This window comes from Podarcis tiliguerta (assembly GCF_965153285.1).
Source record: "Podarcis tiliguerta genome assembly, chromosome: 2".
NCBI classification, from domain to species: domain Eukaryota; kingdom Metazoa; phylum Chordata; class Lepidosauria; order Squamata; family Lacertidae; genus Podarcis; species Podarcis tiliguerta.
The window spans coordinates 24,357,735-24,646,092 of record NC_139535.1 but is presented as its reverse complement, the minus strand read 5'-3'; the positions used below and the strand labels follow the sequence as shown (position 1 = coordinate 24,646,092).

Here is a 288,358-nt window from a genome sequence, read left to right as displayed (position 1 = left end):
ACTGTCTCAGTCTTATCTGGATTGAGCTTCAGTTTGTTGGCTCTCATCCAGTCCATTACTGAGGCAAGACATTGGTCGAGCACTTCCACTGTCTCAACTGCAGATGTAAAAAAAAAAAAAAAAGTAGAGTTCTGTGTCATAAGCATATTGCTGACAACGTACTCCAAAACTCCACATAACCCCACTTAATGGTTTTGTGTAGATGTTAAACAGCATAGTTATGTTTACATAAAAGTTAGTTATTTTAAGTTAAGAATTAATTTTATAGTATGGTGGTAGATTTGGGCTTGTGGTAAGGCTAACTGTTGTCAGGGCTCTGCTTCTGTTTGGATGATGCAAAATTCAACTGAGTGAATGAAGGAACAAATTATTTTCAGTAGCTTTCAATTACTCAGCTCTGAAGCGACTGTTGGGTGCATTCTGATGAATAAGGAGACATGTTGGTCATTTTTAGTATAATGTTGCTGTCCATTCCAAAAGTTACTTATCTATGGCATAGTTTTTTTGGAAGGAAGAATCTCATTCATATTTTGAATTTTCAGATTGCTGCAAAAAATTCATTTTGGTTTTAGCATCTTCACGTATGGCCTGAATAATGTGTAGTAGCTGGGGGGAAATGCATGAAAATGCAAACAGAAAGCAATAGCAAATGAACATTTAGATACAGCCATGGTAAGAGTGGCCAATGACATGGAATAGAGAGTACCTAGAGTCTGCCATTGCTGATGGCTGTCTGAGGAGGAGGAGGGTTTCCTTGCCCTTTCCAGCAGCTGTCTAAGGCAGCAATGGAATCAAGGGATTGGCACGAAGTGCAGACTACCTAAATACACCTCCTTTGATGGAGCTCAATGGGGATAGTCACCCAGTAGCCCCTGTCCCATCATACCAGTCCCCATCCTTTGTACCGTCTAAGTAATGAAAAACACTCAGTAATGTATTAGGTAAAGGTAAAGGTACCCCTGACCATTAGCTCCAGTTGTGACTGACTCTAGGGTTGCGGCGCTCATCTCACTTTATTGGCCAAGGGAGCCGGCATACAGCTTCCCAGTCATGTGGCCAGCATGACTAAGCCGCTTCTGGCAAACCAGAGCAGCGCACGGAAATGCCGTTTACCTTCCTGCCAGAGCAGTACCTATTTATCTACTTGCACTTTGATGTGCTTTCGAACTTCTAGGTTGGCAGGAGCTGGGACTGATCAATGGGATGTCACCCCGTTGCGGGGATTCGAACCGCCGACCTTCCAATCGGCAACTCCTAGGCTCTGTGGTTTAACCCACAGCACCACCCGCGTCCTCAGTAATGTATTACATATACACAGTTACACTGCCTTTGTAGAGATACAGCATCACAGGTCAAATAGCCATGTTTGCAGTCCAATACCATTGAAGAAATGAACAGAAACTGCAGTCTTTAATTCTTTTTCTTTCCCCTCCCCCTTGTTTCCAAAAGGACTCTCTGCGGATGGTGGGGCCAAGCGGCAAGAGCATCTCTCTCGATTTTCCATGCCTGATCTAAGCAAAGATTCTGGAATGAATGTCTCTGAGAAGCTGAGCAACATGGGGACCCTGAATTCCTCCGTCCAGTTCAGGAGTGCCGAGTCTGTCCGGAGCCTACTTTCCGTTCAACAGTACCAAGATATGGAAGCCAACCTGCACGACCTCACTAACCCCATTGGGTACAGGGACACACCGTCCCGCGGAAGGATGCACCAGAGCTTTGACTATGACGGTGGGATGCCAGGGAACAAATTGGCTGGGCAGGAAGGTGCCCGGCATCCCCCCATGAGCGAGCGCACCCCAAGACGAACTAATCTCCGCGATGACGACCGGCGGTATCGCCCCCACAGGCCCCGGCGGTCCAGGCGGTCCCGCTCAGACAACGCCCTTCACCTCGCCAGCGAGCAGAGCTACAAGTTGAAAGAAAGGCCCTCTCTGCGAGCCAGGGAAGACTACGACCAGTTCTTGCAGCAGAGAAGTTGCCGAGAGACGGCAGAGCAGGGCGCACGGAGAAATCTGTACGGCCAGTGTCCTAGGACCGTATCGGACCTTGCTTTGCAGAACCACTTTAGCGAAAGGTGGGGACCCTACTTTGCTGAATACGACTGGTGCTCGACGTGCTCCTCCTCCTCCGAATCTGACAACGAAGGCTACTTCCTCGGGGAACCGATCCCGCAACCCAGCCGCCTCCAGTACGTCACCGGCGAAGAGCTCCTTCACAAATACGGCTCCTACAGCATGCCGAAGTCTTCCACGCTAGGTGGTCGAGGACAGTTGCACAGCCGGAAAAGGCAAAAGAGCAAAAACTGCATCATAGCATAACCGCGTTGCCCAAGCACAGTGTTGGAGAATGTAACTACTTCATCAACTTGCACTGTTGTAGGTCTTAAAAGTGCTTTTCATTGTAAGGGAAATACCTGGCGAGCTGGGAGCTGTAATGAGGAGGTCATAGACAAAGGGTCTATAAATAGTCATAATCGTTGGCATGGTGAATATGTTTTGCACATTTTATTTTGGGGACGGAGGGAGGGATAAAATTTATTTTAGCATGTAATCGTCACAAATTTACCTCCTTCCCACAAGTAGCTGCCACCCACTTAATACACAGTTCACCCTCATCTTTTAAGTTGCCATTGTTTTCTATAACCAGCAGTTAGCTTCTAGTTAATTTTCTCTCTCTTGATTTTTCATTTTTCATCACCTGCTTTTGGCCATTCTTCTGCCAGATTGTGTAAGTTATTTCCATTATTGTTCTGTAAATGCAAAGAAAATGAGAGTTTGGAGAAAAATATTTTTGTATTTTGTAATATCAGAGGAATTTCTGTATCTTAGGAGTCCCTGGGAAACTCATGCGTATCCATCATGCTTTTCAGCTAGAGCTAAACGAACAGAATTTCAGAACCTTTTCTCTTTTGCCATCAGATTATTTTTTCTGGATCAGCAAGGCTTTCCTTTCTTCACCTGCTCTAAAAGCAAAAGAGCCTCTTATAAATTCATTAGCTCTTGCGGAGGCCTACAGGGTTGCTTTTAAATAATAATAATAATAATAATAATAATCTACTAACACTTGCATTTTATGTTATTCTGTAAAACAAATACAGGCGTCTGTTACCGAAACGAAATAATAAAAAAAAATACGTTGCTGTTTTTCCAACGACATTTAAGAAAAACCCATAACCACCAAATGTTTGGAAAAAGAACCCAGGTCTAAGAAGGAAGTTTACATCTATTTGGAGAGGGCTGGAGTCGCTTAAAAAAAAAAATTCAGCTACTTTTGGGAGGATAGACCAAAACAGTTGTAAATGGTTCAGTTGTGTGGTGTCAGCATGAACTTGTTTTGAGTATAGAATTGTTTTCTGGTGCTCTAGTTTCCTGGCATTTGTTAACTGCTGTTCATTACCAATAGGTAACTTCAACACTGCCTTCTTCTGAAATTCATAATGAAACGAATACATCCTAATCATGTCAGACTTAAAGCCTACCCTTGGGAGATAAACACTTCAAACCCATTACGAAGGCAGTTTGAAGGGCCTATCCTCAGGGTAGAATGGCGTCCATTCTTTGGAAGTAGAACAAAGCAACAACAGCTTCAACATGGTAGTTATATACATAGGGCTCAAAGTGTACTGTGTGCTATGGTGGATGTGATTTTTTTCTCTGTATGCTTTAAACAATTGGGAGATTGACACCCAGATGTGTTCTATATTGTTTTCAGATGAGACAGTGGGAAAGAAGGAAATTCTTTTTTTCTTTTTTTTCCCTTTTGGTTGTTGTACTTTTTACTACAGGGCTGTAAAACGGGTTTCAGTAGACCCCCAGCTAAATAGGATCTTGCCAGCTTACACCACCTGTGGAGAACTGGGTGGCTCTGTTAGAACAAGAGTCAAGGGGAATAGATGGCAAAACCCAAATTGGTGTGAGTGGAATGGGGCAGACAAACAAACAGACAGGTGTGGGAGCCCTGAGTCTCCAGTTGGACCTAAGAAATGGGGTCTTTGGGCCTGCTCCAGCTCCACTGTGGAACAGGCCTTGGATCAATGTACTTGTAACGCTGAGGGAACAGATGGCCTTGCCTATTGGAAAGCAGTGACTTGGAAGGAAATCTCAGATACAGATGTATCCATAGCACAGCTAAGAATCTTTTTGTTGTGCATAAGGAGAATGTGATAATTATGATTTTTTTTCCACACAAAAAAAATAAAGAAAGAAAAAGAAACAAGGTGATGTATAAAAAGAAAGACTTTCTTGGCTTCGATGAATGAACATATTGGCCCAAACAGAAAATATATTGGTGTGTGTTTTTTTTACAGTAGATTCTATTCGCTGTCATCTCATTAGGGGGTATATGTTTATTTCCTTTTGACTCATTTTATGCTCAGTGGAATAGAACCCACAGTGTCTGCTATCATTCTGATGTGCCCCATTGACATCTCACAAGAACACAGTTCCCAATGCATTTCAATGCAACTTAAGCACACAAAGCTGTCCATAACATATAAGAGACCAAAGGAACTTGTGTGGGCTGCAGGTTCACCTCATAACCCCTGGATCTTGGGAATGGCAGTACAGTCTGCAGTAATCATTTGACTTACGCTCACAGGTGGAAACATCCCATTTTGTCCATCACACATTGTTAGCTAGCCATGGTTTGTACAAACTGCCACTTCCTGTGTTGCCTTTTCACTTATTGGACAGAACCATGATGACCATGTTAACACCTTAAATGGATTCGAAATGGTAGACATAAATGGGAAATTTAGAGGGGAGGGAAACCTAGATATGGTTTACTAAGTGTATAAGCATGATTTATTTAGGCTGGGGTGGACCCTGTGTCCCTACACACATTGGTCGACCCCAGATCTCATTTTCCCTGACCATTGGGCATGCTGGCTGAGGCTGAAAAGGGTTGGCAGTCCAACGACACCTGAAGAACCACCCCTGATTTATGCCCTGGTCAAATTAATCAGTACTTAAGTTTGTTTTAAGGTATTCGGGCACCAAGAAGTTGGCATATTACTGTATTTTTTGCCTTATAGGACGCACTTTTTCCCCTCCAAAAATGAAGGGGAAATCTGTGTGCGTCCTAAGGGGCGAATGCAGGCTTTCGCTGAAGCTTGGAGAGTGAGAGGGGTCGGTGCACACTGACCCCTCTCGCTCTCCAGGCTTCAAGAAGCTATCATCAAGCCTGGGGAGCCCGCAGGAGTTCCCGCAGGGCTCCCTAGGCTGCGGATAGCAGCCTGCTGCCCGGAGCACGGGGCGCGCTGAAGCAGAGCACCCCTCGCTTCGGGCAGATATCCGCAGCCTAGGGAGCCTGCTGCCCTTGTTTTTCGCCTCTAGAAACTACGGTAGGTGTGTTTTTAAAAGCTCGGGCTTCCCCCTCCCCAGCCCCGCGGCTGGGGGGGGAATAAAATTTGTTTTCTTTATTTCCCCCCCAAAAAACTAGGTGTGTCCTATGGGCCGGTGCGTCCTATAGGGTGAAAAATACGGTACATATTAGGCCCAAAGCAACTAATGTGACTGAACCTCCTGGAAAGCAACGAGACTAGTACTACTACTATTAGCACTAAATTTTATTTATGAAACATTTTATATGAAAAATGCAGCCTGCATTGAACTGTACTACAAGTACATATCCTAACTACATTTTATGCATTTGTTGTTTAAATGACCATTTTAAGAATAAGATCTTTAAAAATCCAGTTTATCAAGGTGTGACTCAATCAGACATGATTTGAGGATCGCTGTCTCTAAAGCTGCAATTCTCTGCCTGCTTACCTGGGAGCAAACCCGTTGAACTCAACAGGGCTTGCTTCTGAGTAAACATGCATAGCATTAGGCTGCAAAACCCTTAGGTGTCTTTAATGTGCCGTTTTCAGATAACCAAAGGAATGGTTTGTATTTTGGAGGGAGTTGCATATGCATAATACCTTTATCGGTAGTCCATAATTGCCAATAATTACATATAATTACTTCTTGAAATTACATACAGATTGTTAATTGGGGACAGATCGTTAACTGGTGTTAATCAGCATATTCCAGAGAGGTGTAGAGATTCATGGCAATGCATCAAGGAGAGGAAAAACACGCATGTGCTGAATTTGACAACCGTCACTCTCTGATGCACTGGTGAAACCCCCCAAATACCTGTGATTCCACCCTTAACTTCCTAAAAGTTTCTATAGCAATTTTAGATGTTAATGGCGTCAGTCAAAGAAAGAAGGAAGCAACCAAGAGTTGGCAACATGTTGAATCCTTTATCTGTCTGAAGAACAGATTAAAATGTGCGAGTTGGCAGGTGGAATCAATGTACTAATGCCATGGGTAGCTCAACACCAGATACTATTGTGTGGGCAAAGGCTACATATAATCTTAATATTCCGTGAAGCCAACAGCTCAATTCTGCACAGGCCTCTTGAGAAGTAAGTCTTACTGAGTTTCAACAGGAACTACTACCAGATAAGCATATAGTGCAGCCTACCGAACACAGTAAGACTTCCAAGTAATGATGCCATGGTTGGTCAACAAGATGTATAACGCTGCTTATATGAAGCCCAAACAGGCTGGCTGGTCAAGTGAATTCAGAAGGCCAGGGCAGCTACCTTTGACAGGGCAAGTCAGTCCCTGAGTGTGGGCCAGTTGTGGGCCATCATTATCAAGTCATCTTATCAGAAAACCACCTAAACAAGTGTTTGTCTCTCTCTGTGTGTGTATAGTGTGTGTGTGTGTGTGTGTACACACACACACATTACACACACACATATATTAATCCTGCACACATTATCCATCTACACATATCATCTTTCCTGCTCCTATTAGGCGCAATTGGCTGTTTCCCTGAGATCAAGTCCACATAAGTCCATTGATTAAAAGCATGGGGAAGATAATGTGAATGGAAGAAGAAGCCTTTACGTCATCCTTGTAGCTGGCTTCTCCCCTGGGACTTAAGTGGATCTTTGCCTGGAGGATGAAGCCGACCATAGAAAGGCTGCAGGGGCTTGGAGAGAGCAATTTAGTGCACTGGGATCATCAAAATGCAGGGAGTTGCGATAATCGTAGCTAAGAAAATGGCTGTATGTCATAACAGAAGAAAGTCCCTTGGTGGCAGGCAGGTATGATAATAGGCAGTTTGTAAGGAGAGCCAATAAGGGACACGGGTGGCGCTGTGGGTTAAACCACAGAGCCTAGGACTTGCTGATCAGAAGGTCGGTGGTTCAAATCCCCATGACGGGGTGAGCTCCCATTGCTCGGTCCCAGCTCCTGCCCACCTAGCAGTTCGAAAGCACCCCACAAAGTGCAAGTAGATAAATAGGTACTGCTCCAGCAGGAAGGTAAACGGCATTTCCATGCGCTGCTCTGGTTCACCAGAAGCAGCTTAGTCATGCTGGCCACGTGACCTGGAAGCTGTACGCCGGCTCCCTCAGCCAGTAAAGCTAGATGAGCGCCGCAACCCCAGAGTCGGTCACAACTGGACCTAATGGTCAGGGGTCCCTTTACCTTTAAGGAGAGCTGATAACTGTAGCTTTTGTTTACTTGCCCAGTAAGGCTCTGTGTTATTTTCTCAGGGAAATGCTTAACAATGTAGTGAACTTCAAACAAGGGGTGGTAATCCCTGGAAGTGCAGACTTAAATGATGCAAAGGACACTAACATGGGCACGAGAATAAAATAAGTAACAAATGTTGGAAACGTAAAGAAAAAGAAGGATCTTTTTATCACATGTGGTGGGAATGTAAGAAAGTGAAAAGCTTCTGGGAAATGATGTACAATGAGATGAAAAAGATGTTGAAATATACGTTTATGAAAAAAAACCAGAAGCATTTTTACTTGGCATTGTAGGGGAGGATATTAACAGACAAGATAGTAAAGTGTTTTTATATAAAGAGGGGTGGGATAGCCTAGGCACAGGTTCCCTCTAAAATAGCCAAAGTTATTGCAGATTGTGGTCTTGTTAACAGAGAGTCATAGAATGGTAGAGTTGGAAAGGACCCAAGGGCCATCTTGTCCTACAATGCAGGAATCTTGGGTAAAGCACCCATGACAGATGGCCACCCAACCTCTGCTTTAAAACCTCCAAGGAAGAATCCACAAGCTCCTGAGGAAGACCAGTCCACTGTCAAAAAGCTCTTAGTGAGGGTGCATACACCTGGGGGTTTGAGAATGGTTTAGTTGAGATTCCTGGATTGCAGAGTATTGGGCTAGATGACCCTCAAGGGGTTCCTTCTAACTCAATGATGCTATGATTATATGATCAGCAGCATTTAATCTCTTCTAGGCAAGTCCATTAACTGACCGGCTTTCTCTTAAGATCCTATTCATCTTAAAGATGCAGTGACATAGATCAGCATGGAGGTGTGCGCGCAAAGGGGGCTGCAGAATAGGAAAGTTGAAATGTGGGGTGGTCTGTGTGCAACAGAGATTCCGTGTCCCATAAGGAGAGGAGCAAGAAGAGAGATGCAGTTCCCTAACATTAGCTGTTGCTCCATCGTGGAGTCTCGGGACAGAGTGACAGCCATCTGTGAAGTCGCCAGAAGAAAGCTGTGTGTGGCACCAAACGCAAAGGCTCTTTACTCCTCGTCTGTATGACAGCTGTTTCCATTTTGAGGGCCTCGGAGCAACATCTGCAAGAAATCAAGCGCAGGAGCCCATGCTGCAGCAATATGCCAAATTCCAGCGTGCGAGTCGGGCCCTGTTCTTAGCTGTTTTGTGTGTGAGCCTCTCTTAAAGTTCTCCTTGAAAACCAGGCTGTGTCAAAACACACCTAACCCTGTTTGGATCGTCTGAGCTACATCTGTTTCTTTTTAGCAGTACAGTGGTACCTTGGGTTACAGACGCTTCAGGTTACAGACTCCGCTAACCCAGAAATAGTGCTTCAGGTTAAGAACTTTGCTTCAGGATGAGAACAGAAATTGTGCTCCGGCGGCACGGCGGCAGCAGGAGGCCCCATTAGCTAAAGTAGTGCTTCAGGTTAAGAACAGTTTCAGGTTAAGAACGGACCTCCGGAATGAATTAAGTACTTAACCCGAGGTACCACTGTATTATTATTATTTTTTAATGTAATTCTGCCTTTCCAGCCCTTCCAAGGATCGGAGCAATGAGCACTTTTTGTTGGGGAGAAGAAAGCTGCCTCAATGAGTTGTGCGAAATCTTGGCTGCTGGCTGCCAGCATCGACGAACCAACTAACAGTTGCTCTGCATGAAAATGGCGAGATCTGAATTTAAATGGAAATAGTTGGGGTGGACCTGTACGGAAAGGCAATCTGGAAGAGCTCTTCTATTGGTTCGTGTGATCTGGTGATGAACCCTTGAATTCCTCTGAGATAAAACACATTATCTAAGAGCATAAGTACATAAGAAGAGCCTGTTGGATCAAGCTATCCAGTCGGCGTACTGCTCTCACCATGGGCAACCAAATGTTCATAGGAAGCTCAAAAACAGGACCTGGGCCCCATAACATTCTCCCTACTTGGAGGTCCCAGCAGCTGGCTTTCCAGTTCCAACACTGCCTCCTGCTTGAAAACACAGAAGATGAGAGCGCTGTTGCGCTCAGATCCTGCTTGCAGTATATTCCCAGAGGCATCTGGTTGGCTAGATGGGTCATTGGCCTGATCCAGCAGGCTTTTCTTATGTTCAAGAACAGATACCTAAAAATAGAGACAGTTCCTGGTAAATTGGAACAGTTGGAACATATGGCTATGCCTTATCTGCAGTTCCTCTTCCCAAAATTGGGGAGTGATTGCTATAAAAGAACGCATATAAATATCAAAAGCAGAATAAGAGCCCCACCACTTTCAGTAGGAAATATGTCATGGCCTGTTTATCTAGTGTCCACTTCATTCCTTCTAACATGCCGCCCCCTCCCCCTTGTTTGGGTATTGTACCCACATTCACAGAAGAGGTAAAAGGTAAAGGACCCCTGGTCCAGTCAAAGGCGACTATGGAGTTGTGGCACTCATCTCACTTTCAGGCAGGGAGCCAGCATTTGTCCACAGACAGCTTTCTGGATCATGTGGGCAGCATGGCCAAACCGCTTCTGGCACAGCAGGACACCGTGACGAGTGCCAGAGTGCACAGAAACGCCGTTTACCTTCCCACTGCATTGGTACCTATTTATCTACATGCATAGGTGTGCTTTCAAACTGCCAGGTTGGCAGGATCTGGGACAGGGCAATGGGAGCTCACCCCGTCAAGCAGATTCGAACCGCCGACTTTCGGATCGGTAAGCCCCAGAGGCTCGGTGGTTTAGACCACAGCACTACCTGCTGTGTGAGTCAAAAGCTCACAGGTGTTGAGGCGGGATCATTTCCATGACCCAAAATATTCAGTTCTGCAGCATTGCAGATTGTGAGCGACGCTTTACGTTGACATTGTGGAAACACCAGCATGCTCACACCCGGGTCCCAGCTGAATTCAGAACTTTTTGGTCACTGCATTCCTAACCTTCATAGCAAAGGTGATAGAGACTCTTAATGTAAGGGCTGTGGTTTTGATGCCACATGTTCGGTGAACAGATTCCTCCATTGCAGGGGCTAGATGACCCTCGTGGTCCCTTCCAACTCTGCAACTTTGTGATTCAAAGAAGGAAACCCAGTAACTCTAACACATAATCCTTGAAGAAGATTCTAGGACGCAAGCAACATACAAGCGAGTTGACAACACAGGTACTAAAGAGAGCAGCAAAGAGTTAAAATGTATTGTTTGGTCCCGTCCCCGTCCCCCCCCCCCCCCGCTCTGTGAGGCATTTGCTATCAGGTACGTGAGGAAACTGTTAACGCTTCCTGCTCATCTATGATTAACTGCTTCTGACACAATGGATGGAAGGAGCTACACCAGCCGGCTGTGTTCTGCTTTGTAGCCATCTGGCCCCGCTTGCTGCATCCCTCTTTCTCCACAGGCCACGCTCTGGACGACCTGCGTAAGGGCAGATGTGTGCCTTCGAAAGGTATTTCCCTCAGAGCGTTCCTCGTCGCAGGAAATCGTGACCTTAATCTCCTCCTCCTTATTCCCTTAAAAGGTGGCTGGGCCGAAGGCGAGACGCAATAGAGAAGCAGTTAATTTCATGTGTCGGAAGAGTAAGAGAGCATCTCTCTTGAGGAACATTCTCAAGGGTGTTTTCAGGCATTGGGGCCTGAGACCAAATAACATAAGGATGCAACAAACACACTTGCAAGCATTATTGTTATACAGACTGCGGCACAAGCTTGTCAGGGAACGGGCGCCAGCTTCTGCTCCAGGACCAAGGTGCCCTCACTTGCATCCATTGCCTGTTTATTCGATTTATACCCCCCCCCCCGCCTTTCTTCTCAGGAGCGCAAGGTCACATGCCCTGCTCTCCCTTCCCCTCATTTATCTTCACAGAAACCCTGTGAGGTAGGTTAGGCTGAGAGACTGTGACTGGCCCAAGATCACCCACAAAGCTTTAGGCTGAGTGGGGATTCGAACCCTCATCTCCCAGGTCATAGCAGAGCAGGTCTAACCACTGCACGACATTGACTCTCATTATACACTCATTATGTGAAGTGCCTCTAATTATTTGATTCACCGGCTGAAGTCCACCATCTCTCTGTCACCCCCTCCCTTTCCTCCACAAGATGCTTTTGACACCTATGGCCTTTTAAACCTCCTACGCCCCCCCTCCCCATTCGTGGGTGGGGTGGGAAGGACACAACAGTGGGTTTGGAGTTAGCTAGTGTGGCCTCACTTTTCTCCTCACATAATGGTATCTGTGTGTGTGTGTGTTTGTGTGTGTGTGTGTGTGTGAGAGAGAGAGAGAGAGAGAGAGAGAGAGAGAGAGAGAGAATGCTTGGGTAAGATTATTATCGATCAGGTTATTTTTTCCTTACCCTGCAATACCCATCTTTGGGTAGACATAATTTGGGTGGTGACAAAGGATTTTCTCCTCTCCTTCCAATGCAAATATGCTCCAGGGATTCCAAACTACATTAGTAATTCAGAACCAGATGTATCTGCCCATCTAAATTGTCCTGGAGTGATAAAAATCAACCTGGAGTGATCTTGAGTTCCCTTTGTGTGCCGCAGAAGCACTGGGGGTATGACATGCCATTGGTGACAAAGGGGGGCTGCTGCCTTTTCTCCTTTCTCTTCCTCCGGCTCCCTCAGTTTTGATTTCCCCTTCATGTGTGCCGGAGAGGGGGTGATGAAGAACAAGGTAGCCAGTGTGCTGCTGGAACAAGGTCTGGACTTGTGTTCGCAGCTGGGGAGATTTAATGAGGCTGCGTGCTGGCCAGCTTCCTTATTGACAGGGCTGTCTGAGCTTGGACTGTCAAGGTGTTTGTTCTGGTGATGAGTTGCCTGGCAGCCAGCGTCTTGGGCACCCAAGCGGCTCTGGCTATTCAGAAGTAGCTAGCCAGTGGCATTGAAGCAAGGCTTGGCTCGATGCTTCACTGTTTTCATCAGGGTGGCATAACAGCTGAGGCCTAGCCCTGCTAAGCAAGTATGGCACGAGAAGCTTTTTCTGCGAAGACTCACCATCCATACAGACACCAGCCTCCTCCTCCTTGCTCTCATCCCTATGATTCTTGGTTGTAACCCTGAGGTGTGGTCAGGCTAATGGAACAAGCAGAACAGCACACCCTCCAACACTTGGAAGCCAAAATCTGGGATGCCGTCTTCCCAGACATCATCCTCCCATTCTTTATCGCAGAAGCATGATGGCGGCCATTTGGGTTGCCGTGATCTCACATGATTTCAGGCCTCAATTGCCCCCCTCGAAAAAGTGCTTTTGGGGGGCACATGATTATGGCCCTGAAACAAGTGGTTTTTTCCCCAGGGGGTGGAATTGCAACATGAAATTATGAACCAAATGGCTGCCATTCTTTCCCCAAGAAGAATGGATTGTCCCTCTTTTTCAAGACACTTGTGGGGTATGGAACAGGCCATGGTAGAGCTCTCAAAGGAGAGGCATTTTGGAACAGGGCTCAGCTTCTATCCACTTCCTCTCTGACTCTGTGTGTGTGAGAGAGAGAGGTGGGAGCGGGGAGGAAGGAAGGAAGGAAGGAAGGAAGGAAGGAAGGAAGGAAGGAAGGAAGGAAGAAAGGAAGAAAGAAAGAAAGAAAGAAAGAAAGAAAGAAAGAAAGAAAGAAAGAAAGAAAGAAAGCTGAATAGCCAGTCTTGCCTTGTGCAAGGCTGAGAAGAGGCACAGAGGCTTGACTTGCTCTCTGTGCTGAATCCAAAGCTATGACTTTGGGAACACACCTAGAAACCTAATGGGGGAACAAACTCTGTTGGAAAGTTAATGCTGCAAGCCCTTCCCTCTTATCCTCAGGTGGTATGTACAGTGGTACCTCGGGTTACAGACGCTTCAGGTTACAGACTCCGCTAACCCAGAAATAGTGCTTCAGGTTAAGAACTTTGCTTCAGGATGAGAACAGAAATCGTGCAGCAGCGGCGCAGCGGCAGCAGGAGGCCCCATTAGCTAAAGTGGTGCTTCAGGTTAAGAACAGTTTCAGGTTAAGTACGGACCTCCGGAACGAATTAAGTACTTAACCTGAGATACCACTGTATGTATAAATAAAACCAATACAGTACAAAGACAACATCATCTCCAGTTTCCTTTCCCAGAAAGCCAAACTTGAGGTATGCACGGGAATCTCTCTCCGCCTGGAGTTTGGGGTGCATGTAACTTTTTAAAAAAATACTAAATAAATATTAGTTCAAAACCAGTCTGTGAAATATTTAGGCTTCTCATATTCTGGAGGCTGTTGTGGTAAAAATGGCTGCTTTGTCAATCAGGGGAAATAGTTTCTTGGAGACAAGCATTAGAAGAATGTAAAAGAAAATAAGGGGACTGATGGCAGTTTGGCTAAATACATAGCAACTCATCATTATTCAGAACTCATACACCATCATGAAGTGAAATAAACATAGAGGCTAATTTCCCATTTCACTAATGGCTTTCCTGCCCAAATCACCCTAGGTCAAGTGGCCGGCTGGTGGCATATTCGACAGATGAGGAGACATTATCACATGTGCAGCTGTGTGCGCAAGGCCAAGCGGCAAGGCCATCCTGCCTCTCTTGTCCCTTGAGCCCTCAGCCCTTCTACTGCAGGGCTGATGCAGCATCTGTCAGCTTAAAAATAGAATGGAAGGCCTAAGGCCACCATTGCAGTCCATCTGTGGTCTAGAGGCTTGATGGAGAAAGGGAGAATGGGATGGCCTGGCTGACCCAGGATTGCTCCATGCCTCACTCCTCTTTTCAGTATCAGCAGGACCTCTAAAGTCAGGGAAAGTGAGACTGCCATGGGCCAAGGAAGGCAAGGCGATGTGAAATCTGGTGGCACTACTGCCTAAAGGTAAAAGTAAAGGGACCCATGACCATTAGGTCCAGTCATGGCCGACTCTGGGTTGCGGCGCTCATCTCGCTTTATTGGCCGAGGGAACAGCTTCCGGGTCATGTGGCCAGCATGACTAAGCCTCTTCTTCTTAACCAGAGCAGCGCACGGAAATGCCGTTTACCTTCCTGCCAGAGTGGTACCTATTTATCTACTTGCATTTTGACATGCTTTCGAACTGCTAGGTGGACAGGAGCAGGGACCGAGCAACGGGAGCTCACCCCATGGTGGGGATTCGAACCGCAGATCTTCTGATCGGCAAGTCCTAGGCTCTGTGGTTTAACCCACAGCGCCACCCGCATCACTACTGCTGCCTAAGAATGGATAAATCAGTCAGTTTTCTAATTTTTCCAGTCTTTTCAGTTCATCACATTTCCATATCGTGAAAATTCACCAGCATTTTAGTGTAAATTTCTCCCAACATACACATTTTTGCATGCAATTTTGGCTAATATATACCTTTTTTTAAAAAAGCGATTTCTCCTGATAGAATGTATTTTGAATATTATTTTAACGGATGTATGTACACTTTGAATTCATGTAACCAGTACTTCCTTGGAGAATTGCACGGCATGGTTTGGATAAGTGTGGATTTCGAAGGATGCCTGTGTTTCGGTTTGTGTGTTGTTTTGGAAGGTGCAAATTAGTGCAAATTTCCCCACCATCTCATTTGATGCCAGCTGTGCCCATTTCCTGAAGCACACTCAGTGAAATACCCTGGTCCAGGGGCTGCCCTGCCTCCCTCTATGGCAGTTTTGTCTGGTTATTTTGTGCAGTTTGGACACACAAGCTGTCAGAGCTGGCTCTAGGTCCCAGCTCACAGAGGACCAACGCTAGCCGGTAGTAATGTACAAAAGTCTTTATTGAAGTACAGTTTCCATTTTCAAACCGGAGCGCCCCAGCTCTACGTCTAGGGTTTAGACCGGCGAAGCTCCATCTGAATCTCCGCCCCCTGTACACCAGTTTAAGATTCTAGCCTTACTCCACCTCTTCCGTCTCTCCTTTCTCCTCTGGGTCCTGCTACCCCCCGGTGTCCCTTCCTTCCTGGATTCTTCCGACGCAGACGTTGACCCCCCTGACTCCTCCCGCTCTCTTCGGTGGGCTTTAGGACCTGGCTCCCTATCCGGGTTGCCAACTGCGCCGCCCTCCCGTACATTTGAACTTGGCGTGCGCGCCCAGCCTTCAACCTTCCTCTCGACCGTTTCCTCGCTCCCCGATGGAGGCGTGGCCAGTCCTGCCTCCTGTCCTCCCGCTGGCAGCGCGCCGCCTGATCCCGATGCCTGGGACTCCTCCCCCCTACTGCACTCTGGTGTGGACGCTGGCCCTGATTTCCAACTGCTGTTCTCTGAGTCCCCTCTGGCCCCTTCTTCCTGGGGTGTCCCCCTAGGCACCCCCCTTGCCCTGACCATGGGAGCCCCTTTCTGTGAATCTTCCGATTCACTGGAAAGACTCAGAGACCTCGGACCGCTGTCATCACTGACATTTCCTTCGGACTCCTCCCCCTCGCTCTCCATTTCCTCCCTTTCCTGTGCCTCTGCTCCTGAACCCCTGACACAAGCCTTCCCCTGGCTGTGGGCCCTTCCATACAGCTGCTTATGGTGCTGCTCCTGCATGAAAATTCTGCGCAGTGTCCACAGGCTGGCATCCTCATCAACATGCTACCCCATAATATTTCCCCATCTAATCTGGATTTACTGCTTCCACTGAAAAGCCAATAAACAATTAAAATAACAGCAACGCGGAAATGGCAAATCCAGATTAAACAGAAGGGGGAGAGATACGAGATGGCTTTTTGATGAGGACACTGTGAAAAAACAAAAATGCATGTGTTGGAAATCACATGCATCCTGTCCTTTTGAGCCTTCCTTAACATGGGCAACACACCATACTTTCATTGGTGACACATGTGGACATCCATGTATGTTTACAAACCCCACCCAGTGTCTCCTGATGTGACAAAAAATTATAGTCTTAGGCCTACGCATGTGGCAATGTTGAAAAGCTACTGAAATAGGTAGCTTTCGATTCATGGCTGCAGAAGCTGCTAGATGCTTCCATTGGGCAAGACAAAGCCAGTAGCCACAGACTTCCTAGGTCTGTTGTCGATCCAAGCAAATTTCATCACGTTGCTCTCTCATTTGCCACTGTCAAGATCTAAACGCAAGGTGATATCCGCCGTGACTGCTGAGTCTTTGGACTGGCACGCTTATTATGTTTCTACAGAGTTGTGCAGGCAGATCTAATTAACTGAACCTGAGAACTCTATTCATGCGATATAATTTCCTCCTCTGCCCACTGTACAGTCAGACCCCTGCTGTTTCCGTTTTGGCTCGAGACTTTATATTGCATGGTGTGATTATGGAATCATTTTGGAGAAGAGGCATTCTGTCCAAACTGTAGAAGAGGTAAGAATATGTTCTGCTCCCCTCCCTGCAGTCTCAATAAGACTTGCCCTCCCCGCTATAATTAAATCAAGGAAAAATGCAGACACAGTGGCATGCTAGCCAGCTAACATAACACTACATCATGAGCATATTTTGTAGGGGAAATTACAGGTAAGGGGTCAAGAAGGCTAGGAGGTGATAAAAGAAGATGACTCGTACTTATTTTCTCTCACACACACTCCTGGCAATGCGGACATACTAGGTAGGAGTGGAAAACAATAGAAACATATTGGGATATGGACTACAATGCTTGAGGGAAACAGAGAAAGCAAAAAGCTCTGGAAAGTTGTTGTTGGGTTGTTGTTGTTTTTTGGAGGGGCAAGTGTCTCTCACTCTCTGGAGATATGATGTGAAACAGTGGGATTTGCTGCTAGAACATTGCAGCTGTGTACTTCCACCTGTGCTCAAACTAATAACTAATAAACTTACATATCACACAATGCCATTAAGCTCCACCGACCCCCTCTGTAAGGAAACCAAACCCAGGTAAGCATGTGCTCCTGGAACTTCTCGCTACTTGGCAAAGGCGTGATAAGCACAGAGATATATCCACCACAAAATGTGCGATGGACCTGCTGAAGCAGTCCTCCCTCCCCACCCCCAGGGCTTCCTTGTAGCAATTTTATCCACCAGGAGGATATCAGTTATGCCCAAGGAAATAGACAACTGGATCCAGCGGGAGACGATCCGTCTTTCACAGCAGTGCTGAGTTTGCTCGAAAGAACGAACAAAACAAGGTCAGCCGTAATATGCTAATTCAATCTGAGTAAGTGACACATGTGGAAGAATGCATAATTCAGTCAATCACGTCAAGTATGAATTAATTCACAAACATGGTCATGAATGGCAAAATGTTGGAGTACTTTGGTCTGTTTCCGTCGAAAAGCTGCAAACCAATGCTCTTGTGAGAGGGGGAAAGTGAACTTTACAACCTAGAGTCGAAGGAGGACAGGGTCTATAGCAGAGTAGGCTTTTCTTGTAAGTGGGCAGGATAGATTCTGAGTAAGGGGCAGGTACATGGGATGCAAGTGGCGCTGTGGGTTAAACCACAGAGCCTAGGACTTGCCGCTCAGAAGGTCGGCGGTTCGAATCCCCGCGACAGGGTGAGCTCCTGTTGTTTGGTCCCAGCTCCTGCCAACCTAGCAGTTCAAAAGCACGTCAAAGTGCAAGTAGATAAATAGGTACCACTCTGGCGGGAAGGTAAACGGCATTTCCGTGCACTCCTTTGGTTCGCCAGAAGTGGCTTAGTCATGCTGGCCACATGACCTGGAAGCTGTCTACGGACAAACGCCGGCTCCCTCGGCGAGATGAGCGCTGCAACCCCAGAGTCGGTCACGACTGGACCTAATGGTCAGGGGTCCCTTTACCTTTTAAGGGGCAGGTTCCCCACAACTCCCCGTATACCTCCTAGGGCAAGGGTTGCTCGCATGATGCCCTCCAGAGGGTGTTGGACTCCCATCAGATGCCATCCAGCATGGCCAATGGTCAAGAATGATGGGTGTTTTAGTTCAGAACACCTGAAGGACAACACCACCTGTCCTATGGGAATGCAAGGCCACGTCATGAGCTGCCCCCTGTGGTGAGCAAGTGAACTGCAGGTGGTGGCTTTCAAATGAAGGACTGTACCCTCAGCCCCTGGGGTGGTCTCCATCCACTCAGCCTGGCCATTGGAATCTCCTGGACAGAAAAGAGCATGGCAGTCAGGCCTGGCGTTAGCAGCTAGTCAGATCAGGCACTGGCCAAGGGCCAGGAGCTCAGAGGGGCCTTTTCACCAACCAAGCCTAACCCTGCTGCCACTAGCTATGATGCACGGCTGCTTACCTGCCTGACTGACCCCCTCTCTGCAAGGCCCTTGAATGATTGGATGTGTTGAGACAGCAAGTGGGAAACCCATCAAATTGCACAATATGCAACGCCCCAATCAGAAATGTGGAGGGAAATGTGGGGGAAAACATTATATGGTTGGAAAGCTGATAATGTACAGCTTGAAAAATGGGAGTGGGGAATTAGGTGTATGCGGTGCTTTTTTCTGGGGGGACGCAGGGGTAGTCATACCCCTAAACATTTTGTGAATCTAAGTTTGGCCTCATTGAGGCGCAGTATTTCAATATGAGTAGGAAAATGAGAGTACCCCTAAACATTATTTTTTTAGGAAAAAAAGGCACTGGGTGTATGTATTTATTAAGCATTTAAAACTGTGTCAGAGATAGCATGTACACAAATTATATAAGGGTAGAATATTGTTTCCATACCTCAACTGGCCAAACCAATGGTTTTCAACCAGTGTGCCGTGGCCCCCTGGGTTGCCTTGAATGAGGGTCAGGGGTGCCACGGGCAACACTGGCCTCTGTCCCTCTTTCCCTTCTTCCTCTGATGCCCTCTCACATCTCCCAAAGGCTTGCATTTGTTGCAGCAGCTCTGACTGCACGTTCTACAGGTGAATGGTGGCTCTGGTGCTGGCCAGGGGGTGCTGGCTGCCAGGAGCTGAAGCAGCCTCAGAGTAAGCAAGCAAGCAGGCGGGGAGCCCAGCTAGGCAGTCCGCCAGTCCTTGGTGTTGGGAATGGACAGGCAAGTGGGAGGCCAGACAGGCAGGCAGATTGAATGTAGTTGGTCAAGGGTGTCAGCATCGCCCTTGAGCCAGTGTTACCAACTGGACTCAACCACCTCAGCCCCGACTGGGCTAGGCGTGCTGGATGGCACTTCCAGAGACCACCTTCCTCTGTAGAACAGGTCCAAGTGCCGTGGACTCACAACTCAGAGCTGTGAGCACCGCAAATCACTTCACCAAGAAAACAGTCGTTGTGCAGCAGAGCATAAATACTCGGATGACAGTGCTGAAGAATATCTTCTTTATTCTCTAACAGCTACTGTTCTATACACTATATACAAATGGAGATTCTCAGTCTTTTCCTACACACTGACTTGCTGACTCACTCACTTACTGGCTGACTCTCTCTCTCTGAGTCTCTATTTCACACACAGAGTGAGTCTCACACTATCTCAGACTGAGTGCTGGATTGGAACATGCAGATATAAGAACACGCCTCCTCCTCTCCTCAGAGTCAGGAGACTGATGAGGTGATTCTTGAGTATGGGAGGGGTGAAATCTCCTCATCCTCCCCCATTTCATCCGACCATTCCAAGAATCTTTAACATAACTGCAGTTTACACACACACTCCAAAAAGTTGTTCTCTGCTTACAACCTTGGTTAACATATCTGCAGTTACCTCTCTCCCCCTTTATCTAAGACACTTTAACAATACCATTAAACAATCACTGTAACCACTCTGTGTCCATTAGGAAGGAGTTAAAACATAAACCTCAATCTGCAGTTTACACAAAATACACATTGTGAACACTCAAATGAATAAGCAGCTTCTAGAAAAATCTTCATACACACTTCTCTTTCTCACATGCAAATTGACATTGCTTATTTAGGCAGATTTGAACAAACCACTTTCAGTATTCAAACACATTTGCTCCTTCAATCCTGATCCTTTAAACATATTATACATGAACCATTTTAGGTCAGGTAAGGAAATAAACAAAGTGTTTTGTGCTATTACTGTCAGCACACTTTCTGCCTGGTTTAGAAACCACACCAGAGTTGCTCGTGACCGCAGTCTTTGCAAACTCTTCAGAAAACCTTTTCGGTGGTACACCCTTGGTTGTTCTCTCGGATCTGCGCAAAACTCTCTGATCCTCTTGTTCTGGTGCTTCCTCCTCTTTGAGAGAATGGGGAGCTAAAGTATATGAAGCTGCTAAGTCTGAATCTGCGTCAGACTCTCCTGAGGCTTTTGGGCTCTGATAATCTGTGCCACCATCCGAATTTACATCAGCATCAGGATTATCAATTACATCAGAACTTGCCTCCCTCTTAACTGTTTTTGCCCCCTTTGCACCATCATCACAAATGGGATGGCACTGAAAAACGCCAACTCTGTCCCATTCTGGATTGTCCTCAATACTCCTGGTCAGCCTGATTGTTTTCGTGTCTGTGATCAGGACACGATAAGACCCTTTCTCATATCCTAGGAAAACACCACGTTCTCCACGCTTGCTCAGTTTGTCACCTTGCGAGGTGTGCACCCAAACCTCTGACCCAAAAATTTTAAAATGCTTTACACATGGCTTCCTTCCGTGAAGCATCTCATATGGGGTGCAATTTACTGCGGACTGGTACCTCCTGTTATACACGTGACAGAAAAACGAAAGAGCTTCGGCCCAATAGGGATTGGGCAAACCCGAATCATGTAACAGTGTTCTAATTCCTTGCTGCAGGGTCTGGTTTACTCTCTCACATAAACCATTCTGCCAGGGTGATCTGGGCGTGGCAGTCCTATGCTCAATGCCCTGTTCAGAAAGAAAACCCTCAAACTCCTCTGAACAAAACTCACCTCCCCTGTCACTGAAAAGACAACGTACGTTCTCATTATGTACATTTCTGAGCCATTTACAAAACTGGCGAAACTTGGTAAAGGCTTCAGACTTTTTCTGCAGCATATAGACCCACACATATCTAGAATAGGAGTCTATCAAAACCATGAAAAACCTTGAATTGCCTCTAGAAAGCGCTAGAGGCCCCACTAAGTCTGCATGAATGACTTCATATGGTTTCTTGGCCTCTCTCCCAGACTCTGTACCTTTGGGAGCTTGCCTTGCCTTACTCTCCGCACAAGAAACACATTTCATGTGGTAGGGACATTCTTTTAACTTCATACCCTGAACCATATCAGGCATTTTTGCCACAGCCTGGAAATTCAAATGAGCATAAACACGGTGGTAAAAATGAATACATTTGTCATGCAACTTCTCATTCTTATCAACAGATAAATTGCAACATTCTTTCTTAGTTGCTTCTGCAGTACCTGTACCTGAAACAAAAGGCAATTGGTACAAACCATTAACACATTTTGCATATAGAATGAGCTTGCTATCTCGACGAATTTCACAGCGAGATTTAGCAAACACCACCTTAAACCCTTGACGATCAAGCTGGGAAACACTTAACAAATTGTCCTGAATATCAGGCGCATACAGGACATTCTTAATTGTTGCATTCAGGCTCTTTAAGAACACAGTTCCTTTAGCCACACTCGTGAGAACAGTCCCATCTGCTTGATTAATTTCTTTCTCTTGCTTCTCAAGCTGAACAAAGAGATCCTTATCTTTGGCTACGTGGTTCGTGCAGCCAGAGTCGACCACGAAGAAACTCCGCCCACGTTGATTGCAGCAGCGAGAGATCAAAGCCTTTGAAGTAGCAGGTGCTTGGGGGTTTCGTCCTCCTCCCCCTCTGCCTCTGAAGTTTCCCTTCTTCTTTGAAGTTTTCTTGCTGCACTGAAAACTCAAATGGCCTTGTGCTCCACACGAAAAGCACCGCTTCTCCTTTAGTGCTTTAACAGCAGCAGTTTCACTTTCACTTTCCCCTGCTGGAGACTTAGGCACATTTTCAAGCACATTTTTAACAGCACCATTTTCCCGGCTTTCTCTAACAGCCTGTCTGCGATCCCACTCATTCAAGAGCACGCTAGACACATAATCTTCGGTTAGCCGGTCAGAAGGCATTGTAGAAATCTGGGCAGCTACCCCATCGTAAGAATCATCTAGGCTATTTATCATGAGCATTGCAAACACAGCCTCTGAAATAGCCAGGTCTCGCTGAACAAGGTCCTGTCTGAGACGCTTTAACTCAGATAGATGGCTAGGCAAATCACCACCTTTTTCCAACTCAAGCCTGCACAGTTTCTTGAAGAAAATCACGCTGGAACCAGCATTCTGCCTCAAATGCATATCTCTCAGCTTATGCCAAACAGCTCGTGCAGTTTCTTCACCCTCCAAGTTTACCAGCAAGTGGTCTGAAACACTCAAAACAATTGTCCCTCGGGCTCTCATGTCCGCAGCATGCCACTCAGGCCATTCATCATCATCCTTATCGGGAGGGTCATCTTCTATAGTGTGAAATAGCTTTTCCCTCTGTAAAAGCGCTTTCATCTTCACTTGCCATACTGCATAGTTTTCAGGCGTCAGGAGAGGAAAAGACAGAGCCATCTGGCCAGAATGTGCACAGGCCATGTCTGCTATTACTTAGAGCAAGACACTTCCCTCGTGCAACACAGATAAAGCCTTGACTCCTTCAGCCACTCTCTCTCCCACTCAGAGCGCAATTAACAGGCAAACAGGGATGCTATCTTCTTTCTTTAGCAGTCAGCAACATACCTCCATAAATCAAGCAACAGCAACAGCGGCAGCTTGAACACTCTGCTCCAAAACAGCTCTGCTTCTGGGCACCACAAATCAGTCCAGCATGCAGCCTCCGTTCCGCCGTCCGGCAATCAGCAACAGAAACCTCTGGCAACTGGGACGACTGGGATGACTGGTACAACTGGAACGACGCCTGGTCAGACGACTGGAACAACGACTGGGCCCATAACCGATGTCAGCATCGCCCTTGAGCCAGTGTTACCAACTGGACTCAACCACCTCAGCCCCGACTGGGCTAGGCGTGCTGGATGGCACTTCCAGAGACCACCTTCCTCTGTAGAACAGGTCCAAGTGCCGTGGACTCACAACTCAGAGCTGTGAGCACCGCAAATCACTTCACCAAGAAAACAGTCGTTGTGCAGCAGAGCATAAATACTCGGATGACAGTGCTGAAGAATATCTTCTTTATTCTCTAACAGCTACTGTTCTATACACTATATACAAATGGAGATTCTCAGTCTTTTCCTACACACTGACTTGCTGACTCACTCACTTACTGGCTGACTCTCTCTCTCTGAGTCTCTATTTCACACACAGAGTGAGTCTCACACTATCTCAGACTGAGTGCTGGATTGGAACATGCAGATATAAGAACACGCCTCCTCCTCTCCTCAGAGTCAGGAGACTGATGAGGTGATTCTTGAGTATGGGAGGGGTGAAATCTCCTCATCGGGAGCCATGGACCTTTGGGTTGAAAACCTCTCACCCGATCCATATTGGATTTCTGTAATACATTCTATATGGAGCTAACTTTGAAGGTGACCCAGAAACTACAACTAATCCAGAATGTGGCTGCCAGACTGGTAACTGGGAGTGGCTGCCGAGACCGTATGACACTGGTCTTGAAAGACCTACATTGGCTCTCAGTACTTTTCTGAGCACAATTCAAAGTGTTGGTGCTGACCTTTAAGGCCCTAAATGGCCTCAGTCCTGTATACCTGAAGGAGCGTCTCCATCCCCATTGTTCAGCTGAGGTCCAGCTCGAAGGGCCTTCTGGCGGTTCCCTCACTGCGAGAAGTGAGGTTACAGAGCACCAGGCAGAGGGCCTTCTCGGTGGTGGCACCCACCCTGTGAAACGCCCTCCCATCAGATGTCAAGGAAATAAACAGCTATCTGACTTTTAGAAGACATCTAACGGCAACCCTGTTTAGGGAAGTTTATAATGTCTGGTGTTTTATCGTGTTTTTAATATTCTCTTGGGAGCTGTCCAGAGTGGACAGGGGCATAAATACTAAGTTGTTGTTGTTGTTGTCATCATCATCATCATCATCATCAGTGCTTTTTTTTTTACAAAAAAAAATGTTTAGGGGTACTCTCATTTTTCTACTCATATTGAAATGCTGCCCTTCAATGAGGCCAAATTTAGATTCACAAATGTTTAGGGGTATGCATACCCCCGTGTTCCCCCAGAAAAAAGCACTGATGATGATTATTATTGTTAATGAATCCTCCCTCTATAATAGTTGAGAGTTACTGTGGAGAAACAAGCCACTGATACAAGGTGTAAGCAAGGTAAGGCACATGGAGAGGGTGTGGATGTGGAGTTTCTGATGCACTTGTTAAATCTATTCTAAAAACAAAACAAAACCCTTGACTGCTCAGTGGTTGCTGCTACAGAGAGAGAGAAAAATATAAAAAACCTGAAAATGTGTATGCATACATCGAGAATGAAAATTTATCTGACTGAAATAATCCTTACCTGTGAAATATAATCAGAACTGGCAGGCCTCACTAAGATAGTTATCACTTCATGACAATTGGTGTTTATTTAGCAGTCAGGTTGGTAAAGCCCTCAGCTAGTTCATTTTCCCTCTTTATTTGTGTAATTTCGCTCACACTCTGAAGACGGAAAAGGCCTATGCTCTGCTGCATCTAAGGATTTTCTTCTCTAAGTCAGTGCCTTTAATCTTAAATTACGTGCCTCATAAATATTCTTTCTAGGCTGACACAGGATTAGAGTCAAGCTGCTTTATTTTGGCGCTTGGTTTTAATTAGTTTGCTTTTGTGTCTGCGCCACACTCGCTCTTCATCACAAATTCATTATTTACATTTCCAGCATCTTAACTAATTCAAAACACATATTGATGTGGGGGAAATAAAGGGAGACAAATGCAGGTCAAACATCTGGGCACGTTCCAATTAATAATTACAATTTGCATTCTTCAAGAAATGTGCCAGAATTTATATAGTGCCAGCAAGGGGTTGTTATTAACATTGTCTGTTATGTTTATCATTCTATTGATTTGCATTAGAGGGACAATATTGTTGCTGTTGCTGTTGCTGTAGGATAAATGTTAGCAGGTTCCTTTCTTTGCTCAGGGAAAATGGGCTCCTGGTGAATTTGATGGCAAGGTGGCAACTGATTTTAGCAGGATCTGAGACTTGAAACACATTTTCAGGAACAATTTTGTACTTATTTATTTGAGGATTTATAATCCACTTTTCAGCTCACATGAATTAACTTGATGACCTTCGTCTTGGTTTCTTGCTGAGCACATCAATCATCCAGTCACAGTAAAATTGATTTTTTTTTTAACACATCCATACCGTTCATGCTCCCCCCACCCCATGTGTGAATAAAGTCTATCTTCACCATTAATCTCTACAATAGTAACTGAAGTATGTCAGGGCACATGTAATTTTATTTTTTACTTAGAATCATAGAATTGTAGAGTAGGAAGGGACCATGAGGGTCATCTAGTCCAACCCCCTGCAATGCAGGAATCTTTTGCCCAGTGTGGGACTTGAAGCCACAACCCTGAGTTTAAGAGTCTTACGTTCTGCCAACTGAGCTATCTAACCACAGTGGTACCTCGCAAGACGAATGCCTCGCAAGACGAAAAACTCGCAAGACAAAAGAGTTTTTTGTTTTTTTAGTTGCTTCGCAAGACGAAAACGTCTTGCGCCTTTTTCAATGCATTCCTATGGGAAACCGTCAATGCATTTCCTATGGGAAACCGTGCTTCGCAAGACGAAAAATTCACAAGACGAAAAAACTCGCAGAACGAATTAATTTCATCTTGCAAGGCACCACTGTAATATATAATATGCTTCATGGCCTGAGGCCATGAGTGTGTGTGTGTGTGTGTGTGAGAGAGAGAGAGAGAGAGAGAGAGAATGAATTCATCAGTGGGTGGAAAAAATCCCATGACAATTGGCCAAGAGGGTGGCTGATACCTCGCTGCCCCCTTAAATAGGCTGGGGGTGTGCTCTATGTGGGGCTTCCCTCATGCTTGACCCAGAAGCTCCTGTACAACTGCTGACAGGAGTAAGGACTTGTGAACATATAGCACCTGTGCTCAGAGATCCACACTTCCTGCTTCTGCCACATTCTTGAGTCTTCAGCTAGAATATCAATTATTCTCACGCAGGCAGGACTTGGGGAGTGGGGAAAAGAAGCAAAAACACTTTGAGTCCTTCACTTTCTTGAGAGTCAAGGAAACGCAACGAGCTAAGGAGAAGGAAGTCCCTGAAGTGCCCATCTGTTGTACAGCCCACTTGCCCCTTTCTTAGATTTTTGCAGTGGTTGAAGAATCAAACAATGTCACCTCTCCCAGTCTAGAGCACAACGGAAGATCCTGCACACCCAGTGCAGCTAATCCATAAACTTGAAGCCTCTTTCCTTCTGACACAGTGCCACTTAAAGGTATCAAGCATACAAGCCGTCTTCAGACAACTCCGGGGAACATGCTAGGACTTTTCCTAAGACCTTTGGCTGTTCTATTTCTGACCCTTAAATGAATAGAGACATCACTGCTCAGATTGGAGAGCTTGTTGCATATGTACACCATAGTCCCACTCCAGAGATGGGGAAGCAGTGGCCCTCCAGATATTGGCAGACTTTGACCTCCACCAACCCCCACCCAGCATGACCTATGGTCAGGGGTACTGGGAACTGGAGTCCAACAACAACTGGAGGGCCACAGGTTTCCCCATCCTTGCTGTAGACCTTTGGGCCCAGGACAACAATGAAGAACCACCATGGTGCAGCGGTTAGAGTGCCAGACTAGGAAGACAAATCCATAATCCATCATGAGGCGGCCTTGGGCCAGTCACTGTCCCTCAGTCTAACCTAACAATGGCGGACAGGGAAGCTGAACCACACCAGATCTCCTTGTCAAAAGGACAGGGTATAAATGCAAGGAATGCCAGTGTTCTGTAACCAGAATCATCGATTCCTTTGATCAAACGTTCCTCTGCCCATATATGTTGTTTATTCCAGTACCGACACTGAGGTCCAGCGCCGAGGGCCTTCTGGCGGTTCCCTCATTGTGAGAAGTGAGGCTACAGGGAACCAGACAAGAGGGCCTTCTCGGTAGTGGCGCCCGCCCTGTGGAACACCCTCCCATCAGATGTCAAAGAGATAAACAACTACCTGACATTCAGAAGACATCTTAAGGCAGGGAAGTTTTTAATATTTAACGCTGTACTGTTTTTAACACTTGATTGGGAGCCGCCCAGAGTGGCTGGGGAAACTCAGCCAGATGGGCGGGGTATAAATAAATTATTATTATTATTATTACTGGCATTTTTCCAACTTTGCAGACTTTGCTAAAATCAGTTTCAAACTTCTTGGTATCGAGACCACTTGAAACATTTCCTAGATGTTCATTTCGCTGGAAGAGCTGATGCCCAGATTAGATAGCAGACACACAACCCCACAAACAGCGCCACAGCTCGGCCCTGTCAGCACCCATCCAGCCGCCTCCCTGACATTTCACAGCCCACCCACTCCACTTTCTTCATCCAAAGTTATAATTTCCTTGATGACTTTCTCTCCCCGAGTTTACGCTGAGCACCAAGATCGCCATCTGTTATTTGCCTTATTTTCGAAGTTCAAAGATTTTGCTTTCAAGTGAGAAATGCATTGTATGTTGTAATTTTCCCCCAACAAAGAATTCCCTCCCGCTCCTCAAACAAAAAAAGTATGGCGTGTTGGAGATTAACAAATAATAAGAAGGGGAGGATTAATGGCAGAACCATAGCTCATTCAATTTAATGGGATTTCTAACAAGCTGTATCTATCTTACGTTAGCTTTTCCTCTCTCTTTTTTCAGACTCTCGGAGTAATCTACAAATGTAATTAGAAATATTATTTCTTGCTTCAGGCAGTGAAAACTGAAGCTCGTGAAACTGAAGAATGGGACTTTCTAAAAGAGAAATGATCCACTTTCTAAGAATAGGGTGCTGTCAAATAGCACAACAGAGAAGAAGGGGTGCTGGAGAAAAATCAATCCTAGCAGATCGTGGGGATTGCTTAGCTATGGTGGTCTGTGCATCATCATCATCATCATCATCATCATCATCATCATTTATTTATATCCCGCCCTCCCCGGCCAAAGCTGGGCTCATTTCAGGACTGGATCTTTGCAATGCACATTAGTAGATGTGATCTGCACGAAATTAAAAGATGCCTGCTTCTTGGGAGAAAAGCAATGACCAACCTAGACAGCATCTTAAAAAGCAGAGACATCACCTTGCCAACAAAGGTCCGTATAGTTAAAGCTATGGTTGAATTATGGTGTTGGAGGAGACTCTTAAGAGTCCCATGGACTGCAAGAAGATCAAACCTCTCCATTCTTAAGGAAATCAGCCCTGAATGCTCACTGGAAGGACAGATCCTGAAGCTGAGGCTCCAATACTTTGGCCACCTCATGAGAAGAGAAGACTCACTGGAAAAGATCCTGATGTTGGGAAAGATGGAGGGCACAAGGAGAAGGGGACGACAGAGGACAAGATGGTTGGACAGTGTTCTTGAAGCTACAAACATGAGTCTGACCAAACTGCGGGAGGCAGAGGAAGACAGGAGTGCCTGGCGTGCTCTGGTCCATGGGGTCACGAAGAGTTGGATATGACTAAATGACTAAACAACAACAACATGCAAGCTGCAGCTGATGCTGATGCTGAATGTGGGGGAGATTGTTGAGAGGAGTGGCTGACCACAAACATGGGGCACAAGTTCTAGAGGAAATGCTATTGGTGTAGGATGTGAACGAGGGGTTAAATTACACTTGCTCTCCTTTTATTATTTTATTTGTTAGATTTGTAAACTGCCCTATACAAATACAGTGGTACCTTGGGTTGCAAACACCTCGGGTTACAAACACTTCAGGTTACAGACTCCGCTAACCCGGAAGTAGGACCTCAGGCTAAGAACTTTACCTCAGGATGAGAACAGAAATCGTGTGCTGGTGGCGTGGCGGCAGCGGGAGGCCCCATTAGCTAAAGTGGTACCTCAGGTTAAGAACGGTTTCAGGTTAAGAACGTACCTTCGGAACGAATTAAGTTAGTAACCAGAGGTACTGCTCTACTGTATGAAGATAGCCAGTGAAGGCTGACTAAGGTTGGTGGGGCAGTTCCTCCTGTGTCCAAATGGAGAAGGAAAGCACTGAATTGAATGGGGAAGCCAAACTTTATGAGAGAGAGAGAGAGAGAGAGAGAGAGAGAGAGAGAGAGACTGATTTGAAAAAGAGAGCAGGGACAGAGGGCAGATTTGCTTGGGATCTCAAACAGCGAGACAAAATGCACAGGGCTTCTGCATTCAACATCAGCGACAACCAGCCAAGGAAGCCTTTTCATTATTTTTTTTACAGAGACTGGGAGCATCACCAAACCCAAACAGAGAAAATGCCCCACCATGGTCATTGCTGGACGGGGAGGGGGAATCTTTTGAGGAGTCCGGATGGGTTTGTTTTGTTTTGTGTGGTTGTTGCTGCCCAGCATGGTCACACTGCGAGGTCTGTTGCCCGTAGAAACCACTTTTCCCACGGGTGACCTGGGTCCGTTTAAAACAACAACCGATTACACATGTGACACGTCCAATGGCTTAGCTGTGGAAAAGCCTCATTAACACCGCAACCTCCCACCAGCACCCTGGGGGAAAAGAGAGAGACATTCCTGGCTCTGAGGAGCTTCTGTGAAGCGATCCTTGTCCCCCAGCAGGGTTGGCATTCAAGAACAGAAAGCTCAAAGTGCCGATGATCCTTTGGGAACATCCTGGTCTCTTGGTAAGGAGATTCATCACTTGGTTACTGGCGGGGAAGCTGGCATGGTTTCTAAAGGGAGGCCTGGTCGCGGGTAATTGATTTTTGAGCTAGCAAAATATGCAAACGCCTGGGTATCTTTCGGCATGGGGTACGGCTGAAAAGCACGCTGCAGTCCTGGCCATCGTTGGCAACTGTGGGGAATGATTCAAGAGTATTTAGCACCACAGCCACCTTCAAAAATGTAAGAAGGGGTGCAGTTTGGGGGGGGCAAAGTTGTCGAGCTTTTTCTTCTTGCAAAATCTCAACCAAAAATGAGTTTTTGAGGTACTTTTAATGAAAATCGCCAGAATCTACACAACCAGCATGGGCTGCCATACGTCCAGATTTTCCTGGACATTTGAGTGATTTCTGCCTGGATTCTGCTTAAGGTGTCTGAATACCAGCTATGTCTGGAAAAAAATTTTTGTCCTTCTGGGAAATGCTACTTGTTGTGGGTGAACATATCAGACAACACAGCGATTCTTCAAACAGCTCTTGTTTATTCACTGGCCAGAACAGAACTGAACTGAAGGGTTCAGCCATCCTGCTTATATAGAGCTCAACTACAAGGCAACAGTAACAACTTTCTGTAACTATCCAATCACTGAACGTCACTTTCAATTCCTTATTTGCATATGTGGACCTGAGTGAAAACTATCTACAGTATCCCCCTGCTGGCCCAGGGTGAAAACTTCAGTACATTACACTACTCCTGTTGAATTTCTTCCTGCTGTGCCTAAAAGCATACGGTTGCTATCATGAATAAAGTCACAGGTGGGGCGGGCCCAGCATGCTGGCAAATGGTTGCGTAAGATCTAAACTTTGTCTCCCAAGACCAGATTTCTTTATGATTATTGTGACACTGCACCAACACTGATAACCATCCGTCTGAACTGAGAAGGTAGGGAATATGCCCCTCTACTCTGTGTGCAAAAGACAGACAGAGAGAGATCTTAAGGCATTTTTTAAGCTGGTTGAAAGGAGAGGAACTGGGGCCCGTAACAACTCAGCAGCCTGTGTAGCAGAAGATGTGGCTCTTGGAGTCTCTAGGCAGAGTGATAAGCAATTGGAGGGGTACTCATCATTAAAGGAGGATTTTTGCAGGTCTGCAAGAGTATGATTCTGCTAGAGCGGGAAATAGCATTGTAGTGGCTTCTGTTGGCGAAGGCCCGGTGCAGGGATTTGGGAGCCCACTCAGGCAAACCATCTGCAACTGGCAAGTGAGAATTGCAAACTGAGAATTTTCTTAGGTTTCCCCTGGTTGTCTCAAAGCAGAAATGGTCGGCACTGCTGAGGCAGTGGGCCTTCTTCTGTTATTGGGGCTGTTAAGTTGTGGGTGAACATATCAGACGACACAGCGATTCTTCAGACAGCTCTTGTTTATTCACAGGCCAGAACAGAACTGGGCTGAAGGGTGCTTATATATAGCTCAACTACAAAGCAACAGTAACAACTTTCTGCAACTATCCAATCACTGAACGTCACTTTCAATTCCTTATTTGCATATGTGGACCTGAGTGAAAACTATCTACAGTATTCCCCTGCTGGCCCAGGGTGAGAACTTCAGTACATAACAGGGGCACTACCAACTGCCCAACCTTGCCACTCTCTCGAGTCATTCTGTGATGGAGCTCTGACCCTGTCCCACGTGAGGCTATCTCATTTAAAACATAACATGTGGGACGATATCATGAGTTGCACACAGCTGTCATTATGCCTGGCCTCATGTACTTCATTTCCGACACAATGAAGAAATCAAGTCTTAAAGGCCATTTAAGAGCCAGTGTGGTGTAGTGGTTAAGAGCGGTAGTCTCTTAATCTGGGGAACCGGGTTCATGTCTCCGCTCCTCCACCTGCAGCTGCTGGGTGACCTTGGGCCAGTCACACTTCTCTGAAGTCTCTCAGCCCCACTCACCTCACAGAGTGTTTCTTGTGGGGGAGGAAGGGAAAGGAGAATGTTAGCCGCTTTGAGACTCCTTAAAGGGAGTGAAAGGCGGGATATCAAATCCAAACTATATTTGGGACTCTCGCTTTTTAAATGGACACCTTTGCTTATTTCCATCTGCTTATGGCACACACCCCTCCAAGCTTTTCCTAGTTAATTTCATGATCATCGCCTCCTGACTTCACAATTATTGTCTTTTAAATATAGGATAAAGTTAAAGGGTCTGGGCTAAACGGAAAAGTATTCCATAAGATCCAATGAGGACGTGAGCTCCCAGGGGATTTTTCACCTCCATCTATTCTTACCTCCACTCCCTTTAATTAGGTCTCCTGACTCTTTAGCAGAGTTCCTGCCCCCATCTCTCTGTCCCCATTTCCATTCCTGTCGTATTATTTCTGCATGTCCTAAAAAGGGATGAATGTTTTTAACCTTCACATCACTGAGCTGCATAAGAACTAAACTATTAGACATGCAAGACAGTGTTTGATTAGCAACAAGGAAGATGTTAAAGTGAAGCTATTTGGTGATGTGAAGTGTTCAGATATACATGGTGCTAGTCGGAGAGTACACATTGGAGAGTTACAGATGTTTAAAGCAATGAATGACACTTAATGCTATCAGGGGCATTTGTCGTTGCCAACTCCAGAGGACAAACATGAGGGCTAAGAAAACCTGAAGCTGAGACTCCAATATTTTGGCCACCTCATGAGAAGAGAAGACTCCCTGGAAAAGACCCTGATGTTGGGAAAGATGGAGGGCACAAGGAGAAGGGGATGACAGAGGATGAGATGGTTGGATAGTGTTCTCGAAGCTACCAGTACGAGTTTGACCAAACTGCGGGAGGCAGTGGAAGACAGGAGTGCCTGGCGTGCTCTGGTCCATGGGGTCACAAAGAGTCGGACACAACTAAACGACTAAACAACAACAACAAAGAAAACCTAAAGTGCTGTACTTTTTCCAGTTTTCAGGATTGTTGTTGTTTAGTCGTTTAGTCGTGTCCGACTCTTCGTGACGCCATGGACTAGAGCATGCCAGGCACTCCTGTCTTTCACGGCCTCCTGCATACAATTAATCTCTTTTTTAACATGGATATCAAAACTAGATATTAATGAATATCTATATATTATTTATTATGGTTCCCAGTATCAGAAGCAGTACTGGGGAAAGGTGTTAAGCGAGGTGTAGTACCCGTGGTGAGGGATACTTTAAGATAGTATCTCAGAGTGTTTAGGGAAGTTTTTAATGTTTGACATTTTATCGTGTTTTTAATATTCTGTTGGGAGCCACCCAGAGTGGGTGGGGTATACATAATTTGTTGCTGTTGTTTAACCCAGTTGGACAGGTGTATTTCCTTGCCCCCCTGCAAGTAGTCTACTCGTGAGCATTTTTCATGAGGAAGAATATGACATTTCTCACTTTAGAAAGATACTGTCAAAACCCACCGTGATCTATTCCTTGCAAGATGCCTCTCGTCTTCTGTGGTGTCTCGGAATCAGACATCCCTGCTTGAGCAAGCTAATCTGTAATCGTCTCTGAGTACTTTCCGCCCGCAGATACTCTGCTCAGCTGGGTAAACCATTAAATGTGAGCAGTTAAATGGACATATCAAGCCAGCTCAGAAAATGTACACATTGGCTCTTAGTAGAAATTTCTTTGCTGTGGCCCCGTTCTGGATGGGGTTCTGAATTCATGATGAATGCCAGTTCCTGCTCAGAATTCATTGAAATTCATTGTTGGTACCTGTGGAATTCATTCCAGGGCAACTGATTCGTTTCAATCCATGTTTAAAGGTGTGTTTCTTGGGGGCAGGGTGTAATAGTGTAACTGAGCAGTGACTGTGACCTGTCCCTCCAATGGCTGCTGTGTAGGTATTCCGTTAAAGGAATCCAGGGGCTCGCCATGCATTGGTCCGACCCCTGAAAGTGGGATAGGGCCATGCAAAAGCCCCTGGGAGCATTCTGGGTGTGATCTTACGGATCTGCACCCATCCCAATCGATCTCCCGGGGTGCTTACCTTGACTGACCTATGCAACTGGCGGTTGTCAGTTCTGTTCCTGTCCTGGATAGTCTAGGACAGGTTCAGATAGTCTGAACCATGGGGAGGCAAACTAAGGCCCGGACGGTCGGGGAATCAGCGTGTTTTTACATGAATAGAATGTCCTTTTATTTAAAATGCATTTCTGGGTTATTTGTGGGGCCTGCCTGGTGTTTTTACATGAGTAGAATGTGTGCTTTTATTTAAAATGCATCTCTGGGTTTTTTGTGGGGCATAGGAATTCGTTCACCCCCCCAATATAGTCCGCCCCCCCACAAGATCTGAGGGACAGTGGACTGGCCCCCTGCTGAAACAGGTTGCTGACCCCCGGTCTGAACAATGCCTAAGCAAACGAATCACAGCCTGTAATCAATAAAGTGGTGGCCAAAATTATACCAAACCTCAAACTAAAAATTGAGTCATGTATTAATTTATTTCTAGGCAGTTTTGGTGAGCTTAACCCGCAACTAAAAAACCAGTGAAGTTCAGATTGTGCCAGACATCCACTGACACAGCAGATTTTGCCTTTGCTTAGCTCCCGGCTGATCAGATGGTACCTTGGCTCAGATGGTAGTAACTGACCACCTTTGACTTGCTAGGGTCTGTCCTCAGACCAGGCCCAAGGGGCAGTTGGGCTCAAAATCAAAAGCTTGCCGCCCTAATTTAAGGACTCACTCTCAATATACATTTTGGGATAGAGGGAGAGAGAGGGCAAGGGAGAAAGGATAATATACACAGTGCAATGGTACAGTACAATGCAGCTCCACGCAGCAGAAGGCCTGCTGGAAGGGATGCACAGCAGTTCTGGAATTTTTAAAATAAAACCTTTCACTGATTAATGTGAGAAAAATATGTTCATCTGTAGAAATGGTGCAAGCGTCAAGCACAATGCAGCAAAACCCACTTAAGCAAATGCCAAGTCTAAGAATAGATCAGCCATGTGTCAAGCGGGTCGCCTTTCCATCCCCTTATTTCATAAAGATGGGAGAAAAAAATCTGTTAGATGGAGAGAGCCAGCTGCTCCCAAGCGGCAGGCTTTGCCAGGCACCAAAATAAATGTGTTCTCAGCTAATTTCCTTTGGCTGCTTCTGCATTAAATGTTTTGCATTGCAGGACAAGGGAGGAGCAACAAGCTACATTTTCCTAACCAGGAACAGTTATCCTTTCAGAACCAATGCTGCTGTCAAAATGAGCCCCGGCCCCACCTGTAACCCTCTCCCTCACCTGTTTGAGCCTCCCTTTGGAGTGGACAAATAGCGCATGGGCAATCAGAGAGCCAGTGTGGTGGACTCATAATCTGGTGAACCGGGTTTGATTCCCTGTTCCTCCACATGCAGCTGCTGGGTGACCTTGGGCTAGTCACACTTCTCTGAAGTCTCTCAGCCCCACTCACCTCACAGAGTGTTGTGGGGGAGGAAGGGAAAGGAGACTGTTGGCTGTTTTGAGACTCCTTCGGGTAGTGATAAAGCGGGATATCAAATCCAAACTCTAATCAATTTGGGTGGCTTCAAAAGGGGTTTGGACAAATTCATGGAAGACAAGGGTATTGAGGATTATACAGTGGTACCTTGAGTTACAAACACCTCGGGTTACAGATACTTCGGGTTACAGACTCCGCTAACCTGGAAGTAGTACCTCGGGTTAAGAACTTTACCTCAGGATGAGAACAGAAATCGTGCACTGGCGGCATGGCAGCAGCGGGTGGCCCCATTTGCTAAAGTGGTACCTCAGGTTAAGAACAGTTTCAGGTTAAGAACGGACCTCTGGAACAAATTAAGTTCTTAACCAGATGTTCCACTGTATTCTACTTCCACTGATGGGCTACCAGGATCATTTTTACATTCCTTCTGAAAGTTAATAATGAGGGAGACAAACACAGCTTACTAGGCAGAACATTTCATGTATGGGGAACCACCACCAAGAAGGCCCTGCCACAGATCATGGCCAACCAGGCAGCACCTAGTTTCAGCATCAACAACAAAGCTTGCCTTGCTGATCATAGGACTCAAGATGGTTGGTAATGGTGGAGGTGTTGTTTTCGGTACTTACGTCCCAAATTATTTAGCAAATTATTAGAGAGCCAGTGTGGTGTAGTGGTTAAGAGCGGTAGTCACGTAATCTGGGGAACCGGGTTCGCGTCTCCGCTCCTCCACATGCAGCTGCTGGGTGACCTTGGGCCAGTCACAGTCTCTCAGCCCCACTCACCTCACAGAGTGTTTGTTGTGGGGGAGGAAGGGAAAGGAGAATGTTAGCCGCTTTGAGACTCCTTAAAGGGAGTGAAAGGCGGGATATCAAATCCAAACTCTTCTTCACCTTGTATGCTAAATGCACCTTGAATTGGGGCTGGTAGCTACTTGGCAGACAGTGCAGTGCCTTCAGGAATAGTAACACCCAGTCCCATTGGCCTCCCTCGCTTATTAACCTAGCAGCCCCATTCTGTACTAGCAGCAGCCTCTGAATAGTCTCCAAGGGCAGCCCCATGTTACAGTACTTTGCAGTAGTGCAGGTGGAAGATCACCAGAGCCTGGACCATTGAGACCCAATGCAGCAATAGCCATAGCTGGTGAACCAGTCAGAGATGTGGTCTATTTATGGGTCCATATAATGCTTTTTCAACTTATACATGTGTGAACAAGTGAAGACAGCCTAATACTTAATTTTGCTATCATGGCCTTAAAGTCTCAACAAAATACCTTTTTCCTAGTACAACAGCAGCAGAAGGAGTAATAAAAATAGTAATGGGCCGCAGCATCAATCTCATGTACTTTTTCCCCTCAAGGGGTTGACCTGAAAAGGTGTCCCAAAGCCAACCGCAGAAGGAAATTCTTGAATTATTGGAATCAGAACATTTTATTACAGACCAAATCCTTCAGAAAGAACCCATTCTGGCCATAATTTTCTCATCAACAGGCAATGCAAGAAACAGAATGTGTTTCTGGGTGCAGATGAGCACCCCAATGAGGGACGTTTGAATGCACTCAAGTGATTAATCAGATTCATCATCACCATAGCAACCTGAACAGCTGCAGCACTTAAAAACACTCATAAGGAAGCATACTTCTTCGCTGTACGCCCACAAGGCATCTATAGAGTAGAATTTCTCTCTCTGTCATCTCTGAACAGTGAGTGGTGGCGCAATTCATGAGAAAGCTGAGGAGAGGACTTGGAAGCATCTCTAGAGTAGTAAAAAAAAGCCAGCCACCATAATCTTTGATTTTAAACACATTTTGTGAGCAACGCTGAAGATTCTCTTCTGCCTTACCTATGGATAAGAGGGAAAGCATTCCTTCTGTAAAATCAGGTAGACCAGATCCAAATCCTATCATGCAATCAGATGGTACATTACTGTGTACTGAAGTGCAGAGGGGTGGGATTCAATGCTGGAGTAGACCCACTGAACTTGGCAGGACTATGTTAGGCCCGTTCATTTTGATGGGACTGCTCTAAGCAGGACTTAGCTGAATTCCACCCAGGAAGTTTGGGTAGCTTCCTTGAGTTCTTGGTAGGACTTCTGCTAATGGCCCCAAAGGGTTCTACTCCTGGACAGAGAGTGCTGAGAAAAGTGTACAAAGTCTGTTGTGGGTCTGAGAACAGAGGCCCTGTGTACATGGTAGGGTGGTCATCACCAAAAAAAGAGGAAGAAAGAAGGCACAGATTTGCATGAAATTTGCATGTGCTAATTTATACATACAGATAAAAATGTAGTAATAATTACTATAATTTAAATATAAATACACCTAAATTTAAGAAAGCTCAGAGTTATTATTATAATTTATTCATTTTTAAATGACTTTTAGAATGAGCCAAAATGTGGGAAAGGATCCGCCGCCGCCGATAAACTTTTATGTATCACACTGAACTTCTTTTCATGTCTTTGGAAGTCATTTATGAACTGTTACTTCTGGAAAACTTTTCACCTAAACATAAAACAAATGGAACATGACGCTTTCCCACAAGATCTTGGCTCTTTCTAAAGAGCTTTTTTAAAATATAATTTTAAGGAACCTTCAAGTTTGTGAAATTGTTTCCAAAGTCTAATGTTGACTCTTTATTAGAGATGCATTTCAGAAACCTGACCTTGAGTACTGAGTACTGAAAAAATCCAGCTCTGATGGGTTTAAGCTTCACATTTACCAAACTAAAGAAGTTAAGCTTCGCCCTTATGATTTTTCCTTCAAGGGTCAGTGATCACAATCCATGGGATTGAAGGATTTGGGCTTTCTGGCATATACTATTTCACAAATGCCTTTGGAAATAATTTCATCACTCAGGACATCGTAGCTCTCCAGCTCATTCATATTTCTCCTCAGCAAAGGCTTCTCCTGCCCCAGGAGGGACTTGACATAACAGGGCAGAGGCGGGGAACAAATGTGGCCCCCCAAGTCACTCAATCTGGTCCTTGGAATTCTCTCTGGCCACACCCCAGGCATTTCCACTGATACATTTAAAGCGCATGGCTTCCCCTAAAGTCACCTGGGAATGGTAGTTAAGCGTGCTTGGAAATGTAGCTCTGTGAGGGAGGAAGCTACCATTCCCAGAATCTTTTGGGGGAAGCCACGTGCTTTAAATATGAGTTGAACATGCTTCATGGTATGGATCTACCCCCCGTCCTCAGGGCATACCCATCACTGGTCCTGTTTCACAACCTCCTTTAGTGTTTTGGCCTGGCTGGAATGCATCCTTGAATACTTCTGAGAGGGTTTCACCCCATGCAGAGCAGGCCACCTCCCATCCCTCTGGTTTAGGGAACCACCCACTAACAGTGCTTCAGTCTTGACTGGATTAAGCTTCAGTATATTGGTTCTCATGTATTTCTGAGGAAAGGCACAGGTCTAGCTCATCCACTGCCACATCTGCAGAAGTCAAGGAGAAGTAGAGCTGCCCATACCAAGGATGTTGCTGAAAACATACTCCAAAACTGAGGAGCCCACTCAGCGGTTTCTTGTAGATATTGAACAATACAATACAATTGAACCCTATGGAAATGCACACTGGAGTCTCCACGGAACTGAACAACTGTCTCCCACGTACTACCCTCAGAAAATGACTATCCAAGTATGACTGGAAACCATGCAGAGTGGTGTTGCCCACCCACAACTTGAACAGTCACTCCAGCAAAATACCCTGGTTGATGGTATTGAAATCCACTGAGATTTCAATGAGAATTAACAGGGATACCATCACCCTGTCTCTCTCCTGATACAGGTCATTGGACAATCAAAAACAGTAATCTAGGAGGCCCAATGGATCTCTTAATCGAGGCAGTGAGCATCATAGAAGTGGATGCTTTATTTGTGCGTGCATTCAAGCAGACCTCTGCAGTCAACAAACTCCACTCCACACATCCTTAACTTTAAAATTCAGTTTGGCAGAGGGTCGCTGGACTGCATACGTCAGCTGAAAAACACCACCGCATGTCGCTCTGTGGATCGCAAGCGCTGTGTAAGAATAGCACGTCAGCACGGTGTCGTGAACCATGATGTTATGCTGGCATTGCAAGGGTATTACTTGATATGACAGGCGTGAGACATGCTTGCAAAAGCTCAGGACTCTGGAATGGCAGGCAGGTATTAAAATGCCATTCTAAGCTGAATTTGTATTACTAAATAATGCAGTATCTGGAGCCTGGTGTGGTGACTGGAATGCAAAGAGGCTCTGAGCAACGTTGAGTTTCTGCACCCTGGGCTTAAGAGTGCTATGTTTATGGGACTCAATCTAATATGAATGCAATGTGCAAGGCATTGTCTGGGGGTGGGAAGACACTTCTGCATATAAAAAAATTAAAGAGTTTGGCATTCCACCCCAGCAGTATGTGTTGCCTTAATGCACGGCACACATCATCTGCAACTGCATATATAAGAACATGGATTGTGCTTAGGAATTCATATATCTTGCTGAAATCAGGTGACGGCAGAGTACCATTTTGCAAATCATGTACCCATGGTATGTGATACAATTGTAAAGTAAGATGGTTGTCTATTGTCCTACCAAGTGATAAGGAGAATCTTATCATCAACTGGGCTTTTCTGGATTTCTAATTAGGCTTAGAAGCGTGAGAAGTTCCTCCTCTCTGCTTTGCAGGACAATAACAGCCATGCAGGCTGTAGTAAGCTGTTTCTTGGTAAATGGAAGCCTGGATTCACCTGTACTTGTCAATCCCTCTCCAGTTTAATCCATAGCATGGAATTTGCCTTTTTCACGGCTGCCACCCACAGAGTTGATGATTTCATCCAACTCTCCACCATGGGCCCCAGGTCTCTTTCAGAGATCCTGGCCATTTCAGATCCCACCAGCATATGTATGTGGAGCTAGGATTTGATGACACTGCCACCACCACAAGGGACACGGGTGGCGCTGTGGGTTAAACCACAGAGCCTAGGGCTTGCCGATCAGAAGGTTGGCGGTTCGAATCCCCGCGACGGGGTGAGCGCCCGTTGTTCGGTCCCAGCTCCTGCCAACCTAACAGTTCGAAAGCACGTCAAAGTGCAAGTAGAGAAATAGGTACCACTCTGGTGGGAAGGTAAACGGCGTTTCCATGCGCTGCTCTGGTTCGCCAGAAGTGGCTTTGTCATGCTGGCCACATGACCTGGAAGCTGTCTGCAGACAAACACTGGCTCCCTCGGCCTATAGAGCGAGATGAGCACCGCAACCCTAGAGTCGTCCGCAACTGGACCTAACGGTCAGGGGTACCATTACCTTTACCACCACCACAATGTGCATTACTTTGAACTACATTTGCCATTTTGTTGTCCATTTTCACCCAGTTCAAAGAGATCCCTTTGGAGCCCTTTTCAGCCCCCACGTATGAACACATTAGAAAGCACTGATTCCAAACAGATCCTTTGGAAAGCCGCACTGTGCATTTTACCCTATTCTCCGTTTCCCATTGATTAACTAGTTACTCATTCATAGGAGTTGTTCTTATGCTAGAACAACCAAATTCACTCAGGAGCCTTTGCTGAGGGACTTTATCAAACTGTCAGGGGTTCAGGAGCAGAGGCACAGGAAAGGGAGGAAATAGAGAGCGAGGGGGAGGAGTCCGAAGGAAATGTCAGCGAGGACAGCGGTCCGAGGTCTCCGAGTCTGTCCAGCGAATCGGAAGATTCACAGAAAGGGGCCCCCATGGTCAGGGCAAGGGGGGTGCCGAGGGGGACACCCCAGGAAGAAGAGGCCAGAGGGGACTCAAAGAGCAGCAGTTGGAAATTAGGACCAGCGTCCACACCAGAGTGCAGTAGGGGGGGAGGAGTCCCAGGCATCGGGATCAGGCGGCGCACTGCCAGCGGGAGGATATGAGTCAGGATTGGCCACGCCTCCATCGGGGAGCGAGGAAACGGTCAAGAGGAAGGTTGAAGGCTGGGCGCGCGCGCCAAGTTCAAATGTACAGGAGGGCGGCACAGTTGGCAGCCCGGATAGGGAGCCAGGTCCCAAAGCCCGCCAGAAAGAGCGGGAGGAGTCAGGGGGGTCAGCGTCAGCATCAGAAGAATCCAGGAAGGAAGGGACCCCGGGGGGTAGCAGGACCCAGAGGAGAAAGGAGAGACGGAAGAGGTGGAGTAAGGTTAGAGTCTTAAACTGGTGCACAGGGGGCGGAGATTCAGATGGAGCTTCGCCGATCTAACCCTAGACGTAGAGCTGGGGCGCTGCGGCTTGAAAATGGAAACTGTACTTCAATAAAGACTTTTGTTCATTACTACCGGCTAGCGTTGGTCCTCTGTGAGCTGGGACCTGGAGCCAGCTCTGACAGTAAGCTCCATCTCAAAAAATTTGCACCAAAAACCTCGTAACGTGAGTGGACGCAGCGAGGGGAGAGGATTGGTGCTTCGCGAGCTCACAAAAGTCAGGCAAGATGACTACAGAACAGCAGCTAGCTGACCTGCAAAATGCAGTGACACAACTCAACGCGGAGGTACTTGCATCCCGGAAAAGGGAGGAGGAAGCGGCTGTTGCCTGCAGGGATCTCCAAGCCAGGTTGGAAGTGCTTACTAAGCAGGGGCAACCGGGACCCAAATCAGAGGGGATCGGGCTGGGGAAAAGAGGAGGCAGCCTTGCATCTCATTTCGATGGGAGTTTACAGCAGTACCCTAACTTCCGAGCAGACCTGCTGTTTGCGCTGGAACTGCTGGATAAAGACTTTAGAGATGAGCAAGAGAAGGTGGGGTTTATCTGGTCCCATTTGCATGGGGAAGCGAAAGCGTGGCTGCGCAATCTGTGGAGAGATAAGGATCCGGCGCTCCAAAATGCGGATGCTTTCATTAAAGCGATGGATTCGTGTTTTTTATCAAATATAGACATTGATATCGCCAGAAAAGACATACATGGGCTCAAACAAGGTAGAGCCAGTGTAAGGCAGTACCATTCTCGCTTTTTTGGATTAGTCCATGCGCTGGGATGGGAGAAGGATTCTGCTCCAGTCAGAGACCTTTTTTGGGAAGGCTTGAATGCAAATGTGAAAGATGAGATTGCAAGGGAGGAGAGACCAAAGAGCACTCAGCAGGTGGTCCAGCGGGCGCTGGAAATTGGGGTGCATCTGGAAGAACGTCCATGGAACAGAGAAGAAGGACGTTGGGGACGTACGCCAGCGAGAGCACCTCCCCTCTTTCCCAAGGATGCAGAGCGTGCACAGTCCACACCTCCGCAGGGAGGGGGAGAGGAACCGATGGAGATTGGAGGCGCCAGGGCTCAGTCAGCTACCAGAGCCCTAACACCGGGAGCAGTCAAAGCGAAGCCTCCTAGAGGGAACAGGAAGTGCTACATCTGCGACAGTGCTCAGCACATGGCGAAAGAGTGTCCCCAGAGGCTCCACAAGCACACTGCAGCCTCAGCAAAAGTAACAGACGCAACTCAGCAGAGAGAACCACAGCAGGGAAACGACAGAGTCTGGCTGGAGGAAGAGGCACTGGGGTCCAGCCAGACAAGTCAGTGAAGCAATCCCCAGAAATGTTGCAGCCCACAGACCCCCTCCCGCCCAAACCAGTGGTGCAGCTCACAGCATCGCTCCAACTACCCAATGGACTCACTATGGAAGTGCCGATTACCATTGACTCTGGTAGTAACGCAGACTTCATAGGACTGGATTTCATTCAACAGCACAACATAGCACTACTGCCAGCCACGCTGCCTCTGAAAGTTGTCACGGTGGATGGCAGGGAATTGCTGGGGGGGCAGGTGGTGCAGCAAACGCCTCCGATGGTGATGCAAATTGGGAATCACCGAGAAGTCATCAGCTTCAATGTCACCCAACTGTCGGACACGCCTGTAGTATTGGGCATGAGTTGGCTGCACAGGCACAGCCCAGCATTGGCGTGGTACCAGCGCCAACTGACCTTCGGCTCCTCCTACTGTGCGGAACATTGCATTCTGCCTAGCCCAGAAGGGGAAGAGGATGACCCGCAGCTACAATTAGGCATGCTGCAAGCAGTGCCACTCAAGTACGCAGCGTTTTTGGAGGTTTTCTGCGAGAAGGAAGCGGACAAGCTGCCTCCCCACAGGTCCTATGACTGCAAGATTGACCTCCTGCCAGGGGCGACGCTGCCAACCGGGAAACTGTATTCCATGTCTGAAGACGAGCTGCAGGAACTCAGGGAGTTCATAGACCTCAACTTGAAGCGCGGTTTCATCCAGGAGTCGAAGGCAGTGGGGGGCAGTCCTGTATTCTTTGTGAAGAAGAAGGACACGCCCCAAAAAAGACTTGTGGTAGACTATAGAATTTTAAACTCAAAAACCAAGCCCACAGCCTTTCCCATGCCCAAAATAGACGACCTGCTCGCAACGGTGAGGAAAGGACGCATTTTCACAAAGTTGGATCTGCGAGGGGCGTACAACCTGATTCGCATACGGGAGGGCGACGAGTGGAAGACTGCCATGTTCACGCCCCTGGGCACCTATGAATACAGAGTTATGCCCTTTGGATTACAAAATGGCTCCCACTGTTTTCAAGCCTTCATGCATCACGTATTGGCGGGTCTCCTCTACAAGAAATGCGTCTGCTTCCTGGACAACATCCTGATATTTTCAGAATCAGAGGATACCCACGAGGGAGACGTCAAGGAGGTTCTGCGGAGACTGCAGGAGCATAGGCTGTACGCCAAGCTGGAGAAGTGCCAGTTCGACATGAAGGAGGTGGACTTCCTGGGCTACAAGTTGTCGGACAAGGGGCTCGCCATGGACAGCGCCAAGGTTCGCTCAGTGTTGGACTGGAAGAGCCCGCGCAATCTGAAGGAGGTCCAGCGGTTCGTCGGTTTCGCCAACTTTTACCGCAAGTTCATCAAGGGGTTCGCGATGCAGATGGCGGCCATTACCGACACGCTCAGCTCCAAGAAGAAGAAGTTCATCTGGACGGAGCAAGCAGAGCAATCCTTTCAGAAACTCAAGCGTCTCTTCTCATCCGAAGAGCAGCTACTGCATGTGAATCCCAGCAGACCGATGAGGGTTGAAATGGACGCCTCAGACAGAGCCGTGGGAGCAGTGCTGTTGCAGCAAGACCCGCATGGGGACTGGAGACCGTGTGCCTTCTACTCCAGGAAGCTCAGCAAGTCAGAGCAGAACTACACCATCTGGGACAGGGAGTTGCTGGCCATTCATGCAGCATTCAAGGCGTGGCGGCACTTCCTCATCGGAGCCAAACACACAGTGCAGGTTCGCACGGACCATAAGAACCTGGAGTACTGGCGCACGGCAAGGTTCCTGAACCAGAGGCACATACGATGGGCGGAGTTCTTTGCGGATTTCGACTTCAGGATAGAGTACATCCCAGGCGACAACAACATCATGGCGGATGCACTGTCCAGAAAGCCGCAATACCTCGAAGAGGCGGCACCAGCAGCCGCCAAGCACATTTTCGAACCGAAAACGTGGGCGTCTGCTTCAGCAACCGTGGACCTGGAAGCTGTACGTCGAGCGCTGCAGGAGGACCCCTTCGCACGAGCCAAGATGGAGGAAGTGCACAGGGGCACAGCGAAGAACGAGGAATTCCAGATACGCGACGGATTGCTCATCCGCAGAGGGGCCCTCTACGTACCGGGAGACGACCTCCGCGCGAAAGTACTGCAGCAGTTGCACGACGCACCCACCGCCGGGCACTTTGGCAAAGAGAAGACGGTAGAATTAGTAGCCAGAGATTTTTGGTGGCCCAGGATGCGGGGGGAAGTCGCGGATTACGTCTCGAGGTGCGACACCTGCCAAAGGGCCAAGTCAGTGCACAAACCGCCGGCGGGACTGCTCGAACCGCTGCAGACACCGCTCGAACCGTGGGAGAGGGTGGCCCTGGACTTTGTCACGGACTTACCCAGCTCGAGGGGCAAGACGGCAGTGCTAGTAGTGGTGGACATGTTCACCAAAATGGCACACTTCATTCCTTGCGCGAAGGTGGCCATGGCGGAACAGACCGCCAAACTGTTCATAGACCACGTGTTCAGGGTTCACGGTCTGCCACGGTCTATCCTGTCCGACCGGGGGCGACAGTTCATCTCGAACTTCTGGCAGAAGCTGATGGGTTTCCTGAACGTCAAGATCAACCTAGCGTCGGCAAGACACCCGCAGACCAACGGACAAGCGGAGCGAGTCAACGCCATCATGCAGCAGTACCTGAGATGCTACGCAAATCAGCAGCCGGCAACATGGGTGGACTACCTGCCGCTCGCTGAGTTCGCCTACAACAACACGAAGCACGTGTCCACGGGGGTGACACCGTTCTTCGCCAACAACGGGAGGCATCCCAGAACCTTCCCGGGATTAGAGAGACTGGGGGAGGGGGAGCCACAGGCAGCAGAAGCCTTAGCCTCAGAGTTGCAGGAGGTTCACGAACAGCTTCGGAGGCAGTTAGAACTAGCAAAGCACGCATACAAACTGCAGGCTGACAAGCACAGAAGGGTTGGGGAAGACATACAGGTGGGAGACTGGGTTTGGTTAGCAGCCCAGGCAGTGCCGACCAGATCATTAGCAAAGAAGAAGCTCGGACATAAGCAGCTAGGACCTTACCAAGTCGAGGCACAGGTCAATCCAGTGGCCTTCCGGTTGACACTTCCGGAGGGATCCAGAATGCACCCAGTGTTCCATAGATCAGTGCTCACGCCCTACAAAGCACCCCACAGATTTCAGGAGCCGGGCACGGCACCAGACCCGCTCAGGGAGACGCCCACAAGGAAGGGGTCGCCAAGAAGGGAACCCATCAACCAGGTCACAGAGATTTTAGACTCGAGATGGGGGGAAGAGGGAGTAGAATATTTTCTCGCCAGAGAAGGTACCCCGGCCAGCGCCAACCGTTGGGTGCCGGACTATGCCTTGGACGAGCCTCTTCTCAAGGAAGAGTTTCATGCCATTTTCCCACACAGGCCCATGCCAGCCGCGTATTTCGACGACTGGCTTTTCACACCCACATTGTCAGCCAGCACGTTCCAGGGGTTCACCTCGGACGAAGAACCGGCACTAGAAACATGTTCCCCGGAGGGATCACCCTCGGGGTCTGCCTCAGACCGTTCTTATTGGTGGGACGATCGAACAGAGGAGCAGTGGCGCAGGAAGTGGCTGAGGGGTCCTTGGCAGGCAACGTCCCCAGAGGAGACTGGGGGAGAGACGGACATGGACGTCTTGGGGGAGGACCTTGGGTTCGAGCACGGCGGCACAGAGATGGAAGCAGAGGAAATCGAGGTCGGCGAGGGCACGGAGGACGAGCCGGACGCAGCCAGCTGGATGCACGCAGCGGGGGACGAACTGCATCCGGCATTCACCCCCACAACGACGGAGCACCCAGCACCCACACCTGAAGGAGGGGAGGGGGGCAGGGGGGGCTTCGAGGGGGGGATGGATGTCAGGGGTTCAGGAGCAGAGGCACAGGAAAGGGAGGAAATAGAGAGCGAGGGGGAGGAGTCCGAAGGAAATGTCAGCGAGGACAGCGGTCCGAGGTCTCCGAGTCTGTCCAGCGAATCGGAAGATTCACAGAAAGGGGCCCCCATGGTCAGGGCAAGGGGGGTGCCAAGGGGGACACCCCAGGAAGAAGAGGCCAGAGGGGACTCAAAGAGCAGCAGTTGGAAATTAGGACCAGCGTCCACACCAGAGTGCAGTAGGGGGGAGGAGTCCCAGGCATCGGGATCAGGCGGCGCACTGCCAGCGGGAGGATATGAGTCAGGATTGGCCACGCCTCCATCGGGGAGCGAGGAAACAGTCAAGAGGAAGGTTGAAGGCTGGGCGCGCGCGCCAAGTTCAAATGTACAGGAGGGCGGCACAGTTGGCAGCCCGGATAGGGAGCCAGGTCCCAAAGCCCGCCGGAAAGAGCGGGAGGAGTCAGGGGGGTCAGCGTCAGCATCAGAAGAATCCAGGAAGGAAGGGACCCCGGGGGGTAGCAGGACCCAGAGGAGAAAGGAGAGACGGAAGAGGTGGAGTAAGGTTAGAGTCTTAAACTGGTGCACAGGGGGCGGAGATTCAGATGGAGCTTCGCCGATCTAACCCTAGACGTAGAGCTGGGGCGCTGCGGCTTGAAAATGGAAACTGTACTTCAATAAAGACTTTTGTTCATTACTACCGGCTAGCGTTGGTCCTCTGTGAGCTGGGACCTGGAGCCAGCTCTGACACAAACGCTTGTTAAAAATCAAAGTATATACTATCGACTGGTTCATCCCTGTCTCTGTTGGTTGTACTTCCAAATAATTCTTTTTAAAAAGTGAGACAGGGCTTCCCTTTGCCAAAACCATGGTAATTCTTCTTCAGCAAGGTTTCTTCTTCCTATATTTCATCATTCTTCCTTTAATGATGCTTTACATCTATTATTTATTACATTTATTATATATCTGGGATAGGCTAACAGGCAGGTAATTTCCTGGACCCCAACCTTAATTAATTATTGTGATTTGGCTGCCTACTACTCCTTTTGGCTACTTTTCAGCCCTCTGGCAAGAAGGCAAATTTTAGTGACAAGTTGCATATTTTTATTTGAAGATCAACAATTCTACATTTGAGTTTCTGAAGAGCCAAAAGTGGGGGAAGGCTAGGACCTCCTTTTTCTTCAATCTCTCTTCAGAAATCTGAACTGATCACTTTCAGAAGTGGGTTGAAAACAGACCAAAGGCCACATAAAATTGCACCAAGAGGACTAGAGCTTGCCCGTCCCTGAATTAGACTACACAGCCCTACACCCGTTTTTCAGCACAGAGGGCTCCAATTCCCTTAGACTGCAGGGGTGACCAACTCCCAAGAGACTGCGATCTACTCTCAGTGTTAAAAACTGGCAGTGATCTACCCCCTTTGGGGGTTTTCAGGTCTAAATTGTGTAGCTTTTTGGGGGGAGGAGGAAATCCAGTGATCTACCAGTGATCTACCGCAGACGTCCAATGATCTACCAGTAGATCATGATCTACCTGTTGGATGTGTCTGCTAGAGCTTTCTGGCAATAGCATTTAAACACCTAAAGCTTGTGTGAAGGACATGATGTTGGCTTGGCACTGAAAAAAGCAACAAGCAACTTGAGAATGAGGCTTCTTTGGTCTGGCAAATGAAATCCAGCCATTATTATTTCATGATTCACTCCACCAAGGTGGAGGCATCAATCAATAGTATTGACTTGGCGAAGTTCGGAGGATGAAATTTAATTTTGTTGCAGGAGGTGGTGGGGCCAGGGCTGAGGAGAGAGAAAGCTTTCCAATCACATATTTAGGAGCGTGCTGGATGAAAGCAGTACTCTCCTGGATACGTTATGGGAAAACATTCAGCATCAGAGAAAGGCAGTGTTTGCGGCAAGGAATACACTTAATTAGATTCATCTATAAGGCTCAGCAGCTGTTCTGCAGACAAGCAGAAATCTTTGTGATTTCTTCTGGCTCTATGGAGACACTGAGATTGGTTTCTCCTCCCTCTTACTGGCCCCAGCTGAAGATACATCTCTTTGTACAAATGATCATTATCTGTTGCTGGGTTTCAGACAAGATGGGATACAGTCCCCCCACCCTCGACACAGCAAATATTTTTTGCATTTGTTATTTCGGCCTTCTTGCCTCAGCTTTTGCTCTTGGAAACCCTGGCTAGCTCTTTCTGCAAAGGATTGGCTGGTTGCCTGACACAGCATGTATTAGTTATGAAGCATAAAAAAAATCACATATCCATATCTTGAGGATGTTCTTCTCTCCTCCAGTAGGAAAAAGGTAGAATTTGTTTTCCTCCTTTTAAATAAACACAGGAAGATGGGGTTTTTTTAGAACCCACATACACAAACAACATCAACAACAATTGTTGTTGAGACCTCCGGGTATAGGGCGGTATATAAATTCAATTAACAACAACAACAACAACTGTGAGATCTAAACGAAAAACTCCCTTCTTGATTCTCAGAGATGTGAGGACTGATTCATTCAGTTGCTTTCCATTCTCAGGACCTTTCTGAGACTTGAGATAGATGATAGCGAGGGACCACTTCTCAGGGCACACACCCATATTCCTTTTGTTCCACTGCTTCCTGAGCTTAACAAAGTTTCAGATACACAAACCAGAAAAACCCAAGGTGAAAGTGAGATGAGTGGGTCCACACCCTGTGCACCAACCCCTCTTTCAATCCCGCCTCAATCATCTATGGGTTAGATCCATGGATCTAGGCACACCCTAAAGTTGTAGAACAACAACAGGGATCATGGCAAGGAGGAGAGAATATAGAGCAGGAATCTGTCTCCCTCAGCTGCCACGTGGGGAAGAGACAGCTGGGGAGAAACAAAGGCAGAATGAGGGGTGAGGGATGCAGACAGAGAGAAAGAAGAAAAAGATTCCTCTTCCCACCACTGGAGCCACTTCCACAGACACAGACAGAAGCTGCAGGTCCATTCAAGACTTTTTCTTCTGCCTGCATCTGTTTCTGTTTCATGCATCTGTCTCCCTCTGAGCTCTGCTTGCCACCTTTTGTGGAGAAAGACCTGTGGGGCTGTTTTGTGGGCATGACTTCGGCCCTCCAAATCAGCCCTACCTCTGGTCAGCTTGGCACAGCTCTTTTTTTCTTCAGGAAAAGCTCCCATTTCGGCTTCTTAAACACTTGGTTGTGGTCGTTTTGTTGGCTTTCTTCCTCTTTACCCCTTCCTTGTCGTTATTAGTTTGTCTTGTCATCCCCCCACTTCTTCCTTCCTTGAAATAAATAAATTCCCTGGGTGCACACACATCCTTATGAAATGTACTGTGCATGCCTATGGCTGGATCATCAATCTTCAGTCTGATTTACTTCCTAACTATAGAAACCCTCTGTAGGTATTCTATAACAATAAAAATGAATGCGTGGAACAGGGAATTGGGGTTGTGCCCACAAACATCCACTTTCAGGGACCTGCATGTATTTCAAGATCCCATCTGCACAGGAGCTTAGGGGCTAAGCTTCCCACCTGCTCCTTATTTCAAGGAATGGTTCCTTATCTGTAAAGCAGAATAACTGCAACTCTCCCCCACAACTTTTCATGAATTGCAATCCTACTTGCCTAGGAGTAAGTCCTTTTGTACTCAATGGGACTTACTTTCAAGTTAGAGATGGGGAAGAAATTCAATTCAGCCTGCATTTAAAGGCAAATCTGCCTGATTTGCACTTTCTGAAACGGTAGGCAAAACAAAAAAGAGCCACCCTTCAAAATTCATTCTTCTCTGCAATTATATTAAGATATAAAGATTATGATAAAATCAAAGTAAGACAGAGGGAAGGAATTTGCTGACAGAATATATGATCTGGAATACAGAGAAGGGAGGTCTGGGGAGGTCGGAGAAACAAGTTAATGTAAAGAATATAAGGAGACAAAAATTGTTTTTATTCTTTTTAGTTTTCTTTTTTGTATCTTTTTTGCTGTTTTGTGTTTGTATGTCGTCGTATTTTTCTATTTTGTGTTGTGCAGTGTTTTGTTTTTTGTTGCTTTGTATTTATTGTAAACCCCTATAAAATATTTAAAAAACAAAAAAAAACAAAATTCATTCTTCTCTGAATTTTGCGATACTGTTCTCCAGCCAAGTCCTGGTTACAAAAATGCATATAAGGTGAAGTGTGCATTAAAATGCACTTATTCATGAAAATAGTATGCAAAAGGCATTAAATTAGGAGTGTGTGTGTGTGTCAAAATTACATACCAATTTGCATTAAACTGTTGGTTAATTTTCATGAGGATTTTTTTTTTAATGCAAACTGATGTGGAAATGTGAAGAAGTGGAGCTTAAGATTGGAATAATGAAAAAATGGGAGAAACGAAAACATAGATATTTGTTCATCCTTAGCTGCAAACTGTGGGCAGATACCAGGTAAGGAGCAGCGTTGATGGAAAACACAAGTCTATGAAGGCCAGTCAATAACTATTCAGTGCATTCAGAACCTTAACCTTATTCATCAGTTGTTTTTCATCATGGCTTATATGCAAAATCTGTTCTGAATGCTTCTCTTTAATTTAAAAGGAGGGGGACGAGTTGTTTGAAGCAGACAATCACTCCTACTGTTTGTAGAAAAGATTCTAGTTTTGAAGGCTTACGGGAAAGGTTCGTTTTTACTGCAAGCTTGAGATTCCACTTTCTTGGAGTTCATTGGCACAGCTTGGTCGTTTTAAGAGCCAGAGCAAATATTTCTTTGGGCATCTACTTACATTGAGTATGTTTTCGATCGCGCATAAGAGAATTCCGAGGAGGAAGCTGTAGAGGAAAGGAACAGAGTTTTCAGAACAAAACCAAACAAAGTCTTACCTATGGGGACATGAGGTTTAATACCCCCCTCCCCCCAAAAAGGATGATGGGGCACAGAAGTAGGGGAAAGAAGCTCTACTTAAAAGTTACAAAATCTATAGTCCAGTTCAAAACAGAAATTGTTATCTAGAGGAGAGCGCACAGACATTCTACCCCATTGCAGGTAAGAAGAAAAGTGCAAGGGACAGGAAGAAGAAGATTAAGTTTTTATTGTTCCCCTTCCCACCAGACAAGTTTAGAGGATATGACATCATAGAGTCCCTTGTTGGTGATTTTCTAGCAATCATGCATTTGTGATTTGGCTGCAGATCCTCACACACCACTGATCTGATCCAGCAGGCTCTGATTGTGTATGTTATGCTTTTCTGGGACAAGGAAGTAGACTCAGGAGTATCTAGCATTATGTGGAAACATGTCCAAGAGCATCCAGACAGCACAATATCATTCTGGCATTGTGACATCATCGTGCAGCACGATGCTGCTCTGAGCTGATTTAATGACAGCAATATATCTAACATGATGTCTTCGCTAATACGAAGCACCTTCCAAGCAATTCATGCTGGAAACCTTTGCCTCATTTTTCATGAGTGCTGCTTACCGTATTTTTCGCCCTATAGGATGCACCGGCCCATAGGACGCACCTAGTTTTGGAGGGGGGAAATAAAGAAAAAAAAATTATTTCCCCCCCAGGCACGGGGCTGGGGCGGGGGAAGCCCAAGCTTCCCCGAACCCCAGCCCCCAGAACAGGCAGCTTTCCACAAGCCTTGGGAGACCGGCACTACTTCCCGCTGGGCTCCCACGCCTTGCGGATATCTGCCTGAAGCCCAAACCAGGTTGGGGGACAGCGGGATGGCGGCGCTGCGCCTCCCTGCTGTCCCCCGAGCTTGTGGGGCTGGCGGCGGGGAGAAGCACACTTCTCCCCACCGCCAGCTTTTAAACCAGGTTGGGGGACAGCAGGATGGCGGCGTTCCGCCTCCCCGCTGTCCCCCGAGCTTGTGGGCTGGTGGCAGGGAGAAGCGTGCTTCTCCCCGCCGCCAGCCTCCAAACCAGGTCAGGGAACCGAAGCCCGGGGCGTGCTGTGCAGTGTGCCCCAGGCTTCGAGATGCAGGCTGCTATCCGCAAGCCTAGGGAGCCCATGGAAACTCCTGCGGGCTCCCAAGGCTTGCGGAGAGCTTCCTGAAGCCTGGAGAGTGAGAGGAGTCGGTGCGCACCGACCCCTCTCGCTCTCCAGGCTTCAGCAAAAGCCTGCATTCGCCCCATAGGACACACCCAGATTTCCCCTTCATTTTTGGAGGGGGAAAAGTACGTCCTATAGGGCGAAAAATACGGTACCTAAGTCACCCTTCTCAAAACAATATTTGAGCACAGATACTCTCAAAAATTCAATTTCTCTCAATCTAACCAAAAGGATGTGGGCAGAAGTGTGCATGTCAGGGAAGAAGTGTGCATACAAATACAATTACTAGTGCAGATAATGTACAGAAATGCACATTATATTTGGGGAAATTACATACCAGAAGTTATGCAAGGCAAAATTCTAATGAATTTTTGCAAGAACTTTTTTAAAAATATTAATAAAAAAGAAATGGGCAAAATGATGTGGAAATGAGGTGAACTATATGCAGTTATGATGGAGGGGAGCGGAATCTGAGAGAAACTTTAATCTGCAGATTTACCCATCCCTAGTGGCAGCTCACGAAATTACCCTGAACGGCTTACCCTGCACCAAACAAATTCAGGCTGCCATGTTATATACACTGACCTGGACGTAAGTGCCATTTAACCCAATGAGACTCTTTCTTTCCCTTGGATATGTATGAGGTGCTGCTGCTAGACCCATTAAAAAACAACAGTAACCCCTACAGACACCTCCTGTTCAAATCAGACAGTAGCAAACTGGGATTGCTTTTGCACTGTATGAAATCAGAACATCAGGCAGGCATAGACGACACACACCTGTCAACTCAGTGCAGCAACTGCTCCCATTCATATGGCAGGGCACAATAGCTACGTAGTGCAGAAGAACAGCCAAAAGCATCTCAGCAGCTCACCAAGGCCCCAGGGGGGCTGTCAGCTGCTGCAGCTGGGTATCTGTCCAACTCCTCTCTCTCTCTCTCTCTCTCTCTCTCTCTCTATATATATATATATATATATCCCTCCCTCTCTCTCTTTCCCTCTGCATTTCGGTTGTCATCATCAGCCGGCACGGTGCCGGAGGAGCCAAGGGCTGCCTACAAAACGCATTATTGCTCTATGATCAGGCTGTCTCCTCTGCGGATGGGAGTGGGTGGAGGGGCAGTAGAGAAATCTTTGTTCATCCTAGGCTGGCATGTCATCTGTCAGAGTCATACAATGCACCACTGTGCCTGCATTTCCCCTGTGAACCAGCATTCTTCTTGCCTTGATTGTCAGTTTGATAAACTGCAGTTGTCGCAGGCGTGGTTCACCTAAGAGTGGTTCAACAAGCAATCCCGCTTCACAGGGAACTCTGGGAATTGTAGCTCTAGGTGGGGGGTAAGGGTTTCCTAACAATTCTCAGCACCCTTAACAAATGACAGCTCCCAGAATTCTTTGGCGGAAGGAGCCATGACTGTTTAAAGTGGTATCAAAGTGCTGAAATTTGTGATGTGAATGTGGCCTTATACTTCAAGACCACTGCTTGGCGATCTAAAGATCTCATTGCTCTTTCAACGTTTGAAAGTACCGTACTTTTCCATGTCTAAGGCGAGGTAAAGTAAGAGCATAATTCGGTACAATGTCTACGTCCAAGCAAGTTCCAGATTGTCAATCAAGACTGAAAAGTAGATTACCAGCGATGTTCAATCAATGGAAACCCATCAGTGAGGGACAAAGCAGAAGCAAAAAACTAAAGTGTTTAGAGTTAATTGCCAGTCCCAAACAGAAAACATGAGGACTAGTTACAAAAGAGACGGATCATCAATTGAAATGGACCATGGGGGTTAATTACATGGATTTCCACTATGTTGTTAAAACACGGCATACTTGAGACAGGCAAGTGAAGCAACAGCTAGACAAAGCAACAAGCATAAACTAAGTAGACTGAAAAGGGAATAGAACTTCATTTCTAACCACCTAAGAACGAATTGTATTTTTCAAAAAGAGGATTTTGCTGCCACATCTGTATTTTTAAAGAGATGAGCGTCTAATTCAAATGTACACATTCCTTTCTCTTCATGGTTCATGTATGCATTTTGTAACTGGGTTCTCCCCCTCCTCCTCCTCCAGAGTAAGCGTGGGTCACCATCACATATCACTACTTCTGGGGCCTTTTTACTCTAAAGCTTTGAACAAACACAGCCAGCACTGTGTTTTCTTAGCTCACATGCACAGCATACATTTAAAGCACAGGACTTCCCCCAAATAATTCTGGGAGCTGCAGTTTGTTAAGGATCCTGGGAATTGTAACTCTGAGGGGAGGGGGACAACAGTCCTCAGGATTCTTTGGAGGAAGTCATAATAATAATAATAAAATTTTATTTATATCCCGCCCTCCCCAGCCGAAACCAGGCTCAGAGCAGCTAACAACAGTAAAATGATACAACATTCATTATAAAATCAGTTCAAATCAGATTAATGGCAACCAGTGGGCTAGAGTTCTGTGAGGATTGCCAAAGGAGGGGGTCAGGATTGCTAAAGGAGGGGGCCATGTGCTTTAAACGTAACTGCGTGGATGTAACCTTAGAAATAGTTTAAAAGTAAGGAACCACCAGGAAAGACTGGGCTATCGGGAGCTAGAATCAGGAGTAGGTCAGCAATAAAACATCCGGTGTCAGGTGTTTTTTTTCAAATAAACCAAAACAGTGCAGGCCTAGTGATCACAGCTAGTCATCCCATTAGGTTTTGCCCCAATGAGGCAGTTGTGAGGGCTGAAGGTCCCTGCCTTCCCACCTCTCTCTAAGACTCTTCTCCTGGGTCCTTCCCCAGCAGCCTAAGACAACTTTGTCTTATCTCTCTTTGCTCCATCCTCGTCATCCCTCATTGTGTTCTGGGAGTCCAGGAGGGAGGAAAGCTGGTCACAGCAGGAGAGGGAGACTCCCTGGATTCTTCTGCCTCATCTCTGCCTCTTGACTCCCCTCTGCCTCTGCTTTTGCTTCTGGACTGCTCTCTGCCACAGCTTCTTCCTGCTCACTAAAACTTGTTGCCTCTTCAGCTTCCGACACCTCCTCCTCCCAGTCTGCTCCCTCTTCTCCCTCTGACCACTCACTGCCGCCCTACCACCAATCCCCTGGCTCTGAGCCTTCTTCCCTTGGGGATTCCACAGACAATGCCTTCCACTACTGCTCTGTATCCAGCCAGTCCATGACATGCACCACCTCATTAACAAAGAACTCTGCATAAATTGGAGCAGACCTTGCTTGGCAAAGTTCGTAGGCATGTGATCCAATCTGCACTTCTATGTTCTGATCTAAGTATGGACCAGGAAGGTTCTCATCAAATTGTAGAATGAACCAAAATTCTCCATCCCTTATCTCATTTACATGTAAACAAAGAAACCCCAGAAGGGACAGTATTAAACCAAGGAAAAGGACTGCCACCGTTCCAAGCTTTCCCTAAACGGCCTCGGTCCAGTATATCTGAAGGAGTGTCTCCACCCCCATCATTCTACCCAGACACTGAGGTCCAGCACCGAGGGCCTTCTGGCGGTTCCCTCACTGCGAGAAGCCAAGTTACAGGGAACCAGGCAGAGGGCCTTCTCGGTAGTGGCACCCGCCCTGTGGAACGTCCTCCCACCAGATGTCAAAGAGAACAACAACTACCAGACTTTTAGAAGACATCTGAAGGCAGCCCTGTTTAGGGAAGTTTTTAATGTTTGATGTATTACAGTATTTTAATGTTTTGTTGGAAGCCACCCAGAGTGGCTGGGGAAGCACAGCCAGATGGGCGGGGTATAAATAATAAATTATTATTATTATTATTATTATTATTATTATTATATAAGCTCTCAGAAAGTTACTTTATTGTGGTTGGCCATTTTTGTAGTACCCACGTCGAGGAGGATCATTGCGGGTACGCTTACTCATTTGCCCTCAATTCACTATTGCTGCAGGTACATCCATTCATTGTAGCAAAGAGCCGCGATACAACATCAAGTTGCGCTGAATTTAAAAGGCCACATTATAGCTGTTATCACAGTATTGTATGCTGCAGCTGTTCTCCGGAGATTAGCATACGCATTTGGATAATGTGATAAAAGACCAGACCTAAATAGAATTCATGTAGCACTTCTCTGCAGAGGCGCACGTCTTCCTGGCATGAGGTGAGGAGGAGTTGAATGCGCTCTTTGTAGAAAGAGAGAACAAGAACAACAGAATCCTCCAGAGAGGCCTTGGCTTTGGAAGGGAACCTGATCACAGGTAACTAGAAAAGATGGGAGGAAATGATGCTTGTCCTTTATTCCCTCTGCCCAGCAAAGACAAAAAACCCAAGCAGTGCCCTGCAAAAGCAGTTACTCCAGGGTCAAAATCAGCACTAAGCCGATAGATAAAAAGAGAAGGGAGGAAGGTGCTTGTGAAGGCCAGCCAAGAAGGAATGAAAACAGTGTTTGGAAGAAGAGTTTGGATTTGATATCCTGCTTTATCACTACCCTAAGGCGTCTCAAAATCTTCTTTTCCCTTCCTCCCCCACAACAAACACTCTGTGAGGTGAGTGGGGCTGAGAGACTTCAGAGAAGTGTGACTGGCCCAAGGTCACCCAGCAGCTGCATGTGGAGGAGCGGGGAAGCGAACCCGGTTCACCAGATTAGGAGTCCACTGCTCTTCACCACTACACCACACTGGGTCTCATATACCAGCCACTATCAATCTATGATAGTTGGAGAAAACCATCCTTTGACTTTCAGACTGATTTCCATGATTGGCTGATGGTATGGACCCTGGAAGTGCGGGCAGGGTGGTGGCAGCACGGGGACCTACAGATCCCCACCCACCAGATTGGCCAGTGAGGGCTGAATCTCCTTCCATGCTGACTGGTGGTTTAGGGATGTTGGGGAATTCAGCTGAAGACAGAAACGGGAGTGGAAATTGCCGGTTTGCTTATGGGTTCCATGTCCAGAATGGAAACCAGTCCAGTGAATACAATTGGTATTTGCTGCTGCTGCTGCTGCTGCTGCTGCTGCTGCTGCTGCTGCTGCTGCTGCTGTACTGTGTTTCCTTAGGGGTGGAATGACACATAATTGGTTATGTGAATTTAATAAGCTATGTAATGTCACCACAGTGGACAGTGAGACAAATAGCAGAAAAATACGAATATGAAAAATGACAAATAGGAAAAGGAACTACAGAGGAATGGTGCAGGCAATGAATACAAGGGGGAATGGAAACTGATGCCTTCTGATCTGCCAAGGCAGATCAACAAAGGAGAGAGAAAGATGCCAGCCGCTGACCACAAGGCCTCGTTGGCTGTGCCTAGGGAAGAACCCTTACCCGTAGAAGGACAGATCGAGCTGAGTCAAGGTGTGAAGAGAGTGAGGGAGAAAGAAATTGGGTTTGAAAAAGGAGAAAGGCAGGGGAACTCATTCCAACAATATTGAATGCAATAGTTCATTTGCCAATGAAACGCTCAAAACTAAAAACGCACCTGGAAAGCAGGTAACATTCCCTGCGACCCAATCGCCTTCAGTCCTTCTCCCCACCTCCACCTTAAGAACACTTTGTGGGCCATTATTATAGGAGCTGCTTCTCACATGGGCTTATAGGTGCTGGTGCCACATGCAGATGTATTCATCTGAAGTGCATGCATAACTCTCTCTCTCTCTCTCTTAATATTATTTTATTAATTTTCCAAAAACAAAAAATAAAAGCAACAATACATATTCAAACATAAAAAGTAGAGTTGACTTCCTACTCCCTTCCCTGGTTCTACTGTTTGTCATCATACCGCATGTCCATTTTAAATGATAAAACCATTAAAATTACTTATTGTCCAGTCATTATGTCTTTTCAAAATCCTGCTAATGTGTTAACCTGTGTACATTGCTTCTGTATGTATGCAATAAAGTCCTTCTAATCTTCTTTAAATTCATTGTCATCTCTTCCTCTTAGTCAATTTTGCCATTTCAGCATATTCCATTAACTTCACCTGCCAATCTTCTTTAGCTGGGACACCTTCTTCTTTCCAATGTTGTGCTAATAATATTTGGCACCCACAGTGGCCAAACTGATGGGAACTAACCCCTCAAGCAGGATGAGAGTGCAGTAGCACTTTCCTGCTACTGTTCTCCAGCAACTGGCATAGACACCCCAACCAGGCATCCACATGCCAACCAGGCATTGCCATGAAGTGGATGGGAATGACTAGCTTATGTAAACAGAGACAAACTGGGGCTGCCGATTCAGGAAAACAATGATCAAACTCAATAAAGTCTCTAATTGTGTAAATGAGCTCCCCAGCCAAACCAACAACACTGCTTCTATTGCCAACTTGTGCAATAGTCTCAGTCCTTGGCTGCTCTTCACCTCCCCCAACAACATTGTGTTTTTTGCGTTGTTGTTTTTTTTAAAAAAGAGCATCTTGTAGTGCAATCAATACCCAGAATGTAGCAGAGTGATGGCAAAGAAAAGGATGTAATTTGTGCAATCACGCGAGGGGGGGGGGAACCACTCTGCTTTGGACTTGTGAAAGACAAGGGCAATCAGTGGTGCTTCGGAAGACCTTCGGAATGATGTGGAAGAGATGAAGAGCATGCAATTATAAGTGAGCGCAGCAAAGCTGTTCTCGTTAATTATATACTAAAGCAATGGGAAATTAACTAACCTGTGGATGCCTCTGATGTGGCTATAATCAGCCATCAGCAAAAGGGTTTCGGCAGAAAGAAACAGATAGCTTGAAAAAAGAAAAAACCCCACAGCCAAGAGTCACAAAAATCACTCTAAAAACAAAGACACAGCTACTCAAGCATTCAGCTGGAAGTGTGAAAACAAAGCGAAGAAGCAATAAGGTTGCAAGACCAAAGACGTGCACTCCAGACAAATAGGATGGCACTTGACAGTACCTCTGCCGCTCTCAGGTCACATCCACACCATACACTTAAAGCACGTGCTTCTGACGCCTCTCAAACTGTAGGATCCTTGTACCTCATTGCAGCTCTTCTGCTAGAGCTCAGTCCTAGGTTCAGGCTATGACAGCTAAGGGGCTGAAACACAGGCGCGCTGGGAGAAGTGAGTTCTGCTGGCACAACTCTGTGCCAACGTTCTCTGTTTTGCTGATGCAGCTCTCCCAGTCTAAGACCCCAAACAGGTGAGAGTGTTGGGATTCACAGGATGCTGTGTAAATAAGTCTGCAGGCTTCAGTATGCTAGTTGATGCTGTTAGGATATTTCCGTTCCACCTTAAAAGGGAGCAGGATGTTTGTGTCACAGCCTGCATATTTCCTGTTTCACAGGATGTTTCTGTTGTGTCTTTGCTTTCGTTTCTCTCTCTGTGCTGGAGACACTGAAGCAGGCAGTCATGTTTTCTCTTTGTTCTGACCAACGCTGAATAAAGTTGTAAATATGCTATCCTGAGTGCATCTTTCGCTGTGTGCATTATCTGCTGATAGAGCGTGCATCGGCTCTGGAATGTGGCAAGCTATTTATGGAGCTCGTGTCGCTAATTGCTGATACTGCGTGTCTACGGGAGATCGATGGACGTCCGGAGACAACGTGGAGTCATGATGGACTTTGTCTCCCTGGCAGTATCCCAACAGATGCAACAGGCTGATGCAATACTTTTTCTGAAGGTGCTGGGTCAGAATGACTCAGCAGTAATGTGCTGACAGTTGATTGGCTGTCATCTGTTTAAAAGGGAAGCCTGTCCAATAGTGGGTGTGGTGTAGATGAGTGTGGAGTCTTCTTTTGCCTCAAGGTGCAGCCAGGTACTCTGTCTGATTATACGAACTGCTTCTGTAGATATTTGTATATATATTTTGCTCACAATAAATAATACTGCACAAAAGAACCTGGGACTCTGAGCATTCTGCTAAAGCGCCGCAAGGAATTCGCGACAGCGAGGTGTGGTGGGACATCCTAGTTTCCTTCAGGCTCAACCGTGCCCCAATGGTTATGCAAGTTCGTGCTTCTTGGACGAACTCCTTTCCAAAACCCTTTGCCTGCCTTCGAACCCCAGACACTCAGCATGTTACGAAGGCATGAGGCAAGAGGAGCTAGAACACAAACCAAACACTGGAGAAACAAACCATGGGGTTTTTTTTTGGTTTTTTTTTAATCTTCTGTGGAACAGCTTGTGGTTTGTTAAACAAAAGCATGGCTTAGCTCTATGTACAAAGCTGGCTACAATGAACTATTTGTGACTATTATTTATTTGTATTATTTTCCCCTTGAAAAGTCTGGAAGCTGGGAAGTATGTTTAAAACACAGGTGTTTTTTAAAGATTTCATTGCAGCTGATCACTCACCTGAACAGCTGGTTTCAAATAGATGAAGTGTCTTGCCCATTCTGCTGTAGTCAGAACATCTCTTTGTTTCTCCTGTGTGAAATTGTGGCCGTACTGTCTTGCTGATGCCGACAAACAGTCATGGATATGGTCAAGAATATTTTGCTGAGACTGAGCAGCTGTGCAGATTGGCATGCCTCTGCCAACTATCTGAAGCAATGGTAGCAGGCCAGTTGAGTGACAGAGGTCTGCTGAACTGAAATTCCCTAAAAATCATTATTGAATTGTAGAATTTGAAGGGACACTGAGGATCATCTCGTCTAATGCCTGCAATGCAGGAATTTTCAGCTGTCCCATACAGGGATCAAACCAGCAACCTTGGTTTTTATCAGCACCATGCTCTAACCAAGTGAGCTACATAGTGCACACAGTTAAAAAGAAAACCCAATGAGCAAAGATGAAACATGTGGGTGCACACACACACAAACTTTGGCTTAATTTAATTAATGTGAAGGGGATGTCTCAGAAAAAATGAATTCTACTCACATTACTAGACAGGTTCCTTATGGTATCCCCCAACCGCCCCGTTAAAGTAAACTGTCATAAAGGAAAGACTTTCCCCCTCCTGAGCATTATTAGATTTAATGTGCTCGTGTACTTAAGAGAATGTTGTTAAACTTTCCTCTGGCTTAACTTCACCAAAGTCAATAGAGTCACAACGCCAACGGAGCATTTTGCTCAGCATAGCTAAGTTTATGACAATTAAAGAGTATTATTTTTGGATGTGAAGACTTCCGCGGATTGTAAAATGTCAACAATAATTAGTTATTTAAACAGTCCATAATCTTCTAGAAACCTTTCTCAGAGAAACACAGCATGTAATACACCCTCTGGGTTTGCAAAAAGATGCGGAGATATATGTTTATTAGATGCAATGTAACACAAGGATGTATCAGTATTCCTCTAGTCAAGGCTTTTAAAAGCACCGAAAGAATAAAAGAGTAATGGGGGGAAATGGGCTTCAAATGCCAGTTGCTTTGAATTCCCCCATTCTGTGAGCGGTAGGAAGCTGCAGAGCAGCTTTGCAGCAGCACCAGTTTCCTGCGGGATAAGAGACCTTTGAAGACTGCGTTGCACATTTAGTAATAAACACAGAATCACTTTTCTCTACCTGGTCAAAATCAAATAGCCCAAATTGCCTTTTTTCAATCGTGCTTCACATTTAGGTTGGGCAGAAGAGCCTCACAGTTTCTGGTCACCCTACAGGCCGAAGTGAGTGAGAGCCATTCTAATGATCACCACCAACATTTCTCCGATGAATATAAAAAAAAGGTAAAGGTACCCCTTCCCGTACGGGCCAGTCTTGACAGACTCTAGGGTTGTGCGCCTATCCCACTGAAGAGGCCGGGGGCCAGCGCTGTCCGGAGACACTTCCGGGTCACGTGGCCAGCGTGACATCGCTGCTCTGGCGAGCCAGAGCCGCACACGGAAACGCCGTTTACCTTCCCGCTAGTAAGCGGTCCCTATTTATCTACTTGCCCCCAAGGGTGCTTTTGAACTGAATATAGGGACATCTTATTCCATAATACAGTGTTACCTCGGGTTACATACGCTTCAGGTTACATATGCTTCAGGTTACAGACTCTGCCAACCCAGAAATAGTACCTTGGGTTAAGAACTTTGCTTCAGGATGGGAACAGAAATCGTGCTCCGGCGGTGCGGCAGCAGCAGGAGGCCCCATTAGCTAAAGTGGTGCTTCAGGTTAAGAACAGTTTCAGGTTAAGAACGGACCTCTGGAACGAATTAAGTACTTAACCCGAGGTACCACTGTAATAATAATAATGACAACTTTTATTATTTATACCCTGACCATCTGACTGGGTTGCCCCAGCCACTCTAGATGGCTTCCAAATATATAAAAACATAGTAAAATGTTAAACATTAAAAAACTTCCTTATACAGGGATGTCTTCAGATGTCTGTATACTTCAGAGGTCATATAGTTACTTTTCTCCTTGGCTCAGGAGTCGTAAAAACACATACCCTCTGATGAAAGTAGGGATACCCTCCAACAACAGTACCCTCAAATCAAACCAGGATGGCTTCTGTAGATCCAGGAATGTCAGTATTCAATTGTTTGAGCCAAATGATGCCAAAACAGACAAGAATGCTGGGGATTGAATCTGGGACCTAGATGCTCTACTACTGAGTTATGGTTCCTCCTGTCAACTGTCGTGGGGTTGCCAGCAAAAAGGAAAATGTTGATGCAAAGGAGAAAACAAGAATGTGATTGTTTGAATTTTGCATAGGTGTCTTATTTATTCTTCATTGTTGCACATGCAACAAAGGAGAGACCTATGAAGAAACTCATTTTTAAAAGATGTCAGGTGGACATGCAAATGTTTCTGGCATAAGGATTGGATGTGCAAAAACCGTAGCACTGGTAGCAGAGGCCACTATTTTTGAGGGAAAATAAACCTCAGAGAATTAATGGCTGGGCGGTGAGATCGCAGTCCTCAGGAGCACTGCTCTAGGAATTCAAATGCAAGACCTTTCTCAATTATGCCTTCAATTGCTTGCACAATTCAAGTCATGCTGCTTAGCAATATTTTGGGAGAAACAGGGTGTTACAGTTAACAACACATTAGTAGCGATGGCACCATTTCACCTTAGGACGCCCAGAGGAAAAAGAGGCAGCAGAACATATTGTAACTGTGCTGGACGATTGCTCTGAAACACTGCCATCTTGCGAGTATTTAGAGATAAAACAACATAAATCTGCTTTACAGTTTTGGCAGCAGCTTCATTCCCAGCACTGCTTTAGGAATTCAAAGAAACCGAAAAAAACCCCAGGGTGGTTTTGAAATTAGTGGTTACAGTCAATGCACTTCTGAATAGAATCTAATTGTATCCCAAACACAGAGGAAAACCTGATCTTTGATCTCAGGAACCTCCATGCAAAATATGGTTACAATATCTTAAAAGAGACATACAGTACAAGGGAAACAACTTTCCAAAATATACAGCAATGCTAGTGCTGCTGGATTCATCAGTAGGACAAATATGTTGTAGTGTAGCAGTCCAGGCAAACCTTCTAAAATATTTATCCCAGCTGGAATCCATATTGGATTAGATTTTGTGCTGCTGTTTATTTGTTTGTTTGTTTTCAAGCAACATTTACACATTACTTGGTTTTTGTAAAAACTCTAAGACTAATCCCAAGCCCCTATATTCTCACTCAGCTACTTTGTTCTGCAGAACCAGAGGCAAACAAGATGGTCACATACGTAAGTCACCCGATAACCTAATATAAACCTTTTCAAAAATATAACAATATGAAATTAAAATATAAAATTTATATTTAATGACACATCATTTATATCAGGCAATATAACGCTTGTACAACAGGAGCAAGACTTCCAGTGAAAAGGAGGCATGACAACTTTTTGTCATGACATCAAGTCTATTCTTCTTATATATTTTCATATGTGACTGCGTAAGAGAAAGAGTTACTGTGATTGTTTTCATCAACCCTTTCTTCAAGGCCTTTGGTTTGCTCTTGTGACTGTTCTCAACATTTTTTAAAGTATTTTTTTTATTAGCCACCTATTGGAGCACAATAAATGAAATACAGTCGTACCTTGGATTCCGAACGCCTTGTGACTCGAATGTTTTGGCTCCCAAACACTACAAACCAGGAAGTGAGTGTTCCAGTTTGCGAACATTCTTTGGAACCCGAATGTCCAACATGGCTTCTGATTGAGTGCAGGAAGCTCCTGCAGCCAATCGGAAGCCACGCCTTGGTCAAGAGGACTTCTGGAATGGATTCCGTTTGAGAACCAAGGTAAGGCTGTATAATAAAACCTGGTGGGATCAAATTCTGGTGAATTTCTCTGGATACACGAAGGGCTTCCATGTGCGCCTTGGAGCGCTTCCAGATGATCTATTTACTGAACATTCATCCGGATTTGTTTGCAGGGAGAAATTAGACAATGTTGCCTATTTAATGAGAATTCATTCTGGCTTTCTTCATGAGGTTAGATGGCGTTGCGTCAAAGCAAGTACTATCCCACACTTTTCTAGAGCATTTCCCCATCCCTTTATCTCAAGAAGCCTGATCTTTTGGGAAAGTTTGTCGTGCAAGAACTCTTCATCAATGGACCTGTGCAACCAGCATTTGCCGGTATGCGACTGAGTCCAACTCCAAAATAGCAACATCCCGGACGCACCTTTGGTTGTCGCTCTCAGATGGATAAAAGTCTGAACTTTTGAGTCTGAGTTGGTACAGTTCATGCCTCACTCCTGGAAATACTTTGTGTGTGGTTTCTCTCCTTCTCTCTACCTCCCCACAACTGTGCAGCTGGATTGCATCTCCAATACAAAAGTGACGAAATGTTGTCCTGTAATGTTCCGTACTGATGCATATCTTTAGGCTCTCCATCAACTGCAGGTCAGCTTGGAGCAGCGTATTAACCTTCCTCCTTTGATAGCTTGCGGTTGTTCTCTGAGCGATCTTCAGATAGCCAGCGTTCGCCGCCAAACAGGAAAAGTAGATTATGGAGAGCAAGCTCAGTAATGAAGATACATTTAATAAGCAACTCCTGCAAACATTTTCCGGTACCAATTAGGGAGAGGGAGTGAAATGAAATGCGGTCGGAAAATTACTGTGAGCTGTGCACTAATGAAGTGGCAGAACAGAATGCAGAGGGAACCTTAGAGGAGATGAATACATGGTAACAAGGCAGGGAATGATGTGGACCTGCTGACACCGTTCCACTGCCTGCCAAATTGGATTTTGAACATGTGAATTGCCTAGACCACTTTCCCCCCTTCGCCGTCAGTCCAAGAAGAACCAAGAAAAGTGCATAGCCGTACGAAGCTGCCTTGTAGTGAATCAGACCATTGGCTCATTTAATTCTTAAGTCAGTTCCAGGCTTATTCAGTCATTCTCCTTCCACCACCAGAGTGACAAGGGGGAGAAGGAGGAGGAGTCCATTGGCCTTCAGCTGTCCCACCCCCAAACAAACTTGGTAAAGCCATCAGGGAGCCTTTCCTACTGACTAAGCTGCTGGCTCGTTTCCTGAACTTCTTTCATGTGCACACATTCTAGGAGTCTTGTGAATTTTGATCTTGAGACCGTGGTAATAGCACATCTTGGCAGATTTACCCAGTAACATGCACTCACACGGGTCTTCAAATGGGGATGTTCTCCGTTTCCTGTGAGTGTTAAAGCATTATGAGAATTATATGCTCTGTGAGGGCAACAGGGGTCTCTTAACATTCCCAGCACCCTTAACAAACTACAGCTCCCAGAATTCCTTGGGGGAAGCCATAGCTGTAGTAGTATCATAGTGCTTTAATGTGGCCTATGTGTTTATGAGCAGGACAGTAAAGGGAAAGGGCTGTAGTTCTGTGGTAGAACCCTCTACTTTCCCTCCAGAAGGTTCCAGGTTCAATCCCTGACATTTCCAGGTAGGACTGTGAGAGATTTCCCCTCTGAAACCCTGGGAAATCATTGCTAGTCACTGCCAGTAGTGAGCTAGACAGACCAGTGGGTCTGACTCTGTATAAAGCTCATTTATAACGATGGTAATTTAAAAGCAATTCCAGACAATGTATTTGTCTCATATGGTTTTAATTATATATGAACATGAATGAATCTGACACCTATTATTTAATGTGAGATTCTTGCCGGCAGAAATTAGGTAGCAAGCTGTGACTGCAAATAATAAGCCTGTAGCAAAGCAAGCTTGAAAACAAACAAGGTAAGCAACAGAGTCCTTCGGTTCCGTAAGAAAATAGATTAAACATGGGCATGGTCTCCCTGCGACCTTTTTAATCACATTTGTCAGTGATTTCCGGTTTCTCCGGAGCAAGTCCCTAAATCCTGAATTCAGCCGCACCTATGAGCTCTGAAACAGCACCATCTGGTGGCTTCATATAAGATTACAATGCAGTGAAACAGAAATGACCAGCAAATTTGAAGTTGTTGAGAGGATCAAATGGGATGGAGATAACCACATGCTGAACCTGGGATGGAAGTAGGATTTAAAATTAAAATAATCAATCTGGCTTTTTAAACAGTGTCTTTCTTGCCGTGTTATGTATTTTTGTGTTTTTATATTGTAAAAACCGCCCTGAGATCCTTAGATGAAGGGCGATACAGAAATTTAATATAAATAACTAGACAGATAGATAGCCTGGCCGCTCGTTAGGAGGGAGAAAATGTGGGATTTTAAAAATAATAATAAGAAGAAGCAGCAGCCTGCCCTCTCATGGAGATGGGGGCGGCGGAAAATCGGTCAGATTTCAAAATAAATAAAAAATAAGCCACTCACTGAGGGGCGGGGAAAGTTAAGGTGTCAAATAAGATTTAAAAAAGTAAAATGGAAATTAACAGAAATGAGCTTGCCCGCTCGTGAACGGTGAAAAGTTGGGATTTCAAATAAGATAAGTAAAATAAATAGAAATAGAAATGAGCTTGACTGATTGGGAGGGGGGAAGTTGGGATTTCAAATAAGATAAATAAAATTTAAAAATAAACAGAAATGAGCTTGCCCGCTCATTCGAGGGGAAGAAAGCTGGGATTTCAAAGTAAACCGGGACGCCCACAGGAGGAGCCTGCAGGGGCGTGACGGACTCCTTTGGCCAGACGGCAGCCGCCCCTCTCGCCCCGCACATGGCCGGCTCCGCGTCGCGAAGGCGGGGCCCGGAAGTGCTCCTTCGGCGCCGGAAGAAGATGCTTCCCCGGCCGGCTGCTTCCGGTTCCGGGTGACGGGCTGAGTCACTCCGCCGCTGCCTCCCTCTCTCGCTCGCCCGCCGGCCGACCGAGCTCGTGTCCTCGCCCAGCTGCCGGGTCCACCTGCCCCTCTCCGCCCGCCGCCGAGATGCCTCTGGAGAACCTGGAGGAGGAGGGCCTCCCCAAGAACCCCGACCTCCGCATCGCCCAGCTGCGCTTCCTCCTCAGCCTCCAGCCCAAGCGCCCCGACCCGGCCGTGCGCCAGGAGCTCATGGCCGCCATCCGCGAACACGGTGAGTGAGGGGAGGTCGCCTCGCCTGGGCTCTTGCTCTGAGGGGTCAGGGGTCTCCTACCACGCCTTTTCCTTGACGGGGGCTCAAGGCGGCTCACAGATCAGGGGGAAAAAGGGCAGCTTAAAGACATGCGGGGGTGGGGGTGGGGAACAACATTTTAAAAGCCATTCAACTTTAATTGTCGTCCTGGGAATGATTGGGGTAGAAATTCCCTAAACGGTATAGGAATTTATTCATGTATATAACTACCGCGGCAAGAATGCCATTTGCCCCAAGAATGGAAAGGAAAGGAGGAGCGCCGACAAAAGAAAGATTAGATACAAAAGCTCACTGACTATGCAGAAATGGCGAGCGGAACTTACTGGGAAAATAAGAAATCGAGACAAGAAGCTTTTTAAAAAAATAAAAGAATGGAAATGGTTTGTTGGATAAATTGTAAGCAGATAAGGATGTTGGCAGGATCATTGTAATAACCTGCAGTTTCACAAGAGTCAATAAATAAAGTAGATGAATGAAATAGTAAGTTGATTTAGAATATGCAGCAAATGATAAATATAAATTTAAGGAACCACAGAAAAAGTAGGAAGGAAGCAGGGTTCTGAAATGTTAAAATGGCTGTAAAACTATTGAAATGTGTATAACTGAAAATCACTTGTTGTTGTCATTTATAGTATGTACATCTTCAGGGAGTGTTTCACAATCTTTAGCCGTACTGGGGACTGTGAATAAAATATTCCAGTAGCATTTAGGTTCCACTATGACCTCCATTGTGTAAGAACACATCATTTTAGAGATCTTGTGTTTGGAAGATAGCAGCTCCTTTAGGAAAGGGTGGGCACTGCTAGTAGATCTCTGGGTGATGTGCAGTACACCTGTAAAGGTTTCTGACTCCCATTTGTTGAACAATGGCAACAGCAGAATGACATGCTCTCCAATATCCTGGAGGTGCTCTGGTGCTCAAATCAAATCTTGGGATCAGTAGACTTTGATAATGTATGTCTTTAGAATCTCTCTCTGGTTAATTTGGGGGTTCTTGTAAAAAAAATAAACAAACAAGAGATTCTGCAAGGCTGAAATCTCCCCACTGCTGCACTAGGTCAGGCAAATAGGCAGTTGTTGCAATTGTATGGATTTTCTTTCAAATCTGGATTCAAAATGAATAAAATTTTTGGCATGTGCCTTTACCTAGTTCTGCTGGATCTCTCAGCGGCTTTTGATACCACCGATCATGACCTTCTGGACCGTCTAGAGGAGCTGGGGGCACTGTTATACAGTGGTTCTGCTCCTTTCTCCTGGGCCGTGTCCAGAAAGTGGTGTTGGCGGATGAGTGTTCAGACCCCTGGGCTCTCACTTGTGGGGTCCCTCAGGGTTCCGTCCTCTCCCCCATGCTTTTTAATATCTATATGAAGCTTCTGGGAGAGATTGGGGGTTTGGGCTGGGTGTTCATCAGTATGCTGATGATACCCAGCTCTACCTCTTTCAAATCAGAACCAGTGAAGGTCCTGTGTAAGTGCCTGGAGGCGGTTGGAGGAGGGATGATGGCTAACAGATTGAGGTTGAATCCTGAAAAGACAGAAGTACTGTTTTGGGGGGACGGGGCAGACAGGTGTGGGGGACTCTCTGGTCCTGAATGGGGCAACTGTTCCCCTGAAGGAGCAGGTACACAGCCTGGGAGTCATTTGGGACTCACAGCTGTCCATGGAGGCGCAGGCCAATTCTGTGTCCAGGGCAACTGTCTACCAGCTCCATCTGGTACGCAGGCTGAGACCCTACCTGCACGCAGACTGTCTCACCAGAGTGGTGCATGCTCTGGTTATCTCCCGCTTGGACTACTGCAACTAATCCAGCATGTGGCAGCTAGATTGGTGACTAGGAGTGGCTGCCGAGACCATAAAACAGCGGTCCTGAAAGACCTACATTGGCTCCCAGTACGTTTCTGAGCACAATTCACAGTGTTGGTGCTACCTTTAAGGCCCTAAACTGCCTCGGCCCAGTATACCTGAAGGAGCATCTCCATCCCCATCATTCAGCCTGCACACTGAGGTCCAGTGCCGAGGGCCTTCTGGTGATTCCTTAGCTGTGTGAAGTGAGGTTACAGGGAACCAGGCAGAGGGCCTTCTCAGTTCTGGCGCCCGCCCTGTGAAATGCCCTCCCATCAGATGTCAAGGAAATAACTATCCGACTTTTAAAGGACAACTGAAGGCGCCCCTGTTTAGGGAAGTTTTTAATGTTTGATGCTGTACTGTTTTTAATATTTCATTGGCTGGAGAAACCCAGCCAGATGGGTGGGGTAGAAATAATAATAATAATAATAAACAACAGTAATAATGATCAAGCACACGTTATGAAGAAGTGGCCTAATCAGCTCAATGTGGTACTCTTGGATGGATCCAGAGATAGTGGATTGCAGGGAACCATTTAAGATTTCAGTGTAGGAGTGTGCCATTATTGAAAAGCATACACTATGATTTTCCTGGTTTTATCCTCGCAAAAATGCCACGAGGCAGGTTGGGCTGAGAATGAGTGTGAGCTGGTCCAAGGCTGCATTTTTTGCCTGAGGATTTGAATTTAGGCCTCTCCAGTCTCAGACCAAACACTTCTCATCACTGCCTCATGCTGGTTTTCTGCTTATGTGAGGGGACAAAGCAGTGTTAATTTCTTCTGAACTTTTTGCTGTTGTGATCTTCTAAGATATGATTTCAGCAGGGCTAATTGTTCAAATGGTTGTGTTGTCGTCCACAGACATGGCCCCGTATTACGAATCCCTCTGCAAGTCACTTGATTGGCAGGTAGATACAGATCTCTTGAATAAGATGAAGAAGGCAAATGAGGAGGAGTTGAAACGCCTTGATGAGCAGCTGGAAGATGCAGAGAAGAACTTGGGGGAAAGTGAAATCCGTGATGCCATGATGGCCAAAGCTGAATATCTCTGCCGAATCGGGGACAAGGTATTTATTTTTTTACATAAAGTAAAATGTGTGTAAAGCGCTTTCTGGGCATTTGCCTCCACACATTCTCAGAACATGGGGTGGGAGGGAGGGGTAAGTGGGCATGCGTTGGCCCTGCCATTCTCATTGACTTTTGTGCATTGAGCAGGGTGATTTGAAGAGGATCTCTGTGTGCTCTGTCATCAGGAACCCTGTGTGATCAGAGTTCTCAGCTGTGTGGAGGATTCTGAGCACATTCAATTGCATGCATGGAATTCCCCTTAATGTGAGAAGGCCTGAAGTTATAGCCAGAGAAATATTGGGAGTGGGGTCAGTGAGCACAGCTCCACTTCTGCTTCCTTTAGTTCTCAGATTGTGGTTTTGCTTCTCCCCGGAAAGCTGCATGAATATGTTGCTCATTTGTGGTAAACCATGGTTAGCCAGAAACTGTGGCTTATTGTTACATGTCAATGCACTCCTTTTCTCTGTTATTTGTTAGCTGAAAGGGTTGTGCTCCTCATACATATCTGCTTTCCTTCAATCAGTGGGGGAACGTAGTGCAGAACCTTGGGTGGTACATGGGGGCAGGGGATACCTGTTAGCAAATTACAGATCTGTTCTCCAGAGCGTCAAATCTGCGGCATCTAACTTAAGCAAATGCTGTCTTATCAGGAAGCTGCTCTGACTGCCTTTCGGAAGACATATGACAAAACTGTGGCTCTAGGACATCGGCTGGATATTGTGTTCTATCTCCTCCGAATTGGCCTGTTTTATATGGACAATGACCTCATCACCCGGAACACTGAAAAAGCAAAAAGGTACCATTTCTGTTGTTGCTGCTGCTGCTACCTTGATGTGCAAAGCATTAGTCTCTCGCTTTACAGTAATACAGGTTCTGAAAATGTAGTCTGGTTGCTAGGGAATGGCTTCTTTATGTAGCAGGGAGTGTATACTTTAGATGAAGTGTGGCATGAAATTCGGAATTTTCAGAAACATGATGATCCTTAAAAGGATTAGATACTATTTTCATATTTTTTTAAACGGCATGTTGGGGGAAATCGAAATACACAATACTTACCAAAGCGAAAAACATTTTAGGAACCTGAAAGGTGTTAAATATACCAGAAGAATACACTTTTATGAAAATTAAAAGTACCAGTAGCTTTTATTCAGTCAGTGCTGACAAACACAATCATCTTACATAGGATGCATAGTGAAATGCCCATAGGCCCACTTATCTGGGAGTAAGCCTCATTTATCTTAGTTGGACTTGGGTTCCAAGGAACCACGCCTAGTATTGGGCTACGAGTGTCTTAGAAGTTAGTAGACAAAATTAGTTATCCTTAATTCAGAATTACCATATTTTTCGCTCTATAGGACACACCGGACCATAGGATGCACCTTGTTTTAGAGGGGGAGAACAAGAAGAAAAAAAAATCTCCCCCTCTCTGCTCAGCGCCCCTTCAGCGAAGCGGCAGGAGAAACGGAGCCCCTTCCATTTCTCCTCCTGCTTGGCTGAAGGGGCGCTGCGCAGCTCTCCCTCTCTGCTAAAGCCAGGAGAGTCTTGCTCTCCCGGCTTCAGCGAAAGGAACCTGAAGCCTGTGGAGGGCAGCGGGAACTTGCGCTGCGCTCTGAAGGCTTCAGGCGGCTATCCGTCTTCTCTTCGGATCGCTCCCTCTGCGCTTCAGAGGCTTCGCGTTGCTATCGATGAAGCCAAGGAGCCTGCATTTGCTCCATAGGATGCACACACATTTCCCCTTAAATTTTGGTGGGGGAAAAGTGCATCCTATAGAGCGAAAAATACGGTACTACTTTATTTATATCCCACAGGATCATTGTCTAAAAGAGCCATAGATCAAGCCATACATCAGAGTAGTTGATGAGAGCTGCAGCTGAAAGCAACCTGCAGCACACCCCTTTGTTAAAGGTTGCAGTGTAGTCTCAAAGCAAAACCATCCCATAGCTTTTGTTTGAACTCCTGTAATAAAGCTAGTTAAGCAAGTTGATGAAAATGCTTGTGCATGGCTAAGGATGCTGGGGAAATAACACACATACCTGTTTTCTTTTAAAAGCCTAATAGAGGAAGGAGGAGATTGGGACCGTCGGAACCGGCTTAAGGTCTACCAGGGTCTTTACTGCGTGGCCATTCGAGACTTCAAGCAGGCAGCCGAGCTTTTCCTGGATACAGTTTCAACATTTACGTCTTATGAACTTATGGATTACAAAACCTTTGTAACATACACAGTCTATGTCAGCATGATTGCTTTAGACAGGCCTGACCTTAGAGAGAAGGTATGCCAAGCAGCTACTTCCACAGAGAACCTTCAGAGTGTGCTTTGTGTTCCTTATTCCTTTCATGTCTGATTTTTGCTGGCTTTGTCTGATCTCTTTTAGGTTATCAAAGGGGCAGAGATTCTGGAGGTTTTGCACAGTTTACCCAAAGTCCGGCAATATCTTTTTTCACTCTATGAATGTCGGTATTCAGTTTTCTTCCAGTCGCTGGGTAAGGAAGTGTTTCTGCTTTTTTGCTCTGTGGGGTTTACTGGGCTGTTAAGTGGGCAGCACACAGCTTGTGGGTTACAAGTGCAGCCAGCCTACCCAGACTTGGCCCTCCCATCTCCTAGGATTAGACAAAAACAAAAAACGCGCATCCACTTCCCTGTACCCACCAAGACTTGCCCTCCCCATCTCCTAGGGTTGGCAGTCTCAAACCTTTTGGCCCATCCTCAATTAAAGGAGGGTCAAGAATTAAGCTGAGATTTCCAAGAGGTAAGTAAAGCTGATCCAAAGCTGCTTCAGGATGTAACTGCTTCAGCAGGCAGAACAAATGAGAAGGAAGGTGGAATGTGTTTCATGAGCGCAGAGGTAAAATGGCCACAAATAGATTTGGTCCTCGCTACTCAACTTTAAATAGACTATGCGTCCCATATTGTCTCCTGGATGAGAGAAGCTAGGTGTATTCAATCTTTCTTAAGGGGCTGGCAGATACACAGGTCTCCCGAGATAGGCTCAATCTGCCCTCGCTAGTTTGCATCAGGCGTAGCCAGCGTGATGTCCTTCAGGTGATGTTGAACTCCATCTTCCATCATCCCTGCCCATTGGCTATGCTGTCTGGGGCTGATGGGAGACTGAGACGTTCAACAATATTCAGTGGCACGTGGTTCATGCTGTTTAACTACTTTCCGGGGGGAAACAAAACGTTTGTGAGACGCAGACCTCATTTTGTGTTCTTATGTTTCCCTTTCAGCCACCGTAGAGCAAGAGATGAAGAAAGATTGGCTGTTTGCGCCCCACTATCGCTATTACGTTCGGGAAATGAGAATCCATGCCTACAGCCAGCTCCTAGAATCCTATAGGTCGCTTACATTAGGTTACATGGCAGATGCTTTTGGAGTCTGTGTAGAGTTCATAGATCAGTAAGTATATCTATATCTCTCTTTATATTTTAAATGCATTTCTACAGTTTATAGTGATTCCCGTCTAGATAAGGGGATAGGTCATTTGATGGTACCTTTGTTAAAAAAACTGTGAGGAAGAACCATTGATTACAAGATTTACAGAGGTTGGGTAAGGCAAGAACTACAGAATTGTAGAGTTGGAAGGGACCCCGAGGGTCATAGAGTCAAACCTCCGCATATCATCTGAGCAGAGGAGCCTTGGGGGTGCTTGTGGCAGCTGCACACTGTACAGACTCCACCCTTCAGTTTTGGAACAGGAAGACTGGAAGTCTTCCTGATGCTTTTATAACCCAACATCAACTATACGTGATATGTTGGATGGGTGTGTGAATATGGCTGTGCTGCAGCTGGTGCAGGGTGGTTTGGTGCACCTCCTGCTGACGGAGGGAGGCAAGAGCTTGTACAGCTAATGCTCAGCAGCTACACACTTGCTTCTTCTGAGCCCAGTTGAAGATGCTGGTGCTGTATTTGAAGCCCTTTATGGGCTGGGACCATCACTCCCTGCGATTATCAAATCTGGGCCTGCTGTGCATCCTTGATGTGCTATAAAATCTTGCTAGGAAGGCTCTGTAGATTACAGGAATGCTGCTGCAGCATCTTAGTTGATTATGCCATTGCATACTGCACTAGAAATGCTAGCCCATGTGTTACACAGGTGTAAGCTGCAAGAGCGGAAGCATCTGAGTTGCACTGCAGCAGCCACTAAGCAGTCCTAGGCCCATTGTGGTTTGCTAATTGCAGTTCTTTAGTTTGGTAGCTGTAAACAGAGCATAATTATGCTGGTAGAAGCACTTTCCAACATCTTTCAAGAAGCAATTGCTTGCATCAAGCTAGCAGGGTAACCTTCCTTCTACCCCTGAGGCAAGGCCCCAAACTGGAGCAAAAAATGCCAGTCTTGCATCCTCCACCATGAAATTTCAGGTGCTTTGCAACAGATACAGATGGTGGTGTCCTCTCTTTCTCTCTCTCCAGGGAATTGTCAAGATTTATCGCTGCTGGGCGACTACACTGCAAAATAGACAAAGTCAACGAAATAGTAGAAACTAACAGGTACAGCATGTTGGACACCACTCCCACTAATGCAAAAAAACTAGTAGTGACATCAGGCTTAACATTAAGGACTTTGCAGCCTTTTAATTGCTGCCCAACCAAAGGTATTGCATACGTTTTACAGATGGAGAGGTAGTAGCTTGCCCAAAGCCAGGTGAGATAAGCTCTGCTCACCCAACTCAGAATACTCTTTCCGCTGGAACAATATCTTTATTAGAGATAGAACAGTGTGTTTCCAAACTTTCTACCTTCTGTCATCAGCTCATCTGCCATGGATGCACTCTCAGCAAATGGGGTGGGGCAGTACTGGCCAGGCTTGTTGCCCAGCTGAGCTAAATATTACTGAAAACTCACCCATGCTTTCCTGTACCGGTGTGTTCCAGGGAAGGATTAGTAGTGATGAACAAGCTGCCTTTCAGGAAACTTGTGCCTGCCATTACTGCTTTGCTCATAATGAGCTTCCTGTTCAGTATTTTGAGGAACTCTTAAACCGTTTTTGGGAGCTGTTTGATAAGTCATTGCTAGAGAACCACCTGACTAAATTCTCTCTCTCTCTCTGTCTCTTTAGGCCTGACAGCAAGAACTGGCAGTATCAAGAAACCATTAAAAAAGGAGACTTGCTGCTAAACAGAGTGCAGAAGCTTTCTAGAGTAATCAATATGTAACTTTTGAAAAAGCAAAAGGGGGAATGCGTAATTGAGACTGAAGCATTTTGGAAGTCATCGTTGTATGGTATTACTTCTGCTATTGCTGAGGAAATTGGAACCATGGTGTAGTTATGGGGTTTTTTTTATAGGCTACTTCCATACGTTAACAAAACTGTATAAATGTTCTGTTTGTGTTTTCAGATCAATTTCATTTATTAAATGTATAATACAGTTGATTGTCCTGTTCCTTGAGTGGGCTTAAAGGTAAAAGTAAAGGGACCCCTGACCATTAGGTCCAGTCGTGACTGACTCTGGGGTTGCGGCGCTCATCTCGCTTTACTGGCCAAGGGAGCCAGCGTACAGCTCCGGGTCATGTGGCCAGCATGACTAAGCCGCTTCTGGCAAACCAGAGCAGCACACGGTAACGCCGTTTACCTTCCCGCTGGAGCGGTACCTATTTATCTACTTGTACTTTGACATGCTTTCAAACTGCTAGTTGGCAGGAGCTGGGACTGAGCAACAGGAGCTCACCCGGTCGCGGGGATTCGAACTGCCGACCTTCTGATCGGCAAGTCCTAGGTTCTGTGGTTTAGCCCACAGCGCCACCTGTGTCCCTTGAGTGGGCTTAATTTGGGATCCTGCTTGAGATGCCCAGAGTGGGGCCACTCATGTTCCTGCTGCCCAGGTGATCAACGACCAGTTGAGCTGAACCAGGAGCATGGTGGGAGGTTTAAAGCTCCCCCCTCGCCATTCTTGTAGCAGACAGTATACTCCTGGAGTGTGGCTGAGACTGACCAAGAACCAGGTGAGGGTTGCTCACTTGCAAGTCAAAGCTTAGTGCTAGGGTTTGTCCCAAAAGACTGAGTTACTGGTGGCCTCTTCACTGTGGGAGAGCATATATTAAGTTAATTGACACCCCCCCCCCCCTCTTTTGACCTAATGTTCAAAACCAATAAATCTATCCAGCACAGCTGGCCAGCTCCCCACACACAGGTAAATGTGCTGCTTAGATAAATTGCTGCCATTCAAAATTATGTGATGCTAAGCTTCTGTGTGAGATTTTAGTGTCTGCTTGGATAGGGAGAGTTGGGTTGGGGGCTGCAGCAGCAACCTATTGAGAGATGAAATGGGATCATAAATATTGGATTGCTCAAGCAGGGGAACAGAAAGCAATTAGAGCATCATTAGGCCACTGAAGATAAGAGACAATATTGAAAAGCAGGCTTCTAGAAGGTACATTAACAGCCTTCATGAGGTGTGGAGAAACTACTCAGTTAAACAGTACATCTAGCATGAGGCATCCAAGGAATGTCTCATGGCAAATCTAAAAAAAATGTAGTATAAACACTGACAACTGGGAAACACTGGCCTGCGAGTGCTCCAGTTAGAGCCTTTATCAAAGGTGTCATGGGCTTTGAAGACACTCAAACTCCAGAAGCAAGGGAGAAACGTGCTAAGAGGAAGGCACGCTTGGCAGATCCACACCGTGATCAACTCCCGCCCAGAAACCAATGTCCCCACTGTGGAAGGGCATGTGGATCCAGAATTGGCCTCCACAGTCACTTACGGACCCACTGTTAAAACTGTGTTTAGAGAAGACAATCTTACTCGGCTACGAGTGATCGTCAAAGAAGATCACTGCCAGTTTTTTTATTCTGTGAGTAGATTGCAGTCTCTTGCAAGTTGGATGTGCCTAGTATAAAACAATTGCCAGTGGGAGAAGGGATCTCTTACTTGATGGAAAACCAGAAAATGTGTTGATGCTCCCAATTGCTCTTGACTGCCTCTAAAACGTGAGATGGCAGAAATGAATTGGGCAACCACTTCCCTTGATGGACTTTGAGGGGATATGCCATAATCTGGTTTAGTGAACCCAGCGAGGGGCGGTAGCATTCACTCACCTTATGCCACGGCCCTGGGAATTCCAAATACTTGTTTACCCCACTGTTTCAGCACTGATTGATGTAGGAACAGAAACTGGACACACTCAAAGTAAGGGAGACTGGAGAGACTCATAATCTGAACTTGCAGTGTAGGCAAATCACTGTCCATATCAAAGCTGTGTCCCTTTCTTCCTGTTCTTTAAAAAGTTTGCCTCAAAAACAGTAGCAAATGAACACTAAGCCAGCTTTGCTGCCATCTACCTGACATACATGGGTTGGGTTTCTTGGGAGGCAGAAGCTAACATGGCCCGTCTTTTCCTTCCACTACGACTAATTTTTGCTGGTCTTCGTAATGAAGCAGAAACATAATTGTGCATCTCATAAAGACAACCTAATCAATTTTATTGCCTTGTTTCAGTAACATCTTGTTTATACAACAAGCTAATTTCCTGGTCATGAAGCAAAAGCACAACTTTTTTCTTATAAATAGTATAAATTATTTTATTTACAGAAACTTGTTACAAAACAAATAGACTATATATTTATTTTCTTCTTTTAAATATCCAAAGTAATTTTTTTTCTACCCCATGACATTTGTTCATGTACTATACAGCAGCCAACACAAAAAAGTTCAGCTCTGAGCAGATGCTCTTGAATATGTATACAAATTATCAAACTATTCACACATTTTACACAGGAGATTGCTTTTTCCCCCTTTCTATGGAGCCGGGCTCAACTCCAAAAGCAAGAAGCTTCCGCAGCCTACATTCTTATTGACATTATGTAGTGCTCATTAAAAAATAACAATAATCACCTTTCATAAAAAGTAGGATATTTTGCACAAAAGCATTTAAAATAAACAACCTTCTGCTTAAGGAAAGCAGAACAATCTTTTCAAGCCCAATCCCCTTCACCGTACAATTCCCCCCTTCCCAAAAAGACAAAACAGAAACAAACATCCTTGGCAATAACAACTCTTGCCGGAAGACGACTTACCGGAAGATGATAGGTTGAAACCACACTATGTGAACCGCTCTCATTCAAACCTCACTGGAACGAAGAGGGAGTTACACATTTGCTAAATCCCATTCATTTCAGCGAGGCTTGTGCAGAGGATAGCCTGGCGGCGGCTTGTGTTGCTAATTTGTAAAATTGCTTCGAGAGGTAACTTTCCCCCCCAGTAATACAAAATAATGTCAACATTCTGTTGTTGTTTTTGTTTTGTTTTTAAGTTCTAGCTGATAGCAACAGAAGAAAATATTCAAATTTACTTGTTGAAAAGTATCTCCAGAACCCTTGGCATTATTTATGAACTAGGGACTCACTTCAATCGGATCTTTTGATTTTGTTTTATCCCGCCCCTTCCGCCATCCTCTCTCCCGCGTTAATATGTAGTCATATGTAGGTGGGGAAAGCAAGCTCCAATTCTTTTTTCCAACAGAACATTCAAGTCTTTAAAGGAGAAGCTGTCTAAAAAACAGTCCAAGCTTAAAATCTAGATATATAAATCAGGCACTTTCAGTTTTGCCATTAGTTTTTTAAACCACGTAAAGACTCACATACATGTGCACACATACACAAATGCTAAAAGAAAAAGAAAAAAAAAGAATTAGAAGCCGTGTGTCATAACTAAAAGGTAGTCATCTGGGACTCAGGTCTAACTGTAAGAAATGTTGTGTATACCAGAGCAGGCTAACCATATGCATCTAAATGCCACACAGCCTTCCTGCTTAGAGAAGTGGCGCCTGCGGGCATAGACTGCAATGCCAGAGCCTTCGTTTGTATCCAGCAATTCCCAAGACATTAAAAGAAAGAGACAAAACTCTTCCCCCTCCCCCCTCCCCAAACAAGAGACATCCCTTAAAAACTGCAAAGTAGGCATGTTATCTATTGGATTGGCAGTGAACCACTTCAAATTATAAAAAAAGTATTTGCTTTTCTCTTTTTAATTAATAAATACTAGATGATTTTCAATTGTACCAAAACTGGATATAAGAAAAAAAGACCTGTGCAAAAATACATATTTAAATATGTACAATCAATTAACAAAATATGTCTTCTGAAATAGGGATACTTCAATATTTATAATAGAACAAGAAATTCCAAAATAAAGATACAAAAGTATGGGTTTCATTATTTTCGTATAATTCTTTGTTCATCATTGCAACATTTTTTAATTTTTTTATTTATTTTAGGTTAAGAAAACTGCAGGAGTCATAATGAGAAGCTGGAAAGACTATAAAAATTGTATCTCTTAAATTAATACCAAAATCTTTCTAAGAAACAACCCAGCCACTGCAAATCTTGCAAGATAAATTAAATCTGAAATTTCCTTAATTATTTACAATAAGAATGTTGTCAGACAATAAAAGCTTCAAATACAATCATTCCATTTATTACTAAGCCCCCAAAATGGAATATTGTTTGTATAATATTTAAGCAAGTCTACACTTTTGAGGGCAGGCATAAATTAAGACGTCCTCTGGTTCTATTCATGGCAAGTTTTAAAATTATAAGCCATAACAGACAGATACAGGCCACAATTCCATCCTGGAATGTCACTTACATAAGCCCCACTGAATGCGTCAGGGGGGCTTTGCGCAAGAGCATGGCTGTGTTTGTGTGAAGCTCCCGTTTCAACATGGCTTGCAATGGAGACATTCACAGTGGGAATTGGGCCCAGAGCTGCAACTCATAGAAATTAAACACAGTGGTTAACTGCTGAACTTTTTACAAAGATCTGCATGTCTTTTAAGGAGCCTAAGACTTGCTTTGATGCTTTCAGAGCAACATAATATTTATAAAACAGACATTTTTGAGTACTTAAAGCCACTAAAGGTTTAACTTATGAAAAATTTGTCAGCCTTCGAAGGTAAATCTATCAAAACCAAATTGCACTTGTGATCAAAAATATCCAACACATGGGAAGGAGTCAGTATCGATTTTCTCTCTGCGGAGCAGATACATTACTTTGGTCGTCTCCTCCCATGCCCCAAGTAAGCCAATTAAGAGGTTTTAACATTTTATAGCATCCTCTCGAAACTGAAGGGTTGTTCAAGCCCTCCCTCTTTTTAAATATTTGCATAATCATCACCATCCAAAATATTATTCCTTTACTTAAAAAACAAACACATGATCTTTTGTGAATTCAAGGCTTTAGAGTTGTCTGCATAGAGTCTTGTTGCTTCACTGTGTTTTAATAATCGTAGCAAATTGGAAAACCTCAACAGGTTTAAAAAACAAAACCCAAGCAGCTGCTGCTTGTGGTGGTTTTAGAATCCCTGATGTGCTATGCACCACCATGGTCGGGAGAGAGGCTGGGCTGTGTGAAATAGATAGGCTCAGATTGTCTAATCTCAGCAAGATCTGGTGCCCCTTTAAGGCAGAAGTCTACAGGCACACATTCCACCGAGAGCTTCTCCTGCACAAGCCCTGTTGAGGATAGATTCAGACAATCAGCTTTCTTCCTCAATGAGTACTGCTAACCATTTGGCCACGCATTTTACCAAGGATAGGAGTGGAACAGAGCTAGGTGATCTGATGGGGTAGCCAAGGTGAAATGGGCTCTGCACCTATCACTTTGAGAAGTGGTGGAAATACAGCATGCTGAGAACTGTGGCTTCAGCAGAGTCTGCAATTAGTTGGCACCCTCAGACAATCTAGCCTCACTTGATTATTGCAAGAGCAAATTCTTATTGGGGAGGCTGTCTGAATCCACAATCCAAAACACCCCCCCCCCCATTGAAATGGATAGAAATTTTACTTTCTACGGGCTTGCTGAAGGGAAGCTCTGCCTGTGTTATGACCTATGGTTTGGGGTTTATTTTTATTGTTTTCCTTTCACGTGATAAAATGTGTAGAAATTCCAGGTTGTAGTTCGAGATTCACTAGTGTCACAAACATCCAGATCAAATGATAATATTAAAGCCCTTCTGAGGATATTTCTTTAAAACAAAACACTTTTGACTCATGGGAAGGAGGGGAATGACCACTTGGGATTGGATGGCGTTTAAAACACTCCCCCTTTGCTCACAAGATGGCTGTACAAGGGGTGCATTTAACACTGAGCTCAGAATTTGAACTGGCACTTAATGCAGTCATCCAAAAAATCTGAATGTGGACTTCATTGAACGGAATGCTAATTTGGTTATGTGAACAAGGCATCAACTTACTGGAAAAAATCTTTCAAGAAAAATAGCATTGAGATTTCATTGTTTTAAAGGTTTGCGTTTTAGTTTTATAAGGACTATTTTGTGTTCTGTTTTTTAAAAGGTTGGATGGTACAACCAACTTAGATTGGCATTTTCAGTTTCCCCTACCCACCTACCCAAAACAACAAAGGCTTATGGCATACAGTATAGGTCAAGAAATATATTCTTTGGGAATAGTTTTAGAGGTCATTCACCATTTTGGATTTGAGAGTTTTGCATCTGGGTTTGGGGGGGGGATATATATATATATATTAAAAAAAGATCAAAGCAATTTTATTCAAAATCAAGCAGGCACAGCCCTCCTTCATACAATGTCGCTGTGCAACCTTATTTCATTTCAGTGGCCGTTGTACAGGACCCGACGAACACTCCACTGGAATGAATGAAGAATACTGAGCAGCTGTGCTTGGTAGATGATGCTCATAAAATTGTTCTGTACCATGTGATTTCACTATTTAAATATGCTTCTTCTTTTTTAAATTTTTTCAGTGATGGCCATGAACATTTTTGTGTTTGTTTTTTAGAACTCCTGACAGCTTCTTATCCCAAATTACTTGCAAAAGGCTGGGCAAAATGTAGACCGTTTTTGTTTTCTAAGTTGTGCTATTTTTGTATTCCAATCAAGGAACATTGCTATAAAACACTAAAGCCGTATTCCCTTGTTGAGGGCTTCTTCTTCTTCTTCTGTTTATTGTGCCTAACACATTGTGCCCCCTCCTTCGTGAGGGGTTTTCACTGGACAGTGCCAAAGGGGCAGTTAATTATGCCTATGACACTATCAGAAGAAAAGGGAAAAAAACAAGTCCACAGTAATGTTCTTTCCCAAACATTGTTTTGCCCAACCAACCTAGATCATATAGTGGCAAGGTGATGTACTCCTGTAAGTGAAATCTCACAGGGCTTTTGTAGCAAGCTGTCCAGACCACTGGTAACACTGAGAGGAAACATCCTGTGGCTGAACGGCAATCCAGAGTCCATTTCCAAGCTTCGCTGCTACAGACATGGCTTCAGGGAAACTCCTTGATTGTGTGACAGTCCAGTAGATTTCCACACCTGAGGACTGTGGGAAGCTGGGAGAACTCAAAAGGCATCTTGGAGTCCAGGATTTCCAGATGGAGATTTATTCATTTTTCCCCGCTTGTAGTGAAAATAATCCAGTTCTTTTCTTACCATGGCATTGTCTGTGTCAACTGTTAGGGACGAGCCTTTGGCTTTCGCACAAACGAAAAGAGGAAAAACAGATAGATAAATAAATATTAAATATTTTAAGTGATAAAGCTATGTCCAATTATATCATCTGGGATCCCCAAAATATGCTTTGGCAAAATTCAGTGGCACAGGTTAGCAACTAAACATCTACTTTCTTGGGGTGGGAAAAAACTATATGCATTTTATTGCTATATCATGTTAGGCATATTTCTGTATAGGGTTCTTTGTCACAGCAACAGCAAAAACCTACTTGACCCCTCCCTTTCTTATGCGTCAAAGGAAAACATTTTTTTCTCTTTTTTACACAGTATATGGGCAAAGTTCAATTACTTGTCATCAAGGTTGAAAATTATGAAGTGGCTTCTAAAATTTCAGTAAGGTTGCTGATTAAAAAAACATGAATTTCTGTTTTACTGCCCAGTCCCATATCCTCCCTTTAGTTCACTGTGGTATAATATTGTCAATTCCAATCAGCAACTTGTTCATTTGCAACAAGGCACCTGCCCCTGGTTGCTGAGATGACCAGTAATTATCAAATAAATAACTATGGAACCCATTATGCCCTGTTAAAATAATAAAAATATAAATGCTGCTTTTCTTGGTGGGTGCAGCAGATTAAAAAAAAACAACAAAACTATTAGTTGATCCACTCATGGTATTTAAGCTGTAAGCTGGCAATCTGGCGAAAGGCAAACAGACTTGAATCCCACTGGCACAATGCTATCTGTTTGAGTTGTTTTCAATGGCACAAACTAAGCTCTTCCAACTTGCAAGCAGCCCCATGGGGTACCCATTTCTGGCTATGTGGAGGAATGGACTGGATGAGAGCCAACAAACGGAAGCTCAAGCCAGAGAAGACTCAGGCACTGTCAGTGGGTGGTTCCCTAGACTGGATGGGTGGGAGGTCGCCTGCTCTTGATGGCGTTATATTCCCTCAATAAAGGAGTGGGCACACAGCTTGGGAATACTTCAAGATCCTTTGCTGTTGCTTCAGACTCAGGTGGCCTCAGTGGTGCGGAGTGCCTTCCCTCAGCTTCGGCTGGTGGCCCTAGTCTAACTTCCATTGTCTCTGCTCTGATAACAGTTAGGTTAGATTACTGCAACGCATTATACATACGGCTGCCTCTGCTAGGGCAGAATTCAGTGGCCAGGTTGCTCACCAGGGCAAAATGGTTTGAGCATTTTACATCAATCCTGGCCCGACTGCACTGACTGGCTGCCAATTAGTTTCCAGGACCAATTCAAAGTGCTGGTTCTGACTTATAAAGCCTTAAATGGCCAAAGAATGCAATACATCAAGGACCACCTCTCCCTGTATGAACTGATCTGGACCCTGCAATCATCTGTTGCCTTTCTTTGTGTGGCTCTTCCATGAGAGGTCTGGAGGGCAGCAACACAAAAATGGCCCTTTTCTGTGGTGGTTCCCTGCTTGTGGAATGCTCTCCCCAGAGAGGCTTGCCTGGTGCCTTCATTACATATCTTTAGGCTCCAGGCAAAAACTTTCCTCTATAACCAGATCTTTGGCTATTCTATGGCCTTTTAAATGTGTTTATGGAAGCAGGGTTCATTGGTTTGTTTTTGCTTTTGCTTTATTATGTATTTTGAGTTCTCATTTTGTATTTTTCTTTTCTGTACTGCTCTGGGATCGTTGGATGAAATGTGATATACAAATTTAATAAATAATAATAATAATAATAATAATATTCTCAAACATGAATGAGTCTCTGGTTTCCCATAGCTGAAAACAGGAAAGCCCTTCAGGATATATAGGTGAGTCCAGTTGGATCGTGCTATTTCCCCCAACAAGGAATCTGTGCCATGTCTTAAAAATTCAACAAGTCCCAAAAGGTGAAAGGGATTATGCTTCTAACAAACAACAGCATCCATGGGGAGTTAATAATAATAATAAACCATTTTGCAAAGCGAAGCATACACACACCCAAGATATCCAGCGCCAACATCTCTGACAAGAAAAAAATCACCTCCAGTAGGCAAGTAACTGTCCGGAATGGGAATTTGTCAAAGTAACTTGTCTGGATATCAATATGGCCCCAGTAAGATTTCATACCTGATGAAGGATAGAATTGTTCATCAGTCCTTGTGTCCCTGGGATTGCACCAGCGTGTTTCGTGTGAATGTTGTTCACTGGCGGCAATTTGGCAACCTTGTTTGCTTTGCTGCTGCTGTTTATGCTGCTTGAACCAGGCGAGCACTTTCTTTTCTTTCCTATGAATTTGTCTAGGGAAGGATGTGAATGTGAAAACCCGCCGTGCGAGTTGACCGTCAGCTCGCTGGACTGGTGAATGAACGGCCCCAACGACAGGGTGGAATCGCCACTGTTCACCATCACACTCATTCTTTTTATAGATTCTGCAGGGCTCCCAGTCGGAGGGCCCCTCCCTGATTGGTCATGTTTGAGGCTAACCGAGTTAGCTTTACCAGTCATACAGTTGAGGCTGTGGGACGAAGACATCCCAGGCGAGTGATAAGAAGCCCCAGAGTTTCCAGAGTTCACCACACAGTTCTTCCTAAAGGACTCTGTGGAATGAGAAGAAGGTGCTGGCAGCGCAGAACTGTTCTTACGCTTCTTTCCTGAGCTGCCACCGCTGCTGTTGCTACTGGTACTGTTGCAGTTGGCGCTGCTAGCAGAAGATTCCTTAGGCTTGAAAGACTTGCTGGATTTCAATTTCTGAGGTTTGCTGGACAGAGGCGACGGTACCGAGGAAAGCACTGGAGGCGTGGAAGGGGATGTAGACACTTGTCTTGATTGCATACTGCAGGCAGGTTCTGCTGCACCAAAACTTGCAGGGTTGGCATTGAGCGTAGTCCCGTGGGATGGTACCGATTTCCCACTGAGGGATAAACAGGAAGGAGACACGTGTGCTGGCGAGGGCATAGCTGTGGCGGGCAAGAGGAAACCTGTTGTGCTGGAGCCGTACTGCGACACAGGCGTCGAGCTTGTCCGGTGTGGAGCGCGCAAGGATGTAGTGTTGCTTGTCGCTGGAGGAATTTTCCTAGGGAAAAGCAGGTCGTTAATGCTCCGTGGGTTAATTCTATTTTGCCCACTTGAAATAAAAAAAATCTGCTACCTTAACAGAAAGAAGACTGAAAAGGTACAGTGGGCACAGAGTCAAAGGCCCTACACAAATGGCCATCAGAATTAGATACCAGGGACCCCCCTTGTCCACCTAGCTTCACCAAGGGTTGCCAGCATTCCTGCTGGCAACCTAACAGATTTTGAAGAAAGCAATGCCCAAATCTCCCCTAAGAACCTGGTAATAGCTCTGTTGGACCAAGCCAATGGCACCTCTAGTCCAGCACTCTGTTCTCACAGTGGCTAACCAGAGGCCCATGGGAAACCTGCAGGAAGGCCTGAGCACAACACTATTCTTCTCTCCTGCGGTTTCCAGCAACTGGTATTCAGAAGTTTTTCTGCTCTCTTCTGTCCAAAAGGGTTCTCTCGCTCAGACCTCTGGGTTGGCTGCCTGAAACTGGCAAATGATCTCACAATGTATACAAGTGTTACCTCTCTTGTGCTGGGTACTCAAGGCTACACTGGTAGTTCATTAATTGGGAAGGATGCCTCAGTTGAGGAAATGGATCATTTCCATTAATTTAGAAACACCTAAGACAATGGGTTCATGCTTAATGTTAACACTCCTTAACTGCAAAAGAAAACACGTTTTCCTCCTTCACCCTGTGCGTGCAAAACACCCCACTTCACAATGACATATATGACAGCCTGTTCTGTTTCTACTCACTTCCACATCTGTGAGTTAAGATGCTTGTCCACCATGACATTAAGTGCACATCGAATATGGTTCCACCGCTTATCAAACACGTAGTAACCTCTTCCAATTTGTCGACTACCAAATGTGCAAAACTGGGGGAGAGGGATAGTTACTTTAGTAAATTTCTCAACCAGATGTTGCATATTAGCAAATATAAAATAAAGCAAGGACAAATAAAACAGTTGCAATAAAACAACATACAGAAAGAATTACAAGCACTCATGATCATCTGTGGCTCTCTTACAACTCAGAATTTCCATCTGAAGGAATCCAACAAATATACTACATATCTTATAGAGCAGCCGATCCTGCCCAAAGATCATATTTCTCTGTGGAATACTGATGCTAAAAGCAGCCTTTCAGCTTCTCTGTCACCAGGCTAGCTTCTTGTGTTTAATGCCTACCACAGCAATTGCAACCAACCCGTGTGATTCAGTATTCAGCAGTATTCTGTATCCAGACCCACAGCTACATCTGAATGCTCCTTCCTCCAGAGAACATGAAGTATTGCTGCTTATACACACACATTTAAAACACCAAGCAAGGGAAATACAAGGAAAATATAAATTGGGAAACGTACAGCAGCTGGTTGAGGATGATGATCTGAATAAAGACAATCCAGTTTTTCAACAGGCTCTTCTTTTTCATCACATTCTCCCTCATCGCTGGATAACCGAGATGCTGGCTCAGCTGCAGGTAAGGGAGCATGTGGAGATTCATGGACTGATGGAGATTCATTTGGGGCATTCCCACTTTGTTGGGCTGGGCAGCCGGGAGGCCTTCATAAAAGAGGAATCACAGTTAAATGCCAACGAACGTTTCATAACTTGGCTTAAAAATGTATTAATGCATTTTTATAGAACAAAGGTCGTAGATTTAGAGCACAGGACCTATTCCTATATTATATATGCAAAATGGCACAATGAATTGGCAGACCAATCCCACAACAGTGTCAAAAGTAAGCAATAAGCACTTCACTAGAGGTTGATGACAAGCAGCCTAAGAAGAACAGGAAACAGAGGGAGATCCACATGTTCTCTCTCTCTCTTTTCTAACCTTTCTGGTGGTCAAAGGCTTCAAGCACTTTGATGAACTGAGAGTTGGTGTAAATTCAGCCTCCCCCAACCTGGTACCCTCAGATGTTATGGACAACAATTATCATCAGTACCAGACAGCATGGATAGTGGCCAGAGATGATGGGGGCAGTAATCCAACAATATCTGGAGGGCAGCAGGCTGGGAAAGGCTGGTGTAGTGGTTTGAGCAGTAGACAAGGACTGAGGAGACCCAAGTTCCCATTTGCGCTTAATCACAAAGCTCACTGGATGCCCATGGACCAGTCACTCAGTCTCATACAATTGACAGGGTTGTTGTGAGGACAACATGGGGGTGGGCAGCAATATATCCATATATTGCCTTGAGTCCCTCTGAATAGAAACAAACACCATCTATCTCACATATCCAAGCTGTTACAATTTGTATTTTAACATGAAATTACGACACATATGCACATGCATGAAGAGTAATAGTTTCTTACAAAAATAATAATGGACCATTGTAGATCCCTGAAAATCTGTTCTAGAGAGTTGGGGAACCCTACAAAACCACTCAGAATTGAGAGTGTGGGGGGCTGCAGGGGGAAATCTCTGTCTTACATTAATGCAGCCCTCTGCTGAATCAAAGCTTGCACAGCTCTTCCGACACAGAAAGTACAGGGGGTTCATATGCCGAAAATACAGCTGAAAACAACTATGTGAACCAACCCTAAACTGGGCTTTGGTAACTACAACGCCTTCTGCCTTAGAGCGCTTGCTTGACAGTCGTTCTTAGAAATTAAAGCTTACCTTACACAGATTGCCTGGAAAAACCTTCTGCTCACACAATGTGTTGATAGGATTTTCATTTTTAACCAAAGGCAGACTAATTGCAGAAATGTTTCTCGGCTTTAGAGAGAGGCATATGGTGACTCCTGGCCTCCAATTCAGAAGAATGGAGACCTTGACCAAACTTTTTCAACTATTTGGCATTTACAGCCTTCAGCCCCCGCTCTATTAATGTTCTCATGCTTCTTGACTGTGGAACAGGTCACAATGATCTGGGCTTACCTGAAAATATCTAGGTGGTCTGATCATTTACCTTCATTAACTTGTTACCATGCTAAGCTTAATAAGCAGAGCTAATTCAGATCAATCCAAAGCTTGTGAGAGTACAACATAAAAGCATGCTGCATTGCCTATAGTGGTGTCATAGGAATTCTAATGTGAGACTGTAGCATGGGTCAGTGCAGACACTTAAAATCTTAAAATGGGAGAGCTTGTGCTACCTGGAGAGGCACAAATGGAGCAGATGGACCAGACAAGCAAGTATTCACCAGGCCTAATGCAGAAAGTCACAATTCCTCAACTTCCCTCACCAAAAGTCACTGGGTGATTTTCTTTACCTTGGAAGACTGGGGGTGTGAGGTTTGGGTTTAGTAGGTACTAAAGGCTTTGATTCTGTAGGAATAACTCCATGAGAATTTTGGTGCAGCTCCTGGGAAGTTCTTGAAGGTGAGGGATGTGGTTCCCTGAGAGGGGGCATCTGCTGATGATGATCCAAATGGCGGAGTAATTCTTTTTCCCTGGTTTTGCTTTTGTGCTCAGCTAGTAATAAATCAAATCGTTTCCTTCGACCCTGTACAGCTCTCCGTTGAGTTAGGGAATGTGTCTGGAAATTAAAAGGCAACCAATTACTCCAGGTTGAAGAGGTATATCTGTGCAATCTATATAAAACCAAGCCTTGTATTGTTATGTCTGGCATTTTACTAGTGCAGATTTATCCCGTTTGCTTTTAGGAAAACAGAGCACAATACATATGGGGAGGTGGGTAGAGTGGTCATTTATGAAGCATTTTTGGATCAGGAACAGTGGAATGGGGAGAATTGGTAGTGGTGGGGAGACCTGGAAGAATACCAGGAATACAGAGAGGAAAATGGAAAAGAGCCTATTATATGCATCATATGTCTGGCTGCATAAATATATGAACTGGCATGAAGTGACACAGGCCAAACTTTCAAACAGGACCTGCAAATGCCATGTGCCATACTTGCATCTGGCATTAAGAAGATATTAAAAGTGAGCATTAAACCCATTAAAACGTCACAATCATGGAGTTTCCTAGCTCATGGTAAATCAAATTCATTACATATGGTCCTAACCATAGGTAGTACAGGAATTAACACTGGATTGTGTATCCAAGTTCTGCAGTGTTTGTGATATAATATAATGGTGTTTCTTGAATTTCATTAATACCCACTTAAACATAGAAATGCCATTTTGTTAAATTACATTAGCTGGTGCTCCCTCTGCTGGAAATATAGGTGTTGTGCACAGCAGTTAAAGGGTTTTGTGTACAAGCCATTCTTCAACATGTTATAGCTATAAATACCCTACCCTACATTTTTAGTGCCAGTTCAAACCCAGCCAGAGATTCACAGTTGCACATCATCTTTGGTAATAAGCAAAGAGGTTTGCAGTATTGCCCTAGTAAGGGAGCTGAGGTGACAGTGTGAATGCAATTCAGAGCATATCTGATCTGTATTTTTATACTGCATTTGCTTATTTTCTTTAATCATTTCATTTGCATTATTTTAGGATAGTAATTCCAGTATCTGAATTTTCCCATCAGAATTTCCTGTGGCCTTGCCTTGTTTCCCCATGTCAAAAGATGAAGCCGTATTTAAGCAGAACTCCCTATTTTGCCAAAACCTATTTGAGTATCTCCCAATTTTTTTAAAAAGTGGGTGGAAGGGAGGAACTGGAACCATTTAGATGCATTGTCTGAAAACACATAAATGAAGATTTAAATTAAACTAGATTTTCTTCCTATTACAGTCTAGCTCTAACCTTCTTACTAGCTTCCATAACAGAGTTTTCTAAGTTGTTTTCAGGAAGTTGTCTGAATCACCTAAATCATACTTTGACTTCTCCGTCCTGATGTTCAGAAAACTTAGTTTAAGAAGGCATCTTACCTTGCATGTCAAAGACCTAGTACAGGGTTTCTTCGTTTCTATGTCAATGACGCCACAGTAGATATCAGGATCAAATTCTCTCTCTGTTAAATACAAATAATAATAATACAAATAATAACAATGCAAACAACAACAACAGCAATTTGTGCTTCATTCAGAAATTGAATTTGTTCATTTCAATGCAGAACTAACCCCAGAGTTGCTTTTGAGTTTAAGATGTGAAACCAAGTAAAGGTATTGCCACACTTGTTTTTTTCTTTACACCTACGGCCCTCTTCTTTATAGAATCCGTGAAAAAGAAACCACACAGACTCAAAGAGCATGCTTTGTAAAGAAATATAAATTAAAGCAAAACTAGAAAAATGAATCATACTGTCATATTCTAACGGTTCAGTGTTACTGACATATACCATACACTTTAAGTCAAGTGGAAGCCACATCTCTCTTACATTTATATAGAAATCTGTATATGATGCTATAGGTAAGAAAACGGGAGGAAAACCTTCTTAAATTCATATATTAAGATTTCAAAAACACACAAACTGAAGAGATTAAGGAGCAGGTGCGCTTATTTTTTTATTTAAAAAATAACAGTGCTCTTTTTTAACTGTACATGCTTCCATAACTGGCAAAATTCCATAACTGTGGGTCCATAAATGGTCACAGCAGCTAAGACCCAAGAGATCTACATGTGCAACCCCCCATCCCCTAAGTGCTTTTCTTCCGATCCCCTGTCCAAGAGTCAACACACTGTTCATGGCTTGCCTCATTTGCTATCAAAGCTTCCAAGTTGAAAACTATATAGCTGTGTGGACTGTGTCGGTTCTTGGCCTTTATCTAGGGCTATTTCTTGCACCAGGGAAATGATTTCATACCACTTAATTCACCTAGGAGGATTAAAAAATATATATATTATACTTCAAATGAGGGACACTTTAAAGGAAATAGTGAACGCTTTCACTATTAATCAGCACTTGCGTATTTCGTTTTGTGCATTTCTAGCTCATGCCACATTATGATGATTTAAGGCACATTTAATAATGTTGGCTAGGATCCAAGGAAGGCTGGGCGTGCATAGGTGGCTGATTTTTCTGATCAGCAGGATCTCAAATAGTGCTGCACCAGAAGGTCCAAGAAGGGATGGAGGAACACCAGAAAAAGGGAAGTAATACCTGTGCAAGAACACCGCACACGGTGCTATGGAACCAACCAAGAGTTAGCATTTAGATCAGGCATAGGCAAACATCAGCCCTCCAGATGTTTTGGGACTACAACTCCCATCATCCCTAGCTAACAGGACCTGTGGTCAGGGATGATGGGAGCTGTAGTCCCAAAACATCTGGAGGGCCGAATTTGCCTATGCCTGATTTAGACAGCATTTCTAGTGCACAAGATTTATTATCATACAGCAGCTCTGCTCTCCTCAGATGTCACACTAAACTTTGGCACAGCAATATGTGAAAGAGCCCAAACCTTGCATGTTCCATGTCCCCTCCCAGACCCAGAACTTTGGTTAACCAGTTTCGCAAATCATTGGCTTGTTAGAAATTAACCACAGTACATCTGAAGCCGGAAGACAATGCTTCTGAAGCCTTGCCAGTTGCTCTTTTATTTTTATTGTTAGCAAGCGAGGGGGGGGGGGGGAATGCCATATAATAATTACCTGACAATCTTTTGTGTAAAAATTTCCTATTATTTGTACTCTCGTCTTGCTTCTTTTCCGAGTATGGAGGCACAGAGAGAAGACCTTTACCATTCAGTATCTGTCCAGGGGAAGGCAAGGGTGGCTTTGGTATTGAGGGATTAAGGCCAGTCTTTATTGAGGAGCTCACAGTAGTAGAACAGGTTGGACCAACAGCAGGTTTCAATAGTGCACCATCTATCTTTGGGTGTATTTTTTCCACTTTGACAGATGGAGTCATGCTGCAAGGAGGAAACAGGTCATTTATTATCAAATATGTAGACTGCTTTTCATCAAAGCAGTTTCCAACACAAAGTAAAATACAGCTGAAACAGAAATTAGGAGCAGTGATAAAACAAACAACCCTAAACTCCAGAGCAGATCAGCCAGGTCCTCTAAAAGCCTGGGAGAACAGATGCATCTCCATTAGATATGTAGCCATCCATAGGCCTCTAAGGGGAAGGGAAATCCACAGTTGGGATGTAATTACTGAGAAGGCCATATAGCACAACCTCACACATTCTCTGATAATCAGTGCCCTCCACCAATCTGATAGCACAGGCTGGCTGATATGGGAAAAGGTGGTTCCAAGCCACATTGGTAGCCAGTGTAGATCATACAAAATAGATGCTGTATGATGTGTAGGGCAAGCAAAATTGTGGCCAAGGTGTTTCAACCGAGGAATGGCTACAGCTGCTGAACCGGCCATAGCTGGCAATAGGCACCACTAGCCAACAAAACTACCCGAGCTCCCAATGACAACAATGGATCTAGCAGCACCATGTACCTGCTGCTTCAGAGACAATGCAAACTCCACCCAGAACATGCCAAATACACAGTTGCCAAACATTAGAACCATCCACCAACAGCACCTCTCCTCTAGTGAGAAACCACCTTCCATTTAGTAGCCCTCATCCAGTCCATTACTACCTCCAGCCACCAGTTCAGCAGAGACATAGCTACATCTGATTCAGATGGTATGAAGGAAAGAGCTGGGTGCCATCAGCATACTGATACCACCATGCCTTAACCGTCAATGAGTGCATCCAGCAGCTTCATACAAATGGGAAACAGCACTAGGAACAGAATGAAAAAACTGTACTGTGCTTTTTGATGACTAAAAAACTGTGGAATAAGTTAGAGCCTGCATACTGATTATGTGGGTTTTTGAATTTTATGGCCTTTAAAAAAAAAAATTTAAATCAATTTTTTTAAGAGGAAATACAAGAAACAAACGTATTTTGCATTTTTTGCTGTTGACCCCAATAATTTATGTGTGTCACTATTCCGTTTTACCAGAAAAGTGAACATCTCAATAAAGGTTCCCTGCCCCTTTTTAATTTGCAAACGGTCCCATGCTCAATACAATCATTAGTCATAGTTGGGTGTTTGATGGGTGCACAGACCACAATGTGAATTGCCCATCTGGGCAAAGGTTGCCACTAGATCCAAAGGATCCCATGGACTAAAAGAGTGCTTCCGTTAGTGGAGGACAAAGTCTGGATCCAACTTACTGTGTTCAATTCAAAATAGAAAATAGGATGTCTGGCTGCTCATCTCCCTTTTATAAAGCGTATGCACATTTTATTCGATCACGTTTGTTCTTCTTTCTCAGGTACACAATATATCAGATTCAGCTGTTCACTTTTAGAGTATGTGCGCAGAAACCATTTGACATTTAATACATTTCTACTTCAATGTTGCACCAGTATGATTTCTATGTCCAACAACTTTATAATGTAAACCGCCCTGTGATCTTTGGAGGCAAAGTAGTGTACAAAATTAAGAAATAATAATACACAAAATATAAAAATTAGTGGGTGGCCCTGATCTTCTAACTCAGAAGTTTCCAGCATGCTTAGGAAACTCAGGAAACATATTTAATCCCAGTTTGCAACTTGTAACCAACTCTTAACTTTCTTTTTGCCATATGAGCATGTTTCCTTTTTTTCCAATTTGATATGGTTTTTCTCTTTTTCTATATCACCCTTCCCCTTCCAGAAACATTAAAAAGTGCGGCAGTGATGCTGCTGGTGCAGCCTCCATATTGGATTGCAATATAATTTTAAGTCACAGCTCAGCAGCTAAAAGACCAAAGCCCTACCCTGGCGCAGATCAAATATTCTGCATGAATCCTATAGGCTAAGCCCTTCTTCTGTTGTACCCATGTGAATTATCCTCTTCTTTCCCTTTCCAGCACTAGTGAAGTATATAGGTCTACACACTATATTTAATGATAACCATTGTTACCTCTAACAATTATTTGCAAACCACCCACACCCCGGTTTCATGCAAGCATGGTTCCTATTAGCTCCAGAACATTATGTGCCACTATACTAGTGACTGGACGAGAAAGGGAATGGGTGGGTGGAAGATATGCATCGATCTTATGCCAGTTGCTGGGAAGGAGCCCTAGACCAAAATGAAATATGCCTTTTCAAAATGAGATACGCAAAACTGAGATAGTATTTGTATCCATTGCTAAACATTGAGTGCCTCTCCTTATAAGAGCATACTCACATTTTGTCATGGGGACCTTTGCTATGTACCAGGTGCATTGGCCTATTGTTTCCACTGATTGGCGGCTTGTCTTTGGGTGACTTCAACAACTTGGAACTGGATGATGACGATGCACTAGTACCTCCGCCACTGGATGAACGACTGCTCCCACCTCCGCTGCTACCTTTGCTTTTTGAAGTCAGAGGCGAAAAGAGGGAGAATACTGAAGAGGAAGGAGGGGTTAAAGGTGGCTTGCTGGAGGAGCTGTGTCTTCTTTCTGGAAGGGAAAAAGAAGGAGCATGTTAGCAAACACCGAGAATATGGAACTGGTTCTAAACCAGGTTGGAACTTCTCCTGCTCCACTGCATGTGGAAATAAAAAGCTGCTTTTTCTGGACACAGATTGCTGCTGTGCGCTGGCTTTCCACATTGTGACCACTGTTTTTCCATACAGCTGTTGTTTTACGTTTTGTTTTGCCATTGATTGCTTGGTTATTGTTGGTACTGTTTTAACTTGGTAAACCACTGTGAAAATGTTACAGGAAGTAGTGGCACACATTTTATAATAATAATAATAATAATAATAATAATAATAATAATAATAATGGTGTTCATTTGGGTCAGTGCGAATATCTCTTTGCTGTAGCTTGTCTTTTGTCCCCCAGGGATCATCCCACTCTCTCCAAGCTATCAGCTGGCAATGGAAAGAAGTGCCGGAGAAGGTGGCAGGGCAATTCGTCTCAAGTGGGAAAACGGCCTAGTCTGGCCCTGGGCAGGGTCCTAGAAACCTCAGGTTTTTAGTTGGCAGCCGCAGCCACCTATTCCTCTGGTGGTCATGCACATCTCCCATTTATCCACTCTAATGTGGCTGGCAGCTGAATACAGTGGTACCTTGGGTTATATACGCTTCAGGTTACAGACTCCTCTAACCCAGAAATAGTATCTCGGGTTAAGAACACTGCTTCAGAATGAGAACAGAAATTGTGCTCTGGCGGCACGGCGGCAGTGGGAAGCCCCATTAGCTAAAGTGGTGCTTCAGGTTAAGAACAGTTTCAGGTTAAGAATGGACCTCCAGAACGAATTAAGTACTTAACCCGAGGTACCACTGTTCAATCCCTTGAACAGCAGCACTGCATTGAAGTCATTATGAAAGTTTTATCTAGGGTCATTCAAACTTATTTGTTACATTTATATACAGCTCAAGTCCTCTTGGCAGTTTACAAACTTATATGAAAAAACCCACTAATTATCATTTAAACTTTTGCCATCACCATCAGTTGTAAACAATACTAATCAGAAGGAATATGATCTAAAAGTCAGCATAGACACAGCATGGTAAAACCATTTCAAAACCAGAAAAAGAACACTGTCGAATATGCTTTTTGTAATTAAAAGGCCTGGGCAAATAAAAAAGTCATGGCATCTAAAAGATTCAGTGGGTGTGACCAGTGCTTTTTTTCCCCTCTTAAAAATGTTTAGGGGTACTCTCATTTTGACTCAAGAAAATCACCATTTTATAGTTCAAATCGGGAAAAACAAATACAGTAAATGGACAAAAGTACAAAGATTCACAAAATGTTTAGGGATATGCGTCCTCCTGCGCCCCCCCCCCCCGGGAAAAAAGCACTGGGTGTGACACAAGCCTCTTGGGGGAGGGCATTTTATAAAGAGGGCATCAACACTGAAAAGGCTCTCTCCCTAGTAATACCCACCTTGTATTAATAAGTGGGAAACCTAGAGAAAGACCTCCAGTGAAGATCTCAAGTACTAGGCAAGTACATATAGGTGAAGGAGTGCAAGTTTCTGGTCTGCATGTCAAACCATGCAGTGTGCAGAGCTTAGCATGTCATATGAATGCAGGCTTGTGGTTTAGATCTCCTGGACAAACCATAGCCATAAACTCCAGAAAGAATCTTGGTTGTAGCTTGTGGGTAGTCTGGCGAAAGCTAAACCATGAGTCAAGTTCAAACTACGTACATGCTAAGCCAAACCATGGTTTAGTAGTCAGGGACGAGCTAGGTGGTCATGATCTCTTCTTTGGAAACCCACGTGCTTGTGCTAATGTGTGATGTGCACACCAGCCCATTCATTAAGCAATACTACATCCATTAGGTAATGAAGAAGTGTGAGTCTGCTACATTCACTGTCAAAGGGAGTAGGCTGCCGAACACCTGTTGATGGAAATCGTAGGCGAGGAGAAAGCTCCATGCTTTCTCGTGGGCTTCCCATTGGCATCTTGTTGGCCAATGTGAGGAAAGGATGCTGGGCTGGATGGGCCTCTGGCCTGATCTTGCAGGCTCTTATGATCTTAACCAGGCTCAAGGCTGATAAGTGTAGGCTCCTGAGGCTTCAAACTACTGTAATTTAATCACATCCCTTAGATTCAAATCAGTACAGTGGTACCTCTGGATGTGAATGAGATCCATTCTGGAGCCCCGTTCGCATCCAGAAGCGAACGCAACCCGTGTCTGTGCATCTGTGCATGTGCATGATTCGCCGCTTCTGTGCATGATGTCATTTTGACCGTCTGCGCATGCACGAGTGGCGAAACCCGGAAGTAATGCACTCCGTTACTTCCGGGTCGTCACAGCATGCAACCCGAAAATACTTATCCCGAAGCTACTTCAACCCGAGGTATGACTGTATTCAAAATTCAGCATTAGGACTTATGATACAGGCACAGGATTTTCTCCCCTTACTGTAACAGAAGAGCCAGACACTTTTAAAAGGAATGTGTATTTCCAGTTTTATCAGTTGTTAATTTAAAAAAGTATAATATGAAATGAAATCTAGCAAAAGCATATTACCATTGCACTATCTGGAAGGGCTACAAAACCAAGCTTCCTTGCAGATTATCTAGGTATTTTTTATTTATTTATTGCTAGTCTAGTATTTCCTACGACTGAAAAAAAAAAGCAGAAACTTGGCAGGGACTATTTCCTCCATTACCTAACTCTTGCCTCCAGAATACACATAGTCCTCTATTTAGGTACTGCAGTGATTCTATGAGCAATACTTTTCTCCTCCCCTTTCCCTGTTCATAACCTGACCAGACCAGTTATGGCAGAACTCTGACAAGAAACCAACACCGGAAGCTCAACACAAATCCCCAAAATGATTATACAGATTTTTGAATATGTTTAGCCTTGATTATAAAGGCTGCTGGAATGGCTGTATAGTTAAGGCGAGTTGCTTTTTCACCTTTCTATCATTTTAAAGCCTGAAAATGCTATTCATCAAAAAATCAAGACAAATTATATCAGTAAGAAATTTGGCTTGAAAATCTGCCTTGTGAAGGATATAAAGAGTAGCTGAATCACAGCAGTTTTAAAACCTTTCTTTGAACTACACCCTTTCCATTCAATTCTTTGCTCATCCAATACATACACTGAATATGTAGAGGGAAATATGATTTAGGGCAGAAAGATCAAGGGAAAGTGTGAATGCCTGGAGGCTAAGGTGTAAACTGGCTGGGTAAGAGAACGTATTTAGATGGCACAGATGTTGAGGTCGAGTGCCTGAACTTCTAATTTCCTTGCTCTCTGGTGCAGAAGCAGATCTGTGAGCACCTTTAATGTTTCTCTGGAACTGAAGGTTTTGGATCCAAGAACTGCAACTAGAGTCTGTTCTATTCTGGGCACAACTAGAGAAACTGTTTTGTGCACTTTTTAACCTTTGGGTTTAACAAATATCCGACCTGCTTTAAACCTGTTATGAAAGAAGTTACTAGTAAGCAATAAGGTTGTATAGATAAACCTGTCAAGTATACATTCCTACTGCATAACTGTTCATTCAAACACACACAAGATCTGAGAAGAGACACATCTCTTCCTCTTTCCAGAGTGTCTACCCACCAATTCATCACATAGGAGACAGTGGCATTATTCATTAATCAAGTCGTTACCCGCTTATGGATCTGCCGCCCCCAGATATCTCATAAGGAATCACAAGAAAAACAGTGGTATCAGGAAAACTCTGGAATAGCCCTGCGTAAGCCTCACCGACTCTTCATACGAAATAAGAAAAAGTCTGAAAAGGCCCCTTCAGATTAACCTAATATTTTTTCCAACCAAAAATCTGCATAGCTGTTTTTTATACCACACATAAATGAAGACTCAGCAATTGGTAGCCCTATGCAGTATGTCTCCTCTGTGAGGTTCTCAAGATTTACTGATATTTATAAACATCAGCTTTCTTTTCTGAAATTAAAGTCTACATCCTTGCATGAGGTCACAGGCCATCAAATTTTGGTCAGCTTTCACACCTCAGCTATAGGAATGAAAATCAGACATCTAAATGTGTGCTTTCGTTTTTATAAATAATAGAGGAATATCCCATGTTTGTACATCAAGACATGAAATAATATTTGGGGAGGAGGTCATTACCCATCCCAATATGAATATATCACTTCCTGAAAAGGTAGCATTGCATAGAGAACAGACTGGGGGAACTGCAAAGCCAGGATGAAGGATCTACTCATCTGAAATTCCAGCAGCCTTGTTGGGTGTGTGTGTAAATTTAATATTTCATGTTCATCTGTGTACACATTTGTGGCCAAACCATAAATTATCTTGAAGCATGCTTGCTATTTCAGGGTCTGTGATAGTAATTGCACAAATAGCAACAAAAAGAATTACAATCGGAATATGTTAATATGCAAGTTTGATGCTCTTGCTTGATTTATGACCAAATTTCACAGTGGTGCACTAAATGCAAACTCTAAATCCGAGGATTGCCACTCCATCCCAAGAACAACATAATCCCTGGATTATTTGATCAATCACATGATCAATCATAGATGGGGTGAAAACACCACCACCAATTAGTAAGAGGCACAAAGAATCCTAATTCAAGTTTATTCTTAATTGTTAGGATTGGCATTGAAGCTAATTCATCCCTTTCTCGAACACCTCGAAATCAACCAGACCCTCCCAGCCAATCAGCAAAATAAGGTAGGGCTCTCTGAGGTGTCAAAACTACACATTTAAACTTAAAAATGAACCACATGCTTCTGTTGTAATTCTGAGTTCTAAATAAAAAGTGGGGGGACCCCAGAAGTCTGGGAGCAAATAAATCTTTGCATTGATTCACTTCTAGTTTTTCTCTTAGTAATCTTCCACCATATCCGAAAACAGGCCATTTAGTCTATTTACAAAACTACGTGCTGTGCAAGTATATTTGCATTTTATAGCCTAGTAAATTGTGTGCTTCTAAATAGGACAAAGTACTAAGTGCCAAGTGTCTTTTTATAACAATGGCGAGATTCCCAGAGTGGATTTGCTAACTTACTATTTGGAGGCCTTAAAAGTTCAGCAGTGCTTTAGGATTTTGCTAGAGCCAATATTAGTGATACTGGACCCTTACAAGAAGCAAAAAGAAAAAAGAAAAGACTAGATATTTCTACCTTCTTAGTTACTGTACACTTAGCAAATCTTAAATCCCAATACAAGTCAATGTTAAAAATAATATCTGATCCATTCATTGGCAAGTTACTAGTACTGTATCTTCTATTTTACATCATCTTAAAATGACAGGGGAGTTACACTGTAACACACACATATATAAACTATTGGTTGAGAAACTGATGTAACAACTAACACTCATTAATTTGCAATGTACAGTTTTAATTGACAGAAATATCATTAACGACATTTTTCATTAGGCGACTCAGGCAGTGTTTGTTAATTGTTTTGACAATGAAGTCTTCAATGGTGATATAAATTTCAATATTAGACTAGGACGATAAAGGTAGAAAAATGGCATATCTAGACAAAATTACAAATCCAACGTTTCTTGTACCAAAATATTTTTAAGCAGGAACTGAGCAACAGATGTAGATTTTGGATATCCAACAACAAATGAGACCCTCATGTGAAGGGGCTTTTGTGAGGTAACTGATGAAATTATGTATTATGTCTTCTTCTGTTTGAAAAGTGTGAATACTTGGACCTAAGAAAATGGGGAAATAACTGAAGTATTTTTATCTGTAAAGCCACCCTGTGAGTAATATTATATAGGGTATTATAGTATGAAAATCAAGGCCTAGAGAGAGTGCAACTCTCTTATCTGGTAGTAATTAAAGAGGAGATCTGAAAGACAGAATCTGCTGCTTATCCAGTATTAAGCTGATACTTTGCAGGAGAATTACTCTTAGATTTTACTGGCAGCACCCTCACTCCCCAGCCTAAAGAACCCACTTGAGATCAACTATCCCTTCTCAGGACATAAAATCATGGCATTACACCTCAAACCTCACACAACTGTACATTAAAGCTTGAAGTATGTGACAAGAACAGCTCATATCACACGTCCCATCTCTCTGTGTATGATATGACAGATACCAGAATATAAATTTGAGAGTTGTCAAAATTGTATTTTAAAAGCATGACCTCATGAACTCACGCTGAGGTGAAAGTTTGAAATCCAATGCTGTCATTCCATTTGCACAGCTTTTGATCCCATGGTGGAGTCTGCTCACGTAAGAAACGGGAGACAATTTTCTACAATTCCCCCTTCCCTGTAGCTCCCCACGCCACATCCCAAACTGTTCCACACAGGTTATCAGGGATTACATGCAGCTGCATCAGAAAAGGGAAACTGGCTCTCAGGGATGGTTGTCTTTCTAACTTTCTGTTATGCCACACCTCTTGGCAGCCATTTTCTGTTATGCCATGTGTGACTGGTGCCATCAGCACTCTCTCAAAATTCAAAATGTGTCCACTAGTCCAAAAAGATTGGTGCCACCTGGTCTGCACTGCTGCTGATTCATCACTTTTTTCTTTTACCTGTTTGCCTTAGGAACTGGCAAATAGAATGCCTATACTCTTCTCTTCCTCCTGCATCAGGAGGTTTGAAACTAAGAAAATGAGTTAAAATTCCACTGGTCCTTCTTTAGATTTAGGATCCTATTAGTTACCTTAATAGATCATAATCTGGCCAGTTCATTTGACAGCTGTACTGCATTTAAAAAAAAAGAAAAAGAATTCTTCAATACACAACTTCTAATACATGAGCAATCGTGCTCTAAAGATTTACAACAACAGGTTCATAGGGAGTTTATAATCTGATGGATTCCTAAAATGGTAACACAAAATGAAAATGATAGTCTGATCTGCTATCACAGATCACCTCACACCAGTTAAGACAAACATATGTTTACTGAGATTCTGTGGGGGTGCAAACAAAAGCCAGACTATGGTACTGGGCACAGAATTCAGCACTGAATAAATTTCTCCCTCTGTGTGTGTGCAAAAATCCAAAAGGATGATAGAACAGTTGGGAGTGGGATTTCCCACTGTGAAAGAAGCACAATGATGGTGCCTACTAATAGAAAGCATTTCTCCCATTCCTGGTTATTACTACAATAACTATGATTGAATAAAGATGAAGTCGCCGTTAATGGTCATAAGATCTGCACTTCTCTCCCTCCCTTTTATTGACAATCATTAATGTGCAAATCAGGATTTGCACAGACAGTTCCTGTCCATCAGTTCATGCATTTCCCACTTCTAACCTGTTGAGAAGCACTTCAAAATGTTTTTAAAGCTTTGTAGAGAAGAGTTTTTAAAATTCTTATTAATATCTTAATATCAGGTTGCACTCCCTATCTTCCCAGGGAGTGGGAAACCCCCACTCCCCACAGTGCTGCTCTTGCAAAGTTTACTCTTTTTATACACATCTGCTCTACTATCACAGACGAACTCTGAACAGGAATCATCTTCAACAGTTCTTGTAGCAGACGGAGTAGATAAATTTTATTGATCCTTTTCTGGGACAATGCATCAGCCTAGAACTTCCTTTAGTTTTGCTGTTCTACCGTCAGTACAAAACACAACAGCTGACATAATCTGTATGGTAAATCAGACGCTAGATAGAAACATTAAGTCCAATGGCTGTGGAAAGCGCAACAGTAGTTCAAAAACAGCAGACTGAGTGGCAGGCAGTAGTTTTAAGTGGAAGCTGTCAGGAGCAGCTACCAGAAGAACAGGAAGCCAAGGAACATTGTAAATACGTCACAAGACCTTTTCACTGTTCTGCATCAGCTTTAACAAATACGCCACAGGGCTTTCTAACATGTGGAAATTTTCTGCCGTCATAATACTGGCAGTATAATATTTAATATATGAATTAATGAACTATTTACCCTTTGTACTAGTTTCCCCACAACTTTTATCCCAGCTTTTGTAATTCAATAAAAACAGACCCCAATGTTCTTCTTTAAAACAAATATTTTTAACATCTGTCAATGCCTTGATAAACATTAAGATCTGAAAAGGTTTCTAGACAGTTACTGAAAACAGATGGATAAAAACTAAAAGATCTCAATTTGACCTTGCTTACTGCTTGTCTTTTGTCTTGAGCAAGACATGGCTTTGGGCATTATACAGTACTACACTAATCTATGGTTTTGCCCTGGATAGTACAGCAGTAACAAGAACTGAGGAGAAGCACTGTGGCCGCAACCTTTGGTACAGAATCCCACATGGATTTTTTCCTCTTTTTTTTGCACAAAGCCATGGTGTGGCTTACTGTTACATGTGAACCATAACTATGGCAAAGAAGGCACATTTTCTGACTGAACCACCTACTGAAACCCTACAGTGTTTCCAGAGGTGGATTTAAGCTCAATAGGATGCTATTCTGTTGATGTGTCTGGGGGGGGGGGGGACACAGCTGTGCTATCTTGGAAACAGAGGGGTGAAATTTTCATTTACTTATTTTCCCTGACTTACAGGTTTTTTGAATTCCCAAATTTATATTCTGATAACTTTAGGGTCAATTGCAATTATAAAATATGCCAAGAAACAGAATGTTGCAGTGTAACTTTTTGTGGCACCAAAGGGGTTCAAGCAGGTGTAACAGGCTATTAGACAAAGCATAACTGGGTAGAAACAAACTGCTTTGTTGACGTGAGGTTTTTTTTTTTAAAGAACACCTTTGCAATACTAGCAGCACTTCTGATTAAGAACAAGAGACACTTGGTCATTCAATTAACTTTAATGTAGTTATGTTGGCAAAATATTCTAGACTCTTGCAGTATAATTACTATGTGCTGCCTAGAAGGATTACAACAAAAATTCTAGCATACAGGCAGCTTCGTGCTTTGTCACTGATAAAATTGAGTGATGATTCAGAGTAAACAATAAGGACAAACCACACTATGTTTGCACGGTAAGATGCTCTTAAATTTTATTTTATATTTATACATGTATATAAAACTCAGTGAAATGTTATCGGGGGCGAGAGGAAACCTCTAGTATTATGGAAGTTGGGATGCAAAAAAAAAAAAAAAGTAAACAAATAAATAATCACCAATTGTCTTAGTGTTAAAAATATAACTGCAGTATATGTAGTGTGATAAGGTCACCAATTTATTTTCACATTTCAGCTTCAAGAGATTTACAATGACAAAATTATTACTATCTCTTGTCGTAAACAGAAGTCTTGTGTTTATAGCACTCTGACATGTAAATTTACGTTGCTCAATTGTGCTATGAAGGGGAGTTAAATATGCTTTTCAGGTGATTAGCTTCTAAAATTAGCTTATTAAGCCAGTGCTTGTTAATAAATCAAACAAAACAAACACAGCACTTACAATCAGAAGGCTGAAATTACCAGATACAAATTTCTTTGTATCTTTTGTTGCTTACCCTTGTCAAATGTTTTTTCTTTTACAAAAATGTGCATTTTAAACTTCTGCAGAGAAGCCGCTTTAACACAGATCACATTCTGTTCAGGGAACTTATTTTGATCACAGAAGCACTTTAATCATAAATATGATTAACAAAATAACAGCTTAAGCGTTTTAAGCACGCAGAAATGTTAATCTTAGACATCAGTCAGCTTTGTAAACAATTACACGTCTTTGCGATACAGTTTAAAAAGAGCTACTATGTTCCCAAAATACTGTGATAGCTCCATGCAAACATCAGCATTTCGTCTGAGTTAATAGCAAACTCAACTCCCATCTGCGTTTGAACTTTGGCCAAATCACATTTCAGAATGGCTTATGTGGGCCGCTTGCAGCAGTTAATCCCTCATTTTGAGATTATCCACTTTGATCAACTAACTCTGCAAAGGCCATCTACGGGACTTCGACACTATTCACAGCTCCACCTCTGGCAGAGCGAGAGAGAGAGAAAACAAACTTACAAAAATGCACACAAGTGTAAGTCTCTCCGTTTCATGTCGTGTTAGTACAGAACTATACCAACCTTCTGCAAACTCCATTCAGATCTGGGATCCCTGCCAACTCCTGGCCTCTGAAAACTGCACCAGAAAGTTACCCAGAGCTTTCAAGCCCTGTCTAAAGGAAAAAGGCTGTTCTGGAAAGCCTTCTTGTTTCACTCCCCCATTCACATAATTTGACCGTGCTTCACTGCACACTTGCCACTGAAGCTTGCATCATAATTTGGGTCTGCCCACAAACTCCAAATAGGCTCCATGTTTGGGTTTATGTAACGTTTGCTGTTACAGTGAAGTGCGCTTGAGTCACAAAGGTCCTGGCAGATAACTAGTGAAAACAGGGAGGAGGAGTCTAATTTTATCTAACATGGTCACACCAGGAATCCTCGCTGATGTAAATTAATCCCTCTGTTTTCAGACAACCTGGCAGAGTTTGAGAGGCCCGTACTTAAAACAATCTACCATATAATGTGCTAATCAGCTACTGCCCCAGTTTCCTTTACAACAGCTATCATTCAACATGCAATAACAAATCCTGGAACAATATGAGCTGCATGATGAACACTCATGCAACACTGCAGCTTTCCTAAAGGAGTATTTAGTACAACTTTTCACAACTAGCATGCTTCAGAACTATTCTACAAAATTACTTAATATTCTGAATACTAAATTCTAACACACGCACACACACACACACACACCGGCCACTTAATATACTTTATCAGAGCTTTGCTGTGTACATGAATGAATGCATGTTCCTTTCCTGCACACGTAACTCAGAGCTGCAAAAATAATCTAGACAACCAGTTGTTAACACAGAATTAGTTCATAAACAAGGATGCGAATAACTGCACGCTTGGATTTTACCTGAAAAAAATTCTCCCTCCCTTTGGAATGTTGCGAGATCTTTATGCCGGTCTGCATATATATTGGAATGATTTTTAACCACTATTGTACGTGGAATTGCTTTCAAACATTTTATATATTGAATTGTTTTTACCACTTTTTGTAGTAGCTGTTTTATAATTGTGTATTTTATTGCTGGAACCCACCCTGAGACTTTATGGTAAAGGATAGGTAAAAAAATCTAATAAAATAAAGAATAACCGAAAATTTTGCAAAGCAAGTATTTATAGAACCATAGAGGTGGAAGGGGTCCTGGAGGACATCTAGTCCAACCCCTTGCTCAATGCAGGATGCAGCTGCAGCATCCCTGATAGTTGATTATCTAGATTCTCTTCAAATATTGCAGTGAAAGAAATCTCTGCATCTTCACAGTTTTAACCCATTGGTTCTACTAGTTCTTCCCTCTGGAGTAACAAACAATATCTAACACCCAGCTGTCTGGACAGTCCAAGTTGAGGATAAGAGATGTTATCCCCCTCCAAGTTTAAAATTTAAACCACAGAAGCGGAGTGCCTATTCCTACATTGCCACATCTTAAAATATTGTTTGCAAATTGTCCAGAGGAAGTGGTTATAGAACAGTCTATTAATAAGAAGTCAACAAACATCAAAAATAAATAAATACTAATATTCCAATAAAAGTAATTCCAAAACAAATTCCTGGATTCATTCCAAGGTAAAATGTAAGCAACAACAACAGAAAACCCTCACATCAAGAACCTTTGGCTACCAGGGAAAACACCTAAACAGAATGTAAATCAATATTGCACACTCCCCCCTTTTTACAATAAAAATAATAATTGATGACTCAGTATAACACCTTTTAGCTCTTTTGCTGTATTTGGTGTTTTATATTTGCTAAATAAGATCCAAATTTATTTCAGGCATTTCCCAAAAAACATATAGTTTCAAGTTTGGTTTAGAAACAAAACTTCAATAGGATTTAACTATCAGTGTGCAGCTCACAATTTGTAATGGGGCTGTGCGCTGAGCGATGACATAAACCATTTGAGGCATCATAGCCAAGATGCATCTTAAGAAAGATGATAGGCTGAAAAAACAGGTAGGTGCAAATGTCACAGTCCAGCTATCCAAAAATGAACAACAGCTATTCCTTATTCACCACAGTTGCAATGGAGGGCTTGATACTGGTTATCAGCAATGGTATCAAATAAATTTAAAAACATATAAAAAAGGGTGGTATCTAACTTTTCTTGGTGCTAAATCCGGACAAAGCCATGGAAACATTTTAATTCCAGAATCATGATTTAGCACCAGATCACATTGACAAATGAATTTTTTCTAGCACGTGGTACTAGAAGTGTTTCTGTTTCATAAGAACACTAGTGGGTGCCATTTGCAAATACAGTATCAGGCAAGTTGGGCAGTGTCAAAGTTTATAGCATTGTTTATTAAATACAAGTAAAGCAGACATAATAAATAAGATCACTCTAGAGCATCAAAGAATTCTCCTATGGAAAATAAAAAATATGATAAAAATTATCCTAATTTGCATTGATATTTTTTAAAAAATCCTAATTCAATTTGTTTTTGAAAGCACACAACAGTGGCAAGACAGCATTTCATATAAACACATTCTGTTCTGTACCACAGAACAGAAAGCCCCAAGAGTGCTGGCTAGGAACTTCAGATACAGTGCGTTGTAACAGTAGTACCAGGCAAGACACAGAGTCCCTCCATAACCTCAGACCAATTAGGATGACTCTAATTCCTACAGCTAACTGACAGGCTAGCTGAATCAATAGATTGTGAAATTGAAGTTCAGGTTGCACAGCTGCTTGACAATCTCACATCTGCTAGGGGCTAAAGTCAGTTCTGCAGAATTTAATCACTTGTCCAGAAACAATGACATTAGGAAACCTAATTACTAAACATCTTCGAGGTGAAGCCTCTTTTATCCACAACCTCAATAGAAATTTGACAGGCAATGCATGTTGGCTGGGAAGTATAGCATGGAGGAAGCACAGTCCAAGGGAAGGAACAGAAGACCAGTCTTTTTTTTGGGGGGGGGGGCAGAAAAGTCCAGATAGAATGAATAGAGGCCTTCATAAACATAAAAGTATTGTTGTGGGATTGTTCCCAGAGATTGATTTAATTATTAGGAGCACTCTATATGAGTAGGTAAATTCAGGGGTAGAGGCAACTTTCCATTTAGCAAAAGGAAGTGGTAAGCACACCAAAAAAGACCAGCAACTAGAGCAATAAAAGATGGGGTAGCCGTTTTTCCTTCTTCAACTATAATGGCATAATTGATTTTAAAGTTTGAATTTTTTAAAAAGCAAACATTTTACATTTGAGAATGACAATATGGTAGATCATGAAGCTGAGGCTCCAGTACTTTGGCCACCTCATGAGAAGAGAAGACTCCCTGGAAAAGACCCTGATGCTGGGAAAGATGGAGGGCACAAGACAGAGGACGAGATGGTTGGACAGTGTTCTCGAAGCTACTAGCATGAGTTTGACCAAACTGCAGGAGGCAGTGGAAGTGCCTGGCATGCTCTGGTCCATGGGGTCACGAAGAGTCGGACACGACTAAACGACTAAACAACAACAACAATATCAGTTGGAATATACCTGCTATATTCATTAGTGTTACTGTGAAACAATTCCAACTGCCCACGAACAAAGATATTGCTGGGATAGAATAACAAAAATAAGATAATGTAAGTGTTAGCTTTGGGGGCATGCACACCATGCTGCCCCCCATGCCACCCAGCTTGCCTGTTCAGTTCTGCCAAGTTGTATACTGAGATGACAAAAATTCTGCTCTTGTGTATCAGTCCTCTGACAAGAACAAAGACGACTTAAGTGACAAGGAGGAAGAGAAAAAGTCTAGCTCTCCTCGCCTTGTTCTAAGATTACCCTGCAAGACTAATGCTAGCAATGAGTTAGTTTAAACTGTCATGCTTGGATGAAGAATGTGTGAACCAGAAATACTTCTAGCCAGCCACATTTTTTTCTTAAAAAATGTTTAGGGGTACTCTCATTTTGACTCAAGAAAAGCACCATTTTATAGTTCAAGTTGGAAAAAATAAATACAGTAAATGGACAGAAGTACAAAGATTCACAGTATGTTTAGGGTATGCATGTCCCTGTGTCCCCCCACAAAAAGTACTGCTTCTACCTTTCCAAATAACACACAACACACATTTCACACATTATTCATCATGCTGTTCCACATGCACACATTGCAAGTGATTTAGCAGGAGAATTATCACAACCTCAGCACTGAGATAGTGGTGGTGATGGCACTGCCTAACATCGGAAAAGCCAATAATATGTTCTGCAACTTGAACCAGTCTACCTCATGGATAACATATCTAATTCATTTGGCACAGAACACATGTGTTGCAGAACAACTACCTTATTTTTCGCCCTATAGGATGCACTTTTCCCCCTCCAAAAATGTGTGTGCGTCCTATGGGGTGAATGCAGGCTTTCGCTGAAGCTTGGAGAGCGAAAGGGGTCGGTGCACACCGACCCCTCTCTCTCTCCAGGCTTCAGGAAGCTATCCGTAAGCCTGGGGAGCCCGTGGGAGTTCCCACAGGGCTTCCTAGGCTGCGGATAGCAGCCTGCTTGCCCGGAGCGCGGGGCGCACTGAAGCAGAGCGCCCCGTGCTTTGGGAAGCTATCCTTAAGCCTGGGGAGCCCGCGGGAGTTCCCGCAGGGCTCCCTAGGCTGCAGATAGCAGCCTGCTTGCCCGCAGCACGGGGAGCACTGAAGCAAAGTTCCCCGTGCTTCGGGCAGATATCCGCAGCCTAGGGAGCCCTGCGGGAGTTCCCGCGGGGGGGGGGGGGAATAATTTTTTTTCTTTATTCCCCCCCCCCCAAAAAAAAAAACTAGGTGCGTCCTATGGGCCGGTGCAGCCTATAGGGCGAAAAGTACGGTACTTCTGGAATATTTAGAGATCTTTAAAAACATGTACCTTGCACAGATAACCTTGGTTTCGGACCGAGTGGCATAGAAATACCACCTTAAGTAAAGGTTTTCTGTGTAGCTTTACTTACTTGAATTCATGCATTTGAATGAACAGCAGGGCAACTGTATAGAAATTTCAGACATGCCCGGCAAGTTTGGTTTTATTTATTTTTAAAAACTCACAAACCATCACACCATTTATGGATAAACTAATGTAGGTATTTTCCATGTTTTCAGTATCCCTGTACCAGAATAAAAGTGTTGCCTTCCTTACGGGGTGCAGAATCTTGGCAAACCATATGTGACTTTGTATCTAAGGTGGGAGTTTCTGATGATGTGCACTGCCCTGAGTTTCTAGGCAAAAGGGTAGGATACTAATGTGGTAATATTTCTATTAACAGTGCTATGGGCTGCATTTATAAACGGTTTTATGAACAGATCAGAAGGTCGGCGGTTCGAATTCCCGCGACTGGGTGAGCTCCCGTTGCTCAGTCCCTGCTCCTGCCAACCTAGCAGTTCGAAAGCACGTCAAAGTGCAAGTAGATAAATAGGTACCGCTCCGGCGGGAAACAGCGTTTCCGTGCGCTGCTCTGGTTCGCCCGAAGTGGCTCAGTCATACTGGCCACATGACCCGGAAGCTGTATGCCGGCTCCCTCGGCCAATGAAGCGAGATGAGCGTCGCAACCCCAGAGTCATCCGCGACTGGACCTAATGGTCAGGGGTCCCTTTACCTAATTAATATTTACAGTGAAAGTTATGCAACACTGGCCTGGCTGTCAAACAGCAGGCAACCACACTCTGTGGGTTCCTAGCCCCCTCCTCCCCTTGTGCAAATGCCCCCCTTTCTTCTCTGGGCAGCAGTGACTATGCTTAGAGTTACATCTGAGCCAAGGTAGCAACAGTGAACAAAAGTTAGGTCTCAACAGAAAAATTAAAACCATATCCAACCCCTGTTTCAATGACTAGTCTGCAAGGTAAATCACAGTTACCAATAACCAGGGAAGTGAGAAGGAAAGAGTGCACAGATTCAAGGGGGAAGAAAGGAAGAGGGTGGAGGAAGGCTTATGCAAGCTAATGGGAGATGCTCCTGGTCAAACTACCATGATTTGGAAGCTGACCTAGCATGATGTCTGATCTCAGCCAGTACATTTTTAGTTTCACATAGCTGCAAGACACTAGACTCTGAAGTCATGACATTTTCATGTCCAACCTTCCCCTCCAAACCTTTCACTATCATAGAATTGACAGCTTCCCCTCTAAGACCTTACCATGTTGCTAAAATAAAGTATGAGAAATCCTCTAAATACTCTATACATTCAGGAAGTTTATATAATTATGTGACATGCTATATGAATGTCATTACAGTGGTACCTTGGGTTACATACGCTTCAGGTTACAGACTACGCTAACCCAGAAATAGTGCTTCAGGTTAAGAACTTTGCTTCAGGATGAGAACAGAAATCGTGCTCCGGCAGCACAGCGGCAGCAGGAGGCCCCATTAGCTAAAGTGGTGCTTCAGGTTGAGAACAGTTTCAGGTTAAGAACGGACCTCCGGAACAAATTAAGTACTTAACCCGAGGTACCACTGTATTTATATAGCAAGGATTCCTCCCTGCTTTCAACAATGGAAATATATTGGAAAGAACACAAGGCAACATTAAGAAGCTTACTAGTCCAGTAACCTGTTTCCTATACTGGCCATCCAGGTGCCTCTTTGAAGCCCTCAACCAAGGCATGAAGTTACTAACTGTTCCCCTAGCATAGCCCTCTGAGCATGGAGACTCTATATAGTCAGCATGATTAGTAGCCAGTGGTAGAGTTAAGTTAGTGGCCACCTGCACAACTTTTGAAATAGCTTTACAATTAAGTACATTCGCAAAGCTCACATTCATGTAAGCATATTATTACAATACAGAAAAACCAGGAACCTACACATTACATACACACACATTCATACATGCACGTGCATAGGTCTTTTTTAAGCTTACTAAACTCCATGGGTTGGATGAAGATTTGCTCTCATCCACTGTGGGAAGTGGAACTGCAGGCTGAAGGGGGAAGGCAGAAAGGGGCAAAATCCCCACTCTGTCATATTTCTCTAGTACTAGAAGAATTTCAGTGAGCAAAAGTCTGGATGCAACCTCTTGTTGGTATATTTTAAATTGTGGAAATCAATATATATTGGAGTATGCAAATACATTAATTTCAATAGGTTAGTGCCATAAAATAATATTCACGTGCTTTCTTTAGGCATAAGGTTCTTGTATCTTTACTTTTGTTGGCTCTGGTATGGTTGCAAAAGGTACTTATTTCAAAGTTTAATACCTGGCTGTTGTCAGACACTATCATTAGCTTGATCATAAATGAGTAGAGAAAAGAGTTCATCAACATTCCTAGCATGCTTTAAAGAGGAACCGAACTTTTACTGCCTTGGATGTAAGCTTACATTTCAGCAGCGAGAAAGGAGTAGAATCATAGAATCATAGAGTTGGAAGAGACCACAAGGGCCATCGAGTCCAACCCCCTGCCAAGCAGGAAACACCATCAGAGCACTCCTGACATATGGTTGTCAAGCCTCTGCTTAAAGACCTCCAAAGAAGGAGACTCCACCACACTCCTTGGCAGCAAATTCCATTGTCGAACAGCTCTTACTGTCAGGAAGTTCTTCCTAATGTTTAGGTGGAATCTTCTTTCTTGTAGTTTGGATCCATTGCTCCGTGTCCGCTTCTCTGGAGCAGCAGAAAACAACCTTTTTCCCTCCTCTATGTGACATCCTTTTATATATTTGAACATGGCTATCATATCACCCCTTAATCTCCTCTTCTTCAGGCTAAACATGCCCAGCTCCCTTAGCCGTTCCTCATAAGGCATCGTTTCCAGGCCTTCCAGTATTTGTTATTAAGAATGGAAAAATGTGATGCAGAAAATTTCAGCCACTATAGATGACATAACAAACAGCAGACACCTTGAATAGCTGAGAATACTTTTTGACACCAATATAGAAATGGAATGTTCTGTAGCCCAGATCCTCAGTCATGACCCATGAGTTCACAAGGCCCCTAAGGATACCTTATCACTTTCTAACTAAGATTTCAGATCCAGCAAATATTACCTAGAGTCCAGTTCTAAAGAGACTGTGTTTACTGGGAATTGCATAACAGGACCAGGAGCTCACCAAGATGTCATCTATCTTACGACACTTTCTTTTTAAGCACAGACACAAACACACACACACGTGAATGAAGGGCAACTGAAAGTGAATACATTTCCACAGCATTTTCCTCCTCATCAAACCAAACTCTCATTAAACATTTTAAAGGGGAACTGCTCAACTGACTAGAGTACTAGGAAGGATAGACAGAAGGGGTGGGAAGAAGCATGCACAGAGGTCCCTCCCCCCAGGAACTTTTTGAAATTAGGCATGAAAAAAGCCTTTTAATGGCTCCAACAGAATGCTCCTTTTAAACCTAATGAGAACAGAAATGATGTGATTTTGTGGTGCTGTTGCATTTGAGATCTAGCATAATGTAGGTGTCTAAACTGAACTAATTCTGATATTAATGGATGCAAATTATTCCCCTACCTTTTACTATCATTGTAGGTCAAATTTCTGCCCGGACACTGAGGTCCAGCGCCGAGGGCCTTCTGGCAGTTCCCTCACTGCGAGAAACCAAGTTACAGGGAACCAGGTAGAGGGCTTTCTCGGTAGTGGCACCCGCCCTGTGGAACGCCCTCCCCGCAGATGTCAAAGAGAGAAATAACTACCAAACATTTAGAAGATATCTGAAGGCAGCCCTGTTTAGGGAAGCTTTTAATGTTTAATAGGTTGTTGTATTTTAGTGTTTTGTCGGAAGCCGCCCAGAGTGGCTGGGGAAAAACAGCCAGATGGGCGGGGTATAAATAATAAATTATTATTATTATTATTATTATTATTATTATTATTAAGAATATGCAGCAGCAGGAACTTTTAACATCATTCTGCTGTTTGCTGCCTTGGGCTCCACTGGAAGGAATGGCAGGATGCAAATTTAAATAAATAAATAAATAAATAAATAAATAAAGGTATGGCCCCTTTTCCCTCTTTTCAGTTTTCAACCCATGCAGCAACAACCATTGTGAGTGGTAACTATGGTCAGCTGGCAATCTGACATTAGCAGAAGGAGCACTAAGTGGCACTGTGTTCAGCTGCCATCTGCAGCATTAGCAAAGAAGAGAGAAGAGGCCCTCTCTAGGACCCAGAAGCACAGTGCAGAGCCACAGTGGACAGGCTCTGGCTGCATGCAGCAGCTAATGAACTAAATAAGTCATCCTTGCATCACAGCTCCTTGTCCCTTCCAGTACTTGCCCTAAACAAAGTTTATCTCTTTTGAAGCCAAGTGCAATCAGGGCATGTAGGAAAAGAGAGGAAGACAGTGTCCAGCAGCTGCTGATTGAACTTCGAGAAGTACTTCCAGTTCTTCAGAGCTGACTGTTATTTTATTTTATTGCAAAGAAGGTCCTATTATATTAATGAATGGTGTATTTTTCAGTAATTCAGTTGGAAACTCCTCTTAATACACAGCCCCACTTAATTTACAGCTTGCCCTAATCCTTCGAGATAAATCTAACTGCTCAGTTCTATGCCAAAGATAATTCCAGTGTAGTCTGGCACATAATTAGGAATAAAACAAATTCCTGGACTCAGAATCCTGTAAATAGCAGAACAGAACCGAGTTCACAGTTCTTCCAAACAAAAAATGATTCCTGGCTACTCGAACCTTTCATCATTTGTGGAGTATAATTTAGGACAGGGCGGCGGAGTCATTTTGTTGCTGCCATGATTAAACAGTGGGGAGTCAGGAATGCTTGCCATTTACACTCAGATCTACAAGTAGATTCTGATGGGTCTTCTCCCCAGCCTTGCTACATTATTAGATATGGAAACAAATACACAATAACTGGAAAAGTATCAGGCACCAGAGCACAACAAATGCTCACATACGAAAGCCCACACGTTTTGGTTGCAACTTGGAACCAGAGCATCATGGGCAAAAAGCCAGTGCCATTCTCGGATGCCTGTCTGTGAGAGAATGGGATTGGGTGCGAAAGGTTGTTTTCTGCTGCTCCAGAGAAGCGGACACGGAGCAATGGATCCAAACTACAAGAAAGAAGATTCCACCTAAACATTAGGAAGAACTTCCTGACAGTAAGAGCTGTTTGACAGTGGAATTTGCTGCCAAGGAGTGTGGTGGAGTCTCCTTCTTTGGAGGTCTTTAAGCAGAGGCTTGACAACCATATGTCAGGAGTGCTCTGATGGTGTTTCCTGCTTGGCAGGGGGTTGGACTCAATGGCCCTTGTGGTCTCTTCCAACTCTATGATTCTATGACACTGCATATGTACAATTTCACCCTGGGTCGCTTGATTTCTCACTCCTCTGCACAGTATCTTCCTTTGTTTGTAGCTGTAGTCTGGATTAGCTTTGAGTTTTTTCTATGCACTCTGCTGCCTGATTCCCTGGGCTTCAGCCCCAGCTGGGCTGGTATCATAATATTGCCTGGATCTCTATGAACCCACCTGTTTGCCCTTGGCTGTTGCCTAGCACAAACTGTTCGCAATTGAGAGATTAAAACTCAAGGCATGTAAATCTCATTTCTGAGGCAAAAATCAAAGAAAACAGTTCAACCACTAATGCAGAAATCCAATTGATATTATGAGCTTTATTTTGCAATTCTTATTCAAAGATGAAGACTTTAACCTTTGGTTTTCATGCCATTGCCAACATTAGGAATGCAGCTCTTGCATGTCAATGTGTTAAGCTACAGTCTGTTGAAAGGCAGCCTGATGAAACAAGTTTATTTAAAAACTCAAGGATTTGGGGTTAGCGCGAACAAAATGAGTAATTTTGTTGAAACTGAAATGGATTCCTTGCTCCTCTCCCTTATAACAACACAGTATCAGATGCTTAAAAAGCACATCAGAATGTAAATATGTATATTGCATATTTTAAGCACTCTTCCTTCCCCTAAGAATAGGACTTCTAAAATATATACAATCAATTTATGTAAATCAAGGCAGATTGCAAAATAACAGTAGTATGTTTTTGCTCCTCTTAGCTTTGGCAGCTAGAAATCAAGCAAACCATAAACTGTAATAAGGAGTGCCAGAAACGTAACACCCTAATGACGCCTTCTCATAGTTCCATAGGTGCATGCATATATATTATGCTGCCAGCAACACAGCATATGATGCAATCAAATTGTGTGCATGGTGGGGGAGAAGCAAATAAAACATTATAATCATATAATGATTATATGATCATCTCTAATTCTTTACAGTCGACAGAACTATTGCAGTGCCAATACCTAACATGGCTAATAAAGGTGGATAGCCTGAGCCTCAAAACAGTTAGGAGGATGAAAAGCAGCAGACAGGTAGAATCTAGGGGAATAGATCAACAACATGCACAGATGGGAACTCCATCAGAAGATAGTTAACTGCTGAAAGAAGGATCTGGGAGACAAAGGGCAAGAAGGGTTCAGAAGAAAGGGGGATGCTGGATCTATGAGTTTCAGGAGCTGGCATGTGAATGTAGGCCACTAGTTAAGCCTTAACACAGTAAAAAGGTTCTATATATGGCCTTCAGAAGATACAGTGGTACCTCGGGTTACATACGCTTCAGGTTATAGACGCTTCAGGTTACAGACTCCGCTAACCCAGAAATAGTACCTCGGGTTAAGAACTTTGCTTCAGGATGAGAACAGAAATCGTGCTCCAGCGGCACAGCAACAGCAGGAGGAGGCCCCATCAGCTAAAGTGGTGCTTCAGGTTAAGAACAGTTTCAGGTTAAGAACGGACCTCCGGAATGAATTAAGTACTTAACCCAAAGTACCACTGTATATACTTAGTTAGCAAAAATCTCTTTGGTGTTCCTTCCAGGATATCCCTACAATACTTTTAAATAATTTTTGGAGGCCGCTTTTAATACATTAAGTTGCTTTTATAGAAAAGGACTAAGAAAGACATTGAACAAAAAAGCCTTAACTAGAAGGAACCAGTAGGCAACCACCTGGGATGGAAAAAGGTTTTGCATCCAATAAGCCAGTTGTCTAGATCATGCTATCAAGTGAGGTTAACGATTAAAATTTACCACACATCCGATATAGCTGTGTGGCCAAATGGCCATCTGTTTCCTCTATCTCATCGTCAGTTCCACATCTGATAACAGGAAGTTTCATGACAAGCATGTAGGGCCGCTGTCAAGATAAACGAAATAAATACAGCAGCCACATGCATGTTGGAAAAACACTGAAGGGATTCTTAAACAAGGAATATCTATCTGACAAATACTGGCAATGGATGCAAGACTAGGCTAGAATCTCTCTCTCTTCTATGATGAGATTCCTAAAATTGTCTTACTTCAGGCAAACATTGGCTTGAAAGTGAATCTTTAGAATCTCGCTGCTTTGTTAAGCTCATTTATTTATTGTTTCTTAAACGTTTAAAATTACCATTTCACCACACTATACATACAAAAACTCTGGGCTTGAGGCCAGTTTTTATGCCAACTGTCTTCTCACGGGCCACCTCTGCAAACTGGTTTGCATGGATAGCAAACTTTGCAGAAATAACAAAAACTTCTGACAAGCAGGACTTACAAAGCGACTGTATTCTGCAGCCAGGCTCAAATACACCTAACAGTGATGTGGACGGTTCAGTGCATTTTAGTCATGTTAAATGTGAAACCTACATTATATGTCTGATGAATAAAGCATGATCGTGCAGCTAAAAGGTTTATTTCATGCATCCAAACAGTTCTATTCTTACCCAAGCCTTTAAATGGTTAATTGGTCCCCCCCCTCCCTTGGAAGCAAGCATATTTATAAATACAAGAATGTGCAAAAATTAGTATAACAATTTTCAGTGCCTTACTTTTTTATTAAAAAAAAACTTAAACAATGTAAGGAATGTGTGTTATTGAGTTTTCACATCTCAAAATATTTATTGATACTCCAATAAATTCAAGTACAGCTTTTAATTTGCATATAGAACACTAAACATCAGCAAAAGATTCTGGCCAACCCCTCTCTCCCAGCTCCTTGCTCAGAAAAGCATGGGAAATAGCCTCACTTTTTGGGAGCACTTTGAAAGTGAGAAAGTATCATTCCCCCTCCTGTGGAAGTGCAGACACACCAATTTCTGCAGTTTATGTACTTGCTTTAGCATATTAAAGAGAAACACAATTTATACTAATAAATGTTAAGTCAAGAAGAGAACAGTGTGTACCGGACCTATTTTACGTTTGGTGTTTTGGCACACATAGTACTTCAAGCAAAAAAAATTCTTTGCAGATTATGCAATTTAAAAATATCGTTTTATTTCATGCAAATAGCAACTAATTTAAGTGCAAGTAGAAAGTTCTCTCCAGAGCCATCAGTGCCTTAAAAGACAATTTTATGCTTATGACAACTCAACAGCATATAAACTATATGTAATATAGGGCATCGTATTAGAATTCAAGTATGTCTTGTGGCTTTTTATTGAATAACGTGATAGCATTTGTGACTGTAGCCAACCTTGTTGCTTAAACTTGTTAAGAGTGTTTCCAGCTTCAAGTTAATAAGTGCCAAGTGTATATTTTCAAGCCTCCCCTCACATCCCTTGTTTGTTTATTTTATTGGAACGGCGATCTAAGTGGAGATACTTTATTAAATGATACGCTGTTTTAAAATAACCAAGTAATTGGTTGAAGTGTCTTTACTGAGACAAATCCAGCGGTAAACTTGAAGTGCAAAAAGCTTCTGGGGACATGCCAGAGTGTTTCTTGTAGGAGCTATAGCATTTCATACAGCCTTGCCAAGAAGAAATTAAATCAGCCATTACTAGAACTGGAGATTAAAATCCAGCTGCTGGTATTCAGAGTTAGTGAACTACTGTTTGAGGAATGGAGAAGTATTTATATGCAACCGACTGAAGCTTCTAATGGTAATTTCCTAACTGTATAATTATCTCAGGCCTTTTGGTAGTCAGATACCACATGTGCCTTTCTGGCATTAGCTTGATAGGCTGAGGGTTCCTTTTGTGAAGAAACAGAGGCAGTACAGATTTTATTTTGGCAACTGGATGACAACAGATGGAGGATTTAGAGTTCTGGGTGCCACATGAAGCCCAACAAGCTTTTTGGAAGGTGGTTTTGTTTTGCTTTTTTACCGTAACTGCAATATGAGGTATAAGAAGCAGGTAAAAGTGACTCCATACAGCTCCGCTTGCTGTTAAGGAGCATATCAGTGTAATAGGATCACACCGAAATGTCCTTACACTGCAGTGCCATGCAAAGGACAGGCTTCTGCAAAGTCGTGCACAGCTCGCAAGTGCAAAAACTGCATCACTGGAGGTATGGAAGAATGACTTTGCCGGTCAGTGTCCCGTTCCCAATATCAAGATCTCACTCCATAGCAACATGCTACAGACCTGAGTTTTAAGTCAAACTATGTGCCCCTGACCTTCACCCATCCATGTACTGGCCTCTGCCATCAAGACAGAAACACTTCTCTCTAACACTGCTCATCAGAAACAATTCGGCAATCTATAGCCCCAGCTTCCACAGGACAACATGTGGTATAGACTGATCACAAAGAGACAAACTCCAAAGCTCACCTAAGGGAGGAAACACACATTTTCCAAAGGTGGTATGTGTATTATGTCTGCATAATAGGAAATGTTGGAAAACATCAATCTGCCACCTTAAGAAAAAAACCCAAAGCAGGAAGAAGCAAACATGATCACTTACCAACAGAACAACCCTCTCCTCCCACTCTCAAATCACACAAGCCTATGATTATGTGACTGCCCAAACTGTACCTAGCTATCCAAGCCTTCAAGGCGACAGACTGTGCTTCAAAAGTAACAGAGTGCAGCTGATGTTCACTTTATAGGTAATAATGTATACTGCTGCAACATAATATTTAATTGCATCTGTCTGCAATACTGTCTTCAACTTCTCAGATTCCACTGCAACCTAGAATAAGGCTATCATATGTATTGACACACCCTAACAGCAACCTAGGAGTCACAAATGAATTGGCATGTTAAGTCAAGTTTAATCCTACTGAACTGTCCGTTCTTTGATACCAGTGGTTGGTGGACTAATCTGCTTGCTTTCAGTTAAGAATATAATATGCAATGAGTACTTCATCTTTCTGACAAACCAACGTTGTAAAGTAACACAGGTTACAGAGAAGATTAAAGGGATTATAGCACAATCGCATCAAGACCATACTGTGTGGAATACTAATTTAAAGCAGGAAAACTCTTATCAGAAATCTGACTTAGAAAAATACTCACTTGCTTGATCACCTGTGCTTTGTTAAGAAATGTTTCTAGGTGACTGGGTAGGGAAGCTTTCAAGAAGTTGGTTGTTTTTTCCCTTTAGGCCATATATGACTAACAGGGACATTTAAGGCAGGTGAACTAATAAAAACGTTTGTGAGCGAGTAAATTTGCTGGACCCTATAGTCAACAGAGCATTAATATTAGCAATAGGATTTCTTACCCGCCCTTCACCATAAGATCCCAGGGCGTGTTACAACGCTATCCAAATGCAAAATTAAAATCAGTCTGAATAATTTAAAGCATGAAAACAGCTGGGTTTTTTTTTTTTTAACTCTAATGATGGCTCCAAAATTAGCTTCCAATAAACAGCAATTTAGCAATTTCCTCTTCAAGCCAGGTTCCAACATTTGTTCATCACTTTTTAGGACAAATATCAATAATACTAGTTTCTGTAATCAGCTTCACTAATAAGCAGACAAAAATCATGACCATAAGACTTCAGTCTAGTGTAACTAGAGTGAACACACAATAAACACTCAACATAGACCATATGAAAACACAATATACTGCAAGGTAGCCTAGTGGAAGAAGATGGGGAGGAAAAGATACATAGGTTTGACATCTGAAGAATAACATTCAGTTGGTATACAAAACGAATCCTCAAAATATTTCTGTACATGTCACTCTTAATCCCATTCTACAGAAAGGAGGCAGAGGTCGAGGAACAGTGACTATAAAGCACACACCTACAAATCCAACTATGCTTTTTTAGCAAACTCTCTATCACTTTTTTGGCTCAATTCAAGCATCTCACCATGCCAGAACATGGTTAAGGAAGCTTAACTGTACTTTTCCATAATGTCCAATTCGAAAGCTCTATCTATACAGTAGTTACAAAATCCCACCAAACTACCATTTTAAATATTTGTAGGCATTCTAACATTTCCTCCCTCCCATGTCTCATAAAACTTGATTGGTTTTTATAACATGTCTCACTTGGCAGTTCCAAGAACTTTGCCATTTCCATCAATGGTTATAAACCTGCCTTGGTCTCAGTCATGGATATAAATTAGATTTCATGAAAATTCTCTCTTTCAAAAACATTACACTCATATTAAAATACACTTAAAGCTACCAAAACAATCAACTGACTACCACCTCACTTCTTTCAAATAATAACAACAAAAGCTGACTCAATCCTCAGGTGGCACAATGGGTCAGTGGGTCTGGCTGTTAACTGGAAAGCTGGTGGTTCAAGGCTATCGAAGGACGGCCGTTGGAGGGAATTCTGCATTGCAGGGATGGACTAGATGACTCTCAGGGTCCCTTTTACCTCTACAATTCTATGATTCCATTATTGTTTTGCAGGACCTCCTTAAAGGTAAAGGTAAAGGGACCCCTGACCATTAGGTCCAGTCGTGACCGACTTGGGGTTGCAGTGCTCATCTCGCTTTATTGGCCGAGAGAGCCGGCGTACAGCTTCCGGGTCATGTGGCCAGCATGTCTAAGCCACTTCTGGTGAACCAGAGCAGCACACGGAAATGCCGTTTTACCTTCCCGCCGGAGCGGTACCTGATTTATCTACTTGCACATGCTTTCGAACTGCTAGGTTGGCAGGAGCAGGGACCGAGCAACGGGAGCTCACCCCATCGCAGGGATTCGAACTGCCAACCTTCTGATCGGCAAGTCCTAGGCTCTGTGGTTTAACCCACAGCGTCACCCACATCCCTTTATTTGAATTAGTGAATGTCTATGAAAAATTTGAAATGCCACTATACATTTACAGATGGCAAGATTTCTTGATTGTATTTATAAACACTTTACTGAAACCAGCCTTAAAGCAATGCTAATTATATATTTACAATAACAATTTTTTAAAAAATAAAAAATTGTCCAGCAGCATCTTATAGACCAACTAAGTTTGTTCAGGTATAAGCTTTCGTGTGCATGCACACTTCTTCAGATACACTGAAGCAGAAGTCACCAGACCCTTATATATAGTGAGAGGGTGGGGTATTTATCAGAAGGGTAGTAGGAGATGGGTGATTGGCTCAATGGGTATGGTAAACCTGTTGACGACTGTTAACGATTGCAATTATATATATATCCCCACATATATATATATATTCCCATATATATGAAGATGACGAGTGAGACCTCGTCGAAACGTCGCCTAGACACCCCAACTTTTACACGGGAAGACACCCGAGGACACCAAAACCTGCATTCCTGTACCCGTGAAAATCTACGAAAGCAAATTCCCATATATATATATATATATATATTCCCACTATATATAAGGGTTTGATGACTTCTGATTCAGTGTATCTGAAGAAGTGTGCATGCACATGAAAGCTTATACCAGGAAAAAACTTAGTTGGTCTCTAAGGTGCTACTGGACAATTTTTTATTATTTTTATTTTGACTGTGTCAGACCAACACGGCTACCTACCTTAATATATATTTACAAATTGCAAACTCAAACTGCTCAAAGGAACAAGTGGAAACTCTTCATTTTATTAGCATATGCCCTAAAATGCAAAGTGTAAATTCCACTTAAGGATAAGTAAGAGCTGACAATGCATAGTTGCTGGCTACAGGCTACAGTGGGGCGGAAAGCTATATGTCCTTTAATATCTGACAAAAAGAAAGGGGAAATATGGGAGAATGGGGGGAAGCTGTGGTACATTTATTTTCATGTTCCTTACAGCTTCTGGAAATTTGGTTTAAAATTACTGACATTTTCTGTGAGTTAGTTTGACCTCACTCTTGGAGGTGCACTCCACTGTCTCTTGAGACAGAAGGATGCCAACAAGATATCCCACATACCAAAATGGGAATTAGAGGGGATGAAAATGGACTTAAACAGCAAACTCTCTTAGAAGGGAACAGTAAACTCGGCCACAAGGCAAACTTCCATCACCAGACTGTTATCCAAAGTAATGAAAAATGTGAATGTGAACAAAAGGGTTCCAAAAGGTAACAACTCAATTAATTTCAATGGGTCTACTCTGCATGGGACTTAAATCAGATGCAATCCTGAGTGTTTATCGACCCTATGGACAGCATTTTATTTCCTCGCCGTAAATAATCTGTTAATACCAACACGTCCAAATCAGAACTCACGTAAAATTCACTACAACTATATCTAGTATCAAAACACTCTATACTGCAATACATATGAACTATGATGGTGAGCCACCCATCTAACAGGGTTGCCCCAGCCACTCTGAGTGGTTTCCAACAAATTAAAACATCCAGACACATACGCTCTGCTTCTAACATGTTCAGGTTTAGCATTTTCTGAATTTTTGCATCATTGCTGCAATTGTATAACTGGTTTCAAATGAGACAGGCCAGATTCTCCTTATTTTACAGCAGGAAAAAGGTCTTAGTGGAGGTAATATATGCTCACCTTTAAGGCCAATTCACATACCCCCAAAAGTAACTAATGTAAAGAACATTTTTCGTCTTCACAAGTATGTGTAAAAGCTATATAAGAGTAAACTCTAGGTTCTGCATACAAGATAGCGTCAAAACAACTCTTTTTCTTCTGAATATTTTTCTTCTGTTTTCCTTATTTATAATGCTGTTCAAATCTCTGTATGTTTAAGAAATATTTGCAAACCTAATAAACAATATTTCAAAAATTATAAAATAAAACATGGGCTATAAATTTTTTTGGTATGCCTTTGAAAAAATTTAACATGGGGGAAATGCAGAGAATACTTCACAAAACAGTGCCCTAAAATACATAGAATCATAGAATCATATCTGGACTTGTTTCGATTAATGTCTGCAGGAGACTTTGAGGATATTTAAGTTACAATGAGAAAAATCTTAATAATTATTCATGAAGGAAACAGTTTATAAGAAGTAAATAAGGAGGCTAAATACAGGATAAAGGAAGTCTTTTATTTGGTTGTTTGTATTGTTGTATGTTATGTTCACTGTATGTTATGTTCACGTTTAATGAATGTGGATTTGTGTATTGGGGGTGGGGGGGCTTGTGTTATGTTGTAAATAAAATTCCAATAAAAAAATAAAAAATAACATGAAAGTGCAATCATATGCACAATTCATATTTGTACAATATTTACATAATGCCATGTGCAACATCGGCTGGAAAGATCACAAAGAGGGATAATCTAAAATTGCCAGGCTTAATCCTGATTTTACCTCACCCTAATGATTAAAAAATGGTTCAGTACTTACCATAATGTGATTGAAATGCCTGTGGTTTTACGACCTGATTACAGTGGTTACACATCACCAAATAGAAATCATCATGAGCTGGGCATAGGCCAAATATTGGCATATCTAAAATAAAAAGACAAAGGGTATGTCTCACAAGTATTCAAAATGGTGGTACAACAATTTATACAAAATAACCATGTAATGTTGCTGTAGGTGAATCACTGAGACAAAGTTTCAAAAGCTACACGTGGGAGTGGAGAAATGAATACTCAATAGTTACAGAATAAAGTATTACAACATATCTACTTCAGAGTGAACACAAAAATAGCTTATTGACGGTCATTATCTATAGGTACTTGAATATAGAATTGAGTTTATGCTACTTTAAGAGCATTAGAAACTAGAAAGAGCACATAAATATTATTCCCCCCCCCTAAATTGCATGCAGGTTGAGAAAAGTTATTAAACATTTCTAAGGCATTACTCAAAGGTATAGGAATTTAACTGCTAGCAAATATTTCCTAGCAAACATGCATAGGATCAGACTGCATACATTTTAAAGGCATGGCTTTAACTAGACAGTGTTATGTATCAAATAGTTCTATTTAATAGGATATTATATCCCAGCCATCTGGTACCACAGACCTAGAAAACACTTGCAAAAAGGAGTGAAAAAAACTGAGCAGGAAACCTGGCTGTACAATGACATTTGGACAAAATAATAAACCATACATGTAGGCTACTATTATAATAGACTTCTATATTATCTCCCTGACTACAAACAGAGGTAATATGCTAGAAAATCACCTTCAAAATGGCTTCCTGCTATGTTAATGAACTAGTGGGCTCATCCCCACTTTCACACCTGCAAGAAGATCAGAAGTCTCGGCTTTTAAACAAACCACTGTTTGCTGGCGTCCTGGGGAGGTCACTTCCGTGCTGCTAACACAGTGGTTTGACTTAACCCCAGAAGCACACTTCATTCCTCCCTCGAGACAAACAAATGCCAGTAACAGCAGTTTGCCACAGTGTATGAACTTGGGGAAAGTGTGATTACTGAATAAGCCAGGATCTGAAACCAGGCTCTGAAGCTGGTTTGCTCGCAGAAAGTAGAGATTGAACATCCCTTGCTTCTTCCTTGCAGGTACAAAAGATGAAAGGGGTGAGGCTGTGAGACCGAGCCTAAGCCTGAGGCAGGAAAGCATGGTTTCCAGTTATGTTTGAATCGGGTCTGCAAGTTCAAAGCACAGGCTGCCCTGGCACTAAATATATCAATCAATATCATTTTAATCTGGATAGCAGGCTGTACCCAGCAATTAAAACAGTTTTAAGAGATACATAATGGACAGCTAAATCATATTTCTTCAGTTTGCAAGACAGCTATGCAATAAGGGCCAATCATTATCAGTTTTGTAACAACAGCATAGCTTTTCTACAGAACATCATAAAGTACATTCCGTGGCAGAATGACATTTATAACTACCATTGTATGGACAAAGAACAAACAAAACACACAGTCAACGAGTCTGGACGATGGTAAAACCCCCAAGCATATCTCTTTAGGAGGTAGAAAACTATTTTCTCACTCACAGCATATCACTTATTGATGCAAGGAATCTGCAACTGAATACTTGAGCAAAGGTTCATAGCCAGATCAGTCACAATGCCTCAAACAAGTGGACCGTGTCCACCCTGCTACTACATTCATGTAGAGAACAAGATCTTATGAATGGGTTGCCATTCTGAAAATTTATTGCCTGGTTATTTAAAAACACTTGGAATGGTGTTGGAGTACCATGGAAACTGCTTGTTTACAAGTATAGCATAGTTTAACCGTAAACAACATGAAAATCACTTGCCTTGATTCTTAAAATTTATTTTTTAATTCTTATTTAAAACAAAGTTGCACTTCTTTTTGACATTTCCAATCTCAAGTATTGAACTATTTTGGAAATGTGTATCAGGTGGCTTCCTGTGTTGCTAAAATGTATTATGCTAGCCTCCATAGCACTCAGAATCAAATTTTAAACTTTGTGACTTACTGTAAGCAATGAAATTATTTGAGCACATCAGTTTATGTATTTTTTATGCCATTAATCTCAACCCTTTCAGCCATGGGACCAACCTTTAGCCCCCCCCTCCCCCCTCCATATTTGTATGGTGGTAGTGCTATGGTTAGGGACGCGGGTGGCGCTGTGGGTTAAAGCCTCAGTGCCTAGGGCTTGCCGATCGAAAGGTCGGCGGTTCGAATCCCCGCGGCGGGGTGCGCTCCCGCTGTTTGGTCCCAGCGCCTGCCAACCTAGCAGTTCGAAAGCACTCTCGGGTGCAAGTAGATAAATAGGAACCGCTTACTAGCGGGAAGGTAAATGGCGTTCCATGTGCGGCTCTGGCGCGCCAGAGCAGCGATGTCACGCTGGCCACGTGACCCGGAAGTGTCTTCGGACAGCGCTGGCCCTTGGCCTCTTTGAGTGAGATGGGCGCACAACCCTAGAGTCTGTCAAGACTGGCCCGTACGGGCAGGGGTACCTTTACCTTTAGTGCTATGGTTGCAACCCACCTTGGATTAGACTGTGAACCTGTGGGTGCCAATCCAACATCTGAAAATCAATGCTTTATGCCCCTTGTGGGAGCTTAATCCTGGAGTCCTAAATGAGATTATGGGTTCCTTTGTCTGGTGGCCAAAATTTGCAATACCAAGAAAAGCAACAAATGGTAAATTTCTTGGGTAGCATCTAATGGTTGCATGAGTGCTATGCAATTTATGCAAGTGACTGCTCTCTTTCCCTCCTCTGGTCCCCGCAGCCCCCCAAACCAACCAAAAACTCTGTCCAGAGTGACACTCCTCCAAACAGTGGGGGCTGTGTCAAACAGTGTTGCAGTGGGAAGGCAGAGTTCCCTGAAACTGAGCATGGGGATCTTGTATCAGCAGAGCTCCCAATGGAGTAAGATCCCTCTGCCCAATTTCAGGCAAATACACCGCCTCCACACACACACACTGCGGTGGTATATGACAAAGGCCCCACTGTTCATGTCATGTGGGAGTGGCAAACCCACTAGAAAGCTTAACAGAGGGAAAGGCCCCAACCACTGGCCAAAGAGCCACCAATTGCTATTCAAGAAAGAACACTGATTATTTCAGGCTAGATATTAAATTCCCCGCAGATAATTTCTTCTGGCCTTGAAAAACTAGTCTCCCTCTACTTTTTCCTTTAATGTGGTATCTCAGGTTACATACGCTTCAGGTTACAGACTCCACTAACCCAGAAATAGTACCTCGGGTTAAGAACTTAGCTTCAGGATGAGAACAGAAATCGCACGGCGGCGGCGGGACAGCAGTGGGAGGCCCCATTAGCTAAAGTGGTACTTCAGGTTAAGAACAGTTTCAGGTTAAGAATGGACCTCCAGAACAAATTAAGTTCTTAACCTGAGGTACCACTGTATTCCCTTCTCTCTATCTTTTTTGTTACTATTGTGTATTCTGTTCCCCGCCTACCACAGAATCCTGATTTGCTCTGAACCACAGTTTCCCCTAATTTTGATGTAAAGATAAACTATGGGTAATTAATCCTGAAAAAGTCTTCAGTTGCAGTATGTGCAGAAGCGAAAGAGCTGGACAAGGGTGGAGGTGAGATTTTTGCTTATGCCCAAACCAGGCCTTATTTCACTTTCAATTCACTTTTAATTTAAATACCAACTTTCTATACTGCTGTACAAAAGGCGGTTTGTGCTAGCTTGGGGGGCGGGTGGGTAATGTATTGTAAAACTACCCTGAAATAATAAGGTGTGGTATATAAATCCCCCCAAACCCCTTTGCTTTCATCTATTTATGTTACCAACCAATACAAATACCAAGACAATTACATTATATAAGAACAAAAAGTTCAGCAGCGAAGAAACATTCTAAATGCCAGCCTAGAAAATCTGTTGCCTGCTATCTAAAATCTGCAATGAAAGCAGTTTAGGCAAGTCTCTAAGGAAGTGAATTTCTGAGTCTTACTCTTAAATTTAGGATGGATTGAAATCAAGAAAAAATTACTTGAAGTCACATTTCCCACTATACAATTCATACATTTCCTAAGTAACAGTACACATTAGCTGCCATATATTAAAACACACCAAACTAAATAAAGCCTTTATGGTACCTAGGGGCATAATCCAAAACATATTGTCATACACCCATGCGCCATCGGCACTGCATAAATGTATTTCCTAAGAGACAAGAGGAATAATTGAGAAATTAGTAGATTTCCAATTAGGATTACTGCATATATCCTAAGGGCCACAGTAACAGAGGTCCATCAAGCCTGTGGACCTGTGTGCAACCACTGCTCTCCAACTCCAAATTTGGAGATAGAGACTCTAGGGAGCCTAGCACCAAATGGACAGGCCCAGCCCCTTTCTCTCGACAGCTGAAAGTGAAGGCTTGGGCTTGTTTTGGTGTTGGCATGCAAGGTCCCATCACCTCCACCATCCAGTACCAAAAGAAGTCAGCCCCAGCTTCACTTTTCAGAGTGATGTTTGTTTTTAGCACTGGTCAGGCAAGTGCTCTTGAGCATCCCCAAAACTGAGTGTCAAAGTGTTTAGGAAACCTGTTGAAACTGCTGTCAATCAATCACATCTGCTAACTCCAGATAGACTTCTAAGATAATGCTGAAGAATCCTTCTCTATACCACAAAAGGTAGGAAGAAATCAACTTATATTCAAACAAACAACAAAACTATTCAGCTAGTTTACAGATTAATAATGTTACATAAACTGCTGCAATGCATTGCCTACTCTAGAATTCACATTTTAAAAGGCTGAGTATTTCTATTCATATACTTTCAGGATTCCAATAAAACATTTAGTGTATTTGCCTGACCAATTGTCTCAAGAAGAGATAGTATCCTACTGCAAATACGTCCAAGAAGACAACTGATCAATACGATAACACATGTTTGATAAGTAACACAAGAATACCAAGACTTCAAAAAATTATGCAATATAAAAGACAGGAGATCTCATGAGTTAGCATACATGTGTTATCATATTGATCGGTTACCTTTCTGAAATTCAGAAGGCAATGCTGGTACAGAAGATTATACAAACATGAAATTTAAATGCATTAAAATTAGTTAAAATGAAATAAAACAGAATGCAGCAATTATATTAATCACTATATTAAAGCCAGAACTAATGAGAAGTCACATATCTAAAAGGAGAACGTAGGGAGCTCTAGAATCAGTTCTGTGGTATAGAAAATATTTCATACTATTTCTCCATAGAAAAAACCCACTTTTAGAAACACATTGTTTCAAAACATTGATTAGTAACATGATAGATGAACCCAGTATGAGTTAAACTGAGCAGCTGGAATAGAGATAATTTGTTTGTTTGAACCAGGGGTGAGAACTCAGAGGCTTAGAGGGAGAGTGTGTCAGAAAGAAAATGAACTGATATTGATATATACGTGTGTGTGTGTGTGTGTGTGTGTGTGTGTGTTGTGTTGCATGTGTAACTTTGTATCAATGTAACATTTTTAACTGTAACTGTATTTTTGTAACATTTTGTTTAAGGAGAGAAAATGGGAGGTCTTTCCATCAGGCAAGAATAAATGCTTAGTGCTATGATGATTTCCCGCCACTGTTCTTCAAGCATGTAAAATCAGTAACTTTTCAGTAATTAATTCAATCTCTCTTTTTCTCCCTCCTGCCTGGAGTGGAGTCCCTATGACAGCCTCCTTTCAGTAACTCCTGCAGCCAAGCTGGTGCCAAATGTACTGCTCTGCTTTCCCTAGGACCACATCAGTGTGGCTGAGAGGGGAGTCGTGTCACCTGGGCAGCCCAGAACCTCCATACACACTGCCCAGGCTTGCACTCCCAGGGAAGTCCCTTTGGTGTTTTTATTGCAGCAAAAAGAAGACTGGAGGCAGCAGTTACAAGTTGCCAGTCTCTGCAGCCGCATCAGGTGCTGAGATTCTCCAGCAGTTTGACTTCACCCCGGAAGCACACTCCACTGTCTCCCAAGACAGCTGGATGCCAACATTAGCATATGCTATTGAACTGATGTGTTTGAAACTTTTACAAGCATTCCAATCAACATAATCTCCAATGGTTTCCAGTTTGGATCAGGCATATGCTAGAAGGCAATGTCTGCATATATACCATGCAGTTTGGACCATACTGTTTACAAGCACTTTTGTCTTACGCCACAAGTTTTCAGCTCGTGTCTGCACAAACTGTAGTGCAGCCTACAGGGTGTTTTTTCCTTCTAACAATAATCACTGCAGTCAAACTTGTCTGGCTAGTCCTATCAAGCTGTCACACAAGGCAACATTTCAGGTGCCTCTCATTTCAAAATTGTTTGCCAAGCCTCAGTCCCATGAACCTGGATACTTTGGGACAGGTTCTTAAGGAGTTCCAGAAAGCACTCCTTATTATCTGCACTGTATCTATTTGTATCTATTGTTTTATTTAATAACTTTATGTGTTCCCATTCAATATGCAACATGTTAAAATAATTTAAAACCACACAAAATAGCAGGACTATACACAAATGATATTAGCAATGTGAACCATAGTCCACGATTAATACGCAATAGTTTAATAAAACATTGTTTAGCATTTTGTGTGAACCAGGCCATTATGGAAACCTACTTGTATGATTTGTCGTTAACATGTGATTGTTAACATTTTTAAATAACAATTTTTATTAATTTTTAGTGTATACATCTCAAAATAAACATTTTACATAATACCATGTAACAATTGACTTCCTCCCTTCCCTTTTCATGCTTCATTTTACTTATATATCATTCCTGCATATTTCACTATAGCCAATCTAATCATTTCTCTGTTTAACATCCTTCAAATATTTACCATACTGTTGAATTTATCTAAATGCTACCAGCAATTATATTCTAAATATTCCACTCCTCTTTGAATAAAGATTCTTCTTGCTCTTTTATTCTATAGGTTAAACAAATTCTATCATCTTAATTTTCCAATCTTCCTTATCAGGGATCTCACTCACTTTCCATCTTCGGGCTAGCAAAATTCGAGCTGCTGTGGTTGTGTACATAGACATTTTTTTCCTCACAACTGGGAACTTCAGACTTAAGTATTCCTAACAAAAAGGCCTCAGGTTTTTTGGGGGGAATGTTGTATTAAACATTTTTAAAACTCATTGTAGATCATTTCCTCATAGCCATTAACCTTTTTAACCACCCTGAGACCTCTGGGTATAGGGTGGTATATAAGTACATATGGAAAAATGTTCCTTCCTTCTCTGCATTACCAGCACAGATCTGATCCAACTTTGTACATCTTGACCAACCTACTCACTGTTAAATGCCATCTGTGCATCATTTTCATACAAGTCTCTTTTAAAGTATAACATGCAGTAAATTTCAAATCATTCCTCCAGAATTTCTCCCAGAGGTTTAGGTCTATGTTATGCCCTATATCTATTGCCCAGTGTGTCACTGAAGCTTTTCCTAACTCATCTTTTGGTTCCCCCTCTAATAAAAATTATACGTTTTTGACAATTTATCCTTATTCCAGTGGCGTAGCGTGGGTTGTCAGCACCCGAGGCATGGCAAGTAATTTGCGCCCCCTAACCCGGGGCAAGGCAAGTAATTTGCGCCCCCCCCCCACTGCACTGTCCCTCCCCCAAATAGTCCCTCTCTCTCTCTCTGCACCGCACCGCACGCCTGGCACCCTCCCCTCCACAGTGGGCGGCGACCCAGCAGCTTGGATCGGATTCGCACAGCCAGCACTGCAGTGAGAGAGAGTGAGTGAGCCAGGTAGGGGCAGAGAGCTGCGAGTGCGAGCGTGCCCCCCCAGATGTTGCGCCCGGTGCGGCCAGCTCCCCCTGCACCCCCCACGCTACACCACTGCCTTATTCCAAAGTAATTCTCTTTCAAACTAAGCTTTGATCTGGAAACCCATTTTTAAAAAATCTAATTTAAACATTTCATATATTTGATGATACTGTAACCAATGTGTAATTTGGCTCCTTACTTCTTCCATTGGTTTCAATCGAGGTTCACTCCCTGTAAATTCCAACAGATCTCTGTATGTAGCCCATTGTCTATCCATGTTAATTCTCTTGATTGTGAGTCTTTTCTACATTTATTTACTTCTCCAAACTTTTTAAATTCATCTAAAACCTTGGGAATGCTTACATTAGGTTGTTCCACATTAGGTTTACATTAGGTTGTTAGGGCCATGTCATCCGCAAAAGCCTTTAATTTATAAGTTCTACACCATGGGTAGGCAAACTAAGGCACGGGGGCTGAATCCGGCCCAATCGCCTTCTCAATCTGGCCTATGACGGTCCGGGAATCAGCGTGTTTTTATGCCTCTCTGGGTTATTTGTGGGGCCTGCCTAGTGTTTTTACATGAGTAGAATGTGTCCTTTTATTTAAAATGCATCTCTGGGTTATTTGTGGGGCATAGGAATTCGTTCTTCCTTTCCTTTTCAAAATATAGTCCAGCCCCACACAAGGTCTGAGGGACAGTGGAAAAGTTTGCTGACCCCTGTTCTACACCCTACGATTCCTTGTGATCATTGAGCTGCAATATATACATGAAAATCTAAAAGGACTTTTCCATTCACTTCAACGGAGAGGACAGCTTTAGGTGAGCAGTGCTGGATCTCGTAATGAAAAGCAATGCCACTTGAGCAGGAATTCCTTGTGTTTGCCAGGTTTAAAATGTGGCTCTTGACTGTAGCATCAATATTACTACTGTACAAAAATAATCTGTACTAAAGGTGAAATACTTCAAGCCATTACCTGAATACTTTGACTGAAGACATGCTGTCACTACAGATTTAGATAGCATTATTTGCATCTATGCAGAATTCTTCCAGCATCCCAGCTGCTTCAGGTCACCATCTCTACCCTGCTACCCTCTGCCAATTGGACACTCTGTTCGTTCGTTCTTGTTCAAGGACTAGCTTTGTTCTCGTTAATTTGTGACAAGCAAATCTAAGTAAGAGGCTGCATGCTTTGTGCTTAGATCAGATCCTTTTCTAAGAATTTCAAGTGCAAAGCAGAGCAAAGTGACAGACTGGCACGCCTGTTAAAAAGGTCACATATAACCTTTGGACTGCTGGATGCTCATAGAGTAGACAACTACTAGCAGTTTAATATGTGAACCCGAAACGTTGAAGAAAATTTCACCATCTGCATGCAGCTGGTAGGTGCCAATATACAGCTGATTGACTTATTCTATGTTGGATGGGTGGGAATTGGTTTCTTCATGCTACTTGTTAGGCAATTAATTAAATAATAATAATCAAAAAATGCCTTTGATAAACAGTATTTTGATAAGCAGCTCCTGACATGACAGCAAAGTTGTCCAGCAGGCTAGAGTGTCCTGGCAACTCCAAGTGTTCCAAGTCATGTTCCAATCTCTTAAAAACTATGAAAGCAATATGTTATCTTCTGGAATCAGAGCTTTATGAAGCCACTTCTTTTCCTCCTGCAAATGTGTTGATTGTGTTGAAAAATGATAGGAAAGCAGGAAAAAAGAATTCTGACCTAGAGGTTCCAAGGTCCAATTTTGTAAGCAGTGTTGCCAAACAGGGGTCACTTATTGACACTTAACTATACATATATTTTGAAAATACATGTGAGTGTTTAGACCCTGCCTTTAATTCTTCACTTGCTGCTGCTATTTTAAGCAATCTCCCCTGGGAACCCTCAACTCTAATGAAAGAACGCAATACCTTGCAATGCTTTTGCCCCATGTTAGAGCAGCACCAAAATAAACTGCCAACACTTTATAGCTAAAGTGGAAAACATGCTTGCTGGAAAATGACATTGGATGGACCATCCTGTTTCTAATCAGAATGTGATTTCAAGGAAGGTAGTATTGACATAGCTGAAGACCTTTTACACGTTTATCCTTTTAATGTAAAAAAATGTTAAAGGTAAGGCTGAAAATATAAGAGAAAGATATATAATCTGTTATATCATTTAAATGAAAACTTACAAACCCACCAGCTGTTTGTACTGCACCAAGGCCACATCAGCATGATTTTACTGATAGGAAACATCTTTCCCCAGTTCAGAAAAATCTGTCAAATTAATCTGTTAAAATAGAAAGTGAAAACTACCAAAATCCTCCCTGCAGTTGCACCACAGGTGAAGCTGCAGCTTGATCTTATACTGAACATCCATGTTTATGTTTACCAGAACATCCAAATTGAGCCACTGTAATTAGAGTGGGTGAGATCCAATCTAGTTTTGGCCAATAAAACAATAATATCTTATCTGTACTGGTAAGCAAACAGTCTATCTTATGGGACAATGATGCTCTAAACGTCCAACCAGAAAAATGATTCACTGTGCACCAATTTTAATTTCCCAATATTGTTTCTCGTAAAAAGGAAACTGCAATACGTTTTTTTATAAATTACAGAACTGTAACAATCTAGTCTCAAGATGCTCATAGCATGGTGAAAAAATCTAGTATTTAAGAATTGGTTCAAACTACTAAGACACCAGGGATGCTAAAAAAAAGAAAATGGTGATATTAAGAATAGACAAAACAAGAAAACACAAGTCACCAAACTGCCAAAGGATTTTTAAAGAAAAGAAAAAAGAAAAGAAAAAAGAAAAGAAAAAGTTATGTCTACTACTTTTTTGTTTGCAGGTTGGTTCAGTTCTCTCTCTCTCTCTGTGTGTGTGTGTGTGTGTGTGTTCAATTATTTTTTAAAAGCAAACTGGAAAATCATTTAGGAAAAAGCAAAGAAGGTAAAAAAGTCTGGGCACTTTTGAGAGAATATGATTGCCATAATCAACGGGTATTCCAATACCACAATACAGAAGCTAAACACTACAGGACATGAAAAATGTAAACAGATACTCCACAATTAAAATAAAGAAGTTGAAGTCTCCAAATTAGTTATAATCAAAGAAATGTAAGGTATAGTCCAGTTATGCTAGAAACTGACACGGTGAAGCACAGATCAGGGCCTACTAATTTAACTTTGACATGAATTATAACAAACTATGAAAATCATAGTAATCAACCACCATGACAAGTCAATCTGCTTTCATTCTTTAGACAAAGTTAACGGCAGCCGGTAAGGAGACTGCAGTGGACATGGGATACATCAGTTAGGATGACAGCAAAGCTCTGCACAACATTTCCTCAATAAAACTAGAGAAATTTGGCCAGCAAAAACTACAATAAATTCAAAATCATTAATAGTAGGCAAACTATTTTAAAGACACATTTAAACTCCTCTGAAAGTTATTTAATTTTCTGAAGTGGAATATGTTGTTAAAGCAATTATATGCACTAAAGCTTCTCATAAACCCAGTTTCCTACATGTACTGTAGCATCAGGGACTGTTCCCTAGCCAGAGTTCAGACATATGTACAAACTTCTGTAAAATTATATACCCAATGAACATGAGCACAATGAAGGACCCATTCATTCAAGCAAGCGGTCTTCCCACATACCACATGTGACTATGTACTCAATCATGAATGTATCAAATCCCCCTTTTAAAATCTTCTAACCTAGTGGTCATCACCACATGTTGCGACAGACAATTCCACAAATTAATTGTTGTGTGAAGCAGTTCTCCCTCTTTGTCAATCCTAAATCACTACTCATTTTCACTGGATACATAGTTCTCGTATTTTGAGGGGGATAAAAACATTCATATGATATGTAAGCTATGATCATTCCCCCTGCCACATTATTCAACTTTCTTCTAACCTAGAAAGCTCCATTCCCTAATAATTTTAGTTGTCCCTTTTTAGCAAATGTGTCCAAATGTGGACGCGGGTGGCGCTGTGGGTAAAAGCCTCAGCACCTAGGGCTTGCCGATCGAAAGGTCGGCGGTTCGAATCCCCGCGGCGGGGTGCGCTCCCGTTGTTCGGTCCCAGCGCCTGCCAACCTAGCAGTTCGAAAGCACTCCCGGGTGCAAGTAGATAAAAAGGGACCGCTTACTAGCGGGAAGGTAAACGGCGTTTCCGTGTGCATCTCTGGCTGGCCACGTGACCCGGAAGTGTCTCCGGACAGCGCTGGCTCCCGGCCTCTTGAGTGAGATGGGCGCACAACCCTAGAGTCTGTCAAGACTGGCCCGTACGGGCAGGGGTACCTTTACCTTTACATTTTAGCTGTACATTTTTTTTTTTTTTTGAAAAGCAATAAAATAACTGTGCACAGTATTCCAAGTATAGCCACATTATGATCCTGACAGTTTACTGCACGTAAACTGCAGTACTGGATGTATATTATTCAGATAATCCTTACAATAACCCAGCAAGGCAGTTCAGTCCCCTGCACCCCGGGCATCATACCACCTGTCCTGGTATGCCCCATGGAGGACCTTATGGTCTGCAAATAACAACAGCCTGAAGATTACGGGCCCCAGAGAGATTAGACTGGCCTTGACCAGGGGCTTTTCGGCCGTGGCCCCGGCCTGGTGGAACGCTCTCTCACAAGAGGCCAGGGCCCTGCGAGATTTGACATCCTTCCGCAGGGTCTGCAAGAAGGAGCTTTTCCGCCAGACCTTCAGTCAGGGTTCAGTCTGATTCTTTGTATAAGAACAAGCACGAAGCAGGTTTTCCAGCCCGCTGACAGGTCCTTATAATATCAGTGGAAACAGTTGGTCCTGGAGAGTATTAACCGCTTTCAAATTTAACCTGAGGATTGTCATTTGCCAGCTTTAATTTTAATTTATTTGAATTAATTTTGGGGTGCATTTTAATTGATTGATTGTTTTTATGCATATTGTATTATTTATAGGATGTTAGCTGCTCTGAGCCCAGCTCCGGCTGGGGTACAAATAAAATTTATTATGATTATGATTATTAGGAAGCTGAGGTTGACAGGCAAGGACTTTCCTAAGACCACCTTGTGAATGTAGCAGAAATTAATTCTTAAGCAGTGAATACAACTCACACCCTTACATTCCACACTAAACCAGAACTAAAATAACTAGGATGCTCACCCCCCTCTGGCTGCTCCCGGCAACCTAAATGTTAATATATTTCCCACAGGGCTCTGTATGTTTATGGGCAGGGATATGTGTCTCTTATATCCCATGTAAGCCAAATGAAATTAATCACACAGTTAACATTTAATTCATTCCTGAAGAAAATGTTTAAGATAACTTTCATCAAAAAACCAGAAGCCTTTTTTACTAGGGTTAACAGGCAATGAAAACCAAAAGATTTAAAAAGACTATTTATGTATGCGACAACAGCCACAAGAATGCTACTAGCCCAGAAGTGGAAGGAAGAGGAAGTTCCAACCAAAGAAAAGTGGATAACCAAGATGATGAACTATGCTGAAATGGCAAAGATGACCATGAAGATCAGACACCAAGATGAAAAAAAATTTAGTCAAGAGTGGAAAAAAATTATAGAATATCTTAAAGACAGCTGTAGATACTTAAAAACGTTAGGAGGATTGTGATAACACTTATAATGTAATATGATTTAAAGTAAAAAAAGGAGATAAAATGAATTAGAAAAATGTAATTAGATGCAAAAATAGGGGGAAATTGGAAACCGGAAGTGGGGGTTGGGGAAGTTTGAGGGCTCTAAGTAATCCCAGAAGTGTAGAAATTGAAAATGATGTGAATGTATAAGAATATTGTTTTAAAAATGGAGGGGGGGCATTCAAAAAACACACACACTCTCAATTCATTCCAACACAACTTCTGCAGAATCAAGGCCAGTGCCTTGACACAATGTGAGCACATACACAGGAACAATATATACACTTTTAAAAGTACGAATTGTGTCTGGATGGTAACTTTGAAATAATGCCAAATTTGGGGAGGCGTGGTTTAGAGGTTTTAGCAGCAATCTAGTTTCCCAGTCCTGAACAACCAAAGCTATTTTGTCACTCCACTGTGAAAACACAACAAAGCCACAGTATACCAATAGTTCGATTCTGTGCAAATTACATGGGTTTGTATTAACAACTGTTTTGTGCGTACACAATTACTACTTAACACTGTAGAGGAGCTGCAGTAGCAGGCAACTTCCTTGTTTTAATATATTCTCAACTCTGAGGCCTCAGCTGTGCTGCTAGGGATGATGGGAGTTGTAGTCCAAAATATCTGGAGGACACCAGACCAGGGAAGGATTATTAAAGCATGCCCTCAACCTCATGGTACCTCAAAGGTTAAGTACTTAATTCATTCCGGAGGTCCGTTCTTAAATTGAAACTGTTCTTAACCTGAAGCACCACTTTAGCTAATGGGGCCTCCTGCTACCACTGTGTCGCCGGAGCACGATTTCTGTTCTCATCCTGAATCAAAGTTCTTAACCTGTAGCACTATTTCTGGGTTAGCGGAGTGTGTAACCTGAAGCATATGTAACCCGAGGTACCACTGTACCCTCAGGGCAAGAAGGTTTTTGAGAATTCTTACAGACAGTTTGAGGAGGGAGAGGCCACCTTAGCTGGACCACTGGGAGTTAGATGGTGGACAGTTCTCCAGTCTATTCTGTCTCTTCTCTCCCCAGTATAGGTATGTTGTGGGTTGGAGAACCAATAGCACATGGACTAGCAATTTTTGTGCTGTTGATTTGAAGACTAAATTAGTTCTCCAAGTACTGCTGCTGCACATCTCCCTCACCCCGATTCATTTAAGTGGCCTTGTATAGGTTGCAACTTGATTCTATGAAGTTTTCTGATAGTTAAATCTAGCTTTATTGATCAAAGACATATTTTCTATTTTTAAAAAATGAGTGTTCTTTAAATTAGCTCTCCTGACTAAGCGGTCCTTGCAAAGTAAAACATTTCTGAAACTAATCACAATTGCTCTTCCAGCATAATACACCACAGAATTACTTAACAGGTCCGAAAAATATTTTAGTACTCAAAATGTATTAACAACTGTAACCCTGATCAAAGTGCTGTATTTTTCGCTCTATAAGATGCACCAGACCACAAGACGCACCTAGTTTTTGGAGGAGGAAAACAAGAAAAAAAAATATTCTGAATCTGAGAAACCAGAACAGCAAGAGGGATCACTGTGCAGTGAAAGCAGCAATTCCTCTTGCTGTTTTGGCTTCTGGGATAGCTGCGCAGCCTGCATTCGCTCCATAAGACGCACACACATTTCCCCTTACTTTTTAGGAGGGAAAAAGTGAGTCTTATAGAGCAAAAAATACGGTACTAAGTGTGATCTCAAGATGGACAATTAAATCTGGAACAAGCAAAAGAGATATTACTACTGTTGTGATGGACATTACCCTTATGGAGACCTGATTTGCATTCAATGCGGAGCCAAACCATAGCTTAACAACAAGCAAGCATGCAGGTTCTCAGAGAGAACATTGCGGCCACTTTGCTCCTGCTCCAATCCTGTTTGTGCCATGCTCTTGTAAAGTTAAGCCACAGTTTGGCTTTGTGTTATAACTGAACCAAGACTCATGGTTTATTTCGCTCCTGACAAAACATGAGCTACAGCCAAAGTTTGTTCTATGGCTTACTGCTCATGGTTAAATCTGCTCCCACCCCAAAGCCCAGGTTCAGGTATAACACTAAGCCGAACTGGAATTTGGCTGATAGCAGCACTGTAGTATCAGGCCTAGAAGGAGAACAAAGCAGCCACACTCTTTTCCCTGGGAGCCCACACATCTCCTTGTTCATACTAAGACACATTGCACTGGCTTAGTGTTACGTGTGAACTCTAGGCCATAAACTGGGTAAATGCATGTACTGGCCTCAACGAAGAGGTAAAATTTCTAAAAATACCCTCAACAATCATGCCCTAGAAAAATTGATCATGAAACTGACCAGAGGGGAAGTGACCCTGGACTTAAGTATATCCTAAATGATATCCTAATATCCTAAATGATATTAATGACTTAGTGAGAGATACAAGCATTGCTAAACAGAGACCATGTTATCAAATTCAACATATATGCATCAGCAAAACGGCCAATAAATAATAGGAAAATATGATAATGGTTTTAGACAAAAACTAGCCACTGGATCAAGCTTACAATGCCCTCAAAATATTAATTTCAGATTTAAAACAGATTTGGCTTGCAAACATAGGCCTTTGCAAGACCCTACATCTGCCCACTTCACTGACCAGTCTATGAATGGAAAGACCTTTGCATGTCAGACTCACCTTCTCTACAGAGCCGCATCGCTTCTCGGTTTTTCCCATATTCCTTGAAATTTTCTTCCAAGGTTGCTCCTATGTGACAAACAAAAATAAGAACTTCAGTTTAAGGAGTCCTTGTGGAATGGTGACTATGGAGCAAATGACATGCTAGACACTTTTTGCCAACGTTAATACAAAACATTTGTTCCAAGGATAGCTATAAAATACATTCGCTGCAAAAGTATACAACACATCCTTTCCCCTCATCTCACATAAGCAAGGTAGTTAAGAATGGGTGAATTCATTTGATAGACAAAACAGAGGTAAGGTAGAAAAAACAGCTCCAATCACAGACACCTACTTAAACATAGTTCATACAGTGGCTCCTCAGTTTAAGAACAACCCTATTTACAAACTATTCAGTATACGAACTCCGCAAAACTGGAAGTAGTGTTCCGGTTAGCGAACTTTACCTTGTTCTACGAACAGAAGCTGAACAGTGGAAGGGTACCTATAGCGGAAGGCCTCATTAGGGAAAGCACGCCTCAGTTTAAGAACGGCTTTGGTTTAAGAACGGACTTCCGGAACGGATTAAGTTCGTAAACCGAGGTACCGCCGTACTTAACTTCTCACCGTCAGATATAAGTCACCATTGCAGCAAGTCCCTAAGCATAAAAGCCGAATGCACTACAACCTCAAAGGAGCCATGCAAATCATTTGATAGATAGATGGGTTGCCTGCACCTGTATATACTTTTATTTGGAAACACTTCCCATGTGACCATTTTCATTCACAGGCAGCCGATGTAAGTCAGTCCCCCAAATACCTTATTAGTCATGGGAATGACTTGTAGGAACACACAAGTGAGCACATATTTTAAGATGTAAAAAAGCAAAAAGCACATCAATTAGCAAGCCATGTACAGTTATTATATTAAACAACTTCAAATATTCAGAATAATGCCTTCCTAACAGAGAGTGGTAAACACATTAAAGTCTTTTGCTTGATGAGGCTTTTGTGTTCCAGCTCAAAGCACCTGTAAACAAAAACTGCAACACAGAAATGGCCCTAGCAGAGACAAAATACCTGGAAGCATGCAGCTGCTCTCTTGGTTACTCAGGTAAATGAGGAGCAGAACATACCCTAAATCTGCTCTCAGTTGAGGAAGCATACCTATACCTAAGGATTGGAGAGCAGCCTGTCACAGGCACACTAAGGATTACCCACATGCAGATAAACCTCGAAGAGCGGCAGGGTGGAGTTGGCTCCGGGTGAAACCTGGATCTTCCTGGCCAATCACCGCAACTCCCCACCTATCTCCGAGCCTGGGACAGATTCCGGGGACAAGAGGAAGGCTGGAGCGCCTCCCCCGCCCGGTCCCCGCAAGCGACCAGCTGGGTTAACCCCTTGGCTGCCGGGCCGGACCCCTCTCCTGTCCTTCCCTCCCCCATCCACCTCTCACCGTCGTTCCCGTGAAGTTTAGCAGCATCGACCCAATGGCTCCAGGGCTGCCCCAGCATCGCCTCCGGGCTGGGCAAGGACTTGCGCTCCCCGACCGTCGCCATTGCCGCGCTGGTGGCTGGGGTCGTGCTCGCGGCAGCAGTGCTGGCGGGGCCGGGGCCGATCTCGCCTCCGCCTCCACCTCCTCCTCCTCCGCCGCCTCCGTGCCGGGGCCGCCGCTGCTGCCTGCTGGCCGCCGCCGCCGCTCTGCGTTGCTCCCCTCTGACGTCAGCCACGGCCCGCGCCGACATTCTTTCCGCTGCTACAATGTAACGAGAAAAGTCATCAGGCTCTTTAAGGTGGCGCCGCCGCTTAAGGAAGCTCCGGCAGAATTCCCCTCTCGCCAGGCGGAACCGGGGCTGCCGCTACGGGCGCAAGGCTGGCAGGGGCAGAAGCGGCACCAGCAAGAGGCCTCGCGCCGCCTTTGTTTCCAGTTTCCCATTAACCCGCCGCTGCAGGTTCATAATCATCGGCCCGGGGAAGCGAACCAGTGGGCTTTTCTTTTTTTTCCCCCTTTCCCCCGCTGCAGCTATTATGGAAAAGGCGACGACCAGCACGATCGCCGTCATCGGGGATCCCGAGGCGACAGCCGGGATCGCGAGGCGCTTCCTTCCAGCAGCCCAATGCGAGACCCGCGGGGCGCCGGTTCCGAGGGCGCCATGGAAGCGGCCTAGAGCTGGACCGCGCGGCCCCGCGAACTCCAGAAACTTCAGCGAAAGGAAGTCAGTTAATTTTAGGAGTCTCGCAAAGCTCCGCGCATATTATCCCAGTCGGGCCCCCGCCCCACCGCTTCCCCCTTAAGCAGAGGCAGGCTCTTAAAGGCACAGGGGCCCTTTCCCACACAGCCAGGAAGCTCGGGAGGCAGCTCTCCCCCCCACTCGCCGTCCCCGCACCGCCCGATTGAGTCTAGTTTCCACAAACGCGTAACCCACCGAATCTCCTCTCATGACACACACTGCTCAACCCCGCACTCTTCTTTTTAGGCGCTCCCGGGAGCCCGTCCCCTCTCGAGGCTACCTTAACGCCAGACGCCTCCCTCTGGGCTCCCTCCCACCTTAAAAGTTTTCAACGTCAAGCACAGGGACGGAGGCTGAGTAGGAAACAAGCAGGAAACTAACCCCATCTATGTAACTCATCTCCCGCCCCCAGCGCTGTCGCGGACACCTTCCTCTCGCAAATGTCATCCGCCGATCTTGCCTTAAAAGGTCTCATTTAATATTTAAATCGCTCCGCTCCGGCGCACCAATGGGATGCGGCGCACGGCGACTTCCTCGTCGAAAGAGGCGCCGCGCACTCCCAGAGCGGGGCTTTATTATCTGTCAAAAGCATGAATGAAGACCGAGATTGCCAATTCCCCCCCCCCCGCCCTTACCCCACCCACCTCCTCCAATGCTAGGGAGTTAAAGAAAAGAAGCGCCAGAAAAAAAAGGGGGGGGGATCTCTCTCTCTCTCAAAATAAAAGATTAACCGCTTTAAAAGATGATCAGGAAGAAATATTATTCAGACAGACCCTTGCTTAACCCTTTCATTGTCCTCAGAGGAACTGTGCTTGCAACTTCGCAATTTTGTACTGTTCTCAGTCTCAAAGTCATATCTAGTGATATTAATCCTTACGTCAAGTATTCAAAAGGTTTTACTTCTTCCAGTGAGGACAAGAATGGTTTTACAGCAACCGTCTTCTTTATAGGAGGTTATCATTACACAGCTTTTGCAATGTATATTTTTTGCAGCATCTGCACAAATTTTCTTAGACTATTACCTTAGAATATTTTATTTTAGCATACTTCGGTGGATCACAAAACACTTTGGTATAAAAGAACTCAAGACACATAAATACACACTCAGTCATTCAAGACACACTCAGTCATTCAAAAATGTCATCAATACATACATAGATACTGAGAGTATACTCAGCAGACTGAGCACCTAACTATTTGAAAATAAAACTGGGCCACCCACAAATAAGGTAGTGGTTTCTAAATTATTAGGGGACTCCCTTGCCACGCAGAAGTGAAAAAGTAAATACTAAAAAAAACCCAACTCCTAATGTAGATCTAGTGGTCTCCAAGAGCTATAGCTTGGTGAGTTCAGTTCAAGAGGAGTGTTACTTGGGGGGTGGGAGGGAATTGGCTTAAAAGCTTATCACCTCCTAGAGGTTTGCTGTCTGAAGTACTGAACAGAAGCATTTGATGTGGATCAGGATATATTGCAACATCTAACTGCAGGTTTTAGAAAATAGTAGGCATTTTTTTAAAAAATTAGGTTTATCCTGAGACTGCTAAAAACCACACATCATGAACCAATAAGATATTCATATGTAAAATGCATGTGCTGAAATGTTCTTCTTAGTAACAAGATTGCTCAAATTTAGCACACCAAGCAATATGCGCTGCTTATTCAACATGCTCTGTATTTCAAAACCATGTTCATGCCTTATACACCCAAATCACGAACAAACTCTGTGATAATATATTATCATAAGCATTATATACCCTTTGTAATTATCAATATACACATCTACTGTGCATTTGTGAAAGTGCAATTGATTTCTGATTTCTATAGAATTTACGTCTATGTAAGTACATAGCCATGGAGATTAATCTTACACAGGTTTCCTCAGAAGTAATTCAGTGGGGCAGAGGGCTGTTTCCAACTAGGTCCTACTCAGAGTAGATATGCTGAAATTGATGGCGATGACTCATTAAGATGCATAAATTTCAATGAGTCTACTCTGAGTAGCTGGATACAACTCATACAGCCAAATCCTGTATTTACTGGAAAACTCGTAATCTCTGTGTTCAATGGGGCTTACTGTCAAACAAAAAACAGAGGAATGCACCTTACTGGCACAAAAATACAAATTATTTTTTCTACATTATCTTTTGCAAAAAAGATATGAAAGGCTGTATGTCAGCTCTTTGTACCAGTAGTGTTTTATTTACACTTGGGAGCGGGAGAATGTCTCCTTGGCAAGACAGGAAAGATATTCATTGCCAATTTTTCTACTGGCATCTGATAGGCTTTTCTTATTACACACCCCAAATGGTCTTAAGAGACAGTTGGCAGAATACTGTGTTTACTGAAGAATCATTGACTATTAATTATATGAAACAAAGTTTATCTGGTAAATAATGCTAGATTATCTCAAAGAGTAACCGCGATGTAGATTTTTCTATTTTCAAGAATAATACAGCTAACTGACTATATAATAATACAGTTAACTGACTATATAGTTATTAGTTATCACGAGGATAAATGTACCTGAATCTACAGTAAAGTTTTATAAAGTATGAACACTATGACAGTTTGACACATAGATGGCTCAATGGCATGGAGAATGTCCATGCCACAGCCACATGTTACAGGAGCGTCAACTGAATACAGCAACAGTAAAACTGCTCCACACATTGAAGTTGCTGTGTGGAGTAGTCACCGTGTGGAATAATCACTGTGCGGAGGCTATTTCAAGCAGTGATGACTACAAAGTATAAAGAATATGTAATGAAACAGATGAGGCACCTACAGAGCCTTTGATCACCACCTGTAAAAAAACCCCTGCTGTCGAAGAAGAATCATACACCATACAGTACTTTCATTAATACCATAGGCTCATAAGCTTTTAAATGTTTGGGTTTAAGTTACAACTTTTTTGCTAGCTCATAAGTTGCTGGAAGCCCAGTAATCACATACATACAGTATCTGTTCAGTCAGTGTACGTTACTAATGTATGGGATGATGAGGTGTCTCAAGTTCAACAAACACTGAATTTCAAGGTCCACAAGCAAATTCTAAAGCAGTGGTGGCTAATCTGTGGCACTCTGGATGTTATGCTGAACAACAACCCTCATCAACCCTGACCATTGGCTATGTTTGCTGAAGCTGATGGGAACAGTAGTTCAGCATAACCTCTCGATGGCCACAGGTTAGCGCCCCCCCCCGGTTCTAAAGTGTTCCAGGTCCCTATTAACACTCAGCCACTGGGCAAAGGCTGTCTAGCACCATTTTGACAGTACAGTCAAACCTCGGTTGTCGAACATAATCCATTCCGGAAGCCCGTTCAGCTTTTGAAATATTCGACAACCAACTTGCAGCTTCCGATTGGCTGCAGGAACTTCCTGCACTGACGCGTAAGCTGCGTCAGGCGTTCGACTTCCAAAAAATGTTTGAAAACTGGAGCATTTACTTCCGGGTTTTCGGTGTTTGGGAACCAAATCATTTGAAAACGGAACCGTTCGGGAGCCAAGGTTTGACTGTACAGCAGATAAGCTAATGCAATCAAGAGAACCAGGGCAGATGGGGTGCTGAGAGAATGATGGAGAAAGTGCAATTTTCAATGTTGAGAAAGTGTACTGACACTTATGTAGCCAAAACAGTGCCATCCACAAACAAGCGAGAGGTATCATTATAGGCCTGTAACAACTTGAAGGTTTGCTAAAAGTACAAATATTGAGCAAGGAGGGGGAACCGCAAAAACAATCCAACGAGCACTGAGTGTAAGTCGCCACAGAATGCTGAGTGTTGGGAGGCAGGAAATGAAAGAGCCCACTTAACTTCTCTCCCCATATGAACCAACCCGGACTCTGCAATTATCATCTGAGATCCTTCTTCATGTCCCTCCCCCACTAGAAGTCATGGGGATGGCAACACAAGAATGGGCCTATTCTGTGGTGGGTCCCCATTTGTGAAATGCTCTCCCCAGGGAAACTTGCCTGGCACCTTCATTATACACCTTCGGGCGCTGGGCGAAAATGTTTCTCTTCAACAAGGTGTTTTGCTGATTAACTGTCTATGGCTTTTAAAAATGTGTTTGTGGGAAGCGGGTTCTTGGGTTCTTTTTGTTTTATTATGTATTTTGTATTGTTATTTTGTATTTTTCTGTTGTGAACTGCCCTGGGCCCTTTGGATGAAGGGCGTATACAAATTTAATAAACAAAAACGTATTATGGAAACATTTTCTATGTAAGTAAGGAACATATTCCCCAATGCTGATGTTCATCTTGTTGCTTAGGTGAATACTTTTTGTTATACGTGTCCCTTGGATTTGGTCTGCTTTTGGTCATAAATAAGAAAATGTGCATAACATACTAAATAAACTGTATTCTTCTACAGCTCCGCCCCCAAATAAAATACTGGGTTGGATCCAGACTAACCATGAGTGGAATTCTGCTCATGGGACACTCCTGCAGGAAATGAGGGGGCAGGGGGAGCCTTCAACAAAGAGCAGAGCACAGTTGTATATATCCCACCCTGCGTTCACTGCTGCCTGTTGCACCAATTATGTAAAACGTCATTTGGAGAGAACCTAGGGACAATTACATGGTCATGAACAGGGCACATTGCCTCTCAGTCTCACTAAGAGGTACTTTCCTCTTACAACTTTAATATTTTGCAGAATAGCTTACCTCACCTGTAGCAAGAATGAAAAGGTGATAGACATAACTTAGAAAGGGAATCAGACAGTATTTAAAAGCCTAGTGTGCATAAGTATCTATTAAGGACAAACTTTCCCCCCTAGCCTTTGACACTTGCGATGTATATTTTATGGTCCTGCTTTATTTTTGTGACTGTGAGTTGTTTTAAATTGCTTTTAATTTTGTATTTTAAATTGCTGTGCTGTAATCCACCTTGAGACCTCAGGGAGAAGGGCAGGTAATAAATGAATAGCACCACCACTCTGAACACCTTTGGACCACACAGACTTTCCTTTTTTGTCAAAATTGAATAAAATATTATACTGAGTTGAAGGCAAGTAACGTTCTCAGATACGTGTACATAGGAATTGCACAAATGCAAGTGGCCAGCCTATTTCTGGCAACCTTTGCCCCTGAATGTCCAATACAAGATGAGAGACCCCTTCACTTCTCCAAAGGCAGAGAACTTGCGGGGGGCTGGGGGGGGCAGAGGCGATGTCTTTTGCTTTATCAGAGATGGGAAAACCAGAAGTTTTGTTCCACTTTTCACCAGGCTTTTGCAACGCTAAGAAACAGCAAGCATCCACATCACTGCTTCAAAGTGTTTACAAACCCTGGGGGAAATCCAGGCCCTCACTCAAATCCAGAAGACATGTGGGAGAAATCAGTGGAAATCAGAATACCAAGGGCAGCCATCATTTTGGATCCTTAGGTAGAAAGCAAGTCCTTCCAGAATCTCATTTGTTTCTTAATGTGAACTGTAAAAGTGTAAGTAGACCATTCTGAGTCCCTGAGTAGGCTATAAATTTTAGATAAAATGCAATCAATCAAGAGGATGGGAGGGCTCAAGACAGCCACTACACCTCCTACTTTCAGAACTATGGGTGTAATAAACATATTTCACCTGTAGAGAATGACAAGCACTCACATATTTTTGAACTTCCAGATGAGGGTTATTTGCTGTGTCAAGGTATAGCAGGACAGGCTTTCAGAATCTGCCAATCAGTCACAGGCTCCTTCATGAGGAAATGACGCCTTAAGACTTAATTGTCAGAGCATAGCTATCTGCTCTTCTTTATCACAACTAATCAAAGTCATTAGAAAGGGCTTGTCCTCCTGAAAATGCCTGTGGAAATCCAGCTGAGCAATTACTGCTCATATAAGTGCTCTGTGAAAATCAAGATTTGAAAAACTAACAAGTTGTACATGTAAAATGTAACTAGGCATTTTTGGTAGAATGAAGGAAGTCAGGGTGCTTCCATACTTTCCAAACAAAGTTGTTGGGTTGGTTGTTGTTTTTTGGCCTTTTTTTGGTCAATTAATGCTTAAGTAGAATTTTCAAGCCGTGTTCTGTCATAACACCATTCTTTGTTGTGAAGACGAGGCGTAAGCACAAGAGAAAAGAAAGCAAACATCAAAATAGACAGATGTGGCAAGTGTAACATAATGATTGCATTAGCTACTACAACCTGAAATGAAACTAGCCTGTGCTCCATTATACCAAATCAACAGGGTTTTTTGTTTTTTAAAAAGAGAAAATTTGTATCCTGGTTTTCTAGGCACATGCTAACTCAAGGAAGCTTGAAAGAGGTACAATAACAACAAACAGCAATAGAATTAGGAGGGTAGGGCTGCAATCCTACACCCATTTATCTAGAAGTACATCCTACTGAACTCAGAAAGGCTTACTTCTTAGTAGGAATCTGCAGGATTGCATTGTGAACCAGTTGAGGCTCTAGGTAAAAATAAAAGTCCAGTGGAATAATACTATTTTCAGAGTACACTTGAGGCCCATTTAATCACTACTATTTGACTCTGCTACTGAAATATATAAGGAAAGGGGCCTAAAGGTGCTGATTCTGAACTGATACCCCTGCCCACTGCAATACTGCTCAGTTATTGCTCTATGGCTCATGTAACATCATTACTAGTAAAGCTGGTGTGTGGGTGGGGGGGGGGGGGAGAGAGAGAGAGAGAGAGAGAGCATGCTTAATTTTGTTGTCCACTTCTGGCAGCTATTTTGCATGTTAGGATGTCACCTTAGGCTGGCTGGTGATATACTATTCTGCTACTGAAACATTCTTTCAACATGCCATGAATCCATCAGTATTCCAGCAAGAAAGAGAAGAGTGGCAGCAGAAAGATCAATTCATCACTTCAATGGACAAGATCACGGACTGTCAAGCCAAACTAGGAATAATAAAGTCAGTTCAGAAACTGATTTTTCTTTTTCTTTTTGTGGGGTTGCAAGTGGGGAGCCAGTTTCATATGTTATATAGTGCAAGAAAAAGAAGTTAATGAAAGAGAAAATGGTTCTCTCTTAAATCAATCAAATTTTATTTTAAAAAGTTAGTTCTCTGATATAGTTTGGGGGAGTACTAAAACAAATGGTAGAAAAATAAAGATTATAAATACACAGACAGCACCTGAGAAACCCACTTGTCAGATATGGAATTTGACATGCCTGCGTAGGGAAGCAAAGAACCGGTCAGGGAGGGGGTGTGCAACATTCAGCAACTTGAAGAAAAAGCAATGTATAGAAACAGGCCTGCCTGAGGAGAAGGGAAGGAGAACCAACAGCATAACAGTACAGTGGTACCTCAGGTTAAGTACTTAATCTGTTCCGGAGGTCGTTTGTAACCTGAAAATGTTCTTAACCTGAAGCACCATTTTAGCTAATGGGGCCTCCCACTGCCGCCGCACCGCCGGAACATGATTTCTGTTCTCATCCTGAAGCAAAGTTCTTAACCCGAGGTAATAATTCTGGGTTAGCGGAGTCTATAACCTGAAGCGTATGTAACCCGAGGTACCACTGTAGAAAAGGTATTAGGTCCAGTCGTGGCTGACTCTGGGGTTGTGGCGCTCATCTCGCTTTACTGGCCGAGGAAGCCGGCGTACAGCTTCCGGGTCATGTGGCCAACATGACTAAACCGCTTCTGGCGAACCAGAGCAGCGCACGGAAACGCTGTTTACCTTCCCGCCGGAGCGGTACCTATTTATCTACTTGCACTTTGACGTGCTTTAGAACTGCTAGGTGTGCAGGAGCTGGGACTGAAGAACGGGAGCTCACCCCGTCGCGGGGATTCGAACCGCCGACCTTCTGATCGGCAAGTCCTAGGCTCTGTGGTTTAACCCACAGCGCCACCAGGCCTTCCCAATATCCTTTAAGCTTACAGAGCAGGGGTGGGGAAACTGTGACCTCTCCAGATGTTGTTGGTCTACAACTTTTGTCATCTTTCATCACTAGCCATGAAGACTGAGGCTGATGGGAGCCGAGGTCCAACAACATTTGGAGGGCCACAGGTTCTTCATCCCCATTATAGTGATATCTAGCTATACACATGCTATCAATTCTTTTTTGTTTTGTTGAGAAGCTTCCCCAAAACGAAGGTGATTAAATCAGAAACCCAACGGAAGGAAGCACACCAACTTCTTGAATCAAATATGTCTGTCAGGAGTCCAAGTTTCTGTTTCAAAGAAAAATCTGAGAGAAGCTCCAGGAAGAAGGATCAACAGGAAGGCCTAGAGCTTTCAGTTCACTGGTTTTCATGACTCATTTACAAACTACTCTTTGCTCACTGTCATGACAATAGTGCAAAGTACATGAGTACAAATATTGGCTTCCTATTGTGGGATACGGCTCCCGGTTAACAAATCCTGATACAAGCTACTGTACAAAAGTATTTGGGGAGCAGAAATGTTCACACAAATGTATCTCTTAAACTAAGTGTAGGACTACAGCAACACATTCTACATGACTACGCTTGAAAATTCAAGATTCAAATGAGTATTTGGGGATGTATTTCACAAGCATTCCAAAGTTGGTACTGTATTTCCTTGTGGTATGAAATCATATAAAGATTAAATTCACCTTTCACAACACGTTAAGCCAAGAGAATGGTGCGTAAAAGTAGCTAATGTAGTTCTATTTCTAAATCTAGGCAGGTATGTGAGCATACCTGCAGTATCAGTGAAGTACCTATATTCCAGTGTAGTACCTACATTCAAGACAACCTAGGAACTCCATTGAACTCATAACTAAAAGGTTGGGACAAACCTTAGAAAATAAAAAAACCTATTTCCTTCCCGATGTCCCACAACAATTTCTTAAACATTCTTGGTAAGTAATTCTGCTACTATAGAACTTGAGGGCCTGAGTATCTTCCATAAAGATTTGTTTGATCTCATCTAAATTGGCTTTTAAGGGGTAAAAAGGTAAATGTACCCCTGCCCGTACGGGCCAGTCTTGACAGACTCTAGGGTTGTGCGCCCATCTCACTTAAGAGGCCGGGGGCCAGCGCTGTCCGGAGACACTTCCGGGTCACATGGCCAGCGTGACATTGCTGCTCTGGCGAGCCAGAAAACGGAAACACCGTTTGCCTTCCCGCTAGTAAGCGGTCCCTATTTATCTACTTGCACCCGAGGGTGCTTTCGAACTGCTAGGTTGGCAGGCGCTGGGACCGAACAACGGGAGCGCACCCCGCCGCGGGGATTCGAACCGCCGACCTTTTGTTCGGCAAGCCCTAGGTGCTGAGGCTTTTACCCACAGCGCCACCCACGTCCCTTTTTAAGGGGTACATTTAAGCTAACACTGGGGAGAAAGGGATACTTAATTATTTTGGTGGGGCTATCAGTTCTACCACTGTGTTATATTTTTAAGGCAGTAACCTACTAAAGCTGCCACAGGTGGGGAAATAGCCAGGGAGCCTGTGAAGTTCTATCTATCACAGCAGACAGAGAGCTCTAAAGAAGAATCTTAAGAAGTCAGGTTACTTGGATTTTGTTAAAATATTATGATCCACCTGAGGATTTGGGACAGTGTGGGATAAAAATCCAAAATTTAACTTCCAGAATAAAATAAAAGCATCCAAAATAAAAAGTGAAATCCTAGCCCCCTGGCCAGGAACAGTGGGATTGGAGCAGATTAGGAAATTGGGCACTGCATCTGAAGCTCTGTCCACTTCTGGTGGCCAGAGCAGAAGACAGTGGTTTTTTTTATTTTGCTGCACCAACTCCAAGGTGGCGCAATTGAGGGATCCATACCAGGTCCCTTGAAGAGGAATTGAGTTGCTTAGGATCCAATGGATCCCGGTCACGGGGTGTCCTGCCCCCAGGCACCCTGTTTTAGGGCCCTATACCAGCAACTGGTATGCCATCTGCTATGGTTTCTGCAGCTGTTACTATATCCCACCTGTTCTAGCAGCAAGTATCAGGGGGTTAGGATTAGTGATGTGGATTTTCCGGGCAAATTTGCATCAGAAAAGTTTTGGATACCCGAGAGAGTGATCTAATTTGGCAAGTTTATTTTACCTGTGTTTAGCAAACCAAGGTATAAAAGTGAGCCGTGTTAATTTTTTGTCTCAGTTCACCACAAGTATTTGACCCAAAATACTGGAGGTATAAAATTGAAGCACACCTAGTGTGATTTAAATGTTATTTTATGTAGATTTTTAATGGGGATACTGTAAAAGCAAAAGTGAAGACCACTGGTTGTACTTCATTCATGTAGTTTAAATTTCAAGGATGGAAAAACCAAAGACACTGAAAGCTGTTAATACTCTAATACATTTCGTGATCCAAAAAAGCTGACTCACATACTTGTCAGAATAATCAATTGAAAAACATTAATTACAACTTTGAAACCATCAAACCTCCCTAATATTATATTTGTAGTTATCATCCATTAATTGCTACTAATGAACCTATGAAATAAAATAAAAAAATCTGCAGGGGAAAATTCTGTGGGAGAAAATTTTATGGCCGGCATCACTGGATAGGATTGCTATTTAAAACATTTTACCTGCCTAATAAAACTATTGAAAATAGTTTTGGGGATTTTAAATTATTAAGCTAGAAAGCAGAATACATATAGGAAGCTCTGCCCCACTTTATAATGAATTGTAGGTACAAAGTTGTATTGGCGTTAAAGAGACAAGGTCATTATAAAGGCCAATCATTATCTTAAAATACTTTCTATGCAATGCATTTGGAAGCAAGGCTGCCCTCATCTGCAAAATCCCCTTCCTCCAAAAATATACTGGAGCCAATTAAATCATCTCTTCCAATAAAATATTTTATTTGAACTAGGCCTGAGTGGTAGGAATTAAGCTGATATACAGATGAAGTTTTAATATTAAGTTGTCAATTTTATTTTATCTGGTTGGCTTTGCCATAAGATTTTAACATACTGTTATCTGCCCTAATTTTCTGGAATGAGGTTTATTACAAATCTAAAACAAGAATAACGAGTTCAGTGGGTAGCCTTTGGTGAGTCACTCTTTCTAAAGAATCTGCTCTTATCTACAGGAGTGAAACAGAAGTGATATACCTGCCAAAACAGAGCTTGGAAAAACTCATTCTAAATACCAACACTGCCAAAACTCTCCTAAATATAATGCCCATAATTTTTTTTCCTTCTTTAAGGGTGAAAGTTAAAATTCTTACAATTACTATAAGCTACAATAGCTATAGGGACACGGGTGGTGCTGTGGGTTAAACCACAGAGCCTAGGGCTTGCCGATCAGAAGGTTGGTGGTTCAAATCCCCACGACGGGGTGAGCTCCCATTGCTCGGTCCCTGCTCCTGCCAACCTAGCAGTTCGAAAGCACATCAAAGTGCAAGTAGATAAATAGGTACCACTCCGGCAGGAAGGTAAACGGTGTTTCTGTGCGCTGCTCTGGTTCACCACAAGCAGCTTAGTCATGCTGCCACATGACTCGGAAACTGTCTGTGGACAAACTCCGGCTCCCTTGGCCTATAGAGCGAGATAAGCACCGCAGCCCCAGAGTCGTCCGCGACTGGATCTTTTTACAAAAGCTATATGATGGCCATCCTGTTTCACTACTGATATTTTATTTCTATCTTATGAATCAGTGCTGGGGGATCTGTGGGTCTGGGGTTTCATTTGGAATTTCAAATCTCATGCAGAGCAGAGCAGAAGCTGCTTATATGATAGCAACTGAATAGTTTAGCACCTAGATAATATAAAACAAGAGAGCCTAACCCTTTGGCTCTCCAGATTCTGCTGGAAAGCCTGTATGGCCACTGGTCAGGGATAATGTGAGTTGGAAGTCCAGCAACATCTGAAGAATTACAGGTTAGCGACTCTTAATCTAAAATACTAACACCTTCATCAAGCAGCCAGTGTAAAGAGGCTGGCAGCTGCATTTAAAGCTGAGGTGAGTCAGACCAAAAAAACCCCACAAAACCCTGGTACTAGATATATTAATATTCTATAATGAATGATATTTCAACAATGCCATTACATTTTTCTCCACAACTGAAGCTATAAATTTTGTAAGACACAATTGGATTCTGGCTTGTACTCACTAGCTATAGTTTAAACAAAACACAGTTCACTTAGTTTAAATGTCACAGGCAACTGTGGTTTGTTTAAAAGCAGAAGTAAAAGCTTTTGATATCTTCCTTTGGTGCATGATGGAAAAGGAGTAAGAAAGGGGGACAGGAGTGTGGGAGCCTGTGCCTTGGGAAGGCTCATTTATATAGTTAGAAACTTGTTTCTATAGTTAGAAACTGGTTTCTTATTATTGCTGAACAGAGTCATTAAGTGAACTTGATTATATTGCCACTTTGTACAATTTCTCTACAAAACTTTCTACGTGTATCTCCACACAGAAAACATGGAACGTTCAACTGAGGCTGGTATTTATATGCTCCTACTTTTAAAGGAGCACATAAATCTTATACGCTCATCTTATAAAACTGCTCCTGATCCAACAATTCCAAAGTAGCTTTTTAGCTGAGCTTCATGAAAATACATATTGGTGGGGGTAGGTTGTACTGTGACTAGCATTCTGTAATATTATCTTTGTCAGTTAAATGTGTTCTGCTTCTTTCAGCTACATAAAGCAACCCCTTTAGGCTTTTGGTAGAACAGTCTATTTTTAAAAGCACATAAAGCTGGTTATCACAACAAAATTAACACAACTAAAATAGGCTTAGCTTTATACATCAAGACTCCAGTATTAGAAGTGTTGAATTCCATTTTATACAACTATCAAGCAAAAGCAAGAATATATAAATCAACAGAACTGAATATATTCCAGAAAACTAAGAGAAATGTTTTTTTAAAAGGAACTGTAATGTGATATTGTCACAAGGAAAGCTTCGTATTACAATAAAATATTATGTTCTCCAATGTTACCCTTTGCTAGAGGAAACATACTCTATCACCTGAGGAAAGACATATTCCCTCCCTTGCTAATTAACAAAGTGCTGATTTTGTTTAAATTTATGTAATATAACTCTCAGTGGTCAATGTGTAGGACATGATCCAGGTACAAATCTCTGCACATCTTCGGTCATTGTCTTTTAGTGCCACTGTCCCACTTGTAAAATGAAAATACAAGACATACCTTGCATAAAAGAAGAACATAATCACTTATAATATAGGAAGTTGTTTAAAAATACGAACAATTTTACATCCATGGGGCTGCAGAAATTAAGGAGCTCATACTCCAGTCCCATGCACCCAACAGAACTATGGGCCACTTCCCAGCTCCCAACAACAACATCATAGCAGAGAAGTCCAGCCGAGGTGCAATCACAAGCCAAAGAATGATCAGCTGCAGGGAACTTCCTACCAGAAAGGACACTCTGTCAGTTTCGCTTAGGAAGCATATTCTGGGCCCATTCTTCACTAAGGGCTGCTGGTATATTTGTACAGTATCTCTGTGGTGTGTGTGTCTGTGTTGTACTGTATAATTACATTATTGTAAGTCACATTGAGGATCATTTAATTGAAAGGCAAGGTATAATTTTCAAAATAAATAGATATTTGTGGTTCAGATGAACAACATATACAGCTCATTGTGGCATTCAGTACTGTGTTTTATTTTATTTTGGAGATGTAACTTGTGGTAAGTGCTTGTCTAGCCAATCATTTCTAATAAGTGATGGCAATGGTTTCCCTCTTAGGCTTAACTCACGCTAGCGGTGATCCTGCAAATTTAGGAGATAAGTTACAGCTCAGTTTTTCTTACAGGATGTCACAGTCTCAGTTCTTGGTGTCTCGAGGGTCAAGTGATATGAACAACCTCTGCCTGGGATCCTTGACAGTCACAAGCAGTGAGAACAAACAATCCTGGGATAGGTGGGTAAACAACCTGACCTTCTATAAGCAAGCTTTCTATATTCCAAACATAATGAGGGAGAAGGTGGAGATGCCATTCACTACTTAAAGAAAAAAAGGGAGGAAGAAGCTATGACAAACATAAGTTGCTTTGCTGTGATACAGAGAAACCTCAATTGCTATGGAGGTGTTTGCTGGGGGAAGTAATGCATTTAACCAGCAACATAAAATTGTAAAGCAAATGTTAGGATCCCAGAAACAGAGTTACATCTGTATTGCTTGCAACCAAAGGGCTATGGTGCTGTTCTTATTTCTTTAAACACACATCCATACACATAAAAATTCTGAAAACACCAGCTGAACATGCCTAGTGCTTCTGCGAGAACCTAAATACGATATAACAGAAATGTGATCCTTTTGTTCCTATATGCACAAGGGTGCTTAGAAGGCTGACCATGCTATACCAGTGGACCACTGGATCACTTTCATTGAATGCTGGCTGGTTGCAGATTTGCTGGGGATCTTGCAAACCATACTAGAGAAGGAAGTCTTGATCTGATTTACAGGACTGTTAAGAGATCAAGTACAGTATATACTCTTGCTTTGCTAATCTAATAATAATAAAATAATAATAATAATAATAATAATAATAATAATGTTGGTGAAGCACAGAGGTCCTAGCCTTTAAAAAAAGAAAGAAAAAAGAAAAAAACTGTAGACCAATCAAGATTGAAATCAGTCTATCTTCACTGTAACTTGGGGAGCCTTTGTTTAAATGTTATTTGCTAGCACAGTCTTTCTCCCACAATTTACAAAATCCTGTTCTTTGTTTTTCTTTTAAGAGTATATATGTTTCGCACCCCTTAAAAAACTAGAAAGGGGAGAACAGGTTTTCCCCCTACACCAATACTCTCTATCACTTTTGAGACTTGTAGCACAACAGAGCGGGTGAAGTTGGTGTCATTGGTCACAATATATTATGTACAATCATAAAACCCCTCCGTCACAAAAACAATTATTTAACACCTAGCAGCTCTTAATATTTCTGTGGCATTCCTAACAACTTTTGTGTCTGCCTTTTTAAAATTCTTGCTGCCCTTTGTGTCTCAGTATCTCTTGCATCTGTAGTACCCAGACATAATAGTTGAGGAACATACTTATATATATATATAGGTTAGTAGGTCACAGTACCTTAAAAGTCTGGTAAAATTCAGGGTTGGGATATCAATTGATCATCATCTGCCTGGACTGTGGAAGTTTCCTCTTTCTTATATTTGATTAAATCTGCAATGAAACACATGGTAACAATCACTATTACAGTAATAAGATTTTGCCATCTTATCTTGCAGAAGCAAAAAACATTTAATTGAAATTACCCTGATCATTCTCTTCTATGCAGGCCACTTAATACTACTATTAATATTGTGTCAAGCTTATTTGAATAGAATTGCTTGAAGCTAAACTCTCATTACTGTAGTTTCTGCATTTGAATAATAGAATGAAGTCTTAAATGCAAATGGTTTGGATTTAAAGAATTTTTTGTAAGAACTAAACTAAGGAAATCTAAGGTAAAGCTAACAGACAAAGGGGAAAGCTCTCTTAGTCCTGAGATTACAAGAAAAGAAAAATCATGCCCAGATTGCTACAAACTTCAGCTGCTATCCAAACCTCAATTGCTTGGGAAGCAATCCCCTTGAACTCAATAGGACTTACTTCTGAGTAGACCTGGTTAGGATTGCCCTGTTAAGCAATTCTTTTTCTTTGTGGAGAACTTTACTGTAGATGTATGTATGAAAGCATACTTTCTAGGAATGCTGTAATTTATGCTGACAGAATGTCAGCAAACTCCCAGAAGTAGCCCAAAATATAAACAATACTGAAATCTTTAATTCATAGGCACAGCATTTGACTGTCAACTGCTGACTTTCAGTATCTTTCATGCAACTATCTAAATGTCCTCTTAATGAACAACCTGTAGAACCAACTCTTTCGCAATAAAGTATGTTCAAAGCATTCACATTAGTGTTTGACTTCTCTATTTGATGTTTCTTTCTCTGTGTAATTACAGCACACAAGACATTCAAAGTTCTTATTTCTGCCCCAACAGTCAATCACAGGCTATTGTCAATAGCAGATTCAACACCATCTGCAGTAATTTTCCTTTTAACTTCCGGATAATCTTCAAAAGTAGACAGAATTGTTAATGAGATAATAAGATGTATTCACACAAAGTAATTCTGCTTTTTATGTAACTCAGGTAGCTGTTTTTATTTAAACACCGAAGCGGCAAAAATGTGTATGCTAATGTTGTAACGTTCTCTCACTAAAATACTTTCATCATTTACTCATTTTCAAATAACTGAAGGCTTAGTTAGATAAATTGTATTAATATAGAGTGAGGATATATTATATGTAAATATCTCTCTTCATATTATCCCCAACTTTGTATGCAAAGAAAGAAGTATAAAAGTTTGAATTGCTATGATATATTTTCTGTTAATCTTGATTTCCTTCTGGTCGAAAATTATTATAATTAATAATTTTGAAAGATTTCACAGAAAAGATGGGTAAGTCAGTCAGTAAGAACACATTCTAATGCTTTCCCCATAAAATGCCCAAGATTATTTACAAATTACTGACAAAAACATAAATTAACCAAAATGTAAAACACATTATTCTGCATCTGAGGGAAGGAGCACATGGATATTAAAAAATGCCAAAGCTATTGTTAAGCCTACATGTGCCAGAAAGCTCATTTTTCAACAGTTATGGCTACCATAAACAGGATGTTCAAATGAGTTCCCTAATGTTTCACTACTGTAAATGACTGCAAGTTTATCTGTGCAGTTTTAATTTACTATCCAAAAACAGAAAAGGAAAATCTGACTAATAATTTATGTGCCACACTACTAACCTTAAAGAGGAGATTTGTTCATTTACAGGTACAACGCACATCGCTATTCTCAATGTAAACAAAAGACAGCGGCATGCACCCCAGGCTAAGGATGTCAGCATTTTTCAAACACCTTTCTGACTGTTCCATTTTATGGTGATGCAATCTGACCTACATTTTCAGTGGCCAAAGAGAGACGGAGATACAAAGGGAGGTGGAGATGGCAAGCTGAAGGGGGGGTAGCGAGTGAGAGATTGAGATTCTTTACCCACCAATCCACTAACTGGGGTTTTAATTGGCAGTACAAAGGGTCTAAAAAAGCAGCTGCAGAGATAAAAACTATTTCAAGGGTAACTATACTGTGCTTAGAATACAAAAACTAAAGGAGGTAGGAAGCAGAGAGTAAGCATTGGATTTTTGATCAAGTGACAAAATTTAGCATCCTCATTAAGCAGAGTGGAATGCTATCCTAGAAGGAATGCTGAAATATAGATGGCAGAGGCAAGCAGCATTACAGTATTTTCAACCAGAGCACTCATCAGAAGTGATATCTAGCCTATTTTGAAACATACTAGCATTAATAAATTATTATTACTATTTATTGAATTTATATACCGCCCTATACCCAGAGGTCTTAGGGTGGTTAACAGAATAAAATCAAAATATAAAACCACAAAATACATAATCAAAATAAAAACAATAACACCCCCCCTCAAACCCCACATTTTAAAAGGGCATAGGATGTAAATCAAATCAACCAAAGGCCTGGTTAAAAAGGAATGTTTTTGCCTGACGCCTAAAGGTGTATAATGAAGGTGTCAGGTGAACTTCCCTGGGGAGAGCATTCCAGAGACAGGGAGCCACCCTCCGGACCTCTCAAGGAGGAGGCACACAAAGAAGGGCCTCAGAAAATGATCTCAGGGTCCAGGTAGGTTCATATGGAAAGGTCTGTATGGTCCTGAGCCATTTAAGGCTTTATAGGTCAAAACCAGCACTTTGAATTAGGCCCGGAAACTAATTGGTAGCCAGTGCAGCCAGACTAGGATTGGTGTAATATGTTCAAACCATCTTGCTCCGGTGAGCAACCCGGCTGCAGAATTCTGCACTAGCTGAAGTTTCCAAACCGTCTTCAGAGGCGTATAACACATTGCAGTAATCTAACCTTGAAGTTACTAGAACATAGACAACAGTAGTTAGGCTATTCCTGTCCAGATAGGTGTGTGGCTGGGTCATCAGCTGAAGCTGATGGAAGGCACTGTGGGCCACTGAGGCCACCTGAGCCTTGAATGACAACAGAGGATCCAGGAGTATCCCCCAGGCTACAAACCTGCTCCTCCAGAGGAAGTGTAACCCCATCAAGAGCAGGCGATCTCCCACCCATCGGGTCTAGGGAACCACCCACTAACAGTGCCTCAGTCTTATCTGGATTGAGCTTCTGTTTGTTGGCTCTCATCCAGTCCATTACTGAGGCAAGACACTGGTTCAGCACTTCCACTGCAAATGTAAAGGAGAAACAGAGCTGAGTGTCCTCAGCATACTGCTGACAATGTATTCCAAACCTCCGGAAAACCCCACACAGTGGTTTGAATGTAGATGTTAAAACAATGTAGGGGATAGGACTGAGCCCTGCGAAACCCCACATTGAAAGTTCCATGGAGCCGAAAACCATTCCCCAAGCAACACCCTCTGGGAACGACCATCCAAGTAGGACTGGAACCACTGCAAAGTGGTGCCACCCATCCCTAGTTCGGACAGTCACTCCAGAAGGATGCCATGGTCGATGGTATCGAAAGCTAAATGCTATAATTACATTAGTAATACCATACCCTTCAACATTCTTCATGAAAATAGGGACGTTCTATTGCTTTTTATGCAGACTGGAGACCTCTTGGTTGCATGAAAATAGTGTTTTATGTACTACACAGGTATATGTACATACACCCCTACATAAAGCCTTTATACTGATGTTCCATCAATAATGATGTTCCATTATCGTCCAGGAATTGCTCCAATAGAACTGAAGAAGTATATTTCAGCTATTTATTATATGCTAGGCCTTCAACTGCACCAGCTGTAACAAAACATGCCTCTCCCATATTGGTTCCTACACTTACAACAGGCACTGCAACCTTCCAGCAGTTTGACTTTACCCCCAAAGGCACACTCCCTATTGTCTCCCATGCCAGCAACAGCATCACACACAGAGTTCTACATGCAAACTTTGAACACAACAGTAGTACAACTGAGTTTGTGGGAGAGGAAATAAAAGCAAGCTACTTCAAAATATTTTTTGCTGTTGTGATATGCAAACCACTTATTCTGTAGTAGCCAGGAAATAATTTCATTTGCCTGGATAGAAGCAGTTCCTTCTGCACACGGGAGTACCACTACTTTCACATGGCAAACAGGCAATGGTTATTTAATTACTGAAGAGTGAAGCTCCACATACAGAAAGTGATTTCTACGGCATATTTCTATTGTTGGCAAAAGCCTTCTCAACTAACACACAACAAAACAGAACCCTGCTGCGGAGGGTAGGCAGGGCAGCAAGGAGTGAGAAAAACTCCTCTCCTCCCACATTGCTCTGGTTTCTGGGGAGAAAAGAAGAAAGCTTCTCCTGTACTCTGTACCATAGCTGCCTGCTGAAGAAATTTGAACTACAGTAATAGTGCATGCAACAGAACTATGTGTACTTCAAGTGTGGTTTTTTTAAAAATAAAATAAAAATTATGCCAAGCTCAAACTGAATTGTTCACTGTATAAAATGACAAAATATCAAAACATATCTGCCTCATGTATTTGCTTATATGCAATAATTTACTTGTCTTCCCCTATTCACCGAGTGGGGCAGAGAGGTAAGCATAACTGCAAAGCACTCTGTAAAAAAGAAATGCAAAAACTATCTGCAGTATTTCCACGTCAGTTTCAACTAATATTTATTTTTCATTTAAAATATTTATATACTATTCTTCAGCAAAGTTTCCAGGACTGTTTACAGAAATGTTGGTGGCAGGTGAACTCCCTAGGGAAGGAATTCCCTAGGCAGGCCTACACATTAGCAAGACTCTCTACCTAGTTGTCATTCATCTTATAAATACAATTGCAGCATGTGCCATAAGCTTCCTTCTTCTTGCCTCCTCTATTATATGAGCTGACTCATAACACTGTAGTTCAGAGACTGAGCTGTAATAAATTAAGAAGTCCCCAATTCGAATCTCAACTTATCCATGAACTGTCCAAACTATTATCTTGGCCTGCCATGCACAATATGGGGATAACAGTACTAGTTTGATTTGCAGGAATTACAAAAAATTAAAAAAAAAAAAATGTGAAGGGCTATGAACACCCAAAAGTCCTACACAGGCCAATATCGGCACTAGGTATCCTTGGGCACCTACTTGCAACCCCATCAGGGCTCGCTCAACATTAGCTGATATTCTGAGAGTTAACTTTATTGTGTACTATTATATTCTAACAGATAACTGAATATTACTTTATTTGATATTATTTATTCCATTTTAAAGTTATGTTTTATTATGACTTCCTGTATCGGATCAAATTAATATAAGGTGTGTGTTCTTTGTTGTATATTTTGTTGCTGTAAACCGCCTTGTGCATAGTAATATAGAAAGGAGGTATACAAATTAAAAGTGAAATGAAATGAAATGACATGACATGAAACATATTGCTTACAAGCTTGTTCCTTGAAACACATTTATTCCCATATACATTTCATTCTTTTAAATGCATGGCAAGTAAACCTCTGAGTTTCTCAAAAACCAGACAAACCTTGCAAGTGGCTTCAATTTTAGAGGGCAACAAAAAACTATATGAGGACGGGATATTTACAGATTAGGTATGAGAAATGGAATTGCTTAGTATCAACTTCTACAAATCTTTTTTGGGGAGGGCATATTAACTGTCCTCCACTACTCTTGCTCACTCCACCATAGCAACAGGTAAAAAAATTGCCCCTACCATATATCTGCCATACTGGATGTATGTGTAATATAGGATTTTATATAATACAACAAACATAAAGGAGTTGATTTCCCTGTAAATAAACTTTTGATTCTGTGACATTAAGAATCCTTCAAAAGAAAGAGAAACTGAAAGAGTCTGTATTTTCAAGACACTGCATGATTTCATAAACAAAGGAGTTATTTGAATATCCTTCCTCTTTCAAACAATGATTAACTTTGGTAGTTTCCCTTCCCAGACTTTTAAACTGAAACTCTGACGATCCTTACAAAACATTATAAACTTGCTGAAAAAGTCACTTCACCTATCTATATATGTCAGCATTTTAAAAATAGCCTTTGATTAACCTTATAATGAAATACTGAAATATTGTTTTGAGTACAAACGTAAAAGGAATTTGCCCTGTAAACGCCATTGAAAGTCTATGCAGCTGAGATATACACACTCCTGCTAACATCACTGGTGATGCTGGATGAGGAAGAGGGAGGGACATTAATTACAGAGGAAGACAAAACACTTGTAAAGCATGAGGGAAAACTGAGTAAGAAAACTTGAATGTGTTGCCTTCAAATTAAATGGGTGGGGAAAATAAAGGGGAAATCTGTTATTTTTTTCACTATGAAAACCTAACAGAAAAGTTTCTAGTCATTGGAATATGTACTAGCCAAAATAAATATCAAACAGAAGTCTCACTTATCGACAGCAGAATCCTATACATTTCTACTCAGAAGTAAGCTGAACCACATTCAACAGGACTGACAAGTAAGTGTGCATGGGGGATTGCAGCCTGATTTATGTGATAAATCTGCATTTTCTGATATTTATAAGCACACATAAAACCAATGACTCTAATGGCACTTCCTTGATACAGTTACTCTGAAATCAAGACAGCAACTTATTTGTAAACCTCTTCGCCTAAGCTACCTCACAAGATGGTTGTGGGCTTTAAATGAGAAGGTGGAGAACCATGTTCATTACCACCTTGGAGAAAAAGGTGAGATATCATGCAATAAAAATATATATGGTGTCAAAAGAATCTTATTACCTGAATACTGTTCTATGGTTAAAAAAATGACTTTGTGTCATGTACTTTTGGTTATGGGTGGTGGGGAGCAGGAATGGAAATCTATTTCATGAAGCCATTCAGCCATCTTTAGGGCTGAACCTAAAATAAGATCTCCTGTAACACAGGGGACAACTAACAGCACTCCTCCGGATGACCTCAGTGGTCTTTCAAGTATCCTAGACCCAAGTTGTTCAGGGCACTGTATGTCAACACAAGAACTTTGAACCAGGCCTGAAAACATATTAGCAACCAGTGCAGATGTTTCAACAGAGGTGTGACATCCTGTCAAATCATCTGTTCGCATCAGCAGTATAACATCTGCTTTCTGCACCAGCTGGAGCTTCTGGACTAGGCTCAAGGTCAGCCCCACAAAGAGCACATTGCAGTAATCCAGTCCCGAGGTTACCAGTGTATGGACTGCAGTGGCCAAGTTATGCTGCTCCAGATATGGCCAAAGTTGGCAAACCAGAGTAAGCTAGTAAAAAGGCACTCCTCGCCATAGAGGTCACTGGGCCTCCAGTGACAAAGATATATCCAAGAGTACCCCCCAAGCTGTGTACCTGCTCCGCTAGTAAGCGGTCCCTATTTATCTACTTGCACCCGGGAGTGCTTTCGAACTGCTAGGTTGGCAGGCACTGGGACCAAACAACGGGAGCACACCCCGCTGCGGGGATTTGAACCGCCGACCTTTCGATCGGCAAGCCCTAGGCGCTGAGGCTTTTACCCACAGCGCCACCCGCGTCCCTGAGCTTATGTTTAGTCTATCCATAAAGAAAGACAATGATTAAACTGAATATTCCTCCTATCTAGAAGAGTGAAACTTTCCTCACGAGAGTATAATATGATGAGACACTAAACAAGCATGTGTCATTCTAGGACAGTCAGTTCCTCAGGATGAGACCCAAACCTAATTTCTGAAACACACTTGACAGTGGCGATATTGCAGCATGACACACCTTGTTATGCTCTAAGAGAACAATAAGGGAGCGCTTCATAAATAGCACTAAAATAATTACAGGGTTTACCTTATTTTTTAAAAAAAAATGTTAAAGCAGGCACAGAAGATCCTAATTGCTGCAGGTACAATTCATGAAGGATTGCTGCTGTGCGAGAGCTCCTCTGATTTCACAAGGCTTGCATGAAGCTACTGAGAATGTACAACTGTAATTCTCACCACAGCAACAATTGAGACTAAAATTCTCATTGTTACAGCCTATTAATTTAAGTAAACTTTTAGCTCTTGTGGTTGGGGGCCAAAATGAGACCACAATATTTATGTGAAACATTTCTTAGGCATCATATGACCAAAGCAGAGGCTCCTGCAGCCTCTCAGCACGTACTCTAGGCTAACCTGCCAGTGAAGAACTTAGTTATCAAACTAAAAAGACAGAAAGAGACACTATGTGGTAGAGCAGCTATCCTTTGCACTTTCTTCCTCTGCAGTCACCTGACAGTTGTCTCAAGATCAACCATCCAGTATTGTGACTAAGATCCCATGTATAATCAACCCTCCTTTCCCTGCAAGGTAAATATTTGGGTCCCACTTAATGGCAACAGACAAGGGAGGGAGAAGCAGAATCAGTTGAACATACTTAATGGAGGCCTGATAGGGGACTACAGATAAAAAGAGGAAACTTGCCAAGCAAAACACATCATTTTCAAACAAATTATCAGAGGTTGAACACAGGCAGTGGCAAATTCCATTTCAAGTAAAGGTTGCCCCTGAGACATAAAGCAGTTAGGGGAAAACCTAGCAGCATGATGAAGCTTCTCCTACCAGCTACTGCAATTCAATACTGTATGTCCATCTTCAGGATGAGGATATCTGTGTTCTTCCTGTCTAACTTACAAATGAGCGTTCTGAAAAGTATGAACAGTTGTTCAGGAAGAACAACATTTAACAAGTTAACAAAGCAATCTGAAGCATGTCTGCTCAGAAACACCTATGCGTTCAAGGGGTTTTATTCTCAGGTTAAGTATATATAAAACTGCAGCTTACTACCAAGGAATCTTTAAACAGAAAAATTACAGGGACAGATGACAGACTGAATATTTCTATGTAGGGTTTTCTGTTAGGATACAACATTCTAGTTGAGGTTAGCATTTTGCTTTTGCTTAGTTATTTCCCTTCTACATCTATTATTTTAATCTCTGCTTCTCCAGTTACAAGGATATCAGGGAACAAGGCTGGGGAAGACCTCCATCCATGACTCTGGGGAGTCAGTACTAGCTTGAGTGTGTTGTACAGGCACATGAATCAATGGTGTGACTCAGATTAACACAACTTCATTATGTACACAGGGGGCTAAACTTCCAAAGTGAGAACTAGAATTTAAGCCTGCTCAGAAGTCACACACAAAGATTGGGAAGGCGTACCACAACTAACATGTTGGGAGTAATGTAGTTACTATGTACTGAAATATGTGTCGTTCTTACATCTCATATTCCTGGAACTAAAAATGGTTTCCATAGTTTAAACTGGGGTGATCCCTGGCTCAAAATGAACACTTTATGACCACCTGACTATCATTAGCAGTTCATCTCTAATTACCTCATTTGAGGTGATATGATCGTGTCCTATCAGAGAGAGGGTCTTTTAGGCAGTGACATCTCACTGCTGGAATTCTGCCCCCTTATTTACTCTCTTGGCATCAAATCAGATTTATATTAGATGACAAGTAAAAACTTTTGGTTGATGATGTTTCCCCAGGCTTTTGAGATTGGTTTTGGCTCCTGCTCAGTATTTGCCACTGTTAACAATGTTTTAATGATACTATTCTTATTTGCTATTATATTATTCTATTTTGTTGGGATTTCAAAGGCAGTTATTACAAAAAGCAGTGGGTGGGTGGGTGTTATAAATAAAAACCAACCAACTCACATTGTAATGGGGACATATTAAAAGAATGATTACAGAACTGAAATCCAAAATACATACTTATTTTTCTTGCCTGCCTAACCACATACATGTATCAGTGTTAATCATTTGTTAATCACTTACAAGGAAGAAGGATAAATGTTTGTGGACTTTCCCAGCTTAAAGACTGTTCATTACTTGCCACAGGCAACTGAGGATTTACATCAAGTATTGGTAGGTAATACACCAGAAATATGATTACTCACTTAGGGGCTGTCCCCTTCTCCAAATGTGGCCCCATTTATACTGCAAGCTCTGTGATTAACACTGGCTAAGAATGGCACTGAAAGTAGGCAAAATTCATAGTTAAGACTAAGGAACTCCTTGATTGCTTTGCAATTATATCTCCCCCTCTACATTTGTATTTTTCCTGCAATCATTTACACAGAATATGCATTTCTTTTAGTGCTTCTGTTAGGGCTTCCCACTTTTTTCTGGGCTGCTGCAGAAAAACAAAACAAAATTCAAAAGAATGGAAATGCACCTCACCTGTGGAATTTTTTGCCTATTATACAACAACACTATCACGGGTAGAGCGGAAGGCTGACAATCTAAGCCAGTACTATCCTGAATCACATAATGCTCAATCTGTCTAATTCAAACATAGAAAGAACTAGAGGCAGTATCTGCTATCCAAAATATATTAAGTAGCCCACATCATGCCGATAATGCACTACACAATCGGAGTGTTCAAGGTACACCACACCAGAGGTGTCTATAAGGGCAAAGAATGAGCTTAATAAAACCAATGCAGCTCACTTAAGCAAATCAGTTGTTCCACATCGTCACAGGAAGAAGAAAATATTCAGTGTTACCAGCTAAGAGTCAATACAATCCTTAAGTCTCTTGCAACAAAAAACAACACAGATATACTCTTCCGGAAATTGTTACAATCAGGATGGCTAGGCTTCCAGGAAAGATAAGGTTGCATTTTGCCATGCTCCCCGTTTGCAGTCAAGATGAAATGGCAATTCCTGTATCAAGGAGGAGTTGAACAAGATAACCTAAAAGGTCCCCTCCAACCCTATGATTCTAATTCGTATTAGCAAGCATAAATATTGAATCAGATGGTGTTTGATAAGAAGTAAATGTGTAGATGGGGACTTTGGGTCTTAACCCTCAAAGTTTAATGCACAGCAGCCCTAACTGAAGTAAACAGGACTCTCTGAAGTAAATTGCTTAAGGGTCTCTGCAGTAATCAATAGGAATATTGCCACTTCAGACTGCATTTCAGTGCTGATTCACAAAATATGCATTGTTTAGATACACCAAGGAAACATGCTTGTAATATAATCTATCCTTCCAAGTTTTCATATAGTCACCTCTCAAAAGGATAGCATATACGAAACTACAGATGATTTTGGGGGGTTAGGATGCAATTTCCCTCTGAACAATTTGCTAAAAGCTGAAACCCTAAAATATAACCCCAACACTACTGAGCTCTCTTTGTCCTAATGAGATCTGCAAATTAAGAAGCAGTTTTACATTTGCAGCTTAGAACATACTTGTGATGGCTAGTAAAATTTCAATGAGCACAAGGGCATAAAAGATTGACCAAACCACTGGACTAATCTTGTAAAACATTTCCTGTTTTTACCAGAGGTTATCTTCAAGTTCAAAATGAATCCCTAAGCCAGTTCACATTCAAAGCAGGACAAATTAGAAACTATTGCACCTTCATGCTCTTCAAATCATTGTTCAGAACATTGTAAATCATTTATTGATAGTGTCAAAATAAAATAAAGGCCCTGCAAAGGGAAACAAATATTCTGACTATGTGAGAAATGGATTAATGCATGTTACAATGTAAGGAAGAAACTGAGAAATGGAATTACTGAAAAAGAAGATGAAACATGCTGGCCAGACATTCAAACATTTGAGACATGTTTTGCCTGAAAAAATAAATAGATCCCATATGGTACAGCTCATGATCTTCGCAATATCAAAGCCTGTGGTTCTATAGGCCTACAGCTTTCACTAACATCACTGCAATTTTCAGGGTCTGTCCTCCTACAGACTACAGCACCCTACAGTGCTTCCGTAGCTTCACTACTCCTTTAATTTCTTTTTTCTTTCCATACATTACCATAACTCACTCTCTCTCCCCCACATTCTCACCTCTAAACCACAGCAGGAGCTTTGACTGGGTCCAGAGGCAGTTGCTCTGAAGAACAGGGAGACCAATAAGAACACAACTAAAACAAAATATACCTCTGCTTCTTTTCCTTACACCTCTCAGCATGAACACCATTCCTCATTCCACTGTCAGCAGCTGATACTTAAATTGTCGGGAAGCAGTAAGTGAAGTCCTAAAGACCGATATAAATATGAAAGCAGCTATGCTTACACCAAGTCACTCTTCTTCCAAATTCACACAGAATTTACTGATACAGTTCCTGATGTGGATTAGCCACTAACCATGTGTAATAAGATAGCCAAAACTGAACATCTGACATCCAAGGTTCTGTTTCTGCCAGTTCGTGTTTAGTATTAGCCCAAAATCTGAATACAGAAAAGTGAATTTCGGAATCCAGACGTACTTTAGACTGCTTTCAGCTTAAGAACACAACCAATGCAAGAGGACTGTATTCAATGGAGTGAGTTAAAGATATCCTGCCACTGAGCTATCTTGTCAGTTTGACATGCTCCGACTTCCCTCAGGACAACAAACAAGAAGAATAATAATTTTGTGGTCAAATACTCTCCTATTGTTTGAATTTACCAATAGTATGGCACTGTTGCTCTTCAGTTGTTATAGAGTGATAATAGGAGCTTGGCCAAGCATTATGATCCATCAACGTGTACCATGATGGCAACAGAATCAAATGTAGCAAACATGCACAACGGAAGTAGAAAAGAAAAACTGCAATAGTGGTGTATCAAACAACAATGCCAAAAGCTAAGACTAACACGAGCAAACACAAAATCTACTGTATGGCTTCACAAATGGATCAGGGCAAGAGATATTCTCATCAAAGGAGCTCAGAATGACATACTTATCACTGTTGGAAGAATGTCAAAGAGAGCAGAAACAACTACTTCAGTACTGTAATAGTGAAAATCATAGACATGGATGCTTTAGCTGAGATTCCTGCATTGCAGGGGGTTGGACTAACTGACCCTTGGAGTCCCTTCCAACTCTACAATTCTATGATTACATCAAAATCAATGATAAGTGGAGCTTGTGATAGAAATTTCAGATAAAGCAATGGGAAATAAATGGTTTCCCCAAAATATTTGCAATCTAAGAAGCATGAAATCAAGAAAGTCAACCGTGCTAACAAAGGCCACAATAACAACGCAAAACATTTCAGAAGCAATAATAAGCAAAACAGATGCCACAACAATTATGAGCTGGAAAGGAAAATGCCATAAACACCAGCAAAAGGAGTAATGAGTATGGACGGGATTCTTGTATGGTAATGAGATAAATGGCAAGGATGACCAAAAAGGCAAAAGACAAAAGGAATAGTGGCAACATCAAGCATTCTTAACGTATGTACCATTCTGGTAGTGGTGGTTCTCCAATAGCGTAAAGAGAACTAGAAGAGTTGTCAAACCTGACCTAGAGAAAACACGGGAACAAAGCGATATGGGAGATATGAAAGTGAAAGAAAGAAGGGAAGCAACTGCAATGATGGTGCCACAAGGAAAGTTGAATTGGCACAGACAAACTGATGAAGGGGGAAGCAAGAGAAGCTGTGGTAACAGTGGCAAAGAAGATGGCGGCACTATGGGAAAACCCAATGGAACGGTATCACCAAAGGACATATGGCAGCAAATAGCAGCCGTGACAGTATCAGCAGCAGACTATAAAACCAGCATGGCAATAATGGGGTCAGCGGACGACGCTAGAAAAGAGACAGTAAGCAAGGGGTGGGGGTGGCAATGAGACTGTCCAAAGAAGCCACGACACCACGGCGCAACAGTGCAGGGCATTGCGGCGGAAATGACAGCATGACACCTGTCCTGGCGGTGGCGGCGACAGCATGGTGGCGACCACGGAGGCCGGATCTAGTGAGGCTGTGGAAGGAAAAAGTGGGGCAGCGCAGGGGGGCAGCGGGTGTCATGAAGGAGACACAGGTGACGATGGCCCCAGGTGTTTGGTGGTTGGATGGTTGTCGTGGCAGCGCTGGGGTGGCTGCCCAAAGGTCACCAAAGGTTAGGTGGCTGCTGGCCAACAACCAGGCCACGACCCTGGGCAGCGTAGCTGAGGGGTGGAGCCCCATCCCCTCGCCCACCCCCCACCTCCCCCCACCGCCTGCCTCGCCCTCACCTGGCGGGGAAGCAGCCCTGCTGAGGTGCTGCTGGAGGCCGGGGCCCGCGGGGCGGGGGCTCCTGCGCCGCCGCTGCCGCCCGCGCTCGGCTGCCCGCCCGTGCCAGGCCTGCTCGCTCGCTCGCCCCTTCCTGGCCGGCCGGCCGGCCCAGCCACCGACCACCCCGCCCGCCCGCTGCCCCGAAAGCTCTCCCGCCTCGCTGCTCCTCAGGCCCCGGCCGCCCCCGCCAGCGACGACGACGACGACGACGCCACCTCCTCCCACTCCATGGCCGCCGCTTACCCGGCTGCCGTCGCTGCTGCTGCTGCTGCCGCCGCCGCCGCCGCTGCATTGTGGGAAGCGGCCGCCTGAGCCGGACCCACCTCGCTCGCTCGCTCGCCGCCGCCGCCGCCGCCTGCATCAGCCGCCCGCCGCCATGGGCGCCGTCACCGATGGTAAGAGGCTGGATGGCTGGCCGAGCGACCCCGCGGCGTTGGCCCGGCACCGGGGGCGGCCTCTTCGCGGTCCTCTCCCCCGCGGCGCTGCCGCCTCGGACGGGCCCTGTCGCCGCCGCCGCACTCGCTTTCCCCAGGCCTTCGCAACCCGGCTTCCCTCAGCCGCCGCCGCTCCTCCCTGCCCGCCCAAGAAGCCCGATCTCGCCCACCAGCCTCGTTTTCTGCTCCTGAGCAATGGGCCTCGCGAAACCTTTATTTCACGTGCGCGGGATCCCCCCTTCCCCCAAATAATAATAATAATAATAATAATAATAATAATAATAATAATAATAATAATAATAATATAATGCCGGTTCCTCTCACTCTCCCCCCTGATCACATTTTAAATCCCCATCTGCCCCCGCCTCAGCCTCCTCGCCCTCAACCCAACCCAGCCTTCCCTCTTGAAGATGCATGGAGCTGGTGGGCGAGTTTGCCTACAACTGAGCACATGGCGACCGTCAGGTGCTGCCAATCCAAGATAAATTTTGGGAGACCCGATGTGCGGCTGCTCTTGCGCGGGGAAGACTTGCATCTTTCAACACTGCATCTTGCCATTATGCCCCCACCCCCAGGGCGGGAAGCCCTTGGTGAGAGAGGGGCACAGAGGGGGAAAGGGGTGAGGGCGCAGAGGGAGAATATGGGGGAAGATGCTTAACTGTGTGTATTGTTGTGTTTTAGGATCTAGAGATCTCGCCTTCTGAGAAATTAGGAACTGGAATTTTTTGCGTAGGTCTGTGTGGATTGCGTCCTCATGGCAAATGCTAAAAACGTGTGTGTGTGGCTCAAGGGGCACAGTGTGAGCCGCAGATAATGACGCTTTTCTGTAACAGGGCCTCTTGCCCCACATCTTGTGTTTGCGTCCCATGGCAGTGATTTAAAAGAATGGTTAGTTCTGAGAGGCCAATGGTGCATTGTGTCCCCACCCCCAGCTCAGTTCCAGGTTTTGTATGAATGTATGTATGTTTGTTTTTGCAACATAGCCTTCTTCCTCTTTTATAGCCTCCCCCTTTGATGTATTTTTCACAACAAAGTCAGTAATGATAAGCTCACGACCTGACGCTGTGGCCATTTAGCTATCCTCCTTATTATATACAGCGTACCTCCTGTCGTTCACACACTCTCTGGCTTCAGAACTTATTTCTGTGGTGATATAAACCTTTCTTGACCATTTCCCCTCTTAATTCCGCCTTCATAAGTTGGTTTATACCTGTAATGATGATAAAAGTTTTCTTTGCATTAGAAAAAAACCCCTATTAATTTATAATATACTGCCACATTTGTGTGAGTCTCAGGCTATAATCCTGTACCCACTTACATGGGAATAGGCCCCATTCAGATCACTAGGTCTTATTTCTGAGTTCACATGTGTAGGATTGTGTTGAAATACCTCATCTGTGTTGCTTGAAATCCATCCATGAATTGTCTCTCAGGACTAAACACTGTATGAAATCTACTACTGTATGAAATCAACTACTAATTAAATAGTCGAGTGTAATCCTATGGGATGGCACTTCGGATAACAAAATATACTTACAGACCCCCTCACCCTAATACATACTTTCACTAAGTAAACCCACTGGAACCAGGATTTACTTTTAAGTAAACAGTTTTAGGATTTGGGCAGTTGCCTTATCAAATGGCTGCTTTCTGTGACAATAACCAACATATCATTGTTGCTCATTTTAAATTATTGCTTCTGCCTTAGATGAAGTTATTCGCAAACGACTATTGATTGACGGAGATGGTGCTGGCGACGACAGACGAATTAATTTGTTGGTGAAGAGTTTCATCAAGTGGTGCAACTCCGGATCTCATGAAGAAGGGTATTTCTGTCTTACCTATAAAATAGAAAGTGGGAGTAGGTCATCAAACACCAGTTCTGCATAAATAAAAGCTTTTAGTTTTAATATCATGTGGGAATTGTGTCCAGTGGCAGACGTTGGTAACAACATTATATAGTCGTACCTTGGATCCCGAACATTTTGGCTCCCAAATGCCGCAAACTCGGAAGTGAGTGTTACAGTTTGCGAACGTTCTTTGGAACCCGAACGTCCGATGTGGCTTCCGCAGCTTCCAATTGGCTGCAGGAGCTTCCTGAAGCCAATCAGAAGCTGCACCTTGGTTTCCAAACGTTTTGGAAGTCGAATGGACTTCCAGAACGGATTCCGTTTGACTTCCAAGGTACGACTGCATCCAAATTTCAGAGTTTAAATATTTGTTTTCCCAAAAGACACTTTCAAACAGTCTAAATACTATAGTGAAGTGTAAACAATTGAAATCCAGCTATGATACATCAGTTCTTTAATTACTTGTCAATTTCAAGTATATTCTGTTGAACACCCACTCTAATAGTGGGAATGTTTTTGGCAGCTGGGTTTTATAGCAGCTGGTGATCACTATTAAATGGGCGAAATCGTTTGCCCTGGAAAGGTGTATTGATCAACTGACCTTAAACAAAACACTGAGAGTCTTCAAACGCAATCCTTTTAGTAAAGTTAATGCATAGCTGTGTTGTGTGCAGTCCAGATGACTTCCTTCAGAGCTGTGCTTTTGCTGCAGGCCTACCACATTCCTCACATTAGGCTTGCTTGATTTTATTATTATTTAGGAAAATGCAATTCTGCCTCCAGATAATGGAGTTGCCATGCGGAATGTTGGCTCTTGTGAGTGTTGCAGGCACCTTGAGTACTGATTGTAACATCAACGCTACAATGTAATACAAATGTTGATTGTACAATATTGTCATTGGATGACACTTGGGAGATTAAAACTTTTTCTTAACGCTTTGGGGAGCATCCTACAGCAAGATCTGCCAGGATGAGCGGGTTAGGATCCAGCGGATCTCTAGCTGAGCTGCGACATTTCTGGCACGGTCAGGCTATGCCCTCTTAACTCCCTCATCCAGGCTGAATTAAGCTGGCAAAAGGGTAGTGTACCTACAAGGCTTGTTTTTCCTTTGCCAGGCTCAAACCAGCTCAGCCAGCAGGAGGCCTGCTGCTGAAAGGAGTTTGGTATAACTTTATATCAGCTTAATTTGCACCAATTTGCTTCATGCCAGTTTCTTGTGTATAGGATTGCTCCCTTAAGGTGTTTCACTGTTACACAGGAACACTCACTTAGCTTTGTTTTTTGTGTTTGTTTTTTGTAAAGGCAAACAGCACCAAGGATACACACTCATGCTCCTTTAAAGCAAGCCTTTGTGTTCTTTTTATCCCATTTATACAGCTCTTGAAGGCTGTATGTTCTTTCTGTTTAGCACTGGAGTTCATCTCTTCTTTCAAGAAAAAGTGAATGACAGGATAACTTTTCCCAGTGCCACTATCTGTGCCATCCATCCCATGTGGGTTGGATGTGGCATTATTGCTTTCAAACAGGAACTTCCAAGGCTATCACTCAGATGATAAAATGTGATGGGGCAGGCAGGCAACACTGGTCTGAAACAAGCTTTGCTTGAGATGGAATGGTTTTATCAGAAAAAGTATTTCCAAACTGGACTATAGCAATTTTTCCAAAGTGCTCCGAAGCACCAGACTTTTGTGGGGAAAGGATGTGTGGAAGGATATTCTGACTCTGGATTGATCTCCCCTTAGAGGTGTGATGGTCTCCCATGCTGTTGGGTTACAGATGCCAAGGGGAAACATTTCTCTTGGTCAAGGCCTTCATGCTTTGATAAATAGGAGGTGTCCGCTGCATCAGCAATGTGTGCATTCTGTTTTAATTTGTTTATTGCCTTTTTTAGTGTATACATGTTTTTTGTTTAGTTGAATTTTGTTCATATGTTTGGTGTACAGTGCCCTGGACTCTTTCTGGTGAATCGTGATCCATACATAAGTAATAGATATAGTACAAAGGGCAAAGGACAGGATTAGAATTAGAATTTAGAATTAGAAGTATAAACATCTTAGGTCTGTCAAGTGATGCAGTGAGCTTTTTGTTGCTGATTTCTCATCCAGATTTTAATCACTTGCACTATTCAATTTAAATACATTTGCATTTCACACAGTGCTCAAGGACTGCTATCATCTTTTTATTAGCTCTACTTATTTCCCTTAAGATTGAGATTCTAGGAGCATTTAAACCTCAGACTATTTACTGTGGCCCCATTTATGTCTGAAGTAAACAGTTTAAGGTATACTGTTTGATTACTGTAAAAATCAGCTTTCCTTGCTGTTTTGAAGCTGATACTAGCAGCAATTAGGGAACTTAGTTAGAGATGTGGATTCCCGCCCTCCCCCCCCCCATAACAGACTGATGTTTGGGGTGCTGCTTCACATTGTTTAAATTAATACATTTATAGCACCTGCTCTGGGCTTTTCAATAACTAAGGCCTCAACCTTAACCGTACATACTCTGAAGTACATCCTGTAGAATTCAGTGGGGCTTACTAGCAGGTAAGTGGGGTTAAGTTTGTCTCCTCAGCCTCATCCCACCCTTTTAGAACAGAACCAATGGCTGCATCTTACCTTTGTGTAAACTTTAGTCTAAAGGATTACACAGAAGAATACTGTGCAATGCCTGTTTTACCCTTATTAATAGCCAACACAATGATTTAGGCAGCTGCTTTACGTCTTCTTGGCATCCCCCTCCTCCTGACTATTCTGTATTGCTCAGATGTTGGTTAAAGGAAGCCTACCTCCTCCTTTTGTATGCATTCCCTCCTTGCAACTAATTGATATCAGTTAACCTGTGCATTTACAGAATGACAATTTGATAGCTGTAATAATAGACACATATTAGGAGTGTAAGGGATCAGCTTTACAACAAATGTTCTTTTTATATATAGTGACTCTATTATGGTGATTATAAATGCCAGAAAAACACCACTAAGAGCAGGTAGCTTTGAAAGTAGCTGTGGGAGCCCTTAAATACACACAAAAAAAATTAATTTGTATTGATTTGCATCAGGCTTCAATTCAGCATTGAGCTCCCGAGAATCATTGTATGTCCATGAGATATTAAATTATTGAAATGCATAATACCTTTTCAGCTACACCCAGTACCAACGCATGCTGAGCACGCTGTCACAGTGTGAATTTTCAATGGGAAAAACCTTGCTTGTATATGATATGAACCTCAGAGAAATGGAGAACTACGAAAAAATCTACAAAGATATAGGTAAATACTGGATTTCCGACTGAATATTGTCGTCATACAATAAACAATGGTGATATAATTGTTTTATATAATATAATTACGCAAAAAGCAATCCATTCTTGCCACACTGCAGTCCTTTCCATTTTATAAATTGAAACCTGAAGCTGCCAGCTCAAGTCGAGATAAGGCAGAGGTATGGTTAGCAGGTGGTTCATCTACTCAGATGGGTGGTATTCTCCCTGTTCTGAAGAGGGTTGCACTCCTGTGGGATTGGGGGGGGGGGGGGTAAACCTGTGACCCTCCAGATGGTTGTGCTGGCTGGAGCAGTTCTTGTCAGTTGACATTTGGAGAGCTACAAGTTCCCCAATGGTACTCTGAATGCTCAGGTACATAGTCTGGAGGGCGTCTTGATTCCTCCTTGCCATTGGAGACTAGGGTGAATAAAAACTTTTTTTTTTTTAAAAAAAGATTTTGTTGCATATGCATGTTAGCCCACCTTTGTATTTAAGCACAGGCCTGATAGCATAGAGGATATGCAAACAGGTGAGTGAGTGCGCTGGTGGAGGAGGGATGGAGTTCCCATCCAGCATAGAAAAGCCATCCCTCCTCTGCCAGTCCCTAGGAAGCCAGTGATTTCTGCGAGCTTATTTACAAGGCTGTCTTAGCCCTGCAGATAATCACTAAGCAGAGTCAATGTGTCCTACCAGACGTAGTGCTGAAGGAGGCTTGCTTTGTAAATGAAAAATCCGTTTGATAATTTCTTAAATGTGAATATTTACCCTTTTCCTGTCAAACACGGACCTGATAAAAATAGCATATCAGTCACTGTGAGTTCCTTTTTGTTTGCTTCTTTTTTGTGAGGCTGGGCCGAGGCAGACTGAAGCACTTTTCAGTAAACATGGACAGGATTGAACTGTTAACCTCACAAACTGTCATGGGAGTCAGTCATAAGAAAGTCCCTATAGGGGAGTACTTTTTAAAGACATTCCCTCTATAGGTAAAACAGGGGAGTACGGAAAAAATAAATGCAATGTGACAAATAGATGCAAGGGCTGGTTGTAAAGCATGCAACTTAGCATGATTTAGTGGTCATATTTGCACACTTGTTTAGAAGAAGTACCAATAGGAAGCTTGAATTACACCATTGATTTAAATCAGTCCAGCCTGCTGAAAACTCATGTTGTCTCTATAGCCATTTAGCAACTTAGGCTGCTGCACCTGATATGATCCTACCTGGATGGGAATAACCTGGCTTCCATTATCCCTGCCTTGGTAACCTCCCATTTGGACTACTGCAAGGTGTTGCATGTGGGACTGCCAAGGAAGACTGTCTTGAAACCTCTGTAAACTCCAAGATTAGTAACTGGGACTGGGAAATATGGTCGTATCAGACCACTGCTTTGCCAGCTTCCATTTCTGAGCTCCCAGTCCATTTCAGAGCCCAAGGCGGAGTGCTGGTTTTGACCTTTTAAGACCTTCATGGCTTAGGACTAGGGTACCTGAAGAATCCCCTCTCTCCACATGTGTCTTACCAAACTTAAAAACTTCTAAAGCTTTCACAAGGAGCACCTGCTGGGGGAGATACTGGAGGTTATTGGCCTTTTCATTGGTGGCATCCTGGCTTTGAAATGCCCCCCTCCATGGGCAGCTGCTTTGATGTCAAGCACTTCTTTGTTTTCCATGGCCTTTCAATCTACAGTGGTACCTCGGGTTACAGATGCTTCAGGTTCAGACGCTTCAGGTTACAGACTCCACTAACCCAGAAATAGTACCTCGGGTTAAGAACTTTGCTTCAGGATGAGAACAGAAATCACGCAGCGGCAGCAGGAGGCCCCATTAGCTAAAGTGGTGCTTCAGGTTAAGAACGGACCTCCGGAACGAATTAAGTACTTAACCCGAGGTACCACTGTATTCCATTTCTGATTATGATTATTCTGGCACTGCTACATGGTGCTGCTTTTGTACGTTTTGCTATTCATTTGTTTTATTTACAAATCTCTTACCTCCTCGTAAGTTTCCCTGAGAACGTGGCTATAGAGTGTCATAGAAATATTTTAAATAAAATGAATAATAATCCTAGCTCCACATCAAAAAAATTGGCCAGTAAACAGATCAGATTTCATGGAGCGTACTGGAAATGGATCTTTTATTTGTCTGGTATATCTACAGAAATATTTATTTCAGAAGATCTGCATTCTGAGCACTCTGACAGTAATTACAGTATTAGAATACACAATGTATTGTGATTTATGGACCTATTAACAATGACTAGAGATGAAACCTGAAAGCCAGATGTTTTATGTAATGTTGCCACTTAACAGTACAAGTTTTCGAATTTTAATAAATAGGCGTTGTGACATTTATAGATTTGTGTCAAATTGTTTTTTTTATTTTATTCTTCTGGAAGAAAATAACATAGCTGCAGCACATGAGAAAATTGCAGAGTGCAAAAAGCAGATTCTTCAGGCAAAAAGAATACGAAAAAATCGCCAAGGTAACTATTTATTTTGCTGTTAGTAATTGCTAGTTTTATATGAAGGGGCATGTAACATTAGGGATTTGATGCATATGACAAGCCTTCTCTAACTTGCCATGATTATTTTCACTTGTTATGAAAGATCTCGTTTAGAAATAAATATTGCCTATGCTGTCAGTCACTCCTTAGACTTGAACTTAAAGCATAAAGTGCCTGCCCTTTTGTTGCATTTCCTTGTGACATGAGTGGAAACAATGTCTTACTCGAAGTGTGGTTTCCCACAAATCATGATCGCAATCCATGTTTCAATCCTGTGTTTGTCATTCTGGTTTGCTGGAAATCTGTACTAATAGATGGGTTAAAACATGTCTCCCCTATGTGAGAGAGGGTGGTGTGGATCCCGTGATTGTAAGCTAGAGGAATGGGTGAAAGGAGTAGAGACATCATACCCATCCCTCTGGTGAATGAGTGTTATGAACTAGGAAGATTTCTTTTCAGAAGGGAGACTGATAAAGAAGTGGGCAAGCCAGTATCACATCTGAAGGCAGCCATGTTCAGGGAAGTTTTTACTGTCTGACAGGTTATTATTTTTTTATACAGTGGTGTCCCGCAAGACGAATGCCTCGCAAGACGAAAAACTCGCAAGACGAAAGAGTTTTTCGTTTTCTGAGCTGCTTCGCAAGACGGATTTCCCTATGGGCTTGCTTCGCAAGACGAAACGTCTTGCGCCTTTTTTTTTTAAACCGCCAATGCATTCCTATGGGAAACCGTCAATACACATTGGTGCTTCGCAAGACGAAAAAACTCGTAGAACGAAAAAACTCGCAGAACGAATTAATTTCGTCTTGCGAGGCACCACTGTATTTTGCTGGAAGCTGCCCAGAGTGGCTGGGGAAACCCAGCCAGATGGACATGGTCTAAACAATAAAATTATCATCATCATCACATGGGCAAACATTGAGTTAAGGTTGAGGCTGTGCATATGCCAAGCAACAGAGCATTCATTCACCTGTCATCCCAGTTATATTGTTTTAATTATATTTCTTATACTTTTAATTGTTTCTAGTCTGAAAGTTTGAGAATGGGCCAAGTTATAAACAAAGATTTAAAAATTAGTGAAATTACACTCTTACTTTTGTGAAACTGGAATAAAGTCAGATATGATGCTTATAATCTTTTATTCTTTCAGAATATGATGCTTTGGCTAAAGTAATACAGCATCATCCAGATAGGCATGAAACCCTCAAGTAAGTATGGGTCTAACACCTGAAATGAAACTGTGATAATAATTTACCAGAGCATCTGAAAGCTAGCAGTCACTGTAATTAAAACAATGTGGTGGTATTATCTGAAAGTGCACCACAGAAACTCGCACAAAATGTTCACCTGTACAGAATATGCCTAAATTTAGTAAGTAATTCTAATTATAGTCACTGTGATCAGATTTCAGAGTGGCATAGTCCAGTTAACGCTGCATTTGGGTGTTCATTCAAGGCAGCAGAATTAGACTGTGCTTTTTCTGTAAAGGTGATGCTTCTGGGATTCCTCCATGCCTGTTAGACATCTTCCCTGGCACAATTCTGCGTGCTGGTTTGAATCATTCTAAGTGACTTGGAATCTAGGTAGCTTCTCCCACACAAATGTGCCCTTGTAGCATTTCTAGGCTGCCAACACCACAAGCAGAGATGGAGCTGATGCTAGGAGATAGGTCCATCTCAGTTGTGGTACCCTTCTGAATGTGGTTCCCAAAGTCATGCCTGGTGAGGGTTTGCTTTCTTCTCAGTGTCTTTTTACTTCCCGGGCGTCTTAAAAATGACTCCTCTATCTTACATCGTTTTGCACTGTTTTAAGTGCACGTGCTTTCGTATACTTGTTATTATTTGTGTAAGCTGCTCTGGGAACCACTGGGTAGTTGGAAGAGCATAATATAAACGATTAAAAACTTCAGGTTGAAAGTTGAGTTATAAATGGAATTATTAATAAATAGTGCAAAACAAAGATAAGGTGTCTTCAATGGCAGTATGCTAAATCTCTTTTCAGGCAGTTAGAAGCTCTGGGAAAAGAACTTCAGCATCTCTCTCATATCAAAGAAAATGTAGAAGACAAAGTAAGTTTTGCTGATTTTTTCTTCTTCGTTTACAATAAAATACGGCATGGGTAATTCCGTACTGACCAGTGTAACATTTATAAGCTTGTTTAAACAAAATATTTTGTGTTTTCGCTAATATTTTAGCCCTGCCCACCTGTCAAATTTGGCCTGCAAGGCAGATCCTGATAAGAATCTGACCTTTGGGGCCAAAAAGTTTCCCTATGCCTGTTCTAGATAAGCCAGCCTATTCAGCCTAGCTAGGGAGAGCCAATCAGGACTGGTCTACCTCCTCCATGGATGTGAAGGGAAGCTGGTAGAAGCTTTTACATGCTTCAAGAAATAGGGGGGGGGGGCTAGTAGAGAAATACAAATTCTGTACTTTTCTAAACCATAACATAGGCTACAAGAAATGTTGTATTTAAAATACATTGCAGGTAATATCATACTTTCTTCATGCTAAGAACCTTGAAGAAGAAAATAATGTTAAAACATAGATTTTCATTTGCCGTGGAGGGGGGAAAGTATGTGTTTATGTGACAAACGTAATGCACTCAGCAAGTGTTGTTGTCCTAATTTCATTGGATTTTGTTCCTAACATAAAATTTCCTGTCAATGTACCAAACAAGCAAGCAAAAGCTATCAGTACAATAAAGGGTCATTAACATTTTTACAAATCCATTTCATTTGTTGAGGCATTAGGGGTAAAACAAGAAAATCCTTAATAAAATATCAAGATAAAAATAAAAAATAAATAAAGGGTCATTAACCTAATGTCTATTTTCTTGGAAAGGTCTTTAACTGAACTTTAGGGGGGGGGGAATAGAGTAAATCTGAGTCATAGGGCATGCCATGCTTCTGGTTGCTTTACTCATGTGTAAAATGCCATTTTGAACATTCAACTTTGGCAAATTATCTTTGAAATCATATAGAACATGTTAACTATATGAAAACTAGGTCTGTAGGTTGACATTTTTGTGGCTTCACCCACATGTTTACTTAGATGACGATTCATTGATGCAGAACAGAGAGAATCCAAAAGAAATATTTCATATGCTTCAGATTTTGCTTTTGTTTTCTTTTAGCTGGAGTTGAGACGAAAGCAGTTCCATGTACTTCTGAGCACCATCCATGAACTTCAGCAAACACTGGAAAGTAAGTTAGTTCAGTATATAAAGGCATGACTTACTTTCCTTACTGCGTGGGTTCAGGTTTATTTGTTGCTCCTTCCCTCATACACTCAGCTTGCCAAATTCCTGTCCTCCCCTAAATTTCATCATAAGCTTCAATATGTCCACTTACCTTTTCAGATTCAACTCAGTAGCCCTCAAAATAATAGGGCATGACTTTTTCTATGTTCATTTTAAAGTGAATGTTTTTAAACAACAAGCACAATATTTATTTCAGATGATGAGAAGCTTTCAGAAGCCGAAGATGCCTCAGATACACCAATGGTATCTGCAGATAAACAATAGACAGACCCTGGATATAGCTCCAAAGCCTGGAAGCCAATGGATACTTTTTTTTTCTTTTGGTCTCCTGAGAAACTAGATTGTATTTCCATTGGAATGCATTTGACTTAATGTTTGAAATGTCTTTTTAATACAATAAATAGTTGATATTACATACTTAGTCTTAGATTCACATTGCTTTTGTATTATGGAATTAAAATACTACTTTAGCCTTTGAGCTCTTTTCTGTCTTTTTCTTATTCAGTTTTTAAAAATCTCCATATTAATGTTAATACATCAGTACAGCTATTTACAAACAACAAAAAGAAGAGGAAGCAAAACGCATAAAATATAATACAGGAGCATGACCTTATAGTGGTCACTTATTTGATGTCACCTTAGCTCGCATTGCTATAAATTTAGATATAACGTAGAAAAAAATGATATAAGGTTGAACAGTATTGCGATATTTCCAAAAACCCGTGAACAGGAATAATATCTGTATAACATCATTTTGAGAGTTACATTTCAAGTAATAGGTCAGGTTTTTTGAGGAACAGTATATCCCATATTATTTTAATCCATTCTGCAATGTTAGGTGATTGTATTTGATTTCCAGTGTTGAGTAATGTATGTTCTAGTCACCACAAAAGCCAACAGGTCACACTTCAAGCATAACTCGTAAATACCGTATTTTTTGCTCTATAAGACTCACTTTTTCCCTCCTAAAAAGTAAGGGGAAATGTGTGTGTGTGTTATGGAGCGAATGCAGGCTGCGCAGCTATCCCAGAAGCCAGAACAGCAAGAGGGATCGCTGCTTTCGCTGCGCAGAGATCCCTCTTGCTGTTCTGGCTTCTGAGATTCAGAATATTTTTTTTCTTGTTTTCGTCCTCCAAAAACTAGGTGCGTCTTGTGGTCTGGTGCGTCTTATAGAGCGAAAAATACGGTATATCTTGCATGTGTTGCCGTTTGAGGTGTTAGCAATAAACAAAGGAACACTCTTGCCTTCTGAGCTCAGGTTACTGAAGCTATAAAATAGAGAACCTTTGGACCACAACAGCGAGGCCAAGAGCCTTGTTGTCTGGGCAGCCCAGGACCTCCATACACTCTGCCCAGGCTTGCACCCCAGGGAGGTCACTTCAGTTTGACTTTCCCCCCGGAGGCGCACTCCATTGGCTCTTGAGAAATATGGAGGCCAACAAAAGGAAGAAATAGCAAAAACATGAATTGCTGCTGGCTTTGACAGTAGCATCAAATCTTAATCTCCTTTGACCTTTCTGAGATGGTTAATCAGCTGTTAGAAGCGTCCCGGCAAATGGTTCACTTTAAACTTGAGTAATATTTTCAAAAGAAGGATATTAGCAACAGCATTTACACGGAAAGCACGTGTTTTTCCGTTTATGCTTCTTGGTGCTTCTTAAGGAAACCCTTTGGAACTGCTTAGAGGACTGCAGGATCTTGTCTCCCAAAGACTCGCACTGCTGCAGCTCTGCACTTCTCAGAGCCAATAGCTGGATGGATTTTTCACTGATGTTATCCAAGAGATTATCCACCTGTTGAGAAATGTGGATGAAAAATGGTGACGTATAGCAAGATAATTTGTTTGAACTGAAAGAAAGATGAAGGGTTTCAGTCACTTGTAAAGATAGAAAATATTGACTATCCTACACTGTTATCAGCAATACAAAATTTGCCCATAGAACTGCAATGCGTGCAACACAACAGGCTGTGGACTTAATGTACATGCATTTTCAGGACTGGTCGTTCTCTTCAGATCACCACACAAACACTTCTCATTCTTTTATAACTTTTTATTGCGTATTAACAAACAATATTATAAACGGTTCTTATCTTTAACTATTACTCCTCAGAGTCACTTATTTCAGATTCTGCTTCTCCGTGACCAGCAACTCTCAAAATGGCGAACGCGCCATTCCTTTCGCTTTCCCACTTTTTTCTGACCTCCTTCCTAGAGCTGCCTTGTATCTCCCCTCCTCCTAATCTGAGCTATAACTTAACCCTTGCCTTTCCTGTGAACATCCGGTCCCTCCCTGTTGTTCCTGTTGCTCTCTTCTATTAGCTTCACTGCTCTCCTCCCCCCCCTTGGGGAAAACTTTCTCCCTTTGGAAAACTGGAAACTTCTAACTCTATTCCCTGACATGCAGTAGATAGACAGAAGTACATCCCTCCATCAGCTCAGGAGCTTCAACCTGAGAAAAGCGCTGAGCGCTGAACTCTTCTAAAATAAGAATTTCTCACATGGGGAGTCCAAAGAAGAAAAGTCACAATAAGAGAGACTCATAAGCCCCATAATCTGGAGCAAACTTGACTGGTTCCAGGTTGAATCGACAGTGAAGTTTGGTCAACAATTCTTAAGCGCAGCTCATGAGCACTCTAAAATGAGTTGGGCTCACTTTCAATTAATGAGCGGTACGCAAACCCACGGAAAGAAATGAGTTTGCTCTGAGTGTGACTAATATAGTATATCATTCATGCTGTTCATAGTTTGCTGGTAGGGAGAAGGAAGAATTGGAGTCGGAAAGATAAAGGTCTATGGTGGAATCTAGATACATAGAAAACACTCTGAAAATGCTTTTTTTTGACGTTTTGAAAAATATATTGAATTTGCCATAGCTCACCATCACCATCTAATGTCACATTTGTATAATTCACTTTACAACACACTTACAAACATTTTATTTGCAGCTGTATAGCCAAGTCCTATGTTGCACCGTATAATTAAACAATGCTTTGATTCAAGATACCTGCATTTGAAGCTTCCCTAGTGTTATGTCTGAATGGTACCATACTGGTGGCATACTTTTCTTCTTTTTGAACACTGAGAAATTTTTCTTTTTTGCCAAATAGGAAACCTGTTACAAAACATTCAGACAAGAACATAATTCTGTGATCCACATGAATAAGTGCTTTCCATTCTCTTCCATGAGAAAGGAACATGCCATACCTATGTAGACAATTTGTATTGTGAACACGGAAGATTTCCAGCCTCATAATAAATGGGGAAAGTTCATACAGGGAACTCCCAAGTCTGTTTGTCTCTATCTTAAATTTGCACCCCTTGTTTCCACCACATGGTACCCAAGTTGGCTAATACTAGTACAGTATCATAAAATGCAATGAAACAAAAAAATTAAAATGCAGATAAAAATAAAAACAGTTAAAATTAATTTAACACATTTATGCATTGGCTTATAGGCTATAGGCTGTCAAAAATGTATCTTGATATGTTCAATAAGTAGGGTGGAAATAGCTATATATGTGCAGTGCAATCCCATTTAAAACACTGTGGATGACTTCTCACCGTGAAAGCTCCTCTACCTTTATAGTGTATTCCTATAAGACAGGCATAGGCACTGGTCCTGTTAGCTAGGGATAATGGGAGTTGCAGTCCCAAAACTTCTGGAGGGCCACGTTTGCCTATGCCTGCTATAAGGTATATGTCTATAAGAGCTATTACACTTGTTAGCTTAAAAAAATGGAAACAACATTTTTAAACAATGGAAGTTAAGCAACATAAGTTCCCTGGGCCCTCTGTTTGGTTGCTGTTAGCAAAGGAGTACTGGAGAATATATACCATTTTTCTGAACTAGCAAGGCAATTTTGTGTTGAATTTTTAGGGTATGCTGCACACAAGCTTCCCAAACCAAGATGAATCTAGGTTATTTTCATTTATTCTTTTTCTTCTTTTTTAAAGATTCCTCAGGCACAGTTGTCTTTTGCCACATTTATGAACAAATAAAAGAGGAACAAACTTAATTTCGGCTCTGACCAGCAGAGGGCTTCATCAACCAAACAAAATTTGAATCGGACAAGAAGTCCTGTAGTTTCCCCCCCCTGAAGAAACCAGCTGCTCAAAATTGGGAAACAGCGCTGAAAAAAAGAGAATTCCTCCTTTGGCAGGATGTTGTCTTTGAATTGGGTTTTAGAAACTGAAAGCTTGTTTCCCCGCAAGCTTGCTCTTTAATCTAGCCTGCCTAGTTTATTAACCTTTTCTCTCACAGGTCAAGTAGTTATATTATGGGCTGCATCCTAATCCACAAGACATCTGCATTATATTAACCTTTATGCTTCTGCATTTAACAAAACAGTTGCACAACGCAGATAAGATCAAGCACTCTAGAAGCAAGAAGTGTGCAACCAGTGATCACCCTTCAGTCTGATTATAGTGAGTTTTTTCCAATGTCTCCTTTAATTTTGCAATCTCCTTTTTTTTTTAATGGAGTGATCAGGGCTGTACATAGGTGATCAAAGGAGCTGTAGGTGTGGATGCTAGCACAGAAAATTCATTTCGAAAGGGGAGAAAGAAAGAGCCATTGCGAAGGGACAGCTAAATAGCTCAGGAAAATATTGTTATTGTTATTATTAAAATTTGTATACCACCCTTCATCTGCAGATTTCAGGATGGTTCACAATATAAATAGCTACTTTTATACCTGTTATGTTTGAATTTATTCAGGAGTGCCCCATTTCAGCAGCTTACTTGACAGAGCTCCCTCTCCTCTCCAGTTGTGCAAGTACTTAAACTGAGTGACTTAAAAACTTTGTGGAAATGTACATAAACGCCATATTTTAAAGTGAGCATTTTCTTTCCAAATATGCGCACTGAGTTGGCATGTGTATACGTGCATAAAGTGAATAACATAGAAGCTCTAGGGTCTCAGCTGATACATAGGTAAAACACCCGGCTCGCTCTATAAAGAAACAAGCTGGTTGCCATTTAATAAATGCAACAAATTCAGTCTGATTTCCAGCAATCATCCATTACCTTTCGGATCCCAGGTGGCAGAGACACCACTGAGATGCGGCGCATCATCCGTCTTGCTTGCACAACCGTGTTTTTCCCGTGCATGCTTTGTGCATGTTCTTCCACAATGTTTACATCCAGCTGAATTGATGCTTCAGAGAGGAAGGAAGAGGAAAGAAAGGATATAGTCAAGCCGAAATGGCGGCAGTTTCATTACCGATAAAAGATCAAATCTGTTCATTCTAGATTAGGTAACGTGGAATTAATATGACTGTTCCTTGGGCCAGGAGCAGATCACAAAAGACCTTTATGCAGATGCAGTACATAAATACACATTGCCTTTCCCCCTTCCCCATGCACTAAAGGTAAAGATTAAGGGACCCCTGACCATTAGGTCCAGTTGTGGCCGACTCTGGGGTTGTGGTGCTCATCTTGCTTTATTGGCTGAGGGAGCCAGCGTACAGCTGATCATGTGGCCAGCATGACTAAGCTGCTTCTGGCGAACCAGAGCAGCGCACGGAAATGCCGTTTACCTTCCCGCCGGAGCGGTACCTATTTATCTACTTGCACTTTGATGTGCTTTTGAACTGCTAGGTTGGCAGGAGCTGGGACCGAGCAACGGGAGCTCACCCCGTCACGGGGATTCAAACCGCCAACCTTCTGATCAGCAAGTCCTAGACTCTGTGGTTTAACCCACAGTGCCACCCGCGTCCTTTCCCCATGCACTACATTATACTTAAAGGTAAAATGATCCTCTGTCAATTGACAGTCCAGTCCATTCCAGTCATGGACGACTGGGGTTGTGATGCTCATCTCACTTTACAGGCCATGGATTTTACGTGTTCTGCTCAGGCCACAATTTAGGGACTACATTATGTATTTTAGTAGGCACCCTTGAAGCATGAACATGCTATGTGTGCCCAGTTTGCCTTAATTTAAATTTTGCGCACAAAGTGGTCATTGGCAAAGCAAGTTAAGTTACCGTTCCGTAAAAGCTTCTTCCTTTTCAGGGCTGGAAATACTTTGGGAGAAGGTAAGGCCCGAATAGCCCTTGGAAAGGCATGATACTTAGGAGGAACAGAAGTTGTCTTAGACACCACTGCTTTTGGAGAGCCGTCTTCACCATGGAGCTTGGCCTTCTTCCTTGCCCTTTGATAGAAAGGAAATAACTTCCTCATTGTTGCCCTAAACTGTTTCATAAGGCTCTTTTTCTTGCCCACGTGGAACTCAAGAGTTTCAGAGTTGTCAGACAGCTGTCCTTGAGGCATCCGCCTATCCTCCTCTCTCACCAAATGAATAGGCATGACTCTTTGCCATCTGAAAATAAATAAAGATAATGGATAATTACTGACTCTCCTGGTGAGTAAGCCACCCACGGTCCTGGTTTATGCAGATGGTTCACTGTATTGTTGCAGACATACTGAAACAAAATTTTGCAATGACATGTGAGGCTGCATTTCTGAAATTCAACATAGGGCTTTTAGGATTTCGTACCATTCCAATTTTTGTTTATAAAAGAGCACCTTTTATCAAAGCAAAAAGAAAAGTACAGTCATATCTCGTGTTGCGTTTGTTTCAGGTTGAGCGTTTTCAGGTTGCGTCCCACGGTGACCCAGAAGTACCGGAAAGGGTTACTTCCGGGTTTTGCCGCTCGCGCATGCGCAGACGCTCAAAATGAACAAATCCCATTTGCAAGGGATCAGAGGTACCACTGTACAAACTTCAACCTTAACTTTTGTAAATGAATTCCCAGTGCATGATGGGTTAGTAATAAGGTTAGCGATCAAGCTGAATGGTCTTGGATGCCTTCCAACTGAGTGGTTCTATGGTTGTAAGGTTGGAATCTAGACATTACAAGGACTGCTAAAGTGGTCCAACATGCTGGACAGACCTGGTTTGGCCAAGTACTGGTGATTTGTTGCTGTAGGACCTAATGGTTGGAGACCTCCTAGGAGAAGAAAGAGCCTTGTCAGGGTGGGGGTCACCTTCCCCCTCCATCCTCCCAGCTGTGGATTGTACTAATTGTGTGTATGCAGTCAAGCTAAGAGAAGGATAGAGGACTCGGTTGTCTTCTGTAAGAATATTATGGTGCTGCTGGCATTTCCCTGAGAAATCTGATGGGAGCTTTGGGACCTCTGCAGGAGTTCAGCTGTATCTTCTTCTTCTGTGCTCAACTTCCAAAGCCCGCAGCTGGGAAATAACTTTCTTAGGACCAACCCAAAAGCCACCCCTCAAAAAGGAAGAACTTGAAAACTTGACATGTTTTGATGACCCTATGGTTGCTCCTAATTACTTAATTTTGGAGACTTTTCTTCTTCTTATGGCTCAACATGAGTAACTTTGCTTCTCTCTCTCTCTCTCTCTCTCTCTCTCTCTCTCTCTCTCTCCCCCTGTGTGTGTGTATGCAAATAAAGCACATATCACAAAATGCCAGCAAGCCTCCAGAGGCCTCTTTTCAAGAAAACAATTCAACAGGCATTTGTAGAAGCTAGCTCTATGCTGTCCCTCTGGAATTCTCGCTAGGCAGAGAACTGGGGCATGTGCAGCTATAGATCTGCCTTCCCCAACTGAATGCCCTCCAGATGCTTTGGACTACAACTCCCATCAGCCCCAGCCAGCATAACTGCACAATACCAAAGCTAATAGGAGCACAACATTATGGGAGTTGTAGTCCAAAATGTCTACAGGTTGGGGCAGGCTGCTATAGATATCTCTCGGTGCATGACCAAGGTGGCTTATATCAATTTTAAAGCATTCACCGAAAATACAAAAATTAGTACCACCATAAAAGAGTTAAGAACAGAGATCAGAGCAGCAGGCACAACCCTAAAAGGCAGAGGATCAACCTGTTAAAACGACTCAAGCCAATAGACTAGATATCTCCTGGAACAAGAATACTGTATTCATTCATTTCACTTCATATATTTATATAGTGCTTAATACTAAGACAGTCCCAGTTTACCAAACACCAAATCCCATGTATGCATTCTGTACAACGAACAACGTCACTGAGAAACAACAATGCAAACCAAGCAATCGAGGGTTCACACACGCCATAAACATCCCACCCCAAATAATCCTAGGAACTCTAGTTTGCTAAGGGTGCTGGGAATTGTAGCTCTGTGAGAGCAACAGTTCCCAGATTTCGGGGAGAGGGAATGTGCTCTAAATGCGCTTTGCACGTATGGTGTGTATGCAGCCAAAATCCCCCCAAAACAAAAAGCATAGCTGTGCCTTTTGAAAATATCTTCTGAGTCAGGGAGCCCTTGACCAGACGTGTGACCGAAGTTCCTGGGGAATTTCCACAACTTGTTTATTTTTTTTTTTGAAATAATTTTTATTAACAGGCCAATCATATCACATTGTTCAAATCACATTAATTCCAGATTATACAGCCAAATTTAAAAATTTTTTTGGGGGGGTACCCATATATCAAGCTCCGCACGAGTCCAAATTCCAGATGACTCCAGACATCACTTATTTGCTGCTTTTGTTCGACAGTTCCATCCAGTTCGATTCGGATGGACGTTTATTACCTTCTTTCTCTTCTTGTTGTTATCATTTATTCCTTTCTTTGCGATCTCTGATAATTTTCACAAACAGATTGAAAGATTTGGTGTCACTGTGTGGGTTTTGTAGTCTTCCAAACTCATATTATTCAGGAACAGCTTCTGTTAGATACTTCCATAAACAAAATTAATCTTCGGTCTGTCCATTATTATTCCTCAGGCTGGCCGGTAAATCAAATAAATTAATTAGGGGGCTCTGTCAGGTCAAACTTGCATTCCAGCATTCACACCGTCCTGATACTCCTCCCCCTCATCTTCTTCTCCGGCCGGCCTGTCTTGGCGAGACGCCATTTCTTTTTAACTGCGTCATAGAAATTCCTCCTTCTCACCGTTTGATCTTCTCTTGTTGTATTGTATTTCCTCCCACACAAATCTTAAAGTTCTGTTTATGTATTGTTAGAACGTGACGATCTTATTTCTTCCTGGGGTGGAGGGTATTATTATCACATCATGCAAGGGAAATCGGAAAGGTTTTTCCCTCCACCCCCCCTTCATTCCAGCCATACATTCTCTTGGTAGTAATTCAGCAAAAGATTTACTTATCCATCCGTCACTCCCGGTCACAGAGATCCATTAGTCAGCAGTCCTTATCTTCGAGTTTCACTTGATATATGTGCCTCAGCTTTTTTCCAAATCTATTATTCTCCAATTAGTTCCAATTATAATTCCAAGCTGAAGCAACCAGCACGCGCTGATTGGAATCGGCGTCGGGAAGATCTGACTCCACCGAGGGCTTGTGCCAAGTGTTCCGCACCCCCATCTCTCAAATCAGGGGGTGCATTGTAAACACCGCTGGCAGAGGCAGACCCCCCCATACCCTTGGGGGGGGGGAAGGCTGCCTACTTCCCATAGCAGCCCCTTAATACCTCGTATGGGTCAGAGAGATGTTATTGTCAGCCATCTTCCAACGCGCCACCTAGTGGCCCCCGGAATTTCCACAACTTGTTTAAGGTGCAAGTGAAGCATTAGTGTGGCTCACCTATTGGTCTCTTTCCCTTTCACTTGGATGGCTTTTCCCTGAGCTTCAGGCATCTTTTCACTAGGAGGTCTTCGCATGCAGCTCCGAAGAGGACCAGGAAAGCACCTTGGGTTGTGGCGCATAGCTCTTTCCTTCCCAGGCTGAGTAGATTCCTAATCTGGGAGCTTTATGTGCATTCAGGGATCGGCGCTTCCTTGAAACACCTTCCCTTGTCTTGTAAAGATTCGGGCAGGTTGTGTCACGAAACGGCTCTACTTATTGAGAATCACATGGCCTCACAACAAATTTGTCAAAGCCCTGGGAAATTCCACAATACACAGCTCCTCATGGCGTGGTAAATTCCTCCTCAGAGACGTGACACATTTTGGGACTTAGCACAAGAGGACGGAGTGAAGTCTATTTCATCCTCACTGACAAGGGTGCGGATTCTCCTCAAAGGCTGCCATCTTCCACCTTGCAATTCCTGGGTTTTCAAGATGCCCCTTTGTTTTGATAGCCGTGAGACAGGAGTTGCAAATGTGATTCACTCCAGAAGTTGTGGACGACAACTCCTATCAGTCCTAGCAAGCATGGTCCATAGGGATGAAGGGAGCTGTAGTCCACAACACAGGAGTCTGGGAAACTGTGGGATAGCTCAGTTGGTAGAGCAAGAGACTCTCAATCTCAGGGCTGTGGGTTCAAGCCCCATGTTGGGCAAAAAGAGTTTATTGCATTGCAGAGGTTTGGACTAGATGTGTTTGTGGGAGGGGGGTTATTTGTTTGTTATGTATTTTGAGTTCTCTTTTTGTATCTTTATGTTGTAAACCACCCTGTGATCTTCGGATGAAGAGTGTAATAATAATAATAATAGATTCAGGTAGGTAGCTGTGTTGGTCTGACGCAGTAGAAATACACACACACACACACACACACACACACACACACCGGTATATGAATTGTCCAGTAGCACCTTAGAGACCAGCTAAGTTTATTCTTGGTATTAGCTTTCGTGCGCATGTACACTTCTTCAGATACACTGAAATAGAAGTCACCAGACCCTTATACAGTGGTGCCTCGCAAGACAAAATTAATTCGTTCTGCAAGTCTCTTCGTCTAGTGGTTTTTTCGTCTTGCGAAGCAACCCTATTAGCGGCTTAGCAGATTAGCGCTATTAGCGGTTTAGCGGCTTAGAAAAAGGGGGTGGGGAGCGAAAAAAAATCTCAAGACTCGCAAGACATTTCCGTCTTGCAAAGCAAGCCCATAGGGAAATTCGTCCTGCGAAGTGCATTGAAAAACGGAAAACCCTTTCGTCCAGCGGGTTTTCCGTCTTGCGAGGCATTCGTCTTGCGGGGCACCACTGTATATAGGATGGGGAGGGGTATTACTCAGAAGGGTGGTAGGAATGGGTGGTTGGCTGATAGGTGTGGTAAGCCTGTTGACGACTGTTAAGGACTGCAATTGGTCTTACAGGAAAAAGCAAGGGATGAGATGGCCGAAAATAGCTTTATCATGTATAGTGAGATAAGAATCCAATGTCTCTATTCAGACCAGGTCTCTCTGTGGTTTTAAGTTTGGTAATAAGTTGTAATTCAGCAGCTTCTCTTTCCAGTCTATTTCTGAAAGTCTTTTGTAATATGACAGCTACTTTGAGATCTTGTATAGAATGTCCTGGGATATAATAATAATAATAATAATAATAATTCCTGTCTTAAGATGCCATTTAGGAATTATTGCCACCTTTCACTCACCCTTTTCCTTGTACCTAAAATACTGCTGACTACAGAATGAGGATTTTGCTGTGGTAGGGAAGAGATATGTTCAACAGTAGCTGCAGCCTTCAGCTTCCAATGAAAATATAACCTTTCTGAAGCAAGGAATCTTGGGTGGCATTCACTGCTTTCTGTGTGCACACAGGAAGTCGGTTTCAGTGAATGAATCCAAGTCTGGCCAAGAGGACTTGAAGATGGATTTTACCTGAATGCAAGTGAAGACACCTGTCAGTCACCCCCCCCCCCGGATATTCCATTCCCTTTTCCACTGCATTTTCAACACACACACACACACACCCGTACCCGTCTCCCAGTCAATTAGCATTCCATAGCATGGCTACTGAGCAATCTCAGTCTTCATTGGTCTGTTTTTGGGGTTCTCCCCTTAGCTTTCCTCCCCACGAAGGTCGTCGTCCCCCATTTCTCTTAATGCTGGAGTTTCCCCAAAATAGCTAGTCCCTCCCTCTTGCATGTGGATAGTGCCATTCTGGCTATATAAAGCTTTGGCACTCAAACGTGAACATTGGAAATGGAGGCTGTAGCTATGGGGTTGGTAGCTGGGGTGGGTTTTTTTGCCCCAGGTGAACCCTCCAGAGGGGCGCCATTGAGGCTCCCAGCCTGTGTGTGTATGTATGTGAATGCGTGTGGAGCAAGTGCCAAACTGGTCTTGGATCCGCATGAAATAAAGCTTAGTTTCGCCTCTGTGAGGGAATGATTTGTGATCCCAAACTGTCAAATGTTTGCTGAACTAGTGAGAAAGGTCCTATCTCCACTATAGTCACATGGCTTTTAATATCACATGAACTGGCAGTTTTTCTACCAAAGCCTGAGTTTTGCTGAAAATTGTGAGTAAATGTGATGTGTGTGTGGCCCGTCTCTTTACGGGACAAGCCTGGTCTGTAATGGAAACTTCTTTCCCCTCCCTGGGTGTGGTTCATTCCCCAGCTGAGTGGGAACAAGTTGGAATTTTAGTCTTTCCTGTGCAGCTAGTATGCCGAGTTGTCCATCTGTTGTTTACCAATGAATACATCTACAGAGGTACCTCAGGTTAAGTACTTAATTCATTCTGGAGGTCCGTTCTTAACCTGAAACTGTTCTTAACCTGAAGCACCACTTTAGCTGATGGGGCCTCTTGCTGCCGCCGCGCCACTGGAGCACGATTTCTGTTCTCATCCGGAAGCAAAGTTCTTAACCCGAGGTACTATTTCTGGGTTAGCGGAGTCTGTAACCTGAAGCGTATGTAACCTGAAGCATATGTAACCCGAGGTAAAGGTACCCCTGCCCGTACGGGCCAGTCTTGCCAGACTCTAGGGTTGTGCGCCCATCTCACTCAAAGAGGCCGGGGGCCAGCGCTGTCCGAAGACACTTCCGGGTCACGTGGCCAGCGTGACATCCCTGCTCTGGCGAGCCAGAGCCACACACGGAAACGCCGTTTACCTTCCCACTAGTAAGCGGTCCCTATTTATCTACTTGCACCCGGGAGTGCTTTTGAACTGCTAGGTTGGCAGGCGCTGGGACCAAACAACGGGAGCGCACCCCACCGCGGGGATTCGAACCGCCGACCTTTCGATCGGCAAGCCCTAGGCGCTGAGGCTTTAACCCACAGCGCCACCCACGTCCCTGTAACCCGAGGTACCACTGTATTAAAATACTTTAAAATATTAAAATATTAATACTTTAAAATATTAAAAGAACTTTGCTTCAGGATGAGAACAGAAATCATGTGGTGGCTGCACAGTGGCAGCAGGAGGCTCCATTAGCTAAAGTGGTGCCTCAGGTTATGAACAGTTTCAGGTTAAGAACGGACCTCCAGAACGAATTAAGTTCCTAACCCGAGGTACCACTGTATTAGGGCAGACAGGTGGCAAGACTTCTTCACACAGTGAGCACCCTTCCTACACCCAAGGGATACCATCACAGCTCCCTTTACAGGACTAAAATCCCCAGGGTTCCCTGGGCAGAGGAAATGGCTGCCTTACCTGTTTATGTGTGGATTATGCCCAAAGTCAACTGTAGTTCAGCAGAAGGTGTGAAGTAGCGCTTTTTGAACAGCAGAGGACAGCAGAGGATCACATTGTCCTCTTACGATGCCTTGTTTTCTGATGAAATTTGCCTGTATTTTCTTAGCGGCTCTGAATTGGCAAAAGGGTATATTGCGCATGTTTGCTATGGTCTTTTCCATTTCATACATTCAGAAGTTTAAAATGTATGTCCAGAGTTGCATAATAGGTTGGTCCTTTACAGTGCTTTGATACCTTTTCCAGAGGATCTTGAAAACACACACCTGGAGCATATCTTTTCCGGAATGTCAAAATACATGCCATTTCATGTTGTGGAATTTTTTCCACTCTTAGAATCTGCATTGCAAGAGGTTGGACCTCAGGGTGCCTTCCAACCCTTCATTTTTATGGTTCTGTGATTCCTTATGTCTGGGTGCTGGTGGCAGTTGGGAATTACATAAGAACTGTAACTTACTTGAGGAACATAATAAGCCGAGGTAGACCATTGGTCCATCTAGCTTTCTGTCTTCTCTGACTGGCAGAAGTCCTTTACTTCACCTGCTTTCTAATCCGAAAAGATGCTAGAGCCCAGGCCTGCACGGAGTCTCTGTCTCATGTCCTTCAATGAACCCCTGCTCTTTGATTCTAAGTATGTGGGTGTTGTATATCTGCATACTCGGGGCTGCTCACTTTGCTCAGAGAAAACCGCCTGAAATTTTTGTCAAATGAATTCTGAGCAATTTTGCTTTTTTTTCCAGAAGTGGCTTTTATGATAGAATACCTGCAACTAGCAAAATTGACTGGAAAAATTAGAGGAGTGTCAAACCAGAAGGTATATAGGGAATGGAAAATATTTAACGAATGCTTAAAAATGTACTGTACGAACAATAAGATACTTTCAGAAATAGAGTGATACTGGTAACCAAGAATTACATAAAATATAATTGTGGACTATATATCTATATACAAAACAAAATAATATAAATCTGTGCAAGGAATACAGATAAGTAGTATAATGAGAATTATTGGAAGTTATATATTTTAATCATCATGTAAGTGTAATATATTGTATTTGTTGTTGTTTGTTTCTTTATCTTTTCTTATTTCATTGTTTCTATTCATTTGTATCGTTTTCTGTTTTATATGTTATGTAATTCATGTATATTTGTCTATGTGAAAATTAATAAAGATTTTCTTTAAAAATCCCCCAAAACCAGAAGTGGCTTTTACGCAGACCCCCTCAAGTGTCCCGGTTTTTTCAGGACATCGCAAATTGGGAGAAGCCACCTGGGCTTCCATTGTTGTTGTTTAGTCGTTTAGTCGTGTCCGACTCTTCGTGACCCCATGGACCAGAGCATGCCAGGCACTCCGGTCTTCCACTGCCTCCCGCAGTTTGGTCAGACTCATGTTTGTAGCTTCGAGAACACTATCCAACCATCTCGTCCTCTGCCGGCCCCTTCTCCTTGTCCCCTCCATCTTTCCCAACACCAGGGTCTTTTCCAGGGAGTCTTCTCTTCTCATGAGGTGGCCAAAGTATTGGAGCCTCAGCTTCATGATCTGTCCTTCCAGTGAGCACTCAGGGCTGATTTCCTTAAGAATGGATAGGTTTGATCTTCTTGCAGTCCAGGGGACTCTCAAGAGTCTCCTCCAGCACCATGGGGAGGAGCTTCCATTCCCAATCCCAAATGTCCTGATTTCGCTCTCCCTCTATCATTGTGCCAGAGCAAGGGAGGAAAGATGGATGTTTTGAGGTTCTGCTGTAGCACAAGTCCACAAACAGAACCAAAAAATGGAAGAAAAAGTTACCTTGACCTCCTCTTCCGGAACCTTGTCTGTGATGCCGGAGGAGGAGGAGGAGATATGTCCAGTCTGCATTGCGTCAGGAGATGCCACACTGGCAGGTCACACCCAGATGCCCGCTTTTCTGGAGGTGGTGGAGGCCGGCTGACCAAGCCTTTGGAAGGCTGCACCAGGCTTCCTGCTTCTCTGGGGGCAGTGGCTTGGTGTGGCCTGCTGGAAGGCCATGCTGGCTTCTCTTGAGTCCAGAGAAGTGATGCTAGAAGGCTTCACCGGCATCTGCCGCGTCTCCCGATGTTCCCCAGATGCTGCGGAGGAGAAGGAGGAAGATTGCAAATGTAGGGAGGGGGAGGGGCGAGTGGGTGGGCGAGGAAGGAATCGGCAGCAGAGAGGGGGCGAGGGATGGGCTGGGGTGTCCCGAACTGCCCTTCCAAAATGTTGGACGGTATGTTTAATGTCATGCAACAGATCATATAAAATGTGGAAATCAGGAGGTAAGGAAATGCTGTGAAAACAGAATGAAGTGCCACTGTTATTTCCTCCCAGAAGGAGAGTGCCTCTCACACAGAGGGGGACAACTTTAATAAAATACAGCGGTACCTCAGTTTTCAAACGTAATCCATTCCGGAAGACCGTTTGACTTCTGAAGCGTTCGAAAACTGAAGCGCTTACTTCTGGAAGCATTTACTTAAGGAAAACTCAATACAGAAGCCATGTGGCACGTTTGACTTCTGAAAAGCATCCGAAAACCGAAGCAGTTACTTCTGGGTTTTGGCATTCAAAAACCGAAATGTCCGACTTCCAAGATGTTCAAAAACCAAGATCTCACTGTATATGCACAATCAATTACATGATGTGGTGCATGCACATCATTTGAATAGTGATGGCCACCAACTGTGGGGGGTCCCACCCCCCTCAGATATTTAATGGGGTGGCTCAAAGACCCCTTGGCCCCTAGTCATTGACTCCTATGCTCTCACACCCCCGTAGTGCCTCTCCCAGGGCTCCACCCAAAACATTTCTCCACTGTAGGAGAAACACAAGGTGGCTAGCAACCCCCAGGAGAAAGAAAAGGCAAATCTCTAAAGGCCTTTTGTTTTGGAGACATTTCTGTGGCTCTTGCTTGCATAAGACACCATGTAAGATTTCCAAATCTCCAACCGTGCCTGAATTCAAGCAAAAGGAAGCTGTTCGCATTCTGGCCCACCTGGGTCCAAGTTTGTTTGCAGAGTGCCAAGACCTGTCATTCACCAGGCCTCCTTGAAACTGCCGCTGTTACGTTGGCAGCGAAAAAGGCAGCTCCCCGTTTTAAGTGGTAACCAGACTCTGCCGTTGGCTTAGAGAAAGAAAAACCAACAAGTTCGTACGTAAAACTTGGAAACAAACCCTGTCACTCAGAACACTTCATGTTAATGCTGTGGAAGAGCTTGGGTTGCCCTTACACTACAGGGTGTGCATCAAAGCAGAAGGCATTGCTGTACGCGCATACAAATTAGTCAGTAGGCGACTCTAGAAGAAGAAGGAAAAGAGGGGGAGAGAAAATGTTTAACATTTTTATTATTTTTCTTTGGCTGGAAACCACACAGGGTGAGTGCCTCGATCATCTACTTCCAATGATGCAAACCTGACTACATGGTCATAGTTATTTATTTCACTGTATGAGATGACCAGTGCGTGTGTGTGTGTGTGTGTGTGTGTGTGTGTGTGTGTGTGAGAGAGAGAGAGAGAGAGAGAGAGAGAGAGAGAGAGAGAACGAGAGAACTCACCAGTATGGAGTACCACAATGTCCTTTTTTTGCTGCCTCCGGCAGCCATTTTGTGCCGATAATCACAGCATTTATACCAAATAGAAGTACCAGCCCCTCATTTTTTATCCCCTCTTCCCCCAAAAGCACTGGAGATGGCTCCTCTTTACGGGGCAAAACCCCCATGAGCTAACTGACAGGTCCCTCTTGAGCTAACTCATTTTTCTAATCAACTGGCATTTCTTTTGCTGCCAGACAAACCACTCATACTCCCAAGAGGGACAGCTATTCAGGTTGCTAAAAATGGATGAGTGCTTTGGGGTTTGCAGAGCTAGTAGGAAGAGCCATCCTGGAGCCTTAGCTAGTGAGGAGCTAATTGCCAAAAATGGAATGAAATGTGATAATAAAAGGATTAAGGCTCAAATGGCATGTTGTTATATTAACTGCATAGCTAGCATCTACACCTGGTTCCCCTCTCTCCCTTTTCTTACTGGGTGTGGAAGGGATTTTCACCAGGATTGGAGTGAATGGGCATTATTATTATCCCACCTTTCCTTCAAAGAGCTCAAGGTGCAGTACGTCATCCTCTCTGCCTCCCCATCTTCTCCTCAGAACAACCTGAACCGTAGTGAGAATTGTACAATTGGAAGGGACCACAAGGGCCATGTAGTCCAACCCCCTGCAATGCAGGAATCTTTTTGTCCAATATGGGACCCCAACCCATATTGGACAAAAAGAGACTCCTGCTCTACCAAACCCCCATCTCCAAGGTAACCAGACTACAATTACATTCATTTCTAGTTTGCCCATGAGGACGCTTTGATTTGTTCTGAGTCCCAAACCTAGCTGAAATCTGGTTTTACTGGATCTGCCCAACGGCTGGTTATGAGCACCATTCCAACAGCATCAGCACAGGTGAAATCTCTCTCTGCAAAAGCACTGCACTGGTACAGAGGGGGTGGAATATTAAGATGGACTGAACTGCTATGGTAGTAGTAGTGGTGGTGGTGGTGGTGGTAGAGAAGTGGGTGGCGCTGTGGTCTAAACCACTGACCTCTTCGGTTTGCCGATCGGAAGGTCAGCAGTTCGAATCTCCGCAATGGGGTGAGCTCCCGTTGCTCTGTCCCAGCTCCTGACAACCTTAGCAGTTCAAAAGCACACCAGTGCAAGGAGATAAATAGGTACCGCTGCGACGGGAAGGTAAATGGCATTTTCGTGTGTTCTGGTTTCCATCACAGTGTTCCATTGCACCAGAAGCGGTTTAGTCATGCTGGCCACATGACCCATTTGGCTGTGGTCAAACTCCGGCCCCCCTCGGCCTGAAAGCGAGATGAGTGCCACAATCCCATAGTCATCTTTGACTGGACTTAACATTCCAGGGATCCTTTACTGGGTGTATAGTAGTAGTAGTATAGGTAAAGGTAAAGGTAAAGGGACCCCAGACCATTAGGTCCAGTTGTGACTGACTCTGGGATTGCAGCGCTCATCTTGTTTTACTGGCTGAGGGAGCCAGCGTACAGCTTCTGGGTCATGTGGCTAGCATGACTAAGCTGCTTCTGGCGAACCAGAGCAGCGCACGGAAACGTCGTTTACCTTCCCGCCGGAGCGGTACCTATGTATTTACTTGCACTTTGACATGCTTTTGAACTGCTAGGTTGGCAGGAGCAGGGACCGAGGAACAGGAGTTCACCCATTTGCGGGGATTCGAACCGCCAACCTTCTGATCGGCAAGCCCTAGGCTCTGTGCGCCACCCGCATCCCTATAGTAGTATAGCATGTCCCTATTTTCATGCAGAATGTTGGAGGGTATGTAATACAGTGCTTTCAATATTCAGCGAGTTCTTTACATACATTGTCCCTGCTCTCCTTTGAACAGCCTTGAAAGATAGGTCAGTATTATGATTAGAAACAGGCAACTCACAGTGGATCGATTGGCTGAGAAAACAAGCTGAAGTATTTTACACCGAAATAGCTCTGCTTATTCGCCAAAGCCAACCCAACTTTATGATGACGCACAGAACTGTGTCCTCTAACTTCCAGAGTAAAGGGGATGGCAAGCAAATACAGGGGCATTGCATGGGGAAGAAAGGGGGAGATTAGATCTCTCCCCCATGGTGAGAACACCATTCCCGAAGACCTCTGGGTATAGGGCAGTATATAAATTCAACAAATAATAATAATAATAATAATAATAATAATAATAATTGCTACTGCTGCTGCTGCTGCCCCAGCTAGTAAACTTTGTTTAATTCATCTTTTTATTGGATTTTAATGTAAACTGGAGAAGAATTCTGGAGCCTTGTAAATGCTTATAGGGCCCCTCCAGACTGGGTTGGGTTTTTTTTTTTGCTTTTTTCTGTGGGTGTACTCTTCAACATGCCATTGACACTGTCTGTAATAGTGCACTAATGGTGAATTTATACTGGACTATTTGCAAGGCATTTTGCTTTGTTAGTTGTTCTGCAATGCTACTGCATTATTGCCATCTAGAGGGGCACTCTTGCACTATAGCACATCAATAATGGGGCAAAAGCAGTGTTAGAATTCCTGGTCCGTGATTCCAGTCATGGGATTGTTGTCTATTACATGACGGTATATGTTTTGACTCCATAGAGTGGGAAGTGACAGAGACAGGATGTTTGTGTTACTGTGTTCCGTGACGTGGGACTATTGTCCTTTGTTCTTTTTCTCTTTGCTGTCTGATGCTAGAGAGAGATGGAGCCATGTTGCAGTGCTCCATGTGTGTTTCTTTGTAAATAAAGTAGATTAGCCAAAATGCTGAGTTGCTGAGGTCTGTTACGCATGGTGCGCAAACTCTGCGGATCTCTAAGTGTGCCAGTGTCAGTTGGCATCCGTCGCTGTGATGTTGAGACTGTAGAAAGCTTTTGAAGCTCCCGAACGATCGACCAGGAGGGAGGGAACATGCCAGTTGGGCATGTGTTTCTACCAGGGTCCTACTCGAGTGTAGGCTGAGCTCCTGACAAGCAGAACATTCATGAAAAGTTGCAGGATTCCCGCAGTGAATTACAGGGCATGCAGTGATTGGAAACAAAACAGTATTGGAACTTCCACAGGCACAAATGGTATTGAAAGCAGGATACCGGCCCTTACATCATCATGAGTACAAACCTTCATGAATGCACAATAAAATGGACATCTTGAACATTTCTTTGTTGTGAGCACAATACACCCCCTGAAGTTTGTAGCTGGACCCAAGCCTGGATTTCTCAATAGCCTGAATTCTGATCCCCATGGGTTATAGATGGGGGATGAGACTGAGAGACAGGGACTTGCCTAAGATCACCTAGTGAATTCATGGTGGAGATTATATCTGAACCAGACACTTGCTGGATATCAACTCGCACTGCAAATGTATCTGCATCTACTCAGAATTAAGTCCCATTGAAGATGTCCTTGCAAAAGGCAAGAGCCTGTTTTGCCCTCAAGCTCCCTATGGCCACTAGTGGAGAGGACCAGTTAATATACAGCTGCCTGTAGGATTGCAAACTGGGACTGACTGCAGGTTGGCTGCTTTAAAACAACTCGTGTACAAATGTATGCAGTTTTAATCAATTAAAAGATGGATTAATTGGTTGAAGCTCGCAGGATCAATCAAGACTTCTTTAAGTGGCTGATCCCCCTTTATCTATTTATGTACTTTTTAAAAGGAACATCTGGTTCAAATGGCTAAGATGTGATGCAGGAAACCAGCTGCATACACACCAAGCACATTTAAAGCACATGACTTCTCCCAAAGAATCCATGAGGATAGCAGTTTGTTAAAGCTGCTGCAAATTGTAGCTCTGTGAGGGGCAAACTACAATTCCCAGGATTCGAAGAAGAAGAAGAAGAAGAAGAGGAGGAGGAGGAGGAGGAGGAGGAGGAGGAGGAGGAGGAGGAGTAGTTTGGATTTGGTACCCCACTTTATCACTACCCTAAGGAGTCTCAAAGCAGCTAACATTCTCCTTTCCCTTCCTCCCCCACAACAAACACTCTGTGAGGTGAGTGGGTCTGAGAGACTTCAGAGAAGTGTGACGAGCCCAAGGTCACCCAGCAGCTACATGTGGAGGAGCAGGGACGCAAACCCGGTTCACCAGATTACGAGTCTACTGCTCTTAACTACACCACACTGGCTCTTAGGTGGGGACAGATCAATAACTGAAGTCCACTGTTCCTAACCACTACACCACACCAGCTTGAGAGAAGTTACATGCCTTAAACAGTTTTAAATGTATGGTGTGTACACTTTAATCATAAACCCTCTTACCCGAGAGTAAGACCCACTGTAAACAGGATTTACTTCTGAGTGGACATGGTTATGATTGTGCTGCAAGTGCCTTGTTTTGTTTGTTTCTAATAAAGTAATAAGTTTAATATTGGCAAACGGACTGCAATGCGTTGAAAAACTGAAATAGGTTAAATGATGAAAAGTGTCAACGTGGTATATAACTTCTCTTTCAGGTCTCACCTTACTCAGCGTAATGTCTGAAAGACCTCGGCCTTTGGCAGAAAACACACCTGAGCATACGGTAGTAACCAACATCACCGTGGTTGTTCCTGACCACAGTTCTTTAGTTGGGGGACCAGCCATAGTTAATGCTTACCCAATAGAGCACCCCTTTGTCATTACTCCAAAGGGCACAGATCAATGGCAGGTGGGTATTTGTACTCAATGGATATAGTTAATTACATCTGATCAAAACCCCACATTGCCCATTGGAAATACTGTATACTGTATACTCCTTTCATTTGTGGCAAGGGCCTGGAACTTCCATTCCCAGAGCTTATTTATTTACTTAAGATGTGAGGAGGAAGACGATGAAAGTGTAACAAGATCTGACAGAAGCCAAGGCTTACTGTTTGTCCATGTTATTTGTGATGCTCTATTATGTTTTAGAGGGGCAAATGGGGCTCATCAACCCAGGAAGGTAGCCAATCTAGGTGAAGGAAAAGTCTGAAGGAAAAGGGCCTTCGCAGTAGTGGCACCCACCCTGTGGAACGCCCTCCCATCAGATGCCAAGGAAATAAACAACTATCTGGCTTTTAGAAGACATCTGAAGGCAGCCATGTAAAGGGAAGTTTTTAATATTCGTGTTTTTAATATTCTGTTGGGAGTTGACCCAGAGTGGCTGGGAAACCCAGCCAGATGGGTGGGGGTATAAATAATAATAATTAATAATAATAATAATAATAATAATAATAATCCCAAATCTCCACTGCCTTGCGACTATATTCATGGAAAGGCTTTGGGAGTAAACTCTGAGGAACAGTGATTTCCCCCTGGGGGTTTTCAAGGGTACACAGTTCCAGCACCTTTGTTTTCTAGAAGAAAAGCACTTCTGAGGAACAATCAATACCTGCTACCTTGTGGAGTATCTTTGGGAGAAGAAAGGGTTAAGGAGTAAACCCCACACAAATCTGGAGTCCCTAAGGCAACTGCCTAAGGATGGCACCTTGTATGCTTCCTTCCAGCAACTCCTGTAGCCAAGCTGGTGCTAAATGTATTGCTCTGCTTTCCTTTGGGCCGAGAGGACGAGAGGCCTTGTCATCTGGGCAACCCAGGACCTCCATACACACTGCCCAGGCTTGCGCCCCAGGGAGGTCACTTCGGTGATGCTAACACAGCAAAAACGGCATGGGAGGCAGTAGTTATTATGTCTTATTATGATATTATTATTGGTCATTTGTAAGCTGCTCTGAGATTCATTTGAACGAAAACAGTATAGAAATACAATAAATCAATTTATGGTCAAATCATCATTCAAAAGGAATGCTCAATGCAGGGCCGGCCCTACCATTGTTGTTGTTTTTTAGTCGTTTAGTCGTGTCCAACTCTTCGTGACCCCATAGACCAGAGCATGCCAGGCACTCCTGTCTTCCACTGCCTCCCGCAGTTTGGTCAATCTCATGCTGGTAGCTTCGAGAACACTGTCCAACCATCTCATCCTCTATCCTTACCATTAGATGGAGTGAATTGGCTGCCTCAGGTAGCAGATACTGAGGGGCAGGGAGTGGACAGAGCAATGTGTACCACATGGCCTGCCCTGCACCAGGGCCAACCCACGTCATTTTCCTGCTTGAGGCAAAGGACAAGATGGCTCTCCCTTCCCCAATTCCAAATTTGGAAGCATACCAGACTGGCAGTCAAATATAAGCCAGAAATGGAGAACATTTTCATCCCAAGAGCAACCTTCTAGAACCTCTCATGGGCAACTTTCCAGAGGATGCACATCAGTGGTGGATGTGGATTAAAGTGATCATTGTTACTATGCAGTTTTCTTCATGAATTAACCCATTCATCTGAAAAAAAAAATGTGATTAGTGGTTTATTTGCTAACTGATTCTTCTTCAACTACTAATGTACGATGATCCATTTGTATTTTTCATTGATTTTTTTTTTCTCATTCAGAAACCGCAAGCTGATTCCTCTACATGTCTTGACGAGTTGACAAACTCGACAGGTGTTTATTTGCTAGTTCATTTTAAAAATGGACTTGTCGCTTAAGAATGAATTTGTAAAGTAACAGTGGAGGAAAACAGTTGCCGTTTACCCTTGCTGCTTTGTGTTATATATTTATTTTTCCTTGACATCTTTTATCATGCATCAGCGAGCAATTGTGCTTTCCTGTATTTTGCATTATCATATCATTACCCATTGTCGAGCTCCTCTCTCCTTGCTCGTTTGCTTTACAATTATTCCTTCCACCTAGCAGGGGGATCTGGGCAGTCAGTCAAATAAAACAACAGCCATTTCGCCAGGAAACAATAGTAAGGCAACAAAATGCACTGATTGCATAGGCCCGCCAGTGCGAAAAGAGGCACGGAACGCTCTGCTCTATAATCTGCCAATTGCTACCTGTCAGAGCACAATTAGCTGCAGAAAATAAGCCGGGAATGTGGGGTGTTAAACTGAACTTCGGATGGTGTTTGTGTCTGTCTCTTATTAATTTTTATGGCGGAAGTAGCACTGAGCTCAAGTAGAAAAGAACCTTGATGTACCAGTATATGCTGCTATGGTGCAGCTCCAGACTGTGTATCATCCTTTCATTACCTGCGCAGTGTCTCCCTAGACCCCCGAAAGCTTTCATGTTGAAGCATGGGTGTCGGGGAACTGCCATCAGTGCTGAAGGGAGAGAGCAAAATCCAGAGGGATTCCGGAGAGTGTCCCGGGATTGGGAGAGGCAGCCCATCTTCTGGGGAAGAGAATCAGCGTAGCACCAGTGGAGAAGGGGGGCAGATGGGGGAAGCGGCGAGGCGGTCCCATGACTCCTTGCCGGGGACCAGCGGGGAGAGGAAGGGTCCTCCGCTGCCTACGCCCTCCTTGCGCAGAGAGAGTAGGAGAAGACTAGACGTCAAAGAGCTTCTTTGCTGGAAGAAGTTTAAGAAACGCCCACTGACGGATTCTGCCAGCGATTGAGACAGCTACGGGTGAGTGGCTGTCCGGACAGAAAAGGTTCACTCAGGCAATCCAGCCAGGTGTTTGCACCGGCTTACGCACGAGCAACCCCTAGAACCATGACAATGGGCTTGCTGACTTCAACGCTGCTTGACATTAGGTGGGCAATATCACCGTGGTTCTTTAGATGCCTTCTAGAAACTTTTCTATTTCGGTAGTCCCATCCAGAAATGTGATTTGGTTATGCTTCTGTTCTTAAATCCATTTCAGATGTTTTGATGTTTTCAGCAAATTTTGTATTTATTTTATTTGGAATTGCATTTCTGATTACAGATGCGTTCGTCATCCCGGGCCCCTATGGAAGGAAAAGGGTGGGAGATAAATTTAATAGATACAGGAAGGAAGGAAGGAAGGAAGGAAGGAAGGAAGGAAGGAAGGAAGGAAGGAAATTCCTCCAGCAAGGGTCAGCTACTGCGCACTGGGTATAGGAATGCAAGAATGAAATAAAACCTAATTTGACTACATCCAGTTTGGAGTTTTCCCCGCGATGGAGTGAGCTTCCATTGCTCGGTCCCTGCCCCTGCCAACCTAGCAGTTCGAAAGCACGTCAAAGTGCAAGTAGATAAATAGGTACCGCTGACCACTGGTCCTGCTAGCTAGGGATTATGGGAGTTGTAGGCCCAAAAAATCTGGAGGGCCAAGGTTGAGGAAGCCTGGAGTAGACTGTACAATTGGTAGAGCAGAGAAGAAAGTCTGGGCTCCAGGTTTTAGGTCATACAATGACAGGGAACCTATGGCCCTCCTGTTGTTGGATCCAGCATCCCACAGCCCTGACCACTGGCTATGCTATCTGCAGCTAAGAGTTGGCATCCCAAAAAAATATTGAGGGGTTCTCTATCCCTGATACAGTAGATCTCATTCCCAGGATCTCACCACACCTGTTTTTTTAACAGAATATGCATCTCAGTGGTGCTTTCTTACATAGGCACTAATGGGCATAGCCCCCTTGGTCACAGTGGGCGAGTTCATATGAATGCCTCTCAACAGTCTACAAATTAGGGCTCAGTATGACTCATGAGCTCTTGAGGCAGAGAAGACATAAGTGGCAGCTGCTGAACTGCTAGCTTCACATCCACCTCAGTTTTGCTGAACAGGGTAAAATAAGAAAAATGCTACAAGTTGGAAATAGTAGTCTGTGTATTATTATTTTTATACTCACACTTAGTTTTCTGAGTTTCTAACCTGTCCAGTTGATGACCACTGCATTACCCAAGTTGGATTTCGAAGCCACCAGTCTCTACACAATTCCCATCCTTGTGAGAGATGACAAGGGGAGTTCGGCTTTTCAGACCATCTTTGTCCAGATTGTCGATGTCAACGAACCACCTGTCTTCACTGGGCTTTTGACTCAGCCTAGCAGAGGTATGAAGCAACTACATTTTGATGGCATGATCAATGGCTGGTTTCAAAAGGTTCACACCCTCTGACCTGTCTTTGACCCCCTTCTGCCAATATGATCTGGTCACATACAGATAAGACCACTGTAATGTTCTTTCTATGGGGATGCCTTTAAAGACAGACTGCAAACTTCAGCAGGTTCAAATGCAGCTGGTGGAGTCCTGATGGGTGTAAAGTTTCTATAGCACCTATATTATACAAGCTACACTGGATTCCATTGCATTTCCAGAACCAATTCAAGCTACTAGGGTTACTCTTCAAAGCCCTAAACAGTTTGTGGCCAAACAGGTGAACATTCTGCACCTAGACCATTTTGCCTGTGCATTAAGATCTCCACCAGAGATCCTTTTGGTGTGTCTGGGGCTTAAATTTGTAGGATGGGTAAGAAAGAAGGCCTTTTCTGTGGTGCCACCACACCTTTGAAATACCCTCCCAATGAAGCTATACCAGATAGGGTTGCCATATTCCCAAAAGTGAACAAAGTTTTTATTTTCTTCTTACTCAAAGTTGTTGAGCTTTGGGGGGGAATAATATTAACTCCCCTTACCATACATTTTGCCGAGTGGCTGAAAATCCACCTGGGTGTCATTTTCCAGACATATGGCAGCCCTACGACCAGCAGGCTACATCTCAGGTTTTTCAGAAGGTCACAGGCCCATTTATTTTGATTGCCACTCCCTGTGTAATTTTTTGTCCCAGTCACTCAGTGGAAAGTTGGAATTTTTCATTTCATTTCACATTTAATTTGTAAAGCTGAAGAAACAAAGAATGTACACCTTATAACAATCAAATCCAATATAACAATGTGATAATAAAACATAACTTTAAAATAAGCAACTAATATCAAATAAAGTAATATTCAACAATCCATTAGGCTAGTATAGAATATTAAATATCAGCATATGATATTTAATGGACGGCTGGAAACCTCTCCCCTCACAGTTCTTCCTCTAAACACAGCTCCCTTATGAGGACTCCTAGGGCTGGAGGATGGGGCAAGTATGCTACTGGAGTTCTGAATTGGCTTTCTCTTCCTGAGCATAGCAGTAGAGGGGAGGTCCAAGTCATGGGGTTGCTACAGAGAAGCAATCATAGCCCCGCCTTGGGCAATAGTGTGTTTTGCATTGGCCCTGCCTTTCCTTTGTTCCAGGATGAACTCTCCCGGATCTTGGTCCCTTTTGCAAATCTGTCCATGGAAGACAGACTCTGGGTCCAACTTTTGCTCCTAGGATGACTTCTATCCATGCAGAATATACCAAGCAGGGGTAGAAAACACTGTGTCCTCCAGAAGTAACTGGACTCCAAATCCCATCAACCCTAGCTAGCATGGCCAATTCTGTTTCAGGATTTTAACATTGCCTAAGGGACGGTGTGAGGGGCAGAAATCGAAATAAATAAGCCCATAGGTGGGAATTAAAGCTGCCAGATGATTAGATAATAATAACAAATGAATGATTCATCAACAATATTTATCTGCAGATCCTGAAATTTATATCACAGAGGATACTCTGCAAAACACTGGAATTTTTAGAGTCACTGCCAGAGATCCTGAGGGAGCCCCTCTGAAGGTAATTCTCAATAACTCTTAGACTTCTACAGCTTAATCTACGGAAATAAGGTGGGGTCTCAAATTACTTTTCCCCACCCATGTTCTTTAAATTGAATACAGTGGTACCTCAGGTTAAGTGCTTAATTCATTCCGGAGGTCCGTTCTTAACCTGAAACTGTTCTTAACCTGAAGCACCACTTTAGCTAATGGGGCCTCCTGCTGCCGCCGCGCCGCTGGAGCACAATTTCTGTTCTCACCCTGAAGCAAAGTTCTTAACCTGAAGCACTATTTCTGGGTTAGCGGAGTCTGTAACCTGAAGCGTATGTAACTCGAGGTACCACTGTATAGGGTGAATGGACAAGGCTTCACCTCTGTTTGTCGTGTGTGACACAGAAACAGAACTCTTGGCAATGTAGCCAAGAATGTCAGTCTGGGACTGGGAAGACAACTCAGCCATGGTCTTAGGCCAGTTGCTCTCCCTCTCTCCTTCTAACCCCCTTCACAGGATTGGTCGTATGCACTGACTTGAGCTTCTTTGAGGTAAGGCGGGTTATACATGTCTTAAATAAATAAATCCCATGGGCGCGTCAAAATTGCTAACGTGAACAGCAGTGATGCATATGATGGGTTGGAGACCAGGCCCTCCTGACATGGGTGTCGCAGCTGCTTAGCTGGTTGGGATTGGGGCACTGTGGGGCGGGGTAGCAGCGGGGCACACAGGACGCTGTTGTGCTCAGGTCCTGCTCCCAGGTGTCCAGGGCCATCTTTAGCATATGCGGCACCGGGGTGCAAAAAACTGCCCAGCGCCTCCATTTGTATGTTTCCGAGCACAATTCAAAGTGTTGGTGCTGACCTTTAAAGCCCTAAATGGCCTTGGTCCAGTATATCTGAAGGAGCGTCTCCACCCCCATCGTTCTGCCCAGACACTGAGGTCCAGCGCCGAGGGCCTTCGGCCGGTTCCCTCACTGCGAGAAGCCAAGTTACAGGGAACCAGGCAGAGGGCCTTTTCGGTAGTGGCACCCTCCCTGTGGAACGCCCTCCCACCAGATGTCAAAGAGAGCAACAACTACCAGACCTTTAGAAGACATCTGAAGGCAGCCCTATTTAGGGAAGCTTTTAATGCTTGATGTATTACAGTATTTTAATATTTTTTTGGAAGCCGCCCAGATGAGCGGGGTATAAATAATAGATTATTATTATTATTATTTGGGGGGACAGGCAAAACTTGTTGAGCTTTTTTTAGGGGGGGAAGCTCAGAGTTGTTGAGCTTTTTTGGTGGAGGCACACAACTCTCTCCCATGCCGCTGCAGGTGTAGGGAGGGAAGCGGTGCGCCTCGTGTGAGCAGCATGCGTGTGCTGGGCAGGCCTCTCAACAGCCCGCCAATCCCAGGCGCGCAGGAGGGCAGAGCCGGCCAGCTGCCTCAGCGTCTACAGCAGAAAAGCCTGCGGCGCTCCAACGGGCTCTGCTCTGCTTGGCAGCAGCTGTCAGCTGCCCTGGCTCTTCAATCCCCGGACTTCAAATCTTGGCCCCAGACTCTCGGCCTGGCACCCCTGAGAGCCCAGCGCCCAGGTGCCCCACACCCCTAGTGCCTATGGGTAAGCCAGCCCTGCACGTGTCCCAACGGGCACCTGGTTGACAACCGCAATAACATTTGCACTGCATTGCAGGCCCACCAGGCATGAAGAAATGTAATTCCATTTTTTTTTAAAAAAAGTTGCTTGTGTTTCTTGCTGCTCCTTAGGCCAACGCTCCCACAGAGAGAGAGGGAGAGGGAGAGACAGAGACAGGGCTGAGCAACATACTGCAATAATTGGGTGGTTTAAAGTGCAGAATGGAGCTGGCAGGCCGGGGAAAAGAGAAGACAGCCCCCTTACATCTGGCTCCTGACCTGAGATTTCGCCCCTTCCGCCACGTTCTCCAAAAGAAGAATTTTAGGTTCTCCCTAAAATTTCATATTGTGCCTTGGCAGCCCTGCATTTTGGGGATACTTTCTTAGGAGATTCATTTCAAAAATAAAATAAAATAATTAGTCATCTCCACGAGGAGTAATTACATAGCAAGGAACGATACTTTAGCAATACCTGTAATTAAGGAAGAGTTTGGATTTTAATTATAAACTGCCATCTTCCGTGGTTGATAATTCAGCTATGAAACAAACTTTAAACACAAGCAAGGCATTTTTCAAGGTATGGAACAGGCCATCAGCTTTATTTATGATTATAGCTTGTTCCCTTGGTTGTTTTCTTTTTAAAAAACAAAAAACCTTTGGGGAAATTGATGCTAAGTTTTTCAAATGCTAGGCTAGAATATATATATTATTAAAGAATGTATGTAATGTATTTTTAAGAATACATTATTCAAAACTGTGGATGTTCCGCTAATGAGCACGACTCCCTCAGGTCTACTTTTGCTCTTGTTTTATGACATTATAGCACCAGTGGGAATTGTACGACTCCAGCCCAGATTGAATGTTGTTACCTTCTTCAATGCAAAAAATAAAAATAAAAATAAAGATATCCAGCCTCAGGTCATACACCCATTCCCTTTGAATAAGTGGATTCTGCATGATAGATCAGTCCTCGTGAAGTGGAATTTAGCACTGTCTTTGGGCAGCTGGGTTTTATTTCAGTGGTGTTGTTACTAGGAATGGGGCAGATCTGTCCATTTTGTTTTCTCCCAGTTTCTCATTTTTCAGTTCTTCACATTTCCACCTCAGTTTGAGAGCTATGTCCAGAAACAGCAATTTATTTTAAAACAAACAAACAATTGTTGTTGTTGTTTAGTCGTTTAGTCGTGTCCGACTCTTCGTGACCCCATGGACCAGAGCACACCAGGCACTCCTGTCTTCCACTGCCTCCCACATTTTGGTCAAACTCATGCTGGTAGCTTTGAGAACACTAACCAACCATCTCATCCTCTGTCGTCCCCTTCTCCTTATGCCCTCCATCTTTCCCAATTTCAGGGTCTTTTCCAAGGGAGTCTTCTCTTCTCATGAGGTGGCCAAAGTATTGGAGTCTCAGCTTCACAATCTGTCCTACCAGTGAGCACTCAGGGCTGATTTCCTTAAGAATGGAGAGGTTTGTTCTTCTTGCAGTCCATGGGACTCTCAAGAGTCTCCTCCAGCGCCATAATTCAAAAGCATCAATTCTTCAGCGATCAGCTTTATGGTCCAGCTCTCACTTCCATACATCACTACTGGGAAAACCATAGCTTTAACTATACAGACCTTTGATGGCAAGGTGATGTCTCTGCTTTTTAAGATGCTGTCTAGGTTTGTCATTGCTTTTCTCCCAAGAAGCAGGTGTCTTTTAATTTCGTGGCTGCTATCACCATTTGCAGTGATCATGGAGCCCAAGAAAGTAAAATCTCTCAATGCCTCCATTTCTTCCCCTTCTATTTGCCAGAAAGTGATGGGACCAGTGGCCATGATCTTCGTTTTTTTGATGTTGAGCTTCAGACCATATTTTGCGCTCTCCTCTTTCACCCTCATTAAAAGGTTCTACAAACAAACAATTTTAACAAGTGGGACCGTCAGCAAAAGGTTGCAGAGCAGTGTTCCTGTTCAATGTGCCAGCCAACCAGCCGTGCCCTTTTAGAGGGTGCACCATTAGAGCGTTTCCCAATTCTGTTTTTCAGTTCTGGCTTCTGGGTTTGTTTCATTTTGTTTGCTTGCCCCCCTCAAGAGTTGTTTGTATTTCTGCAGACACCCCGAAGCATGCTGATACCTCCTGCTCGTTTCTCAGTGGCTCCATATTGTGTTTGCTACTGGTGTAATTATCCAGTATAGGTAGTTGCATACTGTATATCAGAAGCACAGGCACCCTATGGATTTGGGGGAGTTAAAATGTGTTGTTAAAGTGTGGATTTGTGGAGAAGGTGGCTTTTACGAAGGATGCTGAAGAACAGAGGTGCAAGAGCACGTTTTCCAAATGTAGGACGGTGTCAGGCTTCGAGGACTCAGCTTCCTCCGCCCCTTTGGCCGTAGACAAGCAGGACATTTAAAGAGTCTTTAATGATCACAGCAAAAAAACAAAGCAGCCATTCTCGGAATGACGGCGTTCCCAGTTAAGGTTTGCACCCACTTCCCCCCTAGTCACTTCCGCGCCTTGCAACCTGATCTCGCAACCACTTTGTTTTCTAGGCTGCCACCTTATCTGCTTGTCGTGACCTTGGACTGGGCAGATGTAGACTTTCAAGCAAGAAAGAGAGTCAGTTAACTCTCTCTCTCTCCCAGTTCTTCTTCTCCTAGCTGTTCGCCTCCCAGTTCTTCCCAACTTTTGTCTTCAGAACTATGCCCCTCTGCAAACCACTGTTCCAAATCTATACTGTCCCACTGTTCCTTCAGGATCCTGGTCAGGAGCAGGGGGAGGGGGAGGCTCCCACCATTCCTCATCAGAGCAGTACTCCTCAGCCTGTTTTCTAACAAATGGTGATAAACCACACACACACTGGCTTTGCCCAGCTCGAATAACAGGCATGGAGACATAGAAAGAATATGAAAGTACAAGCCAGTGTTGTTTCCCGATCTTGCTGCAACCATTTCTCCTGTCAAAAAAGATAAGCCTCTCTTGAAATGGCACAGCAAGCTCTGTCAGTGCATACGATTCCTGAACATTCATACCCTCCTTAAGACCCGATCCCGGAAATTCGAGAACTACTACAGCAGAACAAAGGTGGTGGTGGTGAGTTGCAAACCATATCCCTGGGTTTTAAAGGCAAATTGGCCACCAGGCGGCAGACTAGTTCACAACATTGCTGACCACAGCAGAAATGCCTTAGCTAATTTTTCTGTGGAGTTTCCATTTTCAGAGATGGAGCTGTGCGCCTTTAGTGCCTCAAAAGTCAATGGCCTACTAATCCACTTTTAGAAGGATCTGCACATTATTATTTTTGTTAATGTCGCTGGGTGACCTTATCAAATCCCACAGCGCTGAGATAAAGCACTGGTTGTATTCAGCCAGCCCCCCACACAGTAGACCCATTGAAACCAATGCATTTCAGTTAGTCATGTCCATTCACTTCAGTGGTTCTACTTTAGGGAAAAGACTTGTGTTGACATTTAAGCACTTTTTGCTTGGGCCCTGTTTCCAACGGCCAAATCCTGGTTATGTCCGGGAAATTCCAGACATATGGCAAAATTAGGTGGTAATACTGTATCTAAAACATAATCCAGATAAATGTAGGCACTTTTAAATCTCACAGATTTCAGTGAGAGGTAATTAACATGTTTGCTCTCTCATTGAAACCATTTTGGATTGAAATCACTTGGATTGAAAAATTGCTTTCAATCCTTAATGTGTCCTTAATGACTTAAAAAAATTTCCAGGGAGCATCAGCCTGTCCATCTGCTGATAATAAAGTCAAGCCAATTGCTCTAATACAGAGGCTATTTGTGTTCTCGCTTGCTGGCTGTGATGGTTCCAAAAACTCAAGCAGGAAACTTCCTTGTTCCTCCAGCTGACTTCCAGTCTTCCTGTTGCCTAGTAACCATGTGAGTCCTTTTGTAAACAGAAGTATATCAGACTGTAACAAGCCATCAGCCGCACTTTGTGCGGGCAGTGGGGTGGGGGGAAAGCTTTTGTGACATAACTCTTCTCTTTCACATTAAAAGAAAGCCAATCTGTATGAATTTGCACAATGGTCTTAGGGGACAGCAGTTGGTCTTTGGCGATGGCATTGAAATAGCAGGCACAGGAGTGGCCCAAGCCATTTTGCTGCCTGAGGCGAAGGACAAGGCATTCCCCACTCCGTGCACAAAATCTGACTAGGCTGGTAACTGAACCATCCTTAAGCACTGGTGATGGAACAAAGCTCCACCTCCACGCCCTAGGGAAGGAATGTAGACTGCATGGCCCACATTTCAAGCCACTTTCTGCTCCTCAGAATTTTCTGCCTGAGGTAGCTACCTCACTTTGCCTCATGGAAGGGCTGGCCCTGGGTGGAAACCTGGTGGAAGGGAGAGAACCTGTGGGACATGGTTATTATTATGTACTGAAGTTCTCACCCTGGGCCAGCAGGGGGATACTGTAGATAGTTTTCACTCAGGTCCACATATGCAAATAAGGGATTGAAAGTGACGTTCAGTGATTGGATAGTTACAGAAAGTTGCTGCTGTTGCGTTGTAGTGGAGCTCTATATAAGCAGGCTGGCTGAACCCTTCAGTTCAGTTCTGTGAATAAACAAGAGCTGTTTGAAGAATCGCTGTGTCATCTGATATGTTCACCCACAACTTGACAGTTATCTCCAGCTATAAACTCTATAAGGACAAGGAAGCATATACCGGAAGTACTCTGTGTGTCAAGAAGGAAGGCATTAAGTCCAGCAAGCCAGAGACTCCTCTCAAGGGGCAGACTCCTCCACAGAATCATTGTGGGTGATGATGCTATTGTCCCCCTGATGTAAATCAGAACTGGATCTTTAGGGAGTTTACAGAAGGATTTCTTCTTCTCTCCCCAGCAAGTCCCCCTGTGCCACATCCCACAGGCCCCCTCCCGCCACTCTCCAGAGAGGCTTATGGGAGCAAGGGAATAGAGGGGATGAGGAAATTTCCTTCATTTGACTTACTATAGGATTTAAATCAAAATCAGAAAGTAATACAAAGAGCCGGTGACAACCAGAAGCAAATTCAGCCACCCTCCAGAAAAGCCAGTCAGAAAATAAATGTTGCTTTATGAGGGGAGAGGGGAATAACAGTTCAATAGATTTATATAGATTGTATAGAGATGTCTTCTACTATTGATACTATCCTGTGGGTTCACTTACATAGGGATGGACTGGGCATTCAAACACAGCAATACTTCTAATATATCAGATTATTCTTTGCTATCGTTGTTTTCCAACCTCTGACATTTTGCATGAACCGTAACATTTTAAAAATTCATAGAATCATAGAATCATAGAGTTGGAAGAGACCACAAGGGCCATCGAGTCCAACCCCCTGCCAAGCAGGAAACACCATCAGAGCACTCCTGACATATGGTTGTCAAGCCTCTGCTTAAAGACCTCCAAAGAAGGAGACTCCACCACACTCCTTGGCAGCAAATTCCACTGTCGAACAGCTCTTACTGTCAGGAAGTTCTTCCTAATGTTATGTGGAATAAATTGATGCCACCCTTTCCTACTAGTTCTCTATCGAGATCTCACCGAACCTCACAGTATTCCAGATTGATGGTGCAGGGACAATTTCTACGACAGAGACCTTCAGATCTGCACACAGGGAAAAGAGGTAAGCAGATATCTATTTTGTGGTTTTATTTGTTCAGAAGCGGAGAAAATCCCAACTGTTTTTCATTTAAAATTATTTCCCGCATGTGGTTGCTTATGGGGGGAACAAACACTGCAAGAGCATTTGGAGGAAGGAAGGAAGGAAGGAAGGAAGGAAGGAAGGAAGACAGTTTTTCCTGTGACATGAGCAAGGACAGTACACGTTTTGATTTTTCTTTAGCAACATGCTGTTCCATTTTATTATTTGTGCATTATGTGTATCTGACCCGTCTACTGCAATTATTAAGTTTGCAGAGGACACCACCATAATGGGGTTAATAACAGGTGGAGATGAATCAGCATATAGAGGGGAGGTCCAAAAAATATCTACATGGTGCCTAGGGAACAACTTGCACCTTAATATCAGCAAGACAAAGGAGGTGGTGTTGGACTTTCGGAGGAAGAGAGGAGAACTAGCCCCGTTGTACATCGGAGAGGGCTGTGTGGAGAGAGTCTCTTCCTTTAAATTCCTAGGAGTTTATCTCAGTGAAGACCTTACTTGGAAAATCAATACAACCCAGGTGGTTAAGAAAGCCCAACAGAGACTCCATCTCCTCAGAGTATTGCGAAAGAACGATGTCAATCAACATTTGATGATCTCCTTCTACCAGTCCACAATAGAAATTGTCCTTTCATACTGCATCACAGTGTGGCATGCTGGCTTGACATCAACTGATAGGAAGTGCCTACAAAGGGTGGTGAATACAGCACAAGATATTATGGGCTGTCCCATGAATCCGCTGGATGAAATAGCGGAAGAACGTTGCCTCAGGAGATGAGGAAAATTCTAAGAGATGATTCACACCCTGGCCGGCACTTTCTTGATCTCCTGCCCTCGGGCAGAAGATATAGAAACATGATTAGTCGCACCAACGGGGTAAAAAACAGCTTCCATCCGTGGGCTGTTAGGCTGCTGAATGAAAAGATAACAACAGGGCAACTGACTTTCGGGTTTGGTGTGGGTGTGTGTCAGTAAATGAAGGGAAATTAAGACTAAGAGAGCTGAGTGGAGGGTGCTCGTGTAATCTCCCTGTATACAAGTTGCACAAGTGACAATAAAGTATTTCAATTTTTCTGGACCACACGATGAATCACAGGGCAGTGCATAAAATATCATAAAAACAATAAAGTAACCCTGGCATCAATTAAAACAATTCAAAACATAAAACAATGTCAACTGGGCACAATAACTACACTTTGCTTCCACTGGTGGAGGCAGGTGTGCCCCTGAGTACCAGTTGGTGAGAATTGGTGAGAGTGGGGAGAGTCCTGTTGAACTCAGGTCCTGCTTGTGGGCTTCCCTTGGTGGCCATTTCTGGTTGGCCACTGTGAGAACAAGATACTGAACTAGATAGACCCATGGCTTGATCAAGAAGAGGATTTCCGGTGAGAAGAGGTGGTCAGTGGGTAGAAGTCTCTTTTTTTAAAAAATAAAAATTTAGCAAGTGACTTTTTCCTCAAGTCACCACTGATCCTATCATTACAACCAACTCCCACAGCATTCATTTTTTTTTAAAAAGCTTTTATTTATACTTTTCAAGTTTATAATCAATTTAGCATTTCAAAGAATTGACTTCCCTCCCCCTCTTTCTGTAGTTCCTTAAATTTATTTTTTTAACTCTTCTGCATATCCAAATTCATTTAATTTGCTCATTTAATTATCTACTTTAAATATATACTCTTATGAAACTGCAGGTTATTACAATAATCCTGCCAATGTTTTTATCTGTTTGTAAGTTATCTGTAAATGTTCAATAAACCATTTCCATTCTTTTATATAAAAAAGTTTATCTTGATTTCTTATTCTTCCAGTAAGTTTCGCCATTTCTGCATATTCCGTAAGTTTTTGTATCCGTTCTTCCTTTGCTGGAATTTCTGCTTCTTTTCATTTTTGGGCAAGTAGTATTCTTGCTGCTTGTAGTAGCATACATAAATAAATTTCTATACAATTTAGGTAGTTCTGCCCCTATAATTCCCAAAAGAAAAGCTTCTGGTTGTTTTGTTTTTAAAAAAGTTATTTTGAACCTCCTTTTCAATTCATTGTATATCATAGCCTTCCTGTGACTCATAAGGAGTAACAAAACAACAGGTGTGTCAAATCATTACATCACCCGCTTCCTGACCCTTTCAGTGTGGAAGTTCCACATCATGTGGTCGTATCACGTGACATCGCCCCACAGTTTAGTCAAGGACGTAAATCAGACTGAGTTGGGAAGCAAAACTAAGGGAACAAAAACATTTTGATTTTTGCCCAAAGCTTAGAAGAACAGTTGATTCATGTGTGTATGCAAAAATAAATTTAAATTAGGCATTTGAAAATGACAGGATGGAAAAAACTAGTATTGCTATTAATAGATTTCTTCCTTATTGCAGGGTTTGTTTGTTTTCGTTCATAAGCTTAAAAGACCTTCAGCTTTTACCTCTGTATCTATCCTTCTGGTGGGATTCAGGATGTGCCTGAATTCAGAGGGGGGGGGGAGGGAGCCTAGGATGTCTAATTAATTCTAACTACCTCAATGCTGACCTCACCAGCCCTTGCAGGATGCAACAGGGTTATAGCTGTATGTTAATAAGGCTGAACTACATTAATTAGTCATTTCCCTCTACCTGCATATTAATACCGCCTGGTGTTGTTTAAAAATAGAAGGTGTGTCTTTTTTAATCAGAGCATTTCTTACTTGGATGACTTGGAAATGCATGAACATGTCTAGGGAAAGTATGCATAGCTCCCCTCTTGCTCCCTCCTCTTTGTCAAGTGGAAGAGAGACTGTTACCCAAATGAGATCTGGAAAGCTCTTCATCATATTCCCAGAGAGACTGCAGAGCTTTCTGCTCATCCAGAAGAAACTTTCTGATCTAATTATTCACTTTCCAATTACAGGCACTCATTGTTTATCATTCTAGTTTTACTCCAGCAGGCTAAAGTGACAATTGAAGCCACCACTTGCTGTACCTTTCAAAGCTGAAACAAAATATTGCGAGAGGCAAAGTTTCTACTCTGGAGAGTTTTTCAATTAGATGTGATTTAACTAGCTAAGACAGACAAAGAGAAGATAGAGAAATGGTACTATACAGAAGGAGCGGAAAGTTGCCCATGGACATATTCGGCTTTCTGTGTAGGTCATTTATTTAGAGGCTGTTTCTGCTGCATTTCTACAACACAATGCCCATGTTCAAACAGTCATATCTTGGCTTATTTGGATTATTATTAGTAAAGAGGATGAGATAATTTCATGGGACCTGATTCAACTATCTGGTCCTACTAGCAGAAGCCTAAGCGAGGACTTACGCTAGCGCAACTGGGCTCCTCCCAGATGCTTAGAAAGCTGATTTGAGTTTTAACTTGTTTTAGTATTTTAGACTTTTGTATGTCTAAAATACACACATACAAAATGTGTATGAATTTTTGTGATTTTTTTCCTTTGTGATAATTTTATTGTTTAATCTCTTTCGTAAACTGTTTTGAGGTTTATTGTACAAACTGTTGGAGGAAAGCAAATACACTTCCTTCTCAAGATGATGATCTAGCCACTCTGCTTATGCTTGTAGTCTAAATTAACTCCAACCCTAAAAGCTGAGCCATTTTGTCTACTGTTCTCTCCAGATAAGATGTCCTCTATTTCCTCTTTCCACTTATCCTGTAAATCGTTCCTGCATGAATAAAGCCTTTGAATTCCAATCTAATTCACCCCAACTGCAAAGTCTGTTGACACAATCAAGTGGTGTATAAATTTTATGAGTATGAATATAACATATATAAAACCAAACCTCAGCAGATGAAATAGCGGCAGGGAAAACTAAGCGGTACCAGCCAACCACAGATGATAGAAGCAGTAATCAGTAACTGAAAGCAACTATGCAAACCATCAAACAAAAGCTCTTGGATAAACCAGAAAGCCTTCCCTTGGCCCCTGAAGTATATTTAATTCAAGATAGTAGGTAGAGTCACAATCAGGACAACATTCCAAGGGTAGAGTTACTCAGAAAGCTCCTTTCCTAGGGGCCACTTGCATCACCTCTGAGTACAGGAACACAGGAAGTTGCCTTATACTGAGTCACACCACTGGTCCATCTCGTTCAGTATTGTCTTCACTGACTGGTTACGGCTCTCCAGGTTTTCAGACAGGGACATTACCAGGCCTATCTGGAGATACTAGGGATTGAGCCTGGGACCTTCTGAATGCAACACAGCTGTTTTGCCACTAAGTCCTTTCCAAAGCAAAGGCAGGGGCATAGAATGGTGGACCTTAAGCTGGTTTATATGGGAAGAAGCCTTCTGAGCACCTGGCACCAATTTTTATTATTTTTATTTCTTACGTGCCCTTCACCATAAAGTCCCAGGGTGAGTTACAACAATGCAACAAGCAATTATGAAAAGTGGTAAAACCTTTAAAATTATAACAGCCAACGAAACCTTGCCACCCTGAATGGAACAGTATAAATTCATCAAAAGAGGTGGATTCCACAAAACCAAAGACCTTAAGAGTCTTCTGGCACCTTAAATCCCAAGAAGCTTATTTTCACGCAACTTTCACGCATCACAGTCCATTTCATCAACTGCACGACTTACGATCCTAAATTGGCAAGACAGACACACGGAGGGGGGAGGGGAAGAGTAGAGAATGCAGAGAATTGAGGCCAGAGGAAATGAAATGTAAAAAGAGCAGAAAGTGACAGCTACCTGAAAGCAAAATAGTTACAGTAACCAATTAACAACGCAGCAGAGTGGCCAATTAACATGGTAGTGTTGGTGCTAATGCAAACAGCCTGGCATTAGTAAACTAATTAGCACATGTAGTGTGATTAAAAAAAAAACACACAACAGCACAGCAGCAATCTTGATGTAACCCACAGGTGACATAATTGAATTGCTTGATAAAGGTCAGTTACAGAGTGTCCTGGAAGATTGATAGGTGTTCCTGTTACTTTCTGGATACCCCTGTTTCTGATGTCAGAGAATGGTGTTGGGGTTATTTGGGGTGGGGGGAGAGCAGGGTATCACTATGGTAGATAAATATATAATTTGTTTACAGCTATTCAGTGAAGGTGACTGTTGCTGATCCGGAAGGTCTCTCTGCGACTGGATATATCAAAGTGTTCCTTGTGGAAGTAAAGCACAGTGGGGACGTCTTTCTTAATTGCACGTAAGCATCCAAGGTAGTGCTTGGTTCTATAGGGTGTGTATCTTGTGCTTGTATATAATTGATAGACTTTGTAAGAGACCCTTGATGGTGGAATAAAGTCTCTAGAGCTTCCTGCAGGAACATAGTAGGACTGCGGGGCTGGGCTTGGAATGTAGGAACAGCAATCCATTTTCCGCTGTCTCACCTGTGGAAACAGGTGCTCATTTTCCCCACCCCATCCTAGTCCCAGTATGGCCTCTGCTAGTCCAAAAGGTTTTGCAGATTTCAGAGATGTTACTAAAACTACTATAGCCAGACTAGGGATAATAGTGGGGAAGATTTTATTATTATCATTACAGTTTCATTATGCTGCTTTCAAGATTATTTAAAAAGGAAAATGCATACAGGCACCCACAGCTATCTTCCCTTCACAGCCATGGAAATATAAGTTCCTTATTGCCATGTGTGGAAAACCATATCACCTTTCTGCTTGGGAGCACAGATTGTCTAAAAATCTGAAATAATAAGAATATTTTTTTTGTACCACACCCATCTCTCTCTCTCTCTCTATCTCACCCCACCCCCGAAATCCTTCAGTTATTGATCTGTCCCCACCTAAGAGCCAGTGTGGTGTAGTGGTTAAGAGCAGTAGAATCGTAATCTGGTGAACCGGGTTCGCTTCCCCGCTCCTCCACATGCAACTGCTGGGTGACCTTGGGCTAGTCACACTTCTCTGAGGTCTCTCAGCCTCACTCACCTCACAGAGTGTTTGTTGTTGGGGAGGAAGGGAAAGGAGAATGTTAGCCGCTTTGAGACTCCTTTGGGTAGTGATAAAGCGGGATATCAAATCCAAACTCTTCTAAGCTCCTTAAATAAGCGAAGTGGTACCTGAGAGAAGGAACTATAGGCCTGAGAGTCCCCACTTCAAAACTTCCTTTGCCCAGTGCATAACTATTTCATCCTCATCTTCCCACTGTCAATATGGGAATTATAAAGCTGCCACATCTTGGATAATTACTGTCATATCCACACTTGCTAAAGTGAAGACTGAGACTGTGCTGGCTCAGTGAAAAGGATATGATCCGCTGCTGAGTTGTACATTGTAACTACTGTTTATAAGCTGTGTTGCCTTTCTAGTTTTTTCAGTATTGGGAAAGGCAGATTGACTCCTAGGACAGAAGACTCGGTTTCAATGGCTCTGGTGGACATTACTTTGGATGAAGAAATTCCCATTGGGATGACAGTTGGCAAGTGCCATGCTGCGGGAGAAGATCCAATGGATCCTATCACCTTCGTTCTTGATCCAAGCAATCCTTACTTCATGATTGACAAAGGTAAGCCATGACGGATGTGGATCCTGGCAAAATCCCACCCCTGCCCTAAATCCTTTGGTTTTTTATTACAACCACAGGAGAAGAGGACAGCTCACTGTCAATCTACATAATTCTCCTGGAACAGATGTTTTGGACTACAATTCCCATCAGCCCAAGCCGACTGTGCTGGCTAAGACTGATGGGAACTGTAGTCCAAAATATCTGGAGGGCACGAGACTGGCAAAAGCTAGCTTATGTGAAAAGCAAAGGTAGCCAAGGTGTGTGGTGCATAAGGGGGAGGGGGATACCATTATTTCAGTGGGTGATGGCTTTAAGAGGACCAACCAAAATGTTGCAAAATATGAAGGGGCAGCATATCCCATGGAATACGCAAAGAGCCGCTTGGGATGTTACAGGGCAGGCACCAAGCATCAGCATCGTACCTTAGGCAGCTGCTGATACCCCAGTTGGAGGCCCACTGCCTATCCCTGGAGTCTCCTAGTCCTGTTTCTGCTCTACTTCCTCTAATACCAGGTCAGACCATCATTCTACGGTAGCTAAATATTGTCAACACTGAACGGCAGCTGCATTACAGGGCTTCAGGTAGGACTTTTTCGAGCCTTAACCTGAGGCCTTTGGGATGCCAAGGATGTGTTGTACCATGGAGCTATGGTCTTTTACCATTGCTGGTGCCCATTTGCTTTCAGGCTTCCCTAGACATCTGGTTGGCCACGTTAAGAACAGGATGCTAGATTAGGTGGGCTTTGGACTTCACACAGAAGGGCTCCCCTAATGTGCTTATAAGTTTAAATAGGAGTTTCTGAAAACTTAATGAATTCCAGAATAGAATACGCCAAGGAAATGTTAACTGGAAGAGAATTCTGCAACTGTGGGGCCACCACCAAGAAGGCCCCGCTCACGTGTTCATTAACGTAACCAATTTCAGTAGTGGGCACACAAGCAGAACATCAGGCGGAGGTCTTAGATTATGGGCAGGTTCATAGTTTAGTAAGAATTACTAAATGTTCCAGGCCAGGCCACAGATCATCATTATCATTATCCTAACAACTATTTTGCAGCTCGTGGTACTCTACTAATTGCATCTAGACTGGACATGGAAGAGGCTGGATTTATCAGTGCTCAGTCATTCACCGTTGTGGCTTGCAGCAGTACCTGGAGGTGTGCAGGCATTCCTGTGATAGTGAATGTACATGGAATCAATGACAATGTGCCATTCTGTCATCAGTATGTATACAGGTGAGCTAGTGAGTCAAGAAATGGCAGCAAATGGTTAGCTATGTTTTTCTCATAATATATTTTCCTTCACATAGATGTTCAAAAAATATAAAGAAGCCCATTGACAACAATCGAACAAATGGGCCAAAGAAATACCCCATGCCAATGGAGCAAATGGAGCCCTGCCCCACCATATTCAGTCTGCCCCCAGGCAACCCCCACCTGCCTGCCTTCTTTCTGACAAGCAGTCCATTTGGTGGCACTGCCTGTCAGGTTCCATTTCCTTAGTCTCAGGCTGCAAATGCACATTTTCATTCTAGAACCAGTGGGGACTAAATTCTTGCTTTGTCCTACCTAGTTCACACACAGTCTACACCAGGCATAGGCAAAATCTGGCCCTCCAGATGTTTGGGACCACAATTCCCATCATCCCTAGCTAACAGGACCAGTGGTCAGGGATGAAGGGAATTGTAGTCCCAAACATCTGGAGGGCCGGAGTTTGCCTTTGCCTGGTCTAGACTGATTGCACACACCCACACCCACCCACCCTCTGAAAAGCACTTGTCAAGCTAGTTCTGAAAATAAAAGCTCATTGCAGATTGATGCTGTATTACCCCACAGTGAGCCTATTTGAAAACAGATGCATGCTGTCTCAGCAATGGGTGTATGGGTGTGTGTCTATACCTGACCAATGACGACGTGGGTGGGCATATACCACAATAGCAAGGGCAAGGTTTTGAAATGCATAATCTAATCAAGGGGAGGGTTTGCAGTGGTGCTGTGGGTTAAACCACAGAGCCTAGGACTTGCTAATCAGAAGATTGGCGGTTTGAATCCCCGTGACGGGGTGAGCTCCTGTCGCTCAGTCCCTGCTCCTGCCAACCTAGCAGTTCGAAAGCACGTCAAAGTGCAAGTAGATAAATAGGTACCACTCCGGCGGGAAGGTAAACAGCATTTCTGTGCGCTGCTCTGGTTCACCAGAAGTGGCTTAGTCATACTGGCCACATGACCCGGAAGCTGTACACCGGCTCCCTCAGCCAATAAAGCGAGATGAGCGCCACAACCCCAGAGTCGGTCACGACTGGACCTAATAGTCAGGGGTCCCTTTACATTTACATCAAGTAACTGCACCCACCTGTCTCGACCACAAGATCTGCAATCTTGTTGAGGATGTGTGTTGAGAGAAACTGATTTTTCGTTCTGCAAAATAGAAGTGCGTAGGCAGCCTCAGTGTTGCCCTTGTAGAACTCAGCAGGCAGGAGGATAAGGGCAAAACTAGAATTACTGTACTCACCTCTTTCTGTCTCTGTCTCTGTCTTTGTCTCCACCTACTGTTGGTCTTCTTACCCACCCTGCAAGTCCCAATGGGCACCAGCCGCAACTGGCCAGCACATACAGTGGTACCTTGGGTTAAGAACTTAATTCGTTCTGGAGGTCCGTTCTTAACCTGAAACTTTTCTTAACCTGAGGTACCACTTTAGCTAATGGGGTGTCCTGCTGCCACCGCACCGCCACCACACGATTTCTGTTTTCATCCTGAAGCAAAGTTCTCAACCCGAGGTACTATTTCTGAGTTAGCGGAGTCTGTAACCTGAAGCGTCTGTAACCCGAAGTACCACTGTATTGTTTTAAGGAGACTTCAACCCACTTCCATTTATTCTGAAAATTTGTGAGTAGCACTGCAGTGCTTACGAGAGGGGGAAATCTTGTTGGAATCCCCCTAAAAATGTGAGGGAAAAGTAGTCAGGTTAAGTCTTTTCTTTCTGTTGAATTGACTCTTACAAATATGTTTAAAAGAAGCATTCATTACAGTGCAGTTATAGGACTATAAAATAGGGTTCCATTATACTCCTGCCATGGTTGCACTTGAACTACTGGGTATAAAAAATTTCAGACGGATTATAGTCAGTATAAATCGCAGTGTGCCTTGCGAAGTTACACATCCAGATTCTCCCAGTCTGAGCACCTTGTGGAACGTTATCTTAAAATGATAGGCACTATCATTAACGGCTTCTGGTTTGATGGACATTTAGAGAAGAAAACTGGGGTTGCTGGAACAAGCATGTCACATTTTGATGACTTCCTTTTAATCAGATATACCAGCAGAGAAGTTATTGCAATTAATACAGTGGTTGCTAATGTCAGATGTCACGATACGGACAATCCCCCCGATGAACTCCATTATGAACCCAACAGTGGCCCGGTTGGTGCTGGAAAGCTGTTTGAACAAGTTCCAGGTGCTAAAAATGCCATTCGGGTGAGTAAATGAAGATGTGGGAGAAGATAAGTCAAGGACACAGGAGCTGAACAAGGGAGGATCCATCATAGCTCAGTGGCAGATTACCTGCTTCGCATGCAGAACATCCCAGGTTAGATCCCTGGCGTGTCCAGGTGAAAGAAGCCCATGGCAGGTCTGAAACTCTAGTCAGCCAGTCAGAACAGAATAAACCATATTGGGCTAGAGGGACAATTAGATTGACCTGATCTAAGGGAGCTCATGGATGCTACTGGGCTTCCCAGGATAGCAGGGGAAAAGATTCCTTTAGTAAAATGCACGAACTTTAGTCTGGCAATGGTGGGGTTCTTCCCACCCCCCTTTTGCAGCAGAATCAAGCCAATTTCTGCTCTTAGCTTACTATTTTTGAATATTTTGTTTTTAACAGTTTTTATTGATAATCTTATTCTTTTTGTAAACCAGTTTGAGGTTTTATTACAATTAAGCATTATATAAATGTAATATTATAATAATAGAATATATTATAATAATATAATATACGTATATTATATAAATATAATATAATGTAAGTATATTATATAAGAATTTTTTTTAAAGAAGACATCTGAAGGCAGACCAGGATTGGAAAGTTTTAAACATTTAATGTTTTATTATGTTTTTATATTCTGCTGGAAGCCACCCAGAGTGGCTGGGGAAACCCAGCCAAGTGGGCAGGGTATAAATAATAAAATTATTATTATTTGTTATGCAGCCACAAGCCTGGGTTTGCCACTGAGTGGCAAGTGTGAGCTAAGGCCATTCCTGGCTGTCCATCACTGTCCGATAATATGCATAGTTTGAGCCACTCTGGCCTTCTTTTGAGAAAGGGTGTTGTGTAAGAATAAGGTGATGATGAAGATGATGATATTTGCATTCACCCTTTTATTTTTTAGCAAACTGGCCTGTAATTACCAAGATCCCCCACGTTCCCCACTACCACCACGCTTTTTAAATAGCATTTCATTGCCATTTTCTAGTTGTCAGGTATGGAAGCTGATCTTAGGGACAAATACATACTTTTGTTACTGGATCAGCAATTTCACATGAGTTCTCTGGGAACTCTCAGGTGGATGCCATCTGGACCTGGTGGTTTATACCCTGCATTCCAATCAAATGATTCTCAAGGCAGTTTACAAGGAACAGCTTGTGATAATAACACAAACTCCGTTCCGCATTCAAGCTCCCAAGATTCATACACGCACACACAGACAACCCCGCAGTGTTTCATCCTCCAGGTGATGGACCAGCACATACTTCCTTTCAGTTCTGCATTCCTACGGAAACTGGAGCCAAGTGCTCTTTCTAGCAGTCCTCCAAGTGTGAAATTGCCCCTGGTTGAGTCTTATCCATAGTTGCATCTGCATTTCTAACAGGAAAACTGAGATACATTTAACTGTTAATTTGAAATATGCACGAGCTTCAATCTGCCTTTGATATTATGCTGCTTGGTTTAATTGTTCACTCTTGCTATATTGGAAGGTAACACAATATTTGGACTATGAAGACCCACGGAATCTTGCAGTTGGCAGCACTCATGAAATGACTCTCTCTGTTTTTGATGATGCAATTCCGTCACACACAGGTGAGAATTTTAAAAAGAACCCAAGTGTTTCTTAGCATGCCATGCCTTTTGCTCTTCTGACCATTTCCTCCTTTGAGATTCTTGTGTGGGGAATCCATCTTTTCTCTATGTCTTCTTAGGGTCCCCCCCCCAACTTGCCCCAACTTTAGGTTTGGAACCTTTGTTGTTGTTGATTAGTTGTTTAGTCATGTCCGACTCTTCGTGACCCCATGGATCAGAGCACACCAGGCACTCCTGTCTTCCACTACCTCCTGCAGTTTGGTCAAACTCATGCTGGTAGCTTTGGGAACACTGTCCAACTATCTAGTCCTCTGCCGTTCCCTTCTCCTTGTGCCCTCAATCTTTCCCAACATCAGGGTCTTTTCAGGGAGTCTTCTCTTCTCATGAGGTGGCCAAAGTATTGGAGTCTCAGCTTCATGAATTGTCCTTCCAGTGAGCACTCAGGGCTGATTTCCTTCAGAATGGAGAGGTTTGATCTTCTTGTAGTCCATGGGACTCTCAAGAGTCTCCTCCAGCACCATAATTCAAAAGCATAAATTCTTCAGCGATCAGCCTTCTTTATGGTCCAGCTCTCACTTCCATACATCACTACTGGGAAAACCATAGCTTTAACTATACAGACCTTTGTCAGCAAGGTGATGTCTCTGCTTTTTAAGATGCTGTCTAGGTTTGTCATTGCTTTTCTCCCAAGGAGCTGGCATCTATTAATTTCGTGACTGCTGTCACCATCTGCAGTGATCATGGAGCCCAAGAAAGTAAAATCTCTCACTAGGACCATGAAATAGTAAGTGGCACTTTTGAGGCCCACTCTGGGAATGAAATACTGGCCATAGCTTAGTATTTATTTATTATGACACCTGGATCCCATATATTGTCCAAGGAGCTCAAAGTGGTATATATGGTTCTCCCTTCTCCATCTTATTCTTGCAACAACCCTTTGCAGCACAGTGATTGGTTCATGGTCTCCCAGTTTGGATTGAATTATGGCATCCCAAGTCCTAGTCCAGCACTCTAACCAACACACTGGCTCCCTCTGACACAATGAAGACCTGGGCCTCTTGTTTCAATTTACTCTCCTGTTGGTTGTTTTCCTATTTGCTGTCAGCTGGGTGAATTCTCAGGTTAATACTTGGAAAATGCTGGTCTGCTTGTTCTTTTATTAGTAACTGCTACGATAATTGTGGAAGTCTTACCTGTCAATGAATTTGGGCCGGCATTTAGTAAAGCAGATTATGCGTTTGTTGTTCCTGAAACAGCTGGAGGTACGTCACAATATTTGATTGTTCCTTTTTAAAATTAAGTAAAATATATTAACCGCTTTGCCTTATAAAAAAAGCTCAGAGAAGCATACGAATAAAGACACAACAAATAAAGCAAAACTTGAGCATAGCACGGGAGCTGCTGTACTAAACTTGAACCAGAAGCTCAAAATAAAGAGAAATTAAGTCATAATGTGGCAGTGATCATTATACTGTGATAATTGTAACACTGTAATTATAAAATTATAAAAATTGTAGTTCTCTGTGTTAGTGTGTATGGTTTATTTTATTATTTTCTATTTCTTAAAAATTATACTCTTATTGTTTCTTGCTTATTATTAGTCGCCTTTGGAACTTAAAATTACATTGAAGGCATGGAATAGAAATTATGGGAAGGAAGGAAGGAAGGAAAGAAAGAAGGAAGGAAGGAAGGTTGTCACCTGCTCATAAGTATCCATAATTATTCACACTTTTACTGGCCTTGACTTGAAATTTGAACTGGATACCGTTGTCATTAGTCATATTTCTCCACCTAGGCTACCAATATTGTCATCTTTGACTGGAGGTAGCTCTCCAAGGTCTCAGGCAAAGGTCTTTTCTTTCACCAGCTACTAAATTGTTGCTAGCGGGAGATGTGGGGGATCAAACTTAGAGCCTTCTGTTTGCAGAGTTTGTGACCTGTGTGCCACTGAGCTATAGCAATGGGCATTGACTTGAATCAGTTGAGGGAGGGTGGAAATCAGGTAGGTGAAAATAAAAAAAAATACAGGAACATCACAATGCTATAACTTCCTTTATAGCAGTGCCCATAAAAAGGCCAAAAGAATGAGCTGCATTTATTTATTTTTTTGCATTAGTACAAAATTGCCTTGTATGGGGTCTTGGTAACTATATAATTTGAACACAATACAGCAATCTGAAATATTTAAAGTAATTTTCTCTGATGAAGTTTGACACATACACGGATCCGCTGCTGACAGCAGAAGAAAAAGGCACACACACACACATGAAATTAGTTTCCTTTTAACCACCACCTCCCCATCTTGTTTAAAAAGATCCGAAACAGCTTCATGATAAACGGAAAAGCTCAATCACATTGTGCCGGAAGCCACGAGGGAAATGCAATTCGCTTACAGTAGTTTTTCAAGGAGAAAAGTTGGCAGCCTTTCAGGAGCCCTCATAATGGCTCTATTTTAAACTCGAGCTTGAGAAGTGCTCAGGTTAGCTTTTTATGCTTTATTGAAAGGTTAATTTCATACCCACGTAAAAAAAGTATTGGCTTTCTATTATGTTTAACAGAGTTACAATGTGGAAATGAGAGAAACTCTTAGTACAGTGGTACCTCGGGTTAAGAACTTAATTCGTTCTGGAGGTCCATTCTTAACCTGAAACTGTTCTTAACCTGAAGTACCACTTTAGCTAATGGGGCCTCCTGCTGCTGCCATGCCGCCGGAGCACAATTTCTGTTCTCATCCTGAAGCAAAGTTCTTAACCCGAGGTACTATTTCTGGGTTAGGGGAGTCTGTAACCTAAAGCATCTGTAACCCGAGGTACCACTGTATGTATTTGTGCAATATGAGCTGCATTTTAAACCCGCTGTTGTGTTTTTTTGAGGGGAAAGGCTCAGTGGGAGAGCACCTGCTTGGCATGTGGAAGAGTAATTCACCATCATCTCCAGGTAGAATGGGAAGAGGCCTCTGACTGAAGCCATGGGCAGCTGCTGACAGTCAGTGTGTATACCGTACTCAATTAGGTGGACCCAGTGGCCTGATTCGGTATACAGTGGTACCTCGGGTTACATACGCTTCAGGTTACATACGCTTCAGGTTACAGACTCCGCTAACCCAGAAATAGTACCTCGGGTTAAGAACTTTGCTTCAGGATGAGAAAAGAAATTGTGCTCCGGCGGCGTGGCAGCAGTAGGAGGCCCCATTAGCTAAAGTGGTACCTCAGGTTAAGAGCAGTTTCAGGTTAAGAACGGACCTCCAGAATGAATTAAGTACTTAACCCGAGATACAACTGTAAGGCATATTCCTATGCTACACGCTTTGTTAGCAGAACCAAGGCCCAGTAGTGGACACCTTTTGTCTGACTGCAAAGGTTTCAGCTCAGGCTTCATAGACATAAAAGGTAGTGGAAACATTTCTTTTTTCCTCCTCTTCTGCTTTGCCCACACGTCATCCTTAAGTCCTGGGTCATTTTACAATTAAAACACAATATTATAGGCAGCTTCAAACAACTTACTATTCTAGAAATTAGGTGGGTACTGAGGTGCACCTCTTTGACCTGGCTTTTGATGCTTGAGGTGTGTATTCAGCATTTGCCGAAAGCTATATAATTAATAATAATAATAATAATAATAATAATAATAATAATAATATATTTATACCCCAACCATCTGACTGCGCTTCCCCAGCCACTTTGGGTGGCTTCCAGTAAAATATTAAAATACAATAATTCACCACTTCCTGGTTCCCTGTAACTTCGCTTCTCGCAGTGAGGGAACTGCCAGAAGGCCCTTGGCAGTCGCCGGTCTGAGCGATGGTATACTGGGCCGAGGCTGTTTAGGGCTTTAAAGGACAGCACCAACACTTTGAATTGTGCCCGGAAACATACTGGGAATTGTGACCTTCAAACGTATGTAATAAAGGTACCAGATGCATCTCTGTGGGGAATGAGTTCCACAATTTGGGGATTACCACAGAGAATACCCTTTCCCTGAGCTTCTGAGGCTGGTGCAACAACCAAAATGGCCCCCTCTGCTGATCTTAACACCTTAGAGTGAAGGAGGTGATTTTTTAGGTTTTGGGGGCCTAAGGCCTTTAGGGGTTGGAGCACTAATGTGAACACCTTGAATTGGGGCTGGAAATGAACTGGCAACTGGGGCAGCTGTTTTAAAACAGTTCACTAATAAACAGAACCACGTTAGCTAGTCACTACTTGGCGTCTGCTTGCTGCATTTACATGAACACTAGGCACGCTATTTCAGAAATCCCAAACGGTTTTAGGCTGGACTCATGTGGGTCTCGCCTATGGACCTCAGATTTTAATCGGTCAGCATCTCCTCCTGCCGTTGGTCTGGGCTCCTTTCAGTCTTATTATGTTCCATTGCTCTGAACATTTAAGAGGACACTGCGGGAAAAGGACAACGGCGGCAGCAACTTACTGAGATCTGATGCAGATGCTGCAAAGAGGCGGAGAGGTAGGATAGAAGGGAGGTAGGATAGAAGCCAGGGGCCAGAGCGGAGCTGATACAAAACATTTTGCAGCTTGAAAGACAAGCTGGAATTCCTCCCCATTCCATGTACGAAAGCTGTTTTGGCTGACAACTGAATCGTACTTCAGCACTGCAGATGGGATAGCATCCTCCATGGCACCTGAGGAAACAGAGCAGTTTAGGGAGGCCAGGACAGGCGACAAAGCATACGCAAATGTGTCCTCCAACAGAGGGTTTAGGAGGAAGAGCCAGACAGCTGCTGGTCTGATGGTATGGCCAGAGCCAAATGCAACAGCCAAGGGTGGGGGGACAACTTAAGTCCATCTTTTACCCAAGCCATTGAATCTGAACCCACAGTTGCTTAATCCGACCTCAATTCCTGTTAGGGAATACAAATATTATCCTGGAAGTCCTTGTTTTGTGAGATTTTAGGGCTATGTATTAAGGAGTACACTATATGCGGCCTAGGACCCACGTACCTACAGGACCGCCTCTCCTGGTATGCCCCGCGGAGGACCTTAAGGTCCACAAGTGACAACATTTTGGAGGTCCCGGGTCGCAAGGTCATTAGATTGGTCTCAACTAGGCCAGGGCCTTTTCAGTACTGGCCCCGACTTGGTTGAACCCTCTGTCACAAGAGACTAGGGCCCTGTGGGACTTGACATCTTTCCGCAGGGCCTTGACATCTTTCTGCCTGGCCTTTGGTTTGGACTCAGTCTGACCTTTATGTTTCCCTCCCCTTACGGTCTTGACTTATCGGCTACTTTAAAATGCTGCATTCTAAATTCCATTTTAACCTGTATTTTAAATTGTTTTCCCCCCCTCTCTCTTTCCATTATTATGTCTTTACTGTGGTTTTATTGGTGTTTGCCGTCCTGAGCCCGGCTCTGGCCGTGGAGGGCGGGGGTATAAATAAATTTATTATTATTATTATTATTATTATTATTATTATTATTATTATTATTATATAAATTAACAGCACTGATCTCCATATTTAGCGACACGTGGATCCTTCCTCTTCGCCCACCACTCACCTTTGAGTTCTCTCCTTTGCCTGTAAACAAAATGCCACGCAACTAGTTCGGGGGAAGATGCACCCCTAGAGTCTTTTGTAGAGAAAAGAAATCCAATTGGAGAAGAATTTAATGGTCAATTACGCCGCAGTCTCATCCCAACAGCGATAAATGCAGCTTATGCCTTGTACTCATTGTGAGGTAATTAAGGAGCTCCTGTTTGTGTCATTTTTGCCCTGTTATATGGCTAAATAAGAAGGGATTGCTAATAAGCCTTACAAAGGCAGCACAGTAATAGGCTCATTTTCTGAGCGCTCGGCTTTCACTGTTGAAAAAGGAGAGGGCTCCACTTAGTCACTACTACATTAATTCCAGGTAAATGAAATCGAGTCTGAAAATTAGCACTTGTAAAACACCACTGTCTTCTTACAGCTCACCATAAAGTTGGACAAGTAACCGCCACAGATGAAGACTACCCATCAGACTGTGTGACCTATAGAATAGGCCATGGAGGCATTTTTTACCCCGTTGAGATATTCTGGTTGGATCCAGTGTCTGGAGTGATAGAACTGATAACAGAACCAGACTACGAATCTGTCCAGCAGTACAAACTGATCATTGAAGCTGTTGACTGTGATCTGTTTCATCCCAGAACTGCTAGTACTGTAGTAAGTCTGAGTTAACAATTTTTCTTATGAACATTATCCAGCCAGTTCTTTTAACTTTCCTTTCTATAGTAGCTGAATTATTGGCAACCGGTCCATTAGAATGGGAAAATCAAAGGCAGGCGGGTGTCATGCAAACCGTTTTATTTCATAGGGTACCATTGTAAAGAAATTCTTGTGCCTTTGCCACACCATTTTAAGAACTCCCAAGGTAGGCCTCGCCTTTGTTTTCACTGCTTCTTCCAAGTCAAACCATCAACATGACCGAAGAGCAAAACTCGCATATCACATACCCCAAAGGAATTTATTTAATGGCTAGACATGTAGTGCTGAGCAGTAAAAGTAGCATTTCTTTTAGAAAAGAAGGAAAGGTAAATTAAACTCTGGAATTCTCTGCCACAAAATATGGCAATGGCCACCAATTCAGATATCTTTTCAAGGTGGATTGGATTGAGACAACAGTTTCAGGGCTCCCACAGGCATCTGGTAGGCCCCTGTGAGAAAAGGATGCTGGACTTATGTTCTTATCACAAATTATGGGCTGTTGGAAAGAATTCAACACAAGGGGTGTTTTTTTACGTGGTAGCTCCACGTAATCATATGAAGCTCTGTCTTGAAAAGGAGGCAAGGAAGTCATAGACGAAGAATGATAATGTCAAAAAATGGAAGGCCATCTTAAAGGGTTGCAGAGGGTAGAGGCAGATGCAAGGGGGGGGGCAAGGGAACAGATGAAACAACTAAGAGTAGGGAAGGAAGGATTACCTAGTGAGTGATATGGAGACAATTACACAAAGATCACTAGATCTTACCACCAAAAAGCTCTTTGCAGTAATCTCGTCTGGCATCCTGTGAAGCAGAAGTAACCAGAAAACAACTCAGAAGAGCACTAGCCCCATCTTGCTGGTAAAGGTGTCTATCCCATGTGGATTAGTGGAGGACGAGAAGGTGCCACCTTTCTTTTTTAAAAAAATCATTTTTATTGCTTTTCCAATAAAAAACATCCAATTAATATATCCAATCATAATACTCTAATTAAAATAAAAAACTAAAATAAAAAAGACCAAATTATAGTCCAAATTATAATTATTAATTTTTCGAAGCTCCCCACGGTCTGGATCTCTGAAGCATATCTCCACATCTCAGTTCTGCCTCTCCTTGCTGTTTCCATATTTTCCACATCTCGATTGTGACGCTTTATAATTCTCCGTCTCTGGGTCCACGATTCTCAATCATGTCAAACATCCGTCGAGTACAGCTTTATTAGTATATATTTTTCCAACTGTCTTTTTATCAGTGTAGTTTCCTCTGACTCCATTCCAATCCGGGATGTTGTCCAAGTCTGTTATCTGAAGTTTTAATGGCACAGGAACTCCCAATCATTAATTGTCCAAACCTTCCTTTATAGCTTTATTGAATCAGTACCTTCCAAATTAAATTGTTAGGCAAAACTGTTTGCAATATTACAATGTAGATAAACTGTATTCCATAAATATCACTCATTTCGCGATCGATCAGCCTTTGGAGACCGCACTCTCCCCCCTCCGGGCCCTAGAGGGGGGGCTGCTAGACACCACTTAGCCGAGAAGGGGCCACCTTTCAAAAGCACCCTGTGGCTGTGTGCCAAGCATCAAGTCAGACCAGGAAAGCTCTGAACTCTGGAAATACAAAAAGCTCCATTTGGGGCTAGGGTTCTCAGTGGGTCTTGAGGAAAGAGACATATTGGAATCGACACCCCAAATTGCAGCATACTTTATATACTGGGCCATGAGGGCCTTCAGTATAAAAACACGAGTATATCAGAAATGAGAAAAGACCTCCCCTTCCTCATCTAGAGAGGAAGGTGTGGCTCTATATGCCAGTCCCCCTTTCTGTCATGCAAAGTCATGACGGTTAGCACTGGATGTCCTGGTCACAGCTGGGGTCAGCTGGAATCATAGAATCATAGAATCATAGAATCATAGAATCATAGAATCATAGAGTTGGAAGAGACCACAAGGGCCATCGAGTCCAACCCCCTGCCAAGCAGGAAACACCATCAGAGCACTCCTGACATATGGTTGTCAAGCCTCTGCTTAAAGACCTCCAAAGAAGGAGACTCCACCACACTCCCTGGCAGCAAATTCCACTGTCGAACAGCTCTTACTGTCAGGAAGTTCTTCCTAATGTTTAGGTGGAATCTTCTTTCTTGTAGTTTGGATCCATTGCTCCGTGTCCGCTTCTCTGGAGCAGCAGAAAACAACCTTTCTCCCTCCTCTATGTGACATCCTTTTATATATTTGAACATGGCTATCATATCCCCCCTTAACCTCCTCTTCTCCAGGCTAAACATGCCCAGCTCCCTTAGCCGTTCCTCATAAGGCATCGTTTCCAGGCCTTTGACCATTTTGGTTGCCCTCCTCTGGACACGTTCCAGTTTGTCAGTGTCCTTCTTGAACTGTGGTGCCCAGAACTGGACACAGTACTCCAGGTGAGGTCTGACCAGAGCAGAATACAGTGGCACTATAACTTCCCTTGATCTAGATGCTATACTCCTATTGATGCAGCCCAGAATTGCATTGGCTTTTTTAGCTGCCGCGTCACACTGTTGGCTCATGTCAAGTTTGTGGTCAACCAAGACTCCTAGATCCTTTTCACATGTACTGCTCTCAAGCCAGGTGTCACCCATCTTGTATTTGTGCCTCTCATTTTTTTTGCCCAAGTGCAATACTTTACATTTCTCCCTGTTAAAATTCATCTTGTTTGTTTTGGCCCAGTTCTCTAATCTGTCAAGATCGTTTTGAAGTGTGATCCTGTCCTCTGGGGTGTTAGCCACCCCTCCCAGTTTGGTGTCATCTGCAAATTTGATCAGGATGCCCTTGAGTCCATCATCCAAGTCGTTGATAAAGATGTTGAATAAGACCGGGCCCAAGACAGAACCCTGTGGCACCCCACTAGTCACTCTTCTCCAGGATGAAGAGGAACCATTGATGAGCACCCTTTGGGTTCGGTCAGCCAGCCAGTTACAAATCCACTGAGTGGTAGCATAGTCAAGACCGCATTTTACCAGCTTCTTTACAAGAATATCATGGGGCACCTTGTCAAATGCCTTGCTGAAATCAAGGTAGGCTACATCCACTGCATTCCCTTCATCTACCAGGCTTGTAATTCTGTCAAAAAACGAGATCAGGTTCGTCTGACATGACTTATTTTTCAGAAATCCATGCTGACTATTGGTGATCACAGCATTCCTTTCTAGGTGCTCACAGATTGTTTGCTTGATGATCTGCTCCAGAATCTTCCCTGGTATTGATGTCAGAGCTGCTGGCTGTTGCAACGGATGCACCGCAAGCAAACGGCTCATCTGTTGAGCATGTCTCTGTACAACTGTTCTGGCCCTAGCTGCTGGGAACATTTTAATTAACACCTACAAGCATAGGATTACTGTAACACAGAAAGCTCATTCATTGATTATAAATTACAAGCTTGCAGCGTTTTCTTCTGTAACACTAGGGTGTAATAATGATAGGTACAACAGAATATATATTTTCAAGAGGGGTGGGGGCATGTGGAACACATAACAGCAGATCGTGCCCAAGCCAAAGAATCTGTTCTCGTTGGTTTTCCATTTCTCCCTGTAATAATAATAATAATAATAATAATAATAATAATAATAATAATAATAATAATCCAGATGCACTGCTCCTGCGATCATCACAAAGTAGTTAGATTTGTAACTTAAATTTAATGACCTGATTTTGGTGATTTGGATTAATCCCACAGAAGTCAAGGAGGCTAAAATCAGCATAGCGAAAGAGCAGAACAGATTGCATAAATCCAAGAAAACAATTGCTTGCAGTGGGACACATTAAGCCAGCTGGTAGTATAGTGGCCCAACAAAGCTCAAATGAATGATGTCGCAGACTGCCCAAAAGAGGTGTGTCAAGTACCTGGCAAGCCAGAATACATGGCTTGCTGGGCCTCTTTTGGCTTGGCAGGGTACAAAAACCAAAGAAGTATTTTACTGGGTGGGGAAAGAAAGTGTCTTAGAAGCTTTTACAGTGGTACCTTGGGTTACATACGCTTCAGGTTACAGACTCCACTAGCCCAGAAATAGTACCTCGGGTTAAGAACTTTGCTTCAGGATGAGAACAGAAATCGGGCTCTGGCGGTGCGGCGGCAGCAGGAGGCCCCATTAGCTAAAGTGGTGCTTCAGGTTAACAACAGTTCCTCCAGAACGAATTAAGTACATAACCAGAGGTACCACTATACTCTCCTTACCTACACAAATGCATCTTTTTTTTCTGGTGGAGAGGCAACAGTGATTAAAGTACACAGACTTAGGCTGCAATTAGTCTGCTCCAACAGGAGATGAAGCTGTAACCTGCCGTGTACAAAATGCCTCTTGCTGTTTCTCTGTCCTTATTTGATCAGAGCAGCTTCGTCTCTGACTTCTGGAGAGCAGGTTTCTGCTTAAGCAATGCCCTGTTGCTTGTGGACTTTTGTTGCAGTGATTTAAAAAACGATTTGAAAAATTCAGCTGCACTGATTTTCTCAGCAGCAGTAGCACTTTGCTAACGCTCTCTGTCTCCTACATGCTGCTACAAAGCAGATAAGCTAATTACAGGTGTCATGGGCCCTGAGGGCAAATGGAGTTCAGTCAGCCAAGCAGAGACCTGGCCCTAGGGTGATCTAGAAGTGCAGAGGCGAAGCGACCAGAATAGGTGTCAAATACAGGTGCTCAGTTAACACCAAAACTTCACCTTGGGACAAATGTATACGTCTGTGCTGCATTTTTTAAAATTAACATCCCCTCCCCAAGTGTAATGTATCAGAGGAATGCAGGAAGCTGATATATATCAGCTTGGACTTTTCATCCATATGGCACACCCTCCAACAGTTCTCTGATGAAAATAGGAATGTCCTATACAACAACAGAGGGACGCAGGTGGCGCTGTGGGTAAAAGCCTCAGTGCCTATGACTTGCCGATCAAAAGGTCGCCGGTTCGAATCCCCGCGGCGGGGTGCGCTCCCGTCTTTCGGTCCCAGCGCCTGCCAACCTAGCAGTTCGAAAGCACCCCCGGGTGCAAGTAGATAAATAGGGACTGCTTACTGGCGGGAAGGTAGACGGCGTTTCCGTGTGCGGCTCTGGCTCGCCAGAGCAGCGATGTCACGCTGGCCACGTGACCCGGAAGTGTCTCCGGACAGCGCTGGCCCCCGGCCTCTTAAGTGAGATGGGCGCACAACCCTAGAGTCGGACACGACTGGCCCGTACGGGCAGGGGTACCTTTACCGTTATAAAACAACAACAACTTTTATACTGGTCCATCTGACTGGGTTGCCCCAGCCACTCTGGGCGGCTTCCAACATATAGAAAAACATAATAAAACATTAAACATTTTAAAACTTCTCTATACTGGGCTGCCTTCAGATGGCTTGGGGGCTTGGATAACGCCATACCCTCCAACATTTCTCCGATTAAAATAGGGATGTCCTAAGGAGAAGCGGGACATTCTGGGGTCAAATCAGAAACTGGGACGGCTTCTGTCCATTGGGAAAATAGGGACACTTGGAGGGGCTGATATGGATCCCTGTACTGTCTACTCGGGCTGGCAGCAACTCTCTGGAAACTCAGGGAGAAACTCTTTTCCATCACTTGGAGTGGGCAGGACTTCAGATACAGGACACCTTCAGGAGGACTGTTCTTTGTAAAACAGGACACCTGGCCAACCCATTTGGAAGAGCAGCTGCCCCACATGAACATGTGGGAAGGGTCCCTGAAATACCTCTTTGGCTGTGTCTCCTTGTCCACAGTGGCTCTGGAATATTAAATGAATGCATCCAATCTGTGAGAGAAGCAGCATGCTCCTGTCCCCTGAATCTCCCATATTATGCATTGATAAGGACTGCTGTTTTCTGCACCTGTAGACTTGCTAGTGAGTGCCTATTAGGTGGTACAGAGAGCTTTCCTCATCCTTTAGCCCACAGGGGCTCATTATGCAACCGGATCTCAGTTCTTCAGGGTTTCCAAGTCAGAAGATTCTGTTTCAGACTGGCTGGAGCTCCAGCATCTTTCATTTTAAGCCTGGAATAAATATAATTACTTAAAAAAAAAACTGCTAAGAGCCATGCCTTACTATTTCAAATGCTATTGTCTCCTTCTTGCACAAGTAGATCAAGGAAGAGTGCTGCTACTTTTGGTTTTCCTTTGCTTGCAAACAACTGGAAAATACCATTACTGCTGTTCAGCCCCCACACCAGTAGGGGAATAGCTTCCTGAAGCAATTCTCTTTGAGAATTATTAAAGCAGTTTTCCCGAGGTGGAGGCAAGCCAGTGACTATATTTCACAAAGGCATTATGCCTCTGAAGCCCAGTTGATGGGGGCAAAAATGCAGCTGAGCTCATGTCCAGCTTTCAGGCTTCCTGGTGGCCACTGGGAGAACAGGATGCTGGACTAGATTGGTCCAGAAGACTCTTCTTGTGCATCTTAATTTTCTAGTGTGCTTCTCTGTGTTGCCCGGAGGGGGGGGGGCATTGTTACAGTGTTTCTCATCCAAATGCTGTTCTGAGACATGAGCTTACTGAGATTACTCATGAATGTTTCAGGTGGGAAACCATTCATCATCTCTGAGGCAAGTAACCCTTAGGCTGAGTCTGGCATTTCCAGCTTGCTTGGTGTTTTGATCTTTTCTGTGTAAATGAACATTGCCGATTCCCCTGCCTCCCACCCTTTGGTTTATAATATGTGAGTAGAACCTGCAACAGAATCGAGGTGCAAAACACCAAACCTCACCACTGCCTCCCTCTCCCCATCCCCAGTAAACAGCAGCAGCATGGGTGATGGGAGGTATTATTACTATTATTATTTCTATATATTTATTTAATTATTAATAATAATCTATAGGGACGTGGGTGGTGCTGTGGTCTAAACCACTGAGCCTAGGGCTTGCCGATCAGAAGGTCAGCGGTTCGAATCCCCGTGACGGGGTGAGCTCCCATTGTTTGGTCCTAGCTCCTGCCCACCTAGCAGTTCGAAAGCACGTCAAAGTGCAAGTAGATAAATAGGTACAGCTCCAGCAGGAAGGTAAACGGCTTTTCCATGCACTGCTCTGGATCACTAGAAGCGGCTTAGTCATGCTGGCCACAAGACCTGGAAGCTGTCTGTGGACAAACACCAGCTCCCTTAGAGCGAGATGAGCACGCAACCCCAGAGTCGTCCGTGACTGGACCTAATGGTCAGGGGCACCTTTACCTTTTTAAATATCTATACTGTCATTCATCCAAGGACCACAGTGTGGTTTACAATATAAAAAACACAAAAACACAAAGCATACTCACAAACAAAAGCAATACCCCCCCCCCCAGTTTAAAAGGCCATAGATTGATTAATTAGCCAAAGGCCTGGGAGAAGAGGAATGTTTTTGCCTGGTGCCAAGAGATACGTAATGAAGGCACCAGGCGAGCCTCCCTGGGGAGAGCATTCCACAAGTGGGGAGCCACCACAGAAAAGGCCCCGTCCTCATGTTGCCACCCTCTGGACCTCTCGTGGAGGGCCTCAGGCATTGATTGCAGGGTCTGGGTTGGTTCATATGGGGAGAGGCATTACAGTGAGCCCCACTCCTGCTACTGCCTTGACAGACTCATCCTCCCTGAATCATCTCATTCCTTTTTATCTCCTCTGAGCAAGTAGACACCGCTATGTCTTGTGACAGTCTTTCTTCCAGGGCGTTAGATCCTGTTAGCAACAGTAGATGAGCCATGCCCCTTCAGCACTCTTCTGCAGGCCCCTTTTGTCTATGATTCTCTTGATTTGCTGTTGTTTCTTTTAATAGGTGACAATAGATATCAGAGAAGAGAATGATGAAGCCCCTCTATGCACACCCCTTACCTATAGAGCAACAGTGCTTGACAGTACCTCCCCTGGAACAAATATAAACAGCTTTCGGCTTACCTGCCACGATAGAGACTCTGCTGATACTTCAATGCGGTTTGAGATTGTTTCCGGTAAAAGTTCTGGCATCACGAAATGTCTCCTTTTGATGTGGAACAACACTTTCCAAACCTCGTTGGGCTTAGCTAGGGTTGCAGTCTCCACCCTAACCACCAAACGGAGAGGCTCTGTGCTTTGAAGAGCTGTGCGTGAGTCATGCAGGAATGCAATAAGTGAAACCTTTTCTGGCATGGATATGTGGTGGTGGGAGAAGAAACATCATTTGTTGATTTCTGGGTTATGGATGGTTAAGGGCATAGGTTCTCGGGCTTCATAAACTCATGGCTTTCCTCAAAGAATCCCGGAAACTGTAGTTCACCCTTCACAGAGCTACAGCTCCCAGCACCATTTAAGAAACTACGGTTCCCAGGATTCTTGCTGGGTGGGGGTGTCGTGCTTTAAATGTTTGGTGTGTACACAGGATTAGTTCCATGAAATTGTAGTACACTGTAATGCCTCTCAGGCCATCGTAACCCCTGACACTCTCAAGAGGGAAGAACAATTCCCTGCCCCTGCAAGCCTAGTTTGTACCTTTGTTTGACTTCTGCTTTTCAAATGTGCATCTTTTATGAATATTCATTTGAAAAGGAACCATTATTATCATCATTCTTAAAATCAATGCTTTCCTGAATTTTGCGTATTTCGAAAGAGAAAGCACATATATACAGACAAAAGAAAATAATTAAAAGGTACTATTATTGCCATTGGTGATACCACTAAAAGTGCATTCATTGTAAACCTTTTTGTATAAAAATACACCCGAGATAAGATAAAATTTAGAGGCATTTAGAGGCATTCTAATCTCTCTTTCTGTTCTTCACACAAAGGAAATGGTGGTAACCATTTTGGTTTTGACCCAATTCGAGGGTCCAGTTCACCGCAACTGATTGTGAAAAGCCCTTTTGACTTTGAAGATAGAATGGACATGCAGACCCAGTATCATCTTGTGGTTCACATTATAGATGACAACTTGTACAATAACTCTGTCTCCAAAGCTATGACAGGAACAGTCCTGATAGATGTTTCTGTGGTTAGAACCAGGACTCCTCCTCCAACAACGCCATATTTTGATGTAAGTAGTACTTTGTGTTTATCAAAGACCAATTGAAACAAATGGGTAGCCAATAGGAAAAAATGCTACTCATTGGTGAGAAACCCATGGCTGTCTTGTCTTCTTTGGCAATCACTCTTAGCCGAGTAAGATTGTTTTCCATAAACACAGTTTTAACAGTGAGTCCCTAAGTGACTGTGGAGGCCAGTTCTGGATCCACCAGTCCTTCCACAGTGGGGAGATAGGTTTCCGGGTGGGATGTTGACCACGGTGAGGGTTTGCCAAATGTGCCTTCCTCTTAGCACATTTCTCCCTTGCGTCCTGAGTTCGAGTGTCTTCAAAGTTCATGACACCTTTGGCAAAGGTTGTTCTCCAAGTGGAGCACTTGCAGGCCAGTGTTTATACTACATTTTAATTTTTTTTTGCCTTGAAACAGTTTTTAAACCTCTTTTGTTTACCACCAGCATTATCCTTTTCATTTCTAAGTTTGCTTTGGAAGTTGATAATCAGGCATCTGAACAACGTGATCAGTCCAACAGAGTTGATGTTGAAGAATTGTTGCTTTGACACTGGTGATCTTTGCTTCTTCCAGTACACTGGCATTAGTTCGCCTGTCTTCCCAAGTGATATGTAAATTTTTTTCAGAGACACGTTTGATGGAATCTTTTGAGTAGTTGGAGATGGTGTTTATAAGTGGCCCATGTTTCACAAACATACAGTTTCATCCAACTCAATGGTGTAACGTTGGAAAGTGTCTATACTTTCACCTGGGCAGTTATCTTTCCTAGGGGCCAATACTGATGCCAAAATCCAGCATCGCCTGTGAATGCAGCTTTCTCCCAATTGAAGTGCAGAGTGTTTGAGGACCGGGACATTCGCAAGGAAACCAAAATGCTTGTTTACAAAGCTATTGGACTACCAGCCTGTGGCTGTACAAATACTGTTAGACTACAAAATCCCATCATTCCTGACCACTGGCCCTGCTGGCTGCGGTTTATAGGAGCTGTAGTTCAACAACATCTATGGAGTCATAGGTTCCTCATCCTTATTTTAGAGTAAGGGTGAATTGCAAGTGGCCCCTGAACATTGCAACTCAACTAACTTACCCAGGACTCAGCTACACTCAGTCAGTCGTTGTAACTCCATTGTAAAGATGTGGCACCAGATGGCACTGTAGAACACAAAATTTGTCTATGCGATTCCACATAGGGTTTTTTCTTTTGCTATAACAATCTAATTTAGGACTTAATTATAGCATTCCCACCCCCCGTGTGTAGATCCAGCCCCAAAGTCAGTTTACTAAAATGAATGGCCATGACTAACTTAGGTCCATTAATTTCAATGAATCTACTATGAGTAGAAACTACTCAAATCCAACCCCCTGCCTTCCCGTAGCACTTTTCTTTGAATTACTGATATTCTAAGAAATCCAAAAAATAAAGGGCCTGGGTCTCATTGTTCAGAAGACTGAATTAGTTACAGAAGATGCAGTTAACAAACTTTCTTTCCTTGGGGTAGGGGGGGTGCATGGGGGAGTGAAGGATATGTTTGTTTTAAAGATAACAAGTCAAACTCTTTCTGCTTTTGCAATCCCCGCCTGGCAAGTGCAGGTGTGGGGAACAACTCAAATTGACTCTTCCTTCTTATTAAAAGTCAGGAGGCTGTTCAGAGCCACTCAATATCCTGGCTGTCAGCCACACTTACGGCTTTGTTCAGCGAATGCAACAGAGAGCCCACAGCAAGATGACTATAGTGGAGATGGAGGGGACACTTTTGCCCCAGCGTCGGCCTCAGACAGGCTGCCAAATCTCGTGAAAGGACAGCCTTGAATACTTCTGTTTATTTGGTTGCTAACTTGAGCATAAAATTAAAAAGGAATGTATTCCTTAATTGGTTAAAAGCAGAATGTAGAAATCCCAGAGGGGGATTAGCTGTAGAATGGCCAAATTGGATGTAACCTCCTTGAGTTTTCAGCCCTTTGGGAGTTGTCAATTTTTAGCAGTGTTTGGCACAATGGCTTTGAACAAACTTTGTTAAAGGTCTTTATCAAACACCATTCAGGACTAGTGATGTTGGTACTATGCTTGAATTCCAAGAGGACTCCCCCAACCCACCCGCCCACCTGAAATCATTTAGCAGCTGCCCAGACTTTCAGTCTGGTCCCCTGACTCTACCTTTCCCCCAATATTCCTTTTTGTGGCCTTGCTGGCTATGCCACAATAGGAAGGCACAACTCTCTTGGCTGCACATGTTAGGTACACCCCTCCGCCTATCTATAAAGGCTAGGGGTGGAGGAGAAAGCTCATCCAGTTTCTATGCAAACCTGGCTAATTCACATTTCCTGAACTGATACATGAACCAAAAGGCAGCTATCCTTCAGAATTTGTGCTTCTCCAAATATTGTAGCGCAGAAAATGCAAAGATAAATGCTTACATTTTGAAAAGCGCAGACAAAAAAAAAATGTATATATAAGTCAAAATAACACAAAATATCATTGTACTAGGGGAAATCAGGCACAAAAATGTGTTTTCCTGTGAACTTGAAAATAATAATTTTGAAGTGATGAAGGAATGGGGGCAAACTCAATTTAGGATTTGGGGGGGAAATGAGATATTCGAAGAAGCCAAAAATGACATATCCATCCATCCCTAGTGAAGGCTGCACTAGGCCAGTGGACTGGGGGAGTTTGCTCATGCAATCAGTAAGTGCTCTTAATTCTGCATACCTTATTTGTAGGCTTGGGATGTGAGCTGGGGGAGTGAGGCAGAAAAAAATAAATCTGTACAGCATAATAATAATAATAATAATAATAATAATAATAATAATAATAATTTAGACCCTGCCCATCTGGCTGGGTTTCCCCAGCCACTCTGGGTGGCTACCAACCAAATATTAAAAACACAATACAGCATTAAACATTAAAAACTTCCCTGAACAGGGCTGCCGTCAGATGTCTTTTAAAAGTAAGATAGTTGTTTATTTCCTTGGCATCTGATGGGAGGGCATTCCACAGGGTAGGCACCAGTACCGTGAAGGCCCTCAGCCTGGTTCCCTGTAACCTCACTTCTCGCAGGCTGAATGATGGTGGTGGAGATGCTCCTTCAGGTATACAGGACCAAGGCCGTTTAGGGCTTTAAAGGTCAACACCAACACTTTGAATTGTGCATCAACAACAATGCCTTCGTTTCTGCAGTGTCTTTATATACACATTTTATTGCATGTTCCTCATGACTTGAAATCCCATTCTTGGGGTAGATTATCCTATTTAAACACTCCTGACATGTCATTTTTGTGTTCTGAATAGTTTCCCACCTCCAGGCACATTCTTTTAGTTAGTTTTAATCACACTTCCCCAGAGCCATACTACAGTGTCTTGTGTTGTTGTTGAGATTTAGCTTGGATTTCCCATGCACTGCATCAAAACTAAAATGGTTTCAGAGATTCCTCTCTCTCTCTCTCTCTCTCTCTCTCTCTCTCTCTCTCTCCCTCCCTCTCTCCCTCTCTCCCTCTCTCCCTCTCTCCCTCTCCCTCCCTCCCTCCCCATACAGCCAAAGAAAGGTCTGACCATTGTATACACGTCAGTCAACACATTCCGTTCTGATAATTGGTATGTTCCATTCATCTTCACACTGGCGGCAATTATGGCTGTTGGATTGCTTGCTTGGTGGTTTTTTCTGATATGGAAATATGGCGGGTGTAAGGAAGCATGTCTGAAACAGAGGACCAAAACTCCCAGGGAAATAAAAAGGTATGTCTTTTGACATAATGGCCAGAATCCAAAGAATGAAAATCTGTGGAAACCTGTGAAGGACAGGAAGATTGTGCATACAATTAGAGTTGGGATCCTTTGTGGCAGTTTTCTATGGGAAATCGGGGGGAGTGGGGGGCGGAGGTCTTTAATACCAGTCTCATAGCCTCCCTTGTTGTGCTACCATTTCCCACCTCAGACAGACTTCCATAAGCCAATCTGGTAAGTTGATTCAAGGACCTGAACTTTCAGCCGCCAGTGAAAATAAATGCTGGGTCACATTTTGATCCACCTGCTGCAAGCATCTGTGAGAATTGATGCCTTATGTTCTATATACATGGAAGTAAAAGTATTTGCAATATGTCTTACTCCTATTAAATGTCTTTCTGTTACAGAATAAAGAAATATAGTTTAGGTAAGTCCTTCTGTGGAACTATAAATACTGTTGCTATAATGTGTGTTTTTTTGTTATATCCATATAATGGATAATATGTGTGTCTGTGTTCATTGATTTTATTCCCATAAGTAAAAGGACTTTTATTGTTGATACAGGAACCCAGAAAGAAAACATGGAAGTGATAACAGTAAGTAGTATTGTGACACTGGTTGAAAAATGACACAACCGGTAAAGAATTTTATTATGAAAGTTCACAATAATTAAATAAGTATACCCATTTTTGCTATGAGGTCCAAGTCCAGTCAAATTTGACTATGGGGTGCAACACTCATCTCAGCTTTCAGGCTGAGTGAGCTGGCGTTTGTCTGCAGAGAGCCAGTGTGGTGTAGTGGTTAAGAGCGGTAGTCTCGTAATCTGGGGAACCGGGTTCGTGTCTCCGCTCCTCCACATGCAGCTGCTGGGCCAGTCACGCTTTCAGCCCCACTCACCTCACAGAGTGCTTGTTGTGGGGGAGGAAGGGAAAGGAGAATGTTAGCCTCTTTGAGACTCCTTAAAGGGAGTGAAAGGCGGGATATCAAATCCAAACTCCTCCTCCTCCTCCTCTTCTTCTTCTTCTTCTTCTTCTTCTTCTTCTTCACAGCTTTTCTGGGTCATGTGGCCAGCACGACTAAGCCGCTTCTGGCGTATGAGACGCCATGATGAGTGCCGGAGCATACAGAAAGGCCATTTACATTTCCGCCGCAGTGCTACCTATTTATCTACTTGCACTGGTGTGCTTTCGAACTGCTAGGTTGGCAGGATCTGGGACGGAGCAACACGAGCTCACCCCATTGCACGGATTTGCACTGCTGACCTTAAGATCAGCAAGCCCAAGAGGCTCAATGGTTTAGATCACATCGCCACCCGTGTCCCAGTAAAGAAAATATATATACAGTGGTACCTCGGGTTACATACGCTTCAGGTTACATATGCTTCAGGTTACAGATTCCGCTAACCCAGAAATATTACCTCGGGTTAAGAAATTTGCTTCAGGATGAGAACAGAAATTGTGCTCCGGCGGCGTGGCGGTGGGGGGAGGCCCCATTAGCTAAAATGGTGCTTCAGGTTAAGAACAGTTTCAGGTTAAGAACGGACCTCTGGAACGAATTAAGTACTTAACCCGAGGTACCACTGTAGAGAGAGCCATCACTTCCATTAAAGCAAACGTGGAAAGTCTGCATCAGCCCCAGGCAGCATGGCCAATGGTTGACTATTATGAGAGTAGAGCTAAATAAGCAAATATTCCCCCTCCCTTTGACTTCCCCACCCAAAAGTCTGGTATCAGGCTGTTGCAAATCAGCGGTGGGTGTGTCCAGCATCTTCCTCCAGGGATGGTCCAGCATCTCTCCTCTTCCTTCAGTGGAAATCAGCATCAAGGCAAAGAAGGGTGCTGGTTCAAAACTTTTACCTGCTTTGCAGTTGGTCTGGCTGCTGCTTCTCTCCTGCTGCTGGTGCTGGTGAGGTACTGATGTTAATGGAAACCAAGTCATTTCTTAATTATGATGTTTATGAAACTTGACTGCTATTGTTTTCACTTCAGGAAACCTCCACCCATGAAACTGTGTTCAATGGAGAAGCCAAAGATCCAGGTAATATATCCTGCCTAGGAGGAATGTGGGGAGCGTTCACGCGACACACCGACACACTGGCGTGTCGCGACACACAGTTTGGAAAGCTCTGATATAAGGAAACACACTAACACAGAGAGATCCAGCCTGTATAGCAAATCTGTTTCCTTTTCCGGAGCTCAACTGTACCAATCTGGTCAGTATTTGAGGAGTAAGATGATTTGCAGCAATCATTTACACATGCCTTCTATGGGTTGTATGGAAATACCTTTCACAAAATCCTTTCACAGTAGATGGTGCCACCAGGCCTCCTGGACCTCACTTATTCGTACTTCAGTACTTCGTATTCAACAGCTACTACCTATGATGACTGTGTTCTTTTCCCACTCTGAATACCAGTTACTGGGAATTACAAAGGAAGGACCCTACTTGTGGGCTTCTCATAAATAGCTCAGACAGTAGAGCATGGGACTCTTAATCTGAGGGCCATGAGTTCGAGCCCCACGATGTTCAAAAGATTCCTACATTGCAAGGGGTTGGACTGGATAACCCTCATGGTCCCTTCCAACTCTAGGTTTCTATGATTTGGTTGGCCAATGTGAGAACTGGATGCTGGACTACATGGGATTTAGGTTTCATAAAGCAAGGCCCTTCTGATATTTTTCATCAATATGAAGCAAAATTTTCAGAAATGAAACTAACTTTGCATTCATTCTACTCATAGGTAATAATGCAACATTGCACCATTTTTCTTTTCTTCCTTAGTCACAGGAAATCTCTATCAGTATAACAGCAAAACAGGAGCAAGAAAGTGGAAGGTCCCTCAAGAACCCATCTGAAACAATCTGGATCTCACAAGCATATCTTCGGAGTCTCAGAGTCTCTCTCCTGAAAAGAACATGCCGATGAAATTCCCTAAAGATCCGTAACGTCTTCAGCCTTTAAAGCCAATCATTTAATCACAACCGATCTATTTCTCTACTAGTCTTCAGCGGGAAGATGGATTTAGTATCAAGGAGTGGGGTTCAGATGGACTTTTGAATATGGATGAAAAGAAATGTTTTCAGAATGAAGCCATGTTTGTTTTTGAAGGCTGTTGAGACATGGGCTCTCTCCTTGGTATGACACGATACAATATCGTTGTATCACCCTGCATCCCTAAGCAGCTGCCGAAAGTAGTAGAGCGAAGCCAGGGAAGCCCACAATACAAGGACACCATGTCATGAGTTTTGTATTATGAAATTATGGTAGGGAACATTTTTAAGCCTGAGGTCCACATTCACTCTTGGGCAACTTTCCAGGGGGCAGATCCAGAGCCAAAAGTGGTCAGGGCAACATATTACACATCTGTCTCCTCTACCTAGGCAAACAAGAGGCATTATCAGAGTGCAAGGACTCATTCTGGGCAGGCAAAAAACACTCAAACAGGACGTAGGGCTATGTAGGATCTGGTACCACCCCATTTCTAGCTCATTCATATAGTGCTAAACCCTGATTTAGTATTATGTGCTCATAGCCAACATGTAGATCTGGCATGAATTTGACTAAGGATGCACATAGTCCAATAGCTCTCCAATATCTTTGCTCCTGATATCCTTTTTCTGGGGATGTTAGAAGTTTATACGGCTCCAACTTGTGATCTACCATTGAGCTATAGCCATTTTCCAGCTGAAAGGCAATTTCTTGATTGTACTACTACTCCTGGTTTTTGTATATCTAATTAGGATCCATGAAACTTTGAAAAGGGCCTACATTTTGCTATGATTTCCCTGGGCATCTGAGTGCTTTATAAATCAACAATGTCTAATCCAATAACTCTGATATGAAAATGGCATTTAATCATTTTTTAATTTTTAAAAAAGAAAATTTGATCAATTGCTTTCTTTGTATTGAGGTTTATTAAAAAGAGGAAAAAGAGGAATGGGGAAAACCAATTCCCTTAGAAGTTTAATTTACTTATTACCTATTGATCTGGAGGCCTCTATAGGTTGGATATTGGAGCTGTAAGCAAATGTTTTGACTACATCTCCATAGTGACAGCAGTGACAGCAATCAATTCTAGGTGGCCCTATCTTGGATCATCAATAATGTTGGTTTAAACCATTAACAATTTTTTTTTGTTTAAAATCTGGACACACTGAAAAGATTGTCAGGATGAAATATCAGGATGCTTGTTGCTGCTCTGAAATATCAACTATGTTTCCTTAGCTAGATAAATTTTTCACATTCGCTCAACCTTTTTCATGGGCTCTAAATTCATCTTGAAATTTGACTGAGGAAGCAATGCTGATCAAAACTAGAGCTGGTGGAAAAGAGTGATTTAACCAAAAAATATATATCATGGAACTGAGTCATTACAGAAGGAATAGTTTCATTGAATCACACCCCCCCCACCATTTTGTTTCACCAATTCATTCCACTGATTCATCAGTATATTTTATGGGGAGCAACTGCCATTGAACTCAATGGGGTGACATGCTGCTGCTGTTTTTTGTTTTTAAAAAGATGACTAATAGCAGTAGATGGCCCTGAATCCTATTTGGACCATGGTGAAATGAAGATTTTTAAAAACTTAGCTGGAAACCACACAAAGAGTTTTGATGCGTTTCTTAACGTTGCTACAATTCCTAGTCCATCACCTTCCCCTCTGATTATGTGCTTTTATTATGACATTTGGATCCCTGACAAAAGGAATGAAATTAAAAAGAAGAAATTGGATGCCAAAAATTGCAAGGGGGTATATTTCTCTTTTTATTTTCCAGCACAGATTGCTGATGATTTCTCTAGGTGGCTCCATTTAATTTGTTTATCTATATCACATTGTGCTATAACATTGTGAAAACTAAAACCTGTTTGGATTGAGCAGGGGAATCCTGATTGGTATCACATACCAAGGCTCTTCAAAATCTGGTTTCTATGCGTATCTAGGAAGTTTGGAATTATTAAATTTGCACCTACTGCCTCTTCCCATCACTGAAAAAGACAATACGTGAAGAAGGTAGAGAAACAAGTAAGCAGAATGCATGTGCACTTTTTTGGAAATTTGCAGCAAATTCACAGGAGCCCATCGATACAACCCTCTGATTTACTGGGCTTCCTTGAAATGCAATTGTTTTTGGATGAGTGACTCTCAATGCATCTCATTAGTTAAGGCTGTCCAATAAACGAGGCCTTAATATTCATGGAGTTTGTGACAGGCACTCATCATTGTCATCCTCGTGCCTGGGAAGCGATGGGCAGCCACACTGGGGAAATCTATATGCAGCTACAGAAAGAGACTAATTTCACTTATTGATTGGTTATGCCAGGTGACTTGTTAGAGGTTAATTTGACAAAGGAAAATAATTTGCACAGCCTTCATCTTAGGCACATTTCTTTGTTTGCAAGAGATGAAACGATGAATTGCCAGCAAATGAACAGGATCCTTTTCCCTACTCCCACTGTCCTGGTGCTGGGAAGCCTCCACCATGGTGCTTAGTGGTCCAGGTTGAGGCCAGTTACAGTTGTTGTAGCACTTCCTTGCTTTCCCTCCATTGGAAGGACCCCTTGGCCATGCTCATAACAAAGTAGCATGAGGGCCAAGGCCATTTCTAAAAGGAGGCCCAAAGTCTCCCCTGCCCTAGTGGAAAATCTCATTTGGCAGTACTATATGTTGGGTTTGGGCAGTGACAAATTTGTCAGCGCTGCAATGGTCAAATGGAAGGCAGGGGTGCATCTGTAATATCCGGTCAGTGAAACCTTCCCATTTTGAACCCAAGAAGTTCCTGATCTTCAAGACTATGCCTATGCACCATAGATATTTGATCTCCAGTTGACACACAGGCATAGAGATCTGTATTTCCTTCTCTCCAGTGTAAACAACACGGGGTGTGTGTGTGGGGGGGTCTTCTCTTATGTCTCTTATGTTTGTGTTGGTGTGCATGAAAGCAAAGACGGGCAAGGAGGAATTGGGCAGGGAAGAATAAATCTGAATATTCCCGATGCCTCACACATCTTGCCTAGATAGTGACAGCTACTTCTTTGATCTAAGGAATGACAAACAATGTGCCTGCTCCTTTCCCATGATAGGTATCTATCTTAGTCCCACCACGAATCACTGGGGTTTTTAAGTCTGGGGGTGGATCTACACACAGGAAAAAACACTATAAACAAGTCAGAAATTAAATCATTATAATAAGGTTTCCCGGGGACAGTCCCCAGATTTACAAATCAGTCCCCTGACAAAATCCTATCATTCTGACTCATTTCAATGAAGTGTTCCCGGATTCATTGAAAAAAAAATCTGGTAACCTTACATTATAACAAATGAAAAAAAAAACACTATGGGAAATCGCTTAGAAAATTCTTTTGCTCTCTGGTGCCATCTGGTGTTGCATGTATATAACGCATTCAAAACACTGTTTCTTGACTAATGTAGCTGAGTCCCAGGTGTGAGGGAGATACCAGGAATGGTAGGAGGCTATGCTTCTCAGTATCAAAATGCCCTGCCCTGACATGGCTGGCTTTGCAACCAAATGTAATGAGAATTTTCTGGATGTTTAGAGCTGGTTCGCAGGGGGTCGTAGGAATCAGTCCAAACTGGCATTTCAGCTTGGTGGTGGTCCCCCCCCCTTAAGATTGTTGCAGAACTCCTTTATTCCATTTCTGTGCAATTTCCTTCCTTCCTTCTTTCTTTTTTTGACAGAACCCAGTAACATTAATTAAGCACAGAATCTCCTGGATTCTGAACATGAATATACATGATTGTCTCTAACAGCTTTCCTAGTGCAATTGTTCAAATGATGAATGGAGCTGGTTGGAGAATAATTAGTGTTCTCATGAAAATACTCTTTGATGCAGAGAGGCTTAAATAACCTTAAATTGCGGCTGCTAACCAGTTAGTGCCAGAAGAACATTAGAAGACCTCTCTGGATTAGACAAATGGCCCACCTAGTACAACATTCCAAAGGCCATGAGTGCAATGGTGCTCTGCCACCCATTATCTCCCGTTATGAGAATTCAGAAGCAAACAACTTCTGGACCTTAGCAGCCATTATGACAAGAAGCCATCAATAGTCTGATCCTACAGGAATTTGTCTAAGCTCTTTTTAAAAGATGCCCATGTCGGTGGCCGTCATCGCATCTGGTAATGGCACTTCACATTGTCAGAGTGAATGGAAGTACAGTGGTACCTCGGGTTAAGTACTTAATTCGTTCCGGAGGTCTGTACTTAACCTGAAACTGTTCTTAACCTGAAGCACCACTTTAGCTAATGGGGCCTCCTGCTGCTGCTGCGCCTCCGGAGCACTATTTCTGTTCTCATCCTGAGGTAAAGTTCTTAACCTGAAGCATTATTTCTGGGTTAGCGGGGTCTGTAACCTGAAGCGTATGTAACCTGAAGCATATGTAACCCGAGGTACCACTGTACAGTCGTACCTTGACTTTCGAACACAATGCGTTCCAGAAGTCTGTTCATCTTCTGAAGCATTCGGAAACCAAGGTGTGGCTTCTGATTGGCTGCAGGAGCATCCTGCAGCCAATCGGAAGCTGTAGAAGCTGTGCCAGACGTTCGGCTTCCGAGGCAAAGTTCGCAAACCAGAACACCTACTTCCGGGTTTGCAATGTTCAAGTTTCGAGTTGTTTGAGAACTAAGCTGTTTGAAAACCAAGGTACGACTGTACAGCCTCCCCAATTTCCATATTGTTATGTACTGAGTTGAACAGGATCCAAAATGCAGCAGTATGATTGGTCCAAGAACAATAGGATTCAGAATGCAGCAGTCTGATTGGTCCTAGAACAATGCAGCAGTCTGATTGGTCCTAGAACAATGCAGCAGTATGATTGCTCTGCAGGAGCTACCCAATCCAGCTCCAGGTGGAAGTGAATCCGCAACCTGATTGGCCTACAGGAGAATCCCGGAATTAGCCAATCATGTGTATATAAAGCAAATATTTTGGGGGAACTTTCATTTCTCACTACCATGAGCTGAATAAAGAGCATGAAATCCACTCTCGACTCCAAGTATATTTCACATATTCACAAAGGATTCTGGGAGAAGCATCCGCCAGACTTGAAACCGCCAAACTTATCATACTCCGGGCAGGATCAAAGCCTTTGTCTTTACACTTTCATTTTTCAACCACCCTGAGGAACCACAGGAAGTAAATGGAGACAGATAAAATATGGTATCGATGAGCTGGATAATGCATGTGCAAGAGAAAGGGAGCCCTCTATTGGATGCCAGAGAGTGACAGGCACAATGCGGCAGATGGTACCCCGTGGCGTGATAAAGCTGGACCCTCCATGATGCTCACACAGGCATGACAAATGATGTACAAAATAAGGGTGTTTTTTTTAAAGGCCTGTCCAGCATCGTGGAGGGATGTGCTGGATTTGATCATGCTAAAGCAAGATTGGATTGTTGTTGTGGGTTAAATGCATTTGTCTGTAGCTCCTTCCCAGACCCTCATATTTAATTTGAACTACAGATCTCTGACAAACCTCTTAGTGGCCTCTCCCCATTCCGATGCATACTGCCCAATGCATCATTTCCCAATACGCCTGTCTCTTCCTGGCACGGCCGCTGGAAGCCATCAGGCTTAAAAATATATATATAATTTAAAGTCCCCCCGCTGTAGTTCACATTAACCTAATTAACCACCATGATGAGCTTAGGCATTTCACATAATTAGACGGCAGAAGCAATTTTTCACATTTTTAAAAGCAATTCATTCAGTCTGTAGGGTGGAATTCAGTATCACACAGTTCCCATTGTTCTATCTGCACAAGAGTTGCAGCTTGCTGGATGGGAAGATCCCTCTTCCCCTCCCCCTAAACACTGCTCTGGGGTCTCTCCTGGCCCTCCCCACCCCCAGCCAATTGGGGGGGGGGAGTGGGGGAAAGAAGAAGAAGAAGAAGAAGAAGAAGAAGAAGAAGAAGAAGAAGAAGAGTTTGGATTTGATATCCCGCCTTTCACTCCCTTTAAGGAGTCTCAAAGCGGCTAACATTCTCCTTTCCCTTCCTCCCCCACAACAAACACTCTGTGAGGTGAGCGGGGCTGAGAGACTTCAGAGAAGTGTGACTGGCCCAAGGTCACCCAGCAGCTGCATGTGGAGGAGCGGAGACTCGAACCCGGTTCCCCAGATTACGTGACTACCGCTCTTAACCACTACACCACACTGGCTGGGGCAAAGCCGTTTTGTGCAAGCAGAATCTTGTACAGCCTGCCATTCTGTTTTTTGTCTACTTTGCTCCTCTTTTCCCTTCTTTTTCTTTATGATTCCTTCTTAAAGTGAATGCATCCTTAGGATGTAAATTCATTCTAACAAGGCATCCCAATATTTTTCTAACTGCTTTTGGGTTTGGGGATGTAAGACATAATTTACTACATATATTTCTCGCTACCATTTCCAGTGTCAGATGGAACTGTGATTTTTAACTTTTTCTTTTTAAAATGATTTTATTGATACATCAGGACAACAACAACAAAACAGAAGAAAAAATATATATACAGCAATAAAAAGATATTTGAAATTAGATAATGACAATAAAAGTTACAACCAACGAAACCTATACATTTACACCACATAAATATAAATAACCTAAAATTTTGACTTCCTTCATCCTGATATCGGCTTTTAAATTTATTTCTTTTCAACTGTTTCCTTTGTGAATTATTATTATGATTGTCTCACATACATAACCTAAGAATCATAAATCATCTTGCAGAAATTAATCAAAACAAGTCCAGGTTTTCACTTGGGGACACTGTTTTATAAAGTAATCTTTCCACTTCCCCCACTCTGTGCTGAAGTTTTGTTTAGGTTGGTCTCCGATTACCTCTGTTAGTTTAGCCAATTCAATGTAATGTAATTTTTAACTTTTTCGATTTCCACAAGGGCTTTTCTTATCAGAACTCCAAGTGGCTCCTATATCTTGTCCTACAGCTTTCATTAAAATATCAATAAAAATGTAAATATGAAAGATAGAGAGAATGAGAAACAATCGAAGGTAGTTTAAGTCCGGGGAATTATGGACCTGGGGATGTAGGAGAGCAAATAATAAAATGTTTAGGCGGCAATCTAGTCCATATTTATACACACATAAATCCCATTAACTTCAGTGTACATATCGCTGTGTTCAAGATTTCCACCTCATGTCTCCATCCCATAAATCCCTTTTGCTGATATGGGAGCTCTGATGTATTTGTTGAGCTCACCTGGCTGCCAGGGCTTCCTAAGTCACTTCAATGGAGCTCTGTGTGTCTCAGGGCATGCATATTTTTGCTCTCTCCACTGAAGTGAAAGAGAAAACCCAATCAGGTAGGAACTCTGACCTGTCTGTTGGAAACCATGCCCAGATCTGTCTCAGGTGCTTGTACTGCAATCATTTTGCTCATGTTCTTCCCAAATAAAGCTCCATGGGAGATAATTTGGAGGTGGAGGAGAATTTCACTGACTTCCTCACCAGCTGAAAGAGTTTCAGAAAACCAGACATTACTCTACACAGAAACACAGCTTTCACCATTGCTGTTATAATAGAGCAGTTGGAGATGTGCTGAAAGGATCTCAACGAACTTTTGTGTTGCATTGCTTCCTTTATACTACAGTATCTGAACTTTCTTTGCCCCATAATCAATTTCTATCCCTTCCAATACAGTGGTACCTCGGGTTACATATGCTTCAGGTTACATACGCTTCAGGTTACAGACTCCGCTAACCCAGAAATATTACCTCAGGTTAAGAACTTTGCTTCAGGATGAGAACAGAAATCGTGTTCTGGCGGCGTGGCAGCAGCAGGAGGCCCCATTAGCTAAAGTGGTGCTTCAGGTTAAGAACAGTTTCAGGTTAAGAATGGACCTCTGGAACGAATTAAATACTTAACCCGAGGTGCCCTGTACTGAGTCTCCACTCCCCTGATCTATTTTCAGTTCTTTTTTGTGTGTTTAACTGCCCTGGTTAATGCTCCAGTAACTGCCTGCATCACAGGACTTGGCATCTGATTTCAACCCATTTTTCAAGGCACCACGTTTTGATCTAGATATGTTGTCAGTGAACATTTACGAATGCCAGGATAAGTTACCAGTCTAGCCCCTCCTCTTCTCTACAGTTCTGCTGCGAGTGTCAAAAACCAAGTCCATTTAAGAACTCTTCCTACTGTGTGGGCGAATACCATTTTCTTGTCACAGGAAATTTGTCAATTGAACAATCGTTTTGTGATGGGAAGAGATGTGATCTCCTGCAGGGCAAAGGTCAATTGAGTTTCTGTCCAGTTTGTACCATATCAAGCCCACTAATCTTACACTTGGCCAAAATGCTGCTGCTTGGAGACAGAAGGAGAAAGGATGGAGAAATCCTCCTTTGCCAAAATGGCAAAACTATATCTCACACTATTTTAAAAGAAACCTTCTTCACCACTATACTAAAGACTTCTGCCTAGATGCTAGCTCTTTTTGAAGCATTTGATAGATCAAAATAATTTATTTGTTTTTGTTCTTTTAAATCTATCCCATCAGTAGATAGTTCATAATAAGAATGAAATCAACTAATTTAAAACATATACTGCAATTTTAAAAGAGCAATAAAATTATGCCAATAATCAATCAGAAGAAAATTCAGAAATAGAGCTCAATAGAGTACAGTTGAACTGAGCTAGGCTGCATTCTCATAGCAGTTTATTCTGTTTCTCCGATGTTTCCCTGCTAATTTTTGCATTATATCTGGGCTTTTGCATGACATAAAAGTGATTTCCAAAAATCTGGTGCAATATGGCAGAAGTTTTGGGCTTATTTATGTGTTAATTTGTTCCAGGAAAAAAATCTTCTTGCAACTCTATTAACCCAGAAAATCACAGGACTTAAGTGGTGGATTTTTGGGCGGTTTGGCAGCATACATTTCTTCCCAGCTATTTTCATGGGAGAATCATGAGGGAACATAAGCATGCATGCGCAGAAAGGGCAGGGGGTTAGTAGCGCCGTCCAATGACATTTGTTGTTGTGTCACACCATGGTCACTGGTACAAATGAAATTCAGTGTGACACCCCAGGATGTCACCAAAAAGCCACAGTTCCATAACGCAACAGGTACTGCAGTGTGAAAGCAACATTAGAAAGCAGGACAGAATTGCTAGCATTGTACTCAATAATATTAATAATACAATGGTACCTCGGGTTACAGACACTTCAGGTTACAGACTCCACTAACCCAGAAATAGTACCTTGGGTTAAGAACTTGGCTTCAGGATGAACAGAAATCGTGTTCTGGCGGCGTGGCGGCAGCAGGAGGCCCCATTAGCTAAAGTGGTGCTTCAGGTTAAGAACAGTTTCAGGTTAAGAACGGACCTCCAGAACGAATTAAGTTCTTAACCCGAGGTACCACTGTACTATGAACTACAGATCTATTAAACATAAATCAAGACAAAGAAACATGTCGTCTCTCCTTGCCGTCTCCTCGTAGAGAAAGTCAAAGCAAAAGAAAAACAATACAGCGGAGGTTCAGCTTGTGCCAGCAAACTGTCCTGGAATGTAAACAGACATGTGACAAGTAACAATCCCATGCCTGCCACTAAAGGTGGAATGGAAAATCCCAACAAGGGGACCCTGCAAGGGCCGGGGGGGGGGGCTCTCCAGGTGCTCTGGGGCTGCAAACCCATGGGCCGGATAGAGGAGGAAGAACAGGGGCGAGTTGGGGCGCCTCTCTTCTTCCTCCATGGTGGCGGTGCCTTCCTCCTCCTCATACTCCCCTTCCCCTTCCCCATCACCTTCCTCCCTCTTCCCACAGGGCCGGCTGCCTCAGCGCCTCACAGCAGTGCAGAACATGAGATGGTGGCGACTGAGCGAAGCCAGGTGCCTGGGGGGTGAGCAACGTGCGCTGGGTGGGCAGGCCCCTCGATAGCCCTAGACCAGTCCAAGGCTGTCAGGCACACATGCAGGGCAGAGCCGGCCAGCCGCCTCGTCATCACCTCGCTGGCCCCGAACGCAGAGCCCGCAGCAGAAGAGCACATGGCACTCAGATGGGCTCTGCTCTCCCCAGACTGCAAATCTCCTCCCCAGACACTCGGCCTAGGGCTCTTCAGAGCTCGATGCCCGAGTGCCCCACACCCCTTGAACCCCCGGGTAGAGACGGCCCTGGCCACAAAGTCTGAAAACAAAAGATGAATTTGGCAACTGGGCAATGTATGTACAATAAAGAAACCTGCCCCAGGGCTCCTCCCAACTAAGAATTATCTGGGAACTTTTGTTCTCCAGTGCCTTTAGTCAAGCTTTATTTGTTGTTGTTTAGTTGTTTAGCCGTGTCCGACTCTTCGTGACCCCATGGACCAGAGCACGCCAGGCACTCCTGTCTTCCACTGCCTGCCGCAGTTTGGTCAGACTCATGCTGGTAGCTTCGAGAACACTGTCCAACCATCTCGTCCTCTGTCGTCCCCTTCTCCTTGTGCCCTCCATCTTTCCCAACATCAGGGTCTTTTCCAGGGAGTCTTCTCTTCTCATGAAGTGGCCAAAAAGCTTTCTAAGTAACACTTAAAGTTTCAGAAAGAAGTAAGGCAGGGGGGGTGAGGATAGTTTTGAACTAGCAGTCTGCCCAGTGCCAGATTTACGTATAAGCTAAACAAGCTATAGCTTAGGGCTCCACTTTCTCCCCCCCCATGTCACTTTTAATATACTTCTTCTAAATTGTATTTCAGTTCAACAATTACTTTGATAAAATATATATTTTGTTATGTGCAAATGGCTTTAGATATCTATTAGGGCCAGAAATTACCATATAGCATATATTCAACACAAAAAACAGTGACAATTTGTTGCTGACAAAGGACAGCTGGACATATAAAGGTCCCCATTACCTTCAGTAGCTTAGGGCCTCATCAAACCAAAATCCGGCCCTGAGCCTGCCAACCACAAGGGGCATTGCTCAACGGCAGAGCAGCTGCTTTCGCATGCAGAAAGTGTCTGGTTCAATCCACACCATCTCCAGGTAGTTAAAGAGATCCTGCCTGAAACCCTGGAGAGCCGCTGCCAGTCAATATTGAGTTAGCCGGAACTGCATGCCAATACTGAGCTTGATGGATCTATGGTCTGACTCAGCGGAAGGCAGCATCACGTGTGCCAAATTGATGCTAATCCACAAGGTTCTTCTAGAAGGTCACTGGTGGCCATTGATTTCATCACTTATGCTGCTGGGTGGCAAATCACTGAAGGTCCTGATTCTTCCCTCTGGCTTCTTCTATTGAGGTTTGCCCACATATATCTTTACTCTCCTAACAGCTGGATATATGGGAATCTGTCTTAGTCCAGCTACCTCAGTCCCAGCACCACTCTTCAGCAGAGGTCTCTCTCTTTCCTCTTCACCAGCTTCTGTAGCCTTTTAATTGGAGATGGCACAGACTGAACCCTGGACAAAACATAGAATCATAAAACTGGAGAGCTGAAAGGGACCACAAGGGCCATTTGGTCCATCTCCCTGAAATGCAGGGATCTTTTTTGCCCAATGTGGCACTTGGACCCATAACCCTGAGATTAAGGGTCTTATGCTCTACTGACTGAGGTATGTGCTCCACCACTGAACAAACTCTGCTTCCATTATTATTAGTATATTTCAGGGAACAGTTATTCTATTTTTTAAAACAATTATACCATGAGAAAGCCCAGCCACTAAATGAAATTCCGGAGTCTACACAGCCAGGGCACAGGTACCACACACACTTTGCCTGGCAAAAATATTGCTGCCTAATAAAGTTGTTCCCTCTAGTGCTGACATTATAAAAATAGCAAATGTTCTAAATGGGAAAAGGATCTGTTTACCAGCCTTGGTTAGAGCACTACCATTTTTCACTACATTAGTTCCTTGGTACGTTTCCAGGTATTAATATATACCCATTCCAGCCATGCCACTTCCTTAAAAAGAGGGGGGAGGGACAGCTAATTATATGGCATGGATCAATTCATCCAGGCAGCTGCTGCCTGATTTTGGATTGACTGCCATTTCTTTTACCGGCAGTTTGTTTTGTGCAAGCTCGGTGACATTCCTTGGTAATTGCTAGAAGAAGTTGTTCTGCAAATATGTACAGCAAGACAAAGTTTTGCCATGGGGATCACTTACCCTGATACTTGTTTGCTATTGATTTAGCCGGTGTGAGAGTGGCAAGCGGCCAGCTTCCTCAACTTCTTTTGAAGACATTCTTTAGGTTTGTTGGTTCGGGGTTGTTGTTGTTTTAAATAGAGCCACGCACATTTTGAATTGAAGAGGCACATGCCTGAACTTGCAGTTGCTTGAGGCGAAAACCTCCACTGCCCACACTCCGAGCTATAGAGACAAGCAGACTCAAAGCAAACACAGAACACAGGTGACGAGACTGTAATAGTAGCCTTGCTGGGCTCACCAAATTAATGGAGGTGATGACTTGTACAAGTGAGAGCTCCAACGGAAGTGTGCATCATGGTATGCTTCTGTTCAGGACTCTAGACAGTTCGTTCCATTCCCTTACCCCTCCCCACTCTCTGTGGCCCCGGAGTATTCCTAGGCTGCATTCAAACATGGAGAATATTGTGTGAGCTTTCTTGAATACAATGCAAGTGCTTCTGCCCTCTTTTCCAGCATTCCTTTCATACTGCAGTACCTGTTGTGTTATAGAACGGTGGCTTTTTGATCAATATGCCAGCGTGTTGTGCTAAATTTCATTCACCCGAGTGGGCAAGGTGTGACACAACAGCAAGCTTCATTGGACAACCTCGCTGCTGCTGTTCCCCCATGATTCCTCCATAAAAACAGGAAAGAACCATATTCACTTGAGGAAACATGAGGAATTTCCTATTTGCCTTGAGAAGACTCTAGGGTGAGCAGATCCACAAGGAAGCTGGATTCCTGCACCTTCAATAGTTGTGCAGAAGAGGGAATTTCAGCAGGTATAGCGTCTGTGACCTGCTGAAAACTATTAAAAGAGCAGGAGCCTGTTCTCCTTTGTATCTAAGATGGCTCACATGGGAACTTCTGCTACATTCCAATATAGTCCAGCCTTGAGTGTCACACTTGGATGGAAGTTGCCTTCTACCAAGTTAGACCTTTGGTCCATCCCGCTTAGTATTGTGTATCTATGTCAGGGATTCAGACAGGCATCTCTCTCAGCCCTACCTAGAGATGCTGGGGATTATACAGTGGTACCTTGGTTCTCAAACGTAATCCATTCTGGAAGTCCATTCCAAAACCAAAGCGTTCCAAAACCAAGGCGCGCTTTACCACAGAAAGTAATGCAAAATGGATTAATCGGTTCCGAACTTTTAAAAACAACCCCTAAAACAGAAATTAACATGAATTTTACTATAAAATGAGACTACTGATCCATAAAATGAAATCAATATACCATGTACTGCAGTCACACAATCAATCAATCAGTAGCTAAACTGGGCTCCACACAGTCACAAAAACAAAACAAAAAGAGTCGGAAAAACAAAAACGCAAAATAAATAGCAAAACCAGACAGTCCTCAGCATAACACTCAAAACGGAAGTGCAACGCTCAAAACAGAGCACGTTCAGCTTCCAAAAAAAGTTCGCAAACTGGAGCACTTACTTCCGGGTTTGCAGTGTTTGGGTTCCAAGTTGTTGGAGTATCAAGTTGTTTGAGAACCAAGGTAGCACTGTACCCACTTCCAAGTGTGTGCTCTGCCATGGAGCTACAGTCCCTCTGGGTGCCTGTCTGTCAATCTCCTTCCATCCTAACTTGCATCACAGGGTTGCTCTGTTCATAAAAAGGGGGATGGAGAGCTCCTGGGGGGGGGAAGTGTGGGTTGAAAATGCAAAGTCAATCCACCCTAGCCTTCCTCTTTCAGGTGGACTGCATGGACATGAGAAATGCAGGTTGACATAGCACAATGCTTCTGGTGTCAGTGAGCTAAATCTGTCCTTAAGCCCATACATTATACTCCTTCATTAGCACCGAAGGTCACCAGCGAACGGGTTAATTTACCCCCATTTCTCTTTCTTCCTGCTTAAAGAAAATAAGAGCATGCCAAGGCAAAAGGACCGCCCGCCCACCTCCTCAGCTCAGGCGAGAGAGAAAATGAAAGGGTTGGAACATTTGTAGACACATTGATATCTCCAGGGCCTTTTAGGGGCATTTTCCTTCCAACTAATTACTTAGACATATTTTTTGCCTTTTTAAAATAGGGGAATTAGAAACATACTTAGCATGGAAGGCAAGGCTTGCTAGAGTTTATTCGTCTCACTTTAACATGCATGTTGCTCTCTGAAAGCTTGCTGCCTATGCTTAGTTTTCCTAAAACCCACTACCTTGTGTCTCCCACTTTCCCCCCTTAACTGTCTAAAGCTGTTGCCGGGGATTGCATCTCTCCCATTAAAATCTCTGACGCACCAAGCAAAGATGCAGCTGGTGAAAGTCTGGCCCCAGTGCTCTTTCCGTCTCTTTGATGGCCACCTGGTTTTCTCCGCCGTAAGACCTCGTTTCACCCCACAAGCAAGAAAGGAGGCTTAGCAACGGGACAGGCAGAACAAGGGGACAGGAAGTACTCCAGCTAGTTCATCTCATAAGGAAAGCACCCACCATTTCTCAGCGGGACCCTGACAAGCCTAACGATCATCCAAATGTAGCCAGGAAATCTTCTTCATTGTTGGGTTGCACTTTCCTCTAAGAGATTAATGTTTGCTTGCTAAATCTATTGTTGTGTGTGGGGGGGTGTACATTAATATGCAGGCGTCAACAGCGATGGGGAACAGGTTCAATTCGGTCTGCATCGAAAGGTGAAATTGCACTTCCTGAAACAATGCACAAACTGGAACGCAGCTGTCCTTTGAAATTCACGCTTCCCTGAGTTTCGCAATGCAGTTCTCCTGCCAAGGGATGAGTACAAAAATGCACGTGTTAAAGTTAAAATATTAAAATGGCATACTCAGTAGAGTGGCCGGATTTCAAAGGAGACAGGGCTCTTGAACCTTTTAAGAGGTGTGTAAAAGAGGGAATTTTAGAATTTTCATGCAAGTTACATCTGCCTAAAAATCTTCTTAGGGTCCCTCCCAACTCTAAAATTCTATGGTTCTATGCAACTATGAATGGTGCCAGAGCCAGTGTGGTGTAGTGGTTAAGAGTGGTAGTCTCGTAATCTGGTGAACCGGGTTAGCGTTCCCGCTCCTCCACATACAGCTGCTGGGTGACCTTGGGCCAGTCACACTTCTCTGAAGTCTCTCAGCCCCACTCACCTCACAGAGTGTTTGTTGTGGAGGAGGAAGGGAAAGGAGAATGTTAGCTGTTTTGAAACTTCTTAGGGTAGTGATAAAGCAGGATATCAAATCCAAACAACAACTCCTCCTCCTCCTCTTCTTCTTCTTCTTCTTCTTCCTCTTCCTCTTCCTCTTCCTCTTCCTCTTCTGTATCTTTGCATTTTGCATCCACTAGTTTTCCGCCATTTTATTTTACTGCATGTGCATCCTACTCTTCTTCCAAGCTGCTCGGGGGCATGCATGGCTCTCTTTTTCACCCAGTTGATTCTTACGACAACCTTGCTAAGGTTGGCTAGGCTGTGAGCTAATGATTGCTTCACACAGTCACCCCTCATAGCTGAGTGAGGAAGTGAATCCAAGCTACATTAGTCAAAAAAGCAGTGTTTTAAATGTGTTATAAACATGCAACACCAGATGGCGCTGGAGAGGGACAAATATTCTTTGTGATTTTACATAGCGTTTCCCCCCCCCCCTTTTGTTATAACAATTTAATTTCTGACCCTTTCCGCCCCTGTGTGTAGATCCACCCCGGTCTATAATAGTGCAATATTCAAACAGCTATATAAGGCAGCCATGACCATGCCTGCAAACCAGGGCAGAGCCAAAAACTCTGAATTGCATTGAATAGGTTCCTTATACAGTCGTACCTTGGCTCCCAAACAAATCGGCTCCCAAATGATTGAAACCCAGAAGTGAGTGTTTCGGTTTCCAGACGATTTTCGAAAGCCGAATGTCTGGCATGGCTTCCGATTGGCTGCAGGAACTTCCAGAATGGATTCCGTTCGACTTCCAAGGTACGACTGTATTTTGTTTAAAGTCCTATTCTCTTTTTGCATCTGGTCATCATCCTACATGGAGGACCAGATTCCACAGAACAGGAAAGAATATCTGGGGTCTTCCCTTCAGATCTCTGGAGTCTTCACAAAGTACGGACACTGTGTTTACGCTAAGAGACATTTGCTCTAAAACACTCTGCTTGAAGTTCTGGAACTTTTCATAAACAGGAGCTGGTAAAGCTAAAGGGTAGCATTCAGAATTCCCTGCTCCCAGACACATCCTCCAACTGTTTCAGTCTCTTAGGACAAACCTAGCGATATCATTCATAAATGTGTTTTCTGAGAATGATGCCCAATGCGTTCAGTGGCATTTAGGCCACACTCCTAAACACTTAGTAGGGAATAAACATCTCTGGACACAATGAAGTTTATTTCCAAGGAATGGAATCCGTAGGATTGTGTTGTCAGTAACCTTACAGCATGATCTCATTCATTTTCCTTCAGAAGTCCCACTGTGATCAGTTGGGGTTACATCCAAGTAAATATGCAGCCTTCCAAAGTTATCATCGCTCAGGGCTGCTTTGTGAGCTGAAAACCTGACATTTGAATAATCAGTGTACAGGTTATCAAAGAAATGTCCCCCCACTACCTTTTGCGCAACATCTGAAAAGAGAGATTCTAGCTGTCACAAAATTGTCCAGAGGCAAAGCCAAGATAGACCAATTTCAGGATGCCTGAGAATCTACTTCATGTGAAATAACATTAAGGAAATTCTGTGCTTTTGACAGCTCTGTACCTTTCGCAAGAATAAATAGATAAACCGTTATTTGCCTTGGTTTAGCGTTAATTTTATTCGTTATAATGCATCAGGCTAAGATTCAATATAATCTTTCAACTCAGCTCAATAAGCCAACATTTAATTGCAGCACCCAAAGTCCTCAATACTAACTCTGGGTATTTTCCTATACATTTCCCACACAATAGCCTAGTCAATGAATATACCTAGGAGATGAAACTATTTGTATTGTAGACCTGGTCCACTCGTAAGGTTGCTTCACATGCTCACCCAGCTGGGGTTCTTGTGGAGGAGACAGTACAAGGGAGTGTGTGATACAGGGCATAATGTGTATGTAATCTAACAGACATGGGGTTGCAGGTGGAGTTCAGTAAGGGCAGGACAGTTATGTGAGTCAACTCATGGCTTCTCCATCACTCCAGAAAGTGCACATTCCCATTCCATCTGTCTTGGTGTGGATGGGAATGCTTGTAAGGTATTCAGGGCCAACACACAAAGCCTTCACACCCCCATTGCTTGCTTCATGCAACACCTTCTTGCGCACCAGTCTCCCTGGATTTGGGCCAGTATCTCTTTTTTTTCGCCATACTGCTTTGCCCTTTACCGTGCAATTGAAATGCAAATTGCTCTTACAGCCCAAACCTATGCATATGTACTCAAAAGCTTATTGATTCATAGGTTTCACGAGACACTCTCTGATAAGAGTGCGCAGGATTGCAATCTCTGGCAGCCAAATGCACCCTTACTTCCAAATAAGCCCCACAGTTCAATGGGCAAACCTGCACAGATTTGGGTTGTTGGTTACTCATCTGATCCTTAATGGTCACACTAGAGCCTAACGGAAGGCAGATAACCTTTTTAAAAAAAGCCTTTTCTCCCCTTTTAGAATACTGGCATCCCCCAATTTGCGTGCGATGAACTTGTGTGTGACCGTGTATATGCGTGGTGCCAGGAAATTAAATCATTCCATTTACACCAGGAAATGGCGTGCACAAGAGAGAGAGCTGGAGAGTCCTGGTGGCTTGTGAGGAGACTCTCCCCGGAGTCCAAAGAGGACTTTAGTGGGGGCAGAAAAGAGACTGGAGGCACAGTGGGAATTTGTTTAGGCTGCTCAGCCTCCCCGCCTAACAGCTGATGTGTGGGATAGCTGCCCCCCAGAGCTTCAATCCCATTGCGGATATTTTTGGTACAGCATTTTTTATCTGAATTGGAGAGACAGTGGCAGAGAGGGCATGAAAAGTGTGTTTAGAGTGTGCTCCCCACTTACAGAAATTTCACTAATGCACGCAGGGCGCCAGAACGAAACCCCCGCATAAGTGGGGAGTCACCCATACGCCTGTGCTCCACAATTCTGCCAAGGATACCAGTGATCTATCTTTCATTCTGGAAACATGCCATAAAAATAAGATGCTCCCCTTAGTTTCTCTCCCCCCCCCAATCCCACCACCCAAAAGATCTGTTCAATCCAGCATCCTTTATCACTTTGTTTTTTTCACGTTTCGGATCTCTTCCCGGAGATCAGACATCAGGGTGAGGCTAAGCAACTGAACCATGAAGTCTTCAAAGTCAATTTCGCCGTCCCTGTTCTCCTCAAGAGCAGAAATGATCTCTTGGTATTTTGGCTTGGTTTCCTGACCCTGTGAAAAAACGTGAATCATGTTGTGGCAAAATATGGAAGCTGCTTTCATCACGGCTGCTAATGAGGGAGAGCAGAACAGTTACAAAACATGCTTCCTAGACAGGTTGCAGAAGCAGGGTCAATTTAAGGGGAAGTGCCGCACGTCAAGAGACTATTAACAGACACAATCAAATGCGTTTGGTGCAAGAATGCCAAAGGCACAAATAGCTATGCTAAAAAGGAAAAGAAAAGAAAGGGTATGTGTGACCAGCTGACATGGATTGATGTCAGAAGAAGTAGCCAGAAGAAAAGCTCTGAAAACACACTGCTTTTTTTTAAGGCCTGGAGAGGAGCTTATACTAAAATCTCATATGCTGCTCTTTGGTCCTCTGAGCCGACAAAATAGAAAACTGTATTAAGAGAAAAGCAATAGAAAACGTAATGAAAGCAGCAGCAATAATACTAAAAAACCAACAACAGGTTCCCACATAAGATTAAATGTTCACCAAATGTTGTTTACCCTTCAAAGGGAGGAGGAGGAGGAGGAGGAGGAGGAGGAGGAGGAGGAGAAGAAGAAGAAGAAGAAGAAGAAGAAGAAGAAGAAGAAGAAGACCATCAGAAATGGGAATTCCAGATTCTGGGCCCCTAAACCCTCACCAGCCTCTGCTCAGCTAGCAGTGGGATATGGGGTGCCATGCAACTCCTCACCCCCAGTAGATCTCAGCAGGTGGTCCTTCACATATTCCAAACCCCAGAAAGTTAAGGCTTTATTAAAGGTGATATTGGTACTTTCAGCTGGGCCTGGCAATGTTCTTGGCCTAGGGCTGAAGAGTTTGGTCCCTTCGGGGGCTGCTAGGGGCGCATTGGAAGATGGCCGACAATACCATCTCTCCGGCTCACACGAGGTAATTAAGAGGCTGATATGGGAGTATGCAGCCTCCCTTGTTACCCCAAGGGAATGGGGAACACTGCCTTGCCTGCGGTTGCCATAAATCACCCCCAGATTCAAAAGAAGGGGGTGAGGGCACTAGGCACACAGCCCTCGTGTGAGACGGCTCTCCCGGACGCAGTCTCTGATTGCGTGGCCTGGTTGCAGGAGCTCAAAATAAACAATTAGAGAGAAGCAAATGCACATATTTCGAGTGAAGAACGGGAGTTAAGACTGCTAATTGAAGTGACCTCTGTGAAATGGAGCAATCGGTTGGATTTAACAGGAAAACATAACAAGAAGAAGATACATCAAAGGGTCGGTATGTCGGAATGGGACAGAATGGGGGGGGGAACCTTTCTTTTATTTTATCTTATGTGATTACCCAACAACACCCCCCCCCCCAAGAAGAACCGTTGCGATTACTGATTATAAGCGGGATGATTAAGAACTGTGTGGAAATGAATTACTAATCAAAGACATGGTTTGTGAAACATCGGGGAAGGAATGAAGAGCCTTTGGAATGACGCATTCATAAAAAGAGACTTGTTTAATAAGCAGGCCTGGCTACTGGATTTATGATCGAGGGGGAGGAGACCATGGTAACTGGAATGTGAGTTCGACCTGGCAGAACCCCCTAAGATTGATGAGAGACTGTCAGACCTGCGAGGATTTAATGGGCAGACGTTAAGAATGTTTTGTTCGGAAGTGTGGAAATGGCGTCTGTCTGTTTGAAATATGGCTCTTGGAGGAACGGAAAATCCACACAGGATAAACAACGTCTGTTTTCAACCCGCTTGTGGAGACTATCAGAGGTCACAAAGAAAGGAATATATGACAATAACAAGAAAACGAGGAAAACAATAAAGAAAAGATTGGATAGAACTGTGAATACTATTTGGACAGAACTGTAACATTAAAGCAGCAGCAAGAGAGATGTTTGGATCCCTTTCTGAGCTCGAAGCATGGGTACCCCCAACAAAAATTTAAAAAATTGGCTTTGTAATTTGGAACTAATGTGATTTGATTGTTTGTTAATAAAAATTATATTTTAAAAAAAAGAGTTTGGTCCCTTCTCCCGATGTTCCCTTTATACCAGCTTGATTACTCCCTTCAACCCACTTACCTGCATGAAATGCACAAACTGAGTCTCGAGCAACTTTTTTGCTTCGGCTTTGCTGAGCTTGCCCTCTGTGTCTGCAACGTTGTCATAAACCAAGGCTGCTGTCGCAACAGCTTTCTCCAGATCCGAGCCTTTCCCTAGAGCTGAGGGGCGAAATACAATAAGTGGGAGGCCAACGGAAGCAGTTTTTGAAACAGCAACAACAAGAAGAACAGTAGAGCCCAGAGTCAGCGAGAGTAAATTATTCTGAGCTTCCTGCAGTTAACAGCAATGACACTGCATACTGCATTTGTATGGCGAGGGTGTTGATGGTTGTGAGCTACCTGCAGAAGAGCCAGCTGCAGGATTCAAAGGAAGGCTTAGAAGACCCTTAGCGGTGGCCCGGTGTGTTGTAATGCACCCAGAACAGCACTATAGATGCCTGCTTAGAGGTGGAACAACCTTGCAGACTAAGAGAGGGTTGTGATTCAGGCTGATGGTCAGAGTTGCCACTTTGCAAAAATAGTCCTGAGCCTGCCCAACCCTTAAAATCTATAGAGGGGCCTTGTTAGCATCCTGGTGTGGGAAGAGCTTCATTCTGTGGTGATGCAGGAATGGGCTTCTCAGCGGTGGCACTCCATTGATGGAATGCCCTCCTCTCTGAGTAATGTATGGTAGGTAAAGGGACCAAGGGACCCTTGACCATTAGGTCCAGTCGTGGCCGACTCTGGGGTTGTGGCGCTCATCTCGCTTTATTGGCCGAGGGAGCCGGCGTACAGCTTCCAGGTCATGTGGCCAGCATGACTAAGCCATTTCTGGTGAACCAGAGCAGTGCACGGAAACGCCCTTTACCTTCCCGCCAGAGTGGTACCTATTTATCTAGTTGCACTTTGACGTGCTTTCAAACTGCTAGGTTGGCAGGAGCAGGGACCGAGTAATGGGAGCTCACCCCATCGCGGGGATTCGAACCGCCAACCTTCTGATCGGCAAGTCCTAGGCTCTGTGGTTTAACCCACAGCACCACCCACGTCATACCAACTCATTAAAAAATAAGAATTCAGCATCAACTAAAATTTTATTTGTTTCCTCAGACGTTCTTAAGAGAACCTCAAAAACATTTGGCTTTGGGATGGGAATGATGTGTGCTCTGTGTTGCAATATATCCAGGTTGCAATTCTAACCCCAATAACCTGGGAGTGAGCCCAATAGAATGAGGTTAGAAGTAAACATTGTTAGAAATGCTATGTGCATCACCGCATTTTATGCTGCCCTGTCCAGGAAAATAGATGAATGTATAAAGGAAACAAGGGGAGTAGCTCACTTACCTTTTATAGAAGCCAGCTGCTTGGATATTGGTATACTGGAAATTAAATAGACATTGTTACTGGTATATCTGGTGGTTAATGTAGCAAGAAATGATTTTTTGATCTGAGAGCACATTGGGAGGGTTTTTAATATTGGGCTGGTCACTCTCTTTTTCGTTAAAAGTTTCTTTTCTTTTCTGAGATATAGGATAAAAATGTAATGCCCCTCAAAACATAATCAGATTCAGTTGCATGCAATAATAGAATCTGTGCCTGTGTATACTGAGCACATCTTAAGATAAGACCTTTAGAACCAGGGGTGCCAACTTGAATATAATATTGGGGGGCAGGTAAGCCCTGCCCCACATAATCACATGACGTGGTGCAACCTACACCATTTGAATGGCAAAGCTCATTCACTTGGGGGGGCAGCCCGCTCAAATATTTTATAAGGGGGTGGCGAGGGGACCTCGGTCCTCCGATGTTTTCAACTCATTTTGGACAATTTGGGCTTCTGTTTGTGGACTCTACTCCCTCTACTAGCCTTAGTAAAACAGCGGCTAGGAGTTGACCTGGGTTTGCTAGTTGCCCAGTGAGAAGCCCATCTAAGTGGCTCTGGGATTTCAAAAGGAAGTGTGGGATATAAGTTTGAAAAATAAAGTAATCAAATTTTAAAAGCGCATATCAAGAAAATGCTCTTGGAGGACTTTCCTATACTCCCCTAGGATTTAAACATTTTAATAGACAGTATGATTAGTTTTGCCGAAGTGTGAGAAACTCATTACAGCCCAGCCCACAAGCTGTGAAACCTCTGTCTTTTCCTCTCCTGTGGAACCTCATTCACACAGAGAGAGAGCAAGGAAAATGTATGAGAGCCTGCTAGAGGGAAAGAGGGCAGGATTAACACTTACGGTTTGGCCATCTTCTTGGAAGTTGAATTTGTGCCTTTCTTCGAAGAAGAAGCATCTCCCGGCTGATTTAGAGAATATGACTTTTTATCCGCAGCGCTAGATGCACAGCCACACATCTTTTGCCACAGCCTGAGCACTGTTTACGATCTCTTAGCAACTTCCGAGGTTGTAAAAAAAGACAAACACAAGCTGTGAAGGGGGAAGGGGGTGCAGCCTGTTTGCCAGCCAGGCCTATTAATAATGGGAAGGCTCTCTGGTCACTAAGTTGCTGGCAAAATAAATCAGCCTGGGAGGGCATTCTAAACTAAGAGATTAACAAAGGAAGCTCATCGATGCTTGTGCAACACACCTGGCTCAGGCTGCTTCACTGCATGGAGCTAAAAACCATCTTGAGCAGGGGAGTCTTTAGCATACGCGCCGCCGGGGTGCAAACATCCGCCCAGCGCCCCCAAATTTAGTTTAGCCCCCAAATTAACTTTTATTATGCTTATGGCAGATACCACGCTTATGCCTTATCTCTTGTGTAGTGTGGTGTAGTGGTTAAGAGCGGTAGACTCGTAATCTGGTGAACCGGGCTCACTTCCCCGCTCCTCCACATGCAGCTGCTGGGTGACCTTGGGCCAGTCACACTTCTCTGAAGTCTCTCAGCCCCACTCACCTCACAGAGTGTTTGTTGTGGGGGAGGAAGGGAAAGGAGAATGTTAGCCACTTTGAGACTCCTGAAGGGGAGTGAAAGGCGGGATATCAAATCCAAACTCTTCTTCTTCTTCTTCTTCTTCTTCTTCTTGTTTACAAAAGAAGGGAGGAAAAAGAAACAAACTTTATTATTTGATCATTTATTTACAATAGACTTATACTCACTGAGTCTAACAAGCGCCACCGTTGTGAATGACAAGCGCCGCTGCTGGTGCAGTGCGTCTTTGGCAAATGAGCGCACAAAGTCGAAAGTCCTTTAGTGAAACAATAGGTATACAATTCAGTAATACCTAGGTATATATGTATTTGTTTGTCTAGCTTGATCAAAATTATTTATCATTTCATAACAGGTAGATAGTTAAGAGCTTAGGCGGCTTCAGCGGTGGGTACCTGGCACCCCCCCCCCCGAATTTGGTGCCCAGGTGCCCCACACCCCTTGCACCCCCAGGTAAATATGGCCCTGATCTTGTGCTTCCTGCAAACACTTTGTGAATGTGAGTTCACAACAACATGAGATTGAAATTGGGGTGGGGAAATCACTTTGTAAATGGAACACAGTACTTTCTGGTCAATGTAGATGCTACATTCAGATTTCACCCAGCAGTTTACAGGCTGCAGTGCTGAACACACACCCGGGCATGAGTCTCATTCAACTGCGTGAGACTAATCCAGAGGATTGTAGCCGTAATGTCCTGTTTGAATACAGTGGTACCTCGGGTTACATACGCTTCAGATTACAGAATCCGCTAACCCAGAAATATTACCTTGGGTTAAGAACTTTGCTTCAGGATGAGAACAGAAATCGTGCAGCTGGCCCCATTAGTTAAAGTGGTACATCAGGTTAAGAACAGTTTCAGGTTAAGAATGGACCTCAGCAACGAATTAAGTTCATAACCTGAGGTACCACTGTATACCTTCAGAAGAGACCCGGATTGTGCTTCTGAGCTAGAAAACTACAGGGATGAAGAGTTTGGATTTGATATCCCGCTTTATCACTACCCGAAAGTGTCTCAAAGCGGCTAACATTCTCCTTTCCCTTCCTCCCCCACAGCAAACACTCTGTGGGGTGAGTGGGGCTGAGAGACTTCAGAGAAGTGTGACTAGCCCAAGGTCACCCAGCAGCTGCATGTGGAGGAGCGGAGACGCGAACCCGGTTCATCAGATTACGAGTCCACTGCTCTTAACCACTGCACCACGCTGGAAAATTTCACATCACCAGCAGCGCAAAGAGCTCAATGCTGCGGTGGCGGCCATATTGTTCAAAGGAAAACTGCTGGGGAACACCAAAATAATAATGAGGGCAGAGGGGGAAATGAATCTGAATAGTAGCTCTGTCTAATTTTTTGTCAGTTGCTTTCACAAAAGGGTCCCATGTCTCAAAACACATTGCCAATGTTACAAAAGCAGAAAAAACTAATTTCAAAACCATTATTTAATTTCAAAAACATGTGCAAGCAAACTATGTATGAATGTTTTTTGGCATACCAGAGTTGGTTTCCACAGATGAAAGGATATAATTTTTATATCTATTTTCTAAATATAAAATGTGATATACAGTAAAACTATTGTCATACTGGCCACATGACCCGGAAGCTGTACGCTGGCTCCCTCGGCCAAAAAAGCGAGATGAGCGCCGCAACCCCAGAGTCGGTCACGACTGGACCTAATGGTCAAGGGTCCCTTTACCTTTACCTTTAAAACTATTCTGTAGCATCAGGGATGCTCAAAACAAGTGTTCCGTATTTTAATATGGAATTTATTTGATATATCCTGAAGCAAACTTACATTTAAGTGAACCGCCCTGAGTCCTCCGGGTATAGGGCGGTATATAAAATCAATAAGTAATTAATTTATTATTATTATTATTATTATTATTAGTCTCACAATGGCAAAATTAGGGCTCATAAAACATGCCGTACATCCAAGGGGGCTGAGGTGAATCCCAGTGTTTAAGCCCCACATAAACTGTCAGGGAGGATTAGCACTCACGCCATAGGTTAGGGTGGGCTCAAAACATCCTCTGGATCTGGGGAAGCAAGACGGTCATACATTTTCAACAATAGCTCGGGTGGCAGAGCATGAGACTCTTAATCTCAGGGTCACGAGTTTAAGCCCCACATTGGGCAAAAGATTGTTGCGTTGCAGGAGGTTTGACTAGATGACACTTGTGGTCCCTTCCAACTTGACAAAATTCTGATTCTATGTACGTGGGCTGCATTATACCCTGAAAAATGGTTAATATAAATTTGTTATCAAATCGATCAGACTGAAATCCTTTGATATAGAATTGATATAAAATTTTAATATAAATTTGATATCCCTTGATTTAAAATTTATATCCTTCCATACAAAATTCATATCAAAAGGTGAGACCACCTGTCACTTTCTTTTAGAGATGATCGGTGGCAATCCCTTGTATCTGAAGTCTCTCAGCCTCACTCACCTCACAGAGTGTTTGTTGTGGGGAAGGAAGGGAAAGGAGAATGTTAGCCACTTTGAGACTCCTTTAGGTAGTGATAAAGCGGGATATCAAATCGAAACTCTTCTTCTTCTTCTTCCTACCAACCCATCCCTATAGGCCACTGCATATCACTGCTTCTCAAATTTCTACCTAGTATTTCCTGTGCCGTGATAAATTCCAACGACAAAACTCTCTGGAGCGACTCTTTATGTAACATGATGATGACACAGAAAGAAGGTTGCAACAGATGGCCAAACGAATTAAGACTTCTCCCTCATTTAGCTGCAGTGAAATTACTGAGGCCAAAGCAAATATAGATATCTACAACTATCACTCTTTCTGGATTTTAATTATCTTTAATTATCTAGGAAAATATCATCCCATACACCTCACCTCATCTCACCCACACCATATTTAGTGTGTCATCTTTCAAGCCATTCTTTTCCCCACCCTTGCCCTTTCTGGAAGTGCTTTAAGATTTCTTACATTCCTGGTGCCTTCTTTAGAGAAGGCTTATGAATAAAAGAGAGCCTGTAATTGCAATGTCACTGCCAAAATGCATGTAATCCATGCTCATTATTCCTTCAGTTAACACACTTAAATTACACAGAAATTTATCTGCTCCCAGCTTGAAAATTAGAAAGAGCTTTCACACGAAGTGTGAGTAATAATCTGGATTGTTTTCCCCGTCGGCTGAACCCCACAATATGGCACGCAACGTTTTCAGTCATGCTGTTGGGAAGATTAGAGTCACTGGCCAGGAACCAATAACTGTTTTGGATGTGGAAAGGGTGACTCTGTCAATTTCAGCTTGTCTCACTTTCTGATTCCCCCCTTTTCAGTGCAGCTCTCCACACTTCTACATCAATTGTGAATTTGTGCCTGTACACAGGTTTGTATGCAATTTTGCCTAACGCGCGAATTTCTTTTTGCAAAGCCCTCTTGCCTAATGTAGCTCACTTTTGCTAACATGTGCATTTGCATTGAAACATTACTAACTTTTGTGCATATTATGTGGCTGGAGATGCACATTACAAAATTCAGAGAGCTGCAAATTCCAAAGGATGGCTGTGTTTCGGTTCGCATGTTGTTTTGGATATTGTAATTCAGGTAGGTTCGTCTTTCTGCCCCATCTCTAATTTAGACTGAGTACCAGCTTTGGGTAGCGTTGTGTGTCAATTCACTCTTGAAACTGAGGGGGCTTGCAAAAGTCATTTGTGACACGACATAGGACTAGGGACATAGGACATAGGACTAGGACTAGCCGCCTGAGAAAGTTTCTATCCAAATGCGATTTTGGTTTTAAACACAGTGTAAGGTAGTCTCTAGAAGGGATGCGGGTGACACTGTGGGTTAACCCACAGAGTCTAGGACTTGCCGATCAGAAGGTCAGCGGTTCAAATCCCCGCGAAGGGGTGAGCTCTCGTTACTCGGTCCCTGCTCCTGACAACCTAGCAGTTCGAAAGCACGTCAAAGTGCAAGTAGATAAATAGGCACCGCTCCGGCGGGAAGGTAAACGGCGTTTCTGTGCGCTGCTCTGGTTCGCCAGAAGGGGCTTAGTCATGCTGGTCACATGACCCGGAAGCTGTACGCCGGCTCCCTCGGCCAGTAAAGCGAGATGAGCACCGCAACCCCAGTGTCGGTCATGACTGGACCTAATGGTCAGGGATCCCTTTACCTTTACCTTTTAAGGTACTCTCTATGGCAGTATATTGTATTTAATTATGGGGTATCAGAGTTTTTAGGGGGTTATCCAGCCAGGGATAGCTGGGATAGCAGGTTTGTTTGTTATTGAATGTCTGATGTAGATTTTTTCAATTTCGTTGTTCTGTATGGGACAATGACAATAAAGATTATTGTATCGTATCGTATCATATCGTATCAACATGAAGGAGGGGCTGGCCCTGGAACTCTAGAAGAAGAAGAAGAAGAGTTTGGATTTGATATTCCGCCTTTCACTCCCTTTAAGGAGTCTCAAAGCGGCTAACATTCTCCTTTCCCTTCCTCCCCCACAACAAACTCTCTGTGAGGTGAGTGAGGCTGAGAGACTTCAGAGAAGTGTGACTAGCCCAAGGTCACCCAGCAGCTGCATGTGGAGGAGCGGGGAAGCGAACCTGGTTCCCCAGATTACAAGACTACCGCTCTCAACCACTACACCAGTGGTTGGACCCTACATGCACACCAAGAATCATAGAATTGTAGAGCTGGAAGGGACCCCAATGGCCATTTATTCTAACCCCTTGAAGTGCAGGAAGCTCAACTAAAACACCAATGGCAGATAGCCCTGCAACCTCTGCTTAAAAATACCCAAGGAAGGAGAGTCCACCACCTTCCAAGGAAGTTTGTTCCACTGTCAAACAGCTCTTAATTTCAGAAAATCCAGAATCTCCTTTCTTGTAACTTTAAGTCAGTGGTTTGGGTCCTACCATCCAAGCTTGTTCCCACTCCCATGTGACAGCCCTTGAGATATTTGAAGGTGGCTATCGTATCACCTCTCATTCTCCTCTTTCCCAGAGTATGGGAAAGTCATGTGCTTTAAATGTGTGTTGGATGCGCTTTAAATATGTAGTCTTTTAAAGTGGTTTGTCAGTGCAGGATGTTACAACGGTGTGTAGCCTGTAGGTGTGAACGGCGAGACTCAAGAGTGGTTTGCGTGTGGTAAAACTCAGCTTTAGAAACTATTTTGCTCTTCAGCTGACAATACACTTTGTGCAGCTCTGACAGTTAAATTGAGCTCTGTGGGTCACTAATGATTAAAATACTAATTGCTTGTTTCTGAAGATAAAGCTGGTAAAATGTCATTCTGAGGAGCTGCTATAATAGGCCTATGACTGTGCAGGTGAGGGCATATCATTTATCGCTTCAATTCCAGGCATGCTTCAGAAAGAGATCACCATACTGAATGTGAAAAAGCTATTTTTGAATTTCAAGGTACCTCAGGGATTATGGAGCCTCACCTTGCATTTGTAGATAATCACCTGCATGTTCCTGTGCTCTCATCTTAAAATACAACCCCCATCTCTTTGTATCAACTGGAATGGAGAACTGGATTATCATTAGGGAAGTGTGGCTGTGGGGTCATTTAAGCTGTCTCCCCAGCATAATAAAATAAAATAAATCTCAAAAGATTTATTTGCCACAGGACAAATTTCCTACCTTTGGCTCTGTCATTTTAAAAGCTAACTTATGGCCCTTTGGATGTTGCTGGACTAAAACTTCCACCATTCCTGACCACTGGGAGCCAGTGCAGTTGGACCAGGATTGGTGCTACATGCTCAAACCGCTTTGTCCTGGTGAGCAACCTGGCCACCGAATTCAACACCAGCTGAAGTTCCCAAACCATCTTCAGAGGCAGCCCTATGAATAACACATTGTGTCTATCTAACCCAGGGGTTGTCAACCTGGTCCCTACCATTTCAGGATTCTAGGTGGGCAGTAGGGGGTTCCATGGCACAAGCTGAAGCCTCCTTTCATTGAGCACTGGTGGGTGGTAAGGAAACTTTACCACCAAGAAAGATGCATTAGTGGGCGGTAGGTATAAAAAGGTTGACTACCCCTGATCTCACCTAAAAGTTACCTGAGCACAAACAACAGAAGTTAGGCTATCTCTGTCCAAATTGGGGTGCAGCTGGGCCAGCAACTGAAGCCCATGGATGGCACTCTTTGCCACCAACACCAGCTAAGCCTAGAGCAACGGATCCAGAAGTACTGCCCAGCCGTGTACCCGCTCCTTCAGAAGGAGTGGAGCCCCACCGAGTGCAGGCCACCTCCTAATCCATCTAGTCTAGGGAACCGCCCACTAACAGTGCCTCAGTCTTTTCTGGATTGAGCTTCAGTTTGTTGCTCTCTTCCAGTCCATTCCCAAGGTAACACAAAGGATTTATTTCTTTAACTTCCCTCCTGTTATTGGGGGAGTTATTGGGTTGTTGTTTTTATTTTTTTTATATATTTTGTGGTTTTATATTTTGATTTTGTTCTGTGAACCGCCCAGAGACCTCTGGGTATAGGGCGATATATTATTATTATTATTATTATTATTATTATTATTATTATTATTAACAACAACAACAACTTTGATAATTTTGTTTGTGTGATTTTTTTTCCTGGGGTGGGTCCACAGGTTTCATCAGATTCTCAAGGGGGTCCATGACCCAAATTAGTTAAGAACCACTGGGCTACATAACTTACATGTGCCACAATGTGAATTCACATGTGCAACCCTTAAGATGTAACTACGGTCACCAATCTGAATGGATTTAAAGAAGGATTAGACAAATTCATGGAGAATAAAGCTGCCAATGGCTACTAGCTATGATGGCTATGTACTACCTTCACTGTTGGAGGAGGTATGCCAATAGGGGTTGTAGGTTGTGAGCAGTGCTTTTTTTCTGGGGGAATGCAGTGATACGCATACCCCTAACATTTTGTGAATCTAAGTTTGGCCTCATTAAGGGGTGGTATTTCAATATGAGTAGGAAAATGAGAGTGCCCCTAAACAGTTTTTATTTTAGTTGTCAGGTACTGGGCAGAGGAGGAATGGTGGAGACCGCATTGCTAGATTTGCCTTTCCAAAGAGGAAGACAGTTCAGAATTACAACAAGGGTTTGAGGGAGATCACAGCTCAGAGGCAGATGAGAGGAAAAACTGGGAAATAATGGGAGAGGATGAGGAAGAAGAAGAAGACGCACCAGGGGTGACAGCTGATGGACACAGTGTCTTTAAGAAAGCATTCCAGACCCACCCCTATCCCAGTAGCTGGCTAACATTGAAAGTAGGAGAACAAAGAGCTCAAAGGCAGAGGGCACTTTTCAGCACCTGTACATGAGGGTGTGTGTGGAGACTCACTCAGGACAACACCATTATTCCTACAAGCTGCATTCCCAAGCCTCTCTCTGTGAATATTGAATAAAAAACAGATGGTAAGGACTTTCCTTGTCTTATCTGTTCCTGGTAACCTGGCGTGGGGGTTGGTTCCTCTGATGCCTGACAGCAGTAGATGGTGCCACCAGACCATACACAAACCAGACAACATGTGGCCTATTCATTTGGCTCCCTCAATACTGTACAACAAACTTCTTCAATAGTTACTAGCTGATGGCTAGTATGGCTATGCTCCACCTGATGGCTATGCTCCACCTGTCCTGTGGGGCGCAGTGGTGCCTCTGAATCCTGCTTGCTGGAAATTGCAAGTGGGGAGTGTGCTGTTGCACTCAGGTCCTGTAGGCCACTCTGAGACCAGGACACCAGGCTAGATGATTCTTTGGCCTGATCCAGCAAGGTGCTTCTTATGTCCTTATGTTCATCCCAGCTGGAAGAGCATCCAGAGTTTATCTGGTAACAAATGAATGAGCATCTATTCTGTCATGCTGAGGGGTCACTGAAGATACCATCTAGTAATGATGGATTTCAATTAAGGTGGTTACCAGCATGATCCTATACTCAGAAGCAACTGAATTCGTTGAGTTCAGAGGGACTTACTCCCAGTTAAGTGGATATAGGATTGTAGTCTAAAGCTCCAGGAGGGAACTAATGATAGAGACGTAGGGCCAATTCACACGTTGGGTGTGTGTGTGTGGTATATTATTTTACACGAATGCTTGCCAGGGACCCTGTAAATGGCTGCAGGTCCCTGTTTCATATGCATCGAGTGGCAATCTGCGTCCCCTCTTGTCTAATGTGAGAAACGACCTTTGTAGCTTAGATTAAATCATTTAGGGAGCAAGCAAAGATGGGAAAAGAAGAGTTCTATGAGTGATAACGGTAGGTGGCAAAGACAAGGCAGATGGAATAAATGTCGCATGCAGCCTCTTTTCATCAATATATCAGAGGCCCTGCTAAGAATAATTCAGAACCATCCTGCAGTTCAAGCAATACTTTGTGATGCAGAGTAGGAATTCATCAGGGTGTGTGTGTGTGTGTGCGTGCAGTGGTACCTGCTGATAAAATAATGACCGACTTCATTGATATTAATTTACTGATGAATAGCTAACTGCACTATTCATCTGAACACAGATTGTAGCTATTCCATTAATAAGGGAAATGGTTAAATAACAGGGCTACAAGTCCATACATGGTTACCCCAGGAGATACAAGGGACACGGGTGGCGCTGTGATCTAAACCACTTAGCCTCTTGGGCTTGCCAATTGGAAGGTTTGCGGCTCGAATCCCCATGACGGGGTGAGCTCCCGTTGCTCTGTCCCAGCTCCTGCCAACCTAGATGTTCGAAAGCACGCCAGTGCAAGTAGATAAATAGGTGCCACTGTGGCGGGAAGGTAAACGATGTTTCCGTGTGCTCTGACTTCAGTCACGGGGTTCCATTGCGCCAGAAGCGGTTTAGTCATGCTGGCCACATGACTCAGAAAGCTGTCTGTGGACAAATGCCAGAAAGCAAGATGAGCACCGTAACCCCATAGTCACCTTTGACTGGACTTAACCATCCAGGGGTCCTTTACCTTTTTTACCTATCCCGGGAGTAAGGTTTACTGAACGCAGCATGACTTGCTGCTGAGTAAGCATGCCTGGTGCAGCAATGCAATAAACTACTATCAAGCTGCTATAGTTTGTGGTGCCGTATGCATTGTTCCAGAATGCCGTTACTAAAATTCTGTGATTTGCAAGGTAGTGCAAACCATAGTACAGAAACAGAAACAGACTGTTTGAGGATGCATTTGCTTAGATTTATAACTTGGGCTACGCCAAAGACTCAAGGCACAAAGTTTCCACTTAGGACCAACTAAATGTGTCCTAAGACAAAGCATATCAGGGAAATATTGGGACCATAGTCATGATCAGGGGTAGGCAACCTAAGGCCCAGGGGCTGGATCTGGCCCAATTGCCTTCTAAATCCGGCCCGCGGACGGTCTGGGAATCGCGTGTTTTTACATGAATAGAATGTCCTTTTATTTAAAATGCATCTCTGGGTTATTTGTGGGGCCTGCCTGGTGTTTTTACATGAGCAGAATGTGTCCTTTTATTTAAAATGCATCTCTGGGTTATTTGTAGGGCACAGGAATTTGTTCATCTCCCCCCCCCATATAGTCCAGCCCCCCACAAGGTCTGAGGGACAGTGGACCGGCCCCCTGCTGAAAATGTTTGCTGACCCCTGGTCATGATGGCACGCTCAGTGGACTTTACCCCTTCCCTCCCTGTGATCTCAATGGAAATTGTCTCCTGTGCTGCTATTAGTGCCCATTGTGCCAAGCAGCGCAGCATGAGGTGGTAAGTGTTTATAGAGGTGCATTTAGTGTCATATGTGGTTTGGCCTTTGCCTTGTATCTATGAGTTGCAGAGGCCTTTGGCTAGTTAGTACTATGCTAGCCAAATGTACTAACCAGGGGTGAGGAATCTACTGAATGTCAAGATGCTGAACTACAGTTCCCATCATCCTTAACTGTTGGCCCTGCCGATTAGGTGTCATGGACTGGCTGAATGCAGAGGGGTGGTGGGAGGCATAAGCTGGGGGAACCCCCAAGGGACAAAGGCTCGGAGCCAGGGGATTGGTGGTGGGACGACAATGCGTGGTCAGAGGGAGAAAAGGGAGCAGACTGGGAGGAGGTATTGGAAGTTGAAAAGGCAACAGGTTTTAGTGAGCAAGAAGAAGCTAGGGCAGAGAGCAGTACAGACTCAGAGGCAGGAGAGGAGGGAGCCAGGAGACAGAGGTGAGACAGGCTGCTGAAGGAGCCAGGGAAACTCCCCCTCCTGCTGCGACCAGCTCCCCTCCCCTCTGGTCTCCCACAACACAAAGAGGAATGAAGAAGGTAGAGCAATGAGATACAAGGCAATTGAGCCTTAGGCTTCTGTGGAAGGACCCAAGGACACCTTAAAGAGTGTTGAGAAGGCAGGGATTTTCAGTTCTTGCAACTGTCTGATTGGGGCAAGAGTTGCTGTGATCACTAGGCCGGCACTGTTTTGGTTTCTTCGAATAAAGAGTTAACTTCAGTGACAGAGATACATCAGAACAAAATGTAATACTTTTCCTAACCAAGAGTCTTCTCCATTTGCCTAAAAGTAAGTGTTAATAGAAGGCAACAAATCTCTGGCGTTCTTTATAAGATTAAGATACATGATGTATCCATGTTGAGAATTCCTCTACATTCTTGATGGCCTGTTTAGAGACCAAAGAATTGTAAAGAAGGCCCAAAAAACTTTAAAGGACTATTTTGAGATTAACTTGAACACTACGGTGGAAAAAAGAACTATCTGGGATGCAAGTAAAGCTGTGATGAGAGGGTTCTTGATTCAACAGAATTCTTTAAAGAAAAGACTGCAAAATGAAAAGAAAGATAAAATTCTGGAAAGTATCAAAGAGTTGGAGAAGAAGTTAAGATCTAACCCGAAGTCCCAACCGATTCTGAGAGAAATTAAACTTTATCAGGCACAATATTCCAAACTGATAAATCAGGAAATAGAATGGAAGATTAAAACAATGAAACAAAAAACTTTTGAATCGGCAAATAAATGTGGGAAACTGCTAGCCTGGCAGCTGAAAAGGAGACAAAGATTAAATACAGTAACAAACTTAGAGGTTGAAGGAAGGAACATTCAGAACCCGGGAGAGATTAGAAAGTGCTTCCAGAGGTATTTTAAAAAGCTATACACTCAAGGGCCACAAGATGAAATAGAGATTACACAATTTTTGGAGAGAAATGGATTAGCAAAGCTGTCAGAAGAAAATAGAACAATTTTGAATGGCAAAATAACACGACAAGAGATTGAACAGGCCATCCAGAGTCTGAAACAGGGCAAATCACCAGGGCCAGATGGACTGACCTCTAACTACTATAAGACATTGAAGGATTATTTGATACAACCTTTGTTGGAGGTCAGTAATGAAATAATGGAGGGGAAGAAGGCGCCTGAATCGTGGAAAGAAGCATTTATCACATTGATTCCAAAGTCAGAAACTGAAAAGACACAACTCAAGAACTACCGTCCCATCTCCCTTTTAAATGTGGATTACAAAATATTTGCAGATGTTTTGGCACGAAGATTTAAGAAAGTTTTAAGTGAGATAATCCATAAAGACCAGGCAGGCTTTCTCCCGGGCAGACATATGTTTACTAACACAAGGAACATCATAGACATATTGGAACTTTTACAAACAAACATAAACACTAAAGCAGTTTTAATTTTTATAGACGCGGAGAAAGCCTTCGACAACATATCTTGGAAATTTATGAAGGGGAATTTAAAAGAAATGGGAGTGGGACGGGGGTTTGAGAACGGGATTGAGGCAATATATTCAGAACAAAAGGCTAAACTGATAGTTAACAATGTGGTTACAGAAGAGTTTAAAATTGAAAAAGGTACACGACAAGGCTGCCCGATTTCCCCATTACTGTTTATTTCGGTTCTGGAAGTGCTCCTGAATATGATTAGGGGGGACAGGTTGGTGGAAGGGATTCAGGTCGGAGCGAAACAATATAAACTTAAAGCTTTTGCAGATGACCTAGTTCTGACATTACAGGAGCCGGAGTCTAGTTTGAAAAGAGTACTACAACTGATTCAAAACTTTGGTCGAGTGGCAGGATTTAAGTTAAACAAGCAAAAAACTAAAGTTTTGGGGAAAAACTTGACAGATACTGAGTTGGAACAGCTTCAGAAAGAGACAGAACTAAATGTGGTTAAAAAAGTTAAATACCTAGGGGTAAACATAACAGCAAAAAATCTGAGTTTATTTAAAGATAATTATGAAAAATGTTGGTCAGAGATTAAGAGAGACTTGGATAGTTGGTCAAGACTAAAACTTTCTTTGTTGGGCCGAATAGCTGCCATCAAGATGAATGTATTGCCAAAAATGTTATTTTTGTTTCAGACACTGCAGATTGTAGACAAGACAGAGTGCTTCCGGAAGTGGCAGAAAGATATTTCTAAATTTGTCTGGCAGGGCAAAAAGCCCAGAATCAAATTTAAAATATTAACAGATGCGAAAGAAAGAGGGGGCTTTGCCCTGCCAGATTTAAAGTTGTATTATGAAGCTGCAGCTTTCTGCTGGTTAAAAGATTGGTTACTTCTTGAAGATACGGATGTCTTGGATTTGGAAGGTTTTAATAACGCGTTTGGATGGCATGCATATTTATGGTATGATAAAGCTAAGATAAATAAGGCCTTCAAGAACCATATTGTCAGAAAATCAGTTTTTAATGTCTGGACAAAATATAAAGACTTACTGGAGAATAAAACTCCGAGGTGGCTGTCACCCCTGGAGGCTAAGGCTCGGAAAAGAGCCAATATGGAGGCCAACTGGCCAAAATATTGGGAGATAATAGAAAAGGATGGTGACAACTGGAAATTGCAGAGTTTAGAAAAGATGAGAGACAAAGTGCGAGACTGGTTACAATATGCTCAGATTAAAGAAGTGTTTAAAAATGACAAAAAGCTAGGATTCCAAGTGGAAAAGTCAAAGTTAGAAACTGAACTGTTAGAACCTAAGACTAAGGTACTTTCAAGAATGTATAACTTGCTGCTGAAATGGAACACACATGACGAAATGGTAAAATCAACAATGATAAAATGGGCGCAGGACATTGGGTATAATATTATGTTTGAAGATTGGGAAAGGTTGTGGACCTCTGGGCTGAACTTCACTGCATGTAATGCGTTGAAGGAAAATGTGATGAAAATGATGTATAGATGGTACATGACCCCTGTCAAACTGGCTAAAATATACCATTCGTCTGATAGCAAATGTTGGAAATGTAAGGAAAATGAAGGAACATTTTTTCACCTCTGGTGGACCTGCCCTAGAGTGAAGGCCTTTTGGGAGAAGATATATAATGAATTAAAAAAGGTGTTTAAATACACCTTTACTAAGAAACCAGAGGCCTTTCTCCTGGGTATTGTAGGCCAGAGTGTGTTAAAAAAGGACAGAACATTCTTTATGTACGCAACAACAGCAGCAAGAATATTAATTGCCAAGAATTGGAAAACTCAGGAGCTACCCACTGTGGAAGAATGGCAGATGCAACTGATGGACTATATGCAATTAGCCGAGATGAC

At 43.4% G+C, this 288,358-nt stretch overlaps 7 protein-coding genes and 1 long non-coding RNA gene across 13 annotated transcripts in view; 5 read left to right on the top strand and 3 right to left on the bottom strand.

Annotated features, from left to right (window-relative positions):
• PRICKLE2 (prickle planar cell polarity protein 2) overlaps positions 1 to 3,144 on the top strand; it is a 254,848-nt gene extending 251,704 nt beyond the window's left edge. For both annotated transcript variants that reach the window (XM_083424929.1, XM_083424930.1), the window contains one exon: positions 1,450 to 3,144. In XM_083424929.1, the coding sequence (XP_083281055.1) occupies positions 1,450 to 2,318 (869 nt within the window). In that variant the 3' untranslated portion in view covers positions 2,319 to 3,144. The remainder of the gene's footprint in view (positions 1 to 1,449) is intronic.
• A 64,708-nt stretch (positions 3,145 to 67,852) lies between these two features.
• On the top strand, positions 67,853 to 76,459 carry PSMD6 (proteasome 26S subunit, non-ATPase 6). Its single transcript, XM_083426386.1, has 8 exons — positions 67,853 to 68,141; positions 70,884 to 71,089; positions 71,741 to 71,886; positions 73,141 to 73,360; positions 73,463 to 73,571; positions 74,316 to 74,484; positions 75,499 to 75,576; positions 76,145 to 76,459. The coding sequence occupies exons 1-8, from the start codon at positions 67,997 to 67,999 to the stop codon at positions 76,239 to 76,241; spliced, it is 1,170 nt and encodes a 389-aa protein (XP_083282512.1). The 5' UTR covers positions 67,853 to 67,996; the 3' UTR covers positions 76,242 to 76,459.
• A 2,028-nt stretch (positions 76,460 to 78,487) lies between these two features.
• ATXN7 (ataxin 7) lies at positions 78,488 to 172,648 on the bottom strand. Of its 3 annotated transcripts, none has more exons than XM_083424948.1 (13): positions 172,537 to 172,648; positions 158,312 to 158,404; positions 142,581 to 142,880; positions 141,143 to 141,211; positions 125,056 to 125,160; positions 95,527 to 95,782; positions 92,989 to 93,248; positions 91,326 to 91,408; positions 89,757 to 90,022; positions 87,898 to 88,096; positions 87,288 to 87,409; positions 85,595 to 86,540; positions 78,488 to 83,528 (listed from the first exon to the last, which is right to left on the bottom strand). In XM_083424948.1, exons 3-13 carry the CDS (start codon positions 142,867 to 142,869, stop codon positions 83,511 to 83,513), a joined length of 2,613 nt encoding a protein of 870 aa, XP_083281074.1. In that variant the 5' UTR covers positions 142,870 to 142,880; positions 158,312 to 158,404; positions 172,537 to 172,648; the 3' UTR covers positions 78,488 to 83,510. The 3 variants fall into 3 exon arrangements, with proteins under 3 accessions (XP_083281074.1, XP_083281073.1, XP_083281075.1); XM_083424947.1 differs by lacking the exon at positions 172,537 to 172,648 and adding an exon at positions 172,254 to 172,346; XM_083424949.1 differs by lacking the exons at positions 158,312 to 158,404; positions 172,537 to 172,648 and adding an exon at positions 143,551 to 143,701.
• On the top strand, positions 172,544 to 184,075 carry THOC7 (THO complex subunit 7). Of its 2 annotated transcripts, none has more exons than XM_083426602.1 (8): positions 172,544 to 172,688; positions 174,436 to 174,553; positions 177,718 to 177,845; positions 180,232 to 180,318; positions 181,490 to 181,547; positions 182,341 to 182,407; positions 183,472 to 183,541; positions 183,794 to 184,075. In XM_083426602.1, the coding sequence occupies exons 1-8, from the start codon at positions 172,670 to 172,672 to the stop codon at positions 183,859 to 183,861; spliced, it is 615 nt and encodes a 204-aa protein (XP_083282728.1). In that variant the 5' UTR covers positions 172,544 to 172,669; the 3' UTR covers positions 183,862 to 184,075. The 2 variants fall into 2 exon arrangements, with proteins under 2 accessions (XP_083282728.1, XP_083282727.1); XM_083426601.1 differs by lacking the exon at positions 172,544 to 172,688 and adding an exon at positions 173,293 to 173,317.
• A 715-nt stretch (positions 184,076 to 184,790) lies between these two features.
• Positions 184,791 to 193,940, bottom strand: LOC310670820 (uncharacterized protein C3orf49). 2 transcript variants are annotated; one of them, XM_083426596.1, is made up of 5 exons: positions 193,151 to 193,940; positions 189,585 to 189,919; positions 188,624 to 188,754; positions 186,603 to 186,710; positions 184,791 to 185,390 (listed from the first exon to the last, which is right to left on the bottom strand). In XM_083426596.1, exons 1-5 carry the CDS (start codon positions 193,270 to 193,272, stop codon positions 185,196 to 185,198), a joined length of 891 nt encoding a protein of 296 aa, XP_083282722.1. In that variant the 5' UTR covers positions 193,273 to 193,940; the 3' UTR covers positions 184,791 to 185,195. The 2 variants fall into 2 exon arrangements, with proteins under 2 accessions (XP_083282722.1, XP_083282723.1); XM_083426597.1 differs by lacking the exon at positions 186,603 to 186,710.
• On the top strand, positions 187,312 to 198,101 carry LOC310671189. The gene is made up of 2 exons (XR_014507877.1): positions 187,312 to 188,023; positions 197,657 to 198,101. It is a non-coding gene; the product is annotated as an uncharacterized lncRNA (long non-coding RNA).
• An 11,010-nt stretch (positions 198,102 to 209,111) lies between these two features.
• On the top strand, positions 209,112 to 253,742 carry LOC310670469 (cadherin-related family member 3-like). Its single transcript, XM_083425874.1, has 17 exons — positions 209,112 to 209,257; positions 210,773 to 210,861; positions 217,968 to 218,068; positions 223,140 to 223,250; positions 224,367 to 224,563; positions 225,622 to 225,799; positions 227,873 to 228,035; positions 229,533 to 229,635; positions 230,799 to 230,897; positions 235,557 to 235,792; positions 243,599 to 243,770; positions 244,584 to 244,828; positions 248,357 to 248,556; positions 248,952 to 248,971; positions 249,109 to 249,140; positions 250,533 to 250,581; positions 251,326 to 253,742. Exons 5-17 carry the CDS (start codon positions 224,422 to 224,424, stop codon positions 251,397 to 251,399), a joined length of 1,713 nt encoding a protein of 570 aa, XP_083282000.1. The 5' UTR covers positions 209,112 to 209,257; positions 210,773 to 210,861; positions 217,968 to 218,068; positions 223,140 to 223,250; positions 224,367 to 224,421; the 3' UTR covers positions 251,400 to 253,742.
• A 14,624-nt stretch (positions 253,743 to 268,366) lies between these two features.
• On the bottom strand, positions 268,367 to 274,556 carry SNTN (sentan, cilia apical structure protein). The gene is made up of 4 exons (XM_083426883.1): positions 274,203 to 274,556; positions 273,313 to 273,347; positions 272,012 to 272,151; positions 268,367 to 269,976 (listed from the first exon to the last, which is right to left on the bottom strand). The coding sequence occupies exons 1-4, from the start codon at positions 274,316 to 274,318 to the stop codon at positions 269,818 to 269,820; spliced, it is 450 nt and encodes a 149-aa protein (XP_083283009.1). The 5' UTR covers positions 274,319 to 274,556; the 3' UTR covers positions 268,367 to 269,817.
• Between the last annotated feature and the right edge of the window lie 13,802 nt (positions 274,557 to 288,358).

Coding starts and splice junctions, on each gene's coding strand:
- LOC310670820 (XM_083426596.1), bottom strand. CDS start 193,272: ATGCGCCACAACCCAAGGTGCTTTCCTGGTCCTCTTCGGAGCTGCATG. Junction 186,711..188,623: donor TGCCACCTGGGATCCGAAAG/GTAATGGATGAT, acceptor GTTTTGTAACAG/GTTTCCTATTTGGCAAAAAA. Junction 185,391..186,602: donor TAGGGAAGCTTCAAATGCAG/GTATCTTGAATC, acceptor ATTTCTCAACAG/GTGGATAATCTCTTGGATAA.
- LOC310670469 (XM_083425874.1), top strand. CDS start 224,422: ATGGCTCTGGTGGACATTACTTTGGATGAAGAAATTCCCATTGGGATG. Junction 228,036..229,532: donor GTGCTAAAAATGCCATTCGG/GTGAGTAAATGA, acceptor CTATATTGGAAG/GTAACACAATATTTGGACTA. Junction 248,972..249,108: donor AATAAAGAAATATAGTTTAG/GTAAGTCCTTCT, acceptor TTGTTGATACAG/GAACCCAGAAAGAAAACATG.
- PSMD6 (XM_083426386.1), top strand. CDS start 67,997: ATGCCTCTGGAGAACCTGGAGGAGGAGGGCCTCCCCAAGAACCCCGAC. Junction 71,090..71,740: donor TCTGCCGAATCGGGGACAAG/GTATTTATTTTT, acceptor CTGTCTTATCAG/GAAGCTGCTCTGACTGCCTT. Junction 75,577..76,144: donor GAAATAGTAGAAACTAACAG/GTACAGCATGTT, acceptor CTGTCTCTTTAG/GCCTGACAGCAAGAACTGGC.
- ATXN7 (XM_083424948.1), bottom strand. CDS start 142,869: ATGTCGGCGCGGGCCGTGGCTGACGTCAGAGGGGAGCAACGCAGAGCG. Junction 93,249..95,526: donor AAAGGTCCCCATGACAAAAT/GTGAGTATGCTC, acceptor TCCTCCTTGCAG/CATGACTCCATCTGTCAAAG. Junction 87,410..87,897: donor ATCATCCTCAACCAGCTGCT/GTACGTTTCCCA, acceptor CCTCTCCCCCAG/TTTTGCACATTTGGTAGTCG.
- SNTN (XM_083426883.1), bottom strand. CDS start 274,318: ATGTGTGGCTGTGCATCTAGCGCTGCGGATAAAAAGTCATATTCTCTA. Junction 272,152..273,312: donor GCAGCTGGCTTCTATAAAAG/GTAAGTGAGCTA, acceptor TTCGCCCCTCAG/CTCTAGGGAAAGGCTCGGAT. Junction 269,977..272,011: donor AGTTTGTGCATTTCATGCAG/GTAAGTGGGTTG, acceptor GTTTTTTCACAG/GGTCAGGAAACCAAGCCAAA.
- THOC7 (XM_083426602.1), top strand. Junction 174,554..177,717: donor TCCGGATCTCATGAAGAAGG/GTATTTCTGTCT, acceptor ATACCTTTTCAG/CTACACCCAGTACCAACGCA. Junction 182,408..183,471: donor AAGAAAATGTAGAAGACAAA/GTAAGTTTTGCT, acceptor GTTTTCTTTTAG/CTGGAGTTGAGACGAAAGCA.